At 37.8% G+C, this 288,358-nt stretch overlaps 6 protein-coding genes across 20 annotated transcripts; 2 read left to right on the top strand and 4 right to left on the bottom strand.

Annotated features, from left to right (window-relative positions):
• Positions 1–97,809: 97,809 nt before the first annotated feature.
• LOC131692040 (histone-lysine N-methyltransferase 2C-like) lies at positions 97,810–172,137 on the bottom strand. 8 transcript variants are annotated; one of them, XM_058978868.1, is made up of 18 exons: positions 171,289–172,137; positions 155,830–156,220; positions 155,270–155,767; positions 154,965–155,211; positions 151,927–154,890; positions 151,268–151,836; positions 150,568–150,890; positions 150,308–150,510; positions 136,199–136,480; positions 132,967–133,105; positions 127,429–129,503; positions 127,250–127,368; positions 126,841–127,186; positions 126,151–126,471; positions 124,871–124,987; positions 105,282–113,438; positions 99,087–99,806; positions 97,810–99,024 (listed from the first exon to the last, which is right to left on the bottom strand). In XM_058978868.1, the coding sequence occupies exons 1-18, from the start codon at positions 171,407–171,409 to the stop codon at positions 98,749–98,751; spliced, it is 17,868 nt and encodes a 5,955-aa protein (XP_058834851.1). In that variant the 5' UTR covers positions 171,410–172,137; the 3' UTR covers positions 97,810–98,748. The 8 variants fall into 8 exon arrangements, with proteins under 8 accessions (XP_058834851.1, XP_058834853.1, XP_058834852.1 ...); XM_058978870.1 differs by having other exon boundaries at positions 151,298–151,836; XM_058978869.1 differs by having other exon boundaries at positions 155,270–155,737.
• Positions 172,138–179,000: 6,863 nt separating this feature from the next.
• LOC131691578 (eukaryotic translation initiation factor 2 subunit 1-like) lies at positions 179,001–180,701 on the top strand. Its single transcript, XM_058978092.1, has 4 exons — positions 179,001–179,122; positions 179,393–179,875; positions 179,936–180,168; positions 180,229–180,701. Exons 2-4 carry the CDS (start codon positions 179,412–179,414, stop codon positions 180,552–180,554), a joined length of 1,023 nt encoding a protein of 340 aa, XP_058834075.1. The 5' UTR covers positions 179,001–179,122; positions 179,393–179,411; the 3' UTR covers positions 180,555–180,701.
• A 7,105-nt stretch (positions 180,702–187,806) lies between these two features.
• On the bottom strand, positions 187,807–219,371 carry LOC131691345 (uncharacterized). 8 transcript variants are annotated; one of them, XM_058977664.1, is made up of 4 exons: positions 198,380–198,757; positions 190,524–190,875; positions 188,695–190,466; positions 187,807–188,628 (listed from the first exon to the last, which is right to left on the bottom strand). In XM_058977664.1, exons 1-4 carry the CDS (start codon positions 198,417–198,419, stop codon positions 188,063–188,065), a joined length of 2,730 nt encoding a protein of 909 aa, XP_058833647.1. In that variant the 5' UTR covers positions 198,420–198,757; the 3' UTR covers positions 187,807–188,062. The 8 variants fall into 8 exon arrangements, with proteins under 8 accessions (XP_058833647.1, XP_058833646.1, XP_058833643.1 ...); XM_058977663.1 differs by adding an exon at positions 192,131–192,198 and having other exon boundaries at positions 187,807–190,466; positions 198,380–198,394; XM_058977665.1 differs by having other exon boundaries at positions 188,199–188,408; positions 188,467–190,466.
• Positions 219,372–278,679: 59,308 nt separating this feature from the next.
• LOC131689688 (large ribosomal subunit protein bL21m) lies at positions 278,680–279,486 on the bottom strand. Its single transcript, XM_058974943.1, has 2 exons — positions 279,315–279,486; positions 278,680–279,263 (listed from the first exon to the last, which is right to left on the bottom strand). The coding sequence occupies exons 1-2, from the start codon at positions 279,364–279,366 to the stop codon at positions 278,722–278,724; spliced, it is 594 nt and encodes a 197-aa protein (XP_058830926.1). The 5' UTR covers positions 279,367–279,486; the 3' UTR covers positions 278,680–278,721.
• A 2,550-nt stretch (positions 279,487–282,036) lies between these two features.
• Positions 282,037–283,544, top strand: LOC131691788 (POC1 centriolar protein homolog). The gene is made up of 2 exons (XM_058978432.1): positions 282,037–283,107; positions 283,178–283,544. The coding sequence occupies exons 1-2, from the start codon at positions 282,238–282,240 to the stop codon at positions 283,451–283,453; spliced, it is 1,146 nt and encodes a 381-aa protein (XP_058834415.1). The 5' UTR covers positions 282,037–282,237; the 3' UTR covers positions 283,454–283,544.
• Positions 283,545–283,840: 296 nt separating this feature from the next.
• LOC131691789 (copper transport protein ATOX1) lies at positions 283,841–284,708 on the bottom strand. Its single transcript, XM_058978433.1, has 3 exons — positions 284,548–284,708; positions 284,287–284,365; positions 283,841–284,114 (listed from the first exon to the last, which is right to left on the bottom strand). Exons 1-3 carry the CDS (start codon positions 284,554–284,556, stop codon positions 283,981–283,983), a joined length of 222 nt encoding a protein of 73 aa, XP_058834416.1. The 5' UTR covers positions 284,557–284,708; the 3' UTR covers positions 283,841–283,980.
• Positions 284,709–288,358: the final 3,650 nt, after the last annotated feature.

The following is a 288,358-nucleotide window of genomic DNA, read 5'->3' as shown; positions in this document are numbered from 1 at the left end:
AACCAAACCACAACAAATCCCACCTCTTAAATGCAATGATAGTCTTCTTGTAGCGCCATTAGAAAAAGTGAATAGCAACACAATTGAGTCAAACCCATCAGATAGGTAGAAATATCGTTAGTGCAATGGAGCAAGTAGTTGCAGATACACTAACCATCGTTACTAATACTCCATGATATGTCCATAAACACAGAAAAAAAATACGAATGAATCCAGATCCATGTTCTGAATAACAATATTATCCCCCCAGAACAGTTCTCGCGTGTTTTTTGTAAACGGCCAATAAGCATACTGTCAAAATTCACTTTGAGAGAAAATTCCGGACAAACCGTAACTCGCCGAGAATTGATGTTTACAATTTATGAAAGGAAAAAGTTTTCTCTTTCGTCTACTGCTATGACTTATAATCTGCGATTAATGGTTTGTCCGGAATTTCCCTTCAAAGTGAATTTTGACAGTATGCTTATTGGCCCTTTTCAAAAAACACGCGTGAGTTCGGTTTCCGTAAAGTACACTCGACTTCTCATCAGCTATTTAGAGTAGCGAAAATCATCAAGAAAAACAAATCGGTTGCTAAGTTCACTGTCATGGCCCTTCTCGATGTAGAGATAGCCTTCAACAATGTCTAACATGATGGATTAATATTCAAACTCTACTGATATAACTTGCCCAACTATCTGATAAAAATAATTCAAAACTAACTGAAAGATAGGCAATTTCAATTGTCCTAATCAGCTTCCAGACAAATATACAAACTTCTCATTCTGCCAGATTTTTTAATTATAGAAGTTGTTACACAGAATCTGTGATGGCACTAAAACGACAGAACATACTTGTGGAAGTTTGGATTATATTTTCCTAAAGTCAACAAAAATCACGAGTAATGTATAATCTGTGAAGATTAAAATCTATATTCTATGGCTTTGAGATTGCTGCCAAGTGAGAGATTTTTCCAAACATTTTTAGGTAAACTATCAGATTTTCTTTGAAAAATAGTGGCAACCCTGGACGCGTGTCTGTTTCAATCAGTTTTTGCCAAACATGCAACATGATGACTATAACGTCCGGACAGTATAATAACTGCATGAGGGAGAAGTTGAAACTGAACACTGGTTTAAGCAAATGCATACAGAAATGAACGCTGAACACTTTCGCATCACTGATTCATGCACTGGGAAATTGATACCACCCAACAAACATTAGGAACTGACAATGCAGCGAAAATTGAGGACATTCTATTTTCGCGTTCGGGTTTGCGACGACTTCGGATTAGAGCACTCTAGTATCCAAACAAGCAGAAATCTGTCGTAGTTGTATTGTGGATACGTCAAATTTCTGCTCTTTTGGATACATTTTCTTCTTGAGCACACCCTAACCAGTGAGCCCTACTTCTGACGTCTGACGAGTGCAGAATTCGGTTTGGTCACGCACTCATCCAATCGCCCGCCGAAGACCATAGAGAAAATCTAATTTTTTGGTCCTATGTAAATATAAAAATGCATTAATAAATGCAACATACTTATCCGGTCTTTCCACCAGCTAGAACATCTAAACTGGGCTTGAAAATCAGACAGCTGTCTACAAATAAATAAGTTTTCCTGCCATCGCATGTGCAATACCAGTATACATTGGTATTGTATACTGGTATTGCACATAAATGTATATAAATAAATATATATATAAATAAAATCTAGACTGCCCCCTGGACGAGGATTGGTAAGATACACGTTTTTGCCATTTTTAAGCCAAGCACGGTCAACCATATGAACGTCCCTACGTAGAAGTTTATCATATAACTATCAAAACCATTATCAATATACGAACCGGCACAGAAAGTTTAAATGATAACCATGCTGAAATAAGGCATGCACTAGATAAAGACAATCTAAACAAACTGAAAATGAACACAAATATAACACCGCAACCGCAATAGTTAAATTCACAGACAGATCCAAAAGTTTTAACCAAGTACATACGACTGTCAGTTTTTTTTGGCGCTCGTACAAATATGTTACAGAATAAAGATAAATTACAGATAATAACAGCCTTAATACAGAAATTTTAAATGAAAATTTCAATTTTCAATTTTCGAGAAATTGTTTTAATTTAATCAGCTTGGTTTGGAAAAAAAACACCACGACTTTGACAATTTTTATTATCAGAAATTATACATGATTGTCTATAAAGAAAAAAAAATCGCAAAGGGAGCTTCATCCGACTTTTATGTGTATATTTCCTCTCGAATCACTCCCAAACTGAAAAACTGTCCATGTGTAATTTTAGGACAAAAATTTGATTTTCGGTAGCACCATTACACGGCACAATCATCCTCATAGAATTCCAGCGCTTTCAGTAATGCACAACACAACGTCCTGACATTTCACATAATTTTCTTGTTTCCTACACAACACCGCTTCCCGTATACGTTGTCGGCACAGTTGCAATCCAACATCACGTCACATAGCACTTACAGCAAATGGACTAAGCTGCCCAAGAGCTCTCTGCGTCCAGAGGCGCTATAAATATATGTTGGTTTTAGTGAAGGAAAGAGTAGAAAAGGCTCAAAAACAGATGTTAAACTAATTGTAATTGATGTAATAATATACTGTACATACGTGCAGTGTAATCATGGCGACAACATCGCATGTAGAAGCGAGTGAATAGCGTAAAATAATTAGTGATGGTTGGGAAAGTGTACGACAACTTTCTAGCCTAAGTGGGATGTATCATTTTGACATTTCTCCCATTGAAAGGCTATGCAATCACTCTGAAAATCGTGTGTTAACCGATGCCCGAAGAGCTGAGTCTCTTATACCATTCAAATCAGTTCGTCGAGTTCGGCAAACGTTTGTGTGGGCGTATTTGTGAACCGATTTTATCAAACTTAGTGAAAGGTTCCCATAGGTTGCTATTGAATTTCGTGTAAATCTGACTTCCGGTTCCAAAGGTTGAAGACTGTGGTCACGCATGAAATTCCCACATAAATCGATTTCAACATGTTATCTATAATATGCAAAACTTCATAAAATATATTCTAAATTGCTTGGATTTATAGTTTCAGCCTACTGATGCCAAATCAAACTCGCATTGACCGTATTGGACACCTTTGGCGTTACCGGAAGTTAAGGAAAAGTGGCTATGTTCCTGAAATGAATTCACATCTGCTTCTTAGAAATTCATTACTCATTTTTTTTTTTCAAATTTAGTCTCAAATGAGCATCACTATTGACTGCTAATAAATTCCATTGGAATTGGAATTCTGGTTCCTGTGTTGCGGGTTGATGCGATCACATACGAAATTCCCATACCAACCTGTATAATAATTATATCTAAATGATGCAAAACTAATTGAAATGAGTTTTCAATTGTTTGAAATTCTTGACCCAGATCACAAATGAAAATAACCCAGCATGTGTGTACCCTTACTGTATGCTGCATGGAGAAATCTGTATCTAGCAAAATGAGAAAGTCATTGCAAATAGATCCGTCAAATTAACAGGTGTGCCATATGGCACACAACTGATTTCACGTAAATATGTATACCTTTCGAAATTAATTGTAACGAAAAATACTAGACCCCTACGGTATTATTGGATGCTAGTTTTTATCCATGTGGGAAGAAAAAAGTGCCTGGAGACGGTGGTAGCAAACAACAACACCTCCTCGAACCACCATTTTCTTTTTGTTTGCGTGCCAACTAAAGCACTGAACATCAACGACAAACTTTTCCGCCAAACTACCACCCACAGCTAAAGCTATATTTGTACAAATGAAACACAATAACGCATGGATATTGAAACTTCATTGAAACATGTGTTTAGAGGAAATCATTCAATATGCGCTCTTTGGATGAGCTTCTATCGGGTATCAGAATATATTGGCTCAGATGGCACGTTCCCCGTAAGTAGTCGGGGATTTGTGCCTAAAATCATTTACATTTTAAGAACACCACATTAGCTATTTTTTTATTTTTTACTTTCCAACGAAAGGAAAGACAAAATTTAATTTCAAGAAATATTTACTAATGCTTTGAGAAGAAAGCATATTTCATACCAATTCACCCTGCAGACGACAGCACCAAATGAAGACATACCACCGCATTATCACACTACGCGCCGGTTTTTGATGCTGCTACTGCTAGTGGTCCCATGTACCTACAAAGCTATAACTGCATACCAGATTTTTTGCAGACACCTATGTACGGATGGGGAAAAAAGTTGGCAATGCAAGACAGATAAATCACCGTGGAGACACAAACTACCCAACCAGCTGGTAGCCAGGCTATTGAAAGCTTGACCATGTTGCTTTGATGGTCCTTTCCGTTATAGTAATGTTTTCATTAGGAGTTCGGAATCACTGAAAATGTTCAATAATTACTTTTGACAAATTTTTCGCAATTTCAAGTTTTCTGTCTGATTGCTTGAAGTGGTTCTGTTTCGCTTTATCGCAAATGTAAACCGGATGGGTTTTCGTGGAAATGTTTTTGTATTTTCGTATTCGCTCGAATTTCCGCTTCCACGTTTCCAAAACATTAATTGATTCGCCGATTACCGACGGACCACACCGTTCAGACTGAAAATGTGGTGTAAGGTTGTTATTGCGATTAATTCGTTGTTATCGTTTCAACTCAATTCTTTCGAACCGATATTTTCACATCCCTTATAAATATATACGACTTTTCAAGGCCAGGAAGGCTGAGTTGTGTCGATGGTTTTATATTCCAATCTACTCAGCGCAACGAATTAAGGAAATGTCTGTACGTCTGAGTATCTGTTGGTATGTGCACTAATGTTATGTAGTTATCTCAGTTATGGTTGAACCAATCTTACAGCAACTAGTTTCAAACGAGGTGACTAACGTAACAATTGAACGGTTTTACTTTATTGTAGGTTATGTTTTATAGTTTCTGAAATATGGGCAAAATTTTAAAACTTCTGAAAATACTTTCCTAACAAGCCATAAATTGTCAATATCAGTTCAGTATTTGCAGAAATATTAAACATTCCATATTTTTATTTCTCAACTACCATTTTTCAGTAGCTAAAAATGAGCCTATTACATAAAGAGTATTGCTTTGATGGTGTTTTTGAGGCAAAGCTAAACCGATTTTGAATATCACCATATGAAAACAAATCATTAAATTCGATTGCACAAGCATTAGACATATTCATTAGGCTGTCCCAAAAAATCAATGTTTGAAAAGTGATATTGGTCCTAGAATATTTATTTATTTATTTATTCATTTATTTATTTATTTATTTATTTATTTATTTATTTATTTATTTATTTATTTATTTATTTATTTATTTATTTATTTATTTATTTATTTATTTATTTATTTATTTATTTATTTATTTATTTATTTATTTATTTATTTATTTATTTATTTATTTATTTATTTATTTATTTATTTAAATATTTATTAGTTTTATACACCAACAGGCATACCAAAGCCCCTATGGTGTTGGTAGAAGTAAACTTATTTCTAACATTCAAGTTATACACAAAAATGACAGTCATAACTCACAAAAAACGACAAAAATGGACAAATGTAATTACCCGATCGATTAAAAAGTCTAGAAAATCGCTGACGCAGAGTTTGTCTAGACACGTTGAAATCGAAAGCTGAAGCAACCTGGTTGAAAATCCTTTGTAGACCAGTGATGGCTCCATGCATACTATAATTAGTGCGTCTGAACCAACCCAGGGACAACTGGACAGATAGTGCTTGTTTCATATATGTACCACCGATTCGATGGTGGCGCTAGTATGCCTTCTCTGTATGACTACCACGAACAACGAAACGAAAAAGTTTCAAGAGAAAAGCGTGTTTCGTTACGTGTGTTGTGAAAGTCGTTAATGCGGCTAGAACAACATTAAGAAAAAGCGTATTCCAAAATGCGGATAAAGAAAACTATTATTAGAGAATAAAGTTATCCCTAACTGGAAACCGTCAGCAAAGTTACATAAATTTTATTATAAATTTAGCAGGAAGTCGTTTTTAGCAACCGGATCGCTTCCTTCCTAAAAATGTTTTGGTTTTCTTGTAGTGTGAAGTTTGTAATCGGTAAATCATTGGTGCTTTTTTCTCGAGAAATATAAATGAAAAACATTTTGGCCAATGGAAGTAAATCACCAAGCTTAACAGTTCGTAACCTACGACATCTTGTATCAAGTTCGTTAAGAACGTCAAGAATTCTAGGTTTTGGATCGGGAAAACAAACAATATATGTAGGATTTTCTACCTATTTAGCAAAATTCTCTTTGAATAGAATTTGTGTGCTTATATCAGAATTCTGGCAGCAACCCGGTAGCGTTCGGTTTCAGCAAGAATGCTGCCAGGAATGTACAATTTTGTTCGACTCCTGTCAGATTTTTGTTCGACTTTTGCAATTATTCTTTCCGGCAGATATTGCGATGGTTTTGGTACGGATCCCTTCAGAATTATTCCAGCATTTTACTCCTGTCTGGTAGAAATCTAGCAGAATGGCATCTACCGGAGGATTTCATGCCTGGGAAAATGTTGATTCGATCCGGAAGATTTTCGGAAATGCCAATATAAGTGGAAGTGGCTTGATTTTAAAAGTCATCTTCTTGTATTTTCGAAAATCGAATTTTTTTTATTTTGGATTTTTTAAATTCAAAATGGAATCTATGTTTCTGTTTAGGTATGGAGAAGTGAAAACAGCTTCTAATTTGAACAGCGAAATAAATTTGATCATAGAAATACTTAAATCGTTTATTTTTTACAGATATGGAAAATAATAAATGGGATGCGCCTTTTTCAAATTTTGCTCTATTCGAGCCGCCATGACATCACCAAATCATAACAAAATTTGCTTATGAGTTCAATGTATGGGAGCTGTCAAGTTGTCACCGGGCTGGTCTGAACGGTAATCGAAACATTGCGTAATGTTCTTGGGGCGACGTTTATGTTGTGTTCCAAAATAGCTGGGGCAACTATACCACCTTGCAAAGTGTCGGCGATGAACATAGCTCTTGCTGCATTACTTTGAATATACAGCGACTTCAGTTGAATCAACTGACATCGGTTTTCATAGCTAGGAAGTCGGACAGGATCTCTCCACGGCAATCTACGGAGCGCGAAACGTAAAAAGCGACGCTGTACACCTTCAATTCTGTCAACACCGTTATTGTAGTTTGGGCTCCAAACTTCAGGGTAAGATTCTAGGATTGATCGGGATAAAAAGCAGTACAGTGATTTGAGGCAATAAACATCCATAAAGTTTTTGGCTATCCTGAAGTGGCATCCCAGTGCTCGAGGCGCTTTACCAACTGCATAGGAGACGTGTTGTTTAAACGTAAGTTGAGAATCCAGAATCACTCCCAAGTCCTTCACGTAACTGACGCATTGGATTTCTGTTTCTAGTAGACGGTAGTTAAAATAGATCGAATCCATTTTCCGTGAAAATGATATTACCGAGCACTTCTTCGGGTTTACATCCATTTGGTTCGTATTACATCAGTCAGCAAAGACATGAAGCTGCTGTTGGAGAAATCTGCAATCAATGAAATGTCAAAATTTGATGTCAATTCGAAAAATACAAGTTTTTTGATTTTTATTTGAAGTTTGAAAATTAAAAGTACCAGAGAGGCAACTTTTATCAATATATTTTTTATGAGAAGATGCAAGATCCGCTGTTTCATGCAGTTCTAAATCATTTGGCATAGAAAATAAATTAAAAGTAGCCTTTACAAACCCCAGTATCTACTCTAATCCAGAATTTTCGAAGCTTCATAAAGGTTATCCTAAAACAAAATTCAGGATGACAGTAGACGCTCTCGACGCTTCATTATATCCTAAGCCATTTAGCATATAAAATAGGATTCAATTTTCGAATATTTTAAGGGTCCTTTTGTGTTTTTTCACTGATGAAAAATTTTGGACTTTCGATTGAGCTAATTTTTTTTGTTGATGTGCGTCCGATTACTAAATTCGATGATCACCTGTTTTCCATACATGCCATTAGCACTCTAATATACAGCCGTCTGAATAGATGCTCCCTCCGTCGCCTTCAAACACCTAGAGTCAACTGATTTCCTAAATGGACAGTAAAAGATTTGTGTCTGGAATTTACATGAATTGAACGATAGTCAAGCATGAATTATTTAGGGAGAAGGTGGGTCATGTACACAAATTATCATTTGAAGATCGAACTGAAAAAGAAAGCCAAAGTAAACACCAAAGGGGCGTAAAACTGAGACTCCGCCAAGGGCGCCAGAAGACCACGCTACGGCTCTGATTCTAGGAGACGGAAGCGGTGATATATCGAAATCATGCAGCTGTCAATCGTGGCGATCTATGAAGGAGTACCACTGGTTTTACTAGAGGAGAGGGAGCCAAGCTCGATAATCGTCCAAATCTAATATAGACAAACCCAAGAAATGTTCTCAACAATTTTTGCCTTCAAGCTGGTATTAACTGCTTCTACTACGCCACCTCCGGTGGATTTTCGGCTATTCCTAGGGCTCCTTTAGTTCGCTTGGAAGCTCACCTCTGAATGAAACGAAATTGAGTTTCGAGAGATCGGTATCTTTCTTGACCAACAAGATTTCTTTGGGTGTGTCGCTTATTCCGAGGCATTCTTGGGTCATAGCAACAATTTCCTCAACGGTATGACTCGGGTCGAGGCGGCTCAGATAAACCCAGAACTGATCCCGTTTATCAGCAACTGTTCCGATTTCTCGCTGAATAGCTCTAGCACCACAAACAGTGCCGGCAGTGGTGCGAATTTTTGCATTATTCTCGCGACTTCGTTTTGGAGTGTGCAGGTCCCCCAGAAGTCGCTTGACAAACAGCCCCCTTTGAGCTACAGAACCGGAATTAGCCAGAAAGTGAGTCTCAATGCGACTCGAGATATTTGACACGACCGCGTTCAGATTATCTACTTCCTCACACAGCTTTTTGTGTCTTCGATAAGAGCAGCGGAATCGGATTGCTGTACCCATTCATTGAAACAGCAAACACAACCGACACACAACCAGTACAGGTTCTTTTTGAAATTAGACAACAAGTGTAGTACGGATCTCTGCATACCAGGAATACAAGTACGGTGGAAAACCGATCCGCAACGGCCTCGGCCTGTAATGCTCTTAATCTCATTAACGGGAGAGTCGCATGACTTGCAGTTCAAACTCATAGTTGCTTTCAACCCGCCCAATGTCCGGTTTTTTTTCGATCTCGTCACGCTGTGCGCCAAATTAGAAAGTGGGAAACACTTTCCCCTATTCGCGTGCAGATATTCATTCGTTTATTTATTTATTTATTTATTTATTTATTTATTTATTTATTTATATATTTATTTATTTATTTATTTATTTATTTATTTATTTATTTATTTATTTATTTATGTAGACTACAAATAATGGCATTACAAGATTTACTTATAAACCATGCATTATTTCTCCGATTAAGTTGAAATTCAATTGGTTTTCTAAACATATAAAAAAATCAAATATTTCACAATTTCAATTATAATGACGCATCATTCTATTGACAGTACTATTTTTGGCTTAAGAGATTATTCTTGGAGTAAATTACGAGTTCTTAGATAACCTAGAATTACGAGTTCTTATTTGCGAGAGTAATTATACGGATTGTACAAGTTCAGAAATACTGTCGTTGATAAAGCAAACCATGGTAAATTCACGCGTTCTTTGAGTGTTTGTATGCCAAAGAGCATGCAACATGATTTATACGATGGAAGAGGGAATGTCGTCATGTTTAGTTTACGAAGTGCGCACAAAAGAAATTGTATCTGAACTGATTGAGTTCGTTCCCCAAGCAGAGTCTGATATCAAATTGAGAACTAAATCGAAAAATATCGTCTTATGACATCAAACAGAAAACTACTTATGCTATTAGTAAGATCAAATAGAAAACTTATTAAGATGTTAAATTTCGCTAATAACAAAATAAGGTTTTTTACACGGGGGATACGTACCGTGTAAAAAACTGAACTCCTAACTGAAAAATATTATTTGTTTATTTGGTAGAAAATTCCCAGTTGGACGAACAATGGACGCATGCGAAAAAAAATTCTTCCAAATTCGTTTGGTTTGATGATGATAATTAAATTCTTTGAATTGTTTCTAAGTCGTAGTATCATTAGTTCATCTCTAAGTTCTCCAAATTAATCAAAATTCACAGTTGAGAAAATGTCATCGAAAACTATTCATAATTCCACAATTACCAAGAGGAATCAGGAGAAATTATGCATTTGGTAATTGGATTTGACAGTAAAATTCAATTGTTTTTCAATGATTTCAATGCGTTTTATGTATTTGAAAAGGTTCGTTTCTAAATTTTTTCTTTGAAGTATAAAATTAATAGTTTTCAAAATATGTCGTAAAAATAATGATGCCAAATTATATTGAACACAGCTTATAGATTTTATTTCTTAGTAACAGTATGTTTTATCATATTTGAATGGCCAAAATGTAAAAAATCAAGTAGCTATAAGTCGAAAACAGATTATATTCGGATTTCTTTTCAAATCATTATCAAGTCTGGAAATTAGAGCAATTAAATATTTATCATGTTTCTCTATTGTAATAAATAAAACTCGAACGTTCTGATAGAGAGATGTTTCTAATAATGACATTGTTAAGCATTCGTTCAGAAAATAAATCTAGTTGCGCCCTTCTCAAATGGTAAAAGTCATAGTTTTAATTCACTTTTTAAAGCAGACTGCAGACTTTATCAATTATTTTTTGAAGTGCGGTTGCGGTAATACCGCGCGGTAAAAGTTCATTTCCCGAACCGCATCCGCGGGAAAAAGTGTCTCACCGCACCGCAGTTTTTGTGGTGCGGGTGCGGTAAATACCGCGCGGTTGCGGTAATTACCGCAACCGCGACGAACCCTAGACATGGACATGGAAAACTTGATCAAAAATCCTCTTTTGCCTTCAAGAGGACTTTTTGGAGGAGTGCGCCGCGCCGCCGATTTTAGGGAAATCAACGGCGTGGCGCTCACCTCTATTTAGAATGTTTTAGCAAAAAATCGTGTTAATTGCGAAATCTGCACAAAAAATAAACTTGAAAAATCGTCTATTTTTGCCTTTGGAAGGACTTAGAATTTTTATTTGCGAAAACTCGTGCTAATTCCGAAAACCGTGTAAAATAGCCGTGTAAAACCGTGTAAAAAACCTTGGTGTCAATTTGATGTTTTACCACAGAAATAAAAACATGCATTTTTAGCATTAAAAATGCTTTGCTCAATTATATGGGGCTAGGGCTTGGTGTAAAACTAAAATTTGCACTTCGATGGGCGTCACGAAAATGTGGCATAATTTTAAAAGTCTGTAGCGCAGTTAATTGTTGAAAATCAACCAAAGTATTAGCGGCATCATTAGTATACTATTGATTGATTTTGATAAAGATTCTACCAATAGAGTGAAAAAACAGCTTTTTTTGTTTTCAAATATGGCCGCTTATTCCTATTCTCAATTGAACGTTAAGTTATAGCAATGAACCGACTCGAATTAAAAAAACCTGTTTTAATCCACCTAGCGGTGCAATTGTGCCTTTCTCATTTCTCTAAACTATGGCACGGAGGCTTTTTATGTTCAACATAATTGTGAAAATGTCCATTACATTCTTAGTACACTTTGCACTTATACACAATGGCATGCCAGCCACGAACTTGATGAGCTACGTGTCGACGGTGAAACACTTGAAACAAAAAAATATCATACTCCATTAGCCTAATCATCATTAGATCAATGTTATCTGCTTGCTAACTCATTTTGTCATGCGGGGCTGGGTATGTGAAGAGGGCGAAAGTCCCATGAACGAACGACTCCCCAGCTTAAATTGGTATGCTTTGTGATACAGTGGTGGTTTAAAGATGATGGGGTTGAAAGGGAGGGATATGAGGGCTGGATGGGGTGGTGGTCTGAGGGGTGATTTAAGGAGATTTTTAAAGGAGGGGCGCGAACAGTAGAGGGGGGGGGTGTAATCCCTCTCCGTAAACCATCAACTACGCCCCTGTTAAAATCCAGAAACCCTAAACGAGTCGAAAAAAAATTTAGGTTGACATTTTTCAGAGTGATTGCATAACCTTTCTATATGAGAAAGGCAAAAATGTGCCAAAATCCAAAAAAGTGAATCGTAGTCAAATTTTTTTTTCGAGTTTGCATCAAATCTCGACGTTTCATGCACCTTGAACACATTTGGCATCAAAAATAAAAATTCTATTTTTAATTTTTCCTATAGTTTATATGAGAAATTTCTGTGTGGCCGCACTCTGAAACCCGTAATTCCGGAACCAGTATTCCGATCGATCCAAAATTCAATAGCAGCCGATGGGAAGGTTGCACCTTTCATTTGAGACTAAGTTTGGGCAAATCGGTCCAGCCATCTCTGAGAAAAATGAGTGACATTATTTGACACATACGCACATACATACACACACACACATACACACACACATACACACACATACATACATACACACACACATACAGACTTTTTCCGATCTCGACGAACTGAGTCGAATGGGATATGACACTCGGCCCTCCGGGCCGGGATTAGGTTGACGTTTTTCAGAGTGATTGCATAACCTTTCTATATGAGAAAGGCAAAACGATGGTTTCTATTTTCACAAGCCCTGTACCCAAAGTGCTACTATAACAAGGTCCTTAAAAATTTCACTACGTAAGCTAGTAACAAATCGCTTCAGCACTGCTCGTACGCCATGACTGAGTACTGAGAGGAGCGAAACTGAGATTAGAGATTAATCGCCTATAAGGGTGAACAACCTCATAGACGTACCATATGACCCAAACAAATTAATCAACGTAATTTCGTACAAATTAATTCCGCGTGTATGTAACAAGAAACGAGCTGTCAAGTAATCTGCCTAGCCTGATTAATGGTAAGTTGAGAATGATTACACAGTGACTGTAATTGATATATATATTACATATATTCAATGACGGATTAAGAATCAATTTCAATATGCAAATCAGCTAAATAAATTTTGTTGCTGAGGCTATGTTTAGACCAGATCAATTCGACACAATTTCACGAGTGGAAGCCGAAACATAAACGATTTTTGGGAATATTTAAAAGCTCGATTGAAGAATAATAAAATTTAATGAAACATGTTATCAAAAAGTCTTACAATAATTCATTCACATGCAATTAATTCATATCATCTCCTAGTTTTTTTCAATCTTCACCGCTCTTGCCGTTCCATTTAGGCAACATACGTCACCAAGTCACAACTGCGTTAATGTAATTGTGTTTTCAGTCTCGTACCAGATAACTTTCGCCAGGTCTGCTTTGCAAAATTACGTCCACTTCGGCAAGTTTCGTGTACCTGTTCGACTTTTTGTAAATTCCCCAAATGCAATAGTAGCAATAAGGCCCGGTGTGTCAAATGCGGATGGAATTATGGGGATGATTATTACAGTGGCAATACAGAAAACTACTGCATGAGTCCCCGTGATATCCCGACATGTGCCGCGTACAAGCAGCAATAGAAGAAACTAGAACGTTCTCTGAAAGGATACTCTAACCCTTTCATACAGAAAAGTTTAAGAGAGCTACGCTGTCGATCATGACAAGTTCGTTTGCTCTCTTGGCTCAGAATAGTTACTCTATGTCAAAAAATTCTGTTAAAAATTGTTTCTTAATTTAGAGCCTCTAATGTTGTATTACAGGCCTGGTACAGTATAATAAAAAATCGTCGCTGTTGTGCTATTTTATGACAAGCGCCATTTAGCACATTTCGAGAAAAACGAATTTTAAAGTTTGAAATGGAATATCTTGAAACTTGTAAATGGTATAAACAATTCAAAAAAGCCAATTGATGCTCTTATCTATTCTGTATCAATCTCTCAAGTATTGGGAAGGTCGGTTGAAATTTGTATGGCGTGTCATAATCGTGCATGGAAAACATTTCTCTCAATAACCAAGCAGAATGTCAAAATTCTGAAAACGCTACTTTATAGAGATTTTTTAAACAAGTGATGTGGCAAATCTAACTCAGTTTACCCCAAAATGGCGTTGGTCATAAGATAGCACAACAGCGACGAAACAACATAACAGTAATCGAAAAAAACGAATAAATTCTTCAACAGTAATTGGGTGCACTTTTCGAATCAAAAGCCTAACAGAATTTTATGTGCACTTTTGGTTTATCAAAAAAAACTAACTTAGAGTATATAACATTTTCATGGCATTAACAAAATTTTCTCTTATTCTTAAATCTCATAGCATTGGATATATTTGAAGTTCCAGCAATCATGTGATCCAACCCACGTGTAAGCGACACTGAACCATTATGTATTCCAGGCAGCTAATCTTTGACATTTCAAGAGCACTCAACTGCTACTCATTGGACGGGTCCTGGGGGAACTGAACGAAATACTACTAATTCACAATGTGATGTGTAGCGCTGCACGTTGCTACAATGCCTACAATAATAATCACTGAATCGTACAAGGATCGTCGTAATTTACTCCTCAAGACATCTCCTTAAATTACCTGTCACGTGCAAACCACCGATGTCAACGCAGTAGGGTTATATAAATCTTTCATTCCACCAGTGGAGCTTATATCGAGGTTGTCACAGCAATTCTGATGTTTGCTACAAACCAGTGACTTCACCTGAGACCTGGTCATGGAATATCAGATAGCAAATGGCACCACCCCCACCACTGTTTGTTGTATTTGTCCCATAACGAAGCAGATATTCCGATTGCTCTTGTCTTATCGCAACATCCACTGGTCTTCGATAATTATTGTATCGGTCCATCTGAAAGGATTGCATCTCAATACGAAAGAGGATTTCTTATGGATGAAAGTCCCTGAAGGGTAGAATTACGGTTTACGTAGAAATGTTTGTGTTTACCAATAACACATCATCTCTTCAACATTGAAACTGGTTACCAGATAAGCTAAACTGAACAACAATTGGGGGTATTGAATATGGGTTTCTTATATAAATCAAATTAAGGTAAACTAATTGCAACTTCATTAGACAAATTCAATGTGGCGCTCTAGTTAATTATTCGTTTTATGATTTTTTATTTTTATTATTATAGGGTGATGAGCCTATTTGCGCCATGTTTCTATTATCACCATACCCATTTGAAGCCGTTGGTTAGAGCAGTGTCTGCCATCTTTGTTCAACGCATTGAGTCAAATGGTAGCGCAACAATAGGGGCACTCGATTCGAGTTTTCATTGTGCTCAAACACGAGAATTTTACTGTTTCTAACGCATTTGTGTTATTATATTGGTTCTTAACAACGAAGCAAAGCGGTTGATGTCAATTTTTACGCATTTCATTGATTGTAAGGCATCAAATTACCGAATTAGTGAGGCACCTTGCTTAGTATGGTGAAAATAGGCTCATCACCCTATTATTTTGCTTTAAAACTTGTGTGGTCAAAACCACAAAAACACTTTTGTTGTTAAAAATCGATTCGTCCCTAGCAGTGTCTGGTCAATAGTCAATACTATTCTCCTACCCTAATTACGATAGCCAAATTGTATGGAATCGATACTAAGACTGTCTTAATTTACATATTTTATCAGTGTTCAACAACACTAGTTTACAGCATTTCTGAACTCAATATGCCGCTGATCATTCTCAATGTAAAATCGTGCGAAAACCATATCAAAAAAATTGATCATAAAACAATTTTCAAGTTATGGTAGTAAATTTTCTCTTTAAAATAAGAAATACGTTTAGTTAAATCCAAATATCTTCGATTATAGTGCATCGATATAAATCGTCGTAATTTTTAAAATCATGTTTTAAGTGAGTTTAAAGCCTGCTAATAACTAATGAAAATGAGTACTTATTATTTTAAATCGGATGAAAAATGTGAAAGTTATTCATTTTTTGTAAAACGTAAATTTTTGCGTTTCCCAATAACTTTTAGTAACCGCCTCAATCCCATTTCAAAGTGTTGTATTAAATTTTTTAATATGTAGGACATTCATTATCAACGGAAAAATAGTGTTTTGAAAAATCTTTCGAAAACGACACGGAAAAGTGAACATTTTCAGCCCATCCCGCACAGAGCCGTCAATATGGTACACCAACCGAACAATAAAATGATGTAAAGTTTTAAATATAGGTCCACTACATGTTTGTTCCTATGATTATTCGTATTGTGTTGCTTGACGAGAGTAGTTGGTGGGGGAAAGCCGGCATATTCGTTTTGGTTAAGCCATTAGAAACCGGACGGAAAGGAAAGGCTCATGCACGGCACGAGAACGAGCGAGAAAGCGATAGTAGTGCATATTAGCGAAAACGTTACGTACATTTTGAACCTTAATAACAGGTTTTTGCAAATCCTTCCAAGAAAATCAGTGAATGTGGCAACTCTACCACTAAGCGACAGCTACACCAAAACGAACGATGAAAATATTTTCATTCGTCGCACAAAAGGAGGGCCTTTCATCTGCATCGAAAAGTTAATAAATGCCTTGATGCAAAGCGTGCTCATTCGGTGTGAGCTGCGAAAGGGGAATGATCATATGTGTGTACGCAGTAAAAACAATCGTCGGCAAGGTTTGAATTGTTTCAAAAGATTCTTGTCTTGTATCAACATAGTTATCTACAAACCGTCCTTATTAGGACGAATGCAAAATGGAAAAAAAATAATTAGAAAGTTTCTTTTATTAACCAATATTAAGCTTGCGCTTGTTAATTCTGTACTTTTACCAGTGAATCATAAAAAAATATTTTTCAAATTAATCTACAAACCCGAAGGTTTTTGCAAATCCTTCCAAGAAAATCAGTGAATGTTGCAACTCTGCCAATAAACGAAAGCTACACCAAAACGAATGATGAAAATATTTTCATTTATCGCACAAAAGGATGGCCTTGCATCTGCACCGAAAAGTTAATAAATAGGAACGCCTTGATGCAAAGCGTACTCATTCGGTATGAGAAGCGAAAGGGGAATCGTCAGCAAGGTTTGAATCGTTTCAAAAGATTCTCGTCTTGTATCACCTTAGTTATCTACAAACCGTCCTTATTAGGACGAATGCATAATGGTAAAAGATGGGTAGGTAATGTATATGACATAACAGGGGTTTCGTGACTACACTTCGAAGTTATTTCAAATCTTGCAAAGCATAAATTGACATAATTTCAATGATTGTTCCTATATTAATGAAATGACAAATTTTCAGGTCAACGCGGCAATAACTTTGCAATTTATAGAACAATTTTATATTTTTAGTTATCATATATTAACTGTCATCTCTTCCAAACAACTTAACCCTCTGCTGCCAACCCCGTGGTTTTGCAGGGTTAAGGAGAATCATTTTAAAATATCCAATACACGATTTTATGTTGTTACCTCCACTAAAACACTTCAGAACACTCCCACCTGTCATACATGTACATTGTCTGCTTGTTGAAATCATTATATGAAATTATTGACCTGTATTCAATGCGGAGAACTCTGTAATAAAATTGTTTTGCTGAATATACTTACGAACGGGATCCCCAGGAAAATTTCGTTGAGCCCGATGAATCGAACCTAATGCGTAAAATTTGGCTATTTGAAAGAGATACAAGCAGAATTTTAAGAATATGATCATCGTGGTTATGTCCCGGACATTACCCGCCCCTAGTTTTTCTCTAAGCGTGTTCATTTCTGTACGCTAGGAAAAAGATTCCGATGGTCGTTTCGAGAGATTTTTACATTGATATTTCAAAGCAAGAAAATATGAAATTTGTTCATTTCATGAATGAATGTCTCAACGAGCTTAGAATCCAGCGCATCCCCTATCAACGCAGACGCCAACAAGAAAGGTTCTTTTCAGAACCACCATAATTATTATAAAGAATAACTTGAAACATTTCCACATATTTCATTGAGTATCATTCGATTTGAATTACAAGTCAAACGAGTAGTCACGACACTCCGGCAGGGCAGGAAATATTCGAACCGAACCTATGTTCGAATACTTTCAAAGCGCGAAGCTTTGCGTTACTGGTTCGTATTCACAAGCTTCGCATCACAATCGCTTACCATCGTAATTGCGGACATTTGGGCGATACTTTTGCATGCTCTTCGGCGAGGACAAAGGAAGCTTCTTGTTTATTTCATTGATGTTCGGAAAGATATGTAAAAGCTTTTGCGTAGTTTTCGACGAACACGAGCTAAGCTCTTGGTTCGTGTGATCGATATTTTTGAAACAGTTACACGGAGCTTCGAAGCGATGTTCGCGAACACAAAAGAAAGATTACCTCGAAGTATTTCCGAATCGCGAACACCGAAGGATTATATCAATTTAGCATCGCGAGGGCCATCGCTAACATGTTCGCCGGACGATATTAGTTTTCTTTATTCAAATACCTACCTACTAGTTATGCAAAAAAAAGTATATTCTAGACAGAGGCCTTGTATTAAGGGTGGAATAGGTGAAAAATAATTGTGACAATGTGTAGCTTATGGATGCTGGGGTTAACTGAAAAGTGACGTAACAAGTTTATTTAAGATACCCTACTGATATATTACCAGTAGGGATAAAATCAAGATTTCGTGACAGGGCGGGGATAAATTTTCAAATGAAATAAATTAGGGCTAGAAAATGAAGTTAAACACAATGTACACAACGTATTGAGTGGCTCGCTTATCTTAGTCATGTTCCTATGTCAGTTTCTTGAGGATCCAGTTATGTCAGTTTCTTGAGGATAAAGATATCGATATCCATTCAAAGGAAAAAAATCGATTATCAGTTAAATAAATAACGTCATGATGTGTATGATGAATCCTAGAAATAAATAGGGAATGTCAATAAACTCGACCATTCCCGATTCATATTTGGCAGTTCTGGTCGTTTTGTAAATCTTGTTTTCGACTAATAGTAAAACCATTTTGATTCAGAAATATGTTTTAGAAGGGCGCATGTTTTTTAGTGCACTTATTTAAAAAAACGCTTTGAATTCATCTACCAGTGTGATGAGACATTTTTATAACTGTTTTCGAATATTATATCGGTTGAGAACTTTTAGAACATGATGCTTCGAGAAATTTTGAAAGTGAAATTAAATCAGTTGTAAAGTTATAGAAAATAGCCTTTTAAAATGAACGGACAATCGAATTATTACTAATACTTTATGAATACATTATCTAAGTTCTTCATTCAATGCAATATGTATGCAAAAAGTTAAAAACTGGATTTCCCTTGAGAACTGGGCCAAAAAATCGAAAAAAATGTGTTGGAGATCCGAGAACTAGAACAGAAATTGTAACCCTTGGACCTCTGAAGTGCATGCGTACAAAATGCTATAGTCTAATGTTTATTTTCATTCATTTCATTTAATAATTTTCAGTTGAGCAATTCTGTCGCAAACTGCATTGTGGAGCGAGGGTCATAACTTCATAAATTTAAGTGTTCCTATTAATTTAGTACACTCTCTTTAACATAAACTACTCTAACGAATGAACGAATGGGAGTAGGTTCGATAAATTTTGAAAGAAGCCGTTAAATCAACCACTTAAGGGATTACACCACCGCAAAATTAAAAAAAAAATCGAAATTGATCTTGATTGATTTTATTATTCCATATCAACATTTGAATAGAGCTAATAAGATTTGTGAACAAACTTTTGTTTTGCTGATTTCTCTTAATTTGTTATCATTTCAACACAGAAAACATTTGAAATCGATTCTACCAAGGGCAAAGATGTTGATTCATGTGTATTTTTCATAAAATTCAACTCTGTAGCGGAAAAATGAGCGAAATAAGTTTGTTTACAAAAGTCTCATTAGCCCTTTTGAAGAATTACTATTGTATTGATCTTAAATATGGGTCTTCAAAATAATATATCAAAATATGGAATGCGACAAAAAGCAAATAATAATGGAAAGACAGTATTCGAAAAAGTTCGAGTTTAGAACGACTTTCATTCTACTTGGAGTTATTTATTTCGCTTCTCATTTTCCGAGATTTCCCTTACATAAAGCATTTCGGCTATAACTGATTCAAAAAAAAAAATACGGGGGGCCCTAAAGATTTCTTTCTTTTATTTTTACATTTCTTATAAAAGAAATGTATAGAATTCGCTCAAACTTTCAAGATTTTTTCCGAGGCCCGGAGGGCCGAGTCTTATATACCAATCGACTCAGCTCGACGATTTGGGACAATGTCTGTGTGTGTGTGTGTGTCTGTGTGTGTGTGTGTGTATGTAACGGACAAATTCTCATTCGTGTTTCTCAGCAATGGCTGAACCGATCTTAACCAAACCAATTTTAAATGAAAGAACTAAAAAACAGTATGAACGCTATTAATTTGTTTTTGATTCTGATGTTTAGTTTCCAAGATATGAATGTTTGAATGCGTAAAAATGGCGTTTTTTGCAGTTTTTTTGAATTATCTCCCGAAATTGACAATATAGATTAACAATTTATATGTTTTTAGACAGATTTAACGAATACCTTTCGAACAAGCTATAGATTGTTGAAATCGGACTATTATCAAAAGAGATATTTAACATTAAATGCGGACGAAAGATTTTTATCATTTCCCATTGCCAGAAATATGACCAAAAACATGTAATCTATTATTAACGCCAAAACGGCTTATTTTAGGTCAATAGTATCTTCGGAGAATTTAATGAAGGCAATATGACCTTTCTTTTGGTATTGTGCTTTTGCTGATTAATCCCCCTATGAGTGAGATATTTTCACAAATTTTCTTGGAAGTGATTATATCGAAATGATGCCTTCAGCAAATTTGTAGCTCTTACTTTTGCGAATAACTTTACTGAAGACTTCAAATATCTATTTTGAATACTTTAAAAGTTATGGCTTGTTGTTTGTGGATTACTCTTTGTCGCCTATTTATTGAACAATATAGTAATAATCCATTGAAATAAGCCAAACATTATTTCGATAAATCGAATTTTGTATTTCATTTTTCTATCTACAACCGCTAGAAATAATCACCGAACACTTCCATGTTGTCTGGAAGGAACTTGATAACTTATCAGTACAAAAATGTTCATTTGTGCGAACCTTCTGACTGCATTTTTTTCTAACTTATAACCATCGGATCGATCTGAAACATATCGGAAAATGAAAAGCGAAATAAATAACTCCAAGCAACGGCGTAGCCAAGAGAAGGTTTTGGGGTTTAACACCATACAACCACCACCACCCCACCAGACCCAAAAAAAGGATTGGATTGAAGTTGAAAATTTATTGATGCAGACTGATTTAATTCAATATTACAATAACAATTATTTGATCCGTACATTGATAACCTGTTGTTGTAAACATCATGAGGACTTTTGATAAATTGTCGGAATGGGGTCCTGATATGTAACTGATCTATTGGTCTTGATTTCACAGTTGTCTAATTGCATCAATATCAAATTCCTGCCTGGAAACATTCCAATAGAAAATTCCAGAGTTCTGTAATCAATCATAATCCTCAGATTTATTTTCAAATTGAGCTCGTTTTTGTAGAAATGTACTGTAATAAGGGTCTTTAGTTAATAGGAAGCGAAGTTAAAATTGATTTAATGTCTATGAAACATAGAACTGCACACCAAAAAAATGCATAACTTTCAACATTTGCTAAAAATGTTTTTGCTTTTTTCATTCACTCTAAAATTCGTCAGTCTAATCCCGACCCGGAGGGCCGAGTGTCATATGCCAATCGACTGAGTTCGTCGAGATCGGAAAATGTCTGTGTGTGTATGTATGTGTGTGTATGTGTATATGTGGAAAAAAATGTAACCTTTGTTAATCAGAGATGGCTGGATCGATTTGCACAAATGAAATGAAAAATTTCAAAATCAAATTTGTATTTTTGATGCCAAATGACTTTAAAATGCATGAAACATTGAGATGTTTGACAAAAATTGACTTTTTTGGACTTTGGTACATTTTTGCCTTTCTAATATAGAAAGGTTATGCAATCACTCTAAAAATCGTCAATCATACCGGCCCGGAGGGAGTATGCAATGAGGGGTAGCTACTTTAAAATTAAAACTAGTTTAAAATTTCTTAACAAGTTGAAAATGTTCGGCAGGGCCTGGACCTCCCGGATCTTTCTCCATGATCCGCCGCTGGTTTCAAGCGATGTTTCAGTATCACATAGTATCACATAGTATCTCAAGATCGATCCGTTGTATGTATGTGCAAATCGTACTGAACATGTAATATTCATTTCAACAATTGTATTGAACACAACCAGCCATGGAATCGTAGTCTGGACAAATGAGACAAGCACAATTGCACCACTAGGTGGATTAAAACAGGTTTTTATTTTGGGAATGCGTCGAGACGAAAACGTAATATGATTAATAACGAGGATAACACTTTCCGAATGTAGAGAGAAATTTATGAAAAATGACGATTTCCATTCGACTCTAGCAGGTTCTGATCGATTTTGATGAGCATTTGATTTTTGTTGTATGGCCAATTATATGTATAGGTCAAATGTTTAAATACAGTAATTTACAGTCAAGATAGCATCATTTTGAAACCGCCAATTTCGGAGGTTTAGTATCTTCGATGAGTTTTACAAACGTTAAACAGCGCATCATTTGATAAAATCATTTTGACGGTATATCGTCCAAGAAGTATTTATGGTAAATTTTCTCAGGTTAGTATTGATGACTACAATAAAGTCTCAACAAATTCGCTAAAGACAACACGAACTCTGTTACTATTATCTGAAAAATTATTTCTGCATAATTTTAAAACTTCAAAAATTACGGTTTCGGAATTATGCCGTTTGGACAGTATGATCGATTTTCACCAAACCGAATTTCTGGCAAGCAAGTAGAAACAAAGTCGTTCTACACTCGTTCACAAGAAACTTCTTCGAATGCTGAATATCTATTATAATACATTGAAACCCCGATTTTATCAGCCAAATATGAACATATGTTTGATGGGCTCTAGCAGACGAACAAGACTGAATTCGAGTAAATCCTTTCTTGCGCATGTTTTCCTTATCATGAAGATGGAAATATGTAAAAATAAAAAGTTCATCATAATCAGAAATAGTTATCAGACTACATCAAGGGACGGGAAGAATATTTTAACAGCTTCAGTTTATTAAAAAGAAAAAAAAATTGCCCGATTTAGTCAATGTCCCCATTTTGTCCGCCTAAAATACACCATGAGATAGATAAAAATGGGTCTTTATTGCATGTATTATTCTTTATTGTATGTATTATTTCACATTAATAGGTAGATTTCATTTTTGGGGATTTTTTTATTGCATCGAACTACAACAATTTTTAGGTAGCTTTCAAGGGGTTATTTTATAGACTTCTTCCAAAATTTGGCGAACTTATTCCAATTCGTATACCATTTAATTGGTATACTTAAGGGTTTATATGTTGCAGATAGAGAAAATACTGAAACTTTCAGTTTTTTTCCTACACAATATTACGTAAGTTTATTAAACAATTTTTCCTAAGAAGTTTGTGAAAATTAAAAACTATTTGAAATTTTTTAATAGTTTAATTTTTTATTTAACCGTGATTTTTTAATAAATAATGACCATCGCTTCACAACGTAGTCTATTTTTCATGGCTTGCGGTGAGCACGATCTCTCGAATTGCTGAACTGAAAATTATGGAAGAGAAATTAATTTTTAGTATTCTTTACAGATTTAACTCGCCGCACAGATGGCTCTGATTTAGACCCGCTGGTGCCCTAAGACGATTTCGCTAGGTTTTCAGAGCACTGTGCACCCAGTGCATTAACGCAAGTGACGGAAGGTTATCGAAAAGTTTCGTGAAAATGAAAATTCCAGTAATGATGTGAATTTTCCCAAACGGTTCGTTTTCGAGAGGTTTTTATTTGTTCTTTGGCATTAGGATTAGCGATAATAATTCAAATCAAGGATACTACTGGGAAGTCACCTTTAGAAAAAGTCGACGTCGAAGTAAAATTTGGAACTATGCACGCATGCACTTCAGAGATAGCGTAATATCAGGATCTGCGATTCCATTTCAACGCTTTTTTGTGAAAAGGGCGATACTTACAAATATAAACATAAGGCTTTTTTCAATAAATGCGAATGAGGGCTTTGAAACGCAACAAATTAACCTAAAAATTTGGATTCTGCGATTTTGCTTTCTTAAACTACAGCAAAAAATACAACGGGCGAAACTGTATTTTTGTTTGTTTATTTAAAGTTTCGCCCTCCACGCTCCATGCAAACAATCAGGGCGATACTTTTTTTGCTAGCAGTTTAGAGGCGAAACTGTTTTTTCGTATTTTTTAGGATTATCAAGCTGATACCAGCTGTAAATAGTAACAATGATTGCCATTGAAAAAACCCGGACGAAATCGGTGGTGTAAAACTGTAGTTATTGTAAAAAACGTAAGGGCGATACTTCAATGCTGATAGGTGGGACCGAAAAAGTAAACAATCGCCAAAGGGGCGATACTATCATTTTGTCAATTTCAATAGCAAAAACAAATTTTAATTTAATAATTTCAAATACTTTATGAAGTTTTGGGTTTCGATCACTGAATCATGCAATCTAGGATGTAAAAAACACAATAGTTCTTAAATAGGAAATAAAACCTAGTCTGGAAATATTCACTGTTGATTTTCTTTGAATGGTGTCACTGCTAGTATCGCCCTTTTCAAGAAAAAGCGTTGATTTCTTAGTTCTCAGTCGCGTTGGAAATTTGAGTAAAGTAAAAACTTCAAATCGATTCAACAAAAAAAATTCGATTTATTTGGCTCAGTACAATATATAACCCCTTTAGGAAAATTCAGTTTTCCCACCACAATTTAGATATTTTATTAACAGAGCATTAACAATAATTCGTTGGTATGTCTATTTAATGGGCCATTTTTCGCTTTTCCATTTATTTGGTTTGAGATTTCTAGCACTGATATTGTCCTATGCTGATTTGAGCGATTCTCTGAGTCCTGCCACTATCCCATGTAGTATGTGTTATCAAAAACATCGCGAAGCATCAAGTTCTAAATGTTCTCAAACGATATAATATCCGAAGAGAGTGATAAGAGTTATAAGAAATGTCTCATCACACTGTTAGGTGGATTAAAAGCGTTTTTATTAGTAAAAGTCAAATAAGGGAAGATTACATCATGGAGAAGATAAACCAAATTTTGTCCTTTTCAGAATTGTTTTTGGATTTCCAACAAAAAAAATCACTAGAACATTGTTTGTAAGTTCTTTGCGTTTCTCCATCAGTAATTAGTTAACAAATACAATACAAACAAGTTGGAATATCCTTCTCATTATTTATCACAAAACACATGTACAGGAGTCAGGAAATAAATTTCATAAAAGTGGAACATGTAATAAGTTTGACACTTCATTTATTAAGTGAACAGATTCTGTCGAAAATGTTTGAAAATAAATATTTTGTCTCTTGTGATTAGGTAATCAACCAATAAACTTATAAAACAATATTATAAAAATGCCAAGAAATTATAATTCAATTAATGACAATAATAATGGATTCAAGTATGTAGGTATTTGTTAATAAATTCATTTGGTAAAATTAAAAATAACGTTTAACACCCAAATCATCGCATATTATTGAGTGAATATGACTAGCCGATTTAGGAATGTTGCGCAAGAACGTTAGAAACCGCAACAAGTTGAAAACAAAGGCCAACGGACTACGCCTAACTACCCCTCAGTGGATACAAATAACTGAAGTTCGCCGTCTAACTGAACTCGGACGTCAGCAGTGAGATTCCATCCGAAAATTGTTCTTTTTAGGAAGAATTTGTTTTAGATAGGGAGATTATTAAGAGAGGGGTAATGGTTTTAGCGTTAAAAAACCGATTTAATCCACCTAGCAGTGAGATGAGACATTTCTTACACATTTCACTATTGGATTAGTTTGCAGAACTCACGAGAAGTAGGCACCCAACTAGAGGTGGGATGAAAACAGTTTCTAGTCTTGCACGAATAAAATCTCGAATAAACTGAATAAATTATAGAAATCAACAAAACGACCGAAATAAAAGAGTAAAGCAAAAAATGAAATAATAGGTTTTTAAATTAGTAAAATTAGTAGAAAAATTAATGTAAATCAAAATTATAAAATACACGAATCAAATAAGATTAGGTTATTAAATAAAAATGAAGATTATATTTAGAAATAGTTATAAGAATAATAGAATAATACTAATAATACTCATACTAACAAATTGAATGAAATAAAACGAATGACTGAACATGAAATGAATAAAATTAATGATATGAATAAAATAAATCAAATGAATCAAATGAATCAAATGAATCAAATGAATCAAATGAATCAAATGAACCAAATTAACCAAATGAATCAAATGAATCAAATGAATCACATGAATCAAATTAATCAAATGATTTAAATTAATCAAATTTATTTAATTCATACAGTGAATACAATGAATCAAATTAATGAAATGGATCAAATGAATAAAAAGAGTGGATGAACAAAATGAATTGAGTAAAAAATAAATGAAATGCATAAATCAAATAAACGAATCAAATAAACAAAATGAGCTGATGTGATAAAATGAATAAAAGGAAGAAAATGAGCAGAATAAAATGCATTGAATAAAATGAAAAATTAAACAATGGTAAAAGGTTATAAATTAATATAAAGAAATAAATTGAATCAAATAAATTATTTGGATGAAATAGTTAAAACTGAAAAAGTAGTCAGATTATTAAAATTAAGAAACTGAACAAAATGAATAAACTGGAAAAATGAATAAAATGCATACAATGAAAATAATGAATAAAATAAGTTAAATGAATGATATGAGTAAAATGCACAAAAAGAATAAACTGATCAGAGTGATTCCAAAGAATGAAACGAATAAAATAAGTAAAATGAACGCAAATGAACAACACGAATAAAAAGATGCTGAATTAAATAATATATTAAAATGAAATGGTCATATATTTGAAGCTAAAATCATTTTTGAATAAAGAAGTGAAAATCCCATCTTATAAGGAAAGGCTAATAAATATGCAATGGACTTTCCAGGGCTTCCATCTTATTTTTTGGTTTTATTATTTTTGTTTTCATGCTTCTTTACTTGACGGCGTCGTTTTAAGATTATCTGGTGTTTCTACTTTATTGTTGGACCTTATTTAGTTATCAGAAACCTGGAACGTTCAATTTGCTTTGGAATTCGAAGTTTACTTTTTGGTCACATGTTCCCGAAAAAAAGGTTTATGTACAGAATAGAATTTACCGGTCCAGTATTTTAACGCGCAATTGAATATAGTAAAGTGAGACAAGTCCACATGTGCTTTCAAGCCCCTTGAACAGAGAACGACAGGGAGACTGCGATTCGTGAATGAGACAGGTAGATATTTCAAAATTTTTATTTGCATTGAAGTAAATAGTGTGAAATGTCTAGGCTATGTCGAAAGCATAAAAGCCGTGCATTCAGTTGATTGCAATGCAGTCACTTTCCATTCATCCTTATAGCTTTCATATTGTTTCGTTCGGAATTCTCGTGCAGGAAATATGGATAAATAAGTCCTATACAGACCAATACTGTGAAAAAGAAATGGTTCAAACTACTCAGTATATCCAGATATGGACGACGATAAGTTAGAAGACACATTGTAGTTGCATCCCCCATCGAGAGTGGGTACTTTGGTAGACTTCTTTTCCTGGATCTAATTTGTGGATATTTTTGTTCTTTGATCCATTATTTTTCATGAAAGTTCGTATCAATACAACGAATGTGCAGCTGATACAACTCATGGTTCATTCGCATGCGCAACGTTCCGTCTTCCATCTGCACGCCACCATAGATGGTACGCAACACCTTTCGTTCGAAAACTCCAAGGGCGCGTTGGTCCTCCACGAGCATAGTCCAGGTCTCGTGGCCGTAGAGGACCACCGATCTAGTCAGCGTCTTGTAGATAATCAACTTCGTGTGGCAGCGAATTTTGTTCGACCGGAGCGTCCTCCGGAGTCCAAAGTAGGCACGATTTCCCGCCAACATCCGTCTCTGAATTTCTCTGCTGTTATCATTGTCGTCGGTTACCAGTGAGCCCAAATACACGAATTCGTCGACCATCTCGATTTTGTCACCGTCAATCCGAACTCGGGTGGGAGGTTCACATTGTCGTCTCTAGAACCTCTTCCTCTCATGTATTTTGTCTTCGAAACGTTGAGGGCAAGTCCAATCCTGCTGGCTTCAGCTTTCAGTCTTTGAGCATAGGTTTCATTCAAAATTCAATAGAGATACGAAGAGTTTAAATATCGCACGTGGAATGTCTCTTTTGAAAATTTTCATCGTCAAATTTTTATATTACCCAGTTAAGCCAAATATTTTTCTGATATAGCCATGAATTTCCTTAATTATAGTGTAGATACAGGCTTTGAATACAATTGAATTAAAGTTGAGTTGATGTAGCACCAGACAAAACATAGTTTTGTTTTCTCAAACCTTCGCAATTACAATTAATAAATATTTCAGATTGGCAGAAGATCTTATCACACAACTTAGAAATGGATACAGAAATAGCTAGATAGATGCGATAGAAGAGAGACAGAGAGAGAAATAGAGAGAGAGAGAGAGAGAGAGAGAGAGAGAGATAGGGGGGGGGGGGGGCGTGTGAGAATTGGCAAATGATGGTTAATGCAGTGACCTTATTTTTATAGGTATATTATTATGATATATTGATTTCTTACATTTTTATCATAAATAATGTAAGTAGTAACTTTTGCGCCATAACCAGTATAACCTAAATATGGCAAAAGAGCTAAATTTTCGCTAGATTTTTGGGCTTCAAACATACAGTTGCTTTCGGTGACGCCACGAGTATAATTATATGAGAAATCTTTTATCTCACTACTAGGTGAATTACTTGTTGATCTGTGTATTGATATACCATCCAACATTTACCTCATGATTGAACGCAATGCCTAATCCAAGGGCTAAATACTAGAACTCACTGTTTCTTTATCAACACATTATTTTGTCTTTGAAGTGAACTTGATTTTTGAGAAATAGTTAATTTACCATAAAGGTAATTCACAAAATGTTCTCAACATCGAATTCCTTGAATCACGTAGATGTGTTTTCATACCCCGATATTTCAAATCGGTTCAGTTTTGCCCCTAAAACACCAGTAAAGCAATACTCTGTATGAAACAATCTCTTTTTTAATTAGTGAAAATTGGTAAGCGAGGAATAAAATACAAAATGTTTAATATCTCCGCCGCTCGTGCACGGATTTTGACAATCTATAGCTCGTTAGAAAGGTATTTTTACAAGTTTTCTATTTATGTGCAGTTAATGGCACAATATTGTATTGTTCGAAAGTTATTTGCAAAAAACCTGCTGTGTTTTGACAAAATCGCCCATATCTCTGAAAGTAAACAACATATCGAAAATCAGAAATAATAGTGTCAAATGGCAACGTTAGGCCTTTCATTTGAAACTAGTTTCATTAAGATCGGTTCAGCCATTGCTGAGATAATTACATGACATTTTGTACATACATACATACACACATACACACACACACACACATACAGACATTGTCTCAATTTGTCGAGCTGAGTCGATTGGTATATGAGACTCGGCCCTCCGGGCCTCGGAAAAAGTTTTCAAAATTTGAGCGAATCCTATACATTTCTTTTGTAAGAAATGTAAAACACTATTTGCGATTTTTTTAGAAATTTGGGCGAAGCGAATTGATCAAAACTTTTGTACATTATAATGTATCATTTCATCCAAAAGAGTCATTTCACCAAAAAACATTTTTTCACGCTGAAACCCTTACCCCCTTAAACATACTTTATACATCTTCACCTAAACTCCTTGGCAGGGAAAATATACTCCGATTGAAGAAGAAAAGACGAGTTTGCAATCAAAGTAGCTAGTAAACATAATTGTATTCCGAAAAAAAGAATTTGAATTTCACTACCACTACGCTCATTCAAACTCGTGGCTCATAAATTGGTAAGGTATGCGACGCACCTAATCCCTAAATCCTAAATTATAATCTTAAAATAATCCATTTTATTTATACTCAAAATAAGATTTAAAGTTTATGATTTTAAGACAGATAGTCACGTAGCGTACATGTTCGCGGTGGCCTCATGATGCTGATGCTTGAAGCGATATAAAACTTCGATGTTCGCGATTCTCAAATAAACGAGGCATTCGCTTTATATGTGTTCACCGAATATCGCTTCGAAACTCTGTGGAAATGTTCCAAAAACGCAAAAACCACGAGCCAAGAGCTTACCTCGTGTTCGACGATGTGTGCTTCTAAGGTTAATGTGAACTTTTTCGAACATTGTAAAGAGCGAACTAGATGCGAAGCTCGCTTCGTCCGAGCAGAGATAAGTTTTACCCCTAAATGTTCGCAGCGATTGTGTCAAACTCATCGATTGCATGTGGTATGCTTGAGAAGGTGCTTCGTGAAGCTTCGAACAGCAATCAATTCATTTTTCGAAATTTTCCTGCCCTGCACTCCGGTTATGTTCTAGACATTACCCACCCATCTTTTTAATTAGCAAATTTATGTCGGTTTTGATGACATATTCAGCCTTTTTTCGCTTAAAACTTAACTTTTCACTGCACAGCCGCCATCTTGTGATGAAATTGCTCGAAACAATTATTTTGTGTGATTCAATACTTATGATGATGATGTGGTGAACCCACCATCAGTGCAAGGGCTACGCCAATAGCTGCAGTTGCTTTTAACAGCAAAGCCAAATATAGCTAGCAAACGACTTTCAGTTTATCGCTGTATGAAAAGCCAAAAAGGTTGGATCCATAAGCAGAAGTTCTTATGCGCACTCCACAGAGACAAAGAATGTCCTTCCAACAGTAACAAATTTGCAATACTCGTTAAGGCACTGCCTGATGGTTTGTGTGAGAAGAGCGCATCGAACTTTCCGTGCCGTGGCAGAAATATTAACAATAACTACATAATTAGAATTAGGAAGTCAGTGTAAACATTATTATCTTTTGACTAGAGACAGGCGATAAACGTACCCTAATGCATGACACAGTTTGTATGATGCCCTGTTGCACCCTCCCCACCCAAATAATGAAATAAATATGGCAATAAAATGTATATAATGAATGCAATTAATACAGTTCAAATAGTAAATAAACGTAATGAAATACTTCGAAGGAATAAAATGTTTTATATGAATATAATTAAATTATGTATATAACAAATATAATGTTCTATAAAGGATTAAACCGCAATTCGACTTTAGCGCCTGAAATTCAGATCAGTCCTACATACTAAAATATAATCAAAGTGGGTTCTTCGAAGCAACTCCATCTAATCAATTTAATTATAAAGTGGTAAATATAAAACAAATGAAAAATTATTATGATTCAATTAGAAAAAAGTAACCTATCCATAGCAGACATACTGATGAAAAATATAACGTAACGTAATGATTATAAGGGATAATACTATATATTTAATATAAACAATATGATGAATATGGTATCTGTTGTATACACACAGTCCATGTAATATGAAAAATAAATGAGGAACATCGAATACAATGAATATAATGCAGTGAAAAAAGTACTGCATCTAACGTCAGGAAACGCGAGGAAACTGTATAGCGGGTATAAGTGAACCCGTCGAATGTTTAGATGGTCAAGGCTCCGAAAATGGCAACCACAGGCGAATATTTTTTTATCAAATTTTGCGTAAAACTGTTGTTTTTCTGTATGTAGGTGAAGTGCCTATTTTCACCATACTAAGCAAGGTGCCTCACAAATTCGTTAATTTCTCACCCAACAATCAATGGAATGCGTAAAAATTGACATCAACAGCTTTGCTTCGTTGTTAAGAACCAATATAATAACACTAATGCGCTGAAAACAGCAAAATTTTCGTGCTTGAGCCCAACGAAAACTCGAATCGAGCGCCCCTATTGTTGCGCTACCATTTGACTCAATGCATTGAACAAAGATGGCAGACACTACTCTAACCAACGGCTTCAAATGGGTAGGGTGATAATAGAAACATGGTGCAAATGGGCTCATCACCCTATATAACCTCTAATTTTAAACAAAATGAATGGTAAGCCCAGAAAAAAAATTCATGTCTGTCAGTTATAAAAGTTTGTTGATGCTTCTTGCATGACTAAAAGACCGTAAGGATATAAAAAGGTAAACAAAATCCATGTTTTCAACTTATTGCTTGGAACCACATTTTTCCATCGCAATCTAATTTAAATTTGATGATATTGCTTGAAAATTTGAGGTGAACATGGATTAATGCTAATTTTTAATTGTGGTACAATGGTACAATGAAAAACAAATAACTTGTAACGTGACAGATCAAAAATTCGCAAAAGTTTTGTGGGCCACACCAACAGCTTGCATACAATGTCTAACCTACATTTTTTCTTACAACTTTGAGTCTACTTTTTGAAACTGTATTGTGAAAACCTTAAAGTTTTATTCATTTTTGAGAAAACACAGTTGATCTTATGTAACGTGACAGATGTTTTCTGCTATAAATCAATTCCATCAAGTTTGATTCAATTACGTCAAAAATGGTGACCATGTTCGATTCTGATGAAACTTTTTACATTTTATCTTTATGGGAGACTAAGTATTTTGCATTGCACAACAATCAATTTTTATTCAAGAGTAATTTTTAAAAGGGCATGTGAGACCTTGAATGCATTACTTTTAAAATATATTGTTCGTAAGTCGCCATTTGTACAGCAAATCTATATGATATTTCCCAAGAAATTGGTGATATGTTTAAAAAAAGACAAAAGAAGTTGAAAAATACAATTACAATAAAACAATGATTTTTTTTGTTAACGCATGCCTTAAATAAGAAAAAAAAACTGTAATTGCATCATTAAGAAGTTATTAGTAAGAAAGAATTTCACAACGACTTTAAGTATGCATCAAAATTTCTAGTATCTTTCAGTTATAAATATAATTTTCTTATGTATTAATAGTACCCAATATCATTTCGAAGCAAAATGCTTTTAAGAAAAAAAAATCCGAAGCATTTAGTTTTTTTTAGCAAAAATATCTAGTAGTGATAGTACGCCCTTTTAATAAGTTACTCACAAATACCAAACGCTAAAAGACATAACACGTTTAAAATTTATTTAAATATAAAAGGTTTAAAATATAATTGCATTGTGGAGAAAATAGCAATAAACGATTTTATAACAAAAACTTGAAACATATTTCAAAAATCTTTTAATTTTTAATTTCAATTTAATTTTTTTCTGTAAATAATTTAAGTATAGAATGAATTTTAAAACGTTTTTCCATTTCAAAATGCTTATGAAAAATTGTCCTTCAAAGCGCAGATGTTTTTAAGTTATTTTAGGTTTTCTGTCGCCATAATGTGTTACTTCGTGAAATTACGATCTTTTCATAAGTTCTTCCCGTTTGTTCATCAAAACCAATATGTTTTTCAAAATAAACATGGAATTTCTCGTTAATACTCAGTTCCCGAATCAAGGATGATTTGTGTACGACTGTCTCGATATCCTTGCTTCAAAAAAAATAGAACTTTAACGTGACAGATCACTGAGATTACTCCATAAAACCGAAAAAAAATTCTTCAGGAAAACTATATTTCAAACTTTTCTTTGTTTTTCAAGCCTCAACTTAAAACTGTGTTTACGCAAATTTGGGGGCCAACGGAACAGACTTTTTCAATTTAGTCGGACAACCTCCAAACTCAATGCGAAAATTGTGTAACGTGACAGGCGTATCAAAATGACAATAAAGCCAAAACCGTTCATAAGCTTGAGCTTGTGCGACCACCCCTGGCTGCTACTCCATTATCGATCTGGACTAGCTGAAGTTGCACAGGGAATCAGAATAATTATACCTGGGAGTAGCGAAACATCTTTCAATGTGCGATTCCAAGTAATCCTAAAGTGGCGCCGGCCAGGCCCGAACGTAGATCGCGGAAGGAAAGGGAAGGAATGTTAGTCCGATACTTGCCTTTGGTAGAGGCCGTATATACTACTGCGCACTCCACAAGTATCACGGGAGGAGGAATTTGTTAGTAAGTATAGAAGTTGGATTCTACTTCTTCTTTACCGACGCTAGAGAGGTGACTCTACTATCTGGACTAGATATCGATCCATCAACTCATGGACCGGGGACCAACGGCTTTACTTCCCTCCCGAAGGAAAACGTGACCACAGATTTTTTCATCTAAGAAAAATCTCAACGAACTCGGCTGGAATTGAACCCAGGCGCCAACTGGAATAAGTGGCGGTTACGCTTACCATTCAACCACCGGCGCCGTCAATAAAGCGAAAACCGTTCATGATAGAAAAAAACTTTCTGTAGAAAAAATGTGCGGCTTGGTGACCTTAATAATGTACAATTGTGATAGAATCAGATTTTATCGTTTTTGCAGACTTATGATATATGCGTAAACTTGTAACGTGACAGAAAGAAGCCTTCACCAGATACGCTACACTTTTACTTGTTTTCATTTTTCTTGATGTAGAATGCAGTGAAAAAACATATTCCTGATATCGGCCCATCACATCATGAGTTATAGGATTAGTTATTGGTTAGGATACTGAAACATCATATGCCAACATGCAGGACGTATAAGTGCTTTAAAATAATGACCTACATATATACAATTAAAAATAAAATTCTAAAATTGTAAGTCTCAATTGGAAGCAGATAGTGGGCATTGATGTACTTAAATTCGTACATAGTTCATTCACACTCTCTCGCACCAAAAGTTTTTTTTTTGTAAAACCATAAAAATAAATGTTCACATAATGAGACATGAGTATTTAAGAAATCATGTAGAGAAAAAGGAAACAACACTAACAAAAAACCAATCACGGTGTCTTTGCCGAACAACACTATTCAAAACAATTCGGCATCTGTAAAATTTCGGGATATGAAAGAATTTACTTTTTCCTTTCATTTGAAACCAAGGGCAAAATAATCCGTCGGGGGGTCTAGAACAACATTTTATTTTAAAGTTTTTTGAATAAAAACTAAAATTTTTAAATGAAGCTAATTCGCATTTCTGCTACTAATTGGTACTAAACACATTCAAAAAATACTAAAAGTGAGAATCTGATGAACAATCTCATTGTATACAACTTCGTATCAGGCTATAAATCGATGTAAAATCACCCGAGAAAGTTATTAAACTTTTATCATTGTTTATATGTGCCTATTGACCATTGTATGAAATGCCCTTACCTCACAAATTTGACAAGTGCTGGTCCTGTTGTTTACAGTTTGGACTTAACAAATTTGGATGCCATTAAAATAAGCTTAGTGCTAATAATTAAGGGTGCTTACAGAGTGGCCGCGAGAAGCTGAGCTGGGACTGGTACTGACATTGGAGTGCGAGATGCGAGAAACCTGCTTGCAGCAAATCAAATGGAGCATGTCAGAGTAAACGCAGGCAGTCGGCGCAGATCCGCTCGGCTTTCACTCTGACATCATCCTTTTGGTTTGCAGCAAGCAGGTTTCTCGCATCTCGCATTCTAATGTCAGTTCCAGCCCCAGCTCAGCTTCTCGCGGCCACTCTGTAAGCACCCCAATTCCCAACAAATTTTACCGCAAAACTACTTACCGATTCAGAGAACAGTAGAAGTAATTGATAAACAAATAATTAGCTCACTTATTAGATCTTTCATATTCATTTTCCCACAGTAGAGAAAGGCACAATTTAATTGTAAGGCGTTCTAGAGAACATTTATACTTCTAAAAACGCTTTTAATCAACCTAACAGTGTGATGAAACATTTCTTATAACTCTTATCACTCTTCGGATATTATATCGTTTGAGAACATTTAGAACTTGATGCTTCGCGATGTTTTTGATAACACATACTACCTGGGATAGTGGCAGGACTCAGAGAATCGCTAAAATCAGCATAGGACAACATCAGTGCTAGAAATCTCAAACCAAATCAATGGGAAAGCGAAAAAATGGCCCATAAAATAGACATACCAACGAATTATTGTTAATGCTCTGTTAATAAAATATCTAAATTGTGGTGGGAAAACTGAATTTTCCTAAAGGGGTTATATATTGTACTGAGCCAAAAAAATCGAATTTTTTTTTGAATCGATTTGAAGTTTATACTTTACTCAAATTTCCAACGCGACTGAGAACTAAGAAATCAACGCTTTTTCTTGAAAAGGGCGATACTAGCAGTGATACCATTCAAAGAAAATCAACAGTGAATATTTCTAGACTTGGTTTTATTTCCTATTTAAGAACTATTGTGTTTTTTACATCCTAGATTGCATGATTCAGTGATCGAAACCCAAAACTTCATAAAGTATTTGAAATTATTAAATTAAAATTTGTTTTTGCTATTGAAATTGACAAAATGATAGTATCGCCCCTTTGGCGATTGTTTACTTTTTCGGTCCCACCTATCAGCATTGAAGTATCGCCCTTACGTTTTTTTACAATAACTACCGTTCTACACAACCGATTTCGTCCGTGTTTTCAATAGCGATCATTGCTACTATTTACAGCTGGTATCAGCTTGATAATCCTAAAAAAAATACGAAAATAAAAAGTATCGCCCTGTTTATTTGCATGGAGCGTGGAGGGCGAAACTTTAAATAAACAAACAAAAATACAGTTTCGCCCGTTGTATTTTTTGCTTTAGTTTAAGAAAGCAATATCGTAGAATCAAAATTTTTAGGTTAATTTGTTGCGTTTCAAAGCCCTCATTCGCATGTATGAAAAAAGCCTTATGTTTACATTTGTAAGTATCGCCCTTTTCACAAAAAAGCGTTGAAATGAAATCGCAGCTCCTGATATCACGCTATCTCTGAAGTGCATGCGTGCATAGTTCCAAAATTTACTTCGACATCGACTTTTTCTAAAGGTGACTTCCCAGTAGTATCCTTGATTTGAATTATTATCGCTAATCCTAATGCCAAAGAACAAATAAAAACCTCTCGAAAACGAACCGTTTGGGAAAATCATCATCATTACTGGAATTTTCATTTTCACGAAACTTTTCGATAACCTTCCGTCACTTGCGTTAATGCACTGGGTGCTCTGAAAATCTAGCGAAATCGTCTTAGGGCACCAACGGGTCTGTAAAGAATACTAAAAATTAATTTCTATTCCATAATTTTCAGTTCAGCAATTCGAGAGATCGTGTTCACCGCAAGCCATGAAAAATAGACTACGTTGTGAAGCGATGGTCACTATTTATTAAAAAATCACGGTTAAATAAAAAATTAAGCTATTAAAAAATTTCAAATAGTTTATAATTTTCACAAACTTATTAGGAAAAATTGTTTAATAAGCTTTCGTAATATTGTGTAGGAAAAAAGCTGAAAATTTCAATATTTTATCCATATGCAACATATAAACCCTTAAGTATACTAATTAATTGGTATACGAATTGGAATAGGTTCGCCAAATTTTGGAAGAAATCTATAAAATAACCCCTTGAAAACTACCTAAAAATTGTTGTAGTTCGATGCAATAAAAAAATCTCCGAAAATGAAATGTACCTATTAATGTGAAACACAGTGAATAATACATACAATAAAGACCCATTTTTGTCAGTCTCATGGCGTATTTTAGGCTGACAAAATGGGGACATTGACTAAATCGGGCAATTTTTTTCTTTATAATAAACTGAAGCTGTTAAAATATTCTTCCCGTCCCTTGATGTAGTCTGATAACTATTTCTGATTATGATGAACTTTTCATTTTTGCATATTTCCATCTTCATGATAAGGAAAACATGATCAAGAAAGGATTTACTCGAATTCAGTCTTGTTCGTCTGCTAGAGCCCATCAAACATATGTTCATATTTGGCTGATAAATCGGAGTTTCAATGTATTATAATAGATATTCAGCATTCGAAGAAGTTTCTTGTGAACGAGTGTAGAACGACTTTGTTTCTACTTACTTGAAGTCAGCGGCGTAGCCAGAAATTCGGTTTGGTGGGGGTTTGGTGAAGAACGATCTTACTGTCCAAACGGCATAAATCCGAAACCGTAATTTTCGAAAGTGTAAAATTATGCAGAATTATTTTTTCAGAAAATACTAACAGATTTGGTGTCTTTAGCGAATTTGTTGAGACTTTATTGTAGTCATGAATATTAATCTGAGAAAATTCACCATAAATACTTCTTGGACGATATACCGTCAAAATTATTTTATCAAATGATGCGCTGTTTAACGTTTGTAAAACTCATTGAAGATACTAAACCTCCGAAATTGGCGGTTTCAAAATGATGCTATCTTGACCTTAAATTACTGTTTTTAAACATTTGACCTATACATATAATTGGTCATACAACAAAAATCAAATGCTCATCAAAATCGATCAGAACCTGCTAGAATCGAATGGAAATCGTCATTTTTCATAAATTTCTCTCTACATTCGGAAAGTGTTATCCTCGTTATTAATCATAATACGTTTTCGTCTCAACTCGACGCATTCCCAAAAAAACCTGTCTTAATCCACCTAGTGGTGCAATTGTGCTTGTCTCATTTGTCCAGACTACGATTCCATGGCTGGTTATGTTCAATACAATGGTGGAAATGAATATTACATGTTCAGTACGATTTGCACATGCATACAATGGATCGACAGCCACGATCTTGAGATACTATGTGATACTGAAACATCGCTTGAAACCAGCGGCGGATCATGGAGAAAGATCCGGGAGGTCCAGGTCCTGCCGAAAATTTTCAACTTGTTAAGAAATTTTAAATTAGTTTTAATTTTAAAGTAGCAACCCCTCACTGCATACTCCCTCCGGGCCGGTATGATTGACGATTTTTAGAGTGATTGCATAACCTTTCTATATGAGAAAGGCAAAAATGTACCAAAGTCCAAAGAAGTCAATTTTTGTCAAACATCTCAATGTTTCATGCACTCTAAAGTCATTTGGCATCAAAAATACAAATATGATTTTGAAAATTTTTCATTTCAGTTTATATGGGAATTTGCTGTGTGATTGCACTCTTCAACTCGTAACTCCGGAACCGGAAGTCCAGTCAATAAAAAATTCAATAGCAGCTGATGGGAAGGTTGTACCTTTCATTTGAGACTAACTTTGTGCAAATCGGTCTAGCCATTTCTGCGAAACAGAGGTCACATCAATAAATTTTCAATTTTGCATCAATAAATTTTCATCTTCAATCCAATATTTTTTTTGGGTGTTATGGGGGGGGGGGGGGTTGTATGGTGTAAAATCCCAAAACTTTCTCTTGGCTACGCCGTTGCTTGGAGTTATTTATTTCGCTTTTCATTTTCCGATATGTTTCAGATCGATCCGATGGTTATAAGTTAGAAAAATTGCAGTCAGAAGGTTCGCACAAATGAACATTTTTGTACTGATAAGTTATCAAGTTCCTTCCAGACAACTTGGAAGTGTTCGGTGATTATTTCTAGCGGTTGTAGATAGTAAAATGAAATACAAAATTCGTTTTATCGAAATAATGTTTAGCTTATTTCAATGGATTATTACTATATTGAACAATAAATAGGCGACAAAGAGTAATCAACAAACAACAAGCCATAACTTTTAAAGTATTCAAAATAGATAGTTAAAGTCTTCAGTAAAGTTATTTGCAAAAATAAGAGCTACAAAGTTGCTGAAGACATCATTTCGATATAATCACTTCCAAGAAAATTTGTGAAAATATCTCACTCATAGGGGGATTAATCAAAGCAAAAGCACAATACCAAAAGAAAGGGCATATTACCTCCGTTAAATCCCCCGAAGATACTATTGACCTAAAATAAGCCGTTTTGGCGTTAATAATAGATTACATGTTTTTGGTCATATTTCCGGCAATGGGAAATGATAAAAATCTTTCGTCCGCATTTAATGTTAAATATCTCTTTTGATAATAGTCCGATTTCAACATTCTATAGCTTGTTCGAAAGGTATTCGTTGAAGCTGTCTAAAACATATAAATTGTTAATCTATATTGTCAATTTCGGCAGATAATTTAAAAAAAACTGCAAAAAACGCCATTCATATCTTGGAAACTAAACATCAGAATCAAAAACAAATTAATAGCGTTCATACTGTTTTTTAGTTCTTTCATTTAAAATTGGTTTGGATAAGATCGGTTCAGCCATTGCTGAGAAACACGAATGAGAATTTGTCCGTTACATACACACACACAGACACACACACACACAGACATTGTCCCAAATCGTCGAGCTGAGTCGATTGGTATATAAGACTCGGCCCTCCGGGCCTCGGAAAAAATCTTGAAAGTTTGAGCGAATTCTATACATTTCTTTTATAAGAAATGTAAAAGATTATTCCCAATATATTATATATGCTTCCCAATATATCATTTTGAAAATACGAATAATCTCTAAGTTCAAAATGTAATCAACAGGACCACCACCTGTCACATATAATGCATGACGTCACTGTGCAGTGATCAATGCCAATGAATTGAGAAGTCGATTAACAAGAACTTTCAAAAAAATGTTGGGTTCAGATGAACAGTATATACAGATAAATTTTTAAATTTACAAAGTCCTATTCTCAGCAGAAAAAATCCATTTTTGTATTCCTCCGGTTTTTGGGCGAAAATGATATTTTATGAACAAGGAGGTGTGGAAAGGTGTTGACCAAATTTATTCGATATTCTTACTTTTCTATATGTTGATTAATGTAGTAACGGATTTTATCACGCATTCGTACGTTTTTCATTCGCTCTAAGAGGTAGCTAATGTAATCTTCGGATTTTATTGCAACTTTGGATTGAGAATCCTGTTTGTCCTTATCAATATTAAAAGAATGATGATTAAAAGAGAAAAAAGCTCTTTGAGTTTTGAATCCACTTTTGTTATCTTTTGGGGTACATTCATTTCATCAGAATTTATAGATGCAGAGTTTTGCTTGCCCTCAAATTACGTTTTATTTCCAAATCGAACACACTTCACATAATCTTAGAAAAATGGAACAAAACCAAGTTTCATAATTTTCTGCAACAAATTCCGGAATCGTTATTCGCTAAGTATAAAGCACAACAGAAAACGAACAAGAAAATATAAGGCTGGACTACACATTCAGTAAATTCTCAAAGTAATACAAGTCTGTTTATTGAAGATTTCTCTCATGATACACATGGGATAAGAGCAACGACCACATATCAACAAGACAGAGTTGTCAGTACAGTTCAGAATCTAGAAACAGTAACAGTAATGCGTCTTTCGGATAAAGGTGATACTTTATATATCTAGTTTTATATTGAGATCGCTATCCTAATACAATTGACAAAAACTTTATTTCTTGTTTACTATTGCGATTTTGTTCAGTGTATAGCGATTCCCATACGTTAACAAACTTGAACACAAATCTCATCGAATTATTTTTCTATCTTTCATGAAACTGTTAATCAAGATTCTCAATCGAAATCAAATGAAATGATTGAATTTCTAATCGAGTTTGATCAAATGTAAAGTTTAAATTTAGGCCAAATATATCCCACAAGATGCTAACGAAAAAGGAGATTGATTCAAGATTACATCAAGCTTACTCCAGAATGAGTGAAGAAATAAAAAAGAAGTAACAAATATATGTGACAGAAAAAACTGTTTCTTTTTGCTGAATTACCTAGCGTCTTTCAAAAGAGTACTAATTTAATTCATATTTTATCTACTCTTCTCTATATCTCGTTCCTAAAATATCGCATGCGCATAAAACATTGGAATCTGGAATAATGTTCTTTCCGCTCAAAAGTGGGACTTTGCTAGTACTCAGGTTCTTCTGAGCATGCTGTTAAAATAAGGCAAACCATTTTTTTACAAGTGAAAATGTTTTTGGAATGAAGCTTCTTAACCAATAGGCCCCGTGCGAATCAAGAAACTTTGATAAAAATTTATTAGCTTTTCCTGGCGATTTTAGATCGAGATGTAGTTTTTGACAAACTTGTATACAATGAAATTGTCCATCAGATTCTCTTTGGTAATATTTGAATGTCAAAGGAATACCTAGGGGTAAAAATATGACCCAGTTTCATTGAAAACCTAAGTTTTCAAACAAAAAAAAATCAAAAAAATGAAAAGTTGTTCTGGAGCCCCTTACAGAATATTTCAATTTTACTTTCAAATGAAAGGGAAAAGCCCATTCAACACATGCTGAAGTTTTAGCGATGCCGATTTGTTCGAATAAAGTTGTTCTACCAAACACAACGTGCAATATGATGCGTCATACACGTACCATGCGCGTCATTGGCAATGTAAAATCTTAAAGAAGAATTTTAAAACAAAAATTTAAAAAATATTTTTGGAAATTATTAAATGATTAAATAAATAAATGAATAAATAAATAAGTAAATAAATAAATAAATAAATGAATAAATAAATAAATAAATAAATAAATAAACAAATAAATAAATAAATAAATAAAGAATTAAATAAATAAATAAATAAATAAACAAATAAATAAATAAATAAATAAATAAATAAATAAATAAATAAATAAATAAATAAATAAATAAATAAATAAATAAATAAACAAATAAACGAATTAATTAATAAATAAATGAATAAATCGATAGGTACTGATCTGAAATAAATGTTTTAATGAAAAATATTTTTCGGGGTGTTCAAAAGAAAAAATCGCAACCAGATTGGAGCTTTGCAACCTTATTTGAAGCCATTTATAAATCGCCACTTCTTTCGATGGCAAAGCCCAAAGTTAGAGTCATGAATCAATCTTTTTTTACAGCTACTTCATGAAAGGAGAGGTTTTGATTATGAAATAAATTTGGATAGTAATGGATTACCATTGAACGTATTGGAAGCATTCCTTTCAGTTTCTAGTACAATGAAATTATTCAACTAACATTCTGTTGGTGATCCAAACCAAATCTATCCAAGGCCAAGTTAAATGATACCCAAGGCTGGTATTGCTATTGCTAATGTTTGGGCATTTTCAGACAATAGTAAAGGAACGATCTCACCCATCAGCCGATCTCTTATCCCTATTACGCCTTTCATCCGTCATTTCATGACATGTAATTCTTCAATTAACTGCATTAAAACAATTATTCCTAGGACATACACCACTTCTTGTTAAGACTACAGTTTATCATTTCAATTAAAACTTCCGGAAATCCCGAAAGTATTTGCGATTTCATTTATTTTCTTCTCACTATTTTGTTTTATGATTGAAAAATACATTCAATCTTGACTCAAACTTCGGGTTCGATTCGTGCTCACCTGATTTTTGTGCCATTTACAATATTTCACTCAATTGAATCAACACTATTTACCCAGATTCCACAAGATACGAGATAACGAGAAGCACATACGATTCCCACGACGACTTTAACGTTGAATGTTGAAATCGATTCAAAAGGTCGAAATAATGAATTTGCAAAATTTATTTATTTTTTTAGACGGAATGAAATTATTTCGTGTCCTGTTTGTTTGGCTACGTTGATCCAACTGATTTTGTGTGATTCAATACTTATGTTATAAATCCCATTTAATCAGATATCGATTCACCTGTTTATTGCGTCAAGAAAAATTCTCGAAATATGCCTATTTCGTGCTCTACAGTGGTGTAACCCCTTAATGGTTTTTTTTCTCGAAAGCGCGTTATTCAAATTGGAGAACTCGATAACACAAAAACTAATCAATGAATTGACTTGGTTATTTTTAATGAGAATGCACAATATGTGTAGCCTGTCAATGAACCACAGAAAACCGAATAAAATTTTTTCTTCCTATTCAGCTTTCATGAAGCCATTTTCCGAAACTCGATTTTTTTCTTTCTTGGTTCATCGAGTAACTACATGTCTAAGCTTTACAAATCCTATTGAATTTTATATGTGAGACATTTTTATCCAAAATTATCGTGTTCGCCGCGACGCTCCTCGATGTGGAAATGGTTGGACGTCTACTGTTGGAACACTCGTATGTGTGGCTCTGCGTGACTGAATTTTTTTTTGTGCACTATGAGTATATAAATAACATTACACTAGGCGCTCCCCTTAATAATAAAGAACAAATTCAAAAGCAATAATTCGTCGATGTACTATAGTCTTTCTTGTATCAGATAATATATTGTCTACTGCCTTAGTTTTCGAGCTGTTTTTACTAAGAACTTTTCAAAATTACATTTAGTTTCCAGTGACTATCTGAAGTGACCAGAATTAACACAAGTTTTTTAAGCCCCTCCTGAACCAAAATCCTGGCTACGGGCCTGTATCAACATTTTGGAAACCTTACCAAACTGCCCCACATCGCAGATACTGAAAATTTGAAAACACTTCCTGTGGAACCTTTGTTTTGGAGCAAATGGTAACCAAAATGCCTGTCGTTTAGATTTTGGGACTAGAAATTTTACAATGCATTTCAAGAATTTGATGCTTTTGATACTCTAAAGTAGACTGTGGACTGTTGATGTAGTAGTGATAGAGGACGTGGGAAAATGTTGCTCTCGTAGCAATACAACTGCATGTTTTCTTTTAATTATGTACAATATCAAACCAGTATCCATTCCAGCTGTGCACGAATGATTATATGTCAACCTCCATCAACGGAAACGTAAATCTCCCATGTTGTGAAGCTCCTTTTCAGCCCAAACAAGCGTCTTCCTGAATACACACACACAGATTTAGATTATCCTTTGCTTTCCCTACAGTCTCCAAACGTGTTTCAACACAGATTACTTATAGTATTAAATTATAGTACATCTATTATTCATACAAGTTAGACTGGCGGTACTTCTAGGGGTTCATTATGAAAGCGCGTAATCTAGTAATAGCACACATGTTGCAGGGTTACGGGTTCGGATTTTATCAAGTATGGAGAGGTTTTTTCCCGGTTATTGGTAATTTAGTAATTTCCTAATCAATGGCTTTTGGACTTCAAGTGAAATTTCGATAATTGTGTTGATTCCACTGTCTGATGATCCTTAACACTATGTTGAGTTGATGGTTCAGTTCCACCTAATACGTAAACCCAAGAAGTAAGACAAGTTAAGCGACCATAAATAATTCAAATCAGTATTCCGACGATTTTAGTGCACCAGCTTTCGTGTGAAAATGAAACCTTAACGCAATCACCGAATATCATCACGAGACCACTGGTATCTACCACCTCTGGAGTGGGTAATTCTAAATCCTTTAATCTCTGCACGAATGTCAGCCCTCTGCGCTTCAATGACTATGACGACAGTGACTGGCAAGAAGGCGATGCTCAAACAGCCACCGCTTACGAGGAGCAATGATTGCTTAATTATTTCGCTCCGAATCTTGCTTTTTGCTTTCTCGCCTTTGCACGGGCGAAAGATTCGAATATTAATTTTGTGGAACAAGCTCTCCGCGAACTGATTAGAACAGCGTAAACGTGTTAGATTTCCTGCGGCGTTAAGCAAGGATTCGGGCGTGACAGATCCGGTTGATTGAATTAAATTGAAGCGGGGTGATATTTTCGACACCATTCTATCTCCAGCGGGGTAGTACGGCGACGGTAGAGATAAATGGTTTCATGGAAATTTTGTCAATTTGGTAAAATTTCTTTTAGAAATGGTTTTGACAGGAACTTGGAATGGAATACAGATTCAATCACGGGTTAAGTAGAAAAATGAAAGGGCACGGATATGTCGTACAGTCAATTGAATCAGTTACACGAGTGGAATATCAGTTCAATACCTGTAGTTTTAGTTGTGAGTTGTGATTTATTATACAGCAAGAAATTCTTTAAAAATTGAACAGGAGCAAATCACCACATATATGAAAAATCTTAAACCTGCTGCGCCCTATTACTGAAGGCATGCTTCAAATCTCAGTGATTATATTAGTTTTAACTCGATGCACATTTTACGTTTGCACCATAAATCCCCCTGATGACAGAAAGTTTGGCTATTCATTAACATTTCTATGACTTCACTACGAAGATCGAACATTCAAATTATATTAAATGGCAATAAATCAGTAGTTATGCTATCAGGTAAATTCATTGAACTGGGCATAAATTGATGACATTTGCGAAACCAACAAAATAAGTCACGAAACGCTCTTCACTATTGAATCCCTGCGAAAAAGTGATAGTAAGTTCAACGGCGAACGACAAAAATCAAAACCCCATATGTATGTATATGGCAATCTTTCTCACAAACAGTGAAAAACTAACAACGTTCACAAACTGAATACATAATTCTGCAGCGCGCAAAGAAAACAGCAAAAGATGGTCGTAAAACTTTAACGGTTTCATAAATATGAACCGCTTTACGAGTGTTTTTAATCCTTCAAGACGTAATCGCTGCTGCAGCGATTTCTTGATTGCAGCTTTATTTTTCCGTTCCTTCCTTCAATCGGTGCAATTTGCGCTCCATTGTTTCCGTCTGAAGCTGAAACGAACCGTGCTTGAACCGTGATCTAAATTCAATGTCACGTGGAAGCAGCAAATTTTACAGCACACGATTTGCGCATAAAATTATGTTCGACATCATGGAATCGTGGGTGCTTGATGGTCTTATTTTTCAAAGCGAAACCACAGCACCGTGAAACGGAGTGTCATTGATCTATTGCGAACGTTTTCCTCCCTGAGCTCCCTTTTAAATTCGTCGAGCTCGACTCAATATGTGAGTTTAACGGATACCAAATAGAAGAAAAATAATAGTGGCAAACGAACATTTGCTAATATACGCTCGAGCGGCGTAGCGTTAAATATCTGGTTGAAATGTTGATCCACTTGGAGATTTGTGATGTTCCTGAAAGCTCTAGAAATACCTCGTTTGACTTCGGATTTCTAAGATCAGATCTAAGATTGCTTAGGTTTTATATCAGCGCTTCCTCGATTTTGGTGGCCTTTTCAAAAGATCACATCTGCCAATAGTTTTAGGTGCAGTAACTTATATCCTCACAAAGGGATGTCAGAGTCGCACTCTTCCTTAGCCAAGAGAGCAAAATATTTTGCTGTGATGAATGGTGTAGTTCTCTGCAGTTCCTATGCAAAAGGGTGCTTGGAGCGTCTTTTAGGAGACTCTCCCCACGCTTTTCAGCATACCTCATGCAAGAGTCATTCTAACGATTCTATGCGGACTTGCCACACTGGGTTTTGCCACTCACTGGAACAGCAAGCCCCGCGCTTCATAAAATCTACGCCAAACAAACTCGAATCGATAACCACGTCGTCGGTCTCTACTTTATGGCTGGGCATGTAGACGCGAAAGGATATCACAATGCTGAAATCCTTGATATCTTTAAAATACTTCGGGCCAATTTCTTCACCCTCGCTTTACGCTTAAGCCTGGTTTAAATGAACTGATGAGCCTGGTTTAAAAGTTAACCTAGGGTGAAGAAATCGGCTCTTAGCGGATTATCTTTGATCCGAAAGAAGATCAGATATGGTTCAATTGAGTTCAATGCGTATGATTTTCAACAGGAAGTCTGAGTCTTCAATGATGAATCTTTTTCTACATCCATTTTATCATCAGCTGAGTCATTTGTGAATGGGCCTAAAGCTCGGTGCAAAGTGAACACTTTAATAGTGCGAAGGATGAGACAAGAGTTCCAGGAAATATGAGAAATTGAAGGACGAGTCGGGAGATAGTACAGCAAAAGTGTGGTCGCCTATCTTTTCTCGATGTATGGCTGAATGCTAACGATATCTAATGACAAAAATAGTGTCATTGTTAACAGAAGCAGATCATGAATGCATCCTTATTTAACTCGTTCCAGTTGTGTTCGGTTGATGAATCTACATAATTTTCTATGGCAATTAGAACATTTTGACACCAGGGCATTTCTTTTTTCAACAGGGCGTAGTTTTTTCATACATTACTGCCAAACATTTTTGTCCGATCACCGTGTTTTGTACAGCAAATCCATTCGAGAATAAGTTAGAGGGAATAAATTGTTCTGCACGAACAAATATATACTGAAAACATGTTGTAGCATTTCCTACAAAAACAAAAAAAAATATGTTAAAAGATTAAATATCAAAACACCAATTTTGTAAATTATTATTTGTCATTGCATCATTAGTAAAAAAGTTTTCTAGCAATAACTATATACATATTTTTAAATTTCGTGTTTATTGACCGACAAAACTGTAATTTTACTGCCGAATATGATTGCGAATGTCATTACAAATCAAAATGCATTTATCGACAATCTTTCTAAATAAAATAGTTTTCGAAATACTTTGAATTATTTGATTGTTGATAGATCATGGTGGAGAAACGCAAATAACTTATAGAAAAGGCATAGTTTCCTTAAATAATTTGTTTTTAAAACAAAAATTCAATGCTATTTCAAAAACGCTTTTAATCCACCTAACAGTGTGATGAGACATTTCTTATAACTCTCATTACTCTTTTCGGATTTTGTATTTTTGTATGAGAACATTTAGAATATGATTTCTCGCGATGTTTTTGATAACACATACTTCATGAGTATGTGTTATCAAAAACAAGAGTGACAAGACAGAGAAATACTTAAATCAGCATGCGAGAAATCTCAAAGGCTAAACCAAATCAAAGATAAAGCGAAAACATGGCCTATAAAATAGGCTGACAAATGAATTATTACTAATGCTGTGTTAATAAAATATCTAAGTTCTTCATTATGTAGGGAACACTGATTTTTCCTAAAAGGGCTGAGCCAAGAAAAATGTTTCATATATTTGAAGTACATACTCTCAATAGCGTTTAATAAAATTTTCAACCCGACTGAGAGCTAACATTGCTGCTCTAAATATCACGCTACCTCAGAAGTGCATGCGTGCATACTACAAATTTTATTTCGATATCAGCTTTTTCGAAAAGTGACCTCACATTGAGCAAAATTTTTGGAGGGGCACGTGCCCCCTATTTAACCAGAAAGTGTTCTAGTAGAAAAGCGTTTGCATATTTTTCGACATTTCGAGGATTGTACTTTTTGCCAAATTCTTCATGGCTCTCCACGCTAGTCAAGAAAATCGTTCTCAACAATCGAAATTTCACTTTCCAAATCGTGAATAATCAGATATATTTTGCCAAGATGGCGTGCCCCTTTAATTATTGGACTGCAGCCGCCTATAGAGTACTTGACAATCTGTAACTGTATAAGTGTGCTCAACGATTTGTTTTCCTCCATCTGTCATTGGTGGAGGAAAACAAATCGAAATTAGCCTGGCGGTCGTATTATTTTCAACATGGAAACTGACCAACCGATATTGTACGTCTCCGGAATAAGTTTTAGAGCGACATAGAGTATTTGAACACCATTATAAATACTATAGACGAGCTATTTCTAACGTTTCAATTGGCTGACAGTTTTATATATGACAGCTGAAGGAAAATAAACCTCCAATTAGTGTGTGTGAAATGATTTGCATAGAACTCTATATCGCAAGCCATGAAAAATAAACTGCATTGTGGAGCGAAGGTAACTGCACCGTTCATCAAAAAGAATTCAAATTTTCAAATACTTTATAATATTTACAACCTAATTAGTGAAAGTTTTTTCAATAAGCTTTTGTAACATTGAATACACACCAAAAAATAAAGAAATTTAAACGACTTATAAATCAATACGAATGTAAACATACAGAGCTTGAATCAAAAATTTGATTGAAAATTAAGTTAAATTCGATGCGCCCAATGGGAACATCAAAAAGCATATGATTTAACACTTTCGTTCGGGCAATATTACATGTCATTTATTTTACAGCAATGAAGGATCAAAAATACATTAAAGTGCATTTGTATTCCGTTCAATGAAACTGTAATCTTCAATCAACGTGTAAAATTATAATAAAATTCGTTGAAGAAAGCACGACAAGTTACCCGTCTTTATCATCCTCATAGTGTACCTTAGGCTGAGGAAATGGAGACATTGACTAAATCTGGACATTTTTTTTCTTTCTTTACAATAAACCGAAGCTGTTAAAATATTCTCTTTTAGTACCGTGATGTAGGATCCTAACCATTTCTGATTATTTGATATAAATTTCCCTTAAAGGGTTCTTCCAGCGTAAATTAAAAAACGCTTTTAATCCACCTATCAGTGTGATGACACATTTCTTATAACTCTTGTCACTCTCTTTGGATAATATATCGTTTGAGAACATTTAGATTTTGATGCTTCGCGATGTTTTTGATAACACATACTACATGGGATAGTGGCAGGACTCAGAGAATCGCTCAAATCAGCATAGGACAACATCAGTGCTAGAAAAATTCAAACCAAATCAATGGGAAATCGAAAAAATGGCCCATAAAATAGACATACAAACGAATTATTGCTAATGCTCTGTTAATAAAATAATACAGAATTTTCCTAAAGGGATTAAATATTGTACTGAGCCAAAAAAATCGAAATTTTTTTTTTGAATCGATTTGAAGTTTATACTTTACTCAAATTTCCACGCGACTGAGAACTAAGAAATTGTTTAATAAGCTTTCGTAATATTGTGTAGGAAAAAAGCTGAAAATTTCAGTATTTTCTCTATCTGCAACATATAAACCCTTAAGTATACCAATTAATTGGTATACGAATTGGAATAGGTTCGCCAAATTTTGGAAGAAGTCTATAAAATAACCCCTTGAAAACTACCTAAAAATTGTTGTAGTTCGATGCAATAAAAAATCCCCAAAAATGAAATGTACCTATTAATGTGAAACACAGTGAATAATACATACAAAAAAAACCATTTTTATCAGTCTCATGGTGTATTTTAGGCTGACAATATGGGGACATTGACTAAATCGGGCAATTTTTTTTCTTTATAATAAACTGAAGCTGTTAAAATATTCTTCCCGTTCCTTGATGTAGTCTGATAACTATTTCTGATTGTGATGAGCTTTTTATTTTTGCATATTTCCATCTTCATGATAAGGAAAACATGCTCAAGAAAGGATTTACTCGAATTCAGTCTTGTTCGTCTGCTAGAGCCCATCAAACATATGTTCATATTTGGCTGATAAAATCGGGGTTTCAATGTATTATAATAGATATTCAGCATTCGAAGAAGTTTCTTGTGAACGAGTGTAGAATGATTTTGTTTCTACTTACTTTAAATCAGCGGCGTAGCCAGAAATTCGTTTTGGTGAAAATCGATCATACTGTCCAAACGGCATAATTCCGCAACCGCAATTTTTGAAGTTATAAAATTATGCAGAATTAATTTTTCAGAAAATAGTAACAGAGTTCGTGTGTTTAGCGAATTTGTTGAGACTTTATTGAAGTCATGAATATTAACCTGAGAAAATTCACCATAAATACTTCTTGGACGATATACCGTCAAAATTATTTTATCAAATGATGCGCTGTTTAACGTTTGTAAAACTCATCGAAGATACTAAACCTCCGAGATTGGCGGTTTCAAAATGATGCTATCTTGACCTTAAATTACTGTTTTTAAACATTTGACCTATACATATAATTAGTCATACAACAAAAATCAAATGCTCATCAAAATCGATCAGAACCTGCTAGAATCGAATGGAAACCGTCATTTTTCATAAATTTCTCTCTACATTCGGAAAATGTTATCCTCGTTATTAATCATAATACGTTTCCGTCTCAACTCGACGCATTCCCAAAATAAAAACCTGTTTTAATCCACCTAGTGGTGCAATTGTGCTTTTCTCAGTTGTCCAGACTACGATTCCATGGCTGGTTATGTTCAATACAATGGTGGAAATGAATATTACATGTTCAGTACGATTTGCACATACGTACAACGGATCAACAGCCACGATCTTGAGATACCATGTGATACTGAAACATCGCTTGAAACCAGCGGCGGATCAAGGAGAAAGATCCGGGAGATCCGGGTCCTGCCGAAAATTTTCAACTTGATAAAAAATTTTAAACTAGTTTTAATTTTAAAGTAGCAACTCCTCACTGCATACTCCCTCCGGGCCGGTATGATTGACGATTTTTAGAGTGATTGCATAACCTTTCTATATGAGAAAGGCAAAAATGTACCAAAGTCCAAAAAAGTCAATTTTTGTCAAACATCTCAATGTTTCATGCATTTTAAAGTCATTTGGCATCAAAAATACAAATTTGATTTTGAAAATTTTTCATTTCAGTTTATATGGGAATTTGCTGTGTGATTGCACTCTTCAACTCGTAACTCCGGAACCGGAAGTCCAATCAATAAAAAAAATTCAATGGCAGCCGATGGGAAGGTTGTACCTTTCATTTGAGACTAACTTTGTGCAAATCGGTCCAGCCATCTCTGAGAAACAGAGGTCACATTTTTTCCACATACACATATACACACACGTGCATACACACACAGACATTTTCCGATCTCGATGAACTCAGTCGATTGGCATATGACACTCGGCCCTCCAGGTCGGGATTAGATTGACGAATTTTAAAGTGAATGAGAAAGGCAAAAACATTTTTAGCAAATATTGAAAGTTATGCATTTTTTTGGTGAGCAGTTCTATGTTTCATAGAAATTAAATCAATTTTAACTTCGCTTCCTATTAAATAAAGACCCTTATTACAGTACATCTCTACAAAAACGAGCTCAATTTGAAAATAAATCTGAGGATTATTATTGATTACAGAACTCTGGAATTTTCTATTGGAATGTTTTCAGGCAGGAATTTGATATTGATGCTATTAGACAACTGTGAAATCAAGACCAATAGATCAGTTACAGATCAGGACCCCATTCCAACAATTTATCAAAAGTCCTCATGATGTTTACAACAACAGGTTATCAATCTACGGATCAGATAATTGTTATTGTAATATTCAATTAAATCTGTCTGCATCAATAAATTTTCAACTTCAATCCAATATTTTTTTTTGGGTGGGGGGGAGGTGTGGGGTTGTATGGTGTAAAACCCCAAAACCTTCTCTTGGCTACGCCGTTGCTTGGAGTTATTTATTTCGTTTTTCATTTTCCGATATGTTTCAGATCGATCCGATGGTTATAAGTTAGAAAAATTGCAGTCAGAAGGTTCGCACAAATGAAAATTTTTGCACTGATAAGTTATAAAGTTCCTTCCAGACAACTTGGAAGTGTTCGGTGATTATTTCTAGCGGTTGTAGATAGAAAAATGAAATACAAAATTCGTGTTTAGAAATAATGTTTGGCTTATTTCAATGGATTATTACTATATTGAAAAATAAATAGGCGACAAAGAGTAATCCACAAACAACAAGCCATAACTTTTAAAGCATTCAAAATAAATATTTAAAGTCTTCAGTAAAGTTACTCGCAAAAGTAAGTGCTACAAATTTGCTGAAGACATCATTTCGATATAATCACTTCCACGAAAAAGTGTGAAAATATCTCACTTATAGGGGGATTAATCAGCAAAAGCACAATACCAAAAGAAAGAGCATATTGGCTCCATTAAATTCTCCGAAGATACTATTGACCTAAAATAAGCCGTTTTGGCGTTAATAATAGATTACATGTTTTGGTCATATTTCTGGAAATGGGAAATGATAAAAAATCTTTGGTCCGCGTTTAATGTTTAATATCTCTTTTGATAATAGTCCGATTTCAACAATCTATAGCTTGATCGAAAGGTATTCGTTAAAGCTGTCTAAAAACATATAAACTGTTAATCTATATTGTCAATTTCGGCAGATAATTCAAAAAAACTGCAAAAAACGCCATTTTTACGCATTCAAACATTCATATCTCGGAAACTAAACATCAGAATCAAAAACAAATTAATAGCGTTCATACTGTTTTTTAGTTCTTTAATTTAAAATTGGTTTGGATAAGATCGGTTCAGCCATTGCTGAGAAACACGAATGAGAATTTGTCCGTTACATACACACACACACACACAGACACACACACACACAGACATTGTCCCAAATCGTCGAGCTGAGTCGATTGGTATATAAGACTCGGCCCTCCGGGCCTCGGAAAAAATCTTGAAAGTTTGAGCGAATTCTATACATTTCTTTTATAAGAAATGTAAAAAGATTGAATTTTCCATTTTTGCATCTTCATAAGGAAAATATTTTCAAGAATGCATTTACTTGAATTCAGAAGCCCATCAAACATATTTTCATATGAGGTCGACAAAATGGGGGGCTGCTAAAAACGGGCCTTCTCTGTATTAGAATAGAGATGCACTATTCAAAGAAATTTGTTGTGGACGAATGTAGAACGACTTTGATTCTACTTACTTGAAGTCAGCGGCTTTGCCAGAAGTTCGGTTTGGTGGAAGTTTGGTGAAAATTTAACTTACTGTCAAAATGACATAATTCCGAAATTGTCATCTTTGAAGTATTAAATCTTCGAAGAAGTTTCCCAACATGGAACAGCTCATCTTCTGATATAATAATTTGAGCGTTTAATTTTCTAGAAGTAATTTATAGAGAAATAATTCATCAAAAGCAAATAGTAATAGACTTCGTATCATTAGCAAATTAGTTGAGACTGTCATTTAGAATAATTTTGTTGAAGGTTTTAATACCACGTGTAAGGAATATATCGAACTAAAAAATGATATTTACTAAATTCGCAAATCTAGTTTTTTTCAAAATAACTTTTTATTATGAGCCTTACAAAATCAAAATCTGGATAAAATGTAAATTTTATTGTTACTGAAAAGTAGAATAGATTGATCATAAACAGTAATATTATATTAACTTATTTTAAAGGTTTTCTGTCACAAATAGCCTAAAATATTCCGATACCCTAAATACATAGAGTATTCATTAGGGTGGGACAAAAATTAGATTCCTGATCAGTCATCTATTTATTTTTACGAGGTAACGGACGATTTTTGGAAAAATTATTTTGCAAAAGACGATTTCCCCATACGAAATCATGTAAACTTTAAACCGTGGGCGCAAAAATATAGTTTCACCGATCGAGCTCAAAATTTGCAGAGTTGTTCTGGGAGCGAAATGGGACCCAAAAAGTTACTCAGAGCAAAATTTTATTTTTTTCATATAACCGTGTTCCACTCTAGTATTCATGTCTTCAACAAAATGGTTTGTAAAAGCACTCTCGAAAACTTTGCTGAAGACATTGTCTCGAACTAAATTTGTTTGAAGAGTAAATTCTCCATACATACTTGGAAGATATAAGCCAAAATTATTTTATCAGATGACGTGCAATTTTGCGTTGTGAAATTCTTCGAAAATACCAAACCCTCGAAATTGGGGGTTTCGAAATGATGTGATCTTGACCTTAAATTACTGTTTTCGAATATTTATTATACCTTTTCATATAATTGGTAACAAAAATCAAATGACACATTCTTTCGTGACGTTACGATGATTTGACGAATCTTCATTCGACAAATATGTTAAAACTTTATCAAATAAACGCCTACATCAAAACTTATTACAGATTCAGAAAGAAGACAAAATTTCACAAAAGATTCAATCAACATTGACTGAATATACTGGATGAGGATTGTTTTATGATCGATAATGTAACGTGACGTTACAACGCGTCACAAATTAGAGTTTTCAACGTATTTCAATAAAATTCAAATCATCAAATTAGTATTGGTATTGGTATTAATTGGTATTAGACCCCAAAGCCTCCTCTTGGCTACGCCGTTGCTTGGAGTTATTTATATCAGTTATTTTCATTTTCCGAGATATGTTTTAGATCGATCCGATGGTTATAAGTTAGAAAGTTTGCAGTTAGAAGGTTCGTGCAAATGAAAATTTTTGCACCGAGAAATGATCAAGTTCCATCTAGACAACTTGCAATTGTTCGGTGGTTATTTCTAGCGGTTGTAGATATAAAAATGAAATATGAAATTCGTTTTATCGAAATAATATTTGGATTATTTAAATGGATTATTACTATATTGAACAATGAATAAGCGACAAAGAGTAATCCACAAACAACCAGCCATAACTTTTAAAATATTCAAAATATGTATTTGATGTCTTCAATAAAGTTATTTGCAAAGGTAAGAGCTACAAATTTTCTGAATGTATCATTTCAATACAATCACTTCCAAGAAAATTTATGAAAATATCTCACTCGTAGGGGATTAATTAGCAAAAACACAATATCAAAAGAAAGGGCATATTGTATCCATTAAATTTTCCGAAGACAGTATTGACTAAAAACTAATCGTTTTGGCGTTAATAATAGATTGCCTGTTTTTGGTATTATTTCTTGCTATGGGAAATGATAAAATTTTTTTCGTCCGAATTCAGTGTTGAATATCTCTTTTGATAGCAATCCGATTTCAACAATCTATAGCTTGTTTGAAAAAAAAATATATAATGTGTTAATCTATGTTGTTAGTTTCGGCAGATAAATTTAAAAAAAACTGCGGAAACGCCATTTTTGCGGATTCAAACATTCATATCTTGGAAACTAAACATCAGAATTAAAAACAAATTAATAACGTTCTGTCTGCCTGATAGGTCTTTTGTTTAAAATTGGTTTGAATAAGATCGGTTCAGCCATTGCTGAGAAACACGAATGAGAGTTTGTCCGTTACATACACACAGACATAGATACAGACATTGTCCCAAATCGTCGAGCTAAGTCGATTGGTATATAAGACTCGGCCATCCGGGCTTCGAAAAAAATCTTGAAAGTTAGCGAATTCTATACATTTCTTTTATAAGAGATGTAAAACATCAAACAGCTCTTCTGTCCATAAAAGTATAAGAGTCCCATATTAAAAAACAGCAAGCCGAGAAAAACGATTTTCATTTTCATTGAGCCTTATGGATGAGACAACCACGTTTTGGTATTTTTTTCGATATTTTCTAAACAAACCTGGTAATCTTATTTATGCCTTGTGATTCAATGGTGATACAGAATACAGTTCAACAAATAACTCATTTTGAACAAAAATCCATATGGGACTTTTATGCTTTTATAAGCAGTCTACTTCATAATTCTCTCCACCCCACTGCACGGTACCAAGTATTTTTTTACCAGTTCGTTCCGCGGCGAATTAAATTTCATCCACCATCTACGTAAGCACCAGTGCAATGACGTGAAAATGACAGCTTATTGAAACTGCCCTAATTTATTTATGTATTATACCCTTAACAGGGCTTTCCACATGCATATATTTAAATTAAAAATCAACTCTGCACTTTCTGGGCACCCAACATAATCATAAACCTTTCCATGCCCCTCAATCAACGTAATGAATTGTAATTTGCTGTCGTCTCATTATAATTGGGAAACATTTTTAATAACTGGTTTTCTTTATTTTGGTATACTAATACTGTATCGATAATATCACTTTTTCTGTTATCTCTTATCAAAAGGACGTTAAGGCTCAAGTTTTTTTTTTTTTTTCAATTTGTTTATTTGATAAGGCACGTATGCGTTAGCTTAAAGGTGCCATTTTTTCATTGTTTTACATTTTGAATTTCTTAAAACTAGGGGGTTACACATTTCAATATTATTTTGTTTTTATATAATGAAACTAAAAAAAACTTTACAGCTAACTTATACATATAAAAGAGGGTATAATATAATATTCGTAAGGTTTGAGGAACGGGTCATTTTGTGTGTTCTTTGTATAGTAATTCACTTTATGATTTTTAGAAGGGAGATTGTAGGAGAAATTAATTATTAACTAAGCGGAACATTTTACAAGCTTATTAACTAGAAATAACTACAAAGAGTGGTTCAAGATTAAGGGGAATTAATTAGGGCTATTTTAAAGTAGTGGTACTGTTGGGCATTTTTTAACGAGATTAAATATTGATCAACTAAAACTAAGCACTTAAGTTTTGGGAATATATTCAAGGGTAGAAGGGGGTGAAGTCATACATCTGTGTATCAGAGACATGGGAGGGAGAGCGGACAAGGTTGAAGGGGGGGGGGGTGAGATATAAACTTTCAGTTTCCGGCATCAGGAATTAACGGCCAGGATTACAGATTCGAACGGATTGATCAACTAACACTAGAAGATAGGGGGGCACATAAGTTTTGGGAAGATATTCAAGGGGAGAAGGGGTGAAGTCATACATCTGTGTATCAGAGACATGGGAGAGAGGGTGGACAAGGCTGAACGGGGGGGGGGGGGGATATAAACTTTCAGTTTACGGCATCAGGAATCAACGGCCAGGATTACAGATTCGAACGGATGTATCAAGTATTGGGACGCCGGGCGGTTTTCCTAGAGCCGGCAGGGGTTCCTCCAGACGATTTCGTAGTACGGCTCAGATACGGATCGGGAACACACCGTGCTGCGTGTGTGATGTTGTACTGTAGATCTCGTGTTGTTGGTTCATTCGACAGATGTTTTGTCTCGTCTTGGAGTCGTATCAAACCATTGTTGGGGTACGGTAGGCGGAAGAGGGCACTTCTGGGAATGATAAGAGAAAAGATAGGGGCATTTAAATTTGGATATTGATGGTTTTGAGGAACGTGTATATAAGGGACATGTAGAGAATATCGCGGCTTGCTAGTACATCTCGAACCGGGACATTGGGTGATCTTCCTCGGGCCCGAAGGGAATCGAATAGTTGAGATCTGGCAGAACAGTACTCGGCGCATGCCCAGACAACATGTTCGATTTCGTGATAACCGTTGCCACAAGCGCAGATACCGCTATCCACGAGCCCAATACGCCGGAGATGTGCGTCCAGCGTGTAGTGATTGGACATGAGCCGAGACATCACACGAATGAAATCCCGACCCACATCCATCCCCCTGAACCAAGGTTTCGTCGATACCTTAGGGATTATCGAATGTAGCCACCTTCCCAGTTCACCATTGCTCCATGAAGTTTGCCAACTATCGAGGGTTCTCTGATGAGTGATACTGAAAAATTCGCTGAAGCTAATTGGTCTTTCATATATGTCACCTTGTAAAGCGCCCGCCTTAGCTAAAGAGTCCGCTTCTTCATTACCTGGAATGGAGCAATGCGAGGGAACCCAAACTAAGGTAACCTTGTACGATCTTACAGACAAAGCACGCAGGCGCTCCCAGATTTTCCCCAGAAAATATGGAATGTGCTTTCTAGGTTTCATTGAACGGAGAGCCTCGATTGAGCTGAGGCTATCCGAGACAATAAAGTAATGATCGGTGGGCAAAGTATCAATGATCCCAAGGGTATACTGAATAGCAGCAAGTTCTGCGACGTAAACTGAAGCAGGATCATTGAGTTTGAATGAGGCGGTGAGGTTTTGATTGAATATACCGAAGCCAGTGGAGCCGTCGAGGCTCGACCCGTCGGTGTAAAACATCTTGTTGCAGTCGACTTCTCGAAATTTACTATGAAAGATGCTTGGGATCACTTGCGGACGTATGTGATCCGGGATTCCACGAATCTCGTCTTTCATGGATGTATCGAAGAATACAGTTGAATCAGAAGCATGAAAGAGATTGACACGGTTGGGATAGTATGAAGAAGGATTGATATTTTGTGCCATGTAATCGAAGTACAAGGACATAAATCGGGTTTGAGAATTGAGCTCGACAAGCCTTTCGAAATTTGCAATTACTAACGTGTTCAAGATATCGCATCGGATGAGCAATCGATATGAGAGTTCCCAAAATCGATTTTTCAGCGGAAGGACGCCCGCCAGCACTTCTAAACTCATCGTATGTGTCGACTGCATGCAACCCAAAGCAATACGCAAACAACAATATTGGATTCGCTCTAGTTTGATGAAATGTATGTTCGCAGCGGAGCGGAAACAGAAACTCCCGTACTCCATCACCGACAATATTGTTGTTTGGTACAGCCTGATCAGGTCTCCTGGGTGGGCACCCCACCATGTTCCGGTTATTGTACGGAGAAAGTTGATCCTTTGCTGGCACTTCTGTTTCAGATACCTAATGTGACATCCCCAGGTTCCTTTAGAGTCGAACCAGACCCCGAGATATTTGAAAGTTGAAACCTGAGCAATAGTTTGACCCATTAATTGAAGCTGTAGTTGCGCTGGTTCACGCTTCCTTGAAAATACGACTAGCTCAGTTTTCTCCGTGGAGAACTCGATACCTAGCTGGAGGGCCCAAGCAGACAAATTGTTCAAGGTATCTTGCAATGGTCCTTGCAGATCGACGGCTTTGGGACCTGTAATAGAGACCACACCGTCATCTGCAAGCTGCCTTAGCGTGCAGGAATTGACAAGACATTCGTCAATGTCATTCACGTAAAGGTTATAGAGAAGGGGGCTTAGACATGAGCCCTGGGGAAGACCCATGTAGCTAATTCGTGATGTCGATAAATCACCATGCGAAAAATGCATATGTTTTTCAGACAGCAAGTTTAGCAAAAAGTTGTTTAGAGTCGGTGAAAGACCATGCTGGTGCAGCTTCTCAGAAAGAATTTTGATAGAAACTGAATCAAAAGCCCCCTTTATATCTAGGAAAACTGATGCCATCTGCTCTTTGCTAGCATAAGCCATTTGAATTTCTGTTGAGAGCAACGCAAGACAATCGTTCGTCCCTTTGCCTTTGCGGAAACCAAATTGTGTATCTGACAGTAAGCCATTTGCTTCAACCCAATTATCGAGGCGAAACAAGATCATTTTCTCGAACAACTTTCGGATACAGGACAGCATTGCAATCGGTCGATACGAGTTGTGGTAGGAGGCTGGTTTTCCTGGTTTTTGAATGGCGATGACCTTCACTTGCCTCCAGTCATGAGGGACAATATTACCCTCAAGAAACTTATTAAATAAATTCAACAAGCGTCTCTTGGCAGAGTCTGGCAGATTCTTTAACAAGTTGAATTTGATTCTGTCTGGACCTGGGGCTTTATTGTTACATGATAAGAGAGCAAGTGAGAACTCCACCATCGAAAACGGTGTTTCGTTCGCGTTATTGTGAGGGGACGCGGCGCGGTAGATCTTCTGTGCCGGGGCGGAATCCGGACAAACTTTCTTGGCAAAATCGAATATCCAACGGTTTGAATATTCCACGCTCTCATTGGTACTGTTTCGGTTTCGTAAGCGCCGGGCCGTACTCCAAAGAGTGCTCATTGATGTTTCTCTCGTTAGTCCGTCGACGAACCGGCGCCAGTAGCTACGTTTTTTGGCTTTTATCAAACTCTTCATGCGCGTTTCCGCCATCGCGTACTGTCGGTAGCTAGCTGGCAGCCCGTCGTCCCGGAAGGTCTTATACGCAGCGGCCTTCTCCGCGTACACGTCTGAGCACTCTTTGTCCCACCATGGATTGGGAGGACGCCCGCGTGAATTCGCGTCTGGTACGCGTTTAGTCTGAGCTTGAATCGCGGTATCGAGAATCAAGCCAGCCAGGAACCCGTACTCTTCCTCCGGAGGAAGCTCTTGTGTCGATTCTACTTTTTCGGATATCGCGGACGCGTAGCTCTTCCAATCAATATTTCGTGTGAGGTCATACGAAACATTGATTGTATTCAGTGGCCCTGAACCGTTAGCAATATTAATTACGATTGGCAGATGGTCGCTGCCGTGGGGATCAGAGACTACCTTCCACATGCAATCTAACCGCAGCGATGTCGAGCAGAGGGACAGGTCTAAGGCGCTCGGACGCGCTGGAGGGGCAGGAATCCGTGTCATTTCACCCGTATTCAAAATGGTCATATTGAAGTTGTCGCAAAGCTCATGGAGTAGGGTAGATCGATTATCGTCATGAAGGCAACCCCATGCCATGCCGTGGGAGTTGAAGTCACCTAAAACTAGCCTCGGTGCGGGGAGGCGTTCCGCAATATCGCAAAGCCGTCGGTGGCTAACTGAGGCTCTAGGGGGGATGTAGGTGGAAGCAATGCAAAGGTCTTTCCCTTTAATTCTGGTTTGGCAAGCGACAACTTCAATGCCTGGTGTCGAGGGGAGGTCGATCCGATTGAAAGAATAGCACTTTTTGATCCCCAAAAGTACTCCTCCGTAAGAGTCTTCTCGATCCAAGCGAATAATATTAAAATCGTGAAAGTGTAGGGTTATTTCTGAAGTGAGCCATGTCTCGCATAGGGCAAATGCATCGCATTTCAAATTATTTAGTAAGATTTTAAACGAATCGATTTTCGGGATAATACTTCTGCAATTCCACTGTAGAACAGTGATTAAATCCTTGACCTCGTTCGATGAATTAGCCATCGAAGGATACAATCGCTGAAAGGAGGGGCCATTTCGCAGTGAACTGCATCAAGAATGTTTTTACTGCGGGGAGAAAGCTTATCAAGATACTTTTAAGGGGGTCAGAAATGTTCAACGCTGTAAGAATACGGTCCACAATGTCAGAGAAATTTATTAAGCCAGCACTGTTTTCTTTCTCTGGCTGAGATATGGGAACACTTGGGGTTTTTGATGTTCCTGGAAGTGCTGGGAACTCCTTTTCTGAGCTCAGGTTACTGAGACCGGGAGCGACTTGCTTCGGTTTTACAACAGTACTTCCTTGAGTAGTTATTTTAGGGGGACCATGAAGAGACACCTTCTGGCCTTTACGACGAAGCTTGGAAGAGGAAATGTTCTTCCTTTTTCTACTACTTCTAGGCACAGCAGAAGATGTTCCCTCCTGGGGTTCATCACAGTCGCCTTCGTCAGTAGACAAGTTGGTAAAGATGTTCGTAGAGACAGGTGGCGTAGCTATCTTAAGCATTTCTGCAAAAGATCGCTTAGAGCGTCCCTGAAGGGAACGCTTAAGATTTTCCTCGCGCTGTTTGTACGCGGGACATGAAGGGAGATCATGCGGGTCTCCCCCACAGTAGAGACACTTTTCGACATCTCTACCACAGGAATCATCCGCATGATTCCCACCGCATTTCCCACAGCGGGCTTTATTGCTACAATGGGAGGCTGTGTGTCCCAATTGTTTGCAATTAGTACAGTTCATGACCCGCGGCACAAAGAGGCGAACAGGTAGACGAACCTTGTCAAAGAGGAGGTAATTGGGCAGGGCAGAGCCGGCGAAGGTCACCCGATAAGAGTCTGAGTTGACGTATGTTTTCTTGCCGTCAGCTGCGACTGATGCTGAATGCAAACGTTTGCATTCCAGTATCTTCACTGGCTTAAGCATGGGGTCTTTGAAACAGCCAGTCCCATATTTTAGCAGGTCCTCGCAATTCAGACTCGAATCGGAAACGACCCCACTGACTTCAACCCTGCTAGCTGGAATATACACCCTGTACTCCCTCGTAAAGGGCTCGTAGCCAGCAATATCATTTGCCTGAGTTGAACTGTTAACAACCACCCGAAGCTTATCAGGGCGAATTTTCGATATTTCTGTCACTGCCGAATACCGGTCTGTCAGAACGCGAGAAATCTGCAACAGATTCAAACACTTTTTTTCTTTGGTCCGAAAGAAGATCACAAATGGCCCGGTGGCCGAGCTCGGATATACTTTGAGCCGGGGAGCCGATTTTGTTTCGACGTCCATCTCACCTTGAGACGAACCGCCGTCAGGGGAAGTCATTTTTGCACGGGCCTATTGCCCAGTGCACGTTATTAAGATTACCAAGAAGGGGAAACGAAAACTAATACTTAGCTTGTGTATGTAACGGTATCCAGACGGCTTACTAGAAGAACACTGCTTCACTTCACTGACCGGCTAACGGTACTCGTAAACAGAAACACAAAAGAAGGGAAAAAATACTGAAACCTCAACTAGGCGTAGAGTGTGAAAATAACCTTGAACGCGGATTAACACTATTTGTCGCTATAGAGTGTACGGACCGATGACAAAAGACTTCTATCTCGACTGAGTGCTCGATAACGAATGGAGGCTCAAGTTACTTTCTTGGAGCATGTGTAAGAATTGAACGCATGAGTATGCATCGGAAGAATTGTGTTTAGCTTTGCCACTGGTTTATCCATGTAAAGCATTATTTAAACTCTACGAGAAGAATATCTGTCGATTTATTAGATTATCACGACTCAAATTATGCAAAATAGTTGTTGGAGAAGCAATTAATGGGGCGGAATGGTGTTTTTGAAAAAGTGGCTGTGGTTTTTTTTCATTGCGCATTTATGTTGCGTACCCTAGCACAAGGTTGGAGGTCGTCAAACGGTGGGATAACAAAATTCTCACAAGTTTCCTAGTGATCCGGCCGATTACGTAGATAAGATTAGCTTTTCTGGGCAATACTCCCAAGGTCGGCCGTGTGGAGTTCAAATTGCTTTTGTTTAGGGAACATAGGATACTCTCGGTGGCCGGCTGCCCAGAGTTTAAAAAGAACCAAAAACTCAACAAGGTCTTTTTCGAGTGATCGTGTACTCGAAGACTAACTAAACAACTACCTAATAAAATATGCTTTACAGGACGCATCGCTTGCTTTGAACGAATCCTAGACCTTATACCCTTCCAAATCACCAACTCCGCGACACCTATGGAAGAGTCTGATGAATCGTCGTTCTTCCGTTAAGTAGGTGGAGAATAAACACTTCCCGTTTACCTTATCCTTTATCCTTCCCCGTGAACGATAATCAGCAGTCAAACATGATGAAGTCAGTGTGCAATCCGCCAAAATCATCGTCACACCGCAACGCAACGCAACGTACCCTAGCACAGTGTGGTAGTCACTTTTTCAAAGGCATCATTTAGTTAGGTTCACAATTTTTTCAGTAACTATTTTACATAATTTAAATCGTAACAATCTAACAAATCGACTGGTATTATTCTTTTAGAGATTTGAAAAGGTTTTATATGAATAAACCGGTGACAAAGCTGAACGCTCACCCAAAGTTCTTTGAACCTAAAGAGTCTCCAAATCTGGGTATAATTGAAGGAAATAAACAGACCACCACAATTGGTCATTAAACTGACGCCCGCGTGTCGCATTCTTGAAGTAGAAGAAAAAGAGATGGTATACTCGAATAAACACAAGTATGTACACATAGGTACTAACCTTATACATACAAATCCGTTTCAGTCATAAAATTTCAGCAAATTTTTCCCCCGCTTCTACAATTTCGTCTGTTTGCCAACTCGACCCAACTGCTTAATGTAAGCGGAAACCCTCATCAGCATCATCAATCTCAGCAATTTTTTGAGTGGGCGGTTGCGGTTTATTTCACTTGCCGGAAGCAGTCGGAAAGCCATTCCGGTATTTCATTATACCTACCTACCTCTCGCATTTGTCTCAGTCAGTCGAAAGCAAACTTCTTGGTGCTTTTGTGTACCGGTTTGGATCGCGCAGAGTACATTTACATGAGGGGGTGCAAAATAAGGCAGTCCTTGCGAGGGAGAATTTTAGGTTCAAGCACTCGCTTTCATTTTACTATGAATGGATTGCAGAAAGAATGATAAAACTTCCTTCCAGTAATAGGCATCGAACCTCTTGCTTCGGTACACAACCTGTCGTTTGATTTTTTAGACAGTTTGACGTTATCAGTAAATTGAAAACTGATTATGCTTCGCCGAAAATGGTTTGTACACTAAGAAACCGAAGGGGGGCCTGTTGAAACCTAAGGACATCGACGTCTTTTGAACAAGAAAAAGAGGTAATCTCGACTCCACAAGTAGAGTCGTCAGTAGAAATTTTAGTTTACAGCCAATTTTGGCTACGGAAACTAGTTGGGATCAATGTGTTAGAAAAGAGAATGTTTTCGGAAACAGCTACAATGTGTTCAGAGCTGACCGTGACATTCATATGTCTGAAAAGAGTCGGGTGGTGGAGTTTTAATAGCAATTACATCAAAATTTTACGTAGAAATCATTACTACTAGGAAATTCAAAGAATTTAAGCATGTAAGAATTTAGCATGTAGTGAACTTTAACTTGGTTGGTGAAACAAATTTCTTTGCCTCTGTGTAGTTTCCTCCAAACAATGCCCGAAAAGATACATATGAAAAGATTTTTGTTATTAGTGAAGACGTTATAACTAGGCTCCACCCAGAGGTAAAAGTTCAATCAACGAAGCATTGACTCCTTTCAGACATCGAAAATTAGAGCATCTCACTTCCAGTCGTTGGGGGAAAACGAAACACCATATTTGACAAAAATGCAAGTTTGGACCTCAATAAAATCAATCATGTTAGCAATCAACAATACTGTTATTTACATTTATTATTTACAAATATTTATGAAGACCTCGGCATGACCGAATCTTTAATTCTACTATGAAAAAATGAAGCGTTTCATACATCAATTGGGTTTTCTGGATTTGTACATGATTACAAAAGACCCGACGACTCTCACTTTGCAAATTATGACAACATAAAACATAGACTACTATAGATTGGCAAACTTCATTTAGAAATGAAGTAAATGTCGACAATTCTGTCCACGTCTTTAACACAAAATTATTTGATATGACACGCAGAGAAATAAGGCATATTCGAATCAAATATTTTGCTACTTCGAATCAAATTCAAAAATTTTTTTGAGACGAAAATAATTTTTTCTCAAATACCAGGCAGTGTTGGTTCTAAAATATTGATATTAGTAACAGAAATACTGCCTTTTTATTCTAAAACCTGTCAGAGAAAAAGGGAATATTCGTACCAAATATATTGAAACTTCGATTCAAATTCAAGTATTTAGTTGAACCAAAAGAACAAAAATTTTATTCTAAAACAATACCATTTGAATAAAAAAAATACTGGTTTTAAGGCCTATTTACACCCTCGGTGAAAATGAACGTGAACTCGATGCGAACCAAATTGTTTTTTTCCAATATCTCACTTATTAGTGCATAGAAATTGATGAAAATGGAACTAAACGATAGTTCATTAATGTACTTATCGAATCCATGCACAATTATTCGATATAATTGAACCAATGTAATAATATTCGAATTCCCCGATCATTTTAAATATTCCACGGTGAAATATGTTCGCAGTGGATATTTCATTTGTTCACCAGGAGTGTAATCGGGCCGATGGACGGAATTGATGCGGAGTGGTGAATATAAGTGTCATCGCTGTTCACGGTGAACGTTCACCTTCGAATACCAAATTGCATTCTGACAAACTGTAAACTGCCAGTTGAGCGTGAAATCGTTGTTCGCTGATGAAACTGTTCACGACGTCCTCCACCGTGAACAATGGAAGGTATTCAACACATGTTCACGTTCATTTTCACCGAGAGTCTAAATAGTGCTTTAGATTTGAAAATGTTGCTTAAAAATGGTTTGATTTTTTTTGAGACGAAAATAATTTTTTCTCAAATACCAGGCAGTGTTGGTTCTAAAATATTGATATTAGTAACAGAAATACTGCCTTTTTATTCTAAAACCTGTCAGAGAAAAAGGGAATATTCGTACCAAATATATTGAAACTTCGATTCAAATTCAAGTATTTAGTTGAACCAAAAGAACAAAAATTTTATTCTAAAATAATACCATTTGAATAAAAAAAATACTGGTTTTAAGGCCTATTTACACCCTCGGTGAAAATGAACGTGAACTCGATGCGAACCAAATTGTTTTTTTTTCCAATATCTCACTTATTAGTGCATAGAAATTGATGAAAATGGAACTAAACGATAGTTCATTAATATACTTAGCGAATCCATGCACAATTATTCGATATAATTGAACCAATGTAATAATATTCGAATTCCCCGATCATTTTAAATATTCCACGGTGAAATATGTTCGCAGTGGATATTTCATTTGTTCACCAGGAGTGTAAACGGGCCGATGGACGGAATTGATGCGGAGTGGTGAATATAAGTGTCATCGCTGTTCACGGTGAACGTTCACCTTCGAATACCAAATTGCATTCTGACAAACTGTAAACTGCCAGTTGAGCGTGAAATCGTTGTTCGCTGATGAAACTGTTCACGACGTCCTCCACCGTGAACAATGGAAGGTATTCAACACATGTTCACGTTCTTTAGATGTGCTTTAGATTTGAAAATGTTGCTTAAAAATGGTGACCGTGTATGGTTCGATCTCCGCCATTTTGTACCTTACCCCAACGATAAATGGACGCATTGGAGGATGTCAAGAGAGCAGATTTTGAGTTCGAGACGCTACTATTAGATGATTTAGACATTTCTAAAATATTAAAATCGTTTGATTTGTGCGATGTGGTAGTGAGTGCTTTCAAAGGTGAGTAAACTAATAGCTAATAGTGTAATATAAGGATTATATTTGTTGATATTCTAGAAAACGGATACACTGTTGATACTCTAAAATGCATAGAACGTAAGAAAGTGGAGGAGCTGATACAGTAGCCTTTTCTAGCGGAAAGGACGAAATGCATCCATGGTACAAATGAATGGAGAAAAAGCTTAGTGAGTAAACTGAAATTAACAAAATGTTGCAAATGAGCAATTTTTCTTGTTCATGTAGAATCTTCCGCCGTTAGCTGAATCAGTTCGTTTTTATGTTATAAATATGGTTCGACCAAATGAATGCTGTATTTCGTTAAAAATACGTTCACAATGAATGCCGTACATTATTAACAACTCAAACAAGCTTTTCGCGAAAGAATATTAAACAAAATATTTTTGGCCACCTGTTTGTATGGAACCTTCCAAAAGTGGGGTGGTCGCAAGGACCTTTTTTGAAATATTCGTGAAAATTTTATGAATTCCTTTTTTCATGGCAAAAACCATTTCAGTGTGTTTTAGATACTTGTCGTAACTGATGAAAATGATATAATCAAATATTGTATGGTTTACTTTGATGAAGGAATGATTTTTAGAAATGTGCTTCATCTCTCCCCATATTACCCTATCTCTTCTGAGAGTTTGTATTAAAATATGGCGAAGGAAAATGTTCAGACAATAAGTAATCCTAAAAGGACATTTGATGTCACAATTTATTTGGCGAAAGAAGGAAATGCTGCCTTCGTTTGACACTCCAAATGGAATAATGCTATCCAGTTTTTTACGCGGCCAACATCGTCTTACTCATATATGCCAATCGCACTTATTTTGAAAATAGCCCCAGTTAGAGATATTCATCCTACGTTACACGTTTGTTGGCCATTTTTTAAACGAACGCCAAACATTGCAAATTGACATATTTGCTTCAGAATAACAAAAAATACATGTATTACGTAAAACACTATGTTCTATTCCTATTATAGATTCATTCACGAGAAACTCGAAAAAATACCTATTCGCAGCAGTATTACTAATATATTCTCTTCTGCATGCGTGCTATTATGTACGCATCAATAGACGATCTACAGCAGCCATTAGTTTTTGGATAGTTCTAGTCATTAGCATGTACACTTGTACAGGACAGGATACTGAAATCATATTGCATCGCAACGCACCGCAAATCAATGTTCTGTGCTCGAAAATGGTCTATAGCAGCATGAATTATCGTATAATTACCATTGGCAATAACTTATTCATTCATAATACGCATGCTTGAATATCTAAAGTGTTCGGAAATCCCCCTAAATTGCTTCCCGCTTGCAAGCACTACTTTCAATAGGTTTGGTTGAAATGGTCAAAATGAACTAGTAGTTGGAAATCATTCCATGAAAAATATTGTTCTAAAAAACGTTCAACTAATTTACCGAACAGAAACTCAAGTCATAACATCACGGAATCGCGTGTACAACTTTTGACTCAAATTTGTTTCCTGTTCCCAACCTAAGTGAATAAAACGGCACATCCCGAACACAGTTGTGGTCCAACCGCGGAAACATTAATTAAAAAGAGCTTTGTATTGTGTTTTATTTCACGGATTGTGGTTTTATAGCTACTATAATTCCACACTCGCTTACCTGGCAACTGTACATATAAGCGGTACAATTGTGCACTGAAAGCAACTCGATTAAGGGACCGTGCCTATCTACAAGCTTGCTAGGGTTGAAGTTTTGAATTTGTTTTGTTTTCAAGATACTAGTATGTATGTGTAATTCAAAACGATCCAATGTTTTTTCAAAGAACTATCCAATGTTACATCAAATTAGAAACTGTTTGTAAGTTACCATATGCATTAATTTGGTTCAAATAACCACTCTATGTGACATTGTATGAAAACAATTTCGATTCGGTCGTGTTACCGCAATGAAATGAACATTTTCATAAATTGTTTTTAAGTTATTTGAGCAAAAAGGATACATTTTCTAATGAACGCAATCTTTGTTTAAAATCGATATTATAATGATTATTTCAGTTGGTTTTATTCCATTACATATTCACATGGTAATTGTTTGATAATTTTACATTCCTAAACATGACTATTGCTCGTTCAATATATAAAATACAATTTTCAAGATATCAATCAGTTATGGCCCCTTAAATGATTGCAAACAGGAATGAGACAATCCGGGATAATGTACGAAATGAGCAACGGCACTGCACCGCAACCACGTGGAAGTGAAAACACGTCTAAAATTCATCACAGCATGCAGATTGCCTACGAACACAAATTCCCGTCTGTGGAAGCAAAATTTATATGCAATGCATGCCTTCTGTCTTATAGGATTGAGCGAGTATCTGCGGTGAAAGTGATACTATAAATATTGCCGTATTTGTAGATGCCTTCGTCACGGCTGCTTTGTGAGTATACAAACGTGACGTAATCAATAGTAAATACACCCGGATACAGCTACTGATTTGACTCGTGCATTTCTCTGTTTAACAGAACTTGAAGCTAGTATGGAACTATTCATCATAAATTACTTAAAGCAAAATTCGTCCAAAATCGGCTCTACCCTCCCCCGTGTAACAAAGTATCACAAATTTCTCTATCCCCCCTCCCCTATTACGTGACAAATTCTTTTGGAAATTTTGATTTCTTTAGTGGAAACTTGATACGTAACGGTCTAGCTATTCCACTTCCGCCATATGTCACAGATGTCAGAAATACGGTAAACTTTTCATGTCTCGGTGGAGATCTGTCAATTGGCCGCCTAGATCGTGCAATATCACACCTCTAGATTTTTTACCATGGGGCTATGTGAAGTCAAAAGTCTATCCGGATAAGCCTGCAATGATTAAAGCATTGCATTGGAAGACAGCATTACTCGAGTAAATAGGTAGATACCACTTTAAACACTCGATTCCGTTATACGAATTTGGACCACTCGAATGGACCACATCAAGCGCTGCAATGGCCAAATCGTTCAGCATTGGCACTAAACATGCCACTATTCCTGCTTGTCTCGATAGAGATTCAACGTCCCAGTTGAACACCTGGAAAATGAGCCGGAGTTCCGATTGGCTTTTACCAGAATTTTGTCTCACGTGGCACAACTGATTCAAGCTCAAGTTCCGGATGTATTGGACTGCGATGTTCTTAATTTGCTCTCAGTTCATTTGGTAACCCTAAACATGGCACAATTTAACAAACCGTAATTCATGAAATGGCGAAATATTACCGTGAGCCGCTTAATTTTACATGAAAATGTTTTTTGTATGCGCAGTAACATTACACTTATTACCATTCAGAACAAGCGCCATATGTGGAATAACATTACTGCCCATAACAGCATAAGAGTCCCATGTTGAAAAACAGCAAGCCGAGAAAAACGCTGTTCAAGATTGTCCCATCCATTGAGCCAAATGGTTGGGACAACCATGTTTTGGTATTTTTTTTTTATTTTTTGAACAAATCCGGTAATCTTATTTGTGCAATGTGATTCAGTGGTGATACAGAATACAATCCAACGGATAACTCATTTTCGACAAAAATCCACATGGGACTCTTATGCGTTTATGGGCAGATTACATAATTTACGAAATTCAACGTCATGTAAAATTAAAATCAAACATAAAACTATGTCATTTTTGAAGCTTGTATATATCAGGGTCAGGAGACATTTACACGATTTATTCTTAGGTGTGAAGGTAAAAATTGAGTAGCACTGCCAAAGATGTACCTATCTTGGTTAAAACAGATTTTTCGTGTTTCTTGACCACAACAGTTTATGGAAAAAACTATGCTCTAGAAAAAAGCTGAGTATGAAAGAGAAAATAGTATGCGTTAATTATTTTCGAAATATCTACACCCAGAAAATATCGTGTAAATTTACGTCTCCTGACCGCGACATATACGAGCATCAAAAATGACATAGTTTTACGTTTGATTTTAAATTTACATGATGTTGAGTTTTGTAAATCGCGTAATTTTACTTCATATATGGCGTGTGTTTTAAATGATGCTAAGTGTAATTTCATGACATTGCGCATCTATCTTATCCTTTTGTAGTAAACACAAAAAGGTCCAAATTCACAGAAATTCACAGAAAAAAATATTTTGTGATTTTTAATTTATTGACATGCACATATTTGGAGCAAGAATATAAATGTGAAATTAAGTTCCACCGCAAATACACACAACTTGTCGTGCTTCCTTCAAACAAATTTTATTATAATTTTACACGTTGGTTGAAAACTACAGTTTTATTAAACTACAAACCAATGCACTTTAATGTATTTTTAATCCAATATTGCTGTAAAATCTGTGACATGTAGTCTCACATGAATGAAAGTGTAATATCATATGCCTTTTTATGCTCCCATTGAGCGCATCGAATTCAACTCAATTTTCAACCAAATTTTTGATTCAAGCAGTGTATGTTTACATTCCTATTGATTTACATGTCGTTTAAATTTCATTATTTTTTGGTGTGTTGTTTTTTTTAAACGGTGCTCGTCAAATACTATTATACTAAATTTTAAAAATGCTATAATTTTTGAGCGATGCTGCACAGTGAATCCACTCCATACAAAAGCTGGACAAAACCTCAAAAGTAGTTTAAAATGACTGAAAATATCATCTAATGATAATTTTGGTGCGCTGAGCTCGATTTTGATGAAATTAGGACGCTAAAATGAAAGTTGAACAGTCTAGGGTGGCTCTAATTTTTTTTTAGTTTCGCAAAAGTGAATTTTACTAACTTTTCAAAACAGATACTTCGTAAGTGAACAGACACATTTTGATTTCCTAGGATAGTTCTTAGTAACGATGTAGCTAGGGTGGTTCCAATTTTTCGAAATCTAGTGAATAAAATAATTTTACACATTTGCTTGTAGATCTTCAGTCCAATCCGAATACCATCGTAAAAAAATCATCCCTTCATAGCTCTTTAAGAGATAATCCTCATGTTCTAATTCATAAATGTATGCGTTTAGACACGTTATAAAAGATAGCATATCCTAAAGTGTTCGATACAATGTCTTAAATTCTTGTTTTATAGGTTTATTTATTTATAGCTACCACCAAAGCTATTAAAAGATGTCAGGTTTATCTGATTTTGATGAAGATCTCAAATCATGCCCTACTATGCTCTAGTCACAGTTGCTCATACGATGGATACTGCAACTAAACCGCTCAATACTTTTCCATTGATTTTCAATTCCAATGATGATATGAATATCTTTCTTTATTGATCTGACTTTTTCATGCTAAAATGTCCTAAGCATACTTTGCACTGTTTATGTATGCTTTGAAATAGAGGCGTGGGCGTTTTTGCACGAAACTCTTGACAATTTGGAAGTGAATTATTGAGGGAGGTTTTGAATTTGATTGTTGATTGTGATAGATTCAATAGGGAGTTTGCACTTGAACATAAATGTTGCATCACTGGCCATTAACTAAAAATCGGGTAGAAAAGAATACTTCACACACTCACGCGTTTACCTTACACGGGTCATCAGTACAGCTAATGACCAGTACCTACCAAAGAGATAAGATTCATGGAAAGATATAATAATAGTATCAGTTAGTTTGCATCTTTGGCTTCTATTTATTTGAATTTTTCTATACCGCAGATAACTGTGAAAATGTAGAAACATGAGCCATAGTTGCAAGACGGATAAGGCATACTTATATTTGTATCGAGGAAATCGCCCCAAATCCCAAATTTACAAGCCGCGTTCAGAAAAAGAAATCCACCCGTGAATTATAATGCAAAACTTCACGAAATCCAAAAATACCATGCGTCTCCATGATAAAACTAATTTTACAAATGACCAAATATCAACCCTCGGCGGAAAACAGCGCACGATGACACCATGATTTTTGAAAACTCGATAAAATTCTGCGTTAGTTGTACTAGATGAGATCCTTTTACACGCTTTTACCGATAAAGAGATGACACTCTGAATGTAAATAAGTCCGCGTTAAACAACATAGTTATATTGATTTCATTAGTAACTTTTCAAATACTCATTATTTCCCAAATCGAAATACACCATTGAATTCCTGAGATGATTTTCTATTAGGAACTCCTATATATGTTGTTAAATTATCATTGTACTACCTATTAAAGCGAGATGAATTAGAATGAACAAAAACTTTTTGTCACTCAAATTCTTGCAGATTTCCAAGACCTTGTACCTTTCAAATAAATGTAGCACTTATATTTTTCAATCGATTGACTCAAAAAATTGTCGAATACAGCTTTAGGTATGGTGCATTTAGGAAAAAATATAAAAGGCATGAAAATCGAAAATGAAATTTGGGGGTTTTGTCCGGCCCGGCCCCACTGTGCTGGCGTGCTCGTGGTATTACCATTTTCTCGGAATTGTGTATACACTTCCGATATCGTTATATGTACATTCATCGAGCATCAAACTTAGCCCTAAAACTAAGCCTGAAGTCTACGAAGTGCCGAAGCAAATACGATGACTATCGGTTGATGACAATCGAAAATCGTTTATTTGTGCACTGGATCAGAGTAAATTTCACTCATTGAATTATGCATGATCCCAATAAACAAGCTGCCTAAATCAGTTCATTGAACAAATTGAACCAGTATTGATTTTCCATCGCCTCACTCGCTAGTCAGCGACACCGATTGCCCTTCGAAAACAAGCAAACAACTTGATTTACACGTGTCACTTGGTTTGGGGAAAACATTAGCGAAATTAACCTACCACCGCATTGATATCCTCTATGTATAAGCCGATATGCTCTGGTGCACACATCCAATCTGCTTCTAGAGGGTAATGTGCCTATTTTATCAGTATTAGGAAGGGTATCGCACTATTCCTTTAATTACTTAAAAGCGTAAAATTTTATATCAATTTCTGCTCCTATGTAACAGAATAATAAGAATAAAAAAGTCAGAATTGTCAAATGCTCCTATTTAAGTGCAATGAAAATTCCAATCGAGTGTTCGAGCCAATGCGCGGTATAACGATGGCACACGCTGCTCTAGCCAACAGCTTCAAATGGGAAGGGTGATAATTGGAATAAGGCTAAAATAGGCCTAACCCCCTATAATAAACCGATATTTTAGGTTGCCAAGCGTGTACGGCGTTGCTACCTCGGAAATTCAATATTTTATGATCAATCAAGTGACTATATGAAGTTCAATCAATCAATCAACACATCAATTGGTTTCTTTTCGCACAATGTTTGATTTGAAGTATATCAGGTGCATCAGGGCTTTGTTAGAAGAAACACAAGTGTTTCACTTGTAATTTGTCCTTTCAACTGAGAGTAAGCAATGTTTGGCAAATTGTAAAAATTGTGAATATTAGAACAAAAGAACTAAGTGATTTTTTGCCATTCCCAATAGAAAGGCATTGCTATTATTATGAAAACCGAGTGTTTAACCGAGACGCGGAGGACCGAGTAACATATACCATTCGATTCAGTTTGTCAAGTACGGCGAATGTCCGTTTTTTATAGTAAGGTTCAAAAAGCTTCAAAAGCCTGGCCTGTAGTGTATTGGCACTGTGTGGGACTCAGGACTCACGTTCGTGCCCAACCATCCTTACTCTTTACACCCTTCTTCCCCACAAAACTATTGCAAGGTATTACTTTCGTCACACCTCTTTCTTCTGCTCTATCTCGGAGCCTCACTTTGTCCATGGAATGGCTCGACCTATCAGCTTTAATTTAACTCTCGATTCTTATCTTACCTCTTGTCTCCATATATTACGTCGCCATTTAGCTCTCGTCGTGAGCCGTTTAGGTTCTGATTCCTAGAGCAATTCAGCTCATGTTTCCGTGAGTCATTCAGCTTGCGGCCTTATCACGATCTACTTGGATAGTCCCCGACGGTGAACTCACCCTACTCCGACCGATAGTTACCCGACGGAGGAATTTCCCCCGATACCGATACCCGCCTCCTTGAGCCATTTAGCTCCCAGCTTTACGAAAATAACTCAGACATTATCCTACTCCGACTGAGAGTTCCCCGGCAACGGAATTTCTCTCGGTACCGGTGTTCGTTTCGTGAGCCAATTAACTCCACTTTTCGTCACGATTCTGACGGGTAGTCCACGGCAGCGAATCTAAACTACCATAAATTCCCCGGCGGTAGATTGCTCTCGATACCGATGTTCGTTTCCGCTTCGTCTACTCACTCTAGTCCCCGGCGGTGGACTTACCAACCGGGCCAACCAGTAGGTGCTGAGGTTCATCCAGCGATTTCGAGTGTAGCATAGCTTCTGGTTCACTGGCGCCCCAACGACCCACCACTAGCTATTCGACGCTATTTGAGCTACCCGGTAGGGTGTCGAGGTCCGTCCGGCGATTCCGGTGAAGCCTGACGTCAGGTTCACTGGCGTCCGACATCCCGAACCCGGTGCTACGTCGCGTACTACTCAACTGGTCCCCGACGGTGAGCCCCACTCTACACCGTCGGAGAGTTCCCCGGCGGAGGAATCTCTATCGAAATCCGATTTGTGGCTCCACGGCGGCGTTCTAGCCAATGGCGCTACTTTGTTGGTCCCTTCGCCACTTCCTCTGCAGCTCGAAGAGTATACTAGTAACCACTCTGTTGACAGCGTCCCAGGTATGCTCGTGGCACATTTGGGATAAGTCGGGGGGTCCACCTTCCTTTCTCAGCGTTGTCCCACTCTTGCTGCCACTTAGCCAATGAGTCCGCTTTGACCAGTCTCCTTGCATTACGTGTATTTCTCCACGTCCTCTCCAGAATGATGCAGATATGAAACATCCCGGTAATTACGCATACCACCTGCGACGATATCGTTCTGTACACACTCGAAACACGAACAGCCATTACGCGAAACATACTTGTCAGCTTCATCCGGTGATCCAGCATGATCCTTGCCAATGTGTTAGTTATCCTTGCAGCCTTTTCACATACATAGTCGACATGGCTGTTGTAATTTAACCGATCGTCGACCATCACACCCAGGTACTTCAGTGCACACATCGATTGGATAGATTATCCCCCGACGCTGATCTCGACGCGCTGGTTTTTTTACACTACCTCGGTCTTGTGGTGAGCCAGCTACAACTTGACGTCAGCCATCCAGGTTTCCAAGATGCCTATTGTCTCTACCGTCAACATCTCCAGTTCCTCAAGGGTCTCGCCGGTTACCATCAGGACAACACCAACTACAAAGCCGACGATCTCAACTCTTCTGGCCAGTTCCAGTGTTAACACTCCGTTGTACATTATATTCCAGAGGATTGGGCCGAGTATGGAGCCCTGAGGTGCTCCCGCCGTGACTCTAATCGATCGCTTCCACATGTTCGTTTCGTAGACTAGTTCTCGGTTCTGGAAATAAAACAAGCACAGATAGTCCGAAACCCGCATTCTGTGCAGCGCTACGGCGATCGCCACCCAGCTGGCACTGTTGAACGCTTTGTCCACGTCGATCGTAACCACGGCACAGTAGCGATCAACATAAACTGAATGTACTAGAATTTGATGTTCTAATTTATCACGCGTTGTAACGTCACGTTACATTATCAATCATAAAACAATCCTCTTCCAGTATATTCAATTAATGTTGATTGAATTTTTCGTGAATTTTTGTCTGCTTTCCGAATCTGTAATAAGTTTTGATGTAGGCGTTCATTTGATAATGTTATAACATATTTGTCGAGTGAAGATTCATCAAATCGTTGTAAACGTCACGAAAGAATGTGTCACTTGAACCTGGCCATCACAACACGGTAAGCATTGCCCCAGAGGTTAGCGTCTACCACTATTCACAGCTCCTTGTAGCAGGTGGACGTTTAGCTTTACCACGCGCTTAAAAGCGGCTCTGGACGGCCCGAAATATTACCTTAGACTCTTTCAGACTGCCTCAGATCTTGCTCTCTAAACGCTTCTTCTAGCGGAGGAGCTGATCCTTTCCACCAGTAAGCCGGACGCCAGTAGTTCCTTCCTCGGCTCCAGTTTCCTCGGCATTTCACATGTCCTCGCTACTGTTTCTGACAGGTCATCGGCACTCGGAATTGAAATGACGCTGTCAGTACGAAGTGCTTCCACAAAAAGGTCATTGTCGAAGTCCTTTTTTTTATTTTATATTGTTTTGTTTGCATTACATTTCTAATTTAGTATATTGGGTGTTCAGCCACAAGTGGTGACTTTTCATCCCTATTGTTTACATGATTCAGTTAATTATTATTAAGTTATAATATGCTTTCGCAGTTAAGTATTTTTTCAGTAGGATGTTTTAAACCTACTTGTCTTCTGAATAAGGAGCTAAACAAATCTTATAAACTAACTTATAAACTATAAAGAGAGCTAATCGTTGCAATTGAAGACACAACGTCTATATGCACATTATGTATCCTCAAGAAGTTGAAAAATTTGTCTTCGCACGTTTTTAATGAACGAGAATTCCAATTTAATAAATTTAAATGATTATCTAAAGTCATTGTTAAACTTTAATTTCATTACAATTTTGTTAGCAAATTCCCAACCCGCTTGAAAAGCTTCAAACATGGAGGTAGAATTTAACATGGCAATCATCATAGGTAACATAGCCTCCTGTAGGTATTTGAATTTTTCTTCCGTTACCCTACCTAGATCCATTGGACTAAAGGAAGCGTTGTGTGCAAACGAGATTGAGGGCGTGATAGTTGAGATTGAGGGCGTGATAGTCGTTATTTTGGCATTGCCACCTGCCACTGAAGCATAAGATGACACACCATTGTAGGATGGTGTGACGGAGGTAGAATAAGTTGTTAATCTATTTTGAATCGGATTAACACGTTTGGGCGTGTTTTATTGAAGTGTACCTGAAGAAGTAGGTAATTTTTTTATTTGTTGTCAAGAACGAGAATTTATAATTTTTTCTCGAACAGGACAACCCCAGAAATTCGATTTATGATTTTCGCTACAATTAGCGCATTTGAAACTTTTTGTGGGTTTTTCTCACCGGACAAGTATCTTTCGTGTGCGATTTATCATCACAGATCATACATTTGAAATCCAAATGACAATTTTTTGTGCCGTGCCCAAAGCCTTGGCATCTACGATACTGGGTCAGATTTTGAATTCTTCCCCCATGTCGTCTATAATGTTCCCACTTTACTCGCACGTGGAACATAAAACGTGCTTTTTCAAATACTTTCAAATTATTAACCTCATTACGGTTAAAATGAATTAAATATAGCTCCTGGATAATTCCAGAGCGTACTGGCGTGTCATCGCCGGTAGCCTTTCTCTTCATAAGAATAACTTGTAAAGGAGAAAAGCCAAGTAAATTTTTCAATTCGTTGGATATTTCATCCAAACTTTGACCTTGAGGTAGCCCTTTCAAGACAGCCTTGAATGGTCTATCTGTCTTTAAATCATATGAATAAAATTTATATAACTTCTCCGTAAGATATTGGAGTAGTCGTTTGTGGCCAATCAATTTCTCCGCTGTAACTCGACATTCTCCTCTTCGGCCAATCTGAAAAGAGACTTTTACGTCCGGAAGGAACGTCGAAAGCTCAGTTCGAAAGGCTTTGAAGTCGGAGATCATCACTGTTATAGGTGGAGGTGATTGCGTTTTCTTCTCATTGGCATTATGCTCAATGCGAGGAAATTTAGAAATTTCATCAGCTTCACATTCGGATAAAAAATCGAATGAGTTGCTACAGTCAATTGAATTTTCGGGTGGAGAAGATACCCCTTTTCCGTTTAGCTTTAATTTTTGGCACACGGCCTTTCTGGGAGGACCCAGGCATGTTGGAAGAATTAAATATTTCTTTAGGCTGAATTGTTCTTGAAAAATGTTTTAGTCTTGAAAAAGACTGATTGAGTAGAAATAGTAGGTAGTCTTGAAAAAGACTAATTGAGAAAGACTGTTGCTTTTGAAAAACTCTAGGTAAACCAGGAGCTATCAAGATTTGTGACCGGTTCGAACGAAGGTTCAAGCCGGTATGATGTCGAAGTCCTTTATTTTCCACTTCCACTCGCCAGTCCTTACTCTCGGCGTTACCGTACAATTTCGCCTACCAATGGTGTAGTGGATCGCTTGATCGTCACTATGTGTGTACTGCTCACTAACTCGCCAATTCATGTTATCCATCAGCGAAGGACTGCAGAATATTATGTCGATGATGGATTCCCGACCGTCTTTACAGAATGTGCTTGCGGAACCTTCGTTGCATAGTCTTACATCCAGCTTCGCCAGGGCTGAGATTAAAGTGGGTTATCACCATTATTGTTGGCCTGCCGTCGCTTTTTTGTACGCAGGGTATTTGAAGCCGCCCGTCGTGTGGTCATTTCCGTTTGCAGATAATGCACCTTGGTTGCTTCGTACAGTCTCTTGCAACGTGCCCCTTTTCTGGGCTTTTTCTACACAGTTCAGACCTGTCCGGGCCCTTGCAGTTCCCAGTCTGATGTCCGAGGTCCAAGCACTTGAAGCGAAGTGACTCTCAGCGAGCACACCGACTTTTATCTTGCCGGTCTCCGCCAGCTGGTTGGCAACGACCACTGGTAGTCGAATCACCGTCGTTTGGGTGCCTCCATACGATTTCCAAATCCGGATAGTCGCCGGTACGTCCAGTTTGCACTGCTCGATCAGTGCACCCTTCAGTTCTCTTACGGTCGATATCTCGTCTAGTCCCTTGCATTAAACTACGGCTTCCTGCGACAGAGCTCTCACGTTCGTTTCATTGCTCAAGTATTTAGCAAGGAGCTCGCGGTAGATCGACCTCTTGACGGAACGATCCTTCTACGACTCGAAGATCATCTCGCCTTTCTGAGTGCGTCTCGTTTTAACGACGTTCTCTCTCAGCTCCTTCAACTCTGGGTCCTCTACTACTTTCCTAAGAAGAGCGGCGTAACATTTCGTATCGTTCGCTTCGATGATCAGTGCATCGCCCTTGTATCTCTACCTCCGCTGCGCCTGCTGGTTTCGCACAATACACCAACCACGGTCTTTCCCAACGTTCCGCTGGTCACTGGAGCCCTCCAGCTCCCTTTTCTGCTTTTTAGCCCTCTTGTTCCTCCGACGTGTACCTCATTCTTTTTATCGAGTGAGTATTGTGGTGACTCTTCCCTGTCACCTCAGTTTCAGCTAAGCTAATGTCACACCTATTTTTAAGCAAACTCATGGCCGATTTTTACAAAAAAATATTTCAAATGAATGATATAATACACCCATTGACCATTAAATCACAGATACTTCTGAGACTCATGTAATATTGTCCACTACCGATAACTCCGGAAGTCCAGGGTTCCGCGCATATTCCAGAACTAAAGTCACTTCGGTGGTGACTCAAACAACTTTCACTAACCTAGTTTAAAATGGAAGGAATAACATGCAGTTGGGTATTTCAACCACCGCTCCCTTCCTTCCTCTCACCTCTCCCCAGCTCTCTCATTCCCTCCCTCTCAGTCCAAGCTCACACCCACATTCCCTTCTTCCACCCCGTATAGCAAAATAAGTTGGGTGGCTCCCGCCGCATCCTCCCCCTCCCACTAATTATACTACTCCCCTCCTCTCCTCCCCAGCACACATTTTAAAATATGTTAACGTGAAGAGAGCATTGAACTTGCGCAGACTAAGCTAATTAAATATTATATATTTGTTTGTTTCAAGTGTGTCAGCGTCGACATGCTGCTCATCAGGTTCGTGGCAGTGGCAGAAATAATGTTTGCCATAATTCTTGTTTATTGATTCAGATTTCAAATCTGGTAAAAGTCGAATGTAGCTGAAGCAATTCTTTATCCAGTGCTATCATTAACTCATTTTTTGATGTTTTGCGACTTAGTCCGGTCTGACTTAACACCGACCAAATGAGAAAGGCACAGATGGATTAAAACAGATGTTTTTCATTTGATCAGGATCATTTATAGAAATATGATGTGTTAAATGCGTTAAATAAATATATAAAAAGAAACCTTCCTGGTCAGGGTTCGAAAATGCGAACTTGCGAAACGGAAGACTTGTGAATCAAATGACTTACTTCCCTTATTGGTATGTTAATGGGGTTCATATGTAAACAACCACTAATAAGAAAACACGAAGTTACTTCAATTAATATACCGTGCCTTATCGTCGATATGTCTATGGCTCGTTCTACTTAAAAGTTATGCAATTAACTTGTTGGAGATAACCACATAACTCTAAAATGTCCGCCCACGGATACCTCCTCATGGCGACGTAATTAGTTTGGCGTATTTTCGGAATATAGTATGAAGCGCCAAGAGCAGTGAGCAGAACCAATTTATTGGAGCCAATCGGAAAGGCACGATCCGCAGAAAAAAAAAGTTTTTCGCTACAAAGCAGACCACCGCCGCAAGCATTGCAGTGGTCGATGCGGGGAGAACTGGAAATAGAGCGGTGAAAACTTCAAGAGATGGCTGATTTTTTTTTTCATGTTGATGAAGGCATCCTGATTTTTTTCCCCGAATGGGTTGACATAGAACTACGAAGAGCGGGGTATGAAAGAGATAATTGAACACTTTATTTGCTGCGTTTTGGCAGCAGAAAGCACTTTCGCCAATTCGGTTCGATGCCCGGACAGTCCTGAAGTGGTGCCATTCTTTTGTTTGAGTTTCAGTGGATGCTCGTGAATATTTGGATCAGAATAATAAAAAAGGGGAAGCCGTGAATAGTGACAATGATAGCGCAGTCATTTATAATGCGAAAATAAAATGTGATGCGATTTAAAGGACGTTCTACAGAAAAGTTTTGAAAGATTAATTAACTTTAATCCGGTTTATTGCTTTGTAACTAAATCGGGTTTAATAAGGTGAACCAAGATGACAACTAGCTTTCCGGGGTGTAGATGAGCTTGGACATGGTTCTATGGATCAACATAGTCATTCAAGGGCTCATTAGATAGAAGCATAAATTCAAACGTTTCCCGTTGTCAAAGTTGGACGCCACGTATATGTTCAGTAAAGAATATGACTTTGGCAAAACTACGGAACAGCACTAAAATTCAATTTATCTTCGATAAATTATAGAACATTCTTATTATCCGACATATTTCTTTAACTTTCCTGAAGTGAAGTTTTGAAGTTTTTATTGAAATACATAAAAAGAAATAAGACGAGACAACTGGATTCTTATTTTTCTCTTTATCTTGGTAACGTGTCCTACTGAAATATGTTGATTTAATTTGATGAGCTAGATTACAACAGATTAAGTTCATATTATTTATCCCGTAATTTTCCCTGCATTTTTTTGTTTTATTTCATTGTGTTGTTACAAAATACTTGTTTTGTCTTATATATGGTCAAGGCTTCTGTCTGTCACGTTACATTTTTACGCATATTTCATAAGATAAGTCAGCAAAAACAATAAAACCATATTCTATCACACCTGCATATTATTAAGGTCACTAAACCGCACATTTTTTCTACAGAAAGTTTTTGTCTATCATGAACCGTTTTCACTTTATTGTCATTTTGATACGTCTGTCACGTTACACAATTTTCGCAGTTAGTTTGGAGGTTGCCCGACTAAATAGAAAAAGTCTGTTCCGTTGGCCACCAAATTTGCATGAAAACAGTTTTAAGTTGAAGCTTAGAAAGCAAGGAAGAGTTTGAAATATAGTTTTCCTGAAGAAAAACTTTGTTTTCGATTTTATGGAGTATTCTCAATGATCTGTCACGTTACAACCAGAATCTGTCACGTTACAGTTCTGCCTTTTCATTGAAGCAAGTATATCAAGACAATCGTACACAAATCATCTTGAATCTAGGAACTGAGTATTACCGGGAAATTTCATGTTTATTTTGAAAAGCAAATTGGTTTTGATGAACAAACGTGAATAACTTTTGAAAAGGTCGTAATATCACGAAGTAACATATTATGTCGAAAGAAAATCCTTACTTCAAAACATCTGAATTTTGAAGGATAATTTTTCGTGAGCATTTTGAATTGAAAACCCATTTTGAAATACATTCTATAACTAAATAATTTAAAGAAAAAAAATTAAATGAAAATTCAAAATTAAAAGAATTATTGAAATATGTTAAAACTTTTTATTGCTTTTTTCTGTGCGATGCAATTATATTTTAAAGTTTTTTTTAATTGCTATTAAATTTTAAACGTGTTATGTTTTTTTGCGTTTGGGGGTAATTTATTAAAAGGGCTTATTTTCACTACTAGATATTTTTGTTGAAAAAAAAATCAAAATATTTCGGAAAATTTTTCTTAAGAGCATTTTGCTTCGAAATTATTTTTAGTATTAATATTGTATAAGAAAATTATATTTATGACTGGCAAATACTAGGAAATTTTGAAGAATACTTGAAGTTAAAAATGCTTTCTTACTAATAATTTCCTAATAGTGCAATCATAGTTTCATCAGTTTATAGGCTTTCGTTGCCAAAAAAACATTGTTTTTCTGTAATTATATTTTATTTTTTTTTGTTTTTCAACAATGTATTTATATTTTAAACATTTTTTTTGTTTTAATTTTTGAAAAATTTCACCAAAAAATATTCACACAGAACAATTAATTCCCTAGAACTCGCTATCATACAGTTTTGCTGCCAAATGGCGATTTTCGAACAATATATATTGAAAGTAGCGCATTCAAGATCGCATACGACCTTTTTAAATATTACTCTTGTATAAAAATTGTTTGTTTAATATTGAAAAATACTTATTCTCCCATATACATGAAACGTAAAAGGTTTCATCAGAATCAAAGATGGTCACCAATATTGACGCAATTGAATCAAACTTGATGGAATTGCTTTACAGCAGAAAAAATCTGTCACGTTACATAAAATAAACTGTGTTTTCTTAAAAATTAATAAAACTTTAAAATTTTCACAATACAGTCTCAAAAAGTAGACTCAAAGTAGTAAGAAAAAATGCAGGTTAGACATTTATGCATGCTGTTGGTGTGGTCCACAAAACTTTTATGAATTTTTGATCTGTCACGTTACAAGTTATTTGGTTTCCATTACTTCACAACTGAAAATAAACAATAATTCATATTCATCAAAATTTTTCAAGCAATATCATCAAATTTAAATTAAACTACGATAGAAAAATGTTGTTGCAAGCAAAAAGTTGAAAATTTGGATTTTGTTTACCTTTTTATCTCCTTACGGTCTTTTAGTCATTTTCAGGTCATGCAAGAAGCATCAACAAACTTTCATAAATGACAGACATGAAATTTTTTTCTGGGATCACCATTCATGTTTTTTTTTATATTAGAGTTTATATACATACAAAATAATTTCGCCTGTGGTTGCCATCTTCGGAGCCTTGACCATATGAAGAACCATCTGCGGAAGTGATTGCCGATAAATTCTGGTAATTAAATCACAACAAAGGGAGTGTTGGCGTTTTAGCTGATTTTTACACTTCGTCTATTCTGTTCTCTCTGATTCATGGCTGGTTCGACTCTCTAGGTACCAACAATTTTATAACAGCAATCCTATTCTAAGCCGAAGAAGAGATCTACCACAGCATTGATAACTATTATTCAACAGTAAACGAACCCGTTTGTGTCCCAGGATACCGTAATGTCACCTGCCGATAAACGTTTATTGCGGGAGATGGACCACTTATCTACGCGGGGTATCCTGTGTATCACTGACTTCTCTACCCGGAACGATTTTATATTTCGATTCAACAGTTAGGATGTTACCATAACGTCGCCACCGCTATAACACCGTACAATATCGAACAGGGAAGAAAACAACGAATCGTACCCCAGGGAATAGCAATTGAATCGAATGGTTCATTCTTTGCTCTCCTAGACACATCCCAAATAGGCTAATGATATTATTACACCCTATTTGGCCCTAATGACGGCTGCTCATTGAGGCAAAACTTTTGCCGTTATGCGAACAGTCATAGCACTGAAATTAAATACTTCTTGGGCTTTCTCTGTGTTGACTGTTTTTGTGTAGAATGGTCGTTTCCAGCAACCCTCTCGGTGCCATTGAATAGTAAAAGGACGATCGTGTTATTATTCTCCGACTACAAAAGAGCACTTGCAACGGAAATGCATTTGCCCACACCTTGCGGCTGCGTTATGGCGGAATTAAAAACCATTTAATTTGTAAATTTGACACGGCTCAATGCGACAGCTTCACTGAGTCGGTGTACCCAGCACGCTTAGTTTTGTTCTACCGAATCTAACTGAATTGAATGTGGATTATGTGAAACAAAACAATAATTTTTTCGAGAAGTGAAGGAACATTATGATATATTTCGTTTACAGTTTGTCTCAAGCGGGTAGATAGATTTTTAATGTAGAATACATTTAAGTTTTCAATATATGAGTCCCGTTTCAAAATATCGGCTGTGGCAGTCGCGTCAGTTTTTGAACGTTAATCGCTTCCATTTTACTTAACAGAAGGATTTGATGGGTCAGGCCATTTTGAAGAAAATTTGTTCAGTAATGTAGTATTAAAATTTGGAGTATGTATAACATGCATTAATAACGAAAAAACTAGGTTTTGAAAATATATCGTAAACTACTCGAAAATTCTGAAAAGATTCAGCTCATTATCATGCGGATGTTGATTCCCTGGGGCGAACGGAGGGCTGTTCAATCTGGAGAAGGGAATATTTGTGAGCTGTACACGGCTGGTGAATGAATCAGTTTGTGATGTTAGGTGCTACTAGCAGAAGCCATCATTTTCATTTCGGAGTGGTGGAAAGTAGCATACACACACGGGTGCAGCAGGAATAGGAAGGACAGGAGTTCAGGGACTTAACGAACCACCTCCCCCTTGTGGGTCTACTGCGAATAGGGGAGTCTTGCTAAGATGTGGTGAGGTTTGGTTTGGGCTCTGCTAAACCTCTAAAGCGAGTCTGTGCCGCATCTGCTAAGATTCAAGTAATCAAAGATCTTAATATAAGCACTCTAGCCCAACCGGAGTGCCAACCGGCACATCAGGATCAACGCCAGTAGCATCCTCATCAATACATTCCTTGTTTTGATGTGAGTCTTTGTTTTTTCCTTTCTTAAGGATTTTTATGAACGTGTCCACTGGAAAACAGACAGAGAAAGAATGACTGGAACGGTGAGAATAAAGAAACGGTGAAAAAAATCATCGCTTATTATTGAAAACACCACGAAAAGATATGTTCTCAAGCAGGAATCGAACCTGCGATCTCCCAGTCTCTAGTTGGGTGGGTTAATCACTCCGTCATCGAGGAACTGTGATGATGTCATCACATATTCCCAATAGTACGTGATCACTGCTGCAGCCTCCAATTCCTCCCAATTGACCTATCGACCCCCAATGTCTCCTATAAGCAGATCGTCACCTCTCCCTCTCATCGATCAGGCCAAATCTCACTCGTTATCTATTTTTAGGTCCAGTGGACTGCGCTCAAAGCTTGAGATATTTATTATCACTGCTTGCCCCCTTCCTAACTCAGTAGCCGCCAATCTTTGACAATGCGTAGAAGCTATGGAGAGGGCATGTTGATGTCTGCCTCGAAGCTTATCGGAAAATGCTAACGACAATTACAGTCGTTGATGGAATTTATACATTCCTTGTTTTGATGTGAGTCTTTATTTTTTTCCTTTCTTCCGGGTCCGGTCATTCTTTCTCTGTCTGTTTTCCAGTGGACACGTTCATAAACATCCTCATTAATGTATACTGGTCATTGTGAACGTTGACGAACAGGAAATGGATTACGAATTGGACGGAGACTTTGGGCTGACAGGTGTGCTGTTCTATTCCCTGAGTAAGGAAGGAAGACACCGACTTGAAATGACGAGTAGGCTAACAGCACCGCTTCCTTCGTCCCGATAAAACCCTGACAGGTCTCCGGGTATGTTTAAAACTCGTCACCATTTAGTTGATAGTACTTGGTTCGGACCATTCCTGTTTTCACGCCAATCTGGCTCTGAAGACTACTCCCCATGAAGGATTGTGTCAACCCTAGCATGTCCTCTCTACTTGTATACCACCCCTGGCTGTTACTATGTTATCGATCTGGACTAGCTGAAGATGCACAGGGAAGCAGTAGATAGTTATGCTTGGGAGTAGCGAAACATCTTTCAATGTGCAACTCCTGATAATCTTAAACGAACGCACTCCACAAGTATCACGGGAGAGGGATATATAATCATGGGATCACGAGAGGCGATTATGTAAAACGAGTGAAGATAGCGACCCGGAGTCGCGACCCAACAAAATAGAGCAAGAAACCCACACATATGAAGTAAGCGAGGCGAATCCCTGCACCAAAAATGGTTTAACGAGGTCACCACCTCGGCAAAATCAACCAGTGCAACATCAGCACGACAAGGAGAAACAGCAGCCGCAGCTTCAACAACAGGAACAGCCTCAACAGCACCCGCAGCCACAGCTTCAACAACACGAGCAAGCTTAACAGCACCAGCTGCCGCAGCTTCAATAGAAACAGCAAAAGCAGGAGACCAGCGCCTGGTTGAAAATACCAAACTTGCCGATTTAGCAGTTTTAGCTAAAAAACTGGTGAACGAACGCACAATTTTGTCGGCAGAAGGAGTAATGTTCACAAGGATATCAAGACACTGGTCCTGAAGATACAAGGAAACCTCGGATTAGCCTCAAAGGAATGGAGAATCTTGTAGCAGAAAGCGGAGGTTAACGGGGAAGGAATTATTGATGGCCAAGAAGTCCTTGGAAAAAAGACAAACAGTGGTGCCACCGAAAGTGAGGGAAACTTATGAGGCGAAAAACAAACCCCAGGGAATGGAAACCGTATCGCTCTCTACATCGAAGAGGCCAAGTGCTTTACCAGGTAACGCGAGGAGTCTCCCGGCATAGTGGTACTGTTACAGTAAAATGTGTAATTTAAATGTCAAAAGGGAGGAATAAGAGATTAGTGTGTACTGCAAGAGGTGGGCATTTGACAGCCCGCTTGAAAACAAAAGATCGCTGCACAATTTGCTTGAAAACAAATCCCCGGAAGAACGGGTGACAAAATAAAAATGGGTAGTCTGATAAAAGAGGTTGACCGAGCACGGTCGAGAGCGGTGGTGTTTCTCCCCGCTGTTTAGTCTGAGAAAAGGGTTGACCGAGTACGGTCGGGAGCAGCTTTTTGGCTCCCGCAAGAAAAAAGGAAAATGGTTCATTGTTCGTGGTGCGCGCGCGTGAAAAGGAGAAGGAAAAAAACGGGAAAAAGACGACCGAAGGCTGTGTCGGTTGCTTCAATTGTGCGAATTTCGAAAAAAAGGAAAGTCCTCTATCTGGGCCCAATCTTCAGAAACAGTTCCCCAGTGTTCCGTAATCACGACCATAGTCGATTGTGAGGGTGAGTTGGACCCTGTTCACGCCTTTTGGAAGAAGGTGAGGTTAAGCACCGAAAAAGCAAACGAAGCAACGTGATTTCCACTGGCAAGCGCTACACGTGAGACGTTTCACCACAGAAGCACATCATCGGGAAAGGCTTGCTTTCCTACACGTCGAAATCTTCATCCAGGACCGCTGCCGCAGCACCAGTAGATAGCCTTGATCTGTTCCAGCGGTTGGTTTAGATTCATCCCCAAGATATCACGGCACGGAGTTACGTGCTAATGCGAGAAAACTGTGATTACTGACGGGAATATCGGATGGAAGGAATCTCGACTCAAATCCAAAGGAATGACGTCAGCATCATCAGGTAAGCGTGCACACTATTGACATTCTCACCTCCCCTTATTAGCCCTTGCTATTAAATATATGTTTTGGGATATTAGACATTCTCTGTCTGTTTTGGGTTGAAAGCCAATTTTGTTACAACGAGACACAATTTTGTTACAGTACGCATAGCGAACGAAGCAGCCACTAACATGGGTAGAAATGCGAAAGGGGAAGTCGTCGGCAGCACGAAATGGAAGGTAACAAGGATAGGTCCGATAAGCGAAAGCTCTTCAAAGAACGAAGCAAAGGTAAAGCACTCATAGACAAAGCTAACGATGACTCGTACGAGAAGGAACTGCACGCAATGCGGATAAACCTGGTATTCAAGAAGCTGAACTCAGATATTAAGAAAACCAGGCACACCCGCATCGGAGAGATGATACTGAAACTGAAAAAGGATCCGAAATCAACCAGCTCTACTTATAAAGCTACCAAGAAAACTATAGGCGAAGCAGTGGAAGTGCGGACGAAGAAGGTAACAACTGCAACGAAATCATAATGACTTGCTGCGGCAATCTGTATCGATGTCTAAATGCGATGTAGCTATCATTTCGGGGCCATACCGTATCCCGACCAGCGATGGAACCTGGATAACGCATAATCAGTGGCGATTTTGACGATGGGAAGATATCCATTTCAAGTAGTGGTCTATCGTGCAGATGAAGGCTTTGTATCTGCCAAAATAAATGGAGTCATCTTCTGAAGCTGCAACGCACCTCCGCGGTGGACGATCGATTGATTCACAGAGATGCTCGATAAGCTGACAGAAGAGCTTGTCGATTGGAGACCAGTCCTTACAGCCGGCGATTTCAACGCTTGGGCAGTAGAATGGGGCAGCTGCTTCACCAACTCAAGGAGGAGTTGTCTACTAGAGGCCTTTGCAAAGCTGAACGTAGTTGTTGCAAACGATGGTACAATCAGCACCTACCGCCGTCGAGAATCAGTTATTAGAGGTACCTTCTGCAGCCCCGGGTTGGTAGGAAGGTTGAATTGGAGAGTGTACAGGGGTACCCACAGTGACCACCAAGCGATCCGGTACACTATCGGAAGCGCGTGTGACCCAATCAAACGAACCGACAATTGCCGACCTACGTGCATGTTGCCACCAAGCCCGGAGAAAAATGTAGAGAGCTCCCAACGTCGCTGAAAGAGCTACCACCAGCGTATAAAGCGGCAAGAGCCACACTTAACGAGGAAATCTAGCTCAGTAAGAGAGCATGCCTACAGGAACTTTACCGCAACGCTAATTCAAATTTGTGAGGCGACGCCTATAGAGTTGCCATGGGGAAGATAAGAGGACCGGCAGTACCACCGGATAGGTGCCCGGAGAGAATGAGAGTCTTCGTAGAAGCATAATTTCCACAACATGAACCGACGGTCTGGCCACCAACGCCATACAGGACTCAGTACCAAGAAGAAGAAGGTCGGTTAACCAATAAGGAGCTGATAGTGGTGGCAGAAGCCTTGAGAAATAAGAAGACCCCAGGACCAGGCGGTATCCGCAACGTGTCTCTGAAAACAACAATCCTAACACGGATATGTTTAGAACCGCATTGCAAAAGTGTATCGACGATGGTAACTTCCCCGACATCTAGAAGCGACAAAAGCGATGTCCTTCAGCATACAGCATGCCTGTTATATAGAGTCGGCTTGAAAGAGTAATCCTTAACAGGCAACATACATGTAAGGAGAGAATAGCCGATCCAATATGCAATTCGGTTTCTGGAGAGGTAGATTTCCTTGTTGACGTCATACGAACGGTCGTGGAAACTACGGAGGCTGAGAATAAGCAAAAGAGAAGAGGCAACCTTTACTACGGAGTAGTTACACTTGACGTAAAAAACGTCTTTAACAGCGCTACTTGGGTTGCAATCGCCGATTCGCTACACACACTGAAAGTTCCCGAGTACCTCTGTAGGATTCTGAGGAGCTACTTTCAGAACCGGAAATGGATCTACGAAACTAACACCGGAAAAAGAGGTGTAACCGTAACAGTGTGCGTTCCACATGGTTCCATACTCGGTCCAACTCTTTTGAATGCTATGTACGACGGAGTGCTGAAACGGAGCCTCCCCAGGGGCATGGAGATTGTCGGTTTTGCGGACGACGTGGTGCTCTTAGTGATCGGCGAATCAGAAGTGGAAGTAGAAGTACTCGCAGCGGAGGTGATAGATGTTAGCTCACCACAAAATCGAGATGATTTTGATAAGCAACCGAAAGGCAGTGACGAGAATTTCGATCGGAGTGTGTATCATCAACTCAAAGTGGGAAGTTGGACAACTGGGAATGATGACAGATGATCGGCTAAGCTTTAATAACCACAGCGAAAGGCACTATCTCGGATCATGCCCAACAATTCGGCAATCGGCAGCAGTATGGGACCGTTCATAAACCACGTAGAACGAAATTTGAGAATTTTTAAGCCCCCCTCCCCCTAGTAGACCTTAGTAGTTTTACCAACCCCCTCCCCCCCACCAAAAGTCTACGTAGACTTATAATTTTTTTTTTATTCGCAGGAAATGTGAATTTAGCAAGAAGCACATTATAATGTTCAAATAAAAATAAGCGTTCAGATTTATTTCAAGCTTCTTAAATATTAAAGAAAGATTTTTCACATTGGTTTTTGTCTATGATTAATCAAATCAATTAATACCGATTCAAGGTGCTTTCCAACGTTTGTGTAGCGGAATACTTCTTTTCAAGGTTAGTCACTCAGATATATGTATAAAGATACATTGCTATAACTAGCTTAAATTTTGGCCGAAGTGCGACCTACACCAACAATGCAGAATTGCTAAAAACTTTTTGAGCCTTACTGGTGCATTCGAAACTGTTAAATTATAAGAAACAATTACAAACTAATACTGTCGATGTGTACTATCATCTAGACTAAAATAATAAACCAAACATGCACACAAATTTAACTTTTCGTGAACAAATTTCAATATTGCTAAGATAATAAGATAATCTAAATTGCCTTATTTGATTAAGGGAACGAAGCTATTTAAATCTTCCCAAAAATATTTATATTTCTTATGTAATTAATAGCCGTATCACCTTAGAGTATTATCGCAAAGTATCAAAGTTTAACTCCGAATATTTTCGAAGATAAATATAGTAGAGCCGGTTTGCACGGAGTTGCATGGGGTCAAGACGTAAAATTTAACGGGTGTTTAAAGATTTTTAAATCAGTGTAAATGATTGCAGGAGAAACTGATTAACTCGAGTAAACACTTTGTTGTAGAAGTTTAACTACACTACTGCTTTAACCACCGAAATTATTAAATAAAAATTAAAAATTAATCTACTTATTGTTAAAAATCGGGTGTTTTGTTGTTACAATGCTTAACTTTGAACATTTTTAACTTTTTATGGTTCATGCATTTAATGGTCCATGCATGTCTGCTAACTAGTGGTGCTTCAGATGATTTCACAGTCAAAATCTTCCGACGAGAGGAATTTTTGGCGATCGTATTTGGAACTGTCATTTTGTATTATTCCCAGATCAAAACTATATCAAAATATACGCAAGAAACAAAAACGTGTGAGGTTGTCCAAAAAAAATCGTGGGTTCTGGGTTGAGTGGTCGCTGAACGAGTAGTTACCTCAATAGTGTACTAGCTCTGAAGTTTCTGCATAAATACTGAATAGACCGATATTTTGAATACTCTTCAAATCCCATTCATAATTAGTAATACGAGAATAACAAAAAATAAAAGTCTACGTAGACTTCTTCAAAGAACCCCCCTCCCCCTTCGTAGACAAACGTAGACTTTTGCCAGACCCCCCCCCCCCCCCCCGTCCCCCCTATGAGTCTACGTGGTTTATGAACGGCCCCTATAAAGCGACGACTGACGAAGGTCTCCACATCGGTGCTCATACACGCATGGGTGACGCCACTGCAGACGAAGAACACATCTTGGCTGAACAGCACGTTCAGGCTGATTGTCATGCGGATATCGTGTATCGAACTATCTTATAAAAGGTAGCCTACGTGGTAGCTGGAACGATTCCCATAAACCTTCTATTCGAAGAAGATAGCGAGTGTTATAGGGATCGAGGCACGAGAGGAGTTCGTGAACGAGCCCGAGCTGATACCTTAAGCAAGTGGCAACATCAGTGGGATAACGCTGTAAACGGTAGATGGACCCATCGACTAATTTCATGCCTGTCAGTGTGGGTAAACAGAGCGCACGGTGAAGTAAACTTCCACACAATTCTTGTCTAGGCATGACTGTTTCAAGAAGTATTTAAATAGGCTCGGCCACGCGAGATCACCGCGTTCGATGATGCAGAGAAAACGCCTGGCCATGTGTTCTCCGAATGCCTGTGAACCAGTGTCGGTGAGGACGTTAACATGAACAATATTGGCCAAAGAATACGCGAATAAAGAAAAATGGGACGCGGTGAACAGAACAGTCGTCTAGATTATGTCAGCGTTGCCACGAAGATGGCGAGAAGAACAACGACCAGCAACGTAGCGGTACTTGGCTTCGGGTCGTCAAGAGACCGATGAACCGAAAGTTACAGTCCAACTGGGATCGCCGGACCGACCATGGCACTAGACTAGTCAGTCTACTGAAGAGAGCTAAGCGGGCGCGACCGGAGTGGGCTAGATCCACCGTCGGGACTAGACTGAACGCAGGCATCTATGACAATAGATCGTCGCACCTGAGAACCGGATTTCATCCTCCCCCGGAATCGCAGGATTGACCTCGGCACCTGACCGACGGAAAATTTCTTCGTCGGAGTAGGCTAGACCCACCACCGGGGACTAGTTCGAGTAGATCGTGAAGTAGCACCGGTAAATGGTCGTCAGGGCACCTGTGAACTGGAAGACACCCTCCACCCAGAATTGCAGGACCGACCTCGGCATCTGCCCGCTTGGCATCGGTTTCGGAAGTAGTCCGTAGCGAATCGCCTCCATCCGGAATCGTAGGACACACCTTGGTATTCTCTCCGCTGAGATAGGCTAGCTTCACCATCGGGGACTACGCCGAGTAGCACTGAACGGGACAAACCACCAGTATAGGGTCGTCGGGGCACGAGTGAACCGGAAGCCACCCTCCAAGTGGCAACATCAGTGGGATAACGCTGTAAACGGTAGATGGACCCATCGACTAATTTCATGCCTGTCAGTGTGGGTAAACAGAGCGCACGGTGAAGTAAACTTCCACACAATTCTTGTCTAGGCATGACTGTTTCAAGAAGTATTTAAATAGGCTCGGCCACGCGAGATCACCGCGTTCGATGATGCAGAGAAAACGCCTGGCCATGTGTTCTCCGAATGCCTGTGAACCAGTGTCGGTGAGGACGTTAACATGAACAATATTGGCCAAAGAATACGCGAATAAAGAAAAATGGGACGCGGTGAACAGAACAGTCGTCTAGATTATGTCAGCGTTGCCACGAAGATGGCGAGAAGAACAACGACCAGCAACGTAGCGGTACTTGGCTTCGGGTCGTCAAGAGACCGATGAACCGAAAGTTACAGTCCAACTGGGATCGCCGGACCGACCATGGCACTAGACTAGTCAGTCTACTGAAGAGAGCTAAGCGGGCGCGACCGGAGTGGGCTAGATCCACCGTCGGGACTAGACTGAACGCAGGCGTCTATGACAATAGATCGTCGCACCTGAGAACCGGATTTCATCCTCCCCCGGAATCGCAGGATTGACCTCGGCACCTGACCGACGGAAAATTTCTTCGTCGGAGTAGGCTAGACCCACCACCGGGGACTAGTTCGAGTAGATCGTGAAGTAGCACCGGTAAATGGTCGTCAGGGCACCTGTGAACTGGAAGACACCCTCCACCCAGAATTGCAGGACCGACCTCGGCATCTGCCCGCTTGGCATCGGTTTCGGAAGTAGTCCGTAGCGAATCGCCTCCATCCGGAATCGTAGGACACACCTTGGTATTCTCTCCGCTGAGATAGGCTAGCTTCACCATCGGGGACTACGCCGAGTAGCACTGAACGGGACAAACCACCAGTATAGGGTCGTCGGGGCACGAGTGAACCGGAAGCCACCCTCCAACCAAAATCGCTGGATCGACCATGGCGTCTAACTGGTTAACGCAAAGAGGAGAATATCATGCTGTGCAGGACTAATATGGGAGTTATGAGACCAGCGAACTAGCACAGCTAGACCTGGAATCAAGTGAAGTCCATGAGCAGCAATCATATTAGAATCGCATCCAGAACAACAGTTAAACCCGCAAAACTTAAAAAGTCAGAAGCATCCAACGAAAATCGAAGCTAACGCATCTCCCCCACCAACGCCGAAGATTTTTCGCGGCATTTCTATTTATAAACTACCCGTGTTTGATTCAGTCACTTAGGTGCAAGTGTGTGCAACGTTGCCGAAAATTCATAGCGCTTATTGTACTGTCCGGACATTACAGCACCGAAGCCAGTTTTAGGTAATTGTAACTCTCAGGGTACGGCATGTTGTCTTCATGATGATAATCGATCTTCCTCATTCCAAGAACAACTTCAATATGACCATTTTGAACACGGTTGAAATGACACGGTGTCCCTCTGCTCGACATCACTGCAGTTAGATGGCATGTGGAAGGTAGTATCTGATCCCCACGGCAGCTACCATCTGCCAATCGTAATTACTATTGCTAACGGTTCTGGGCCACCGAATACAATCAATGTTTTGTATGTACCTCACGCAAAATATTGATTGGAAGAATTACGCGTCAGTGACATCCGGCAAAATCATGTACACACAAGAGGTTTTTCTGGAGGAAGAGTTCGGGTTCCTGGCTGGCTTGATTCTCGACACCCCAATCAAGTTCAGTCTAAACCAGACGCAAACTCTCGCGGCCGTTTCCCAGCTCATGGTGGTACAAAGAGTACTCAGACGTGTATGTGGAGCAGGCCACTGCGTACAAGACCTTCCGGGATGAAGAGTCGCTTGCTAGCTATCGGCAATACGCGATTTTAGAAACACAAATGCAGAGTTTGAAGAAAGCTAAGAAAGGTAGTTACTTGTACCGGTTCGTTGACGGAATAACGAGAGAAACATCGATGAGTATTCTTCGTGGCACTTCTCGGTGTGCACGAAACCGAAACAGCCCTTACGATATCGTGGAATATTCAAACCGTTTAAATATTGGATTTACCCGGATTCACTTCACCCTTCCACCAAAACAGAATATCTACCACGCCGAGTCCCCTCACGATAGCGATAGAACGAAACACCCTTTTTGATGATGGAATTCTCGCTTGCGCTCTTATCATGTAACAATAAAGCCATACCAGACAATCAGATTCAGCTTATCAAAGAATCGATCAGACTCTGCCAGACGCTTGTTAAAAGCTTCTTGAGGGCAACATTGTCCCTCATGACTGGACGCAAGTGCAGGCCATCGCGTTGCAAAAACCAGGAAAATCAACCTCCTACCACAACTCGCATCGACCGATTACAATGCTGTCATGTATCCGAAAGATATTCGAGAAAATAATCCTATCCTTTTGGGAATTAAGATTGCATAATCCTATTCCGCCTCGACCATTTGGTCGAAGCAAATGGCCTACTGTCAGATACACGATTTAGCATCTGCAAAGGCAAAAGGATGCACGATTGTCGTGCTCTGGTCTCAACAGAACGAGGGGTAAGCACTAGCAGGTTTGAGTGCGTCGTGTTGAAAATACCAACGTATTTTGAATATGATTAAATTAAAAATGAAAGTATTTAAAAATACTTCTGCTGTACTTAATAAGGTACTGAAGGTAATTAATGTCGATGTGTAAGTATTTAAAGTACATATTGGCGTTAATTAAAATATTTGGCGGATTTAAAGTACGAAGGCAAACTAATTAATTAGCATGATCTTTCACCGATTTTAAAATTGCTAAATTTGTCTGAAAAAATGTGTTTTTCGCATAGTCATTTATCGACATTAGCTACATGGGTCTTCCCCAAAGCTCTTGTCTAAGACCACTAATCTACAAGTTTTACGTGAATGACATTGACGAATGCTTTGTTAATTCCTGCACGTTAAGGCATCTTTCAGATGACAGTGTGGTCTCATTTACAGGTGCCAAAACTGTCGATTTGCAAGGACCATTGCAAGATACCTTTAACAATTTGTCGCGAACCGGCGCAAGCACAGTTTCAATTAATGAATCAAACTATTGTTTAGGTTTCAACATTCAAATATCTCGGGTTCGACTACAAATGTACCTGCGTATGACACATTAGGTATCTGAAACAGAAGTGCCAACAAAGGACCAACTTAACCGGAACATGGTGGGGTGCACACCAAGGGTTTTCTTTGGATGGATTGTGGAAGCTTGAATCGGCAATAAGTGGAATAAGCTGTGATAATAAATAAAAACACTTTATAGTTAAATTTTGTATCGCGTGCAGTGAAGCCTATATTACAAAAAACTGGTTATCCCTAATATTTTCGTGATTATGCTCTACTCTACACACAACTACTCACCTATGCATACACTCACGGACGCTTTTCGTGAGTTTTGGACAATAAATTGCACCCCGCAAATATTCTGACTATCTGAGATATGATTCCCAAATAACCTGCTTCATAGTATACAAAATATATTTATATATTGAAAAATAATTGTCTGAAAATATATATTCATATTTCCACTGTAGTTGAATTTTTTTCGTCTACTGTTTTGCTTATTGTTCCAAGTACCATTGTAGCTCCTAAGTATACCATCTAATAGTTTTCTTTCTTCTATAGCTTAATCCCAGATTTTATCCGTGTATGCACTTGTTCCAAATTGAAAACATTCTACGCCTATCTACCAATGTTTTACTATACTTTACTACGTTTAACCTACTATTTTTGCTTTACTCCGATCCACCAACTGGACAGAACTTCCTACCAAGATCCCTTTCCGAAGTGCTTTCAGCTAAAGCATATTATTTAGATACGCATTTTTGCTATAATCTCTGAAGAGAAAAACAAATTTCAGCTACAAAGTAACCGACACACTAAACATAAATCTACTCATATTTTGATACTTTTTGCACTAACACATATGACGAAATATTCTTCTCTATCGTTATTTCACTTAAGATTAGTTTATCTTGCAATAAATCAATGCTTGTCATATCATAGCTGTGAATGAGAAAATGACTTTCTGTCTTAAATATAGTTAACCTAAACAAGTAAGAATATTTAACAATTATACAACTAAATAAATCTGCTACTATCAAGTAAAATGTGTGAATTTAAAATATAGTACACAATATGCATGAACGCTCCATTTCCAAATTACTACGCAACTATTTCAATCGCAAAGATTGTCTGTAGTTTAGTTCATCCACTTCTTGCAGTTTGGTGCACCACACATGCAGGAAATCTTGTGTGCGTCGTCCTCAATGTCGAATTTATAATCGTATGACAGTTCTTCGCCACGGTTAATTCGCCGCTTCGCGAAAATAATGATACGAACGTCTCTCTCAACTTCCACGATTTCCGTTACACAGTTCGGGTTGCACGAGTGATTTATATAGCGAGCAAGACCCCCCGACAGGGTTGCATCCACCACGCGGTCTTCGTCCAGGCGGAACATGTAGATACCACGATTCTGCAAGGTGATATGATAATGTAAGAACAGGTAATTTACCAAAGTCTAGAGCGATAACTTACCCTAGCTTCGTATTGCTTTTCACGCAGTTCGGAAACCTCCGTTCGAATAACTTCACCGATGTACTCAATCACCATGGTGTGTTTTTCTAGGTCACGTGCTGCATACAAACCCAAACCTTGGATCTTAGAACGTGCTAAAAATACATTATTGCGCCACTCGAGCTTCATCTTCTTGTATTGTGAGCTCTTGGAATGTACGAATTGTTTACTATACGGACAAGCAACCTCCCCAGCTGGCGAACTGGTTGGAACAAAGGCTGGCCGTTGACTTACTGATCCCGTCCGTTGGGTGTGTGGTTTCTTCCATGTAAGTGTATGCTTCAGCTTAGGTTCCGTTCGGGCTGCCCCAGACGGATTGATTGCAAGCGGCAGTTCCAGCAATGGGTTCCTGCCGTACTTGAACCGATAGTCGGTTAGTGTCTCGATGCCGGGTAGACTTTCAAGAATGCGCACCACGGCCGGCTCCGTGAGACCGAAAAGATCTTCCCCGGAGACGTATTTCGGGAAAAGCTGAACGATTTGGTTTTCCCTCCGAAGGATAGCCATCGGTTCAAGGATTCGTTGCCAAACTGCCTTCGGTGTGTTATCTCTCAGTTCGATATCTTCTTCCGCTGGTTCCTGCACCAGCACTCGGAACTCCGGACGGCCACAAACGTCCGCAATAGAACACACATAACGACAGCGCTTGTTGGGCCGCCTCATGGACCAGTAGAACCGCATCTGGAAGGAGAAACAGGTGATATAAAAATGTGCTTTCTATTTCATTTTTACATGTAAGTATATCTTAAACCTAAATAAATGCAAATGTCATAACAAGTTTCTGATGTTTAGACCTCTTTTACTTGAACCATATTCTCAACCAACAGAGTTTTGCTGATTTCTAATTTCTATTATAAAGCTCAGCATAATTAAAGTCATTTTGCATAACGTCAGTTGATATAATGTTGTTTGACATAAACAATTCTCGGCAAACATGTCAAATGGCCCTAAGTGCAAATGAGAGCCTCTCTTTGTTTACTTTCTCTTTCGATTAAAACTGTTCAATATTGTTTCAGGATATATCGAAAAACTCTGATTTCGACTAGCTTATTCTGCTAAGAGTTTAGTAGCAAGCAGCTTACTTGATGTTTAATAACCAAAAAATCGCGCAGAGTGCTTTAACGGAAGTAGAATCATTTCAATTCATAGTTCACGTGGATTAAAGTTATCTGAAAATTATTCCGAGATATTCTATCTAATATTCATCCCGGCGTTGGAATCTGGGATTTCAAAATTCCGCTCGGTCCATATGTTGTTCTTCATCTAGGGGTAAAAGGCAAATCTCCATGACAGCATGTTTGAATTCTCCTCTGTTGGTCTTGGGTGAGCATCACTGCTTTTTTCAGCTATGGCAGCAATTCATCCGAAATGATTGAGATAGTTTCAGGATTCGTCGAGATGGGCATTGTGCTGGGCCGTTTCAGCAAAGTAGTATGCGCATCAACATCAGGCTGTTCACCCCTAGAGATGATGTCCGCTGAGTTCGAATGCGTATAGATGTAGCGCCACTGATAATCGATTGTCAATTTATGCATATCTTTCACACGATTAGACACGAAAAGCTCCAATCTGCGAGTCGCTCCACAACATAACTGCAGCAAACTTTATTTCAATTGAGATGATAAGCTCTGAGCGTGGTATTGGATGGCTTCGAAAGGATCCATGACTTGCTGCTTGTAAGGTTCATTACGCATGTGCCGCCAGATTGTAGGATTCGAATATCCAAGCAGACTCCGCCTGTCTGCATTGAAGAAGCAAAATCGTGAAGTACTACGTTGCTAGCACTTCCGATAATATCCATCGTGGAATTTTTCAAATCGTTTGGCACCCACGTCGTACTAGATCCGTCAATTCACGCTGCAGCCGGCAAGCTATATTCAACGCCTGCGCTCCTGCTAAAGCCGCATTTATGTATTAGAAACACTTTTCAACTGCAGTTGCTGCGAGTTGATGTTCTTCATCAATGGCCAACTGTTTGAGTGACATAGTGCAGGGATGCGAACGGTACCGGTAAAATACATTTTTCCGGTACATTTACATTTGCACAAGCCGCTACTGCCCGCTACAGCGACGCATCACTACTGCTCTTGCCAGAACGGCAGCCAAACCGAGTACACTTTTCCGTACAGCAGTAAAATACATTTTTGTTTTGCTGCTGTACTCCGACTACTCGGTGAGAGTGTGGCGCAGTAAAGTTTGCCCTCTCGCTTTGTACACTTTTCTCTGCGTAGGGAGAGGGAGAGTCCCGCACACGAGAGCGTTGATGCCGGTTGTGGCGTAAACGAACGGTATTTATTGTCGCCGTTTGCGATTAAAAATATTAAATAGACTAAAAATATTAAAAAGTGTAAAATAAGGAAAGGGAAGCTGTACCGCTCGCGTTTGGTGGCTGTACTGGGTGCAGTATTTTTTGTCATGTTACAGCTTTGCACACTGGCTGCCGTACAGCGTTGGGCGTCCTGCACTAGCGAACGACAGCAGCGTCGTATGAGAAAGGAGAATGTAGACAGAAATATTATAGCCGAGGCATTTTGCATCCTTGACATAGTGGCTAGAAAAGGTGTTAACGCCAACCCCAATTCAAACACTTTCAGGCGGTTGACTAGAATCATCCCTCCAAATGATTCGTTGGTACATTCTGTCTGCCTGCTGTATACAAATTTTCCGAAACATTATCGCCACATCCGCCGTGACAACGTAACGATAGCAGCGGAAGTTCATCAATATCGCCACCAAATCATTCTGCAAAATAGGTCCTGGAATTAATGCGTCGTTTATGCTTATCCCGCTGGATGACCTAGCCCAGCGGTTCTCCTCAATTCGAAATCACCCTATTGTTGCGGACCCCCACATTAGGGCATTGCAAAAAAATATTTTTTTTTTTAATTCTCCAAGGCCCCTTCTCTCATATTGTGATAAATGTCAAAGTAAGCTCAGATACCAAATTTCACATCATTTGAACAATTCTAGACTCTCGCCCACTTCGCTTGAAATTTTTGAAATTGGTACTATGAGAAAGTATGGAGGAAAAATATATTAAATGCTATACCTTTTGAAGTAGCAATCAGAAAATTACAATTTATACCTATTTTTGAAGAAAATAACCTTAGTATTTGAATGGAGGCATTCCTGTTTCTAGAAAAAATATGAGAAAGTGGGGTTCTGGGTCATTTTGACCCCAAAATCCCCTATTTTTATTTTTTTCTGATCCGTGATGCAAACCACGTTCTTCTAATGTGAAAAAATCTCAGAAATCGAATGGAACCTTTTTGACCTTTGTCCGAATACGAGAAGTTGGGGTTATAGGGTCTTTTGTCATGTATTTTAAATTGTATCATTCTATCGTGCATATATCTCTATTATTCTTCAAACATTTTTTATAAAATGTAACTTATTGAACGTGGAAAATTCTTAGCAATACAACAATAATAGATTCGTAAGCGGTAAAATTCAGAAACATCAAATTTTTTGACATTAACTCTACAAATCACATTTTTTTCATTAAATGTTCTAATACCTCAACTTCCCCTATTTTTCCAAGAATGAAACTTTTCGTATGTGATTCCTAAGCGTATTTTTCACTAAGAGTAGTAAATTAAATAAGAATTTTGTTGTTAAATGGAGTTAATATGTGCGATTTTATGATAAAAATTTGTTCCTAAGGATTTTCCACGTCAACAAGGTACAATTTGTTAAAATTAAGTGAAAAATAATATAGATATATGCACGATAGATCGATAAAATTTAATATGAATGACAAAAGGCCCTTTACCCCAACTTCTCGTAGTCGGACAAAGGTCAAAAAGGTTCCGTTCGATTTCTGAGATTTTTTCACATTAGAAAAACTGCAAAATAAGTTCGATTTGCAGCACGGAGCAGGAATTTTTTTAAAGATGGGAGATTTTGGGGCCAAAATGACCCAGCACCCCACTTTCCTGTATTTTTCTATAAACAGAGATATCTTCATTCAAATACTAAGGTTATTTCCTTTAAAAAGAGGTATAAATTTTAATTTTCTGATTGCTACTTCAAAAGTTATAGCATTTCATATATTTTTCTCCATATTTTCCTATAGCATCAATTTCAAAAATTTGGGAGCACGTCGTTTGGCATAAGTACGTTTGGCATAAGTTCATTTGGCATAATGTTGATTTGGCATAACAGTAGGTGACACACGCTTTCGTTTGGCATAATGTTCATTTGGCATAATGGTCATTTAGCATAATGGTCGTTTGGCATAATGGTCATTTGGCATAATGGTCGTTTGGCATAATTTGAAATATCCATTGAAATCTCTTATATTTAATGTTGACGCCTAATGTGGCTACGCCACATCGCTTTAAGTATGGTAGTTAAACTATTTGATAGCCCCTATGTTTGAGTAACTCGAGCAAACGAGTGAGTTGCTAGTGAGAGGTAGCCACTTCTGACGGCGGGTCGATGACCACCTCGGCCCCTTGGTCTCGGTTATGCGATATTTCCAAGGGCTATTTGGTATATTGATTCAAAGAACTGCTCATGTTTGAAAGAAGGAATCAACCCCTAAGTTTGAGCAAACGAGTGGATCACCAGTTTACTTGCGAGCGCTATTTGGCATACAAATTCAAAGAACTGCTCATGTCTTAAAGAAGGAATCAATCCTTGTTTCTGGCAAATATATACGTGTATGTTTGCCAGAAGGTTGATTCCTTCTTTCAGTCATGAGCTGTTCTTTAAATTTGCATACCAAATGGCCCTCGCAAGCAAACTGGTGATATACTCGTTTGCCCGTTTTACCCAAAATTAGGAGTTGACTCCTTCTTTCAAAAATGAGCAGCTCTTTTAATCTGCATGTTTAATAAGTTCGCTAGCAAAGTGTTGATTTACTCGTTTGCCCGGATTACTTAAACATAAGGGTTGATTCTTCTTTCAAATATGAGCAGTTATTAGAACCTATATACCAATTAACCCTTGGCATTGTCTTCCGGTTAATGCATTAGCGGCACAACTTGGGAGTCAACCCTCTTGCGTTATTGTTCACGTTCATATATTAATCGGCACAGCTTTCACGATATTCAAAGTTCTTATTTGTTTCTTGCTCTTACGGGTCGCTGTTGTAAATACGTGTTTATCACCATTTATTGTGCTGGTTGTTGGTTTGGAGAAACTAGACTAGTCGATATTATTTCGTTGTAGGTACAGGAAAGTACAAACAATATACAAAGCGCACCAGTTATTTATCGCAAACTGATTGTTTTATCAACATCTTTTCAAAAATGTTTTTTTTTGGTATTGGTTGTAGTAGATTGATTTTTTTTTATTTCGAAGCATTGTTTTGCGTAATGTGCTATCTGGTTACAAAACTGGCACGTAGGACTGACTGACGCTAACATTTTTTACTCAAGTAACGGATTCCACTTCTCCGTATTTTGACACAAATCTTTTAATGTGTCACCGATGATCTTCGGTGTAACGAGACAATCGACTACGGTGCTGTAGTTAGTGATGCGCGATGAAATCTTCAGTTGAATTTTGAATCTGGTTCTTGTGTGTCCTTTATATTCAAACTAGTGACAAGGTAATCAGTAGGTTACATTCGAAGACACAAGAAACCTGCAAACGTTTCAGTGACAAAACGTGTCTGAGAACCAGAACCAAAAACTTTCTGTTGCTCAATAAACGAGTAGACTGTATTTTTCGCCCGATATTCCATAATTTACTCGAGCTCAGAAAAAACACAACAAAACAGAAGGAGAAACATTTCAATTCATAGTGCATGTGGATTAAAGTTGTCTGTAGGCAACGGAGTTATTTTTTTCACAACTTCTATTTGTTGTGGATCGAATTAAAACCCCATTATAGAATATTATTAAATAAACCAAACGAACTAATGCCAGCTAATATTATTATTATGTACAACTTTACTGAAGATATTTTTGAAAAGGCTTTGCTGAACTGGTCGGTGATAAATCAGACCGGACTAAGTGACAGAATATTGATTACGAGAAAAACGGGTCTTTGTCTTGTGATCTATGGGATTCCTTAAATACAGGGGGCACCATAGAGCGATAGCATAGTGAAATTAACAAAATATATATAATTGTCATTTTATATAGATTGTGACATTATGGCAAATGAAAAACAGTTGCACTTAACCTAATTGAAAAATATACTCACAATTTTGTATCCGATCGGGTAGATATAGTTCGGTGTGTGGAAGTTTTGTAGCTGATGCGGCAGCAGCTGACCAACGCTTAAAAAGATTAAGCTACCAACGCGAAGCAGGTTGTTGGATTCGGAATGATGCATTACGGATGCCACCTGCCGACTCTCATCTCTATCCACGTACACACGTCGCTGAACGCTGAGCGTCGTCAGCTCGGAATCCTTTTCAGTTCTTGGCGCATGCGACTGGCACATGGTCGATTTGTTCTTGTAGAATACACAATTGTCCTTCATGGCACAGCTGAGATGATATACATTGGCACAACGTGTTTTAAAACACTTGATCGTGGCACCAAGGTTATTACAGAACGTACACATTGAGCTGAGACTTTGCTGTAGTGCACCTTCCAGATTCATCAATGCCCCGTTAACCGTTTCATACACTCCATCTGACCAAAGAGCACAGTTCAAATGAACCCATTTGTCAACATCGTAATTAAGCAAACGAGACGGACCATCGGCAACTCCATCGCCGATGGTGTGACAAAATATGCATCGCCGAATGTCATCTGGCATCTTTGGAGTCGGTGTAACAGTGATGTTCATTCGGAACAAAGTTTCGGTGATTTCCTTCTCCGTAGGTTTCTTGTAACGATGTAGAAGGAAGCCAGTCGATGCAAAGAATTTGTATCTTACACCCTTCAACAGCTTCGATGGTGGTCCAAGGTCCTTACCCGCTTCTTCGAATTTCTTTTTACGGTCGTTGGTAAAAGAATCTCTACTTTCGAATGATTTGATACTGGCCATACTAATATCGGTGTCATCTATCAGTTCCTGTTTGATGTCGGCATTATTCATGCTGAGATTTTCATCCAAATCCAAATCGAATCTTGACGCTAAGTTTTCCCGTAGTTTGCCGGCGTCGCAACCAACCAACTTATCTTCAAGAATGTTAGTAGGGCGCCATTGGAACTGACGATAACATACTTTACTGCAAAAGTACAACTCTTCCGATTCCAGTTCATAGTGGTTGTTATTGCTAAGAAGTGGAAATTCGGACGGCTTTGCAGTAATCAAGGTGTTCAATATAACCACATCACAGTGCCGACAGAATTTGGCAGCCCCATTCAGAATAGTTTGGATGTCAATTGGAGCACCTTCTTTTCCGTCGCGTCCTTTAGTTCGATAAAGACCGAGTTTCTGGCTGGGTGGAGTAGTGGTTCGCTCGACAATTTGATATGCCATCGGAGGTGGAATTTCTAGAATGTTCGCCAAATCTCGTAGCACTCCAATAATGTCTTCGGCTGCGGAGGATGTCAGTGTTAATGTCACAGTAACATTGCTAGAGTCCTTTAGTGGAGTGGGTGGCCCAAATCGTGACTTGATTCCTAGACTTTCCTTCACTCCTTCGTTTTCCTTGTTGCTACCAGGAAGAAGACAACTAATACTCTTATCAGCAGACAACGAGATACCTTTTTTCAGCCTGATCGGAATCGGGGCCACGATTGGAATGATCGGTGACATTCTTTTGTAGACCATCGTTTGTTCATCTTCACTACCTTCCTCTTTGATTACTCGTAAACCAGGGAAGTGGATTGGAGAATCCCATCGAACAGTATCGGGACTAGATGCACTTATTATCGTATCCGGTGAATCCAAGTCACGATCTTTGACGAAATCATAACGATAGCGGTCTTCCGTCTCAAATTTGATCGGTGGAAACTCCTGATCGTAGAAACCACGCTGAGTGGATACAGGAACGGGTTCAGGTGGAGGTTCTTTTACACCGAACGGTTTAGTGTTATAGAAATCGGCAACCCCTGTGATTTGTGCGTTTCCGAAAGTTCCCGAAAAGTCATTGTTAACAGTCGAATGATCTTTCACATTGGCAAACTTGGTGAGATCACCTGTACCGAAAAGCTGACAAACTCCATAGTTTCTAGGCAGGAGTGGCTCCAAAATTTGCATTGGTGGAAGCTGACGGAGCTGCAGCATTAACTGGTCGATGTACGTGTCATAATCTTCTTCCAGTTTGGTCGATTTACGAGGCTTTTTCTTTGCCTGATGCTGTTCTTTATTGGATTGGATTTGCATCTGTCGACGATTTTTCTGGTACTCTCGGCGTTTTTTCTTTTTCAATTCGTGAGCGATTTCTGCCGCAGTCTTGGCTGCTGCTTCAGGTGTTGCTTCAATTAGTTCTTGTTTATGTGGGGCGACCTGTGGTTCTTGTTTGATGGGATCCATCGGTGTTGTGGGATAGGCAGAATACAATGTAGGCATACCAGAAACTTGTTCATCTGGTAGTTCCTTTTTGACCTCAACTGGAGTTACAGATCTAGGCATTTGAGGATGCTGTTGTTGCTCTGGTATTCTCATTGATACGCTTTGAATTGGTGTTGGTTCTCGTTTAATTAAGGTGACACTGTTCAGTTCTGTAGCAGGAACAGGAGGTTGTTGCTGTTGCTGTGACTGCCCTGCTTGCAGTGGCTGCGTGATCTGAGTAACCGTCATTTGCCCGGACTCCGTTTTCACCGTACTTTGAACCGTAATAGGTTGATTCATTGAGCCAGCAGCCGCTGCAGCAGATGCTGCTGCTGCTTGCATCATTTCTTCCTTTTTCATGCTGGCAGCGAGCATGTTGGCAGCGAGATTCGGTGTTGGGTGACTAGACGATATCGATACGGACGACGGTTTCGATACAAATGAAGTCTCGCGGGACACCAACTTGGTTGTGACCGTCTTTTGTTGTGGCTCAGTGGTAGCTGTTGAACTGGATGTGGTGATTGTTACTGCCTGAGTACTAATGATTTGTATTGCCGGTGGGTTGGCGGATGGTGGAATTACTGGTCGAGCCAACTGAGCTTCAAGAGAGCTAACTACCCCCAGACTAGGTGCTCGTTGACTAGTTATTAAACTTGGAACAGGACGAGTCATTTGCGGGGGTGTTGGTGATGGTGTCGAAGTTGATCCTGTATTCTGAAGAAGTTGCTTCAGCAGTACATTTTGACTGTCCGATTCCAATTTTGCTCCAGATGGCGTAGCCATTGTGGAGAACTTGCAACCACTTCCTTGACCGGTAGATGAATTTAAAGAGGAGGTAGATGAAACATTGTTATCATCTGTGCTGTCTACTGGTTCGCTTTTTACCACACTTGTTGCTTCTAAGCTAAGGCGTTTACAAACTGCCTGAGTTGTGATCTCACGCGGAAAACCCGCGGGAACTTCATCGGTAGATTTGGAACGTCGGAACGATGGTCCTTGCAGTTGATTCTGTAGAAGCGTAGAGATTGTCGGGGTGTTAGGTTTCATCGGTTGTGAAAGAGTTGCACTCAGAATACTGGTTGTTGTAGTCGACATCGCTGAAGAGTAACTGCTGACCACCTGAGGACCTGTGCCAGTAACCGAAATAACACCTGGACGAGATGTCATGATCAGTCCTGGTGGTTGACTTGTAAGTGTTGATACGTCACTAAAGTTAACAATCCTTGTTTGAGGCTGCTGTAGAGTACTGCTTAAAATGCTAGCTATGCTACTGGTGCTGCTACTGTCCACGTTACTCTTCGCTATTTCTGCAGATTGAGGCCGGACTTGACTTTGCATTATTACTCCACCTTGATGCAAGGACTGTTGTTGTTGTTGTTGTTGTTGATGTTGCTGCTGTTGAAACTGTTGTTGATGTTGCTGCTGTTGTTGTTGTTGGTGGTGGTGATGATGGTGCTGAAGTTGATACTGTTGTTGGATTTTGATGTGTTGCTGTTGTTGTTGTTGCTGCTGCTGTGCCAAAACCACCAGCTGTTGTTTTTGTGCCTGACTCTGGGTAACATGTTTCGTCATGGGAGCCCGGACTTGTTTTACGACAAGAATATTACTACCACTAGAGGATACCGCTGGAGGAATGCGTCCAATCTGTAGCTGCGGGTTGAGCAACTTTGTCCCAGGTATCGAGGAAATCGATGACGACATTGCAGCCTGTTCCGATTTGCTTGCATTTGAAGCATTAGCAACGGCGGCAGCAGGAAGAATAGTCTTTCCAGAAACGGTTTTCAAAATACTAGCTATAGTTTCTGGTTTACTCATGTTATCTCCTTTAGGTGGGATTACAGTGTCGAACGTAATAGTGGAAATTGTATTTGCTGCAGTTGACGGAGCAGTAGATATGATGGTACCACCAATATCTGTTTTCGGTTGTCCTACAGATGACGCAGTGCTTGAGTTAATCGATGACATTATTGACCGCACTTGTTGGGAAACATTCATGGCGTTCATGGTTAGTTCGTTCGGTTGTGACAAAGGTGACAATTGAGGTATAGACGATACAATCCGCTGCCCAACTGGTCCCAGTATTGGGCTCTTGGAGTTTTCTCGTGATTTTGATATAACATGAACCGGTATCACTCCCTGCTTCTTCAGTTCGCCGGAGTGAGAATCGTTTGAGCCATCATGTAAAGTCAAGGGAATATCTTCGAGGCCTACACCAGCCTCAACTCGTGTTGCATCATCGACTATCACTGAATCGACCTTATCCAGTCCGCTAAGCTGTTCTACATCATCATGACCAATCGAACTATCAGGCGAAACTGAATCGTCTTCGAATATTTTGGTTGGCAGGGAAGTATCCTGTGTTACTGTTAAGGAGGACAACTTTGCGTAGCTTAAGCCAGGCGACGGAGCCCTCGCTTTAGATTTCACTATCAGGTTTTCCATTTGGTTTGATGATTGTGGTAGATTTCCGCTGCAACTTTGAGATGGAACTTGCTGTACTTTTATTTGAGATGACTGTGGTCCCGGATTGGTCTGTTGCTGTTGGTGCGGCGGTAAATTGTGAGATGTGCGCGAAAAGGTTTTCGTGATAAAGGCAGGGGATTGGGTCAACTGTAAAGAAGATAGCGTCACAATGCTGGTTGTGTTCATTTTTTGCCCGGCGACTGATATAACCGTTCCGGGTGGATTTTTCGGAATGTTACTCATGGAAATAGAGGTTGAATTGATAATCTTTTTCGATTGTTTCTGTGAACTAGGTGTGGTTTCTGATTGTTTTGGAGGTGTGGCTGTTAACGGAAAGCTCTTCAATATCGGAACAGAAATAGTTGTATTCCCAATAGACAGCTTAGCAGTAGTTTCAGTAGCATCCTTGACCAATTTTTTATGAGCAGCCGATACAGAGGTAACAATTGGAGGTCGGTTTTGCAACAAAGTCTGCTGAATCGAAATACGTCCTGGATATGTGACTGGTTTTGGACTTTGTTGTAGACCTATGGTGATATCACTCGCATTTTTAGTTGGAGTCTTCATACCGCCTTTTAGCATATCCTCCCCTGCTGTATCTTTACCTTCCTCGTCGGATTTTGTTTCCAAATCTTTTGGTCGACTATCAATCATAGCTTCAAAATCTTCTGTGGTAGCAAAATTATGTTGTGGAGCTTTTTCGCCACTATCAATCGTCACGATTCTAGCAGTGGAATGTTCTCCATCCTTTGTCATGACTGTTTTTATCATTTCAGCTTTTTGATTTGTTTTACCATTATCAACACAGTCTACCACAACATCCTGGGCGAACAAGTCATACTCATTAGTCACATTAGGTGCTCCCAAAGGACTTGCTCCAATATCGTATCCAGAATGACTGAACGACTCCATTATGTCATCTCCCTCGGCAACAGGTTGCGCCACCGAACTCAATGACACCTCCGTTGTTACCAATCGCTTATCGCTTTCATCGTCAAAATCTAACACTCTTTGCCTCTCGTCTGGGCTACTGTCAATCTGAACTACGTCTTCCGCATTACTATCTCTACCTCCAGAATGGCCTGCTTTCTGAACGATGGATATTCTATTCCGAGCCATTGCAGTGATTTTCTTTGCAGCCTCTGTTTGTTGAGCTGAACCTACTCCTGAAACACCAGCATTTGAACCTCCAGCCAGTTGAATTTGCGGTTTAGGACCACCTTGCTGATGATTTTGTTGTAGATGTGCCATAGGATTGGGTACTTTTGTACCTCTGGCGTTACCCCACATGGGAGATCCTCCACGAAGACCAAGCTTAATATAACCATACTTCCCAAAGCCAGGTATCATCGGTATTGGGTTACCAGGAATATTACCTCCTCCTCCACCTCCACCGCTGCTATTACTATTATTACTCGCACTACCCGAAGAACCATCAATTGAATCTTGTTGCATGTACTGATTCGAAGCACTTGGAGGACGGCGCATCATGTGTTGCTGTTGCTGCTGCGGTGGTGGTTGCTGCTGTTGCTGCTGATAGTACAACATAGGGCTCGGTGGCATCGGAGACGATGAAGGTGTACTGCTTCCACCTTGACTCAGAAGCGGCGAGGGCGGCTGCTGGTGAACTGGGCTCTGCTTGGCAAAGTTAATCTGTTGTTGATTCTGTTGTTGCATCTGACTAAGCTGCTGTTGGATGTGTTGTTGTTGAATCTGTTGTTGCATTTGCAGTTGCGGATGCTGCTGGGGTAATTGCTGTTGTTGTTGTTGCTGTTGTAACATTTGTGGCAGTTGCTGTTGTTGTTGCTGCTGCTGTTGCTGCTGCTGTTGCTGTTGCATGATTTGTTGCTGTTGAAACTGTTGCTGCATCATTTGCTGTCGCTGCTGTTGCATTTGTTGCATTCGCTGTTGCTGCATCAGTTGGATATTTTGCTGTTGTTGTTGCATTTGCTGCTGTTGTTGTTGCTGTTGCTGCTGTTGCTGAGGTGTTCCCGGTGACATTATCGGTTGGGGACTTCCAAGTGGTGAGTTATAACCAGGTTGCATTTGTCTTATATTCGAATTTTGTTGCATCATTTGCTGCTGTTGTTGCTGTTGCTGTTGTAAAGAACTGGCACCTCGCATGCGAACATTTTGATCATTTGGAATTATTTGTGGTCGGACGAAACGCGTTTGCTGTTGACCCATCATCTGATTCTGAACAATAATATTCTGTTGAGCGTATTGTCCACCTGGACTGGTTACCATTCGACCTGGAGGCATTTGCTGGCCGGAGACTCGGTGCTGAGGAGATGTCATCCTCGGTGCTGGTGATGTCAACCTTCCTGGAATCGACGGAGAAGGTGACGGCCCTGGGCTGAAGGGATTATCATCGGCTGCCTGCGAATGTGGCGTTCCTATTCGAGGGGATTGCTGCATTGTATTGTACGGTGACATAGCGCTGTTCGAGTTGGTATGCTGGCCGGGACTTTGCATTACTGAATTCACACTAGCAGGGCCAGGGCTCTGAGACATCAACGGACCAGGAGAATGCAGTGGACTCTGATTGGGTTGCAAGATTGGGTTGTTTAGTGGGGACTGTGCTGGTGGTTGATGAATTAAATTTTGTTGTGAGCTCGGTGACGGTGACATTAACGGTGATGGCGGTGCTATTTGTGCGGGGGAACTTCCTGGTGCAGTCGCCATATTGGCTTGCATCTTTGCTTGTTGCTTGGTTTTGTATTCTTGTATAAGAAGCGTGTGCTGTCGCAGTTGCTTTCTAGCATTGTCCAGTTGTTTCTGCACAACTGCATGGTCCGCAGTAACTTGCGTCAGTTCTTTCATATCCGCTTCTGGAAGATCATTTCCAGCTTTTTTCAACTGGCGTTGTTTAGTATTTAACTGTTTTTTCACTTTTCGAAGTTTACCAATCTCAGTCTCGTAAAACTTCAGCTGGTTTGTAAGCGCATTATTTTGTTGATTCATCCAATTCTCATAAGTGATTAAAATTTGACGTTCTTGTTCGTTGGTGATATTTTCTGGCGGTACCGGTGGTGCGGGTTGTAGATTCGCTTGATATAGTTGTATTGGTTTGTGAACCGGTTCAGCAGAATGAACAATGGGCTGAGAGCCGCTAGTACCGGGACTCATCACGCCAGCTGCTTTATTGAGTGGATTGATCAAATTAGCCACTGCGCCACCGGCAATAGGTGTCTGAGGACGCCACTGTGAAGTAATCCGTTGCTGTTGCATTATGTACTGACCGCCGACAGGTGATTGAATTTGTCCAGACTGCTGCTGCTGTTGTTGTGATAGCAGTTGTGATTGTTGTTGTACATGCTGTGGCAGCTGTCCGGGCACTTGGCCTGGAAGCAGATTTTGCTGGACTACTCGCATGCCTTGCTGTTGTTGTTGCTGCTGCTGTTGTTGTTGTTGTTGTTGATTGTTCAGAAGAGTTTCATAGTCCTGTAGAATAAATAAGAGAAACATTGTTAATTGCCTAGATCTGGAATAGTTTTTAACAACCTTAGTTGGTGGAATAGATGCAACAAATGCAGGTCTCATATGGACATTAAAAAATAATTAATAATATGTAGCATTACATGTTTATAAGATCTACTTCAACACTTACAAGCGCGTAAACGTCATACGAAAATGTATATCTTGTACATGAATGAACCAATAATATAGTGTCTAATATAGCCTGATAGCGTGTTCGTTTTTCTACGGTACTATACACGATTGCACCCCATTTGGCTTATGGTCATTTGGCACAATGGCCGCTTAGCATAAGTCATTCGGCGTAATGGTTGTTTAGCGTACCCACTGTACTGAAACGAATATTTTGGACGGAATAATAAATACAAAAAAAAACGTCGCCGTATAGTGTTTCCAAAAAGACAAAAACGTGCTTGAAATATTTTTACGACGAAAAAAGGAAATATAACACATATTTTTTTCTCGAAATAATCTCCTAAGGACAATGAAAGTTTAACACACAGGTGCAAATTCTGATTTCATTTTTGGACCGGAGTTCCTCTAGGTTCGCTCTGAACTGTCATTTTTATATGGCTTTCATAAATATTAGAGCGAACCTCGGGCGACTCTAATCTATAACCGAAGCATTAATTTGAAAGAGAGCGACCAAAGGCGCTTTAATCTAGGGCTAATGAGCCAGGGCAAGGTGTCCATACCTCAGTCCCATCCCAAAGGACCAAAGGAGTGACATTAGCCTTCTTAGCAAAAGCACTCCAAACATTTTATTCTAACCCCCTATAAATTGAAACGGTCGGTACGGTTGTCCTTGTTTCTTCCTCATTCAAGTTTCAAAACGATTCGTTGGTTGAATTGTTCTTTAAATGAATAAATCAATTGCCGCATAATATTGAAACATCTTCAAACGCAATTCTGCAAAGTAGGCCTGGCCGTTTTAATATTTGCGACATATTATAATATGCTTCAACTATTCATGTTAACAAGAAAGACACTAAAGAATAACTGCAGTCTTTTCCAAGATGCTTTTAAGTACTGACTGTCTAAGGATTAGAATAGAATAGAATAGGAAAATATAATTATTTCAGACCCATGTTTTTTTTTTTTTTTTTTTTTATTTCAATTATAGAGGTTTTAACCTTAAGGTCATTCGCCTCTTCGGGTTAGAAAAATCTCTTAGGAAAAATTTCTAACCCTATGTGCGGGGTCGGGACTCGAACCCAGGTGCGCTGCGTACAAGGCAATCGATTTACCAATACGCTACGCCCACTCCCTAGCAGACCCATGTTGTTTATAAACAACAACGTTTTCAAACAGCTATAACTTTTGTTTAGAGAAGATTTACTCACAAAAACAAGTAAGGCTAATAACTGTGCCCAGTGGTGCAAATTTTCATTTTCAAATGCCAACTTTCAATTCAATCAAACCCAACCATGATTCAAATTCAAAGCCTCCCTCAATCATTCACTTTCAAGTTGGCGGGATTTTCATAACTGAATCGTACGTCTTCATTTCAAATTGATGCTTTTTCATTCACCAACCAAAGCTGTCATCTGCTCTGTAGAGGCCAGTTTAGGTTAAATGTCGTCATGTGTTGCATTTTCAAGCTTACATGGACAGTAAGAACTATGTTCAGAGTAGTTTTGCTTGAAAAACCTAGTCAATACCCCAGTAAAGAGATATTCACAGGGTCAATGAAATTGAAAATGAATGGAAAATGATTGAGCAGGTCGGCTGTTTGAATGAATAATGGAAACGAACAACTGCGAATTGAACATAGTAGGGCATGATTTGAGAATTTTTCCTCCTTCAAGTTCAAAACAAACAGTTGAAAATCTGAAGCTCTGACTGTGCCTATTTGTTGTATCAACACCAACAGACCCTTTTGAGCCCTCCCAATGGTGATTCTTATAGACTAGTTACATTTTAGGATAGACAAAAACTTATTTTTAACCGCATTTCTAGTTCAGTGAAAGTCGAAGTCTGTGGCAACTTTATTAAAAACATCCGGTAACAGCGCTATGGCGACCATAGTTGGTTATCCTAAAACGTAGTCGCAGAAGAGTTATTACGTACTGCTTTATTACGGCTTGAAGATCCAGGCGTTCAGATATATAACTGGCAACGGATTTTGTAGGTCGGCAGATGAAATCTGTTTCGCAATAAGAAATGTCGAAGGTTAAAGCGTATGAACCGGCCTTGGCAGCCTCGATTCTGTCAATCCCACTCTAGTAGCACAGATTCCAAACAGCAGAACAATGTTCTTACGTTGAGTGGACCAACGCGCAATAAAGTGACAGTATACGTCCCTTAAGTTTTTTGCTATTTAGAAGATAAACGCTGTTTTGATGCCTTGTTCACAATGTATGAAGTAAGTGGTTTGAACGAGTCCAAGATGACTCCAAGATCCTTGACGTGAGTATCCTCGAATGCTCGAGTCGAACAAACGATAATTGAAGCATTTGCTCGGGTTTAGAAGAATTCAGTTTAACCCATTATAACCCAGCTATGTTAAAACTTTTGGTAATTTATAAAATACTTCGTGAGCTCTCATATTATGCCGAATTAAGTATGGGAAAAATAAAATAACCACTTTGGACCGTTTCGTTGCGAAAAAAACTAACGTATGAAATTTCATACGCTGGGCTGATAGGGTATCAAAAAATCATTACAGAGAAAATTCGGCTAAAATCTTTATACTCAGCATAAAATCGAATAATATCTTCAACCTTGCGAGATCATTCATTTAGCAGCTTTTTTCAATGATTTTAACACTACTCTCCTCTCTCGTGCCGTTTCGTCTCATGATTGGTTCGTTGCATCAAACCATCTTTCCCTCAAACTTAGTAATTATTTTAAGAAAAAGAACATTTTCTTACGAGAATTTACATAAAAAATATTCCGGGTAGAACCAGGTATGATTTGCTACGTATTAAGCATTTGTTAGCCTTAAATGTACTGATTCAACTTTAAAATCAGCGAGAAAATTGTAAATCTCCTTCTAATCCTAAAGAGGAAATAATTTTGCCTTGGGAAAAAAGATATCGGTTCAGCCTAGCGTATGAAATTTCATACGTTGAACTACCAGCAGAATGTTTGCAATTGTTTCACCAATTTCTTCCATTTTTTCGCACTGAGCCACATCTTTCACATCTCTTATGGCCATTCGTTCACAATCCGAAACAAGAACTAGTGATTTAGAAGAGAAAATTAATAATATGTATTGTTCACATTTTGGTTTGAATTTTATCCAACTTTGACATTCGAAAACACAATGGAATTTAATAAAAAATGATTATTGAGCATACACATTATAAACTATAGGGTATTAGTTAACATTCACAGAAGACCAGAAGTTTGAAAACGGCTTTATTGTATAACAAGTATGATCCAGAAATGTGTTGTTTTTGCGTATGAAATTTCATACGCTAGGACATAATGGGTTAAATCACACCACTTACTGAAGCTGTCCAGTTCACTTTGAACATCTCGATCTGCCCAAAAAATTTCATATCGTCAGCGAAGGAAAGGCGTGATGTTTGTAGTTTGACGATTGATTAAAATAGAGAAGAAATATTACTGGATTTCCTTGCGGGATACCGGACGTAGCGGGAAATGGAGCAGATAGATAGTCATTAATGCTGATTTGGAGTTGCCTTCCATCGAGATAGGAACGAAACCAATGAAGAAGTCGACCGTGAATACCGAGTTTATCTAGCTTGGCTATATCACGGATATCACGGTTAATTTTGTCGAAGGTCGTAGATAGATCCATGTAAAATGAATGAATCCGTCGAATACAGACGTTGTGAATGAGAGCAGTTTGGTCGTTGTAGACCGTTTAGGCATAACACCATGTTGGTCGTGCTTACAGTGAAAGATACATCGATGTTCGATTTATTACCCGTTTTATGAACCGGAAACATGTAGATCGCTTTCCAACAAATAGGAAGTATTCCAGTAGCGAGAGATAGCTCGAAAACTTAAGAAGCCCGCTGATGCACTTGTTGACAAAATTTTAGACCCGGAGAACTCGATACCTTCAGCTTGGAGTTCGCTACAAGACGTTTGACAACTTTTAATCGTCCTAGGATAGTTGTTTGCTAGAGAAGGTGTTGATTGGCGCTAATTTTTTGGTTTGATACACGCCGGTCGATAAGGTAATTAAGAATATTAGAAAACATCGTCGCTGCACTGTTCACGTCGTCGTTAAGATTCTGTGGTCCCAGTTTATATTCAACAGCATGCCAATGATGCTGTCGTAGTCTGCGTTTTCATTTGAGCACCAACAGATACAAGAATTGTCCGTAGAACTGAAGTTATTAAAATTATAGTGATTGAATTCCGCTAAAGCAATGCTGGGACATTCTCAGCTATCGGTAAAAAGTAAAACCTTCGATATACCTTCATTGTCTTGAAATATTTTTAGAAACTGATAACACATTTTCTGCCCAATTGAGTTACTGTAAATTTTGTAGGAGATGTGGATTGAACATCAGAAGGGAAAATAGTTTTGGAATCCTATAGGCGATAGACAAGAATTGAACATGATGTTTAAAATGATCGGACGATTGTCAACGGTCGTTAGAGCCGTGCTGCATTGCCCGACTAGACCACATAGTTTCAGGGCAGACGATTCCAATGTCGGCGTATGAAGCACACTGTTTTTTGGCACGGAAAAGTAAATTTATCACGTCTTCAGAAGTTTATCTCTGGTAAAAACGAGATACAGTCAGATCGAAAAAGAGACCCGTTTACGGGCGACATTTTATTTTACAAACTGGCCCGTTTTATTCATCCTGCTTCTGTCTACGTGGTATATCCGCTATTCAGTATACGGTATACTCCTTGAGATCATTGACACTTTGCCCAAAAATCACTACTTTATCATTTTGAACAGTCTCAGCTCTATTGAGGTTCTCCGTTCTATGAAGCCTGGAAAGCACTTCCCGCATTTGCTGGGGCAAAACGGGAGTTTTTGCGGGCTTCTTCAAAAACATCTTACCACGTCACCGTAGTTTGGGTCCCCTTTCATTACTCTATCCCTGGTAATACATAGGCTGACTCTTTAGTTAAGATGGATGTATTACAAGGGTCGAATGATCAATTCGTTTCAACAAATATTTCAGTATTTTTCGTCAGAGGACGTTCCACAGTTGGCAAACTACATGGCGCAATGACGTACTTGGACGATTACTACATTCTACTATCCCGAAGGTATCGACGAAGCCTTAGTTCAGGGAGATAGATGCAAGTCGGGATTTCATTTGGGTAATGTCTCGGTTCATGTTCAACCACTACACGTTCGATGCGCATCTGCGGCGTATTAGGCTTATGGTCTTTGTGTTTGTGGTAAGAGGTGTCACGACATCGAGCACGTTGTCTGGGTATGCGCCGGGATTGTGGTACCAGTTAATGAATTACCTTCGGGCTCAAGGTACACCACCCAAACTTCCAATTCAGAATATCCTGGCTAACCGTAATATTTGTAGATGTAGATGTAATAGTAGAGAAGATTTTGTGAGATTTCTTGTTCTTTTAACACCTAACGGTTTACAAAAACGCCCCATAAGAACTTTTCCATAACAAAGTATCGGCATCAATTGAATGGCTGGTGTCCAAAACGGGCTAACCCACATTTTGAATATTTTACAGGAAATGGAAAAAAAATCCGCATTTCCAAATTAACATTGTTATTATTGAAAAAATACATTATTTTATTGGTAGTTCATTTACCTATGTTGTCCAGAAAAAATTAGATCATTACATAGATTACTTTTCAATTCACGAGCATTTTCGTAATTCGGGGAGCTAACCCCGGTGGTACCTAGCGTCCCAAAGGGGCTAACCCACAATTCACACATCTTTTCCTTATCTTTCGTTTTAGAGTTATGGTGTCATTGGCAAAGTTGCTGTGTGACATCTAGTGCTTTCATATTAGTTCGGAATTCAGTCGCTAGGGCGGCGCTGTTATCAACTTTTTAATGGAACGAGATAGAAAGATGGTGTCTACGGAAAAGTTGTATGCCAGGTAATTATAAATATATTTTCTGTAAACACCAACTTTGTTAGCCCTACAGGTCTTGGAATATGGTGCGATTTTTGAAAACATAATCTGTAAGTAAATGTTTTAACTAAAACCTTCTCTATCTCGAAACATACAGGACCTACAAAATTTGCATCTTCAAAAGATATGTTTGAAATGATAGGAGCTACAATTTTTTCGAAGACACCACATTTCTATCTAGCTTCATTAAAAAGTTGATAACAGCACCGCCCTAGCGACTGAATTCCGAACTAGTGTGATTCAGTCAAATAAAGCGCTTAGTGCCAACAGCAACTCTTTCGAAAACACCATAACTCTATAACGAAAGATAATAATTAATTCCGCGTTTTTTAACTTTCCGACCACAATGTACCGTTTTTCTCTTAATTCCCTATTGCTCGTTGAGCTTTCAATGTAGAGACATGAAACCTTCACTGGAATTTTCGAAAAAATATGCTCAATAATATACATTTGTGCAAGAAATTTATATTGGATAGAAAATAGCCATACATAGGAAGTGTATGAGCGGCCCTTACCTTCAGGAACGACTGTTTGGGCCGAAACGTCGACGTACAATGCAATCCAACTAAAACAGTATTATATCGAGTTCACCGATATGTGAGCCACAACACAAAATTTGCTGATTTCGAAACAATCAACTACTTTTTCTTAAAACTTCGGAAAACGAACGAGAAAACTTGAATTTCCATAAGACTCAATGTGGGGTTAACCCCTTTTGGACGCCAGCTAGTACTGGGGTCGGTCACCTCCATAGTCAACTTTGACTGCTAATAGCAAAAAATCTAAAAAGGGTGTACACGTGGATTACTTAGAACTATCAAAAAAATGCAAAAATGTCGATTTCGGAAAAAAATTAAATGGTTGTGTACAAGACTCGACCGTGGTTACATTGAAAATGCAGCATTATTAATCCTTAAAGGCGCAAATAATTTTTTTCCATAATATATTCGTCCTAATAAGGACAGTTTGCTAATAACTACACACTTAAAAATATTTACATCTCACAAGATGCACATAAAAGGAGCGTCACAATCAACTTGAATTTACATCTAAGAACATGTAAAAATGCACTTTGTTCACAATTCTCCATCTCTATTCAACCGAGTTTTACATCAAAAGAAACACAATATTTTATTTCACATGTCAAAACATGTAAAATTCTATTATCAGACAGCAAAATACGTCGCAATGTGGTTACAACAAATGTAATTTTCATTTTTTCTATGTATGATGTTTTAGGATACGGGACGAGAATCCTTTGAAACAATTCGAACCTTGTCGCGCCGGCGATTCGTTTCTGCAGCATACACACAGACGAACATTCCTCTTTCGCAGCTCATGTCAAATTAGCACTATGTAACACAAGGCGATCTCTTTTACTAACTTTTTGGTGCAGACGGAATACCATCCTTTTGTGCGACAAATAAAAATATTTTTATCATTCTTTTTAGTGTGGCTTTCGCTTAGTGGCAGGGTTTCCACATTCACTGATTTACTTGAAGGGTTAGAAAAACTATCGGGTTGGTAGATTATTTTGAAGAATATTTGCATATATTATGATTCACTGGTAAAGGTACAGAATTGCCAAGCACAAACCTAATACAAGTTAATAAAAGGAATTATCTAATTTCATTCATTTTTTATGTATTCGTCCTAAAAAGGTTTGCTAATGACTATATTTTGGGATAGGCGACGAGAATCATATGGAACGATTTGAACCTTGCCTCCACAGCTGATACGCACGGCATAAACCAGCAATTCGCCATCTCGCTTCTGTTCCGCCATTGTTGTTTGAAGCTGCGAACAAAATCATTCCAGCGCACAGACAAACTTCCCGAAAGATCTAACAGTTATCCTACAAGCAACAATAGCGATAATCCAACTGGTTCTGCCAGCAGAGCAGGCATTGCAATCAGGGTTGTTAATGCGATACAATATTCACGATAATTTATCGGCGTTACTCGTTAACGATAATGTATCGTCATCGGAAACTCCGTTAACGATAATGTATCGTCGCCTTCATCGTCATCGTCGATAATTGTATCGTCGCTTTCATCGTCATCGTCGGTTCATCGGTTATCGCGATACATTTTGCGTTACTTTCCCGTTTATTGCAGTTGAAGTTGATGCGGCCAACTTTCAATTGTTTAGAAATAAATACCTTATGAAGGACATGTTGTTGGCAGTTGAAAATCAATAGTTTTGGACATTTTCTATGCACATCGGGGTCTGACGATGCGTCAAAATGAAATTATTTCAACTTTTCGGGAAAATGTATTATGTTGAAGGGAAAGTTGTTGGCAATTGAAAATTAATAATTTTGGACATTTCAATACGCAGAAGGGTCCGACGATGTGTCAAAATTGAAAATCAAAATTTCGAGTAAGTTGGTGCACAGAAGAGTCCCAGGTGCACAGTGTTTCCAAGCGGCAAAAAGGTGACCAAAATTGTTTTGACCATGAAGAAAACAAATTTTGAGCTATTGTACAATTAGTAATTTTTAGCACGCAAAAACATATATTGAAAAAACCTACTAAACCACTATTATTAGTCCATTCACAAATTACACTACACATTTAAGTCGTGTGGTGATTAACAGGTTTTATTGTAATTTTAATTTAATCCAGAAGATTTCGGATTTTAAAAAGGAGAATATACATACATATTTCCAACGTTTGATTGCCTTTTCTAGTTAGGGAGCTTTTAGCCCCCTCCTCCGTTTCTTCTCTCCACTATGTAACAAGATGCTTCATGCTTCCTTCTTTTACCCTTAAATATGTAGTGTGATTTATGTACGGCGTCATAATAGAGTTTTATTCGTTTTTTGAATACAGTGAAGACCCGTTTTTATCAGGCCCTTGGATTATAGGCTGATAAAACGATGACATTGACAAAATCGGCACATATTTTTTCTGGTTCTGAAGAGACGAAGTCGAAACGCAAACACCTGGACTAACATTTTTTTTTTCTTTCTTTTTAATAAACCGGAGCGGTTAAAATATTTTTCATTAGTTCCTCGACAAAGCCTCATAACCCGTTCTGATCATTTAGCAAAAAATTCCCTTAAGGAGGTCTTACAGTACAGTATTATTATTTTTGTATATTTTGCATTTCTAATATAAGAAAAATATGCTAAAGAAGGAATTTACTCGAATTTGACTTGAACGTAAGCTAGAGCCCACCAAACGATTTTGATAGTGTTTGTTTTACAGATTCGTATTGGTATTCGTCTGCGGAAATTTGCGGCTTCCGTACCAAAATATTGCTTTTTGGGCACTAAAACATTCGATAACTTCTAAGTTGTAAGAAATACAAATAAACTTACATTACAAAAATTCTGTATTTTCTTATGCTGAACAACATCTTGGCACATTTTGAAATTCTACAAAATTACCAGGAAAAGTATTCTGAAAAAAGCAATTTTCAGGGGTATATCAAAGAAATCTCCACAAATGTAAATTAAAATCGATAGATAAACACATAGTCTCTTCAGCGACGTTAATACTTAAGATATTCTCAACAACTTTGCCAAAGAAAGTTTTTTTTAATTTTCATAAACATAAGCAAAAAATTTCTTCTCAGCTTTAGAGGGATTAATCACCCAACTAATACTTTTTAAATGCAAAAAAATATGAATAAACTTTGCTGAAGACACTATAACTAAAAATGTTTTTCGTGGTTCAAAGAATTTCTTTCACCTTTTTGCCAATTTGGACCCTCGTGTGAATTGAAAATGTCCAAAACTATCGATTTTCAACTGCCAACAACCTGCCCTTCAATATAAAAAGTTCGCAAAAAGTTGAAAAAAATTCTATTTTGATGCACCGACGGTACATTGAAAATGCCCAAAACTATTGATTTTCACTTACCAATAACTTCTTCAATATAACAAACTTTCCTCAAAAGTTGAAAAAATCCATTTTGACACATCGTCGAACCCCCTGTGTATTGAAAATGTCCAAAACTGTTGATTGTCAACTGCCAATAACTTTCCCTTCAATATAAAACTCTCCCGAAAAGTTGACAAAAAATTCCATTTTGACACATCGTCGGACCCCCCCCCCCCCCCTGTGCATAGAAAATGTCCAAAACTATTGATTTTCAACTGCCAACAACATGTCCTTCAATAGTTATTTATTTCTAAACAATTGAAAGTTAACCGCATCAACTTCAACCCCAATAAACGGGAAAGTAACGTAAAATGTATCGCGATAACCGATGAACCGACGATGACGATGAAAACGACGATACAATTATCGACGATGACGATGAAGGCGACGATAAATTATCGTTAACGGAGTTTCCGATGACGTTGACGGGTGGTTAACGTTATCGACGATGACGATTAATTATCGATTAACAACCCTGATTGCAATGAAGGAATTCGGTCAAAAACATTCCTTTTATATCAAGCGATGAATTGTGCAGGACGCTTATGAATGTAGAGATGAGGTCCGTGTTAGGGAAAGTCTTGCGCAAATTTGTAAAAATTGTGTATGTTTTCCCTATTTATTGCATATTTACGGATTTTTCAATAGTGTGCTAATAAAATTCACAGATAAATTTGATAACAATTTTTTACTGGAAATTTTCTATCGATTGGTGTTCGAATCATGAAAATCTATCAATAATTAACAAAACGTAAGCGAAAACTTTGTTTTCTTACATTTTCCCAATGTTTTACAATAATACGGATTTTTCAATAGTGTACAGTTGAAATACCAATTTATATTTGCAACCAATTTTTAAGTTGGACTTCTTTGAATCTATTAGTATTTAAATGACGCAGATCCATCAACTATTAACAGTGCTACAGTTGCTTAAAATTATGCCACGTTTTCGTGACGCAGTTCGAAATCAGATTTTAGTTTTACACCTAGCCTCAGCCCCATATAGTAGAGTAAGGCATTTTCAATGCTTAAAAAGTGGGTTAGCCCCTTTTGGACGCCAGCCTTTCAATTATAAGGGTGTTATTCCATTCTGATCGGCACCACAACATACACACATACTATCTGCTTGTACCATAGTAACTAGCATTAATGCCAACGATAAATGAACCTTCAGATGATATCGTGTTACCAACATGGTGTAAATAAGCAAGTAATATCCGCCATTGCAAATTGTTTTTGTACATACTGAGATAGTTCAATTTTTTATCAATTACACAAAAGTTAAAAACATTTAAACCAAAAGTCCTACAAGCAGAAAAAAACAATAATTGTTTGTAGCCAATTAACGTGAATTTCAAATAAACAAGCGATTCCAAAAATGTTGCTAAGTCTACTGGAATACAAAGTAACACACTCCAATTCCGCCGATTTGACCGGCAAACCCTTACCTGTTCACTCAACATGCTCGATTGGAGGCCTGGATTGGTAACGTCGTTGATAACGAGCTGACCAGCTTGCTCTCGTTTTTCCTGCTCCAGCAAATCTTCCAGCAGCAGCCTTTGCTCCTGCAACAATCGGAATTTCTTTGGCTCAATGATAAAACGACTGACGCTTTTTTTTCTTATCAAAGCCGATGTGAAGTTGAGCACGCAAAATATGAAAGAAACAATCGCAACTACAGGGGGTGTGTCACAGAACTCACTCGTGCAACGCTGTGCCTGGTAGGATACCGTGCTGATCAGCTGTGACTACATGCTAACTGAAGCGAATGGAATCTCGCAATGGGTGTGCCCTCTCTTGGTGAGAGGAATCAGTTGGTGGTGTTCAGTCTCGTTTGATTATTTCAACACTACTAGCATTAGTGAAGCATATTTTAAAAGGATTGGGAAATACTTGGCTCATATTTAATGCGATGAGGACAAGATGTCTAATAAACCGCACTGCTGTTCTTGTTGATGACATATACTACGGCTGGCCACTACTGATTAGGAGCGACAAGTTAGTGATGAAAACGATCTGCATCTAATGAGAGTGTGATGTTGTTTTTCAATAGTTTTTGAGATACGTAGAATGTTACAAATGAAGCAGCGTGTCACCGACTTATACTAATCTATTATTTCTAAAATGTTTGAGGTGAATTATAGTTTGTTACTTTTCATGGGTTTTTTAAATTTTCTTGCTGTCTTGCATGACACTTGATGGTTTGTGTTTGTTATAAACATTTTTACCGCTTCAGTTTATGTGAAGATTAATTCAGTTTTGAGCTAAGCTAAGATAGATGACCATTGGTCTTACAGAGGTTCTGGGAGATCGTAGAATGCTCAGATCTAAACAAATGGGTAATGACATCTTGATGAAACCATTTACAGATTCTGTATTTGGTATCTCTGAGACAGAAGTGTAAATTTGTTATTCTGAGAAAGTTGTAAAAAGCTCGGTAGATTGAAAAGATTCAACGTTTCAATGAAGAAGTTATTCAAACATATGAGGAAGTGTAGCGTAAACTATTTCGAATTCACCAGACTCCCATCGTGCAAAATAGAAACAGGGATGAAACTATAACGACTAGATAGTGTATGGCACTAAAGTTTGTATCGAAGAAAATTAGCGAAAAGAAACTCTAGACATAACTATTGTCTGTTCTGCCGATTGCGGTGCGATAATTTACGTCTCTCTAAATGCTGTATTCGGTGAGAGTGATAAGGAAGGAAGGATGGACTAGGCTCACCTTTAGCAGCAACGAACGTCGGGCGTTAGCGGCAGAAATTGGCGCCGTAATAGCGCCATGGTAATAATGTCTACGCTGTGAGTAATTGTCATACTCCGCTAGATGGCTACGATCCGTTTGAGCCAAGGGTTCTCCAAGGTAGGGCTGATGATATGACGCCACAGGTCCGAATTGAAATGAACCCGACGAAAGGAAAGGTGGAAGTGGTTGTGTTGATGGTTGTGGTAGTGATGGTAAGGACTGGGTTTGCGTTTGCTGTTGTGGATCGAGTGGTAGTGGCGGCGGCGGCGGCGGTGGATGCGTAGGCGTTACTTGGTAATGCTTCGTTACGCGGATTAGTTGTGATTAATCGAAGAGCAAAGAGCAAATCGAATCGGCATTTGATTCGAAAAAACGTTAGGGATAACGGTTTCCAATTGACAATTACATTGTTGTTGTTGTTGTTGTATATACAAACATGCACAAAAGAACGAGTTAGAATTAAAAATGAGAAGAATACATGTATTATAGCAGCGAATTTGAAGTGACAAGTTGTCTTCCATTTGCATTGCTTTTCTGGAGACATTTTGGTATTGGGCGTGTTTGTGACTTGGATATTTATAAAACAATCAAACGATCACACCAATCATTCAAGAACATGGAAACGAACTTGCAAATAATAATAAAAGCAATCATTAGCAATCTACTAACCTGATTGACCGGAGGAGGTCCTTGCAAAGCACCTTGCTGGCTTCCGGGGTATGGTGGTGGTGGTTCTGGATAGGGTGGAGGTGGCAGTTGTGATTGACCAGGCACGGCAACTGGAACAGCGCCAGTTTGAACCGGTTGCTGTTGCAGTTGTTGGTGAAGCACTGATTGTCCAGCACCAAGCGGTGGTTGGCCTGGTTGATTCGGGTTCGTAACAGTTTGAATTATCCGATTACCCTGAATTTGATGTACAATTCGTGTCTGCTGTTGACCAGGAACCAGATTCTGTTGAACTAACCCACCCGGGTGACCAAGTTTGAGTTGCTGAATTCGAGATTGGTTCAGTAATCTGCATGAAGACATGATAAAATCTAAATTAATATTAAACCAATATATTATTACAAATGCTTACCCTGTGCGAACGGTCACCGAGACAGTATTGTTAGCATTCACAACTCCAACCGCTCCTTCTTTGGACAAAAGCTGTGTTCCCACAGCCATTGGTTTGCCAATCGCAGCAGCTTGTTGAACCTATATTGATACTAAAGCGTTAGAATAATACGAACATGAAATCTCATTCTTAGGGTTTACCTGTTGTTGCATCTGCTGCTGAATCTGTTGGAGATGTGCCGGTGTCAGCATATTAGGCCGAATATTTTTCATTTGACCGGCAATCAGCTGCTGTTGAAGTTGCTGCACTGGAGCTTGCTGCTGCGTAGACATTTGCTGATTACCAATCAATTGTTGGAGTTGAGTTGATTGCGGTTGGTTCATCATTTGCTGTTGATGCATGGGTTGCATGGAGGCCTGCTGGGACAACGTTGTTTGACCATGTACTAATGCACTTTGATGTTGCTGTTGAGTTACTATTGTCGTGGGATTTCCAATCCCAATAGCCTGAGCTAGTGTTGTTGATGTTCCCGGTAATTTCGACTGCTCAGAATGTTCATTCCCGTCTGTACCTTCTGGCTTGTTCGAAGTATTGATAGAAACTTTGGCTTTGTCCTCGGATTTATCGCCATCCGGTTCCTCCAGTTCTAAACTATCTAATATATTGGACTTTTCACCATCCGTAGAATCAAGCTCCGGGTCCGCATACTCCAAAATATTGAACGCAGCACCCATTTCAGCCGTCAGAGAGTCCAAAAGCTCATCGTCGTCGTCTCCCAGTCCACCAAGAATATCACCATCGACCTCGCCAATCCCGGCATTATCCTCTTGCTCTAATTTTTCAATTTCAGCCGAAACACTGTCCGGAATTTCTGAAGCACCATCAACCACTCCAGATTGCGGTTGGTTTGATCCTGTGGTCTGCCCAGAACTGCCCCCAGACTGAACCATGGAGTTAGAGTTAGATGTTGATGTCGACGCTGGTACATGAGCTTCTCCTTCTCCAGCCAACCGTTGGGCAATCAGCGCAATATTTTGCTGATCTGTTTGAGATGTCAACGCCCCTTGTTTACCAATCTGCTGCTGAGATATAATTTGACTTCCTTGTGCCATCTGTCCCGCGAACGAACCATCAGGACGTACTTGGCCAACAGGTAGCTGCATGCGCTGTCTCATAAGTTGCTGATGCTGGAGGACATTTTGTTGCATGATCAACATTTGATTCACACCGCCAGCTTTAACTATTTGTTGTTTAACCATGACAGGGCCATTAGGGCCCGCGCCTGGTACCGATATTACATTAGCACCTGGAGCTCGGATAATGTTACCGGGCATTTGAAGTCTCGGTCGGGTCATCATATTAGGTGGCAGTGGCTGACGGAAGGTACCAATATCTGCTGGAGCTTGTTGCAACTGTTGATTTGGCAGTTGTTGCTGTTGTTGTTGTTGCTGTGGCATACCTTGAATTTGACCCGGGGACTGTTGATCATCCATATATGGAGATTGTGGTTGCATTGGTTGTGGAGATTGAAGTGTTGGCTGTTGGCCCTGGACCATTTGCGGACTCTGTCCTGTGGCTGGTAGTTGCTGCCTTTGAAGAAGATCACGCAACTGGCGGTTACCTTCCTGAACGGGCTGGTGAAAGTTATCCGAATGAGGGGAAGAAAATGGGGAGGTTTGATTTGGTCCAAAAAGTTCGCCGGGGCGAGCATAAACCGTTGGCCGGACTTGGTTCCCAGGAAACTGAGGCCTCGGAGTACCAGGTGCTTGACCATACTGTGTATCGAGATTAATTCGCATCGCTGTCTGTGGGTTCGATATCGGTTGACCGGAGTAGGCTGGGCTGCGATTCGGCGTTGGAATCGGACTTTGGTGACCAACTGATCGCGGGGTCTGTGGTGAGTGGTGTATATAACTATCTGAGACACCTTCTGACGGCGGTCTTGCGAATGGATCCAAACCAGTCTGACTGGCCGGAGATCCCGGTAACATATCATGTGGTGACTGTGGGTGCTGCGATTGTGGAGAAAACGGACTCTGATTAGGTCGCGGCTGACCGGGAAGCTGACGTTGCTGCCCTACTGGTACCTGCATGGGGCGACCAGCCATTCCCTGATGCGGAAAGCTCGAAACCGGACTAGAGGGAGGATTCTGACCGAGTGGAACCATTCTGCCCTTGTTAACCGGTGACACGAACTGAGTACGAGTGGGCGACGGGCTTGCCATTGGCCCCATCGGGGAAACGTCGGTAGATACTTGAAGTTGCATTGTTGGATCTAAACAGAGATTTGTTGGATAAAAGAACGATTTTGTGTATTTAGAATAGAAGTTGAGCACGTCATCGTGGTTTTTGGCACGCAGATTATTGAATTGTTTTATTTTTCTATCAAGCTTTGAGCCAGATAACGGCAGTGGATCTAATAATCATTAGTTAAGACGATTCTACCCAAATTCCAAACCTAATTGAAACGATAGATAAACTGATTCACTTTTGAGAGCGAATCGTATCTTTCACCTACAAAAATAAATCGATTCGTTGTTTGATCGATTTACTGACTCATTTAGGAATACTGAAGAAATTACTGTTATTTGTAGTACATTTTCCGTTGTTATGTTCTTTCGATTGCAGTAAGTCTAGCAGAGTGCAAAAGTTGAACAAAGTAAAATTATGGCATTTGCATTTTTGACCGTGCATTACACCGGTGATACAATCGTTTAAACTTGGGTGTAATCGGTTTGGCTGGTTTTATTAATCCTCATCTGTCTTAAGAGCCTTAAATGTGACATTCCAATAAAGACCAACTTCGTAACCCTCGTTTAACTTTTAATCCAGGTTTACCGGTGTATCAACCCAACACAGTGATTCCATATGATTTTTGTTTTTCTTGTCAAACATCAAATCCCTCACTGAAACAGCATTGATCAATTCCTCTTTTCACTTTTCTCTATCACTACAGCATTTTAGTAGCTAGGTCACTTGAATCCTTTTATAACTAAACAGATACAAAACCGGACAAAATAGATCAAAACGATTTTTTCCAAGCGCACCTATTGAGATATCTGATGTTTCATTCACCTTTCTGCACTATACTGCCCAGCAGCTATTTCCTGCCAATTTTCTGTGTAAACGATTTGTTTACCTCCAAATTAAAATGTCGAGCAGCTCAATACCAATGCAGCTTGTTAAGACTATAGAAATATGTAGATACCTATATACAACTGTGCTACGTCTTGGTAAGTAACATTTCGATCAAAACAACCGGAACTCCCTGTTTTCCACCAGAATGCCACCTTATATGATATAAATGTCTACATATTTTTCGAAAAGTTTGGATTCTAAATTAAGCTCTGTTTTACCAAGGAGATCTTCACAAAGTACTTGGAATGCTATGATATGTGTAAACAAATCATTTTACTAATATTTTGGTGTCAGATATTTAGGGTAAATCGATAAAAATACAAAAGACGTAAATTCGTCCGGAGGCATGAATGTACAGGCATAAAATAATCGTTTGTTTTGTTTTTCAAAAATTGGCCAGTTTGGCTGATTTTCACTAGTACTGTTCAGATGAACATAGACAATTCATGTCCCTCGAAGCAAATCGCAGAGGCCAAATTATCTAAGTGCATATAAACAGTACTACAGAATCGTCAAAAATTAACATTTATGTTCATTTGTGACGTCGCCGTAAATGGATGTACTCCATATGGCATAATGGACGTTTGGCATAACGGGTTTGGCATAAAGACGTTTGGCATAATGGACATTTGGCATAATGCTTATTGAGAGGTAGCGACATTTGGCATAATGGACGTTTGGCATAATGGACATTTGGCATAATACCTATTGGGGGTTAAGGGACATTTGGCATAACGGACGTTTGGCATAATGGACATTTGGCATAATACCTATTGGGGGTAAAGGGACATTTGGCATAATATTGGGGAGTGAATCCAAAATTATCATAATCAACTTTCGTCATATATATGATGTTTTATTTTGTTACTTGTTACAGAAAATAAATATTTTTCATATTATATGAATCACGCAATCTGTAAGTAGTTAGATGGATCGCAAAGAAAAAATGATTAGAGATAGGCACATTTGAACATATTTTTAATAGGTTAAAAGGGTCCTTTGGATTACGTGATGTAAATTTAGCAAGTGAAATTTCCGTAATTCGATAGCTTGAATAATGAGTAACATGTAAACTGTACATTGTACAGTACTTCAGTAGAATACAGAAGTATAATTGCGCTCTTTGTAAAGAAGGGCGAATCACTATACTTTTCATATACTATTTACTTATTAATATGCACAGAATAGTATACATATTGCGCGCACGAAAGGTTCCTCCATGCGCTTCGCACGCGCTGACGTGTAGAAACTCTTGCAGCCAAACCCGCGTGTTAGCGAAGAGTGTGGTGGTATGCTTCGTGCGCGCAGGATTCGACTGAAAAATTCATAACGCCGAAAATACTCAAATGTTCTTTCCAAAATGTTAAAGGCGTTAAGAAAAATATTTTAAGAGAAAAAAAGGCATCCAACTTTTCAATATTTTACATTAAATAAGCAGCATGATTATTTTTAATAAACTTCATTCGAAAACTGAGAAAAGCACACATTACATGTTTTCAACAATTTTTAATATCTTCTTCAGTTATTGCAGTATTGAAGATTAAATAAAAGTATTTTAAAAAAATTAAAGCAAATTACGACTATTTGAAAGAAAAAAATACGTGTCAAATATTTTAGACAGCCAAATCGAAACAAATGGTAAACAAAATTTGGGGTGGTAAATTTTATGTGGAATGCTCCATATATAATGTAAAGTAGGGTGCATCACAATTCTGCGCATAATAGTAATTAAGTATTATATGGAAAGCATAGCGATGCAGCCTTCTTTACAAATAACACAATTATACATCTGTATTCTGCCGTACATGTTACTCTTTATTCAAGTTATCAAAAAACGGAAGTCTTACTTGCTGAATTTACACCACGTAATCCAAAGGACCCTTTTAACCCATTAAGAATAATGTGTGTAAATGTGCCTATATTTAATCGTTTTTTGCGATGATCCATCTAAATACTTATAGATTGCGTAATTCATACAAAATGAAAAATATTTTTTTGAGTTGATTCCAAATTACGAAATAAAACATCGTATATATGACAAAAATTGATTATGATAATTTTGGATTCACTCCCCAATAAATACTATGCCATTTTATGCCAAATGTCCATTATGCCAAATGTCCCTTTACCTCCCAATAGGTATTATGCCAAATGTCCATTATGCCAAACGTCCATTATGCCAAATGTCCCTTCACCCCCCAATAGGTATTATGCCAAATGTCCATTATGCCAAACGTCCGTTATGCCAAATGTCCCTTAACCCCCAATAGGTATTATGCCAAATGTCCATTATGCCAAACGTCCATTATGCCAAATGTCCCTACCTCTCAATAAGCATTATGCCAAATGTCCATTATGCCAAACATCTTTATGCCAAACCCGTTATGCCAAACGTCCATTATGCCATATGGGGTACACCCGCCGTAAATTATTCAATATGAACTACCACCATTTTCAATTAATCGCAGCTCTTTAAAAAGGAATCATGGTTCTCCTTTTTTAAAAGTCGGCTCTTTTGATCGATTCGTGAGTGAATAGCCTATCTCTAAATTGAAACATTTCCAAGTAATGCCTTATTTTGCTGTGGTTTTGCTACTCACCTTGGATCCTCTGATCAGTCATTATCATGTGTTGTTGGGTTTGTTGCTCCCGAGCTCGCTGTTGCTGCAGTTGTTTCCACTGACGTTCTTGTTCGGCTTCTCGCATACTCTTCTGCTGAGCACTTATCTTGTCCTGATCCTATTGACGTAAATTTACATCGTGCATTCGAAGTGAACGGCGGCAAACAAAGAGAATAAGAGAAAAGTTGTTATAAAAAAGCTTTTCACTTCCACTACAGTATCGCATCTCGCCAATATCTCACATAAATATGAAAATACAAAGTAATATTCCTCAACAGATATCTTAATTAGAAAGTAAATACATTATCTACCGTTAATTGAAGCATAATTTTGTTTAATACATATTGCCATTGAATAATTTATTGTTATTTAAAGAAATTTTCATTAGTGCGGTGTTGTATCTGTGTATGCATTAGTTTTATTCATTCATTCGAACATTGATTAGTCCGCATTGACAATCGCGTCGACACCTACGTTTCGAGACTGATGCAAAATCGAGCGCTGAAAAGATGTGTCCTTAGATTGACATGAAACCAAATGATGTGCCCTAACTTTGAAAGCTACATTTTTGTGCCTTGAATTACTTCTCAGAATCGCTATTTGAAGGTAATATTGCAAATACGTACAAATCGTCAACTGTTAATTTTTCTAACAAACAAGTGACAAGTATCCAAAATATACAATTTCTTTGAAATTGAGATGTGTTGGGAAAAGGGTTCGAATCAAAGGTTAAGGTCGGTTGGCTATTCTAACGATCTGGCGGGTTGGATAACTAAAATGAAAATTTCTTTAAAAGGTTTTTTAATCGCAATGCACTGCGACTGACGGTAACCAATGACGCAAAAGCAAAACTGCTTCAACTAGAGGAACAATAATCTTTCTTGAAAGAAAAGGGCAGAACTGAGCAATGAAACGAATGATAAAATGAAATCATGCTAATAATGAACAACCAAAGAATAAATGAAACGATGACGATACTCGGATCGTGCTTTCTATTCTACCTAATGATGCATGCAAACTAAAAACGTAGGATATTTTATTCTACGGGATTATAAGCTGAGCAAGGTTGGTGACAGGATATGCCTACGCTAGTCTCAGTCAGGAGGCTTCGACAACTTCAATAAACACATGCGATTGATGGAGGGCTGGCTTCATTGGAACATCTACAAAGAAAACCAATTACAACGATGTTCTAAACATCATAATAGAATTTTTGAAAGAGACCAACTTAAACTTCAACCAGATCTTCTTCAATGAAAAATAAAAAAACAAGAAAATGCCTAAATAAAAACAAACAGCATCAACACCTGCAAAGGTATCAAAGGGTCAAATATAGATTAAACTAAAATATTGCGTAACATTCTAACGTAATGGATGCAAGAAAACGATTAAAATGCCAAACACAATCAGCAAAATAGACTTCTGCATACTTCAAATTCCGCAATAATGCGCATAAAAACAATAAGAATTCAAATTGTTTACGTTTGCTAGCTTTCATGGTTCTCACCGTTTCTGGTGCGGTAGTAGAAGTGGTAGTAACAACATTAGTAGTAGTGGTAGTAACAGTAGTAGTGGTAGTAGTACTAGTAGTAGTAGCGATATTAGAGGAACTACTGGTGAAGGTTGCAGTTGTACTAGTTCCTAGCAAACATGTGTCGAAGGTCGCGGTGGTAATGGTGGTTGTATAGGAGGAACAACTGGGCTCATTATAACCAGTAGCAGCTGCGTTGGTTTTACATATGTTGGTAGTGGGAGATGTCAGTGTGTTAGTTTTGAGTGTGACACTAACGTCAATGCTATTATTATGATCGTTTCTTTTTGAGCCGTTATCGCCGTTGCTAGAATCAAACAGTCGTCGACTGCTACTTAGGGTGCCATCACAAGCGGAACCGGTTGAATTGAAGCTTGTGTCACTCCCAGTGCTGTTTGCATGAGTAGCACTTGCCAAGTTTGTGTGACATTGACTCTGCGTGTTTGTAGTGATGGTATGTGCTTGTGAAGTAAATTTGCCGAAGGAATCATTCGAGAAATGGCCTTCATATGAAGTAGTATCCAACGAGGGTAAAGTTCGCATGATTTCCGAAGGAGTTAATACTCGAATCTGTTGGTCGTTGTTCGTTGCATTAGGTTGTATATGTGGCGTAACTGACCTCGAGGAACTAGGCGTATGAGAACGTTGAGGACTATAACCAGGACTGGAAGTTTCAGGGGGTTGCTGACGATCCATGGGCATGATAATCTGCTGCTGCGCTTGCAGATGCACCGGCGTTGTTGCGAGTAGAATTTTTGGTGTACCATCTGGACAAACGTTTATAATTTTGTTTACATTGCCCCTTGCATGAGTGTGCTGCATTCCAGGATGTTGGGTTTGTTGCTGCTGGGCAGCAATTTTGTTGATTGTTTGCAATGAAGCAGCCAAAATCGGCGATTGTATTGCGGAACCATTTCCAATTATGTTGAAATTGATGTTAGCACTTTGTGGCACAAACGGCCGTAGATGAGTGAAACCAGGCCGAATCACGGCACTTGAATTTGTATTGAAATTTCCATTCGGGTTCACAGTTACGTTTGGAGCGGGACCGCTACGTAATCCATACTGGTGATGATGTACAGTGAAATGTGGCGAAATGTTTGTTGCTATCACATTAGGGACAAAGATACTCGCCCGGTTAGTACCAATAGTGAAAGTCTTCATAACATGAGCGGTCACGGGCTGACTAACTACAACGTTGACGTTAGTCTGAGATATAGGATTAATTTGCGTCGACTGCGGTTGGTGTATGTTTTGACCTATCCCGGTTTCACTTTGCGTACCAGCTGATGGCACTGTACTCGAGTTTAGATTTGATAGGTTTATGAAAGTATTTGCAATGTTAGCCGCCACCAAAAGATTCGCTTTGTTACTCGCTAGATTCGATTCCTGAGACTCTGGTTCCACTGACGATAGGACATTCGAAGTAGCATTGTCACTCATCGTGTTAGACAGTAATGGGTTAGTAGTGATAGCTGTAGTGCTAGTGATAGTGCTAGTATTAGAGATTATCTTGCTACCGTCACCAATAACAGAGTCTATAGATGCATTGGTATTAGTATCGTTAGAAGAGGAAGGTGTGGTGTTACTATCAATAAGGGCACTAATAGCGTTAGGATTAGATGCTCCTGTTAGTTCATCTATACTATCGGTTCCATCGTCCAAAGAGTTTCCTTGCACCTCGATTAGCTGCTGCGGTTTGAGGACTTGCTGTTGTTGCTGTTGGCGCTGCTGCTGTTGCTGTTGTAGTTGTATCTGCGCTTGGAGCTGTTGTTGTTGGTTCGTCATCAACTGCGGGTGCTCGGTGACACCGATCAAGACTGAAGTATCAGCAGCAACGCCGCTCTGCGAAACGACGACGGATGATGGTGGTTGTGATGATGATGATGAGGAAGGTGATGGGACAACATTCACTTGACCTGAACTATTACTATTGCCGTCTTTAGGTGACATTTGTGGTACCTGAATCGTTTGGAGGGCGGGAAGTGTGGCAATATATGAACCATAACCGCATTGAATAATCATTGTTTGGTGATAGAAATATAATATATATCAGAAGGGGGTAAAGCTACGTTCTAGGATGCTCTCTCATTCCGTATATTGATGGATGTTGCCGTTTTTTCCCGATACACACATTTTAGTTTAAAATTTATTGAATTGAATGCAATGTCTATTTAATTTTATCTTTTACCATGAATTACCTGGAAACATAAATATTTAAAGTTTTATTTGTGTATGCTACTAAAGGAAACATGCTATAAGTTGTTGACAGCGGTAGATGAAACAGTCATAACAAGTAAGCTACCGAATGAAAGTGTTTACGATAATTTATTCTGAAGCGAAATCACACAAATCCTCGACTTCCTTTCACAGTATTATCGAAAGCAGATGCCTTTCGCTACTCTCTACAGGTTAAGGGATCTGTCGGGTAAACAGAAAAATTACATCAAATTGAAGTTCCTGTAGATTTTTGAATCTACCACCCATCCAGATAGTGGCCAGCCCAGAAAGCTGGTAGTAATTGAATTTCGCTGGGACAGCTGGAATAACATTGAGAAACCGTGAAGCATAAGAAAAAGTACGAAATATTTGAAATGATCCATCCGGTGGAAGAGCGGAGGGCATCAAAGCTCGAACCCAGTGCGGACAATTTGGCAGAAATTCATCTGGCATTATATACATTTGTCATTAATGACCTTTTGCATATTTTAAGAAATTTATGAGTAATTTGATCTGAATGACATTTGATAGGATAATTTTTATCTTCAGAAAATCGTCATTTGGTATAACAGATTATTGGCATATTAAATTTTATTTACAGAAAAATGATCTGGCATCGTGCTGACCAGCCTGATTAGCGGGACTACGCACGGAGTATAAGAAACTATTTTCGGGACGCTCGAAGAACTCAATATATTAAATGAAGATGTACTTTGCAATGAAAACTGCTATGTTTTTACCTTTTTCGTATAATGAAATATACCATTCGATTTAGCTCGTCAAGATCGCAAAATTTCTATGTGTCAAATATTACTCAATTTCTCAGAGCTGGACCGATTTGCACAAACTTAGTTTCAAATAAACGGTGTTGCACAAACTTAGTTATAAATAAGTATAAGCTGTGATTGATTTTTTAGCTGATCAGACTTCCGGTTCCGGAGTTACGGGTTGCAGAGTGCGGTCACACAGTAAACTCCCATATAAACTATTAATTAACACTATGATGTCCGATAGAAAGATGAACGACCACATTGTTTTCAGTAATGATGTACGAAGGATGGAATACATATTCTAATGGGTTCAACATTACTTGGATTTGCTGGTCTAGGTCACTAATGACCAAGCAAAGTAGCTTTGAACACATTGATCACCTGCGACGATTCTTGATGCCCTCCGGGAACTCACCAAGTACCTAAACTAATGTCACACCTAGGGTTGTGGTACCGGTAATACCGGTACCGAAAATCCCGGGAATACCGACCCATTTTTGGTACCGTAATACCGGTACTGAACAAAAGCCAGTACCGGTATTTTCGGTACCATACATTTTTTTATGAAAAATATGTGGACTCTCTAGAGGGACCGGTTTCAAAATATCGGTCTACAAGATGACTTTTAATTATATCAATTGTCTTCTAGATAAGTCGTTGAGCTAACACCTTTGTAGGGGAATGAGGTGGGGCCATCATCACAATAATTCTAGAAGTAAAACATTACTAGCTCCCGTTGTACTGAACGGTATGTTTAAATTCTTACTTTATTTTGTCGAAATTAAAATTTAACGATCTTGTACTAAATTTCAAAATATTCACATCTAGCGTAAGAGACGTAAAAATTTGCTATTATTTTGTTTATCAGCGACATTCTGATTGGTTTTCATTATTCACTGGGTGGCGCGTAATAAGACTATGGTCTAAGTCGTGTCTGTATTTGGTTTGATCTTAAACCATTATCTATAAAAGAACGAACAGCGATTTAGTTGCTAATAATTTTAGAGTTGGTGAACTGCTTCAAATGGGGCGATTTGTAATTATTGGTGATCGGAAAATGCTGGAAAACTCAATACATTACGGAAAAGCAAGGAGCCTTGGTATGCATTAGAGAATAGTGGGCAAATGACATAATGATCGAAACCAATTTAGAGAAAAGCAAGAGAGGAAATGCGAGCAACCTGCTCGGATTTACTGCCATTCTCGCTTTGATTTACTGTTATTAATAGGGTTTCTTACATTTACCATCTGTTGAAGTCGACGAAAGTCGCACCGCTTAGCATTTAGTGATATCAAAGTGGCCTTGATTTAAGAAAGAAAGATAAAAGAAAGTGCCGCATACGAAAAATATCTTCTGTGAAATGAGTCATATCATTCCGAAGCAATTAAAAATAATAAACATGTTTTTTTTGATCAGCACAAATCAATCATCTGAGAATAAGGTCATCAGTTTGTGCATTCGATTTCACTTTGAAGCTATATTCGATTTTTTTTTTAAATGTTCGAGTACCAGTACTTTACCGGTACTACCGGTACTGAGGGCTTCAGTACCGTAGTACCGGTTCTCACCAAAAAGGGTCGGTACTGCGAACCCTACACACCTATTTTCCAACGAACTCTGAACCGATTCAGTACTGAGTTTTGATTCCAGAGTTACAGGTTGGTTATTGTTATTCACATACAAATTTCTAACATAACCGTAGAACCTCATAGGTTCAAAATCTATTGTAATGAACATCAAATTACTTAAATTCTCAGGCCTAGATCACTCATGGCGAATGAAAGATTCTTGGAATATATTGTCCACTGTTAATAATTCCGGAAGTCCCGTGTTCCGCGCAAATTCTAAAACAAAAGCCACTTCGGTGACTAACCATTTTTCACTAACCTAGTCTCAAATGGAAGATATACCATATCGTTTCCCGGAATGTACCATTTCCCGAAAAACCATTTCCCAGAATGTATTATTTCCCGGAAAACTGTTTTCCGGAATGTATCATTTCCCGGAAAAACCATTTCGCGGAATACCATTTTCCGAAAAATTAAAAAAAAACTCGTACCTCACCGGCCAAACTTATTTTTAGAAGTCTTGCTATGCAGCTAATTGTATTCTAGGAGATTTTACCTACTTAAGAACATGAAGTTGTTTGAAAATATTTTTTTTATCTTGATTGGTTATTGTGGTAAAAAAACAAGATGGCGACCAGATTGCAAAACTGTCATTTTAAAGATTTAATCTTTTCGATTCTGCGATGTTAGGAAAATTTATTTAAATTGATCATTATATGAACAGCTTACGAACGACTTTTGGTTTTGAACCAAAAAGAAACTTGGGAGGATTTAAAAAATCGTGTGGAGAATAAAAAGCACCCCAATGGATGGGATATCAATAAATTAAATGGGTACCAAAATAGTAACAAATACTTTCCAAATTTTTCCACCGCAGGTAGTGAAGGGGTGAATAAATTCATGACCGTCTAATTCCTCACTAACAGGCGCCTGATATTTGTTCAAAATTTTGCGGATTCAGTTAAAATAGTATATTTTCAATTCGTTTACTATTTTGAATCGATTCCGTCACATGATAATCTTCGGTGAAAAGCATAATACACCACTGTAGAATTTTTAAGATTTGTAAATTTTGTTATTGAAATAAAATGATATAACAGAAAATGGAAGGCGAACAGAATACCTAATTGTAGGGGAGACTGAGGAGACTTGATCCCCGGGGAGACTTGATCCCATCATTGTAACTCAAAGGCGGATCAGAATACATTAATCGAATATACGAGAAAGTTGCGTAGATTTATCTAAACAAAAGTTTCTTTAACTCAAAAAATAAATTGGACATGTGTTACCAAATTTTTACCGATTTAAAGAAAAAAAAATCTCAGAAGAACTGAAGAAGATTTATTTTCAAAATTTTCAAACTTTTATACAATTGATAGTCTCCCACTGCATACTATACTTTTGCATACAGAAATACAGGAGAATGTCAATTATATGAATACGCTATGATTGAGCTGATTTTTTTGTTCAACTATATTTGTACTAAAGTTTGCTAAAATAGATGCTATGGGTTCACTTGATCCCTTCAAATTCGTGGAGATTTGATCCCCTTCACCATGCTTCATACACACTACTGAAAATAACCAAATTCACACCAGAACAATTGAAGTCATTGTTGCCATAAAATAACAAAAAAACTGTCAAAAATGAACGCTTCATCATACAAAAACTTAACTGTAAATGTTTACTACAGCATACGTAGCAACCTGGGAGGGAGAAACAGACACTACGCACGAAGTGTAAATAATAGCACTTGTCAAGAAGCAAGAAAACTTTCGACAGCCAAAATCAATCAAGGTGGGCGACGCATAAATGAGCAAATTTCTTTTTGCGTGTCATTGATGCAAGCGTGTTACCGGCACATGACTTCAATCGTGTGATGGAAAGGATCTTGGGACAGTATAAAATCAGTGAAAGTTTTTTTCCCGGGTGCTTTACATTGATTTGAAGATAAAGTCAGCCGACAGTTTGCTTCCAGTACTCGAGTGAAATGGGACAAATTTCGGAACGATGTGTCTAATCTTATACTTTTAAAATAGGATTTTTGTGCCGTTCTTCTCCTTCATTCTACCACGGTTTCCTAAAAAATTGCTTAAACTGAATATTAAAAACCGATACAACATTAAATTCAATCTGAAAAAAAAAGAATTTAATTTTATAAAAATTTAACTAACAGAATCCTTGAATAAGGAAACTCGCCGGTAGAGGCATGTTTATCTGATTTGTGAAATGTTGACCAATGCATAGGTATTTGATAGGTAGATATATATAGGTACGGCTGCAGCCTTGGAACGTAAATATCCATATAATGAAATAAACGACAAAACGTTTGATATAACATGTTTTCGTTTTTATATTTCCCCTTTATTTACTACTGAAAAATATTGCCATCCTAAATAAAGTACAGAAAACTGTTTCCACCTTTCTTTTTACATCATCAAACAATTTTAACCGTCGAACTGTCAAATTTAGCCAAGGTTATTTTGCAAATAACTTTCGAAGTGTAAGATTTTAACTAATAGATAGAAATGGAATTTTTTCATGATTCTGATCATCATATTAAGCTGCATGAGCACCCGAACATTAAAAATATTATGTCGATGTCAAACTTCACGTCGAAGTAACTTGCCAATTTTTTTCGAAACTTTGTTTATATTTATTAGCATGCATCTAAGCCGTTGATGATTTTCATTTTCGCAGTATACTCTCAAAAGAAACTTTAAACTGGAGAACCATCAAATCTGACTAGCAAGGTGTCACTCATTCTAAAATTGTTAAATCAGTCACAAATTTTTAAAACTTTCTTCGCACGATTTACACAATTATTACTTGTCTTTACTATAGATATGAAAATAGCTTTTATGACATGTTTTAAATAGAAAGATGATATAAATTATTTAAAACCAAAAAGTATTTTTGAATTACCAAAAAACGTGCACGTCACAGCATATTTTTTGATTCCATATTCCCATTTCTTGGAGTAGAGAACATTTACATTTACGTCACATTTCCATAACTGGTTTTATAACAAGCATAAAATATATTTTAGGCGTAGTTCATTGAGCTTAAAATGTAAATATTATTTGACATTTTCATATAAAATTAGCGTTTATTTTACATTATAGCAAGATCGCAATATTGTCTTAAAACGATGCTCGAAACTTTTGAACGCATCTAAATTCTTATTCATCATTGAATACATAGAAATACAATTTATTTGATTGTGGCAGCACGGATTACCGAAAAATCTATCTGGCTAATTTCAAAATGGCATTAAAATCACAAAAAAACTTTAATAATATTTACTGCTACACCCAATCTAGACAAAAAATCAAGGAAATTCATCGTTCGGAAACATTTTCAAGCAAGCATATGATAACAATACTCTCATTTCCTCGATGAACACTTTTTTGTGGCTCGGAGTGACAGTTTCGTTCTGGCTGGCTATGACATTCACATTTATTGAGTCTGTTTCTCCCTCCCAGGTAGCAACCATGCATCTCACATTTGACGTTCCTCAACCATAATAACGACAGCTTTCCAATCATTGCACAGAGATTTGGGGAATTCGTAATAAAAACCAGGCGAGAGATGGATAATATGTAGTAACAAAAATTTTAAATCACAACAATTTAATCAATACCACAATACATTTATAACATTGAATGGTGTTAGGTACCTATTTTTGCCCTATTAGGGAGGGTACCACATTATTTCATTATTAATTTTATTATTTCACCTTCTTTGCTTTGTTATTAGGAGCCATTTTTTATTTCGATTATGATGTTTTAGCCTTAAGGTCATTCGCCTCTTATTAAGAGCCAATATAATAACGAAATTGTCTTGAGAATGGTGAAAATCTTCTGTTTCAGCACAGCAAAAACTCTAATCGAGTACCCCAATTATCGCAACACCATTTGAGCCAATGCGTTGAGCAAAGATGGCAGACGCTGCTCTAACCAAAGGCTTCAGATGGGTAGGATGATAATAGAAAAAGGGTAAAAATAGGCTTATTACCCTACATGCTCTTTTAAACACGTTTTCAAAAAATAATCAAGTGTCCCCAAATTAGGGATCGAGTCTCCACTAATCAAAGAATTTTCCAGTTTTTTGTTGTTTTCCAAAAATGCTCATAGCTCATGTCCAGTATAATATTTCCATGTATTTTTTTACGACTATCAGTCAACCCTAGAAACAATATAAAACTACAAAAATACATAGTTTTTTATCATTCCACGGAGTAGGATTGAAAAATAAAAAAGGGGATCAAGTCTCCTCAGTCTCCCCTAATATTATCAATTCTGTCCTATCGTTTTTATGTAAACTCCAATCGTACTAAAAACTTCAAACGCGCTTTTAAACCCCCTTTTCAAACCACGTGCTTTGAAATATTCACAGCATATTCTAAATTATTTTCTCCAGCGACGTACGAAGGATTTTAGTTAATAAATGATGTCTATATCGATTTTCTTGGCTATTTTCAGCAAATTTAAGACTAAGAGCAACGAAAGCAATGAAATTGAAAGACGGATAGATATTCTATAAATGATGGGGTGTTGACTTTAATGGTAATTTCAGCGTTTCGCGTAAAATTAAAATAGCGAAAAAATCTTACGTAAGTCATTTGCTATCGTTCTAAGGAATCGAAAAAAAACTTTAGTTGTGTTGTGTAAATTCGTAACGATCAATTTAGAACGCCTCGAAAGGCGGCCATCTTTGAAATTGGAAAGGCAGTGTTTTCCACAACGTTGGCAACATTTTTATGATAACCAATCACTAGTACTCTAAAAATGCTCAGAATACGTTGATTGCTTTTCATGAAGATTAGGTAAAAGGTAACGAAAAAAACCTGTTTTAATCCACATAGTGGGCCTTTCTCATTTATAAAAGCTATGGTTTCTGGACGGGATGGTGCAACACCCAAATGCATATTTTAACTTCCATTTGAGACCAGGTTGGTGAAAATTGGTTCAGTCATCACCGAAGTGGATTTAGTTCTGGAATATGTTCGGAACCAGGGACTTCCGACATTATCGATATTGGACAATTTATTCCAAGAATCTGATTTACCATCAGTGATCTAGGCCAGCGAAGTAATTTGATGTTCTTATCAATAGACTTTTAACCTATGAGGTATTACAATTGCACCGGTTTATATGAGAAATTCCCATGTGACCGTAATAACCTACCTGTAACTCCGCTTGAGCTTGAGCTTGTGCGACCACCCCCGCCTGGCTGCTACTCCGTTGTCGATCTGGACTAGCTAAAGTTGCACAGGGAATAAGTAGATAATTAGTAGCAAAACATCTTTCAATGTGCAACTCCTGGTAAATGTTTATTGATCAATACCGGCACAGGCCATGCCCGAACGTAGATCGCGGAAGGAAAGGAAAGGAATGGTAAGTTCGATAGTTGCTTTTGCTAGAGGCTATATATACTACTGCGCACTCCACAAGTATCAAGGGAGGAGGATATTTTTGCTAGTAAGAGTGTAGAAAAGTTGGATCTACTTCTTCTTTATCGACGCCAGAGAGGTTACTCCACTATCTGGGCTAGATATCGATCCACCAAACTCATGGGGACCGGGAACCAACGGCTTTACTTCCCTTCCGAAGAGAGACGTGACCACAGATTTTTTCGCTTCCGAAGAGAGACGTGACCACAGAAAAATCTCACCGAAGTCGGCTGGAATTGAACCCAGACCAATTGAAATGAGTGGCGGTCCGTAATTACCTACCTGTAACGCCGGAACCAAAAGTCAGTACTGAATGAAATTCAATAGCAGTCAATGGAAGTATTATATCTTTCATTTGAAATTAACTTTATAAAAATCCGTTAAGAGTTCGCTGGAAAATAGGTGTCACATAAGCTTAGGAACTAGGCGAGTTCCTCGGGGGCCTCAAGAACCGTCATTGGCGGCCAATGTGGTCAAAGCTACTTTGATTAGTCATTAGTGATCTAGACCCGCAAATTCAAGTAATGTTGAACCTATTAGAATATGTATCGCTGGGACACCATGGTGTTACCAGTTTATAAGGGAATTTGCTGTGTGACCGCACTCTTCAACCCGCAACTCCGGAACTGGAGGTCGGATCAACTAAATTCAATAGCAGCTTATGGGAGCGTTATACCGTTCATTTGAAATTAAGTTTGTGCAAATCGGTGCAGCCATCTCTGAGAAAATTGAGTGACGTTATTTGACACAAATCTACACACAGACACTTTGCGATCCCGACGAACTGAATCGAATGGCGTAAGATACTCGACACTGCGGGCCTCGGGAAATTCTCGCCCGATTGCTTAAGCTTTCTCTATGAGAACAGCAAAAATGTGCGAAATTAGCGGTCCCAAAAAGTCTATTTTTCTCAATTTTTTTGGGATAACGAAATCTCGACGTTTCATGAATTTAAGGACATTTGGCATTAAAAATTTCTTATGTGACCGGACAATTAATTCTGTATTTCCGGAACCATACAACCGATCCGTACGAAAGTTCATAGCAGTCTATAGGAATAATATACCTTACGTTTGAAACTAAGTTTGTGAAAATCGGCCCAACCATCTCCGAGAAACTGTTTTTTAATTTTGAATTTTCCATTTTTCCGGGAACTTCCAGAACCGTCTACAATGGTCAATGTGGCCAACAAGATTTCGATGGGCCGCCAATAACATAGAACTGCAAATGCAAGATGCTCCTATTTTAGCAAAAAAAAATGGCTTTCTTCGTGGTATCGGTTTGAATAGGAGTTTTCTCTGTGACCACACTCCACAACCCGTAACTCCGCAACCGGAAGATGGATCGAAGTAAAATTTAATAACAGTTTTTAGGCAGCAACACCGTTCATTTGAGGCTAAGTTTGGTCAGACATCACCGATGTATCGATGTAACTGTTATTCTGAATGTGAAAACTTTCGCTGGGGTTTCCGGAACCGTCGATGGTGGCCAATAACGCCAAAGAGACTTTGGATAAGTGTTAGTGACCTAGAACTGTAAATCCAAGCAGTTGTTGACATTTTGGAAAAAATCACCTTTTTAGATTCTTCACCGTATATGTTGAAATCGGGATTTGCTGCGTGTTCGTACTCATCACTCTGTAATTCCGGAATCAAAACTCGGATCAGTTAGAAATTCTATAGCAGACAATGGGAATGCTGTACCTTTCATTTGAGACCAAGTTTGTGGAAATTGGTTAAGAATTTGCTAAGAAATATTTATGACATTAACTTAGGGATTTGGTAAGTTCCCCGGGGCCTCAAAAGCCATCATAGCTGGCCAATGTGGTCAAAGCGACTTCGATGGGTCATTAATGATCTAGATACGCAAATCCAAGTGATGTGGCACATATTTTAATATGTATAGACATCATGGTGGTACCAGTTTATAAGGGAATTTGCTGTGTGATCGTACTCTTCAACCCGTAATTCCGGAACCGGAAGTCGGATGAATAAAAAATTTAATAGCGACCGATGGGAAGGCTGTACCTTTCATTTGAGACTAGGTTTGTGCAAATCGGTCCAGCCATCTCTGAGAAAAATCGGCGAGATTATTTGACACATACACACATACATACACATAGACTTTTTCCGATCTCGACGAACTGAGTCGAATGGTATAAGAGATTCGGCCCTGCGGGTCTCCGTTAAAAAGTCGAAATTCCGACCGATTGCATAACCTTTCTACATGAGAAAGGCAATATAAACTTTCCCTAAAATTTAGTTATAAATATTCCTGGAACCCTTGAAATTTTATAGATTGTGAATGTATCTTTCTGAGATACTCCTTTCTTATAAATATGCATTCTTCTTTGGAATTTTTTGTAGTATGTTATTTTAATCTATATGAAGTTTCCCTGAAAATACTCTTGGACTTTTATTGATTTTTATTCTCACTAATATTTGTTTACAGTAACAGTACATTGAAAACGCCTTCAGTTATTTTAAATTCCACTTCGTATTAAAAACTTCCATATGAATTAGCCTTCTTTGGAACAAGAGCAAATCACTGGAAATAATTTCAGAATTTCACAGATTCAAATACAATAAATACAATAAAATGGATTTGCCTTCTTTAAAATTTTCGTAGTACCTTTTTGAAATGTTATTAACTTTAAATTTAATTACGACCTTATTTGATATCGCCTTCTTTTTAGCATAAGCTGTTTTCTGGACCTTCGATTGATTGATAATGATTTCAAATAAAATTACATATGCATGAGAATTAGTTTTTTTTTAAATTCATTAACATGACCAGCGAGCAAAGACAAGCTGTGAAGGGAACCAAACAAATACTTGAGTAGCAGCATAGTTCTAAATGCAAATTTTCTCAAAGTACTTCAGATTTCAATAGTATAACAAGTTGCTGAGAAAAAATACGTTTTGGGAAATGTTATTCCGGGAAATAGTACACTCCAGGAAATGATTTTCCGGGAAATGGTACATTACGGGAAACGATAATCCGGGAAATGGGACATTCCGGGAAATGATATTCCGGGAAATAGTACACTCCGGGAAATGGTTTTCCGGGAAATGGTATTCCGGGAAACGACATACAATCAAATATTGTATTTTATGTGTGTCTGCGTCAACATGTTGCTCATCAGGTTCGTGGCTATTGAGCAAGTATATCAACTTATTAACTGTAACAAGAATGCTAGACGTTTCCACAATGTTATATCGAACGTATCCAGCAATTAAATCATAGTTTGGATAAATGAGAATGGCACATTTACATCACAAGGTGAATTAAAACGCGTTTTTTCTCTTTCGCTTTCGTGGTACGGTTGGCAGTCTTGCAGAACAATGGCGGCGTACATAAAGGTCGTTGGTTACGCTTCACTTTATACTGCGCTTTAATTATTCCGGAGTCAGAACTAAATACCTGTCACAGGTGTCTGTTGTGTGGAGTGGCAGTCAACAAAGAATCCCACACTGCGGTTCTCCGACAAGATAGGGGTTTGGTGCAGGGCCAACAAGCAAGATGTTTAACTTTTCAGCAAAACTTTACCAATTATGTCTTTGGTAGTTTGCGTAGTTTGCAAGTCCCTCTTTTCGTTTAAACAACAAATTTCACCAAGTTCAAAAAAACTAACATTTTAAACATTCTAGATAGAGCTAATATATCTTTAGTATATCCGTAGAACGACTAATTTTAGAAAGAATATCGCAGTTGTTTATAATATTTAAATTCAAGGTTTGAGATGTTCAAATAATTATTTATAATATTCAAATTCATGGTTTGAGTTGTTTCTTAGAAAACCAATTTTATTCGTATAACTTTTTTTATATGAAGTAATCTTTGGACAACTTTATGATTTTTTAATGTGGATAATGTGTTTGAAAAGTTATGAGCACTTTTTTTGTCAAAAATGGTTCTTTTTTTTTTAAATTCCATTACCGCTTTTTTGGAATTCCAATATCACTAATTAGGGCAAACGAAAGATAATTTTGTTTCAACTACATATGAAGCGTTTTTTTTTTAATTTCACAAAACAGACATCAAAAAACTTTTTTTTAAATATCTTGTGAAATAGTAAGTTTGAAATATACAGCTTGCATGTTTTCAGCAAATTTGTCTAAAATATCTTGTTCTACAACTTCATTGACGGTAGTCACACTCCATTTCGAACTGTCTAAGATAGTTTTAGTAAATAGTTCAAATTCCCACCAAATTCACATTCTGGACCACTGTGCGCTCAGCAGTGTTTATGAACAGGGTTCTCAGGAATGACATTCAGTTTGAATGGAATATGTTGTGGCAGAAACGCAAATTTGTAACGATGACACATTGACATACGGAGAATGTAATCAGATTATTTATTAGCGCTCCTTGAAAGTGTGTAGCTACCAAGGGATTGCCCTTCCAATGCTCATTCTCAAGGATCAGGGATGCCAGGTAATAATGTTCGAAATCTGTGCGCAGCCTATGTAGAAATATTCGACTCTTCGCATTCTTATTTTGATACGCTCTTCTTCCCTTTGAGTCAGACCCTCGGCAGCCACACGCTCCCCAGTCACGAAATAAAAACTGTGTTTACGACACAGTCCAATTCTTCAAAGGCGACATATTACAACTCCAATAGTTCTGACATGAAAATTTTTAAGAAGAGATTGAATCGAAAACTATGACGTTGAATATCGAAGCCTACATGCTGTAGAAGATAGTAAAAATCAATTTGTGTTTATGCCAGATCAGCAAAGAGACAAGTTTCTAGGCATACTGTTGAACAGACAGTATATCTAAGTCGATAAGTTGACAGCGGTCCTGGTTGTTCGGGTTGTTTGGTGGACATTTTCAAGGAAATCAACGAAGAGCGAAGCAATAAAATTTGCGTTAATAGCTCTGTCTTGGATATGGATTTAGTAATTTGGAGTGTAGAATTTGAAGCACAGTTAAGTAATATAGAAAACAATTCAGTTCCATTTGAAGCACTATTAATACAATTCTTTTGTCGATATACCAAATAATTTTATGTTATATAATATTAGAGTAGCTCAGATCAAGATTGGCTGCAAATTACTGCGGTTGTGGATAACAATAAAAACGGAATCAATCTCATTTTTCGGATATTTATCCCTCAGTTTCCTAATACAAATGGGTTATTAAATTTATGTCAAATTGAAATATTCTAGCAGCATTTATCTGACCCAAAGACTAACTTCTATATACGTAAATTTTTAAATATAGTGAACATCAGTAGACAATAGATATTGCATTCAATTCGTCTATCGGCAAATCCATCTCAATACTTCAAACTAAACCGGTGGGCGAAAGGCATTTAATTAAACGATGTATTGTTGATAATTAGTACTCAAACACAAAAAGTACGGTGAGAACAAATCTTATAAAAGGGGGAAATGTACTCAGTGTTTGTACAAAAAAATATTGGACCAGAGATACGAAAGGATTTTGTGTGTATGTGTTAGTTACAAAAATGTATGATCATAGGATATGATAAAATTAGTTTTGATAAAAGAGCGTTGAAATTATTTCGAAAGGTAAAATGTAACCAAAAAATAAAAATGATACGAAAAATCGATATGTTGCATGAACTGCAGAGCGGGATGAACGAAATGGAACTGAGCGCGATAAAAATATCATTTTCCTATCATGTTGACCTCCATGAGGTCCATCATCTTTATTTTAATTAGCGATAGCTTTTCCCTGGCAGTTTATAAGTTTAGATCGAGAGACAAACAGAAGAGTTTTGTAATGTATAAAGGCAAAAAATACCTGCTGTGATTTCTTCATTCGAATAGCAGAACGGTTATCTCGAGCCTGCTGCAAATAAGGTTGCTTCTGTTCCGTAGATAGCAAGCGCCAGCGCTTGAATATCTGCTTGCATCGATCAGTCCAGTTCGGGTATTCAATTTTGAGCTCCGGATGTTGTGTGTTACAGTATAACACGGACGAAATAGTGGCCAACTCTCCAAGTGCTGTCGGAACAACAAAATTAGCAACTTTATAAAATACAATTACAAATAATAACTTACGTTCGTCCAATCTCATACGTTCGGACATTTTCTGTGCAGCTGAAGCGCCGGTAAGTGTTCCCATTCCATCGTCAATGGGACCTATGTTTCCCGATACTTCACCGCTACCACTTGTTCCCGCCATCAGTGTCGATGGGGCTGCTGTACCCATGGACATTCCAGCAGCATTCTGTAAAGGTTGTCCCGTTGGCGTCCATTGAGTCTGACCTGGCTGAGTCTGAATGGAAGGTTGCTGTTGTTGAGGAAGGATTCCTGGAATGACCTGCTGCGTGATGATCTGTTGCGATGGTTGTTGCATCGGATCCGATATATTGAACTGCGGTCTGTTATATGTGAATAAAGACAGTTAGTGTTGCACAAATCCCTTGCTGTTGTAGAAAGGCACAAAATTATAAGAATATACCAATCGAACAAGTGCTTAAACCAAGTGGGTAGGGTAGGAATGGAGGTTAATACAATGCATTTTTTTAAAATTTTGATATGCTCGAACCAATTATCTTATTATTTTTTCGCAAGCAAATAACATTTTTCATTGTGAGGTAGAATCGATGAGTGTTAAGAACGAAAGTTGATGACGTGTAGTGCAATTAGTAAAATAAAGTGTATGATCGAGTGGGATTAAAGCAGTGCTATTAAATAAAAGGCTACAATAAAACACGATCAGTGTAAGTATTCTATCTTGAGCACACTCCATTCCTACCTTTGCGGGAGGAAATTATTTGAATAATACCCTCGATTCAGTTGCTGCTGTGCTTGTTGTTGTTGTTGTTGAGCACTGATACCCATAGGTAGCTGTGAAGGCTGGATTGGAACTTGCGTTTGTTGCTGCTGTAAATGTTGCGAACTAATTATCGGTAAATGCGGTTGAGGTGTTGATGCCTGTATGTTTTGAATGGGTGTCCCAGGGGTAGCTGGCTGCTGATGAAGAGGTGATTGCTGTTGGATCATCATGTTCGGTCCCATTGATTGATGCTGAGGAGACTGTTGGATGTGAGGTGATGGCATGCCCATTTGATTCATCAACGGCGTCTGTGGTGATTGCATTCCCAAATTAACTTGTAATGATGTATCGTTCAGTAGAGGCTGCCCAGTGGGTGTGAGAGGTTGTTGCGACGACTGACTCTGAGGCAACTGCTGCATCCCCATTGCGGCAGCATTCAGATATCGCTGAGGCACTACCTTTTTAGTAACATCGAGACTGTGCGAAGGAGTAGACGTATTAGACGTGTACGGAGTCATCGAGTTGGCAAACATGGACTCCTGAGATTCCTGAAGAAGAATAAAAGAAAATATTATCATAGCCATTCGAGAGTATTTAGCATCGCTCTAAAAAACAAGCAACACGACGTGTACACCTACTTGCGACTCATCCGTGAGAACATTCTTGAATATCTCTTCCACCTCCTTACTGTCCATGTTTCCCAAATTGTCCAAATTAAAATCAGGACTTAAAATATCAGCCAGCTCGTTTTTTGATGTTTTTGTCAAACCATCCCCGAGCTCACCGTCCGCTGTGAGCTCATCGAATGCGGCGGACGTCTTTGTCAACTCTTCGTCATCGTTCATTATCCGATTAACAAATTCTTCTTCGATCAAATCATTCGGAAGTCCTAGAACATCTTTTAGTGCTTCCGTATCACTGTTATCATCATCCTCGGTTTTAATTGCACCCGTTCCATCATCTCCGGATGTACCAGAAACACTTGTCATAGAAACTCCAGCAGCTGATTGTGCTACTGTTGCCACCTGTGCCTGAACCTGTTCCATACTTTGCTGTAATGCTTTCTGCTCCTGCAGTAATTTCTCCTCCTGTTTTATTTTCATTTCGTGGACGTATCTAAGCTCATCTGCACTCAATTTTATAGTCTTATCATCGGAAACATCACTTTTAACCTCATCGTCACTCTCGTGAACTTCAAACTTTACAGAACTGTTAGAGTTCAGTAACGTGCGGCCAAAAAAAGCATCCTGTAGTATGGTCGGATAAATTTCTATCAGTTTATTCTTTTGTTTTCGCCGAATCGGCTTCTTTTTCGGCTTGACTTCCACAGGAGCTTCTTCGCTTAGTTGGGGCACCATCCCATCTGCTGGCCCGTCCTCTTCATCTTTACCGTCTTTTGTGCGCACAGAACGATTTCGCACAAAAAACCCTCCAATGCCTAACTTCTGAAGGTTTCTTTGGCGCTTCTTTCTTAACACCACAACTCCTTGCTCATTGGTAAATAAGGCGAACCCTTCCGGTGGCGTTGGATCATTCCAAACCATGCCATCTTTGTACATTTCGGCTTCTTCTTTCGGATCTAATGGCTCCAATTTTACATCATCAAACGAATTATCCAGACTGCTTCCAGCAACGACAGACTCGATCGCTGCCATTATTCCTGCATCTTTGTCCGTTGACGGTGGTTCTACTAGAGTTTTCGGTTTCCGTTTACCTCGCTTGCCAAATTCTGCTTGCAATGCTTTAATTTGATGCAACCCATGCTCACTAAGGCAAACACCGTCGACGTAATGATTGCCGTCGAGAGCAAGTGGAATTATTTTCTCTTCAGGTTTCGGCGTGGATTTTGGTGTTGAAATAGGCACAGATATAGCTTTCTTTTTAGGAACTAAATGTGGTGGAGGCATATCAAAAGGCCGGCACAGCAAACAGTTGTACCCTTCCTCAGCGCAACGTTCTGCATCATTTTCGCTTTTGATTTGATCGCACGCACAGTGCAACCACCGTTCACACTGATGACATTGAATTATGAGTTCTCCTTCAGTGTACCCTTCACCACAACATGGGCAATTAACTTGACTAGCACAAGGGCCACACTCAGAATAACTGTTCAGCCAACTACAGTTATAGCCTGGATCATTCGAACCACATTTCAAACAGATGGCACACCATTTACATTTCCAGTTTCCCTGTGGGACATGTTCCAGTGGTGGATTCATGCAATAAATATGATACGAGATGTCACAATCATCACACAGAATGAGCCGAGCCTCATCATTTCGCTGGCCGCATCCTTCGCAAATTGTGCAATCCAAACAGCGCCAACCTTTCTGCAGTATCACTTTGGTTACCTTCACATTCGTGCAGTATGGATGATAGCATTGTCCACATTGGGTGCACGCTATCAAACATCCCTCCTGATCAGTTCCAATAGCTCCGCACATTACGCATATGTCTTGGGTAAGAACAAACTTGTCTTTTGCAGAACATAAAACAAGCCGATTATCGCCACCAGGTTCATCTTCAGACGCTTTCAAAGAAGAAGAGTCTGCTGTAGGTCTTTGCAATCCTAAACCAGGAACGCCAAAGATTCCACGCATCTTTGCCTTGGGGCCTCTCTTCCTACTGAAATCTGCCAGACGTGATCTTTTCTGGAAACCTTTTCCGGTACCTTTTGGCCGGCAAGTGCCAGAAAACGAAAACCCCATTCTCTTTTTAGCGATCTTACTGGCTACGTACGGTTTTCCTTTGCCAAGCCCAATATCGCCTGAGAAAATTCTCTCTCTGGGCTCTTGATCCACGTCCATTGATTCATCGTTCAAACTTTCCTGCGAGGCAGTCATACTGTCATCATCAATACTGCTGTTTCTCCGCATAGCCGCTATACGACCGGTATGAATAACTGATTTGCAGGGATTGCACAGATACTCGTAATCGGGATTACTTTCCTTTTTCACATGATAAATCGCCAGGTCTGCTTCGGGGTCACATGTACTATGTACAAATTTGTTACATCCACTACACTTGACCATCTCTCTATGGGCAGCAGCGCGATACGCTCGATGGCAAATCGGACAAGAGAAACCCTTGTTCCTCTGCTGATAGCAAGAGTCACATACTGTATAATGCGCGTGCCACCGCGAAGACGCCCCAGCACCAGGTGTCCTCGAGCCACAATCAGAACATACTCTGCAGCAACGACACTTCCATCCGTATTTCGGTATAGACGTCATCACCGGTCGTAGGCAGCTCGCGTGATAGATCTTATCACATTGCTCGCAAGCAACCGTTCGACCTTCGCTTAAATCAGGCACACGACAAATCTGACACTTTTTGCAAGATGAGCATTGCCAGCCCGCTCGCACTCCGGGTAGCTGCGCAAGTCCCACGCACGTTCCGTGGTAATGATCTCCGCAAATCGAACACATCATTAAATTACCGACATCACCAAGAGCTGAACACTGCCGACAGTTGATATCATCCGTACATACTAAAGGCACTTGTCCGAGGTGCTCCTTGCAGAAGCAATTGTACGATTGAATCACCTGAAAACCACCGGCTGCCGCAATACACGGATAGTGAAACGATTTCGGGCAAGACATCTGAAAAGGCGAAAGCGAAATTATTAACAAACTCATCGCTTTACCACATTCCGGACAAAAAAACAGGCACTTACCTTGCACACCAAGCTAGCCCCGTAGCGAGAGCAAAAGTAGCATTTCTTGCTCAAACTCTGGGCCACCACTACCTCCAGATTGCTCAGAATCCCACTCAGAGTGTCCCGACCGATTCCAAAAGACCAAATAGCACAAGATCGATGGATGTAGAAAAAACCTCCATCGTTGATTGATGCAAACTCGATCGGATCTGTATGACCTATCTTTTCCAGTTCATCCACATACTCCGCTGTTACTACCGGATTTCTGAGTAAATGAAAACGATAAGAAAATTTCTTCCAGAAGCACTGATATGTTCTCTTACTTGCACTTATTGAGTCCTTTCTGTCTTTTGTTACTGCTCAACAGCGGAGGAACTCCAAGCGCAATAGTTCCACTTTTGGGACTTTCGCCGAAATTCTCCGCACCGCCCTTGTCTTCTTGTGATTGCAATACAGCCGCTACCGCCATTTCCACGTCATCCTTGACCTCGATCCGTAACATTTCGCCTTGACCGAGCTGACTGCGTTCGCCCAAATTGCACAAGGCGCATTGTTTGCACGAATACTTTTCCGGGAAATAGGGTGAATCCTCCGGTGCGGGCATTAGTAAAGCTGCATCGGTTTCCATTTCTGCGGTGGGAGTCGAAGCAACCGAGCTGTTTGCGGTGCTTCCGGCTGGAGTCTCGTCACTGGGTGATGGTAGGGCCAACGTTGGTAGACTTCCAACTAAGCTGTCGCCGCCAGTCAGGCTGGTGATGCCCGACAAGGTGTCCGATTTCCTTTTTGGAATACTACCACGAACAACATTAGTATTTTTAAATCTAGAATGCGGGGTGCTGAAATAATTAGGAACACAACGCTGATTACGGGGGAATGCAATTACCTTTTCATAAATTTTGTCTCCAAGCTTCCCCCCGATATGACGCTCCCTGTTAGGACACCTCCACTGAACTTCAGCGTAGGTGCTGGAGTTTGAGGGGATGAAGCTCCCCCGTTGCCACTGCCAGTAGGTGTAGTTGACATTTTTAATAATGGTAGAAAATCTTTTTTCGGTCGTCCTGGTCCACGGCGTAACGCCGCTGCTGATGGTTTACCTCCACCAAGACCGTACCGGCCAGTAACGGTAAGCGGTGGCTGCCGTTGTTGATGTTGACTGACGCCACTGTTACCACTGGTCGATGCTGCTGCCGAAATTTGGAGCGGCAGCACAATCGGTTCCTCAATAAGTGAAGACTGGCAAGTTATTGGAGTGGTGGAAGGGTCTAGAATTGCATCTAACCAAACAGGGAAGAGGTACGGGGAAAAGAGAAAGGGTTGATTTCTGCTAGTCGGTTGCGTGGATGCTCTACTAGTTTAGTTTCTATTACTACTTAACGTTTACAGTAGTTGAATTCGAAAGAATAAAGAAGGGTTGCGGACGGAACAGATTGTGCTTGAGATTCTGCAAAATTATAACAAAGAAGCAAGTGCAGCAAATTAATATCAGCAACTTAAAAATAATGTATATATAAAGTAAATTGAGTGGGACATGTTAGAATGAAGGATAAGTTTCCAAGAATATGATCTACAAGTAATTAAAACAGAACCATCCGACATTGAATCAATAACACGGTGCTACAGTGATTTTGTACATTTCAAGTGACCTAGTATAGGTTGTAGATCTAATCGAATGCAACACAACATAATGTAGGGAAAATGTTGTATACTTTCAAAATCTTGATTTATAACTAAAAAAGGATTTTTCGAAAATCTCAGCACCAAAAAAATTCAGCGCGATCATTTTTCAACCGACTTGATTTTGTTAACGTTTTGGAAAGAAGAAGAAATGACCTTTGCAACGGTATGCTATGTTATGTTCTTATCTGAAAAACACTATGCGGTTTTGGGGCAACAATATGAAAACTACCATTAATTTGCGATTTTGCCTTGAAAATTATGCATTCTTCTAGAGAAGCGCTAATGTTTCTAGATAGAGCATTCAATATCGCATCCAACGACCTACTTATGACAAAGATCGATTGAAAAATGGCAGTTAATATTTTTTTACAAATTAGAGAGTTGGTTGCATGAAGTCTTAAGCGGGTCCTCTGACATAATTGTGGCAAAAAGTACCTAATGTATAATATTTTTTTTTTGAAGCAGTGAAATGACTTAGACATGTGCACTATTCTGCAAAATGTTTATTAAGGTCTCATCTATAAAATAAAAAGTTTTAAATGTAAGGTATCAAAAATGGCGTCCAAAATAGCGGCTTTCTCGGAACAAGATTTTTCGAATCTGCGAGCATTCTCGTTTTTGAACCATTCAACCAATCAACTTCACCCAAAAGAAGACAACATTCTCGGGCGCTGTAACCTACAAAATCGCAATATTTTTTAGAGCCGGCCAAAGTGGAAAAATCATGCGAAAAAACGATACTTTGTTTTCAAGTGGCCGCCCATTTGTTTCTATATCGAATTTTTTCATGTTTTTTAGGTTGGGCGCCTCTACGGAATGTAATCTTTAATATCGGTTTTGTTGTTTGTATACTATTCCCCCGAAAATCATTCCCCAGAAAGCCATTTCCCAGAATTCCACCCCCAGAATGTACCATTTCCCAGAATTCCATCCAGCAGAATGCACCATCATGGTTGCCAAAATTAAATCTGTATTTTTGTCCTAAAAAATCTTTTCATCTGTATTTACTCTTCGAAAAATCTGTGTCGATATCTGTATCGAATCTGTTGAGTCGTTTAACCTTTTGCTGGATAATCTATCGAAGATATTCATTCTTGTGGTTTAAATCAGTCAAGCAAAACACTACAAGTCGTTCTGATATTTTACATCCAGGAACTTGAACTTTAGCAATGTGCGCAATGGAAAAATAATTTTCTTCTTCATTTAATGACTTTTGTTGATATATAATGTTATATATTAAGTCGACCAATGCAGCTGTCGAATTCTCGGAAAAATTGAGAATTAACAAAGACACAGAGCATTACAATTACGGCCAATTTCATCACTGGATGAAAACCAGTTTTCAGGTTGCTGGTGACCAATTTTCCGAAAACCGTTTCATTCAAGTGAAGAAATTGGTCGTTAACGTTTCTGGAAGTAGACTTCAGCCAGGCGTTTGCTGGGTCCTAACCTGAGTGTATTACAAACTTTTGTCTTCAGTGTGAGCGACCAATCCTAAAAGTGAAGATATATTTTAATATAGAGGGCTAAGCTGAGAGAGACAGAGAGGAAGTATTACTGAAACTGAAAAAAATATGTCTAAAAACAGTATTTGTAACATCATTTCTCAAAAATCTGTGTATCTGTACATACACGGAAAAATCTGTATATCAGTACATACAGATTCTTGGTCTGAAAATGGCTGATAAATCTGTATAAATAGATTATTCTGTATTTTTGGCAACCCTGTGCACCATTTCCCAGAAAGTCATTCCCCAGAAAAGCTTTATTTTTTATTCATTTGATATTTTTAGCTTACTCCAGTCGTGATTCGCTGGTTGGTCACTTTTGAACTGGACCGCTTTTTAGTTGGACATCTGCTAGACCATTGTCCAACTAAAAAGCATCTTAATGTCAAAATCCTATGTCAAAATCACCTTGACAATCAATCTGGAAGACTGTGTCTGTCAGTCGATCCAACTAACGAATCAAATGGAACCAAAACTTTGTGCATAATCGAAATAATTGAAGTGATGTGGTGTTAAGTTGCTGAAGATGAGCTGCCGAAAGCGATGGCTGCTCGCAAGTGAACCAGTTATCCATACGCTTACCCGATTTACTCAAACATAGGAATTGATTCCTTCTTTCAAGCATGAGCAGTTCATTGAATCTTCATGAAAATGACTTTACGTCCGCCCAGTTTACACTTGAAGAACAGCCCCAACTTTCGAGCAAGAATATTCTGTTCGGCATAGTCTTTTGGCATATCGTCTGACATGAGACATTATATGGTAGCTGGCCATTTGACCGAACAGTCGTGTAGCATAAGCACAGACAAACAGATATACCACAGATTAATTCCTTAAAAATATCGATCCGCCAAACACTATACACGCTTCTATCCACTCATTTACAAATTTGTTAACCCTCAGACCCAGGAACTAGTTTTTACTAGTGCCCTATCCCGTATACTTGCGCATATATCAGTGGCGCCATATATGGACTATAATCGTAAATGCTATCACTGTCCCAACTAAAAATATATTCATAATGACCGCTAACATTGACGAAGAATTGTTGTCGAGTATTATATCTGTTAGTCTGTAGTATAAGTACCATTTGGCAAAAGGTATGAAAATACTTTCGAATGTATTTCGGGTAGATCGTACATTTGCGTACGAAACATTTCCAATGCAAAGAAAGATACATCTCGACAAACATATGATTACGGCGTTGAAGCCAATTGTCAAAATTCACTTTTAGCAGAAATTCTGGACAAACCGTTACTCTCCAATCACAGCTGTTGGTAGTAAACAAAAAAGTTTTCTTTTTCATTAAATGCTGTGAACTATGCTGCCATATGTTTGTCGAGAAATGCCGTAAAAACACACCAAACCGTTTGTCAAAATGAGCATTCATTTCGATTTTAAAATAGATTCAAGGAAAGTTCAGAAGAAGGAATTAACACCTATGTTTGAATAAACCGGTCAGACAAATTTGCGTACAAAAGTTATTTGGTATACAAAATCAAAAAAAACTGCTCATGATTAAAAGAAGGAACCAATCCCTATGATCGAGTAAACCGATTATACGAGTGGATAACAGGTTTGCTTCCGAGAGGCAGCCACATTCAGCGGCATGACCTCAGCAACTTCACACCGCATCAGTTTCTTGAATTAGTTAATGAGCAAACCTTAGGATCCACCACAAAAAATGATTACGAACATTAACTTTTCTGGGGAATGGCGCATTCTGGGATATGATTTTCTGGGCAATGGAGCATTCTGGATATTGGTTTTCTGGGGAATGGTACATTCCGGGCAATGTCTTTCTGGGGAACGGTACATTCTGGGCGATGGAATTCTGGGGATTGGCTTTCTGGGAAATAGTTTTCTGGGGAATGGTATACAACCTTTTTGTTTAGCTGCTAGTAGACGACGAACTGCGACCTTTATCGTGCCCGCAGGTGAGGTCGGTTTTCAAAACACCTTTTGCTGGAGCCACCATTTTGGACGCCATTTTTGACACCTTACACTCGAAAATTTTTATTTTATGGATGAAACCTTAATAAACATTTTGCAGAATAGCGCACATGTCTAAGCCATTTTACCTATTCAAAAAAAATATCAAACATTAGGTATTTTTTACACAATTATTTAAGATAAGATTTAAGGGGATAGTGAGGTATTGTCTCGCACTACAGGATTCAATAATTATATCTTCCGTATTTTTTTCAATTTCAAAGTTTATACACATACTTTTGAATGTATGCGTAATCGAGCAAAAAATCTATTTTTTTTTAATTTTATGCGAGAATAACCTCTTAAAAGCATGATTCTAATTTGGAAACCGATTTTGATCATTAATAGGTCGTTGGATGCAGAATAAAATGCTTTCTCTAAATGTTGAGAAATGTTCATATTTTTAGAGGAAAAATTGCAAAATAATGATTACTTTCATATTGTTGTCCCAAAACCGCACAGTACTTTTAACAAAAGAACATAGCAAACCGTTGGAATAGTTATGTCACTTAGAGAATTGAAAATCGAGCCGAATATCCTGAATAATAGTGTTTTTTGCTATAAATCAAGACTGAGGGCTTATTAAATTCATCAATCGTAGTTTTGTGTTATATTTGACAAGACCTTTAACAGATCTCTTTAAAACTACATTCATTTTTTTGTATTTTGTAGCACTGTGTAATCTACTCATAATCGCAAGTCAGTCCATGGTATTTTCTATTTACATGGGACTGACTTGTGATTATAAATGCAAGAAATCTACTTGCTGCAAAGCAAAGGGATGATATATACGCGAACGGAGATCTTAGTGGAATGTACGTAATGTTTCAAATGTTTTCTATAAACATAGTGGAATTAAATGGAAGAAAACCTTTAAAACATTAAAGGGATGATGTCAGAGTGAAAGCCGAGGAGATCTGCGCCGACTGCCTGCTTTTACTCTAACAGGCTCCATTTGATATGGTGCAAGCAAGTTTCTCGCATCCTACTGTCAGTACCAGACCCAGCTCAGCTTCTCGCCGCCACTCTGTAAGCGACTGTAAATTTGAACTCGTTTGAAAATGCTTAAAATAATTTTATAATCCACAACCAAAGCACAGAAAACAGACGTCCATCTCGAGCGTTAAAGTTGTATAAAAATTAACGACCTATTCAAAAATAAACGTGCTATTATGTTTGATAGAATTGACAGTTGATCACACAGAAATTATGAAATGACTGACAGAGTTAGTATACGCTGATATAGCGGTGCAAGTGTTTTTCCGAGTATTGGTTCAAATATTTAGAAAAAATCGTCACAGTTGTGCTATCTTATGACAAGTGCCATTTAGCACATTTTGAGAAAAACGATTTTTAAAGTTTAAGATAAAATATCTTGAAAGTTATAAATGCTTGAATCAATTCAGAGAATACAATTGACAAAAATAACATCTTATACATCAAGAAAACTTAAGCTAATCCCCAAACACAGTCATTTGAAGCAAAAAATTAAATATTTCGCAACAGGTTTCTCGCTATATCTCAGTAACCAAGCAGAATACCAAAATTCTTAAAACGCCACTTTGTAGATTTTTTAGACAAATAATGTGGCATATCTAGAATCAGGCATATCTAACTCAGTTTACCCCAAAATGGCGTTTGTCATAAAATAGCACAACAGCGACGAAATATTAAAAACTTGTTTGCTCAAGCATGGATTTTTATTCTCTGTACCCGAAGGTCCCACGGATAATGAGAAGGGATCTAGCGGATATTTTCTAATTCATAACAGAGATTCGAAAACGTATTTGATTATTTCTTTATTCAGTTCATTTATTTGATACGACACCTTTGTGATAGCTTAACCCATTCATGCCCATGTTGTTTGTGGACAACAACGTTTTCGAACAGCTATAACTTTTGATTGAGGCGAGATTTGCTGACAAAACCAAGCAAGGCTCATTAATGTGATTATTGCCTGTAATTTGAGTATTAACAGTTACAAGGATCAGCTCTAGAATTGAAGTTATTCCAATTAGTCTGATTGCATTTCGATGGAGCAGTGCTGCCAGGGGCAGTTTACGTGGACGACGGAAAATGATTTTTTCATATATCTTCGTTATGGTGCAATATTATTGAAAACTGATAAAACTTATCAATTTAGACTGTCGTTGGCTACGTTTTCCACGTAATTGGACTATTGCAATTATTCTAGGAGAATTGTATTGAGCATTAGAAGGTGAAAAGCTTCTAGCACTGCCATGGAAGCACATATCTTTATTAAAATAGGCTTTTCGTGTTTCTTGACCCCACCGTTTTAAAGGAAAAATAGTTTCGAAACCCTACATATACTAGAAAAAAGTTGGGCATGAAAGGGTTACCGGTGCTCCCTTCATTGTTTTACATTTTAATTTTTTTTAAACTGGCGATAAGCCTTTCTTACATGGAAATGGTATGCAATTGCTCCGTGTCTCACGCACTACTCGATGCAATTCGTCAAGATTGGAAAATGTCTATATGTTAACAAATAGACTTATCCAGCTACGTTGGCATTGTGCCATTTTAACGTTTGAATTGGGAGTCGTTTCCATGGCGAATTGAGAGGAAAATAAACCGCTTCGGTATTTAAGGGGCGGACGGTAGTATAAAAATGCGAGCTCTCAGTGTGCGTATTTTAAACGTCAGATATCTCAATACCCACACCGGTCTCGTAGATTGCTGAATCGAATTTTACTAACCCAAATCGAAGGGGCAATCAAAAATCGACTCTTGAGGTGTTCAAAATTTTTAACAAAAATGCATTGCAAAAAAAACTGCAAATTTTGGATGCAAAAGGAATCATACACGAGATTGTAAATACGAACAGTAAAAAAAATATGAAAATAGGTTGAAATTAACAACGGTATTTAAAAAAAACTCCATTCCGTATTCAAACCAGCGTGATACGAACGTTTGTAATTTGAAATTATTTATTTTCGATATCTTCGAAAGTAAATATATTATTAGCGATATTTTTTTGAGCCCCAATTTTGTATTTAACTCCTAAAATTAATTTTGATCCGATTTCTGGTTCCGGAGTCACGGTATGAAGAGTACGACCACGTCTGAAACCTAGATATAATTTGGCTACATTGTTTTCTCGGAATAAACTGAACTGTTTTTTTCAAACTCAGTCTTAAATTAAGTTGTTATTGAATTTTAATTTGATCAGAATTTTTGTTCCAGAGCTACGGTTTCATAAGTGCAATTATCAGTTTAGCAGTACCCGGGGGAAAATTTACCGTATACCGACTGCTTCATCGCCGATGAGATAGAATATCTCATTCAGAATGTTATTCGATGACATCTAAACTACAGACAATTTTATGAAAAGAAGCGCTGTCAGGTAATCAACTGTCACATCTCATTGATAGTTATACATAGTAAGTATACCTATTACGTGATGTGATGGTCAGAAGCTTGGATAAACGACTTACCCTATACAAAGTAAGGGGCCGTTCATAAAACACATAGACGAATGGGAGAGTCTAGCAAGTCTACGATTGTTTGCAAGGGGGGGGGGGGCTAGAATATTTTTAAAAGCCTACGCAGATTTTGATTTTTTGTTATTCTCGTATTACTAATCATAAATGGAATTTAAAGAGTTGTGCCCAACATACTAGTCGATTCAGCTACATGTATTTATGCAAATACTTCGAAGCTAGTAGGGGAAAGTGGTCGGTAGTCGGTACCCCTACGTATCTTTTGACAGAAATGTCTGCTTGACATTCTGATAAATATTGTTTGTGTTTTATATTGGCACGCTCTTTTTGTGCCGATTGCTGCAGCAAACAGACTGGAATGTTCTGTTCTGCAACAATTTTTTTCTCAACAAGTGAAACTGCACTTAAAAGTTTTTTTATGAATTGGTTAGTGTTATAGAAAGAAGTAAATTGATCGAAGAAGTATGCGCGTTGAATATTTACGAAGTGAATTTATTCTATTTTGTGATTCAACATTGAATGGCACCGAGATGCTCACCGCAATTTTTTTGTTGCTCAGTTCAAAAGTTACTAAAATCGGTTGTCGGCACCCAAACATGGTCGGTTGTCGGCACCCCATTTTTTGTGACAAATGCTGAGCTCTCTATAACCTAACCAATTTGGGTATTTTTGGAACGGCCTCTACGAACAGATAGCAGAGATCGATCTTTGGCAGCACTCTGAATACCAGCGTGGTGACTTCCGGTTTAGCGTTTTACATTCGCATGAAGAAATGCCACCTGGTCGTATTTTCACCGTTGGGTAGCACCAGATATACCAGATAGTCTCGACCTGGGAGACAACCTTGTCAAATACTGCAAAGCGGTCCGACTTAAACAGAAAAGATATTGATTTTTTTAACGAATTGGTGTCTGACTATGTTTGGCACGGTACCTAGCCTACCATTTAACCTGCGTCGAGCACCTGATTGGATAGGATCGTTTTATACGTTGTTCGTTAACCATGGCAATCACTAGCGAAAGCCTTGCCTTGTGGAAGTTTTAATGCTCAGTCTTCTAACAAACTTATTCACATCAATTTTTCGAATTTTTTAGACTTTTCACGGTACACAAAACTATCGCTGAGATACACGCTTGTTTAGAATTATTCGAATTTTTTGATTTGAGATCATCTATAATTTTTTCAGAAGATTTGTCTGAAGCTTTGATCAAAAAATGTATTGCCTGAAACTCACTCAATTGCAGTGAACGCGATCCATCAGTGCATTAGCAGTACGTAATATTGGCACCAGTTTTTCACATATGCATATTGTGGTTCTGATGGAGAATGATGTTTAATGATGTTGCCTTTTGTGGTTGTTGAAATGAATAAATTTCGTTTTCCCTTGGAATCTTGATGATTTTCATTCATTTTTTTCCATTTTTAGTAAATTTTCTTAGGGTGCCGATAACCAACCACATAAATGGTAAAAAATTTACTAAACTCTTAATATTTTTTTCATGTTGACAAAATATATTAAGTTCTTTCATCAGGTAATAACTAAGGCCTCTAGCTTTCCATTGGTATGCTTATTCCCATATTTTGTGGAATTGGAGTAATGTTGCGAGCCACAAACAAAAGTGTGCCGACAACCGAACACGTTCCCCTACACTATTGAAGAAACTACCCTTTAGGCGACCACTTAACCCAGAAGTTACGTGTTTTTTGACAAAACAACACGCCGACACGTTGTTATTTTTTGCATAACGATCTCCCAAAATTCCCCTCCTCGAAAGATTTTGACTGTGATAATCTTGCAGGCGTGAATTATCATCTGTGACACCACTAGTTATCAGACATGCATGAACCACTAAAAGTTTCAAAAATGGGCAAAGTTATACATTAAAGCCACCATGATAACAAGAGAACAACCGATTTTTAACAATAAGTGGATCGATTTTTTTATTATTAATTTCTGTGGTTCAAGCAGTGTAGTTAAACTTCTACAACAAATCGTTTACTCGAGTTAATCAGTTTGAAATTTCTCTTGCAATCATTTTCACTGATTTCAAAATCTTTAAGCGCCTCGTTAAATTTGTCGTCTTAACCCAGCGCAACTCCGTGTCAACCTGTTCTACTACATAGGGGGACCCGGGGCTATTTAAACCCTAAGACTTTCTGACTGTCGTTCATATTCGTACAACCGCTATTCGAAAACATTAATCTTGACGGCTGAACCTAATTCTTTTTTTTTTAGACAGGAGATGCAACGTGTTTCATTTTTTTGGTTTTATGTAAAAATGCCTAACCCCTACGGAGAGTTTTCGAGATAATTTTTCAATTAAGGTGGTTTTTACTCACAAAATGGGATTTTTCGTAAAAATTGCAATTTTTATTTCAAATGAGTAAAAAATTATCTCGAAAACTCTACGTAGGGGTAAGACAATTAGAATGTGTATGCAAAGTATGAAATAAATCGGGTAAGTAGTTTTTGAATGGCAGTTAACACCGCAAATCATTTTTTTTTTTCAAGAGACGTTCTACAAAAAGTTCCGTTACGTTTTTACATAGAAAAATTATAGAATGTCATTGAAATGATACAACATAATTTTCAAAATTTTTGATCAATTCGCTTCAACCAACCCTACGTCAACGACTCAATGAACGCAATTTTAAGTAAACACGTATGTTCCATACCTTTTACTGAAAATTTGAGTCGGTTGTTTGATAATGCTGTCCAAATTAAAATCGAATTGTCCAAATTAAAGTCGAATTTTTCTGTTTCGAAGGCTTCAATCTACATCCTAAATTTAAGATCATTTACTAAACTTGAGGATGCGCTTAAACGGTTTTTACGATACCTCTATAGCAACTGACTGAGTATTCAACAAATGTTCATCAAAATATTTGACACAAGGTACTGCCACCTTTGAGAAAAATTCATTTGAAATCGAATCAAAATGTAGATTCCCAATCCATTTTACTCTCAAAAGGGTATAAGGAGAGTTCAGGTGGGTGTTATGGTGGATTAAAATCTTATACTAGGGTACTCGGCATTATCCCATCACTTGCTTGAAAATTATATGAATCAAGTTACGATTTGTGAGAAAAAAAACTAATAAATTTTTACTTGGGGAGACGACCGGAATAAGATTTAGAGGATTCGGCTTTTGCGGTCTGATTGATCAGAACGGGTGATTTATACTGCCCGACGTTTCGGCCACTGGTTATGGCCTTTTTCAAGGGAAACTGTAATTTATTCACGGTTACAAATAACATATTTAAAAACGGAAATACAATTTGTTACTCACTACGTTATCGTTCTTCGTTTGAGCTTCGTTTGCCGACGATCGGAGGTTTTTTTAAAAAGCTTCAAATATGCCGTTACTAAGCAATTGCATGAAAGTTAGTGGGTTGAAATTGAAATAAATTAATATTATTTTGCTAAACTTACTGGTGGGTAGAATTGTTCAGTTTTCCCATCAGTCTTTTTTAACCACTGTGCACGACTCAAAGACACTTTAGAAGATGGTTGGGGCAATGTGAGATGGTAATGAGTGTGAGATCAATTTTGGCTGAGTACGTTTAGGAGTGGGCAGTGAGATGACGGCTTGTCTGTGTGTTGTCTCTGCAATCTGACGGATTGTGAGGCTTTGGCTGTGTGGAGTATTCCAGCGTAGATAGTACTCAAGCCATCTACATCTCTGCGGTAGTTTACGGTGTTGGATGTGTTGGTAATATGACACATCTCCAATATTGGTAGAGCCGTAGTTCGATAGCTACGATCAATAATTTTTGTTTTGGTCAGATCGAAGTTATGTTGTTGCTGTATGATGTGATCAATGAGGGCTGTTTTTTCGCCTGAGTGTGTTGTTGGAATATTTGTCGTGTCGAATCCTATGTTGGATATTTTGTTGATGTTGGATTTGTGTCCATTGAGCCGTATTTTTAACGGGTTCTTTGTCATCCCAATGTAAACCATTGGACATCCCTCACACGGAATGCTGTAGATGACCCGTGACTGTTGGAGCGGTGGTACAAGGTCTTTGGTTGATCGAAGCAGACTGTTGGTGGATAGGAGAGATTTTTGTGTCAGTTTGATAGATGGATAGTCTTCTTTCAAAATCCTGATTATTGCGGGAGTGAGCTGTGGAATGTGAGGAAAAGACCTGTACATGATGTTGTTGCATGCTGGACTGGAACTAGTGGTTTGTAATGAATGTTGGACTATGTTTAACAATGTATCTGGATCATCGCTGTGCGGGTTTTCGCTGGGTGTCATACTAGTGAGCGGCTTTGATGCATTGGAGTGTATTCGGTTTATCAGGCGGCTAATTAGAGCTGATGGATAATTATTTTGACGAAGATGCTGGAATAAGATGTGTTTTTGTTGTTCTATTGGTTTGTTGGTGGTAATTTGCGTAACTCGGTTGATGAAGTTGGCTGCCACGTTTATTTTCATTGGCAACGGGTGGAAGGAATGATAATTTAGAAGTCGTCCGGAAGATATAGGTTTTGAGTACCATTGTGTGGTGATTGTTTGGTTTGGGTTTCGTATGATAAGTGTGTCCAGGAAGGGTAACCGGTTATCTTTTTCTTGCTCCATTGTAAACTGTGGGTTATAGCTGTTGAACGTTTTTAGTGTATTCGCTATTTGGTTTTTTGGCAGTGCGAGGATAAAATCGTCTACATATTTTTTTAGTATCGGAACTGCAAAACTAAGATTTTTCGTTACTGTGTTGGTTAAATTTTCCAGATCCAAATCCGCTAGAATCGGTGATAATGGGCTGCCCATTGCGGTGCCAAAAGTCTGTTGGTAGAATTTGTTGCGGAAACGAAAATAGCTGCTATCGATGCAAAACTCTGTTATTTCCAAAAACAAATCGAGGTTAATGTCAGTATGATGTTTTATGTTGTCCCAATGCATGATGATTCCTTCAGTATGTTGGTAAAAAGAGACACAACATCAAAGGAAACCAGTACATATTCTGGAGGTAAGGTGATCTGGTTGATGTACTGAACGAATGTAAAACTGTCTTCTATGCCATATTTGCTATATATTTGAAACGTCGGGCAGTATAAATCACCCGTTCTGATCAATCAGACCGCAAAAGCCGAAAATCCTATAAAAACTAATAAATATTTTAAAAAACCTGATAAAACTGGCTCAAATTAAAAAAAAAAAAACTGGAAGATTTTTCCGATTGTCTGTTTCACTGTATGTTGTAAAAAGGCTGGAAGAATCCAGTTTAAAGTGGAAGGTTAGCAACGCTGCGTGCATGTTTCTGGTTGAACCTGTCATGGGAAAGCAGGAAATTTCTGAATTCTCGATGGAGACTCTAGGTTGGTTTATCGTTCAGATCAAATTGTCAAACTACAAGATTTGGAGATTATTACTTTCTATTTAAACTAGTTATCGTGCTACTGCTGTTAATGGTAACTCAAAATGGGATTCGGGTCGTCAGATTTTGCCCACCTGTTCGATGAACAGGTTGAACGTACCGATGCGTCGTCTTTGTTTGGACCATCCTATTTTGGATTATTCCCAGATTGCTAACTAAACGGTAAAAGATCCGGATTGTCTAGGCGCACGCACAAAATTGGTGTACGCCGCTGATGTTCTTCCCACTCCATTTTCACAACGGTTGCACAATTGCTAGCGAAGCTCACACAACGTAAGTAGTACACAATTTACTACATACCGGCAAGGCGGCAAAATATGGAGTAGGTTTTGTTGTATTTGGTAAGCGTAAGTGATCATATCTGCATGTTGAGGATAAAGGGCAAGTGCTTCAACTATAGCTTTATCAACGTCTACGCGCCTCCAATCGACAATGAAGTGAAAGATGAGTTCTATTAGCGTCTAGAAAAAATAGCTGAAGACATCCGACTCGGTAATGATGTTCGATGGATTGAAGTCGGGTGATGCACTATCTAATATATTGTTCAACATAGCGCTCTAAGGTGCGATATGAAGATTTTATGTGCAAACTTGACAACGCAGACGACATTACCATGGCGATGATTGCAGAACAGTGGAATGAGTTTGTTCCTGTGACTGTGAGAACTGGACTGATTCTGAACGGTGTTTGTTCGATGGTGAAAATCGATGGGGTACGGTACGAGATTGTACACATATTCATATATCTTGAAACACTAGGGCCATGTGGTAACGATGTTGGCCGTGGGGTATAATGCGTGTGCCACTACGAATAGCGCTATGTTTTAAGTAGTTAGCTAAAATTCCGTTGCCTACGCGCACAAATATTTGCTCTATGCAAATCGCTAATACTCCCCGTTGCTTCTTACGGCCATAATGTCGAGGCCCTGAAGGAAACAGAAAATTGAGAGGTCAGTGTTTTCTGCGAAGAATTCTGCCTTCAATAGTCGGTAGTACAATAGAAAATAGAGAAAATGCAGACGCATCAACCACGTACTGTCAAGTATACAAACATGCTGACAACTGCTAAATTCCCGAAAAACGGACCAGCTAAAATATACTCAGCAACGAACCTGAAAGAGGTGCTTTTTCGAGAGTACCACTTAGCTAAGCCAATGGTTTTTCCAACAGATATTTTGCATGATTTGAATCGTGATGATCTAATAAATCGACTGATATTCTTCTTTTAGAGTATTGGAAAGGTTTAATTGGATAATCCGGTGGCAAACCCGAACACAATTTTTCCGACTCGTACTACCAAGCGTTTAATTCTAACATATGCTTATAAAAGGTAACTTGAGCCTTAATCGCCCAGCACAGTCGTTGATGACAAACAACATAGGAAAGTTTTTTCTTTCATTGACTGTTATGTAACGTGCTTTGGTAATAGCGGTATCTCCAGAATTTCTCCTCAAAGAGAATTTTGCCATTTGGTTTTTAAGCCCTAACCATATGTTTGTCGATAATTGTTTTTGCCGCTATACACTATATTCTAGCATTCCAAACGGCATTTCGCATCGTTCGAAATGATCAGATACCATACGATTAAGAAAGTCCACATTTCGTGATCAAATTCAGCATTTAATGATTCGACTAAAATATTCATGGCTATACAGACGCCTTCCATGACAGAGAGCTGGTACCTATTTCTCACTGCGACTGACTTAAAGATTTCTGATAACGTAGACTATGAAATATTTCAAACTTATTAATAATGCAAAGACGCAGAACACCGGAAAGACTAAAATCCTACACATTCGTGTTATCGTAAATCTCTGAAACCGTAATATAAATGTTATGCAAGAATATAGAAAACTAATGCACTACAGCAATACATATCCTGATTTTATCAGCCCCGTAAAGTCGTTTATACCTAACTTTTGTAATGGCATTTTATTTTTGACTATAATAGTGCAGTGTCCATTCGGTCAAACTAGAGTGTACTTAGTCTATCTTTGTTCAACATTAAAACGAAAATGCCATGTTATTTATTGTGTGGTATTTTGCAACCTAATGCTAATACTTTTGAAAAAAAATTGAAACTGTTCTAGACTTACAAATTGATTACTTTTGTCAAGTGCACCCTGAGGTGCTACATTGACTCAAACTTTATAAAATAACCGGAATAGCATGCTATGAAACAAACAGGAGGGCTGACAAAATTGGGACATCGATGAATATAAAAGAAAACAAGTATGCTTGCATACCACTAAAAGCGGGTCAACTATTACATGAAATTTTTATACAGGATTTTGAAAAAGAAATCCACTGTTTGCAAAACTCACTTAGCGGCGTTGTTACTGACAAGGCATCCTGGTCTTGTTGCATGAAATCATATTCTCCGTAGCCTCCATCAGTGGAACCATCATCAAAATCATCATCTACAATAATCTGCTCCGGATCCATACTCTTGATTTCTGCTTTCACAAATTGTTTTTATCTGGTGTTGCCTGACGCTTTTCTTCGCGGTACATATTTTTGCATAACAAGGGAGAAGTAACGCAAAGCAAAACCACCGTTGAGTGCAAAATATAAACACAATTCGGGAGAAAAATCAGCTATCAAAGATAAATCCGAATGATCCATGACGCCGGCTTCTAATTCATAAAAATAAATTACAATATTCCATGAAGCACTCGCGTGCAAACTGTTTGTGCCATTTACACTTGATACTGACTAGCACAGAACTGCAAACGATCCACTCCTACCGAATTCGAGACTATGCCCTCCGTGAACTAGCCCAGTTAATGAGCCACACACCATCGGCCTCTGTTGTACTTTATTAGTATCTTGATACCAAAATTTTCACTATAGTTAATTCCACCGATGGATTCGCTCAACCAATAAAACTAAAATCGAGTTTTACTTTAGGTTTGACCGTCCACAGGAGCGACAGCAACGAAAAGATGGTCGCCGCCATTGTTGATTTGGATTTTTTCACTATTCTCACCCCGGAATTTACAACCGCTAATTTTGCTCCGAAATCGATAAGCACCGATCCACAAATATCACCAAACCCAAGCGGGGAACCGACGCTACAGATTAGGCATACTTTCACTACCTATTTTACACGATTTTATACAATTATAGTTCATTTACGGAGCAACAGCAATCGTTTTCGGGCAGAATAATCACTAATTTTAATGACAACACACCGTGAGCGGGGCTTGGCAAAAAATTTTATCTCGCTTGCTTGCTGTTGTAAGGTTTTAGTACTTCAAGCAGCGTTGGCAGCTGGTTTTATGTGATATCGATACAACGCACGCATAAATAAAGTTTTGCACGCATCGATAGCATACTTTTCTATCTGCCTCTCGTTTTTTCTGCTGTAAATTTTATGCATTGGGCATATTCGGTCTATCCACACTGATAAAATAAAGTATCCATTAATGCGTAGAAAACTACGCATTTTCAATAAAAGTGGAATAACCCATTAAATGGGTAAAGAGTTTGTACCCATAAATGAGTACAGACCTTGTACGTCAACCTGGGTATAGTTTACCCAACGTTGGTTTACCCATTATTTTTCGCAGAATTGTTACAACAAAATGCGTAAAAAAACCCATTTATGAAAATCGCGCCAGAATTAAAAATACTGTCAATAGAATTGTTGCTGAATTAAAAAAAAACAAAATAACACTCATTTCACATTATTGTCTCCTTACAAAAGTATAGGAATCTTGATAGAGATCCTATTCCAAAACTCCTTAACAAATAAAACCGCCACCTGTATATATTTTTGATGGCTGGATCTTTTGGCTGTTCTAAAAATGCCGAACTAGTGCATATTTGTAACATCCTCAGTAGTCTAAACAGCCATTGTTTTCGGAGCATTGCCGAAATGTTCCGTTTCCACCACGGACTCCGTTGCAGGCCGATAATTTGCAGGTTGCGCTACGATCCTTAGTTAGCAGGTTAACTTGCTTGAAATAATTCTTAAGGAGTTTTCATCCATTGTTAATATCAATATACCCACTGACATTACCTCATCGAGTAGTTGTGAAATAGATAAAAAGTACTCATTGTTAGAAACAAAAAAATACCCATTTTTTGACAGCTTGAATAACTTCCGAAAATGGGCAATTGGAATACATAAAATGGGTAATTTTTTTTTACCGTGCACTTATTGAATGGATACACTGAAAAAACTAGACAGGTTAACATCATGTGGAAAACACTTATGGTGATTTCGCTTGAACCTGTAACTGAGTCAGGTTCAAACCCCAACCGCTGTCAGTTCATACATTTTGACAGCAGTTGGGGTTAGGAACTGACTCAGTTTCGCCTCAAACGAAAACCACATTAAATTCTCGACAAACATATGATTACGGCCTAAAAGCCAACTGTCAAAATCCACTTTGAATTGGAATTGCGGACAAACCGTTACTAGCCGAACACAGTTCACAGCAGTTTATGAAAGAGAAAACTTTTCTCTTTCGTTTACTACCAACATCTGTGATTGGCGTGTAACGGTTTGTCCGGAAATTCCATTCAAAGTGGATTTTGACAGCTGGCTTTAAGGCCGTAATCATATGTTTGTCGACAATTGATTCAATTGTAACACATGAAAAGGATACGTTTGCCAATTGAATATCTAATAGAGTGTGGACAATATGATTTTCAAGTGAAATTCTTGGGAACATTATGTGAAAATCACATAAACATCATAAGAAATACCATTGACTAAGATTTCCAAATGAATCACACGTGAATATTAACTAGTTTTAACTATAGATTTAAAGGGTAGAAGAATCGGCAAAATCAATTGTTTTACATATGGACACAGAGAAGAGACGTCCATCTTCAGCATTCAACTTGTGTAAAATTTCTAACGGTTTCGAAGGTAGTTGGGATATCCAAACCAGATGCGCTACTGTCATCATGTTTTTTGTGGCTGAGTTCGACAGAATTGACAGCGGTTATTCCTCAACCGATACTCAAATGCATCAACCGATAAAGTCGGAATCGATTGTTTTCTTTGAGCAAGATTTCATACTGAATCCATTCAGGATTTCGAACCGGTTCCGGAATGGATTTGATGGATAGTTGGGATAGGTTGGCGTGGCGGCGCTAGTGTTTATCGTATATTAATTCAAATGTTTCACACGTTTTTTTTTAAATATTTTCGTTCGATCGTGGATGTCTGTTCTCTGTAAATATACCGTTGATCCAATGTTAGATCCGCTGTAGCCAAACTAGTTCTGTCCCCTGTTCACGCTCCGGAGGTCTCGCAAATGGCTCACTGCACGGGCACCTGCTGGTGCCATAAGGGCCGACTTCTTCATCCTCGCTTAACTTTTAAACCAGGTTCACCAGTACGTTTAAACCTGGCTTAAGCGTTAAGCGAGGGTGAAGAAATCGGCCCTAAGACGATTTCGCTAGATTTTCAGAGTGGCGTGCATTCAGTGCGCTAGCGCGAGTGACGGAAGGTTAAGCAAGAATATATCGAAAACAAGTTCTTAGTTCTATACAATTGATCATAGATGATTGAACATACCTGTCTATCACCTCAAAATTCTCTCCACAATGTCCACTTCTGACACTGTCGGCTTGTTCACAATCAAAAGCTGTAGCGCTCAAAACAAGTGATTTCTGAAGTCAGGCAAACCATAGTGGCTACAAAATCTTCCACACAAGAAGTGTGGAAGATTTTGTATCCACTACAGTAGCTGATCCGTTCCACCAGTAATCACACAAACCATTGCCCATTGTCTGGCCTGCCGCCGAGAATTGCTCCGCTATCTATCTCCAATTCATGCATTTTCGTACACATAAAAACTACTGGATTACACCAAATACAAATTTGTATTTGATTACACATTCCAGATAAAAACAAAACATAAAAAGGAAACATTTTTCTTTTTTTTTGTAGACTGCTTCGATACGGTAGCGTTGCCAGTTTCAATATTTTCGGAATACTGTAAGGCGAAACAGACGAGTAAGGTAGATTAATTCGTTTATTCGGTGAGCCATAATTTGATGATGCTTTTGTATGGGACCTTGGCGTATTTAATTTGTATTTGGTTTACACCTTGTTCGCAAAATCACATAAAACACTTGGCATCCCTTACCATAGCTGGCAGGAGAATAACTGGCAGCTCCACTTCAGAAATTTTGACAGCTGCCAGAATCTTGCCGGACATCTACTAGCTGCCAGATTCATTTCCAAGCGGGAATGAATTAATCAACGCTTTTTTTGAACAGCAGCAATCATCATTAAGATTGATGCTAATCGTCGACAGGTTTTCAGTGGTGATCTTGCGTGGCTTAATTTTTGTCGGTTGTCACGGTAAAGATAGACACGTTTACCTTTATCAGGACACATGTTAGTGAACTCGGGTGATTCGTAGTTACACTGCCTAAGCTCGACCCTCATTAACAGAAGACAAAGATTAAGCCCGTACGATATTAAGCCTGTTCTAATGACCCTACCACTTCTAGTTTTTCCGATCTGTTGACTTCACATCCTTGCTCTCACTTGAGTACTATGGCTCTAATTTTCATAACTTTCCCTACCCAATAATCTCTAGCTAATTGAATGTCGTTAAAATGTAAAAAACTTACAAATACCTTCTGTAAATAGTAACAATGATCGCTATGGAGAAAGTAAACAATCCCGAAAGGGCGATACTATCGTTTAGTCGGTTTATATAATAAAATCAAAATCTAATTGAATAATGTTGAGCTTCGATCACTGAATCATGCAATCTTTGATGCAAAAAACCTAAAAGTTTTAAATAGATATTAAAACAAAAAACTGGAACTTTCTCTGTTGATTTTGTTTGAATTATGTCACTGCTAGTTTGGCCCTGAAAAAAGCTTTGAATTCTCAGTTGCAATGTGTATGGATAATGCATAAGGAATAAGACACATACACAGTGTTTATCAACCTGATTTAACCTCATTAAATGATTTGTCAAAAATTCAACCCGATTTAACCTCAATCTCGCTCGAACACAACTGCACATGGATTATACACTGAAAAAACTAAACACGTAACATCATGTGGAAATTTATTGAACTGTTTCAATCTACAAACACATAAAATGCACACGGTTGCAATTTGAATATCCATTCAAGCGTGGGAAATATGGTTCTAGAAGTGAGATTCATGCGAAGATTGTGTGAACAACACATCAACATCATAAGAAACACCAGTTACTAAAATTTCCAAATGAATATCACTTCATTTTACTTATAGCTTTAATTCGTAAAAGAATCGGTGAAATCAATTGTTTTACATGTAGAAATGCACTATGTGTTTTTCATGCAAAAATGATGTGGAAAATTCAAACTTTATGACTCAATGGCATGGCAATGAATATTCAATAGATAAATATGTCGTATTCACGTGAAACTCGTTTGAATATAATTTGAAACGCCACATGAAATGCGTTTTAATGGATTTTCATGTGAAATTCAAAGGAAAATCATTTCTTTTACTTTTGAAAATGAGAACGCACATGAAAGTAATGTTTACCCGAACAGAAAGTAATATCGAAATTTATCGTAGAAACGTTGAATTTACAAGTTTTATTTGTTAACAACAACTTTTGTTGTTACATCAATATACTTATGATGCAGTCCTTGATGCCTCCAAAATCTACAACGGAATAACAATGTAAATCGATGTTTTTGATTTCAGAATGTATGGGAAAAAATCAATTTTTTCATTGTTACATCCCTTAACGACCCCCCCCCCCCCTTTTCCATGTAATAATCGGGTTTACAATGAAATTGGATGTAGAAACCACAAATGTGATTATATTTTCATTGTAAATTTTTCAGAATAACATTGTTTTTCGTTGTAATGTAACAATAAAAAATTCTGTAATACTGTTGTGCATTTCTATTCGGGTAATTAGAAAAACTCTGCGGAAAGAAAAACAGCATTTTTGGCAACGTATGCCACGGTATTGTATGGCAACACGTCCAATGTTATTGAGTTTTACAAGATGACAACACGAATGAACTCATGAATGAATGAATGAAGTTCATGTTTGACAATTCTCGTTGGTTTGTTTACTTTGTCAGTTGCGTGAGTAAACAAACCACCGAGAATTGTCTAACGAAGTTCATCCCGCTCATTTTTCAGGGTTATGTCCGTCGGTGTAAAACCTAATAAGGATAGGCAATGTTCGATTGGATTAGTTTTTTAACAGCTAAACGCGAATCCAATCGATCCAAAATGCAGTCTCCGCAGTTCTTTTTCTAGAGTTTTTCTATGTTTAATTGCATATGGTTTTATCGTGTCGACTATTTTCAGTGTAGTCCATTACAGCGGCTTTCTCTCAGTGCAGGGGATTTTAGTACACGAAACTGCACCCTCGACAGCAACAGGGATGCCAGATATGAAGACAAATGCTTTACGGTTAAATAAAACAACCTGCAGAATAAGTTCTTTTAACTTACTTTTGAGTTGTGCGTCGCTTTCGCACTTATTAGTGTTGTCAAAAACAAAACGAGAGATTCGACTCAGTCGAGGTCTTCCGTGGAGGAACGTACTTTTGAGTTGTTTGGGGTATACACGCTCATTAAAAATAACTCAAAAGTGAGTAGCCAGCCACTCAATTTCATAAAAAGTGCACGTAGTCAAAAGATGAGTTCTTCTATTTTACTAAGTTTTGAGTTCGTGATAAAGATGTCAAATTTGAGTACGTTTTACTCAAAGGCCAAATACGGAAAATAACCATTCAGTATATCTAATAACATTAACAAACAAACTTATCACTGTTTAAAACTTCACTAACCTGAATCTTATGGTGTTATGGCGATGCCCAAAAATCTATTTCGAGATCTTTTCTCGCTGTGAACCGGAACCGCTTCTACGAGCAGGAGCAACCAAAAAATTGAAGGAATGTTATTTTAAAACATCAACAAACTTGTCGAAACTTACCTTTCAGATTCTGATTGTGTCCTCCCCGATTCTTGCACTGCTAGATCGGTTTTTTTAGCATTGCGTAGTTGGCGTCCCACCATATGAACTTTAACAAAGTTTTTTTTCACCCAACAGATTGAAAATTTAGTTGTTACTCAAGAGTGGAGTTAGTTCAACTCAAATCGAAACTCATATTTTGACAGATCGCCCCTGTTTTTGAAATTGAGTATTAGCAACTCAAATTTTGAGTAGTTTTAAATGAGCGTGTACTCAAAATTAGGCAAATTCAACTTAAATTTGAGTATAAAAAACCTATCAATGAGTTGTAATTTTTTCTGTGGTTAAATGGAAACTACCTTCAACACGGTTTACCTTCGGTTCAACACGGTTTAAGTTCCCCCACGATACCACGAGATTGAGTGAAAGGAACTCAATTTTAGGTAGTTTTTCGTTTCCGTGTTCATTTTGAAAACATTTGAAATGATGTAGAAATTTTTTATACATTTTGAAGACTTCTGTATCGATTTTGTTGGCTATTCTCAGCAAATTTGAGACCGAGAGAAACGAAAGCAATGAAATTGAAAGACGGATAGGTATTCTATAGCGAATCAGTTATAAACTTAGAACGGAAAACTCGGACTAGGCAGGCTCATATGGACATGATCGAAAGGAAATGTGAAGAGTCCTTTGCCTTCTGCTAAGTAGGAGTTGGGCGTTGCACCCATGTCACCCATGAGGTCATGGTCTTTGATGGAACATAACTCATCATGTTTTACGGCCGACGCCTACACAAAAAACTTGCATTAGCTAGCAATAGGTAATTTCAAATCTATGCATCCTACTTCCTCCAACGAAAAACGAAAGAGAGAGATTCCAAATTTACCCAAAAATAATGAAATATTCCCCAAAGCCGACTAAACTTCATCCCATTAATTTTGAGTAAAAAAATCATTCCCTCGCCCTTGTTTTCCGGCAGTGAAATGACAGCAAATTAAAATTACCTACTGGTAGGTAATGGATTTTAAGTGTGTATAGTCTACCTATACGGAATTCAATCTGGCCACCCTGGCCGATTTTGACTGCATATGCTCGCTGCTTTACCGATCCTTTCCATTCATTGTATTATTCTCGGGTTGATTAGTAGTTCTCTTCTGTCAATGTCGATTCGGCATTTTGCCACATGTATATTACATCAGTTCATAAAATTCATTCAAATTCGTTTGTAATCATTATCTGAACAGGTAAAATCACTCAAAATAACTAGTTTTTATAATATACTACCGAGTGCCGTTGATTATCATATGAAAATAATCTTAAAACACCAAAAAAGTGCTAAACATTTCCCAGCTACTTTGCTTACCGTAGTTTTGATTTGGACAACTCAACCCCTCAAATTGAATGAATAGGAATAAACCGTTTGTTATGAAGCTTCGGCATTACATATTTTTGGCACTTCGCGACCACTGCTATGTTTATATAATTATTCTAAACTAAGTTTATTTTTGTTTCAGGTATTCAGAATTAGAAAATATGGTCTTGTCGTGCAGGTTTTACAAGCAGAAATACCCGGAGGTGGAAGATGTTGTAATGGTCAACGTTCGCTCCATCGCCGAGATGGGCGCTTATGTCTATCTGTTGGAGTATAACAACATCGAAGGAATGATTCTATTGTCAGAGCTGTCTCGTCGACGTATCCGTTCGATTAATAAGTTGATACGAGTTGGGAAAACTGAACCCGTGGTTGTTATTCGTGTGGATAAATTTAAAGGTTATATAGATTTGTCCAAACGACGTGTCTCGCCGGAAGATGTTGAAAAATGTACCGAACGATTTGCCAAAGCCAAGGCTGTTAATTCGATCCTTCGACATGTAGCGGATATGATGAAGTTTACAAACGAACAGTTAGAGGAGCTGTACGAAAAAACCGCATGGCATTTTGAGGAAAAATTGAAAAGTAAAGCTGCTGCGTATGATGTGTTTAAACAATGTGTAATGTGAGTATTTAGGGGTTTGTGTGTTATTAATCAATTTACTAAAATATAAAATTTCTTTAGTGATCCATCAGTACTCGATGAGTGTGGTCTAGAACCGGAGGTACAGGAACTGTTGTTGAGCAACATTAAACGAAAATTGACCTCGCAAGCTGTAAAAATTCGTGCTGACATCGAGTGCGCATGCTATGGCTATGAAGGAATCGACGCCGTTAAGACTGCCCTGCGTGCTGGATTAGATCTATCAACCGAGGAATTACCCATCAAGATAAACTTGATTGCTCCTCCATTATATGGTAAGTTTGCAGTCTTTTTTTTATGAATAAATCGTTTGTGCTAAGTTCAGGTAATTCTAGTCATGACAACCTCAACTCCGGAGAAAGCCGATGGTCTGAAAGCACTGGAAACGGCCATTGAAGTAATCAAGGAAACGATTGAGAATCTCGGTGGTGTATTCAAGGTGCAAATGGCCCCTAAAGTGGTCACAGCAACGGACGAGGCCGATTTGGCACGCAAGATGGAGCGGGCTGAGGCGGAGAATGCTGAGGTTGATGGTGACGACGAGGAGGACGATGACGAAGAAGGCATTAAATACAATCCGGACGGCGAAGAAGACGGTGACGACGATGAGGATGAAAAGGCGAACAGTGCTGACGAGGAAAAGGACAAGAAAAAAGAGTAAACTACAATAAGTAATCAATTCCATCAACAGCAACGGTTAAAGGGAGTATTAAAGATAACGTTTGTCGTTGTAGGAATTTGCGAACGTGTAAACCGATTAACAAATAAATTGTTTCATTTTACGGAAACATCTATCCACAGCCCAGAACTATTTGTTCTTCCTAAAATTGTCAATATTGTAGTACTGTCGCCAATTTTCATTTTCAAGTGTCTGAACAAATAGATCAGGCGGAAAGGTGTGCGAGCAAGCACAAACATTTTATTTTATTTCCGTTGTGAGACATCTCGCATGCGAATCAACTATTTTTTCGTACATCTATCGTTTTGAAAGTACGCGTTCGATGTGAAAATGTTCAGTTCCCGCAAAAATTACGCGATCCAGTGTCGATTTTGAACAATTCCCAATATAGTTCCGGGTATGAAACGATCGCGCACGGAGGTGAAAGCGGTGATTGGAAAACGAATAGTGCTTGACGTAGGTGCCCAATCAGCCGGGCGTATTCTGATGATTATCGCAAGTGATTAACTGATGTTTGCCCGAAAAAGGCGGATGTGAGTTCGCTTCGACCTCGTTCTTATCAAGAGGAACTCATGATTTACGATTGCTGAGAAGGTGAACCGAATTTCAAGAGAATAAACGCCAAATGGATTTTTACGCTGCTCATAGTTTAGATCAGTAGTTCTCAACCTTTTTCGTCTCGCGGATCCCTTTCGGGGCGCTAACCTCAGATTGAAATCGCTGGTTTAGATGAATGTCCATCGCAGCTAATCAGCCTTATTCATTCATTTATTTATTTATTTAAACTTCTTTCTTAATCTGACCTATAATGGTCTTAATGAAGGTGGAGGAGGAAAAGTCCATTTGAAGATGGATTTTCAACTTGGTAACTTGGTCCTAATAGATGAATCGAGTTGATTTGATCGTTCAACCATGTTTCAGTTAAAACAATCACGTCATAATCAACATCCGTGGCAGCAACGAACAGCTCATCGATTTTCGTACGAAGTCCTCTCACGTTCTGGTAATATATTCGAAGTTGATCATATTATCATCTGACGACAGCATACGTGTACGTTGAGGACGATTTATAACAATGGTAGTATCCACCTGAGGAGGAGATGGATTTTCAACGGGCGCAGCATCAACATGTCCAACTTCGGAAGAACATACTCTTTATTTTTACCTGAGTAAAACGAAATTGAACTATTATGATCTTCTGGTTCACTGTTTACATAACCGTTGGTGGAATCAAGCATATTGTGTCCACCAGTTGTCTGCAAATGGAGCTCATTTTGAGGAGGTGCAGTACCTAGCGTAACTTCGGCGGGACATATACCCTCCCTGGCTTTAACTGACAAAGCCGAAAACTGTGCCAACTCCTTTAATCTGCTGTAGTTATCTAATCGTGTTGTATTGCGTTATTTGATCAGTCTAAAATTTAATTCGACTACAGTGCGGTGCAGAATCAATCCTAGCTTCAGAAGGACATATACTGTGTGTAATTTTACCTGACAGAGCAGGATTTTCTACTAGCTCTTTTATTCCTGTGAAGTCATCCAAGTCTGATGTGTTATATTGTGGTTCATCGTTGATCTGCAATTCAATCTGACTACAGTGTGGTGCAGTATCAATCCTAGCTTCAGGCAGGCATATACTGTTAATATATTTACCTGACAGAGCAGGAGTGTCGACTAGCTCTTCCAGTCCAAAATTGGTAGCAATCACATGATGGGCTGATTGCTATGCAGTATAGTCTATTCGCTGCTTAGATTTCTTCATTCTTTTCAGGTAGATCGGGCAGTCTGAACTCCACGAAGAATGATCAATTGCGAGCTGATTGTCCTTAGGCTGATTGTTCCTGTCGATATTCGCGTTACAGCAGTTCACACATTTTGTGCATTCCGAGGTGCATTCCTTTTCATTATGTTTTTCCGCGCATTTAGGATAACGTAACGGTTTCGTGCATGTTGCTGCAATATGGCCGTATTCGCAACAACGATAACAGCGAAGGATGTTTATATACTCGTACACTCTGCATCTTTCCCAGCAAAGATTAACAAGCTGTACCGTCAATAGCATCTCAAATGTTCAGGCGTCGGTTTCAATGATCACCGATCTTAAAGCTTCATCCCGCTTCTGATGTTCTACCAGTCGAATGATTTTTATTTCAGCAGTTTCAAGTATGTTATTTTGCTTTCTGAGTTTTTCAAATAGGTTTTCCTCGCTTATATCGTCAGAAAACCCTAATATCTTCAGCCTAAGTTTGAGCGCAGTCTGGATTTCGATCTCGTAGTTGTCTTGAAGAGAAGACTTTGCGAGCATGAGAAGCTTTTGAGCCGCCGCTTGAGTGTCACGTCGTATAACCGCATATCCGTTTTCCTAGAAGAATACTTCCTTTAGTGCAAACTACACCGGGTCGATTTTCATCCGTATGACGCTTTTAGTTGTTTCGGCACTTTGGTTTGATCAGAACCGTTTGCTCAAATTTGTTGGAAGTGTTAGGCTTAGCAGGAGCGTTGCCGTCGGAGTTGCAGAAGTTTTTTGGCTGTGTAGTTATCTTTCCGGTTCTGTTAATGCGACGTCGACCTGATCGTAATAGACCACCACTATCACTGTCATTCGCAAGGGCTCCAAGTAGAGGTCTTTTGTTGGCTGGTAAATCAGTTCCTTTTCGCTTGAGATTACTTGATTTCCCCGATAATACGCTGGCAAAACTGCATCTGTCGCCCAATCCACTAGCAGTCTGATCGTGATTCAAATTGAGGTTTTTAATTCGGGAAATAACGCTCTCAGAAATGCGATTTTCCATAGCCTGTATCTGCTCTTCCAATGCAGGAATCAGGAAAAAGAATATATTGGCTTAAATGGCACGTTCCTCGTATGTAGTCGGGGATTTGTGCCTCAATGCAGCGATTGCCTTAAGGGTCAGATCATTCATTCGATTTTCCTGCTGCTTATTCATATCGGTCATAGACCCAGCTTTTGGTAGTTTTTCGTATCCGTGTGGGGCGAGTTTGGCACCCCTGTTTTCCAAGAATCTATAAACACTTTTCGATTTTTTTGCACGGAAACTCCGTCAATCATCATTAGATGATGTAATACTTCAATTGCGAAATAAAACAAATCTTAAACCACGAAAAATACAAAAATCTGACGGGATCTCGAAAAACTGAAAATATTATAAGGATCAAGCTATCTTAAATATTGCGCACTTCCCACCAACCTGGACTCCGCACTTTCAAAGGGGGCAAATCACTCTTGGAATGTATAACAAATTTGCATCAACTTAGAAAAAAATGCATTTAATTTCCATTTTTGCATCAACTTTGCACTCCCTCGCAGAACAGATTACTTAACATCGTCCTACGCTGATCCACTTTGTTTGATGTTTTGTTGAATGTAGGGCTGTTTTTGTAGGGTTTTGACGTCTTACACGCAAACCCAAAATACATTGCACGCAACGCAAAATATTTTCTATTTTGATGGAAAGAAATGCATTTAACCCTCAAAAAGGCAACCGGGTCTCAGAGGCCCGGCACGTTACAATTTTTTAGTTACAAAAAAATGTGTATGCAGTATAAGCTTGGGCATGGAAATTTTGATAAGTAGCTTTAAAATCTATAACAAAAATAAAGAATTGTGAAATTTTCATCTATGGAGTGATGCGCAGCTATGTTTGAATTTTTTACATGCACAAAAAGGCAAGCCGGGCCTGGCAGGCCCGGTGTGCATGCAATATTTACTAGGAATACCACGGGTTTTATACATTAGTATTGATCTGAAAAAAACATTTTGATGAGTTCAGCATCATATTAGCAGGAATTTTTCATGTTTTGATTGATTTTATCTTTTTACCTTTTCTTATAAGAATTTTTTTTGAAAGTTTGAGCGAACTCTATACATTTCTTTTATAGGAAATGTAAAAATAGCATACGATAATGACGTGTGTCGTATTTTTTTGGGTAAATACTTTTATTTCACCCACTGTGGTCTACTTGACAATTATTTGGATACAACATAACCTAAACCTGTCGTTATTATCTATTTTTGTTGTCTATTCTTTGTGTTATAGTTGTCGTAATTATTCAAATTGTAGGATCTAAAAGTAACAAAAAATTGAAATGACTATAAGACGATATGCCCATGTTTTCAATCGTCTCAAAGAATCTGAAATAGTGGAAGAAATTCGAGTAAATTTAACAGCAGACGATTCCGAAACTGATTTGCATTGCTTCCGACGATGAATCTGATGCAGACTCGGAAGAAAAATCTGAATATGTACTCCGGTTATGCATCAGAAGAAATTAATAGCAACCCAGAAACATTTATTGGTCGTGTTCAAACGAAATGAAGCTCAGAACCAATCGACATTCGACGTGATCTTCCGAGTACTGACCTTTTGGAAACAAAATTTGACCTTTTTACATCCATCGCCTTATACGTTGAAATCGGGATTTGCTGCGTGTTCATACTCATCATCCTGTAATTCCGGAACCGGAAGTCGAATCAATTAGAAATTCAACAGCAGCTAATGGAAATGCTGTACCCTTCATTTGAAACCAAGTTTGTAAAAATCGGTAAAGAATTCGCCGAGAAATAGGTATGACATTATCTTAGGAACTTGGTAAGTCCCCCGAGGTATCAAGAACCGCCATAGCTGGCCAATGTGGTCGAATTGCTTTCGGTGGGTCATTAATGATCTAGACATGCAAAGCCAAGTAATGTTGCACATATTTTAATATATATTGCATCATTTGGACATCATGGTGGTATCAGTCCCTATGAAAATTTGGTGTGTGATTGTACTTTTCAACACATAACTCCAGAACCGAAAGTCGGATCAATAAAAAAATAAATAGCGACCGATGGGAAGGCTGTACCTTTCATTTGAGACTAAATTTGTACAAATCGGTCCAGCCACCTCTGAGAAAAATCGGTGAGATTGTTTGCCACATACATACATCCATACACACATACACACATACAGACATTTTACGATCTCGACGAACTGAGTCGAATGGTAAAAGAGATTTGGCCCTGCGGGTCTCGGTTAAAAAGTCGAAATTTCGACCGATTGCATAACCTTTCTATATGAGAACGGCAAAAAGGAGCTTGAATTTAGACGGGCCTGAGAGGCCCGGCTTGCCCTTTAATGTTAGGATTTTAGCTTGCCTTCACAGGGGTTAATTACGCTGATTTTTAAAAATGCATCACAAGTGATCTGCACCAAGGTTACCGCACACATACGTCATGTGAATGGTTATTGCTTGTGGCACTAAAAACTGGATTCTAACCGCACCACGCACTTACTATTCTACTATTAAATTCTTCTCATAGACTGGTTAGTTCAACTGGTCTGTCTATGAAAGTACCGTCTCTATCACTTGAAATACATGTGTTTTGACAGCTCGCAGTTTTCAGTAGCAGTTTGATCACTCCTTTTTGTAAATATTATTAAAAAAATTATCAGGATATGCAAAAATGGAGTTTATTATTATATTGGTTTAGAAAAGATTCTGAGAGACAGGGATAACTTCCCGTATAAATAAAAACCATTCTAGAAATCTTCGGAACCATTTCCTAACTATTCATATAATACTCACCATATTGGGAATACTACTGAAATACTCCACCATTATAATTCAACTATTATACTACCATACTTATTTAGTTACCATTTCCAATATCTTCCACGTATCTTATATTGGAGATTTGTATACTACTTTGTACTTTTATGCTAGAGGTTAATATTGCTCTGGTGGTCTTTGTTATACGTATACCTGTACACCCTGCTCCAAAAACCTGTAGCTTAACATGATCAAAACCCTTGGCTTACAATATTGGGGCGATAGCACATTTGGATAAAGCGTCAGTCTCGGCGTCAGCCCACTGAGTATCAACGAAGCCAGCTCTCTTCAGAAGATGGCGTGTCACAAAATAAAACATCTCATCAATCGATAGAATTGAAATGTGAAAGGGAAGAAGGTTATGTTCGATAATATACTTAATCTATTGTTGAACGAATCATATTAAAAATGGTTTTTAACGTTTGATTCAATGGTTGGCATATGGTACACATTTATGTGGGCAGTTAATCACACAAATAAAATACCGTAAAAGCAAAACAGTACAGTACATCTGTTTACAAGAAAAAATTGATGAACATATTGCACTGTTCCAGGGTAGCCAGTCCTACCGATTTTGGTCTTCCCTACCGATTCACAGACGACCAAGGGAAAATTATCGATATTTTCTTATCCCTACCGAAAACTACCGATTTTTATTGATTTTGGATACATCCTACTCATCATTCATTTTTGAGTTGGATTTGATCTGGGATCTGTGTTTTCAGTATTTTACAATTCTATTTCAACACTACGTTTTTAGGGGCAATAACCCGGCCTACCGATAAAAGAGATTATAACTACTAGAGGTCGCATGTCGCTGCTAACACTGAAAATTTATCATCTCACTCTCACATATGCTAGGACCATTAGTTTGACACCTCTCTAGTAGTTATAATCTCTTTTCTACCGATAACTACCGATAAACTTTTGATGACCTTACCGATATTAAGGAATTCTATCTGGCCACCCTGCAGTTCACACCAAATCGAACGACACAGTTTGAAAGTGTAATGAATCAAAAGTGTGATCAAAAGTGCAACTCCTTTGACCTGACAGATTTTTGACATTGGAAGGTGTCAGAAACAGACTTCTTCTTACTTTTACTATCTGGAAGGTTAGCATGGCTGCCAGTTTCGCTGTTTTATAATATATTTGATGGAAAAAGTTATTTTTTGTCGATTTCCTATCATTTCATTTGGCAACCGTGAAAAAAGTGTGATAGCGAAGTGCATCAAAAATCCAACCTTCAACGCAATAAACAATAGTATCTCAGTATACTTAGATCAAGCAAGAAGCATACCACAATAGATCTAAATACTGATCGCAGGCATTCGACTCCTACAAAAAGGTTCGATCGAAATCTACTTCCGTTTGGTTTGGATGACGTTTTTGAGAAAAATCATATCCGTTCGAAAACGTGGTTTGTTCAATTGCATAATAAAACTGAGTAATACCTGAAAATCAAGGACTCCATACTCCTTTGGTGGGATGGGGAGGGAAGTTTTCGGTACAAAAATGGCCGCTCTTACAGTCGTAGTAATAATCAGAAGTTTCACTTCTGCTTTATTAGTTTAGTAACGTATAAAACAGTAAACATTTTTTACAAAAAGTAAAACAAAATCTGGCTTATGGCAACGTTGAATATCAGTTATTATTTTACAGAACACAGAAACGAATAAGAATATTACATTGAAAACAGGATCGTTACAAAATACGACTAGATTTTCCTCGAATAAATGATCGATGTTGTTTTTTCCGACTGCTCATTTTCGCTTATCGCTTATCGCCCAAACTTTGACCAAATCAAACTAACAAAATATATTAGCTATTGTAAACTTATGACTATTCTTTGGCACGCATGTGTTCTAAGTTGAAGGTGTGTCAGCTTCGTCTTTCCTGTTTGGTGAATTGATCGGAATGCAACAACAGCGATGGCACAACCAATGTGTTTGGATGCGATGGAGATGAATCATCCGGAGATCTGTGTGACCGCGCTTGCATTGGCATCGGCGTCGTCGATACCGGTGACAGGGAAGGCAACCGATTAGTTCTCTCCCGATGCATTTCGTCAAATAACATAGTAGAACTAGCTGGTCTTGGGTCATCGAGTAGCGGACTTTCCTCATCCAGCAGCAGATCTCCGGGTAATGCATTCACGGACAGCTCATCATGAGGATGTTCGGTGCCGGATCCCTGTTGTAGTTCTCCGGGAAGATAGTCTTTCCAGCTTCGGAAGAGATAGCGGGTAAATTTACGTAATTGTCTAAACTTACAATAGGTCGCACCTTCGGCCGACTGAAGCTGTTGAGTCTGGATGAGAAACCCTTTTTCCTTGAACGTTTTCTCCAGTGTTTCACGCTGAGTGGTGCGGCGCGATCGACGACGCGCTCGCCGTGCTTCACTTGATTCTGAGCGAAAGAGGCGTCGATGCTGACTGGAGCTGCCACCTGGTGAAACCAAACTACCTAGATTAGTGGCACTTGGGAAATCTGGGATCTGGAGAATTTCATTACTCAGTCCCAGTGAGGGCGGTGGTAAATCGCACGCTATTTTCTCAACTGGTGGTGTGTTAAGAAAAGCCCCGGTGGTGGTTGTTGCGTGGAGGCTGCTCTGTTGCAGACTTTCACGAGGGAAAAACTCATATCCACGCATCGATTTATCGCCGGTTCCGGAATAGTAACGAAAGTTTCCACCAGAATCGACACTAAGCATTTTTTTCTCTTGAAGGCATGGTTTGGCACCACCAGTGAACTTGAATTTGCAAATGCTTACTTCTGTGGCAGGGTTTGTACTGTTCTCCGCTGGTACAGGTGGAATGAAAATGGCCGATCGTTTACGCTTTTGAGTTGTCGGTGAAGTCTTGCTTGTGGGTGATTGTGTACCCGAAGTGATTTTCGCAGCCTTTTCTGGCTTGATAAGTTGCGAAATAGGTTTCGGGACTAGTGTCTGATGGTGTTCCCGTTTAGGTGTTGCTGGTGATGAAGGTGGTGGAGTTGAATTTATGGACGAAGCAGTTGAAGTTTTGGGAAGTATCGATTCGGTGGGAGTGGTTGGGACTGAGTTAGAGGTTGATGAGCTTGATTGACCAGGCACGACGGTATTATTGGAATCAACCAGCTTCTGATAGTATAAGGCCATAGGGTGGATAAAGCTGCCCATGTTTGGCCAGTACATATACCCAGGCGGGGTGTCGGCAGTCGACGGAGTCTCGCCGCTCGATGACGTCCCCATTGCTGTACTGTGAAGGTTCGTCAATGACATTCTCATATTTGCCGCAAGCGCTTGATCTGTGTTTATGTCCGTCGGAGTGATAACAGGTGTAGGACAGGAAGAATCAAGTACGTCATCACTGTCGCCTTCTGAACTTGACAGAGCGAGTGAATCAGCCCCACTATCTCTGACACAAAGGTTGAGTGGTTCCTCACGTTTTAATTGACCATTTTCGGTGATAGCTTTTTCTGCTGACATCAGGCGTCGTTCCAGCAAACTACTGCTTCTGGTCTGCGCTCTTTGCCCGTTGTTGGGTTTATCGTGAACAAATTCTGTTTTTGGAGTGCCAGGAAGAATAGTTCCGTAATTTTTGTAAATTAAGTGACAAATATCTGCTTTTTTAGGTTTCCTCCCTCGCCTTGGTTTCGAATTGTCCAATGTCATCTCCCCCATGTACGGAAGGTCAGTGTAACTAACTACTTTATTTCGTTGAATTTGTTGGTTATTTGAGCTACTTTTTGGGGAGGCTTCCCCATTAGGGTCGATATCATCTTTAACTGGTGCAAGAGAAACGCCTTCTTTTTGCAGTTCCAAAATTTTTTGTAACCAATTTCTTACTGTTTCATTGGTTTGATCTTCACGTTCCTGAACCACGTGTCTCTCCATTCTGTTAGAGCGTGCACTGCAATTGTTTTGTTGCTGCTGCTGTTGGTTGCGTTTTGAGGTAGCGTTCTGAGTTGCCTCATAATGGTCCAGATATTCTGGTGGTAGAGCTTGGTGGTGGAAGCGTAATTTGAGTGGCCCTTTACGCCGTTGGCGTCCAGCACCACTTGCTGTAGTGCCACGGCGATTCGATGGACCGCTGTTGGATTTTCTTGCTGTATGGTGTGGAGATATGGAACTATCCGGCAGCTCTGGCGAAAGAATCGACGTTGGAACGATGTTTCGATGCTTCTGAGTGGGCGGAGGTGTAGGCGATGAACACATTGATTGGGAAGCAGTGACAACGTTAAGCTCATTATCGTTCTGGTTATCGTTGGTTCCACCACAGATGAGCGGGTCGTCCGAGCTACGCCTGGGAAAAAATGCACTTCAAGCAACAGCGTTATTGTGTATATTGAAAAATACTTACAAAAATTGACTTCCTATATTAGTTGTATTCCAGGGATACAAATCTCTATCGACCTCCTCCAGTTTACCACTATCGTTCGGTTCGATCAGCTCACTTGTCTGGTTCAGTTTGATGTCATCCACTAGAACCGCCGACGCACTGCCGAGTGGCACCGAATCGTTCCCAGTGATGACGCTGTGGTGATGATGAAGTACTTGTAGGTGACCGGAGTGTATATGAGAGTTAAAATTTTGGCTCTGAATGCCCGAGATGATCAATGATGGGACCGAGCTTAGATCCTTATCACTTCCTACCGCACTTGCTCCAAGAAGACTAAACTCTTCTTTGGAGAAGTCTTGCATGCTACCACCAACTGAAAAGAGATGCAATAAGTGGAATGCAACCATGAGTACACGAACTTCAAACTTAATATTAATGCTAAAATTGACCTAATTCCTCACATTTCTATATAATCTACATCATACTCTGGTCACTCCCTGAAACATTGACCACCCACTAAACTAGACATCTAAATCTGAACTTCCTTCTCGGCCTAACAGAACAACACTTGGCAAGTTGCAACAGTTCCATATTTTTGCCTTCCGGGAAAAATCACTCTCGCAATCATGCAGCACTCTCGAAAGGCAGAGAAAATTCGTAAAATGGATGAAAATAGAACAAAACAGTGGTTAGAGTGGCATATTTTCGGGCCGCTCCACCCGCAACAACGCATCGGGGCACACTCATAACACGCGATAGAACTCGCGCGGGAAATTCAAACACGATGTCTATATGCGCGGCATGGCATAACCAAGTTACACACAGCGCTGGTCACTTGCCCGTCTCGAAACCCCACCAGGGTCCCAGCCTAGTCGGTGGTGGAAGCGTGATTCATTCGTAACGTTTTAAAAATAGCAACTATCAAGCGCGCCGTGCGATTTCTACCCAATTCGTGATAAATTGTGCTTCCATGCAGTGCAATGTGCGTGCAGTTAATTCTCCATCTAGCACACTGAATCTAATCAACCGTTGGATTTTTAGAGAAAGTCACGTATTGTAGGAACCCGATAGCTGTAGGTTTCGTGTGAATCACGCATTTTCCTCATGTTTGAAAATCTATTGGAAAATCAGTGCAATGTTTATTGTATTTTCGACATCTTCATTCCCTATTAGTCCAGCCTTGCTAGAGTGGTTGCTATCATAGATTGTTACAAAAATTATTGATGCAGCTTAGCAGAATGAGTATGGAATGCGAATGCACTCTATACACCTGGTTTCGACGATTTGGTTGAAATTCGTTGTTGGAAACGAGAATTTTATGATTTCCTAGTTTTTTTTTCAGAAAATTTGCTAACGAGAATGGAAGCATAATTGCAATACGCTTTGCCTGTTATTATATTTGCTTTTATATTTAAAAATAATCCCATTGAAAAGTTTCACCAAATTAAAGAAATAATTTATATAGTGGTCTTCATAAACTTCAGCGAACTTCTTGAAAATTATGATAGAAATAACTTCGTTGAAGACAGGAATGCTTTATGTATTCAGGGTATCGAGATATTAGGTTATTTCCGAAAAAAACACTTAAAACAAGTTGTTCTAATATTAGGGTTTAAGATAACGCTTACATTTGTTTGATCTCCTGCAAAGTTGTTGAGAACAATAAAACACACATTTTTATCCGTGGTATGAGTCTCTAAAACATATAACAAAAATACATATTGAAGAAAATTGGATTATTACTTAACTTTCGAAAATATTGTTCTATACCTCGATATGTTGCGCACATAGAGCTCGTATGTCTTCAACATTTTTTTCTAAAATACTTGTTAACAACTTCGCTGGACACATCAAGTCTCTAAACAATGCTTTTGCTTAATTCATTCTACAATATTACTTCTAGGTGGATTAATTACCAAAATTATTTTTTCAAATGATGCGTTGAATCACGTTATAAAACTTTTTCTACGTTTCACAGGCACTTATTAATAATACAAAATTGAAACATCCTATCCAAAAGTGGGTTTTGACAAAGTTACAGAAGATTGAATCAAGTGATTGACTAAGAAATTTTTTATCGTGGTTTTTATTTCTCCAATTTTGGAGTGATAGTTACCATCAATATTTTAGATTTACATAAATTCATGCACTTTTCTGTAATAAATGCTTTGAGTATTTCAAAGCCTTGACAAAATGTGAAGGTTATCAAGCACTTACACCAATGGTGATAGAAATTTGTTTCAATTATTTATAAAGGAAAAAAAATTAAATGAAAAGTCCTCGTGGACATTTCCCATACCCCCCATACCTCGTGAACAAGTATAAACTTTCTCGTGATCCCCACCCTCCCCTAAATTGCCCATGTGGTACATTCTTAGAACAGCTATATACAATGACTCGGTTTGGGCGATCATTGTGCGATATCTGGGGAAGTAACCCTCCGCCATAAACCCCTGTTAAAATCCAGAATATCAATTCAAGTCACACAATTGCCCTGGATTAGGTTGACGATTTTCAGAGTGAAGGCAAAACCTTTCTATATGAGATGCCAAAAAATAAGTATTATGATGGTACATCTATACATAGCCGTAGTGTGGTCCTTTGGCGTGATCCCAATCTCACTGTTGCGCTCTTTTGGTGTTTACTTCAGCTTTCTTTTTCAATCCAACCTTTGAACAATAATTTAGTGTGTACATTAGAGTGACAAGAAAAAATGACCCCATCGGCACACCCCAAAGTCGATTCCTAGTCCCACCAGGAGTACCTGCTCTTAATTTGAAGCAAATCGGACAAATTTGGCTACCGCAACAACGTGCTTGAAATTTTTATGGAAAAAAACCTACTAGTTTACATTTTCAGCACTAGGTGGCACTATATACATCAGATTATCACTGTAAATGAAAATAAGGAAGATAATTTAATTGTCTACGAATTTGTCGAAGACTGCAAGTCAATCTGGATTTGTTACAAAAAGTTATTAAATTTGTAACGAAGTGATGTCTGAGTCAGTTTTGCATGAGGCCTAGCAGCGCATGGTTGCGAATCAGTACTCCATGTCCGCTCACAAAGTGGAGATCGACGATGTGGTCACTGATTCGAGAGTATCATGTATGGATCTACTGATTCACGTTGTTGGCAATTTCAAGGGCCCCTTACTTCAACGAGCGAAGATTTTGAACAATCAATCGCATTGAACGCAACTCAATTGTGTGTCCCTTCAATCTCTTGTCAGATGATCTCTCTGGTGAGACTACTTTGCTCTTCTTCGATAAGGATCGTCTGCCTGTTCGGCTATTTTACCATCGCGTCATGCATAGCAGTATTGTACTATATACAAGTAAATGGGCCATTGTAGCTCTACGCAGACTGCACATGATCTATTTCTAGGCCCCGTGTACAAACAGTGAAGAATCAGAAGCGTTCACTTAAAGGACGCTCTCTTTTCTGTACAAATACTGAAAACTCACCATCATATATCATGTTATGCTCATTTGGATCAGGAGGAGTGTGACTCCCTACGTGGCGTTATTTTTTACTGCTCTTAAAATTATAGGTAGAAAAGATTACATGTAAAGGCTTTAATTTTGCTCTTGAGAGGCCGCTCGAGGAAGCTCCGACACAAAACCAAAACAATTAGCTCTGGATCTTAGAAATTTGAGATTAAGCAAGGAGTTCCAGCGCTTCCAGAAGCTCATGATACATTTCAATCAGAGATTCAACTTAGTAGAGGACTGGTATGGGCAACGGCAACTTTGTTCTCCACGATCTTTGCTACATCTTCAAGGACGTGGCTTTACTGCCCAAGACCACATATCTGTATCACTTGTATTTCTATTAAACTTAGGAAACGAGCGATAAAATTTTGATTAATTTTCGGCAATTTTCAATATGGCGTCATTGCGGTTGAAGTTTTGCCACCTTTGGTGTTTACATTGGTTTTCTTCCCAGTTCGACTTTCGAGCAATAGTCATTCTTAACATAATTTATTTTCTGACTTGTTCTTGCTTATTTTATAAATCAAGGTTCCAACTCTCCCTCCCCTAAGGTGGCGGTTGCCAACCTGGCCACCCACACGCTACGGAATGCTAAAAATCCGCGAACATGTTTCCAGTCCGTAAACAGGAATTAAGCGAGTAGTCAATATCTATCGAATTACTTCATTGAGAGCTGTCTCGATTTTTTTCGAGCTAGTCCTTATGAAACCAAGTAAGGCTAACTGACAGCAATACCTTTGTGATGATCAACATGTCTTCACATCTGGACGTTTGACAGCGATTTACCTTCTGCTACAAACATCTTACATAATAAAGAGTATGGAATGTCGAGAACATCCAACAACCAGTCTGCCGCTTTTGATAAATCGAACCACGATATAACAATTGCTAAAATGCAGATATTTTTAATCAACAATAATTTTTGTAACTGTTACCCACATTTACTTCAACATCAATCAATACCTCATGGAAGGAAACCGATATTGTTAATGTCCCTGCTGTACTTCAATGATGTACTTTTGGTGCTGAAGACCTCACGACTGTCCTTCGCGGATGATCTCTAGGTATTTCGTCTGATTCGCTCAATTGAGAATTTCTCCAACATCTGCATCCAGTTTTCGTTAATTGGTATAGAATGATCCGAATGAGTGTAAATCTTAAGTAGTGTTCGGTGAGCACTCGAAATAGAGACCCGGTTGGTTTCAACTATCTGCAGAAATTGAATTGGAAGTTTATTCACTACCGAAAACCAGGAAAAAATCTACCAAATATTTTTGAGCAGGAAGCATCGTCAATGTTTCTTTGCATAAACGGGACAGTGGGTCCCCTTACGATTGTCCTGTTTTTTACTCGTCTGATATGGTCACCCTAGTGACCTCACTAACCAACCTGTAATTCATGAACCGAAAGTTAGATCGGGATGAAATTCAATAGCAGCCAATTGAAGCATTGTATCAATCATATCAAATTTGGAAGATGGTGAAAATTTCTGAGGAATAGGTGTGAAATTAACTCTGAATATTGGCAAATTCTCTGAGGCATCGAGACCGTCATAGGTAGCCAATGTGATCAAAGGGACCAGAGGTTTGCAAATTTAAGTTATATAACACCCATTGTTATAAGTTTTGTCTCATCTAGATATCATAGTGTTTATATGAGGATTTACTGTATGACACTTCTCAACCAGTAACTCCAGTACCGAATGTCGGATCAGAAATAAACTCAATTGCAACCTATGCCTTCCATTTGAGACTAAGTTGTAGCGAATCGGTTCGCTCATCTCTAAGTAACCGATGTGCGATTGTTGGTCACATACATACACCCTCTACATACACCCTCTGTTAAAAAGTCGATTTTCAGAGTGATTGCATAACCTTTCTATTGAAGAAGGGCAAAAAAGTTTATATGGGAAATTCACGTGTAATCGGATTCTTTAACTCATAACTCCGGAACCAATACATCGTTCAAATGAAATTCGGTGACAGTCAATGCGAATCCTTCATAAGATTGTGAGAATCGAGTCAGTCAGTTTTAAGTATGAGAAACAGGTGTAAATCTAATTTCGGAACATGGCCATCGTCCAGAGTCCTCAACGGTTCTCAATGTGGCCAAAGAGACTTTGATTTGATATTAGTGATCAAGACCAAAAATGTCAAGCAATTTAGAACACATTTCAATTAGTTTTGCATCATTTAGATATAATTATTATACCGGTTCATATGAAAATTTCACATGTGCCCGCTTACTCCAAATCGTAACACAGAAACCAGAACTTCGATTCTAATGGAATTTAATATCAGTCAATAGGGATACTGTAGCTTTCATTGGAGGCTACATTTGAGAGAATCAAGTAATACATTTCTGAGAAGAAAGCGTGAATTCAATTTAGAAACTTAGCCAAACACATACGCACACAGACATTTTCCGAACTCGACAAACTGAGTCTAAATGTATAAGAGACTCAGCCCTCCAGGCCTCGGTTACAAAGTCGATTTTCAGAGTGATTGCATAGTCTTTCTATAGGAGAAAGGCAAAAAAACTGTGTTCATTAACCTTCTTTCGATGTTGGGATCAATATGACCCAAAATGAACTTTCAAAATGTAATAACTTTTTAAGTTTTGCATCTAGAAGTTTGGAATTTCTTGACTTTTCCTCTTTCATGGAGAGCAAGACAGAGACAGAGTAGACGAATCCACGTGGAATGCCTTGTGCATGCATTCTCGTAAATAGAACCATTGGACGCGTGTCTCATATTGAAGCTCACAACTTGCAATATTTGTGCTATAACAGTTACTCTGACATAGACGGGAAGTATGCTTGGAAGTATATCTATTGTTCAACATATTTACCGCATAACGATTCATCACTTTCTGATGAATTAAAAAACGTCTGATCTAGCCCTATCTGATCATAAATTAACCTAAATGTGGTAACATGTCGTAATCCTGAATCTACAAACAGGAACCTCTTTATTGTGAACTTGATGATTAGATTTTATACAGGGGAAGACACGTGGATTAATAGTAGCATCATGCGGGTTGAATTTATTCAACTTTTTCAACTGAACAATTTTTTTAATTGTTTATATTTTACAAGTATAATTCACCCTAAGACGACCAAATTCATCCCGGGAGGTGAATTTACCTCCGGTTTAAAACACCTGGTATAGGAAAGTTGAAGTCTGCAAGCCCAAACGGGATTCCTGGAATTATTAACAAAAGATGCGAGCGACCTAGATGTTCAGTTACATTCATAAATTTCTTTCAGAAACCACTTTTCTTCGTTACAGCAAAGGTAAACGGAAGCAATGTAATTACTATAAGAATCGCCAATGATCGGTAGGCATCATCTCGAATGAGTTGTGTTATCGTGTCAACTAGTTCAGTATCCTGCCAGATCGATCTTTACTTTTGTAACGACAAATTAACGGCGATATTATCCGCCTTAAGATTTGGCCCATTCTGAACTTCTGCGCTTTCAAGTATGTTAAACGAATATCAACCGAAATGCAAAAAAAAAAACAAACTGTCTGAAGCATATGGACAAGAATCAAAAGAAAACATCGTTTTAATAACATATAAGTGCTATAGCACTAAATCTAGCAGTGATTGATATCAAGAACTACTAGATTTACCACATTATTCGCCATATCAGGAAAAGTGTTTCGAAAATTCGAAAATTCATTTTCCAATTCGTGAAATATATAGTTTGTCGGGAAGGCGTAAGCCCCCATTCCGTACCTTTAGGCTGAAGCCGCCTATGGTTTCCATGTATACAGTAGAAATGAGAAGAAACCCAATAAATTGAATAAGAATGGCCAACGATAAATTATACTCAAATAAAATTAAATTTATGAATAAGTAGTAAATGCGAAACAAACCGATAAACATTAGGAGTTATTTGTTTAAACAATAGCAAGATTTAAAACAAAAATAAAGTGTTTGCGCATCGATGGACTCTTATTTATGGGGAGTTAACAAATTTGATTGAAACAATGCTTATTGGCATTATTGTTTTTTCCGCAAGCAGCTACCATTTAAAAATAAATAATGGAACAATTAAACTATACATCTTTTATTGCAGAGTTTATTTCCTGTCTGAATTCAACATATTTAATGCCGTTCTGGGATCCATGAGGCGATATTACGAAAGTCGGATAAATAGACGAAGCGCATTTGTGGGAGCTCGTGAACTAAACATTCTATATTCAGTTTTATATCATAGGGTTAGGAAATTCAACACTAAGCAACACCATGCGACAGTGAAAGCTTGAATGTTGATATCACCTTTATTGCCTACAGAGCGAGCATAAATGATATTCCTCAGAACGATTTTTAATCTAATCACATGTGAAAAATAATAGTAAGGTGATAATTAGTTACCCGAAAAAAGCAACTCTGGCAACATTTCCGATACAATCATCGGGTTGGAATTTTTGGCAAAGTTTAACTTTTCACTTAAATCACGCAATGCATTTGCCGGGCACTTGCACTTTGTAGTCTTAACTAGGCTGAACTTAATCTTCTTCTTTTGATGCGCAGACTAGTCTGCTGTACATAATCAATAGCACGATTCACTAATAATAATGATTAATGGACAGAACAGAAGAACAGAAACTTCAATTCGCCGAACATCCATATAAGGCAATCACTTTTTCCACCTCATCCGGTGCGGCAGAAGATTGAATTCGCATAGAAAATGTTCATGGCACTGCCAGACCGGAGATCTTGTATTTTCGACACGTCAACGTCGCGACGTGATGCGAGTCGAGCTAAGACTAGATCTAGCTGAAAATCGTCCGAAATAACGTATTGAAAAGGGAATCAAAACACACACCGTCGCGTCGTCCCGGCTCTACTTCGCTGGCGGACACCTGCCACCGTTAGCGCGGGGCACTTCTGCTGTCGCCGCCGAGTATTTTTGCGTTTTCCTCTTTCTCCTTTCCTTCGCTTGAACGAGAAATCCCCTAGTAAGAATCATTCATTCACGGCTCCCAAAGCAACCGGCTCGGCGCACTCATGTGGAGGCGCGATGTACTTCTGCGCGGTGGGACGCAGAATGAATCGGCACGGCGCACCATGCGTTCCCATCGGGATTCGTTCGTAGTCTACAGTCTGGTGTAAATGAATGAAGACACGATAGCTTACTTTATATTCAGCATCTCGCAAACGCATAGTTAGATTGGGTTCGATGTATTTTTGGTTAAAAATAAAGGTGCAAGCAGCTTAGTGTTCCCACCCAGGAACGGCTTCACATGCAAATAAGAGAATACACAACCATAACCCGATTGAGTAAAAAGAAAAGGTTCAACTGTCATCGACAACAATAATTTTTTTGGAAAACCAACGATAACTTCCGTTTAGGCTCGAACAAAAATCATCTAAAATCTGTGTAAGCTTTCAAATCGAATTATGTTGAAACCAGTTACTACTGTCTCAACTGTCGCTATACGAAGTATGACAGTTACACTACACAATCATTGATCGCAATCAACGAGCTTTTGCTCAATGTGTCTTCTTTATAATAGCAATAACTATTGATGTATGAACATGAACCGACAACTAAAACGACATCCATAACTAAAACGATATGGATTAGGGAAAGTTATGAAAATTAGAGCCATAGTACTCAAGTGAGAGCAAGGATGTGAAGTAAACAGATCGGAAAACTAGAAGTGGCAGGGTCATTAGAACTGGCTTAATATCGTACTGGCTTAATCTTTGTCTTCTGCTAATGAGGGTCGAGCTTAGACAACATAACTACGAATCACCCGAGTTCACTAGCATGTGTCCTGACGTGTAGACGTGTCTATCTTTACCGTGACAACCGACACGTCTACCTTTATATAGCTTTATTATAGCTTTTGATATCTCGATCTTAAATACTCTATAATATCGAATTTATTTTTAGAATTTATCTGCTTTGCAATACTCGAGCAAATTTTCACAAACACGTACACATGTTCGCTTGCACAACCGAATCCCATGTACGTACACGGTGTGCGTACACCTGGCGTACACACAGGTTCGTGGCACCAGTTTTTACTTTCTTACTTTCATCATCACTAGCGTTGACTCTTTTTGCCTTGTGTGAAGAGTTCTCGTGTACGCACCCGGTGTACGTGCACGGATGTTTGAACTAGAGTTTGTACATCGTTCGCTTGGGTTGGATGTTCGAGGCGAACCTGTACATCTAGACAAAGCTTGTTTAAGGTTGAACGCGTGCACGAAATTTTGTACACAGGTACAAACTTGTCGATGTGCATGGGAAATCTGATTGTAGTAAATAGTACCTGTCATGTTTTGGTTAGAAAATTTTCGTTCCACCTGTGACCGCATATAGGGCGCCAACACTAACTTTTCATAGAAAAGAGATAGAGTATCACGATGTTCGGAAGAAATACTGAAAATGCCTGTTCTATAACTTTGTAGAAGACACCAAATTTCTATCTCTCTCCGTTGAAAAGTTAGTTATTGGCGCCCTCTATGAGGTAGCATATGGAACTAAAATTTTCTAATCAAAACATGACTAATTTTATTTACTATAATTCTTCTGAACATACCATTGAGCTAAACCTAAAGACTATTTCACAGAAATGTATAGTTCGTGCGAATCGAGTACTGTTACACAACCATGCACTGTTAAGCCCCATGCAAACCTGGCTCAGACATCACTTCATTAAAAGTTTAATAACTTCTTTTAACAAAGCCGGATTGACTAGCAGTCTACGGCAAATTTGTAGACAAATAAATTATCTTTCTTATTTTCACTTATAGTGATAATACGATGCATACAGTGCCATCTAGTGGCGAAAATGCGAGCTAGTAGGTTTTCTCCACATAAATTGTTGAAAAATCCCATACAAACTTCAGGCACGTTGGTCCGGTAGCTAGACTTGTCCGATTTGCTTTAAATTTGGTGCAAGTACTCCTGGTGAGACTAGGAATCGACTCAGGGGTGGGCCGATAGGGGTTATTTTTTCCTGTCACTCTAATGGGGGCATTATGGGTTTTCGTTTGCTCGGTTGGTTATTCCTTATACTATGTGGAAACTGGCTCTCTACAATCGCAGACGAGAAAGGAAAAATCAATATATTGTGATATTGAGTGTACGGTCAAGATGTGGGGGCATGCAAACTTCTTGATCGCGTGGGAACGTGCTTTCATATCTTCGCGTTTAAGACCGCATTTATAAATTTATAAGCACTAAAACGTTCACTTAATCACCGGGGTGTATTCGTGTTTGCAAGATCACGGGTATAGGTGTGTGTAGATTATCGCGACGGAATCGAGCGTTTGAATGTAAAAGTGTTTGATCATGTGGCGTTTGTAAGTATTGAGTGCTAGCGTGTATGTAACTTCGTGTGTATAACTTCGATTGTATAATCGTGTATCCCTTTGCATATTAGCACAAGCTCTATAATGTCCGCGTGGGCCGTGATCCTGATGATTAATTTTAGTGTACTATTTAGATACTAGTAGAGAATGAGTTCCCACATAGAGTTCCCGGAAATGTTGGAAAATAATTATGTGAAAAATTCCCTACACCTACAGGTCTCCAGCTCAATCCACTAACCGTAATTCTATCCCTGAGTTATGACCTCCAAGGAAGAGCTTATGATACTTTGCTGTATTTCTCCTTATTGGAGAACAATTTTGTTAAAACCCATTTTTCTCCATCAAGGAGAAAATTGTTTAAAACCATCTTTGAGCGTAAAGAGCACAGAACCTATAACTAAATTAGTTATAGTATTTGTGTTTTGACTTCGTCTCATCAAAATCCGACACTAACTTAGTGACAGGACTAAGTTAGCGCCGGATTAACGCTAGCTCCAAAAAACGGAGATACGATTTGTGCTCCTCACCCTTAGTCAAGCATGATGTCCCGCATGAAAAAGAGCTCATTTTTTAAGCTGACGAGAACTAATGATATCGAAACATTTGGTTTGGCTTAGCAAGCCAATGCAAGATGAACTATGCTATATTTCTCATTAATGGAGAATAATTTTGCTAAAAACTATTTTTTCTCCATTAAGGAGAAAATTGTTTAAAACCATCTTTGCGCGTGAAGAGCATAGAACCTATAACTAAATTAAATATGGAATTTACGTTTCGACTTCGTGTCATCAGAATTCTACACTAACTTAGTGACAGGACAAGCGCAGGATTGCTAAACCAAACCAAATGTTTCGATGTCATCAGTTCTCGTCAGCTTAAAAATGAGCTCCTTTTCTTGCGGGACATCACGTTTGACTAGGGGTTTGATCAGGAACACAAATCCTGTCTCCGTTTTTTGGAGCTAGCGTTAATCCGGCGCTAACTTAATCATGTCACTAAGTTAGTGTTGGATTCTGATGAGACGAAGCCGAAACGCAAATTCCATAACTAATTTAGTTACAGGTTCTGTGCTCTTCACGCGCAAAAATGTGTTTAAACAATTTTTAATGGCGAAAAATAGTTTCCGCATGGCTAATAAATTAGGCAAGAAGAATTCACATTGTATATGCTTTCACTATTTTGTTCAAGATATAAAATACACATTGCTCCGTAGAGCTCATGCAACGAGCCGTGTCAAATGAATGAATAAAAAAATATTGACCGGTTTTTTTTCCAATCCCATTTATTATTTTCACGTTTGTTCAAGCTTCTCTGAACTGCAGTGCTCATCGAAAAAAAAAATCGTGCTACGCTCTTGTTTTCCCTCGTTAGTAGTTTTGGTCGATGTTTATGTTCGACAGATAGAAGATCCTATGTTCGCTCATTTCGTATTCTCCACCAGGATGCTGAGTCGTGTACGGTTTTCGGTTTCACTTGATTTTTAGCCAAGTTCGAATGGACTTATAAAGCAATGTTCGTACGATTTCCGACTGCCTCTGAATAATTTTCGCAACATGTTTCACCATCTCGCGGCGCAGCAACATTGTAATATTTATGTCCGTACGAGGTTAACAGAGTTGGCGAGTTTGTTTCAACGGTCAGCCGACGCGTGGGATAAGTTGTACTAACGGAGCAATCTTAATGGAAAAGATTAGTGCAGAAAAGCTCTACAGATAATCACATTCGAGAGCAACAGTTTCACTTATCGGCAATATAATACAAACTAAAAGGCTGTAAAACTATGATCATAAAATGCTCGTCGCAAGCACAATAATCGTAAATTTTTCAACAGATTCGAATTTCTTACTTGTAGTCCATTTCTATAATAGCAGCAGCTACACCTTTTCGAAAGAAGTTAGATTCAATTTAAGTTTTCGAAAAATCAAACTGAGCATTGTGGAACAAATTTGTCATTCGTTACATATATCTACAAGAAAATTAATTTACACACAGATTTCGCAATTGACTGCGCTTGTCTTCCCACGCATCAAGAGCGCCCGCAGTCGAGAGAGTGTATGAATTTATTCTCTAAAAGCATCAACTGCCGAAAAAGATTTTATTTCGATGAAAACATCGCTCGGGCCACATGTGGTAGAGTTTCCCTTCTAGCGGCGACAAGAAACCAACAACAACCGGCGATGGCAGCAATTCACACGAAAATAAACCAGAAATGAAAATTGGTGTTTTTTATCCCCTGGTCTCCGATCGCTTAAAAATAGATCAACTTGGTTCGTCTACACACATAGCATGGCCTGAGGTTTGTAATATGTACATATACTAGCCGAGACGAGCGCATCGCACATGTTTTACTTTGCGTTTCGTTTACCAAATATGGTATTCATTTTCCTAGGAACAAGATCAGGTTGAATTTGTTGAATTGGGTGTAGGTTGGGAAATATTCTGAATACACAGTTCTGTCCGTCATACATAGTGCCAAATCGGGCCTAAACTATAATTTTTTACCTATATATCGCATTATAACTTTTAGTTATTGTTTGTTCAACCAAAAAAAACGTTTTTTTTTCAGTTTTATTGTTTTTTAAGATTTTATTATGTACTATTCAGATAACCATTCAATGAAAAAACAACCAAACACTTTCTTCTATTGCTAATAAATAAATTGGTTTCAACAAAAATAAAACTTGCCGCTAATTTTTCTATTATTTTGTGTAGATTCTCAAACAATAATTATTGGAACTATTTATAATTTCGATTTAAGACGACCAAAAGACCGCAAAATAACCAAGACCAAGACTGAAAGGCATCACAGCAAAGAAAGTAATTACATTTCAAAAGTCTTCGTATAATGATTAAGTCTGAGATAGTTGTCTTTCAACCTGGATGCCTGCGTTGGTACAACATAAAATCAATAACGTCTTTTGTCATATGAAATATAATAATTATTTTTCAACTCTTGAAATAGCAAACTAGAAGGGATATGAATATGAAGTTTTTTTGTGCAGCTGACCAAAAAGAACAGAACTAAAAATTATACCTTTTATCCAAAATTGAATTTACCAATTATTTACCCAACTAAAATCTTTTGGGATTGCGACCAAGTGAAATTATGCATCATGAGAAATATAACTCAATACTCAGTCTATATGTGCATTTTGGAGGCCGGAGAATTTCAGTAATTTCTTTGCATAAGTTTAACCTTCGCTGGTCCAAAATTGAAAAAGGCGGTCGGTCAGTCATGTTTACCAGCAGTCTCATTTGTTCGAGTTGGCGCGTCTTTACCATACCTTCGTATTACCTTAACGAGAGACTGAAAAATAAAAAATATATTTATCCCTTACAAGGACAACGTTTTTTTTCTATTTTTCCGTAGATGAGCAGGATTCTTTCTTCATTTAAGTGAACAGTTTTAATTCAAGCACATTTCAAACCTATTAGACGTATCACCAATACAATTGCATCCAAATATTGAAAAATAAAGCAAAATAATGAACAAACATGAAGTTTTAAAACTATGGAAACTTGCAGTATTATGGGCAGTATGCGCATTAGTCTATGGATGTTACGTTTGTGACGACACCTCTTTTTATTTCGGTGACTCGTCACATTACGCCAAAAGCACTCCCTCATATCAGACAGTTTCCGCAGGGAACCCCAATTCCATAGTGTCATGTGACCCGTGCTATCGTTAAAATTCAATGGCGAACGAATCCTGGGAAGAGCCTGGCGAACTCCTCAGTATGCTGCTCTACGCTCTACATACCGAAATTTTTTCGCCGATGATCGGCATTTTTTACCGGATCTTTGTTGGCTGGGGGTTTGCTGAGACTTTCAGTTGATGGTAGTTTGGTAAAGTTTTGCTGGGGATTATCAAATTGCGATGTGTACATACGAACCTGCCGAGAGGCCGTGTTGTATCCGGCCAAGAGTTCAACCACTGGGTTTCTGATCCAATTTCGTATGAGGCGACTGAAAACAGGAGTCCCGAAGTCAAAACGTGGTTCCGCACCGACGACTTGATGGCGGGAGGGTCTTAAATAATCTCTGACACAGTGGAAATCGTGAGAATCAAATGATCGTGTCCCATATGAACCTGATATGGATTGCCACATGCGCTAACATCCCAACTTGCTTGCAATATATGTTGAAAATAATATGTACAGTTTTGTTTTCAACAATGGTTAGAATAGCACAAATCAAGCTTCAGCGTAAACGTACAGGAACTATGAATCTACCTCGACATTTGCAGGAAGGTAAAGCTTCTATAGCATTGGTTCAAGAACCGTACTTCCATAAAGGAAACTTCTATATTGGAAAGTTACTTAACACTGCCTTCATTGCTTACAACAAGACAGGCATGACTAACCCACGTGAAATGCATCGTGCTTGCATTCTTGCAAATAAGGCTATTGACGCGTGTCTCATATCGGAGCTCACAATTCACGATATTTGTGCAATCACAGTTACACTGACTGTCGGTAACATAGACAAAAAGTTCAGCATATCTACCGCATAACGACTCATCTCCTTCTGATGATTTCAAAAGCGTTGTATCATATTGTAGCAGAAATGGGCTTTCGCTCATTATCAGCAGCGATACAAATGCTCATCACATCATTTGAGGCAGCACAGGCAATCTAAGAGGCTCTGAGCTGATGGAGTACACAAGTAGTACAAATCTCCACATTCTAAATGTGGGAAACCAACCAACTTTTGCGAGGTCTGGGAGAGAGGAAGTGTTAGACATAACGCTATGCTCTGAAAAAAATTCGCATGAGCTGGTAAATCGGCCAAATGAAACTGAAAATATTTTTCGATCTTCTTTAAGTTTCCCCTTTATGTGGTAACATATCGTAATCCAAAATCTACAAACTGAGACCTCTTTTGTGGAAAACTTGGTGACTAAATTCCATGGATATTAGTCAACTAGACTACCTGAATGACGTCGCGGATACGACAAACTCATTCGTAGTAGCATCCTACAAAGAAGCTTGTCCACTTCGTACTGTTAAATCGACTAGGGGAACCCCTTGGTGAAGGGCTAAGCTTGGAAGAATGATGAAGGATATGAGAAGAGCTTGGAATCGACGTCAGCGTGATGACTCCAAGGCTTTCAGGTCACCTCGTAGTGCATATAAGAAATGTCGTAGATCTGGAGAGCGGGCTGGCTGGCAACACCTATGCACTAATGTCTCTTGTCTGAACGAGGTTAAATAAAATTCTCCCAAAATCGAAAGATTTTCAGACGAATTCCTTAAAAACCAGAGATGGTGTTTATGTGACGGACGAAAAAGATGTTCTTAATTGTCTCTTCGACGCACACTTTCCAGGTTGTATTGATCCGGAGCTGACCAATGTTCACATGTCTCATTCCGGTGATTGGTTACCGCTGAATCGGTCAAGTGGGCAGTTGGCAGCTTTGTTTCATACAAATCGCCTGGAAAAGATACTCTTTCCAGCGCTGCTGAAAAAGGGATTTGATATTTTCAAACATGTCTTGAAAAAAATTATGCTTTCCTGTCTTGCTACCGGGTATATGCCGAAAGCGTGGCGAGAAATAACTATTAGATTTATTCTCAAAGGGAGGCGCTCAAGCTATGAAGAAGCCATGAGTTTTAGGCCTATCAGCTTAAGTTCTTTTCTTCTAAAAGCTTTAGAACGGATAATCGTTCACCACATCAAGAGCATTAATTTAGTTGAATATTCACTACGCAATAATCAACAAGCATATCACTGTGGGAAATCCATGATCCCTTTGCTTCACGATGTTGTCTACAACATTGAGAACCTCCTCGCTTAAGCAATCTAGCTTGGGTGTGGTCCTAGATATTGATGGTGCTTTTGACAATGTGTTCTTCCAGTTTATTCTGGAAGCGACGCGCGGTCATTTGGTATCTACATATAACTCGGGTTGGATAAACGCAATGCTTAGTAACCGCATTTTTTACTCGTCACTAAGACAGGCAGCGATACGGGAGTTGAGTATATGGGGTTGTCCTCATGGTGGCGTTTGGAACCTGGTTGCCGATGGCTTGTTGAAGAAACTCAATGAGCTTGGATTTCCAACCTACGGGTTTGCTGATGATTACCAAATACTAATTACTGCATCCGAACACTCTTTGACTTACGGGGAGCGTTTGGTGTAAAGTGCTCAAAACAAAATTTATGTTGTTTTACGATTTTGAAGGCAAGGCAACAATAGATCTTTTGTGTAATGTTAGGATTGCTTTATACATTCATTGTGCATGAAAAAAAATATTTTCAGTCACACAGAGCCACACATACGAGCGTTCCAAGAGTAGACGCCCAACTATTTCCAAGTCGAGGAGCGCCGCGGCGAACACGATAACTCTCGATAAAATGGTCTGATAAGGGAAATTCAATAAGTTTTGTAATGCTTGACTCGTAGTTAGTCGATGAACCACAAAGAATAGAAAAAAGTTCGGAAAATGGCCTCATGAAAACGGAAAAATCTCATTTTTTACTGTAAAATTCGTTCATTTTTATTGAAAATAATAGGGAGAAATTTTTTTTATTCAGTTTTCTGTGGTTCATCGACAGGCTGCATATATTGGGCATCCACATAAAAAATCAAGTCAATTCGTTGATTAGTTTTTAGGTTATCGTGTTCGCCAATTTGAAAAAAAAATTGAGAAAGCTGATTCGAGAAAAATGCTATTAAAGGGTGTCCCACATCAAATTGCATTACGGAAAAAACGCTTTAGAAAATGACCCATTGAGTATTTTCTCTTGAAAATTTGGGTAGAAGTACTTTAGAGTGTATTCTTTACTCTGTATTTTTATCGCTGTCAGTTTTTCGAATGTTCTTGCCGATAGATTGAAATCTGCGTGAGTTATAGCAAATACGCGCGTGGAATGCATGGCTGATTAAAAGGTAGGTAGGAAGTTCAGCGTGGCCATCGAAATTACGGGAGACCTTTCTAGAGGTTCAATACCAACAATTAAGCGGATAAAAAAGTCGATTATTTTTACCCACCACACCAAACGCCCCCCTTAATGCAACAAGCATTAAGAGCTGTCGAGCAGTGGCGTCGACAAGTTAAATTATCAGGTAACCCAAACAAAATTTCAATGGTTCTTTTCGCGAATAAGCGAATAATAACCGGGGTTCGTTCCTTGCAGTTCTTTAATTGTGAGCTACTGTGCGCAGATCAAGTCAAATACGTTCGAGTTATATTGGATTTCGAACTGAATTGGTCTGCTCACATTGCATTGAGTTCAAGGTCAAGAAAGCGTGCATGGCCTTCAGGCAGTGTAGACGAACTTTTGGAAAGACCTGGGGTCTCAAACCTAAATACATCTATTGGATTTATAGGACAATTGCACGTCCAATACTGTCATATGGATGCCTTGTGTCGTGGCAGAAGGGAGAGGTGATGACGGTTCAGTCAAAGCTAAACCATCTGCAAAGAATGGCGCTCATGGCGTTGACTGGTGCTTTCACCACAACTCCGTCTGCTGCCCTTGAAGCCCTTCTAAATATCAAACCATTACAAATACACCTCAAACAAGAACCACTATCATGTGCATACAGACTGGAGGTTACTGGGCTTTGGAACAGCAACCATGTTGATCTTGCTACCAGTCATACACGACTGTGGTCACGAATGATTACATGGGGTGAAGATATTCTTGCTCCCAGCGATATTAGACTTACATGTTGTTTTCCTTACAGGACATTCCATGTAAAGATTCTCTCTCTCGAGAGGAGTGGTTGTCTGGCTATATGGAGACAAGTGATTTGTTACACTGACGGTTCTTTGATGGAGGGACGTGCTGGTGCTGGTATCTACTGTCGTGAATTGAGATTGGAATTATCTCACTCGCTAGGTACATAATGTACAGTATTCCAAATAGAAATCTTCGCGATTATGTGCGGGGTACAATGGCCTTCCAACACAGCTTGTCCGGCAAAGTTATAAACTTCTGTTCCCAGGCTGGAATCACGGTCTTTAGCTCAGACAAACCACGGTCCAAACTAGTAATCGGGTGCCGAACCCAAATCGAAGAACTAAGCATTATCAACACTATCTACCTTGTATGGGTGCCCGGACAATGAATGAGCTGACGAATTGGCCACGACAGGTACAGCGATTGATTTCGTTGGTTCTTAGCCCGCCCTACTAACTTCGACAAGTTGGATAAGAGAAAAAATACGGTCCTGGGCTTCGTCCGAGCACCGGAAAAATCAACAAACGTGTCGCCAAACTAAGGCGTTTCTAGAACAATCGTGCCCAGTGATTCGAAAAATCATCTACATTTTTCGAAACTCCACTACGGAATGTTGACCAGGGTTTTAACCAGCTACTGCAAACTCAATTACCACATGGCAACTATTCAGCGCGCTGAGTCTTTTTCTTGTGATCTTTGTGAATCCGACTACAGAACCTCATATCATCTGATATGTAACTGCCCAGCAATAGCGCAATTGCGATTTCGAGTTTTCGGCCGTCCTTACATAGACGACACCGCGTTTGGACGTCTGAAACTCAGAGACATACTAAAATTTCTTATCCAATGCGGTAAAGAGCTTTAGACTTACTCGTAGGCGATTTAAACTACTTGTGAGTTTAATTTAGCTCTTACCTCAGGAAATGATGAGAAGACACGGCAAGGTACGAATCCCCGATTACATACGTGGAACTTACCAGTTCAGCCAATATTTTCGTATTCCGTTCCGTTTTCGTTTGTTACGATACCTTTTTTATTTCGATAACTCGTCGCAGTACACGAAAAACTCGTAGCAGACAGTTTCCGCAGTTTAAACTTCGATGGCTCCAAGAATTAAATCATTGAACTGAATAATATAGGAGATAATTAATATAGAAGCAGCAATATTCTGAAATTCCCTGAATGAATAATTAAATGCATCATTATTTCTTTCATGAGCTGTTCTTCAAGGCATGTAATTTCTTCTTGAACAATTGTACCATGCATGTATGTAAGAACTAATCTAAGTTAATGCGCGTTATTGATACCTTAAGACAAAGGAGATTGATTTTTTAAACAAGACTGTTGAGTCTATTTTAGTCATGCGCAACCATCTTTTATGCCTAATGCCGTATATTATGCCAAACATCTTATATTCCTATTGCAACCCGTCTATTATGCCCAACGTCCAATATGCCTATTGTATCTATGTCTAACGTCCATTGTGCCTAACGTATTTATGCCTAACGGGGTGCACCCGGATTTGCAGATCTAAATTCAATTACACTACCACACTGTTTTCACGTATTTCACACGTAGTTATAACGGAGCATGCAGTATAGCAAAATGGCGAATATTGCTGTCGGATACCGTCGGCGAGAGGTAAACTCGATTTAAGCGCATGCAACTTTGACAACTAACAAATACATGCATTTAAAACGTGGGACAATTTAACAAATACTCAGTTTTTGAAAGAAAGAAAAGTGGCAGATTTAACGGAACATTTAGTTTCTAAACGCGAAATTACAACAATACGAATCACACACAATATAATACAGAAATTTGAAACATTACGATATCCAACGTCGAACGTCCACTACAATCATACAATACAAAAACTGATGTCAACTTTGTCTAATATGGTCAAAATCACCTCATATTTTTCATTGAAATTTATGATCATAAAAATCGTAAAATCGATTTTATTATAATAAAGAACACACCTTTCGAAGATCATCTATGCTAACAGATATTCGCCGAGCTAAGCCTGAGGCAGTCAAAAATGGTGTACCAAATTTGGAAAAGTGTCCATTAAAATCCAAATAAACTCTTCAAATATTCAGTTTTAGATAAGCCAAAAAAAATCGAAAACAAACCTACAAGAGCACATAGCAAAGGAGAAAATATCCATCCACGCCAACACACTCCCGACATATTCGCGGCTGGTGACAAAAATGGAATTAAATGAGCTGCTACTCTCACCCAGGTATTCGTCTCCGGCTCGCACAAATCAATGTGGAGACTCGGACTGACGGACGCAAAGATTGGCTAAGCATCATCTTCAAACGTGTGGGACGAATCGGCAATTGCAGCCGTCACCGAGCGCTTTTGCTTGTGTTTAAGTACAGAAACAAAAGCCGATATTATGACTAAGCAAATCCAAAGACGCTCTCAATCTCACGGCACTCAATCACTTGCTCTAAATGGAGTCCCACAGCCAGTAATAAATAACGAAAAACATAAATTTGCACCAACGAATGTCGACAGAAGAAAGTTGCAAAAAGTGGTGCTTCTGAAAAAAATTACGAGCTCAGGCAGTGTATTATAGAATATTTGTTATCGACTACACAAGCTGTACTCATTATTATGTTCAACAGAAAAGTGCTATTATTTTAGAATATCCAATCTTCCAATCCATGATTTGAAAACCAATTATATTACTGAATGTTTCACGCAAATTTAGAAATAATAATGCAATGGTGTTACGGTTACTTCAAGTTTGGAATCATAGAGTCAGTAAGTTGTAGTGTGAAGAGACTGTGTTGGCTCTATTAGGAAGGGCGCCGCACTATTTCATCAATAACTCCTACAACGAATGGAATCCGTATTAATTAGCACCACTATCTTTGCTTCATTCTTAAGGACTTATATAAAAACAAAAATGGCTTGAGAATGGTTAAATACTTCTGTTTGAGCGCAACCAAAACTCGGAACAGGTGGTCCAATTATCACTACTATTTGAGCCAATGCGTTGAACTATACTGCTCTAACCGACGGCTTAAAACAGTTCGAAAATAGGCTCATTACCCTATATGCTGTAAATGCGATAGTCAGCATACCTCTAACGTAATGTCCCACACCTATCATAAAATCTTATGATAAATGTGGGTGTTTAAAATAAAAAGACTTCGAAAACCTGCAATACCTTTTTTATAATTTTGGGTCAGATCATACATAATGGAAAAATGCCTCCAATCATCACATGCTGAGCGCTAATGTATCTTCGTTTCTTGTAGCTTTATCATATTTCTGTTCCATCTCGTGGGTGCTGAGATTTACAAGCTACGTTGCACGGATCAGCTGTGCGGAGGCTGTGTTATGGCGTACTGTAGCTAAACAGCACCAAAACGTGACAGTGTTGACGCTTCAGCTCGAGCAGTGATGAAGATGATGGCGTTAAAACCACTTGTTAATTCGTTCAATACAAATTGATGGGTGTGTGCATCAGGCGCAACCAATCCCTTGTTTAATGCTAATCTTAAGATGCTATAAAAGAGGGATCAGTCTATCGTACGGCATGTTAAAATAGAATTGACCGTTTCATATGATTTGAGCTTTCGTGTCTATAACGCACTTCACAGTGGGAAAAAGATACCCCCAGTCCCAGAGGCAATTCATTATTCGCCTGCATCACAAGCATAAAATATATATCAAAAGAAGACGCAAAACATGATAAGAAATCAAGAAACTGATGTCCAAACTGCACACATCTGTGGCGGAGAATCTCTAGTATTGCGGTAACGAAGGAACAGCAGAACAGTTCAATTTTTAATGTACTGAATTCAGTTACTGAGTATTATTTATTATTTTCGGGGAAATACCATGTTTGGCTGGCTCGCAAAATTTTTGCTGAATTTTCATCAGCTGAAAGTTTCAGCAATACAAGATACCGAAAAAGTGGCATTTTGAATTGAACCTGTTTAACAGATTCGCTTTGCTGAAAATTATGTGATCCAAATTGTCCAATTGACAGCGTAATTACCGGATTTACAGCAATCCAGCCAGGATTACTGAGAATGCGACAATTGCGCTGTCAATTTGACAATTTTATTTACTGAATGTTCAGCAAAGCGAATCTGTCAAACAGATTCAATTCAAATTGCCGATTTTTCGGCATCTTGTATTGCTGATGCTTTCAGCTGATGAAAATTTTGCTGACATTCGGCGAAAAAAAAATTGGTGTGTAAAGAGAACTACGCTACAGCACAGTAGCACGGTGTGCAACAAAACCCAAAAAAAACAAAGGATTAATATTCTTTTGCAAATAGGTATTTCTTTTATATTTCTCTAAGCTTGAAAGAGATAAACTGAAAATTTTACGGTAATCTGATGGAAACTCAATTTAACGTATTGTTGAAATATAAGATGTCGAAGATGTCCAATTCAATTTACACGAACTTTTAATATCTACCAATTTCAAATGGCAATATCCCAAAAACTACACCACCGATTAGAAAACAATAAGTTCATTGGAAAGAAAGGTATTTGTGTTAAATCATACATCTATTTTTACCAGTAGAAATATTTCCCTGCATCACGAAAAGGCAAATAATTTTTTTTATGTAATTTCAGTAATTCATATTTACATGCCTTGGAACATTTCAGATAGTCATGATTCTGACTCAGAATTTAACGTGATTCAAAGACATGTGTAATTTAAAGATATTGTGCGTTTGGCTTCAAAAACTTACGAGCCAGTCCAATGTATACCTAAGGTATTTAGGTCTAACGTTGCGCACCCATGAAACATATTCATTCTCCACAAATATCTGAATAACTTGAGCTCGCCATTGATCTTTGATGCTGGTTTGTGAGGGTTGATCTTGGAAAGTCGTCCTCTCCGAGGACGATAAATTACTACAAGGGTCACGAAGAGCAAAAGTCATATTTTGGTGCGATTCATTGGAAGCTACGATCAATCTTTCTCCAATATTCTTCAACAAAATAGCTGAAAAGATCTAGGGAATTGCAAAAGTTTAATCTAATCACATATGTCATGTTATTTTTTATTTTGCTTTGATTTGGTGACAATCCCATTAAGGGGTTACATACCTTTGTATTTTTCAAAGAATCGATTTTTTTTAATTTCCTTATTTGAAAGCACAACTCCTTGAGAATATTTTCCCAAATTTTCAATAGATCGAAATAGATTGAAAGTTACAGCGCTTCGAAGCGCGCTTCGTCTACCAAGCGCAGTGGTAATTTGAAATTTTAAACTCGATAATTTCGAAATGTCGTTTTTCCAAAAATGGTTTTTCCGTGATCACGATTGCCGTAAAACTACTCAACCGTTTTTCTTTAATTTTTTTTCAATTGATCGTTATTAATTTTCCTCGTTCCTTAACGATTCCTTTTTTATGCATAATTTTTTTATGGATTAGAATTTTTAAATACAATTTTTAAAGCTTAAAACAGTGATTTCTTAAGAAAAACGTTCCCGAATGCAGGAAAAAATTATTATTTATTCAACCAATCGTTAAAGTACGAGGAATACTCATATACTAATGGAATTTTTTGAGATTTGGGATTTTAGTTGATCTATTGGTCTTCAATCGTGATCACCGCAAACCTCTTAAATAAAAAAGAGTTTCGGGGGAAAAGCCATAACTACGCCAATTATCAATATATTTTATAAACTTATGTTAGTTTATTTCACTCAAAAATTTACTACCAAAATACTATAAGTTTGATGCAATGAAATCATTGCTTAATGCCTTTACCTGAATTCAAACTTTCATGACATTTTTTTCACAAAAAGGTATGTAACCACTTAAACGTCATTTCTGTTTCCATCCCACTTTTTCATGCAACTAATTGAGTAACGCTCACTGGTACATCAGCGTTAGTACCTGGCAGTAGATAACATTAGCTAAACCCTCTGCTGCCCAACCCTGTTTCTGGCGGGTTAACCCTTTGCAACGCAGTGGGACGTACACGTCCCACATACGTTTCCTAAGTTTTTATTGGATTTCTAGTTAGCGTTGACATATAAATACGAATTCTTTCTTTTATTCTACTCTGAGGGATGTGAGGAGTACAACTAGCACAAAAAATATGTGAATTTATTAATTACTTATTAGTTATAAACAATTAAAACTCAAAAATCTCGTTTTTTTACAATAAATTCGGCAATGACTGAGCTAAAAGTCCTAGAGATCTATTTTTTTGCAATTGTCTCAAACATTGAACTAAATAATCGATTTCTTGGAGAATTTTTCGTAGGTCTGTTTTGTTTAAATTATCACAAAACATAAATTTCGCATGAATTCATTAAATTTAATTTTTTGGTGCATAAGCACATATTAATGGATCATTTTGTTAAATATCCATGAACCATAATTTAACGTTCGATATAGGAATCATTTCTAATGTTCATTTTTACATCTTCTATGGACCAAGAAAAATTATTTAGCAAACATTTTCATCAAATTTATGGAACTTTTTCTAACATTTTATTGCTCCATTTTGTAATACCGTGGAACATTTTTGTCTATATTATGAAACATATCGACATGTTTTAGTGTACATTGTTGATATTCTATGGATCAATGTCAGTTAATTTATGGCGAAAAATGTATCATTTCATGGAACATTTCTAATATTTTTATGGGGCATTGGTTGATTTTAATCGCTCTTTTAGTACTATTTTAGTGCTCTTTTGCGACTATTTTATGGTTCAATTTCACATAATCTATGGAACAAATCACCCTTTTTATGGATCATTCACACTGTTTTAGGGATTTTCAGTTTTGTTTTATGGAACATGAACAACTTTTTTATGGATCGTTTTTCAATTGTTTATGGGTCATTTTTGTTGCTTTAGCGGCGCAAACTTAGGGCTGCCGATAACTAGCACAAAAATAGATTATGTGACTTTTGAGGTAGCTGATTACGATTTTGATAGCAGAATTTGAAAATTCAAGATGGCGGCTACACAATGGCAGCCTTTTTTACGAAATTTGCGAATATTGGATCCGTCATTTTGAATTTTACATTTTCGACGATAGAATCAGAATCAGCGAGCCCGAAAACCCCCCTGTAAGACGTTTTAGGCCAATATAAAAAACATGAAAGTTAGCAAAGCACAGTCGCCATATTGGATCCGCCATTTTGAATTTTGCATTTTCGACATCAGAATCAGAAACCTATATAAAGCTAAAAATAACAGTATTAACAATGAAAAAAAAATCGCGTCGCAAAGGATTAAGGGGAATCCATTGTAAAATTTTCAAAACCCGATGGTATGTTGTCACCCTGAATACCTCTGGATAAAGACTCGCCATCTCTATCGTTTGTTGATAGCCTGTCATCCCAATGGAGCACGAGACCTGTCAATGGCTTTCGTTCGACAAGGATTCGAAGCGATTTTCTTCGGATTGAGTGCTTTTAATAAGTCTCGTGCTCGATTGGAATGACACGGAGAGATGAATGGTAAACAAACGACATCGATGGCGAGGCTTTATCCAGACGGATTCAGAAAAATAACCATTTTGTGGCATTGGCATTCAGTTGAAAACCAACAACATTTTTATAATTTGTTGAAGAAATGATAATTTTTGTGGAAATAGTAGTTCATTGATGTTGCGGCGAAATTCTTTTCTGAACATAACTGGAAATTAAAATTGCAAAACAAAAACCATCTTTTTAAACTTTTTATATTTTGTTCACGAAAACCTAAAGAGAAAAGAAACATTTGGAATGTGATTACATGATGTAGAACTTATCAGAAAAAAGTTTTTCCATCATGCCACCATTTTATTACGGAATATAATTTTAAGTATCATTTTAAATCAAAAACATTTAACGAAAATGTTCCAAATTGCAATAGTCGTCGAGATATTTGAAATTTGGCTCCAACAAAAACAATTAATTCGTGTAATTATGCCCTTTTTATAAGTTATTCGAGTTACCCCATCTTAAAATGTCAACAATCTAATGTTTATCGTTTCAAATACGCGAAAGAAACTTTTTCAGTTAATTTGGATCATGGAGAAGCTTTCAATAAAAAAGTTTTCCTAACAACATACAACTTTTGACATATTTTCATAATTCATACTATTTGCAGTCAAAAATACAATTTTCTTTTTGAATATGATTCTGAACGCTAATTAAAATGCTAATAACAAAAATTTTCTGAAATGTGGTTGTTCTCGAAATATTTTGGATTTTGTTTTATTATTTTTTTTTCATAAGTTATTAGAGTTTCATAAGTTATTAGAGTTTTTCCAACAATAGGTTTTCTAAAAGTCCCAAAACATTTCCTGTAATTTTGCCTTTGAAATCAAGTCGATATTGTAAATCATTTGAAAGCTTCATGAAAACTACCAAAACAACTATATTCAACTATATAGTTTAACCATCAGACCCTACGGTTGAATAATATTTTGATTTTTTTCGTATAGCTTTAAAATAATTTACAATATCGCCTTGATGTCAAAGGGAAAGTTACAGAAATTTTTATGGGCCTTTTAAAAACCTTATCGTTGTTGATGGAGAAACGTGAACAACGTCGCAATAAAAAAAAAATAGTTGAGTTGTTAAAACAAAATATAAAATATCTCGAGAACTATTACATTTCAGAAAAATTTTGTTACAAGCATTTTGATTTGAAATGGTATTTAGAATCATATTCAAACAGAAAATGCTATTTTTGATTGTTTTTACGTCTTTCAAACGATAAAATTTAGATTGTTGAGATTTTATGATGGGGGGACGCGAATAGCTTTTAACAAAAGGCATAATCACACGAATTAACTGTTTTTGTTGGTGGACACGACATTTTGTTCAGTGTATATTTTTTTCGAACAAGTATGCATTCTATGTAATTCGTTCTCAGATAGTTTTGTTGTATAAAACACGGTAATCGAACTTTTTTCGAAAATGCTACATGTAGAAACTTTTACGCTATTTTAAAAATAGACTCTTTAATCCAAATAATCTCATTGGCTGTGGAAAATGTTTAGTTTTCCATGTCGGTGTAACGACTAAAATTTCATCGGAATCAAAAATGGTCAGTCACGATTTTAAAGATGTTCGGACAAATTCCTCATCACTGCTTTTGGTAGACGAGGCGCGCTTCGAAGCGCTGTAACTTTACATCTATTGCTCGGATCTGTATGAAAATTTGAGCAAATATTGTCAAGGAGCTGTACCCCTAAATCTATTCCGACAATAAGTTAGTGCTGGTTTCTGATGAGACGAAGTCGAAACGCACCCATGACTTTATTTAATATTATATGATAAGTAATATCTGGGTAAGAATCCTTAGAGTGATTAAGCTTAGTCTGAATTTAACTCCCATAATTTTTTTTAGAAAGTGAGATTTTTAAGATCATCCAAAACTAGATGAAATTAGTTGGAACAGTAGCAACCAACCGAAACATATTGACCAAGGCGGAATTCTTTTGATGTTTCTAAAGTAAGCTAATTTTTTAGTCTACCAGTTTCGAAGTTGAAATCTACCTATTGAAAGTTGAAATCAACAGGTGTCTCTTGATAGTTGAATAAATAATAAAAATAAATGCAACCTGTTTCAATACGTATAATTATTACTCACCTTTATCCAATCCATATTAATTTAGCATTGGTATGCACTAATTGTTCAACATTTTAACCAGACCTCCGCGATTCGAATAGCGTAATAATTACCATTTCTTAGGCTTATTCAATAGCACTGGGTAAAACTGTGCAATATTGTCAACAAGCATCATGCTCACTTTGTTTATATTTAATTCATACTTTTCCGAGGTACTAGGTTTGATTCCATTTTGCACAGATGAATCACCGTATATTAACATCCGCGCGCATCCAGTTGAACTCGCTTGATCGTCTCGGCTGCAATCATTATTCACAATTTCATTCAACTTGACAGAGCCTGCGGTTTATTTCGTGGTCCATTCATAAAAATTCGCAACATTGAGACACGAGAGTTTCATTCATGCATTCAATGAATTCATTCACAGACTTATGTATATTCTCTTTTATGCTCCTGGTGGTATGTTCGACACAACAACGGACTGTCGCCGCTTACCGTAATTGATGATAATTAATTCAAATTATTCCTGCCGGTTTCAGCGAGACATACACTCAACTGTAACAATAGTCAGTCGTTGAACATGTAACAAAACTAGACCGCGCCAGTGATTGTAATTGAAAGGTCGATCACAATTGAACACTACAAAAACTAAATGATTCCTAAATGTCCTTGAAAACTACCGACCGTTGTCGATTTAATCGACGTTCCGAATAAACCACCTGAAGGATCAGCCCTGAGAACGCGACTACGATACGGAAAACTGCGACTTGTCTTGAGAAGCGATTCAAAACAAATAAAGATATTATTGAAAGCTTCTCGAGGCGCGAGTCTCGCAAGGAATCTGCGTTCGTTGCGGACTGGTTGGCTGGTTGGTTGCTGTCTCTTGTGTATATTTGGTGGCTGTGCAACTATGAACAAACAGTTTGTTCAAATCGGCCCGTGGTAAGCTTGTCCGACACCGTCACTGGATTGGACTAGGGATTGTTTATTGTGGAACTTGTTTGTGATAGTTCACACATTACCTACCTTTGAATAACCCAGAAGAATCAACAGTCAGGGATAAATTTTCAGCATTCCACGGCATTATAAAATATTTCAATTTCTCAACACGTCACGGTAAAACCAGCATGAGCGAGATCTCTCTTGAACCAATATCAGCATTAGGAGTCACAACTGCCAACGATGGCGGAGAGCGCGGTGTATGGATCACAACTGGAACTGTAAAATGCGTTGGTGTCAAAATTGCCCTCGGCCGTTGTTGGTAGGCACTTCTTTCAACCAAGTGGCGTTCAGATCGCCCGCAAACTTTGGATATCTTATATTATGGGCGCTTTTCAACTTATTTCGTGGAGTCTGGTTGACTGTCGTTGAAGCAACGATACAAGTACAATCATCGGTGCTGGTTGCTGTCCTCCCAAAAAATCAGATATTAAAAGACCGTCTTACATTGGCTGTGAGCCAGTTGATCCAGCGTTGAGTTACAAACAAATCCTCCAATCGTTTGTATCAATATTTACGTCGTTATTGAGTGGTCGAACAGGTTATTGGAAATAGAAACGATTGTTGGTTCATTTTCCAACCAAATTAGAAGTTTCGCGTGTATGTTATAATTAACAGTAACTGAACTTTAATGATTCTAATTCTAATCGTATTTCATCTTACTTTACTCAGTAACCGTACTGTCGACAATTATACAAAAATAACTCAATGAACTCAATTGTTTTGAGCAAAAAAAAAATTAAATTTTACAATGGCACCTCTCTGAAATTAACAGATACCAGTGGAATATATACTTCAAATAAACAAAGTGTCTCCAATTTTTCTTTAGCATAAAATGCCTTCAACAATTTCTGTAGAGTTTCATAAAAGATTTCTCCACTAAATAAAAAATAAAAATAATTGGTATGTTTGTCAAACGTATTCAATATATCAGTATTGGATTCTTTACAGCTTAGCATTTTATTTATTCAACGACAATCACGAAATTGAAAAACTTAAACTATGTGTTTTTACGAGCAGTTACAAATAACCGATAAGTTATCAAGTTATCATTAGATATAGTGGTTCTTGTAAAACACGATACCACTGGACTGATTTCAATACTAGCGGGATTTCTCGTTTAGCTTATCAGAAAAACTCAGAGATTGATATTAAGTATAGCTCCAAATGCTTAAACAAGTTTTTGTTTGTTATTTCACGCATTTCAGATCAAAGGCACGATAGCAGTTTATATTATGAATTGAAAGTTTAGATTTTTCCTAACAACATAGAGGAACTATGCGTAAGATTAACCAGGGGTGCAAAAGGAATAGGTAGCTAACCTTGGGCAATATTTGATAAATTTGGAACAAATCTCATAATAGCTTATATGCTAAGTATTCAAAGAATATTTAACTTTTTGTGTTTTAACGACATTCAATTAGTAAGGGTAAAATAAAATACATTTAGTAATATGTCATTAATCGTCGGCAACTGATGATTTAATAGACGTTCTAGCTCTGTTCACAGATCAAATGCCTATTAGACCGGTGACTTTTTTATACTTTTTTGGGAGCACTGCTAAATCAAGTGGTAATTAACTGTAGAAACCATATGCCAAATATAAGCTTTTTCCTATAGCTCTAATTCACTCCCAAGAGTTTAGAAGTTTCTATGGTGAAATATATGGAAAACCGGGGTCTGATAGGGTCTGATGATTAAACTACATAGTTGAAAAAAGGAAAGTCTATGTAATCATTCTGAAAACCGATTTTAACCGAGGCCCGGAGGGTTGAGTCTACTATTCGACTCAGTTAATCGAGTTCGGCAAATGCCTGTGTGTGCGTATGTGTATGTGTGCATGCGTGTGTATATTAGAGTGACAGAAAAAAATGACTCCAATCGACCCACCCCTGGGTCGATTCCTAGTCCCACCAGGAGTGTTTGCTCCAAATTTGAGCCAAATTGAACAAGTCTAGCTACCGGACCACCATGCTTGAAGTTTTTCGACAATTTACAAAGAGAAAACCCACTTGTGCACATTTTCGCCGCGATGTATACACTAGATTATCACAAAAAGTGAAACTGTGCATATTTTCGCCGCTAGGTGGCATTGAATACACTAGATTATCACCAAAAGTGAAACTGAAGAAGATAATTTTAATATCTACAACTTTGTCGAAGACTGTAAAGCGATCCGGGAATCAGGAATCAGTAGCGACTGGCTGAAATGGCACGTTCCCCATATTGATCGGGGATTTGTGCCTTGCCATGATTTATCTTTTAGTCATTTTTCTGATGGGAAGGATTGGGGAAGTGGCAAGGTTGGGGATAAGGAAAATAACGACACAGAGAACATGGACAATACGGAAATATTCTTCACTACCACGGGAATAAAGATACTTCTCGATGAGCGGATATATCAACACCCCCGAGGGGATATTGAGATAACAGAACGACAACACCCCCAAAGAGATACTGTTATTCAAATTCGATTTAAACCGATATAAGTTTATAAACTTTCGCTTTTTTGGAAGCGAAAGTTAAGTTTGTAACCCAACGACAAAGAGAATATAAACGATACGGAAGTAAGTTTCATTCCCAAGGGAATAAAAGACACCTCGATTTACGGATATATCAACACCCTCGAGAGGAGATGTTATTGAGATAACAGAATGACAATGCCTCCAACGAGATATTGTCATTCAAATGCGGCTTAAACCGATATAGGTTTATAAACTATCGTCGTGACATTTAAAAGCCCTAGTTCAGTTTATAACCCTTTTTCGCTAGAAATTCTAGATAACGGTCGTCGATAGCGCAAAAATACTGCTGTATTTTCTCTGTAAGCGACTTGGTTCTCAGAACATCCTAGCAAACTGCCCACGAACCAGGATTATGAAATTATAGCCTCATCAAAACATCAGTACTCACTGAATTTCTGAAAGCAATCCGACTCGAATAAGAAAAGTTATTAAACTTTTAATGAAGAGATGTCTGGGTTAGCTTTACACTGGCCCTAACAGCGCACAGTGGGAAGAAATGGACCCCAATTTTACCCAAATATTGAGTTTTTAGTTTTGTTTTACTTCACAACTCGAAAGAAGGCTTAATGCCGCTGATCAAAAGTAGTGATACTTATGCAAAAAAGACCAAGGAAACGAGTGAAGATAGATGGAATGACCGCACGGAACGTGCGAACTCCAATTTTTCTCAAACTCAAGAAGGAAATTAAACATGGCAATATATTTAGGAAAGAGTCAGAGAATGCAGTTGATCAATAGTTGTATTGCTTATGTAAAAGATCTTGGGAATCGATTGCAGATAGTTCGAATCTCCGCATGAAATGTGTGAACCCATTTTACCACGCATTCATCCTATAATTCAAGATTGAACTTAAACCAGGTTTTACCAGGTCGAATACAACTCCTCCAAAGTAGTTACTTTTATGTAAAAAAGTCCGGTGAATCAATTGAAGATAGTTAGAAGGGCCACCCGAAACTTGTGTATCTGTACCCCAATTCTTCTCATAACTAAAGTGTGAAGTTAGCTCTGACCCTTTATTGCAGAAAGAGGCTGAATGCGACTGATCAAATCTATTAATTTATAAAAAAGTACGGAGAATCGGTTGAAGATAACGAGCGCACGAAACATGTGAACCCGTTTTACCCCGTTTTTCACATATCTCGTGTTTTCAGTTAAACCTGACTACATTTCAGAAACAGACTGAATGCGACTTTGTTGTACATAAGAATTACTACTTTTCATCAGCTGCATTCAGCCTCTTTACGGGAAGTGCAGTCACAAATGAACTATAGGAGCAATTTGGAGTGAAATGGGTACAAATGTTCGTGCGGTCATTCTAACTATCTTTAATCGATTCCCTGAACTATTTAACATAGAAAAATTACTTGTATGTTGTATTATATCAAGAATTTGGGCAAAACGGATACAAACGTTTCGTGTGGTCATTCCAACTATCTTCAATCGATTCCCCGGATTTTTCTACGTGGGATTTCCTACTTTTCGTCAACCAAATTTAGCCTATTTCCGAGAAGCACCGTCAGGTTTAACTTCCCACTTGAGATATGGGAAGAGTTGGGGTAAAACGGATACATATGTTTCGTGCGGTCATTCTAACTCTATTCAATCGATTCCTCAGAGCTTTTTGCATAAGAAACACTACTTTTGATCAACCGCATTCAGTCTCTTTCTGAAATGTAGAGCCGGGTTTTTCTTTATACTTGGGGTCTTTGAAGAATTGGGGTAAAACGGGTACACGCGTTTCGGGCGGTTAGTCTAACTATATTCAAACGATAACCTCGACTTCTATACATAACAATTACCACTTTTGATCAGCCGCATATAGCCTTTTACCGAAATGAAAAACAAAGATTAACTTCAAACTTTAGTTGTGTGCAGAATTTCGGTAAAATGGGTACATACTTTTCGTGAGATTATTCTAATAATCTCCAATCGATTCTTGGGCTTTTTTATATAAGAAACACTAATATTGATCAGCTGTATTTAACTTTCTTCTACGTTATATATTCAATTTTGAAAATGAACTGAAATGAAAAGGGAAACTGGGACAAAACGGGCATGATGGGGTAGCATGTGGTCGTTGTAAATACTAGTAATCAATTTTTCAGACCTTTTTACATAAAAAACACTTTTTCTGGTAAACGTCAACCAGTTTTTTCAAAAAAGTCGCGCGTTGGGTTCATTTTTTCCCACTGTTCAGCGCTTGATGAACATAATGGTGGTGGTTCAAAAGTTGGTATTAACGAACTTATTTGTTTTGCGAACAAATGGTTGGGTTCAGCTAAATGGTATTTTTGGAAGAATGGTATGAGATGGGCCATATTTTGGCTGTAAACCAGTTAGTTTCACATTTCACTGCATAGAGGGCGCCAACACTGACTTTTCAGTAGAGGGAGATATAATGTAGGTGTCTTTAAGAAAGTTGTAGAATATGTTTTTCGTAACAATTCTTCTGAATACGTCCACTTGTTATCTTGCATTGCAACCAGTTTATAGTGTGTTTTTTGTAAACAGCCCTAGGAACTCAGCTTCTAGGCGAAATTGAATGTAATAATTTGGACCATATCAATATTTGTAAATCGAATTGTTTGTACGTGATAATTGCAAATGCGAGATTTATAACTTTTTGCACTGCATCTCGGTACTAATCATTTCATTTTGATTTTTCACATTTTTTGTGGAGTATGGCGCTGTTCTACGCTAAACGTTAAAAGAACTTTAAGATTCAATTAAATGAGCACCGATTTTTCCGTTTGATATCTAAGGTTGTTATGGTATTAATATTTACGCGAATCATTCACAGAATAGAATATTTTGTTTCGTGCACGTATTTTGAGCATGAATGTAAATGTAAAATTAAGTTCCACCACAAATACACATATCTTGTGCTTTTTCAACGAATTTTATTATAATTTCACACGTTGATTGAAAATTACAGTTCTATTAAACGGCAAACCAAAGCACATTTTACACGAACGAAAGGGTAAAATCGTACGCTTTTTTATGCTCCCCTAGAGTGCATCGAATTCAACTTAATTTTCAACAAAAATTTTGTTCCAATTTTGTATGTTTACATTTGTATTGATTTACTTGTCATTTAAATTTCATTATTTTTTGGTGTGTACGTTCAAAATATAAATAACCAAACAATAATAGGGTTACTGCGCCCTAATTCATCTTAGTACCGCTATTCATGCTACCCATTTGAACACATTAGTTAGAGCAGTGTCTGCTATCTCTATTCAACGCATTAGCTTAAATGGTAGGATGAATAAGGGAGCGTTGTACTCAACTTTTCGCTTCGCTCAAATGCGAGCTTTTTGCATTTTCCAGGTAAGATTTTTAATTTTACTGGTTTTTAGGAACAAAGCAAAGATGATGATGCAATTTTAGCGCAATACAATCGCTGTAAGTCGAGTAATCAACAGTATAGGGTGACATAATGACTAATGAGATGAAGTACGAGATGTTGTACGTATTCACGCTTCACAATGGCACCTCTAGTACGAGTAACCCATGCTGATATAGTAAGATTGATTCCACCAATCAAGGAGCTGTCGGGTGCTACACTGCCCTTTCGAGGTCTAATACTGGGACGCATACAATACGAAACCAGAATGAGGGAGTGTATAGAAGCGGAGAAAATGTGAACAAGTGGTTTTTCTCCATGTAAATATTCGAAAAATCCGGTCCGGTAGCTAGACTTGTTCGATTTGGCTCAAATTTGGAGCAGACACTCCTGGTGGGTCTAGGAATCGACTCAAGGGTGGGCCGATTGCGTTATCTATTTTTTTTTTTGCTTTTTTGGGCTGTCTATTGTATATATGTATTTGACCAACAATTACGCATCGGTTACTCGGAGATGGCCGTACCGATTGTATCAAGCTTAGTCTTAAATGAAAACGCTCCTATAGGTTGCTATTGAATTTCATTTAATTTCGACTTCCGGTTCCGTAGTTATAGGCTGAAGAGTGTGGTCAATCATGAAATTTCCATATAAATCGGAATCAGCATGATCTAACTTTATTGGATTTATGGTTTAAACTCACTGATGCCCAATCAAACCTACGTTGACCACTGTTTGGGCCTAGGGGTGGCCCTTGGTGTGGGAAATTTGCAGATTGCTGTTAGTGGCTGGCTATGTTTACACTTGTCCGCAGACAAATAAAACTCTTGGATGGACCACTCAAAACAAACCGCAAACAACTTATGTGGACTGTATTTTGGAAAACCACTTGCAACTGGATGTGATTTATTGGAAGGAAAAACACTTTTGCACTTTACACTTTATTTGGAAACTCACTCTGTCACTTGTACTTTACACTTCACTTGTACTTCACACTTTACTTGTTGGAATAATACTGACTGCTGCGATGCGCAGAACGCGCGTACTTATATTACACGCCACACGTTCTAGAAACGCGTGGCTCATCCGCGATGCTTGTCGATACCATGTCAAACATCAATTGTTTTTCGTCTCCTTTCCGCATCGGGCGATTGTATCGTTGGATCACTCACGCTCGCTGACGATGATGCAATACCGCGCGTATCGCTGCTGCTGCTATTGTTGTTGCTACTGCTGTGTGTGAGATGATCGTGCGCGAAAGGAATATTTGGCGTTCATTCGAGAATGTTCTTGCTAGTTGGAGATGTTGCTCGATAATAATGAAATGGTGTGGACAATTTTATTTGGCAGTGATTAGCGCTGAACAGAGGCGCGAACAACCACTTTGGACATCTTCGGTGAAACCGGAAATGTTTCTTCGGGAAAACGGCAAAGTACCTGAATTGAATTCACATCTGCTTCTTAGATTGTTTACATCTGACTCGATTTTTTTCAAATTTAGTCTCAAATGAAAGCTACAGCATCTCTAATAACTGCTATTAAATCCATCGAAATCGGAGTTTTGGTTCCTGTGCAACGGGTTGAAGTATGCGGTCACATACGAAATTTCCATACAAACCGGTAAAATCAATACATCTAAATGATGCAAAACTAATTGAAATGAGTTTTAAATTGTTTGAAATTGTTGGTCCAGGTCCAGGTTCCGAAATTAGAGTCTCACCTGTTTCTCATATATTGCTGACCCGATTCTTATAATCTTAGTCTGAAACGAAGGGTACAGTATTCACATTGATTGCTACCGAATTTCATTTGAACAAAGTTGGTTGTGGGGTTTTCATCCCCCTCACACACACACCTCCGCATGCCGGCAAGACACCATTGAACTTATGCTGATTAAGCAAATTAAATATGATATGTTTATTGGTTTCAAGTGATGCAGCGGCGACACGTTGCTCGTCAAGTTCGTGGATGGTGAGCGGTTGTGTATAGGTGTTCTAAGAATGTAATAGACATATCCACAATTATATTGAACATAACGAGCCATAGAATCAAAGTTCAGAGAAAGGAGAAAGGCACAATTGCACCACTAGGTGGATTAAAACAGGTTTTTGGTCTTCAGAAAATGATAAATATCTATCGGCCCCATTCAATATTAAATATCACTTTTGATAATAGTCTGATTGGTCCGGTTGATGGCTCTTTGGAATGGTATTTGTATAAGCTTTCTGGTGATGTGCAAAACATTTATCTATGTTTTCAACAAACAACATAATCCAAAAAAACTGCAAAAAGTACCTTTTTACGCACACAATTATCCATATTTTTGAAAATAAACATCAGCATCAAACACTAACTAATAGCTTTCTGTCTGAGTGTTAGGCCTTTCATTTAAAAATGGATAGGGATAAGATCGGTTCACCCATTGCTGAGAAACACGAATGAAAGCTTACCTCATATATACATACATACATACATCCACACATACATTGTCCCAAATCGTCGAGCTAAGCCGATCGATAAAAAGTCTTGAAATGTTGAGCGAATTATATGCATTTCTTTTATAATAGATGTAAAAACACGAAAGATGAGATAGAACGATGCGGTATTGTGCACATAAATAACGTTTATTACTATGCTTGCAAAAATGATTCAGACCAATTGTACCAGTTTTGCGGTAGATAGCCAGTTGTTAGTTCAAAAAATGTAATATCTTTAGCTCCGATATGTCTTGTATGATTTGTTCTACATTAATAGGATATTTGAGAAGTTCCTTCTTTATGTCCATAAATTATGAATTGATCTCAACTGGGTTATATTAGGAGGGTCGCAGTCTTTTTCTATCACAGGTAACGTAAAACATTCCATTTCTCCCAAAGATGTCTTCGCTTAAACTACACAAGGTCAGGCCTTAACATTATGATGCCTTCCGCATGGTACTTCCGGGTAAATCGGGCTATTTCGGACTTATAATTTCTATGTTACTTTGTTTTTAATTGCCGCAAGGTTCTACTGTATCGATTTTGTTGGCTATTTTCGGCAAACTTGATACTAAGAGAAACGAAAGCAATGAAATTGAAAGACGGATAGGTATTCTAGAGCGAATCAGTTATAAACTTAGAACGGAAAAACTAGAACTATGCAGGCTCATATGGGCATGATCGAAAGGAAATGTGAAGAATTATTTGCCTTCTGCAGAGTAGGAGACTTATATTTTCGCATTCTCAGTTGTTACAGACGTTATACCTTAGGAATGGTAGAATTTCACCACATCTTCTTCTTTTTTGCTTTGTAATTCCTGCAGAACTGTCTAGTTCCTTAACCTAATGGGTCGACCGGAACCAACGTCTGCGTAATCATTTTCCACTAATCCTGCCAATGAATAACGTCTCATTAATGTTCCATCGACTGCAAATCATCGAGACAATGTTCTGTGCTATGACGTGTGTCTTCACATCAACATGCGAAACGTAAAACTAACAATTGCGCGAAGATGTTTAACATGTTAACTAAAATTCCAGCCAAACACTATTATATATCCCTCATAAACATAATATCTGTTGATAGCTCAATTCGTAAAATAATTAATTCTTTTTATCAGTGGCATTTTTCATTTCTCGCTACGAAACGACAGCAACAAGCAAACAAGGTTCATATGTGATTTATCTAGCAACAAAACACCGAAATAGCAATAATCTTAACCGGTCAGAAAACGGCTTTGATTCTATGTCTACCTGATCAGCCACCGTACGTTCACACAAAAACTAAATGAATGCCAAAATTTATAGTGCCAAGATAATAAATTTCCGATTTTCAGCACCGTGTGGAGAAGATGGGGTAAAATGTGCACTTCCTGTTTTTCTTAAAAATGGTTTAAATTTAATGGAAGAAATTATACCAGCCGGAAGTCATTCGTAATAAACTTACGCTTTAGATGTTTCACAACCGTATATAAAATTCAGTTTGAGACATAAACAAAAAACAATAATATGTCCTATAATGCAATTTTTGTTGTTCGAATAATTAGAATCTTCATTTCATATAATTATAAATATTTTTATGCTAAAATTTTTGTGCTATTTTTTCTTGTGGTTTATAATTGCGACATAATGTGAAATTTCCATGTTTTTTTTAGATTCTCATTTTGCTGTATTGGAACTTTATATGCGCCGCAACTTGATCAAATATCGAAGACATATGGTTATGAAAATTGGATAAATGCATGAGCATAGGAGATTTAAGGACGTACTATAGGCACAAATCCCCGACTACATGCGGGGAACATGCCATTTAAGCCAATATATTCTGATTCCTGACTATAGGAAAGTCCCGAATTAAATTGTTTGTTGTGATACCTTCGGCCCCGTTTTGTGGTGCATTTTGTCACCACACAGATACGTTTTGTTCCACCTATATTTCAAAAACTTTTTCCATAGTTTTGATCATTTTAATAATTCTTATGTTTGTGCATATTTAGCGTATTTATATTTAGCATCACAATTTCGATTAGAGGAAACAATGAAGATTTAAGAATATCGTTCATTAAACTCTCGCGTTTAACGCTCCGGAGCCAATATACGATAATTCTTTAAGGGGTTCATTTTACCCCGTTCTCCCGTACGTCACACGCTGTTCAACTGTTTAACTAATGAACTGTACGAGCTGTGTGGAATCATTTCAACTCGAAGTGTGGTTCTTCGTTACTAAAACGCATCCTCGATCATGCATATACGAGAACCGCAACGAATCGCTTTTGATGGGGATCGTTTCGAGTGGTACTATGTGATAGGCTTAACCCATCCAGGAAATACCAAATTTGGCGTTAATCGTCGGGCGTTGCGAAAAACAGTCTCTGCAGATCGATCTGATCCGCGGTCATTAAACGGTCAAAACGCCCCTAACCTTGGACGCAGATTTCGAGTTCACCGAGGGCAACAATTATGATGCGAATCTGGTATCCGCCGAAAGGTGCGGGAGGTTTTTAGTTGCGCTCAACGGGAGGAAAGAAACACTTATTGACCATAATCAACGCCATTTGTAGGTATTTGTCTGTAATGTAACGTACGCGGGTACAGCTCTGATCTCATTCGCGTTTTTGTTCAGGTAGGTATGTGTCGTTGCAAACTGTACGAAACAGTGAGCATTTAGAGAAATTTTGGTCATGTTTGGCATTATCCGGGAGGTTCTTTTTTTTCCATACATTTATTTGACACGGCATTTGCAAAAGCTTTTTACGCCAGTTTCTTTTTTTACATAGCACGTTACAAAAATCCTTAAGACTAATTTTAACTATACTAGTAATTTGTCTAAAACTAACACTGAAATCACTTTATTGTTTGCTTTTTCCTTACATTGTTGTATTACATAATGATCTAGTATTTTCGGGTATATTTATTTACTTTTCTTCTGTTATTGTCTAAATATCCGGGAGGCTCTCGATACTGATTGAATTCTTTTAAGAAATTCGGAACGAGCGAAATTTATCATTGCACCTCAGGGAACCTCCACCAAACTATTATTATGAATACCAACTTTAAAAGACTACTTGATCCCATAATTCAACGAGTAAGTTGTTTCCTTTTACCGTTGATCGGGAGTGGTTTGGCTATGGAGCAACTTATGGCGGCAGAGCGCGGCGGCGTGGTGGATTGTCGTTTTTGTTTTCATATATGGTAATAACGAGTATCATACATCGTCGCTTGTGGTACGTCGTGAAGCGAGCGTCTGTCGGCGGACAAACACCGGAGTCAAGGAGGCACGGTGTAAACCAGCTAAACACCCACGTGCGTTTATTATTGTTGCCGTTTCGCTTTCGCGCGGGTTGGTATCTTTTCTTTTCATTCAATTACTCTTTTTTTCCTTCTCTTCTCAGTCTCTGCAAAGGCTGTTATTGACTGGCCGCGTTGTTCAGGTTTCCTGCATTACAAATATAGCGGTGGAATCGCCACTGGCACCTTAACCACACTCAATTGGGCGCGCGTTCACTTATTCGAAATGATTGGCTTAACCAGAAGAGGGCTTATTCTGGATTGGGCTGAATGAATTTCTACGCGGATTAGTACCCTTGGATTTGGAGAGCACTTTATCATCGGTTGCTTGGAGCTCATTATTACAGCCATTTTTGGTGCAAAGACTAGATTACAGCTAAGAAAGTATCTCAGTAAAATAACAAGACGATGCGGGTGGTCTGTGTTATTGTTAGTATCTCCCTTATTATTTAACTGAAAGATTTAAACATTTTTCTATGTAAGAAACTGTGTGCTTCGTCGTAAGCCGTCTGCTAGATGCCTCTTTCTTAAATCTGTAAAATTCTGCTGTATATCAGCTACGTTACTGCATTTGTATTTGTCATATATACACCAACAGGAAATTCAAAGCCCCAACGATGTCTTAATGCCTTATTGCTTATTGCTAACAGTCAAATCAGTAAAAACGTTTGGTAAAAAAAATAACTATAAAGAGAGAAAACAGCAACGACACAACAGATAATGCAGGAATCAGCCGAAATTAACGGGTCCGTTGGAGGTTCTGGAAAATCGCAGACGCAGAGTTGGACGAGACAAATTAAAGTCGAAAACAGATACGACCCGGTTGAAGATCCTTTGCAGGCCAGTGACGGCTCCGTGCATGCTATAATTAGTGCGTCGAAATGGCGCCTTGTTCGAGGTGCGTCATTTATGTTAATTTGTTCCAAGATGGTTGGGCAATCCAGATGACCTCGCAAAGTATCAGCACCGAACAGAGCCATTGCTGTATTCCTTCGAACAAGCAGGGGCTCCAAACTAATCAGCTGGCTCCGGCTTTCGTAACTTGGCAGACGAACAGGATGTATCCACGGCGCCCTACGAAGCGCAAAACGTAAAAAATGTCGTTGCACGCACTCAATTCTCTCAACACCGTTGTTATAGTTCGGGTTCCAAACTTCGCAACAGTACTCCAGGATTGACCGCGACAAAGAGCAATACAGCGATTTGAAACAATAGATATCTGGAAATTTTTTTGGCTATCCTGAAGATGCATCCCAGCATTAAAGATGCTTTGCTAACTGTATAGGAGACTCCTATATCCCTCACCTGACTAATGCGTTCAATTTCAGTATCCAGTAAACGGTAGTTAAAACAAACCGGGCCTTTTTTTTCGTGAGAACGATATCACCAAGCACTTCTTTGGATTTAGACACATACACACTCAGATTAGATTTCGCGATAGCGCTTAGAGTTTGACTCACGACCGGAACTTGACTAACAGTGAGTTCAATTTGATAAACTCTTAAGGCCTCACATTCGCGAATTTCTCCAAAAAAATCTGCACATATCTTGGGATGTGATAGCTGTGCGGCCGTTAAAAGTCATAGATGACGGCAGTCCGGATTCCTTGCGCTGAATGTTTTGCTGATGTCGAAAGAAACAATCTTGGTTAGCTTGTTTATAAGCATGGTTGAGACTGACGTAATGGTTTCTAAGTGGGATTGTGTGATACTTAGTAAACCTCCGCAAAGTAGATCTCTTAATGGACTTCAGTTGTCGCATTGTGCTTGTTTGCCAAGTAGGGCCGGTTTGTTGATGATGACCTTTCTTCGGGACGTACCTGTCAATAAAATATCCCAAAACGTTGGAGAATATTTTAACTGCAGCTTCAACATCTTCCGGGTGCAGAATATTTAGCCAATCAAGAGTGGAGACGAAGTCTGCGATACTATGATGATCAGCTTTGTGGAAGTCGTAAGAGACGAGGACCGGAGGAACATTGTAATCGTGCGCCAGGGTGCGATCAATCGTGGCGATTAATGGTGGATGAAGTGCTACTGGTATCACAAGAGGAGAGGGAGCCATCATTACTGATGTAGCAGAAACCTGGTCGCTGACAAAACAAAGATCAAGGTGTCGGTTATTCTCGTTGGCGATAGGATTTATTTGTAGTAACATGACTGAGCTATAGCTATATATAGAAGCCGTGCCTCTGAGTGAAGAACGGAGTGATCGAAATCCGGGTAAAGAAAGCCATTGCGAAAAGATTTCCACGAAATGCTGGGGAGATTGAAATCTCCTTCTACGATGATCTCATCAACCGATTTTGCGTCTTCGAGGATGGGAAAAATTAAGCTGCAGTGTGCGTTAATATATTCGATGTCACGGACTCGGTCGGGTTGGACGTACAACGCACACAAGTACAACTTACGGTCACCAAGCCCGATTATTGTCCAGACCTGTTAGAGGAAATCCCAGCAAGTCTTCTCAACAACTCGTTCCTTCAAGCTGCGATTAACTGCTACTAATACATCACTTCCAGTAGATTTATGGTTATTTCTAAGGTTCCGGTCGCAATGAAAAATCTCATATCCAGTACCGAACACCTGATTGGAAAGCGTGTCATCGTTTAACCACCTTTCGACAAAGACGATGATATCAAAACAGTTATCGGAGACTGCAAGGCGATATTCCTCAACGGTTGAATTGATACCACCAACGTTTTGGTAGTATAGTAGCAGCTTGTCCCGTCGTTGATCAAGGCTGGAAATCGAAGAGTTTTGAGGCAAGGAAGAGCTCACAGATGCTGCCCTGCTGTAGGTTTGCGAAAGAACTCCCCATGTCCATACTCTGCCACAGGACCGGGACGGCTGCTGGTCGCTGGCTGGAAGAGCTCTACTGTGATTGGGGGACTAAGGGCTTCCACAGGACTCCTGGCAAGTGTGCGTCTCGGTGACCGGGAAAACGAGAAACCGGGGGTTGTACTCAATGCCATTGGGCTGCATATCAACTATTCACGGCCGAACCGTGCGCCAGTTTATTTAACGGTTTGGTCAAAGTGAATGACGGTTCTTAAAAATAACTACTCAGATTTTGAATATTTGAATTGGTATGGTTCTAATACATTGTACAAATTTAGGATACTGCATCGTTCTGAATAATTATTCAATCTGCCAGTCTTCAGGGTATCCCTTCGCCGCCTTGAATTGAAAAGTATGATATGATTAACAAAATGCCAACTTCTCGTATTGTTACTGAGATCACAAAGCTTACGTTTGATTTCTGTGATTATTTTTAATAGAGAAAAACTACAGAAATGTGTGATTTGCATCATAGGAACATAGAGCAGAAATGTAATTAAAAATGAGGAATTTTGGAAATCAAAGAACGTAGAACTACACTTTTTTCAAGAATAAAGCATATTTCTATTTAAATACTTACTCATTCAGTGAGTTTACAAGAAGATTCAAAATTTACATTTCATTCAAAGCGTCCACCCGCTACATTTGGCGAGATATCTACAGACATATGAGACGTCATCTTTTGTCGATCTCCACTTTCCAACAATCACAATTATTATTCACTTCAAACTAATTAAAAATTCATTGCCCGCTCCATATTGTGAGCCAAAAACCAGTCTTACAATAACCGACAGGATTACACCCCGATCCCGCCATCACGTTTGACCCTTCCGGGCGGCAAGTCATCGGTTTATTTGTCTTTCTCACAAGCAAAAGTCTCTGCACGCTAGTTGAGCCCCGAGAAACTCGCTGATATTCATTGGTGCCATTCATTCCATAAACAAGCAAGTTGTAAAGTGCCTCGTTTTGTGTGTAGGAAGACTTCCCAACATCTTGTAGATGACTACCAATTCCGAAAATGGCAGTTAATCTGTCCCCTCGCCCTGTTGCGATTATCGTTTGAGCGCGGGCTTGCTGGCCTAGTCGAAACCAAAGTATCGATAAGCTGTAACCCGACTGTAACCGTCACATACGGATTCCAAGGGTCGCGAATATATGGGAATTGAAATTGTATATTTATTGTGTTTAATTTTTATATGTATTTTTATGTCCAATTCATTTCGATACTACCTTTGTAGCCTTTTCGATCCGTGCGAGGGTGGTGATGACCGATATGAATCAGTCAGTGAATGTTTCGATTCATATTTTTTGTGAGAATATGAAGTCGGTGCGGTCTTACCGATAGTAGCGCTAGTATGTGAATACCAAGAGTGACGTGATAGAGGTTAAAACGATTTGAATTTTAATATCATTACATAAAACTTGATCTTCCACTAAGTCATTGTGTGGACAATTACAATGTTTTTTCTTTTCAAAATATGTCTCAAAACCTTGGCCAAAAAGCAATTATATATTGAATACAATTTAAATGCAAATGATCTGCATAAAATGCTGCAGCTAATGTCATTTAAAAAAAAATATAAACATATTTTTCGCACATCCAGTTAAGTTTAATGCAAACCTGATGGCAGGCGGCTTGCATAAAAAGTTCGTAGTATTAGCTGGCACCTGCTTCACCAGCTTCACATTATGTCATTCTCGGACAAACATTTAATCATTGATATAAAATCTAGTCTATTGGTCTGTAATACTCGCATGCAGTTCAGGTATCCCTTGATATGCAAATGAGAGTTCCAGTTTTGCTGCTCGCTAACATAACGAGTGTCCACAGGTGCTAGTTTCAATTTATTTCAATTAATATCAATACTAATTTGAATCAAGAGCCTAGTAGCACATATAATTACCGTTTCTGGGAGAAACTCACCCATTCCATTTAGTAGGGTTACCAGAAATTCAAGAAACACATTTCTGAATGCTTGATATCTTTTTTATTAACAACTATAAGTAAGTCAAACTTGTTTTTTTCCTTTTTTATGCTTTAACGACTTTCAAGTAGCAAGGGACTGGAAAACATGAAATATTTGATACACCTCCATTTACGAACCAAACCGGGGGTTCGCAAATTGAATTAGTTCGTAAAAAAAGTGTTCGTTATTTGGGATTTAGCTCGTAAAAAAGGTGTTCGTTGTATGGGATTTAGTTCGCAAAAAAAGTTTGCTCCACATTCTTATTAAAATTCGTTAGTTGGTTGGTTCGCTCACTTTATTTATTTACTCGCTCATCAATTTAGGTTAAAAAACCGCAAATCATCTTCTATTAGTCGTTCGTTCGTTTTTAGTGACAGAAAAAATAATCTCTTATTTTTTATTGCAGCTAAAAAGCGCGTGTTCACCGATGAGAGAAAAAGCCGCTAATTAGTCCTACATTTGTAACTTATGGTTTCCCTGCAAGCTTTAGCAGCACGTGACTCGGACCTAGTCGCAGGACCAGCGCGCTACTGAGCAAACTGGAGGGATGTCGCGGATCTTCTGGTATATAAAACACTCAACTTTCTTAAGCTATGTTACCAGTTCACTTTTTACTCTCGATCGGAACAGTTGATTTTCGAGTGCGGAAAAAAGTGCGTTAATAAAGGCGGTCGACTCTACCCAATATTGGACGTAGGCGAAAGAAGCGCGGCAGTCCAAATGCCAACGTAACGGCCAGCACTCCCGACCTGGCCATCAAAAAGAAACAGCGGTGCGATGACCGATCATCAACCATGGTGTCTGTCATGTCGCAACAGGCATCAAGCGCCGTCATTGAAAGTGACACAGCGGTAAACGTCAGCAACTTGAACGGATTTGGCGATGTGCCTGTTTCGTAACCCCCGATTGCAACTAAAATTCCTTCCTCTGATGGTAAAATCCATCGGCTTAGATAAATTAAAGCAAGCCATGAAGGCGATCGAAGTCAATGCGTCATACAAAATCTGCCGTGTGTGAATCAAAACCGTTCACACATCCAAGGAGGACTATCAGTAAGCCATGCTGTACCTCGACCGGATGAAAGCTGAATGTTTCACCTTCGACACTCCGTCGGAAAAATTCTTCAAGGCGTAATTCGGGGTCTGCCAGTCATAGCCGTAGCAGATATCAAATCGGATCTGGAATACCGCTGGTGGTTTTCCCCATGAAGAGACACAATAATAAGATTGAAAACCGTGACTGTCTGTACCTGGTGCATTTCAAGAAAGGCACTGTGTCACTGCACCTAGTGCACCACTCAAGGCCGCTAGAGTTATCCATGATGTCATCGTCTCATGGGAAGGATATCGAAGAACGAACAAGGATGTAACACAGTGCATGAGATGTCCGAATTTTGGACACGGCACACGAAACTGCCGACTTAATGCTAGCTGCAATGTCTGCTCACTGGGCCATCAAATAGCTGCGTGCCCCTACCTAGACGTAGCTGCGTATAAATGTGTCAACTGCAGCAAACCTCACCGATCGACGGACCGCTCCTGTCCCGAACGCGAAGAATACAAACACATCCGGAAACAGGCTTCATCCTTCAATCAACCCGGAAGAAGAAGAAATCAGCCAACACCACCCGACATTGAAGATTTTCCAGCCCTCAGTCGCGGCACCCAGATTCCAATGCAGGCTCGGTTGACAGCCTCGTCCAAAATTCGCAATAAACGTCGTCCACAAAAACAAAGGTCCACTTCACCTGCTCCCCCGCCGGGGTTTCAACAGACATCACCCTCTCGTGCGCACCTTTCGAACGAGAATTCTTCAGCCGGCGCCACCTGCTAATGTATTTGGCAGTCGACCTACAACATATTCTCAACGAAATGTGCGATAAGCTTCAAGGGTGTTCCACCCACCTGGAACAAGTTCGTTTGATTGGCAACCTAGTTCTAACCTATAGATACTAAAAATCTCAAATTGTTACTTTGCAATGCCCGCTTCATAATGCGGAAAAGTCTGCAGGTACAGAATCTGCTGACTCGTCAGAATATCCTCGTAGGCACCGAGACACTCCTCAAACCCGGTACCAACTTTCACTTACCCGGGTTCATCGTCGTCAGATCACATCGCACGCACTCAAGCGGGGGCGGAGTGATGATAGCGGTAGGAAAAAAGATGGGTGGGTAATGTCTGTGACATAACCGGAGCGTCGTGACTTCACTTCGAGACGTTAATTTAAATCTAATGATATTCAACGGAATCACGTTTGAATCATTTGAAATTTTAATCATTCGTTTTGGTGTAGCTTTCGCTTAGTGACAGAGTTGCCACATTCACTGATTTTCTTGGAAGGATTTGCAAAAACTTTCGGGTTTGTAGATTAATTTGGAAAAATATTTTTTTATGATTCACTGGTAAAAGTTCAGAATTAACAAGCGCAAACTTAATACTAGTTAATAAAAGAAACATTCTAATTAAATTATTTTTCCATTTTGCATTCGTCCTAATAAGGACGGTTTGTAGATAACTATGTTGATACAAGACGAGAATCTTTTGAAACAATTAAAACCTTGCCGACGATTCCCCTTTCGCAGCTCACACAGAATGAGCACGCTTTGCATCAAGGCGTTCCTATTTATTGACTTTTAAATGCAGATGGAAGGCCATGCTTTTGCGCGATAAATGAAAATATTTTCATCATTCGTTTTGGTGTAGCTTTCGCTTAGTGACAGAGTTACCAAGAGATAAATAATAATAATAATAAAAGGAACTTCCTAATAAAATTCTTTTTCCATTATATATTCATCCTAAGGACGGTTTGCATACAACTATGACACAGATCCATCTCCAATTAACAGCGTTAACGGAAAATAAGCATAATTCTTTACAAGTATTTTGTTAGTCATGAAAAGAACTGTTGGCAACATTAGAGACGCGTGAATTTACTTATCTTCTTCGGGCAGCTTTCTTGGCATGTTTGGCGGCCTTCTTTGGCTTGTTCGCTGCAGCCTTCGATGTTTTGGTGGCATTTTTAGCGGTAGTTACTACCGCCTTTTCAGTGACTGCGTTTCTTAGCCTTTGGCTTTTTGGCCTTCTCACCGCCACCATCTCCACCAACGTTTTTCTTCTCTCCAGTGGTAGCCGATTTGATTGGTCTGTCCGATGCAGCTTCTCACGACCACGCACGTCTGTTATGCACTGCGACTTACACACGTCTGGCTTTGAGAAAAGCTGCGACACCCCTATTTATAGGTTTTATCATTAATGTTGATTCTCATTTAAAGTAATTTTTGAACTATTTGAACAAATTTTATATAGTAAGCAACGTATTGGTAGCAAGCGTTGAACGTTTTCCTTCCGATTTATGAAACAAGATTGGCAATCCGTTTAGTAGAAGAAAAGTTATTAAGGTTCAAAATCTACGTAACGCTTTCGCTAATATACACTACTATCGCTTTCTCTCTCGCTCTCGTTCAGTGCATGAGCCTTTCCTTTCCGTCCAGCTTCTAATGGCATTACAAAAATTATTATGCCGGCTTTCCCCCACCAACTGCTCTCGTCAAGCAACCCAATACGAATAATCATAGGAACAAACATGTAGTGGACCTATATATAAACTTTTCATTATTTTATTGTTCGGTTGCTGCACCATATTGACGACTCTGTGCGGGATGGGCTGAAAATTTTCACTTTTCCGAGTCGTTTTCGAAAGATTTTTCAAAACACTATTTTTCCGTTGATAATGAATGTCCTACATATTCCAAAATTTAATACAACATTGGTACAAATATTTTCGACAAAATGCCGAAGAAATTGATTTAATCCATTCAGTACAACAAAAGATATAAGCGTTCAAAATCTTACATCATTTTTCTTCCGAAATTTTGAAAAGGGGCCCCTATATTGAAAGGTAAGTCGTTAGTCACGACAAAACAAAACAAAAGTACATACAACCAAAGATGTAAGCATGGCAGATCAATTAAAATGTATGAACGAAGCGAAATTGTTATATAAACCGAAAATAAAATAAAAGTTTATATGTAAAAAAAATATGTATTAAAGGGGACAAAAGCGATTTTCAGATGGTGATTCTTGTCTAGTTCCCGAGGATTCAACCTGGGTATGGCCACTGACGATCCACTTCCCAATCGGGCCTTTTGAACAGCTAATCCCACCGGTGTTGTTATGTGTATTTGAGCTGTATTTTGAGTTTGTTTTGTGTATATCATAAGCAATTTGAATGTTTTTTCTATTGAATGTAAATAGCTACAAAAATGTAGTTTGATTCCTGTAACATTCGGTTTCACATTTGCTGTTTGTTAAGGCAACAGAAAACTGGCCAATTATGAACTCATTTGTACGTTTAGAGCTAAAAACGCCTATTTATTATTGATTTGCTTATTTCTTAACAGCTCATTATTAAACAATTATTTTTCTCGCCAATCGAGAATATTTATCGCTATTTGAATGGGTGTACAGCTGCTCAAGCTAGAAGTATTCTACTTCAAAAAAGCAGAACAAGTTTTTTTTTCTAACTTCATTCTCTGGTAACCCTGTATACCAATTGGTTTATCGCTCAACAAGCCTTGGTATAAGCGGTGGCATTTCGGACAGGTTGCTTAATTGTTGTTTACGTTGCTCGTATGTAGCTAGGGGAGAGTGGGGAGTTGTCTGATACGGTCTGATACGGAGAGGTCGTAAGACTCGATCACTGCACTGAATTGAAACGTCTATCATATACAGATAATCGTATCGTAGTTTTATCAACCATTTATTCTTGGGTCACAGTTATTTTTGCGAGGTTGAAATTGTTTCGCCGATTCATAACTTTTATAAAACTTTTCAAAAACTTTTTACTGGACAAGTATTTTTACTCGACAAACATCACTTCGTTAAAATTTGAATAACTTCTCCTAATAAATCTGAACTTAATCGCAGTTGTAGGCAATGAAATTACCTTTCGTATTTTTACTCCTAGAGATAAACTAATACATACAGTGCCACCTATCGATGAAAATGTAAGCTAGTGAAATTTCTCCTTATAAATTGTTGAAAAATCTCATACATACTTCAGGAATGTTGGTCCGGTAGCTAGACTTGTCCGATTTGTCTACAATTTTGTTAAAAAATAAAAACTTTTTGAGCGACTTAGTGGAATATCACAATTAATTATCTTAAAACAAATATCTTCCGTTTAATTCCACTATTAAAGTATTGAAAAACCGTTGCTTTTCACCATCAAACAACAGATAGTAGTATTTCGACTACGACGCATAGTCTTTTTCAGTGCTCATATCAGTCAGACTTGGTTTGGTGGTTAAAAGCAACTATTTTTCATTATTATTATAGTAAAATTAAACGGACGACATTTTTCTTAGGATAATAAATTGTCCGATTTGACTCCAATTTGGAACAGATGCTCCTAGTGGGACTGAGAATCGAGACAAGCGTGGGCTGCAAAAATTCGTTTTTTTTCAGGACAGCATAGTATGCACCATTTTTATCAGATGATTTCGGCCAATGCAATTAACAAAGATGGCAATGAGTCGTGTAGATATGAGTGAAAATAGGTCCATTATCCTTACATTTTCCATAGATACAGATACAGTTTCAACTAAACGACGGCCATTATTAAAATATACTAGATCGCAATATACTGTTTTCTTTCATTTGTATACGTGTCTCTCAAATCTCAACTACATTTTAGGTAATTCTACTTTTTTTTAAAAATTGCACGTACCTTCTTTCTTACTAGCAGTAATTCTAACGAACATTTTACTACACCTCACTTGAAAAAAAAAAAAATGTGCGACCCAAACACATAACGTATCTCAAAACACCACACCTTCCCCTACACATAGCTTATCTTGCTCGCTGTTGGCATGGGATTGCACAGAAATCTTGTTGGTTGTTATTTGTAGATCCATTTCAAGCGTTCTTCAGTCGGTCCAACTGACACTCTCAGACAACGTGGGAGTAGCAGTTGATATGTTGTTAGGGTAGATAGAAATGAGCCCTCGTGAGACAATTTCTGCTATTCAAGAATTTATTTACATTGGACAAAACATGTAAATGTTATGAATAAAATCGTTTTATAGCAAAATGAGGGAATTTTTATTTTTGGTCTGATTTTTTTCATAGCTGCGGCTGACACCTTCGTAATTAATCCATAAACTGTTAAGAATTGTCGTTTATGGTGCTTGATTTTCCAGTTCAACCCAACAGTAAATTTTGAATTTTCGCCAATATCAAAGTTCCAGTGCTCGGTATGTAAGTGACTGATAGATTCGAAAAAGATTTCGGGAGTGTAAATGTATACAGAATCAATTTGTATCAATAGGGAACTCAGAATTCTTCTCTATTTCTGTTATCAGTGAGAATAAATTGAGATGTTGAAGTTTCTTGCTAATATTAATACAAAGTATTCAATTTGATATTTAGCCAAAGAAACATAAACAAAAAAACTACATGGAAACATATAGCACGCGGAGCGAATACGATCAAAATTTAATGTCATATTAAAAAAACAAACTGAGATCGAAATAAGATTTTAAATTGATGCTGACATCAAAAGATGATGTCTACTTGCTGTAATTTTGATGTTCGACTTTGCTCGGATAGTGGCATACGTTATTACCTTAAGTTGTAATATAGAATTATTACAATTTAATTATTTAGATATGAGAATGGCATAATTATATTATGCATTGTTTGGAAAAAGATAGATTTTTTGCGATGTACTTGTACCTCCTTACCCAATCATAAATCCAAATCTTTAATCGAAGACCACCCAGAAGACTCACACCATATGAGCTTGCTATTTCACTTGTTATTTTTGTAGTAGTCCGTATATATAAATCACTGTCAGGTTATTCAATTCAGCCGCAATCTACCACCCCGAATGAGAGAGTAAAATGATTATATTCCTGAGCTTCCTGTCTGTATAAGAAATTAAAGGGGTGATCCGTTATTAAAATTGTCATCGTTCCACTTGTAAGGCAGCTTTACATTATATTGCATTTGAGCCAAAGTCCCAAAGCCTACGCATTCGGGTTCGATACCAATATGGGAAAACTTGCATTGTGCCAGAATGAAATCGCGAAGCCCCGGGATTGGAGATCGGCGATTCATAATGCTGGCAACTCCTTTCCTTACTCCAAAAACGCGCACATATAATAAGAATTGATTCGCCAAATAAGCTCCCATTAAAGCATTATAGGCGAACCTGAACAAACGAGCCCATGTTCAATGCATGTGTTGTGTGTTGCTTACTTTTCGGATGGTGGGAGGAAGCGAATGGCGAGTCCCATTTTCGGATTCATTCATTCGAAAAAAAAGTACTGCCGAATGGCATCGAATTGGGACTGGAAGCCCGTTTTGGCATTTGTAACCACTCCATTATATGGTCACAGGTCTGAAGTAATATAATTTTTCTAGATTACTATTTTCGCTTTAGAGAGAGCTGCAAACTCTGTGATTACTTTGTCCAGAGAAAATTATATTGAAGCAGGTATTGTTGTAGATGCACATAAGAATGCCTCGAAGAAATAGGAACTTGTTTCATTTGTACCACATAGCAGTCAGGATGCAGTTCTACCGAACATGCAGTAAGAATGTCAGCAGTGTTGTAGTCAGAATCAGAGTTAAAAATATTCAAATTCATTGAATGAAAATTGATCATATTCAGGCGCATTCATTTTCAATATTCAGTGACGCAGCTGACAACGTCAAACGAACAAACCACCCATTCATCCATGCATATTTTCATTCGTCTCCGATTATTACACGAAGCGACCGTTCAGCAACGAATCAAACGCTTCAAAGTAGGCCCTGGCACAATGTAAGCGATGATTATTGTTGTTTCATATACTTTATCGGCATTTGAAAACATTTTCCTAGTTAATTAGTGTAATGAATATATTGAACGATATTCAACTGAATGAATAAGATGGATAGTTGAATGAATATTTTTTCTATTCACCGCGAGTCGCAACAGGTTCATTTTCAGCCGTCAAAAAAGAGCTTCGACTATTTTTAACTCTGGTCAGAATCAACATAAACATACGCCAGCGACAGTTTTGATCAAAAAAAATTTCGTGAGAAATGCGATAGGCGGTCCAATCAGACAACCATATATAGCTAGCTCCAAAGAAAACAGACTCCTTAAAATTTCGGACGGTTTACAATATCCTATTTCGTTTACATTACTGCCTTTGTCCGGAAACAAAAGAACTTATTTTATTTAAGGGGACTTAACCCATATGATTTTGAAACGTTGTAAAATAATTCTGTTTTGAAACAACGGAAAATTTTTCTACAGGTTTACATTACGTTGAAACATAAATATTTATTTTATTTTAGATGATTACATATTATATTTTGAGATGATGCAAAATAATGTTCAAAATATCGTTCTTAATGTCAAGCAATTTGGTGCTGGTTTGGACTTATCTAATAGGCTCCAAGTTGGTGTCAGTTGCTGACGAGGAGATTCTGTAAAAACTAAACTTTAGAGTTAGATAATGTGCCCTCAAGCGCAAGCTTTGGTCAAACCCGAAAAATGTTGGGTTAAAAAATTACATTGTAGTGTGTATGTATGTTTCATACATGTTGGTGAATCCCTTTGGACTGGCATGCACACGTGTTGCGGAGTTGGCTAGGCTGTTATTTTTTGTGAAATAATGAAAATAAGAATTTCCGGTTTTGATGGTTGAAATCGTTTTTTATGCCAGACTTTGTAAAAATCAATATCTGTGTGAAATGGTGGCTCCAAATTGGTGATTTATATTTTATTTCTTTGTTTTCGGTAGATACTTAATTCTATTATTAGAGTATTGAAAAATGCTAATTTATAACCAGATTTAGAAATAAGTAGGTCGTACAATAGACAAGTTTTGTTGAATTTTCTACAACAACTGACTACCGGATTATTCTGGTCATGTGCTGCACGGTGCTAGGAATTCAGAGAAGCGGACGATTCTTCATACCACGAGAACTAACGAACGAATTTATTTTTGAAATAATATCGAGACAGTCAATATTGTTCGACAACACATCGAAAATAGATATTCTTTACAGGAATGTGCGAAGTGACTCTAGCGTGGGTAAATCTAGCAACATGCGGGAGATGGTTAGGGTCGTTCCAAGGCAGTTTTCTTAGAGTGAATTGTACAAAGCTTCCTTGAATGCGTTCCAACTGATTGATTTCAACGGTGTTGCCAAGATGTTCCGGGCCAGCGCACAGTATGGATTTTACCGAAACGAAGTTTACTTTTGAATAACACCCCCAATTCACGTATAGAATCCCATCCTCTCGATGACACAGGATTCTCTGGTTATCCACGGGGGAAATCCTAACCCTACAGTTTCATAACAGCAAAGTTGTGGGGAACCTTATCGAATGCCTTCGCGAAATGGAAATATATTAAATCCCCTTGTTGATGCTTCTCGACAGCTGTGTGTGTACATGTGTACATCATCAAGTTTGAATTGGCCGAGTGTTTGACGTTTAATATCTTACGGTTACGTGTCATTCTAAAATCTTATACGTTTTTGCGCACTATTTTGAACGTTAATATCTTTGTTATGTATGGGTGGATTTCCGTATTTTCACCATCAATTCAGAATTATCTAAACGAACGTGCCGTACAAGTAAATTATTAGAATCGCTGAACTGATATACTACTCGTTAGAGCAGGCGTCCCTCAAGGGTCAAATGTCGCGCCACTCCTATGAAATATTTTAACCTAACCTTTTAAAATGTACCCGTGGGTTGTAAAAAGATACTATTGCCACGGGTAAAAGCTTTCGAGTCATTTGCATGAATATTTTAATTATTTTACAGATCAAATGAAATATTTTTAGTACTGAGGCAAAAATAAATTAATAATTGCGGCCAAAACAAAATTAATTTGTTTTTCCGAATAAGCCAACCAGACTAAACCAAACAATATTGTTAAATTTAATGGTTTGAATTTAACGTGGTCAGATCAAGTTAAATACTTGGCTTTAATATAGATAAAAAGATTAGTTTTAATGATCAGATTGAAGGAATCCAAGCAAAGTATAACAAATTTATACCCTCTTATAAAAAGGAATTCTAGACTCTGCTCAATGAAAAAAAATATTAATTCATATTTTTTTCCTTTTTTTATTTCGACTATGTTAGTCACATTTTCTTTTTTACATTTTAATGACATTCAATTAGCTAGAGATTACTGGGTAAGGAAAGTTATGAAAATTAAAGCCATAGTACTCAAGTGAGAGCAAGGATGTAAAGTAAACAGATCGGAAAACTAGAAGTGGCAGGGTCATTAGAACAGGCTTAATATTGTACGGGCTTAACTTTTGTATTCTACTAATGAGGGTTGAACTTAGGTAGCATAACTAGCCAGAAGCCAGAGGAAGGGCTAGGGGGCTAAAGCTATCCCCCCACCCACTCCCCGAAAAATTTCAAAAATTTAAGAAAAAACATATTTTTCGGTGACCCTTAACAAACTTGTATCTTGTTTGGTTTTAACAAATTAATGAGAAAATGTTGGGGATGATTGCTATTTAGAACCACCAGAGACACCGGTCACGATACTTACTATACTGAGTACGACAAAAAATAGTTCCTTTCATATTGTGTGACTCGTCGGAAGAACAAAAGAAACTGTTACGTTCATTCTTGCTGTGGTGATCTGTCGATATGAGTGAGTCACAGAAGCAAGATTGGTGCTCCAGCCAAATATGGAGGCTTTTGCCTTCACCCCCTTTCGCATAAGACTGAGTATTCGCGATGTGAAATATTTTCTGATGGTTAAAATGGAGGTTATTCTTACGAAAGTCGCCTTTAGCGAGTTCTACCATTCAATGCTAATAGTGTTTAACAAATTAGCCCAGGTGAAGCCAGTCATTTTGAAAAACAATTTGTAACACGTGGTTTCTGTGACTCCGCTATAATTAATTCGGCAACAGGATTTTATACCACTTACTTGCACCATTATGTCGCATTTGGAAGAAATGGAATTCATTATAAAGAACACATCGGCGAAATAATTACCTGTACGTCAAATTTTTTTTTGTGGTAAGAATCTAGGTGGACAAGCCCATTTCCTCCTACCTGACCACAAAATATAATGCGGTAATATCATTACACACATTTCATCTTTGCACATCCATAGTCTCCAATACCACTACCTGAAAAACAAACAATTGCCAAATTTGCGGCTGAAGTTCAGGTAATATTAACGTCAAAAGCTGCGTCGAGTATCTCAAAATCAACAGCCAGCACCATCATTAAGGAAATCCACACTAGTAACCTGTAAGGGCGAGAAACAAGGATGAAATTAGATGTTCGCGAACATGGACATGGCATGACCACAATGGTGACACGGAAGTGTACGAGTTTGAAATGAACGACCACCAAGACGCTGTCGGTTGGGACAGATATCAGTCAGTCCAGTCCAGTCCAGTAAACAGGTCTCAATATTATGTTAGATATTGGCCAGAATAAAGATAATTAAATTATACGCAAATCGAATTTCTGTAATAGGTTATTGCACCGTACGCTTGGCGTAAACATCAGGCATTTCACTCAAGTGTACTAGGCAAAAACACATTTCAATTTGCTAATAACAATATAGCCGAGAAGACTGTTTTTGTTTTCGCGTCTTCTTAACCCATTATATCCTAGCGTATAAAATTTCATACGCAGAACTATCCATCGTTTAACGCGTATTTACTGCAGAATTTCTGCATCTAACTGCTTTATTATTGCACTAATGGGATCATTGCACCTTATATTTCATTGTGAAACAAGACAACTGCCATTTTTATAATTTTGTTTACATTTTTGAACCGTGTATAGTTGGGGCAAATGACGGCTGAAAAGTAAGCAATACATTTAATTAAATTTTATTGTTGGAATTTGTGCTAATAATTCCATTATGTGAAAAAACGTTCCTACAGGTGTAAAAGAAGTGTTGTCTATCAGAAAATCCGAAGAACTATGTCAAACAACTTAAAATTTGTTGTTTTTATTTAAGCGTACGAAATTTTTTGCACGAGATATTTTCATTTTCGAAACCATTTTAAGCGGTGATTTTATTTTTCCCATAATCTTTGATACATTTTTTGGTGGAATTGAAGATATCACTGCATTTGGCTCACTTTTTGAAACCCCTGGGTTATAATGGGTTAAAGCAATAAGGTTTCCATTGACACTCAATTTCATTTTTATACTGGGAATGCGTTCCCTACTAAAAACACTGTTAACCCGAGCAAACGAAAAGCCCATAATACCCCCATACTCATGGGGTTGGACATGGGTGTTTGAAATGGGTTCAACCCATGAAAATACCATCATCATGGTCCGGAAAATCTCATATAAAAACCATATGTTGGTAAATTCATAGGTTATTGAGACAATTTTATGGTGTTTTAATGGTTGTGAAATTTGGCACGGACCATATGCAAGGTCTTTTCAAGGGGCTGTGTGGTGTTTGAACCCATGAGTATTTGCTCGGGAATCCAGTAAACCAATCGAACAATAAACAAGTAAAACGTGTAAATGGTGCAAAACTGAGATGTTCATGTATCCATGAACTATATACACTCATCGGATATCAATTGATTCTAAATCACATAATGAACATAATTAACTTTATGTTGCAACTATAAGTAGCATTTTAGTCGCTTTTTATGGTTTCCAATTAATGTCTATGTAAGTTTTTGAAAACGACGTGACGATACAGCAAACAGACATCAGCAAGCAATCACGGAGAGCGACTAAAATGTTGAAACTGGTTGAATTTCAAGACATTAGGTTGGAATTGTTGTTCAATAGGTTGGGATAGTTGTTTGAATTTTGTTCGCGACATAAAATTGGAATGGATCTGTGGACATTAAACTGTCCTAGAAAATAATGAATTTTTGAAAACTCAATCGGCCCACCCCTGAGTCGGTTTTTAGTCCCACCAGGAGTACTTGCTCCAAATTTGAAGCAAATCGATCAAGTCTAGCTACCGGACCAACGTGCTCGAAGTTTGTATGGGATTTTTCGACAATTTACATGGAGAAAACCCACTTGCGCGCATTTTCGCCGCTAGGTGGCACTGTATGTTTTGGTTAGAAAATTTTAGTTCCACCTGTGACCGCATAGAGGGCGCCAACACTAACTTTTCAACGGAGAGAGATAGGAATTAGATGTCTTCTACAAAGTTGTAGAACAGACATTTTTCAGTAATTCTTCCGAACATATTCTATATCTCTTCGTTGAAAAGTTAATAGTGGCGCCCTCTATGTGGTAACAGGTGAAACTAAAATGTTCTAACCAAAATATAACTCGTATTATGTACTACAATTCTTCTTAACATACTATTCAGCTAAATAGCCATTACCTCACAAAAATTAATAGTTGGTGGGAACCGAGTACCGATACACAACCATGCACTGCTAGGCCCCATGCAAAACTGACTCAGACATCACTTCGTTAAAAGTTTAATAACTTTTTTTAACAAAGCCGGATTGACTAGCAGTCTTCGACAAAGTTGGAGACAATTAAATTATCTTTCTTATTTTCACTTATAGTGATATTACGATGCATACAGTGCCACCTAGCGGCGAAAATGCGCGCAAGTGGGTTTTCTCCATGTAAACTGTCGAAAAATCCCATACAAACTTCGAGCACGTTGGTCCGGTAGCTAGACTTGTCCGATTTGCTTCAAATTTGGAGCAAGTGCTCCTGGTGGGACTAGGAATCGACTCAGGGGTGGGCCGATAGGGGTCATTTTTTTTCTTGTCACCCTAGTGGACATGTATGTAAATTTCGAATTGTATTGTGTTCGGAACACTAACACAGTTTAATTTGTCGGAACAAGTCTCGGGACGTTTTACACCTTATGACACAATTATGGTTCGAAATTTAAAGAGAGATCTAACTCTAACAGCAGTCAGCTTTCATAGGATTATTACACACATTATTTACTACAACTTGTCTAATAGTTTTAGTAGGCAAATTCGATAGTTTTCTTCTGAGGGGTTGTCAATTGATGTTGTCGTAAAAAACTGTACCAAATCTCGGTACCTCAACTCGAGTGCTATCGGAATTGCGCTCTGATCCTCTCATTTTCGAACGACTCTTACGCCTTCGTTATCCGTAGCACTCTAATGCGTTAGGTGCAACAGCTTTAATTGAAATTGTTTCCCAAATTGTGGTAAAATAAACCTGTAATCAAACAGACACTACAGCTTTGTTCAAATAGTCGATCATCTTGCAATCTTTGTGATAATTGTTGAAAAAATAAGAGCAAATTATTTTTATTAAAAAAAATAAACCAATTACCAGTGCTGGGAAAATCATAATCAAAAAAAAATCTAACCGCAATCATGGCTGATAATTATCGCTTATGATTTTTTCGAAAATTCTCACTGCCGATAAAATCATGCCGTGATCACTCTCTTAACTATCAAAAGATCATCTCACAAAAATCACTACCGATTTTTTCTTGCCCTCTATCAGTGGTGATTTTGATCTGTGGTTGAATTTGATAATTGAGAAGGTGATCACGGCATGATTCTATCTGCAGCGAGCAATTCGGAAAAAATCACAAGTGAGCATTATCAGCCATGATTGCGATTTGATTTAATTCTTGGATCAATGATCATTATTTATTTTCGAACATTATGGATATGTTAGGGGTGTCAATGAGCCAAGTTGAAATTTTTTTCAACTTTTTGGGAAAGTGTTTTATATTGAAAGGCAAGTTGAGGGCTGTTGAAAATCAATAGTTTTGGACATTTTCAATGCACAGGGGGTCCGCCGATGTGTCAAAATGGAATTATTTTCGATTTTTTGGGAACGTGTTTTATATTGAAAGGCAAGTTGAGGGCTGTTGAAAATCAATAGTTTTGGACATTTTCAATGCACAGGGGGTCCGCCGATGTGTCAAAATGGAATTTTTTTCAGCTTTTTGGGAAAGTGTTTTATATTGAAAGGCAAGTTGAGGGCTTTTGAAAATCAATAGTTTTGAACATTTTCAATGCACAGGGGGGTCCGCCGATGCATCAAAATAGATTTTTTTTTCAACTTTTTGGGAAAGTGTTTTATATTGAAAGGCAAGTTGAGGGCTGTTGAAAATCAATAGTTTTGAATATTTTCAATGCACAGGGGGTCCGCCGATGCATCAAAATGGAATTTTTTTCAAGTTTTTGGGAGCGTTTTATATTGAAAGGCAAGTTGAGGGCTGTTGAAAACAATAGTTTTGGACATTTTCAATGCACAGGGGGGTCCGCCGATGTGTCAAAATGGAATTATTTTCGATTTTTTGGGAAAGTGTTTTATATTGAAAGGCAGGTTGAGGGCTGTTGAAAATCAATAGTTTTGGACATTTTTAATGCACAGGGGAGTCCGCCGATGTGTCAAAATGAGATTTTTTTTAACTTTTTGGGAAAGTGTTTTATATTGAAAGGCCAGTTGAGGGCTTTTGAAAATCAATAGTTTTGAACATTTTCAATGCACAGGGGGGTCCGCCGATGCATCAAAATGGAATTTTTTCAACTTTTCGGGAAAGTGTTTTATATTGAAAGGCAGGTTGAGGGCTGTTGAAAATCAATAGTTTTGAACATTTCCAATGCACAGGGGAGTCCGCCGATGTGTCAAAATGGATTTTTTTTCAACTTTTTGAGAAAGTGTTTTATATTGAAAGGCAAGTTGAGGGCTGTTGAAAATCAATATTTTTGGACATTTTCAATGTAGAGAGGGGGGGGGGTCCGCCGATGTGTCAAAATGGATATTGTTTTCAACTTTTTGGGAAAGTGTTTTATATTGAAAGGCAAGTTGAGGGCTGTTGAAAATCAATAGTTTTGGACATTTTCAATGCACAGGGGGTCCGCCGATGCATCAAAATGGATTTTTTTTTTCAACTTTTTGGGAGTGTTTTATATTAAAGGGCAAGTTGAGGGCTGTTAAAAACAATAGTTTTGGACATTTTCAATTAACAGGAGGCTCTGTCGAAGTATCTAATTGGGAATGATTTCAACTTTTTGGGAGTGTTTTATAGTGAAGGGCAAGTTGTTGGCAGGTAAAAATCAATTGTTGACATTTTAAATGAGCTTGGGGTCTGTCAATGTATTACAAATATTAAACAGTAGGGGCTTTTGATAAATGTTTAAGCAAAGTAGACAGACCTCGAACAAATTTTCAAAGTAGATTTGTTTTTAAAAAGATGATTTTTCACTATGTGAAGGACGAGGTTCTATAATTGGCAAAATAGTAAATCCTTTCTGTAGCATATTTTTCTTGTCTTAGAGATGCAAAATTAGCAAAAACCAAAAAATCATTTATTTTAAATTTTGCGCTGGAAGACCCCCTTAAGGGAAATTTTTACGAAATGATCCGAAAGGATTACAAGGCTATGTCTAGGGACGATAGAAGAATATTTTAATAGTCTCGATTTATTAAAAAGAAAGAAAAAATATTAGAGGCGTGCGCCCCGCCGCCGCCGATTGTAGGTAAAAATTAGAGGCGGCGCACCTCTAAAAAATATTTCCCGAACTGGCCTGACCATTAAAACGTTTCTGTTGGAAAAGCCTTTGCACTCCGTAACACAATTAAAACTACTTTCAGGAAAATACTAAAACAAGGTGGTCAAATTCTTAAGGCTCAATATCATCAATATCAAGTATATCATGTAGAGCTTTTTTTCTCGGCTTGCTTTTTTTCATTGTAGGACTTATCGACTCTCCAAAACAAGGTTATTGGATGCGTGGTACGCAGTTTTTGAACACATCCTTTTATTTTTACGAGCACTACATTCATTTGCTTTCACACATAAATAACGAGCATAATCCATAACAATAAATCAAGGAGTTAACATGATTTCGTGAAAAAAAATTTTGGCGTGAAGTAGCTCCCTTGTGGGGGTGACTTTACGCCAATTTTAGCTCTGTAGATTTTACGTTCAATCTTGATTTTCCAAAAGTTCTTTTCAATGACTTTGGAGGTACTTGTGCCATATGTAAAACATCGAACAGTTTCAAATTTGAAGTTGCGTAATCGTAGTTCTTGAGTATAATGTACAAAACGTTCTATTTTTGGCGTAAAGTAATCACCGATGACGTTATTTCTAAACCCATTCGTCAAACTCGTTCCAAAAACAAAGATAATTACAAAAATATTGATATCCGTCATTATCACGACGAACTAGTTATGAAAAAAAGTTCAACAGACGTATTTTTGGAGTCAATACGTATTTACGTACAACGTATCCAACACTTAAATTTCTTTAGCGCAGCTCTGTCTACAAAACAATATAACAATGGCAAAACAAACTTTAATTTCATTTTACTCTTAATTTACTATAATAAACACTTAATTTACTATTATAAACCGAAGATGTTAATGTATTCTTCTATAGTCCCTAAACATAGGCTTATAACTTTTTCTGATTTTGTATAAATTTCACTTAAAGAGGTCTTCCAGCACAAAATTAAAAAAAAAACTCTGAGGCAAGGAAAATATGCTCAAGAAAGGATTTGCACGAATTGGACTTGGTTCGTCTGCTAGAGCTTATCAAACATATGTTAATATGAGGCTGACAAAAACGGGTTAAAAAGCTGATAAAATCAGGGGCGGACAAAATCGGGTTAAAAAGCTGATAAAATCTGGGTAGACAAAATCGGGAGCCGATAAAATCGGGTCTTAACTTTATTAACTTTTCTAAGTAACTTGAACAATTTTGAATTGCTCGAAAAATAAAAAAAAATGGATAACGCAATCTTTAGCCTTAAATTATTGTAGACAAAGAAAAGACCTTTATCAGCCCCCGATTTTGTTTATCCCCAATTTTGTCAGCTTTTGACGATTTTGTCATATTTATAAAAAAGAAAGAAATAAACAAAACAATTTTCCAAAAAAATTCAATTTTGACGCATCGGCGGACCCCCCTGTGCATTGAAACTGTCCAAAAGTATTGATTTTCAACTACCAACAACTTGTCCATCAATATAAAACACTTTCCCGAAAAGTTGAAAAAAATCAATTTCAACACATCGGCAGACCCCCCTGTGCATTGAAAATGTCCAAAACTATTGATTTTGAACTACCAACAACTTGTCCTTCAATATAAAACACTTTCCCGAAAAGTTAAAAAAATCAATTTTAACGCATCGGCGGACCCCCCTGTGCATTGAAAATGTTCAAAACTATTGATTTTCAAAAGCCCTCAACTTGCCTTTCAATATAAAACACTTTCCCGAAAAGTTTGAAAAAAATTCCATTTTGACACATCGGCGGACCCCCCTGTACATTGAAAATGTCCAAAACTATTGATTTTTAACTACCAACGACTTGTCCTTCAAGATGAAACACTTTCCCGAAAAGTTGAAAAAATTCAATTTTAACGCATCGGCGGACCCCCTGTGCATTGAAAATGTCCAAAACTATTGATTTTCAACTACCAACAACTTGTCCTTCAATATAAAACACATTCCCGAAAAGCTGAAATCGTTAGCATTTGGATTATTTTGCATCCCTACATGTGTGCTGGATCGCTCTCACTCCCAAAATCATTTGGCCAAATCATCATCATAAGGAGTTTCTTACAATAATCATGTACAATACCATCAACCCCGATTTTGCATCTTTTCTATCGTTCCTGATTTTCTCAACTTCATAATCCTGATCAAAAAAAAAATCATAATCAGGCCTTGATCACAGGCGGTGATTTTGTTGCAATGATTTTTTGCTAGCACATTATCGCTTCAGAGAAAATCACTAGCGATTTTTTATGGTTGTGATCATAGCACTGCATGATCAGCAGTGATAATTATCACTGATGATTTTTGATTTTCGGTGATTTTCCCAGCACTGCCAATTACTGAACAGATTAGTGTCAATATATTTGTTTAACGAAGTGACGAATTGACTAAGAAAGTGTAACCGAAATAATCATAGAAAGTTGGCATCACACTTTACTAACTCTTTCGCAAAGTGCAAATAAGTCTAATGTTTTCCCTTCCATGTGTCAGAAGGAAGAGATGCTGAAATTAATGAGCTTGGTAATATTTATAGTTTCTAGTTATTTTGGTGGAGTCATCAATGATATAGTTAACAAATTTTACGTACATTAGAAGATATTAGTAATCAGCGTTAAGTGATTTTCTTTCGATTTGTGGCCAAATTGCGGGCAATTTTCTTTAATAGATTAAAATCTAGTCAGTTTCCTTTAATTGATTAAATCATTGACTTATATTTCTTGATCCTATTGATCACCAAAGATCCTTCCAGGTTGGGGATTTGATCTGCCAAGCCAGTCTTGAAAATAGCTTCATTTGACCCTCCGGCACTCGCGCGAATGGCTCCCCGAATGAGCAACCGCTGGTGCTGAAAGAAGATTTCGCTAGAGTTTCGGAAGGTGTTGCACAAAATACAACGGTGCGAGTGCCGGAGGGTTGAATAGAATATATCAAAAAATTTGTTAACATGATACCATAGAACTGGTAATAGTTGTAGGAAGCCAGATCAAGAAAATTGAAGGTTAACCGTTTCTGCGCATCTACAAATTGCTTGCCACATGAGAAGATTTAGTGCAAATTTCTGCATTTTATGGATATTTTGTAAGTTTGAGGTTGAACGCGTGCATGAAATTTTGTACACAGGTGCAAACTTATCGATGTTCAAGGGAAGAAAGTTGTCAAGTATCGCCAAGGATTATCTTATTCGGTCAGCGCATAAACACTTTGAACTCTAGATTGTTGTAACAAGAGTAAATTGTAACTTGTAAATAAATAATAAAAATCAAGTTCAACATCAATAGTTTGTCGATGTACTATAGCCTATCTTATGACAAAGCACACGTTTTTGGTAATTTAGTTTCTATTGTCTTAGATTTGGAATTATCTAAGTAAGCTCGTCCCGAAACAAAACCCTGGCTACGGGTCTGTCTGAAATTGATTTTGAAGCGTTACTCCCTGGTTTGGCACAGACTATCAAACATAAAAACATTAGACATTAGACATTATGAAGAACAGTATTATAAACAAATTCCGCTAAAAATCGTTGCAGTCATTAATTGCAACCGTTAGCTATCTTTATAGTTTATAAGTTAATTTGTAAGATTTGTTTAGCTTCTTTATTCAAATGACAAGTAGGCTTAAATGATCCTACATAACTGCAAAAACATATTATATCCTAATAGTAAAAAACAGAATCATGTAAGCGATAGAGATGAAAAATCACTTTTGGCTGAACACCCAATATATTGAATTAGAAATGTAATGTAAATTAAACGATATAATCAAAAGCAAAATGAAATGAACAGAAAACGCGGTATTTTCACGTGAAAGTATGTAAATTACAAAAGATCCATATACCTTTCAAGCAAATGTATTTATACTGTATTCTACAGCCCTGACATAGTAATGAGTATTCCAAATCAATACTTGCTTACGCGTTCTAGCAAAACCAGCTATCCTATGGACCTCCCAATGAAGGAACTTCGCGATATCTTTTACTGCTCGATTCAGTGCAGCTGCCGGTTAAAGCCAAGAAGTGATATTCATCCGCGACGTTCGGCTTTACGCCAGATCACTGCGCAGAATCGCCCGCCACCTCTGTGACCCTGTCTATCGCACTGTGTGCACAAAACACATCGGAGACATAAAGAAACATGTTTTTACACAACAATTTTACCGTCGCACCTACGCATCGTTGCCCGTATTTGGCAGAAAATTTCAGCTTCAAGAATGTATAATTTACCTACGGGTGATATTCATAAGAAATATAGACAACGGGGGACAAGTTGGCTCAGTTATTTTAAGGTCACAAAGTTGCAGGGGGGAAGGATGCGATGTTATATAGCTTCAAGTTATAAAACTGAACTTATTTAAACTATGAATTATTTTGATTGCGCGAATACTTCAAAAACATTATACAGATTATACAATATCTAATATAAAAATACATTACAGCTGTGTTACAGCTTGATATTGTAAATTTTGATTTTTTTTTTATTTTACTCAATCTAATATCTTTTATTCATTTCATTGCCTCCGCGTAATTCAAATGGTAAAATTTTGTTTTGGTTCTGTTGACACTTCAACGGCTTCAAAAAACCGCCCAATTCCTTCTCTATACAGTAACAATGCATGACTTATTTGACTACCCCTTTGAGTCGAAGTGAGACATTCATCAATCATCCGAACCGCAGCACAAAAAGACACCTTTTGCTGACGGAACACTTGATAAGTGTTTCTTTAATGAAATTGGACCCTCTTTGTTCAGCTTTTGGAGTCTTAAGCGTGTCCAAAACTGACATCAACCCACGTGCTCAACAAGCGGTTGAATAAATAGATATACGGATATTTTGTCTGCACGATCGAATCCAAATCAGGCGCACTGGTAGGATTATGAATATTGGACAGATACCAACGGTATACTCATTCAGTCTAATGAGCTAAAGATTGCATTTCGTTATGAACTATTCTTAGGATTTCAGAATGATAGATGCATCTGGTTTGATATATTTCACGAATCGTTAGCGAATTTCAGTGGGCACCGATAGCGCACCAAATTCTCTTAACATATTATAATCATAATAAATCAAACTAACCCACAACAGAAAAGAGCGAAAACGGAAATCTACTCTTTTGGTATAGTTCAGGGATCAAAATTGGACAGGCAAAAAAAATAAATTCAAAATTTGTTCAGAGCTGAAAACTGGTCGATTTGATCAACCTTTGATATTATCACTATATGAGGTTAAATCTAATAAAAAAAACTAAATGCGTATTTGACACGCTAACAATAAAACATCTTGTTTGAAGATAGTTTGCAAAGAGTAGATTAGGTGCAAAATGATATTTCCTAAAACAGTATCTTTCAAAACTTACTCCAGCCAGCAGTCTCTTTCAAGAAGCATAGAAAAACTCTAGATCTTCCAGAAAGCCTAATCTAAAGGAACGAAAACAGGTGAAGACATTTTACTTGGCTGTAACATAATATGGCCTACTTTAGGAGTTAAATAAGTAACTTTTTGACGACTTTTTGAACGGGTACATACTTAGTTTGAATTACTGAGTTTCGGAAAAAACGTTACCGAGCTCTTCGCAAATGTCAATAAATACTGGTCAGTTGCGGTATAGCTGAGGATTGCTGACTTGTTCTTCGGTGATCGGACGAGAACCGGTGTTTTCAACATGGTATGGTCGTTGACGGTTGTTCAGTAATTTGATAATTGAATCTAACGAATTACCAGTGCAAGTAATTTTTTATCAGTTTTTACTGGTTGTACAGAAAATTATGAAACGAACGAAATGATTTCCTTTTTAAATGAATCTCATTTGTATATTGAAGAAATTTAAATAAAATTATCTGACAATTCAATCTTCAATACCCCCAATTATTTAGTGCTGAAAAGCGGATGAACACGATCGATTTTTGTGAACTTTTTGTAGATAACTTCCGAAATGTATTTACCAGCCTTCCAGTACCTTGAAGCATTGCCAACGTATACACGGTGTCTTTTCGACAACTTTATGCAAAAAAATCGGCCTCTCTGAAACTTCAATATATGAATGAATGGATTTCACAACTTTTTTGATATTGCAACTAGTTCATGTTTCTGCCCCTAGATGGTGCTTTAGGCATTCGAACAGCACTAAAAATGAAAATCTGATTAACATTTTTTTTATTTTGATTATAGAGGTTTTAACCTTAGGGTCATTCGCCTCTTTGCCGGGTTAGAGAAATCTCTTTAGAAAAATTTATAACCCTATGTGCGGGGTTGGGGATTGAACCCAGGTGAGCTGCGTACTGATTAATAATTATAATTGAACTGTCTACATCTTTGCCAACAACTGGAAATTGATCTGAAATCATCCGGAGATTGAAATTTTGACGAAGTTATGTCTAGGTAAGTTTCACAGGAGGCCTAAAGGTTTGTAAGTCAATTTCCATGCACTTATTTTATTTGCCAATAGTTGTGTTTAGATGAACAGTGCATTCAGAGGAATTTACATTTTACTTTAGTTCTAGCTGTCGAGAAGCATCAACAAGTGGACGCAATATATTTTGAATTCGTGAAAGCATTCGAGCATGTGTCCCTCAACATTGTTGTTTTGAAACTGCAGCGACTGGATTTTCCTGGATGGGTAGTCAGATGGAAGCATTCTTACCCAAGTACCCAAAAGTTCGTTTAAGGGAGCTTCTCGTTTTAGGTAATTTTGCGATACGTTTCATGTTCTAATAGCGGCTTAAGCAGCTTTCAAGTTCCATTAAAGCTTAAGCAGCTTGAAAGTTCGCTAATAACTTTATGTGAACTTTAAAATATACTTTTTAAGTATTATACAAGCTTCTGGTTGTTTGGGTTACCTTTCCGAACGATCAACTTTCGTTATAATTGGCACCACGCGCTTAACCGCATTTGAAACACTAACCGGTGTGCCTCAAGGAAGTCATCTAGGGCCACTTTTCTATCTCTCATTAATAAACGAAGGTGGAATCTACCCGTGATGACAGGAAACTTCGTTTAGCAGACCATATCACTGCAACAACGGCGAAGGCTTTTGCAGCAAAGGGCTTTCTGAAACACAGTTGATTTTGCGGATTTCTACACACTGAAATATATATATATAGTGCGCACTAATCCTGAGCACTTTGGAGTACGCTATGTAAGTATGGGCGCCATTAAGCGCCTTTCAAGGAACTGGTTAGAGTAGCTTCGTACGCTTTTCTCTCAGAAAACTGCCTTGGAAAGACCCAATTTACCTTCCACCGTATAATAATAAATGTATGTTGCTAGATTTGCCAACGGTGGAGTCTGTTTATTAGGGTGTCCCAAAATGACATCATGTTAAAAAAGTCATCGGGCTCACTTCTTAAATGAAAGGTTAGGGTATCAGGACCACTTTCTTCTTCGGAGTGAATTTGTTAAAACGCTCCCTACTACTGGCGAATTTTGATTTTTTGTAAAATGGGCCGATTTTGGGTAAAATTTCAAATTCATGCTTGTTGAAGTGCTCCTGAACTGTCTTAGATTTTTTTCAGTATTTTTTTATTTTTCTGGAGATCCAAATGGAGAAGTTTGGCTAGTTAATTTGTACAAATTGTGGATTATAAGAGCGGCAGTGCCTTTAAAACTTGGTAAAAAGTTTAATTTTTGATGTTTTTCATTAGTTTTTCTTCAAAACTGAGTATCTACAAAATTTTAAAAGTATAGGAAATACTTCAAATAGTTGAGCCAAATATAGGGGCGTAGTTTTGCTGAAGAAAGTGTATAGCTACGGCTAATGGGGTATGAGTTATTTAAGTTTTTGCTAGATATCCTTTTGATATTTTAAGCTATTCATGAAAAATTACCTTGTTCTACAGAGTAAACAAGTTTCAGTATGCTTAGTCCGCATTTTGTTTTTCGCAAAATAGGAGGAAAATGATGAAAAATGGCGTTTTCTGCTTGTCTCTACTACATCAGCATCGGTTTTTATGAGTATTTGACGATTTTTTTTTAAAATTATTTAGTATATTAATAACCACCTAAAGGGGTTGAAAATCATGAAAATTAAACAAATATGTCGAGTTAGTGGCAAGTTATGGCGTATATTTGTATGCCGAATTGATTAACGTATTCAGATTTGGTATATAAAGTTTCACTTCCATGTTAGCTACCTAAGAGTGAAAAACATGCAGAAGCGTGGGATGAATGTTAAAAAAACTGATCTTTACGTTTTAGATCACGCAATTCCGAAATAGTCAATTTTGAAGGTTTTGTATTTTGGAAAAAGTTTTACAACAGAATACAGCGCATCTTCTAGTACAATAATTTTGGTGAATAAGCCTCCAAGAAGTAATTATGGAGAATTATCTTTTCAGAAAATAATTGAAGACTTAGCATCATTAGTAAAGATATCATTATTTTTATAATAGATGGTACAACAATTCATAAAATTCTCATTAAACCCGATCCACTAAAGACAAGTAGAAAACGCCGTTTTAAATAATTTTCCTTTTTTCCTTCTATTTTCCAAAAAATAATATGTGGTCTAAGCATATTTGATTTATTTTATTTTTTGGAACATTATTATTTTTGATGAATTGCTAAAAATGTCGAAGGTTATATAACAAAAACTTATATAACTCATACCCCATTAGCCGTAGCTATACACTTTCTTCAGCAAAACTACGCCCCTATATTTGGCTCAACTATTTGAAGTGTTTTCTATACTTTTAAAATTTTGTAGATACCCAGTTTTGAAGAAAAACTTATGAAAAACACCAAAAATTACACTTTTTGCCAAGTTTTAAAGGCTCTGCCGCCCTTATAATCCACAATTTGTACAAATTAACTAACCAAGCGTCTCCATTTGGATCTCCAGAAAAATAAAAAAATACTGAAAAAAATCTAAGACAGTTCAGGAGCACTTCAACAAGCATGAATTTGAAATTTTACCCAAAATCGGCCCATTTTACAAAGAATCAAAATTCGCCAGTAGTAGGGAGCGTTTTAACAAATTCACTCCGAAAAAGAAAGTGGTCCTACTACCCTAACCTTTCATTTAAGAAGTGAGCCCGATGATTTTTTTAACATGATGTCATTTTGGGACACCCTACTGTTTATATGTCGTCGAACAATATTGACTGTCACTATATGCTCTCAAGGATTAATTTCTTTTAATCCTCCTCGTGGTACAAGGAATCGTTCGCTTATGTGGATTCCTAGGCACCGTACATCATATGGTTAGAATAATCCGAGAGAAATGTGCTGTAGCAAATTCAATGAAACTGCTTTAATTTATGACTTATGACATTCAACTAAATCTAGTTACAGTCGCGATTCGTTGGTTGGGCCACAGCCTATGTCCAACTAACGAATTTAATTCGCTAGTTGGACCGACTGACAAATGTCAAAAACTCTCCAAAGAAGATATTAGTAGTGTAAAAGATTGTTAGATAGATTATCAAAGTCAATTTGACATGAGATTTTGACGTTCAGATGCTTTTTAGTTGGATAATGGTCCTACTAAAAAGCGGTTCAGTTAAAAAGTGTCCAACCAGCGAATCTCGACTGTATAAGTTTTAGCACTTACACTAACAATAGCAATAAGACTAATCCGTATGGTACAAATAAACAAATAAATAAATAAATAAATAAATAAATAAATAAATAAATAAATGAATAAATAAATAAATAAATAAATAAATAAATAAATAAATAAATAAATAAATAAATAAATAAATAAATAAATAAATAAATAAATAAATCAATGAATACATGAATCAATAAATAAATTGATCATAAATAGGGCAACCCGGGGCTATTCGGACCTAAGCAAATCGCCCTTTTAGGTGGATAGATGTGAAAAAGTTTACCGGTCAAAGGTCTTAATCGTTTTTTACAATGGCATTATGCTTACCAATGAAATATTTAGCAGAGAAACACCTTATGAAGCCAAAAAATGAATAAATTGCGTTACAAAATCTTTATCTTGTTAGTCACAGCTGTCGATTAGCGCATCATGTATTTTCATTGCTGTAGCGTGTGCAATCGTATGTGTAGCTGCATGCTGCTAACCGGTGATTGATGGAATAGGAGGTCCGAATAGTCCCGTACGCTCATTTCGCACAATAGTGGTGAGCGTCTTGAAAACATCTGTGTTTTCAGCCAAACAAAAAATCATTCCATAATAGCCTGAAACTTTCCAAAATATTTACTTGTTATTTTTAACTTTTATTTGTTACTTTATTCACGGTTTTACCGTTATAATGATTTTTGTTTGGAGGATGGCCAAAAAATGAAACACGTTGGATCTCCTTTCTAAAAACCTGTTTTAATCCACCTAATGATGTAATTGTGCCTTTCTCATTTATCCAATAGCAAGTTATATTCAATATATTTGTGAAAACGTCTATTACACTCTTATTACACTTTGCACATATTTACAAGGGCACGAGTGCCACTAACCTGATGAGCAAAATGTTGACGATGACATCCTTGGAACAAAAAATATAATATTACAGTGGATAAATCAACATGAATTGAATGTTGTCTTCGTGTTAACACAATTTTGAGAAAGGCCTAGTTGGTGAAAATGGATTCAGTCATCACCGAATCCGATGTGACTTTAAATCTGGAATATGCCCGGTACCTTATTTCGGTTTAAACTCCTATGTAACCGTAGTAACTCCGGAATCAAAAGTCAGATCTCAATGAAATTAAATAGCAGTAAATGGGTGTATTGTATTTATCATTTGAAACCAAGCTTGGAAAAATCAGTTAAGAATTTGCGGTAAATGCGGAAATAGGTATGATATTATCATACGAACTTTGATAGTTCCCCGAGAGTATCAAGAACCGTCATAGGTGGCCAATATTTGTTTTGTTTTGATTATAGAGGTTACTTTGATTGGTCTTTAGGGATCTATGCCCGCTAATCCAAGTAATGTTAAATCCGTTTCAATATGTATTGCATCATTTGGACATCTTCATGTTGCAAGTTTATATAGGAATTTGCTATGTGGCTGCAGTCTTTAACTAGTGATTCCGGAACCGGAAGTAGGATCAACAAAAATACAATAGCAGCTTGTGGGAGCGTTAGAACCGTTCATTTGAAACTAAGTTTGTGCAAATCGGTTCAGCTATCGCTAAGAAAATTGAGCGGCTTTATTAGATACACACATGCACCCACAGACATTTTGTGGTCTCGACGAATTGAATCGAATAGTATGTGACACTTGGCCCTCTTGGACTCAAATGGCAGGTGGATTTTTGAGGCGATTCTAATATGTATATAAGAAAACCAAAAATCATTTATATTTCCAAGCCAAACTAATTTCATATCGGTATTAGAGTAGATTTGTTTCGTAATGGCGTATTTGATAGGACGATTGATTTGAGGTATCAACTAATGAAAGTAATACTGTTCGTGAAATCTTTGTTCTGGTTGTAGCTTCGCCAAACGGTTGACTGCTCATCATTTTAGTTTAGCTGTGTAAATATTATTTCAAGACCAAGGTAAGCATGTTTGGTTATATTCAAAATGATGCTGTTCGAATAATACTTCTAACATTGATAGTAGTAATTCAGCAAAAATTATAAGCTGACAATTAACTAACATATATATTTTCGAAATCTGAACGGATCTGATTTTTTCAAATTTGAACGAATCTGAAGCTGACAAGTCCATACAAGTAACAAATAATGTTATAACTAGTGTATTAGGAAAAGATTGAAGACTTAAAATAACTCATTTGCTCTTTTTATAAACTGGCTGTCCAGAAATGGACGAAAGCAAACAGAACAAAATCGAATATGATTTTTAATTATTCGAGTTGTTTGAAACACCCAAAGAACACCAATTTGAAAGAACAATGTGATCAATGGACTAATTCGCTATGGACGTGTGTGTGACAAAGATCTATTTTGCGGAGAGTACAGTCACAATGAGATGAGAAGGTATTTATGGAACATTGTTACATTGTATGATTGATAGATTATAGTGGAGACCCGATTTTATCAGCCCACGATTTTGTCAGCCTCATATGAAAATTTATAGTTGGTAGTTTGATGAGCTCTAGCTGACGAACCAAGTCGAATTCGAGTAAATTTTTTCTTGAGCATATTTTTCTTATCTTAGAGATCCTTAATATGAAAAAAATTCAAATTTTAATTTTATTTTAAATTTTGCGCTGTCTGACCCTATTAAGCGAAATTTAAACTAAATGATCGGAAAGGGTTATGAAGCTATATCTAGAGACTAAAGAAGAATATTTTAAGAAATAAAAATATATGTCCCGATTCTGGCAAAATCCCCGTTTTAACAGCCCAAAATTCACCAAAGGGCTGTTAAAAACGGATCTTCACTGTATTAGAATTGTCTAAAGTTGATGCAAGTTATTATGAAAATTCTGCTAGTTAACTTGAGTGCTTATGCTACAGAATTTGCGAAGTTAAAGGCTGATGAAGTACTATCTCTGATAGTCGACACTAAGCTAACAAGGCATCAATACTTATTAATTTGTGCATAAGTAGTACAAAGGCGTCTTTTAATATTTGGCTAGATTATAACAGAAGCGCTTTTTCTAAAGATACTTCTAGTTTTCCGATCTGTATACTTCACATCCTTGCAATCACTGGAGTACTGTGGCTCTAAATTTTCATAACTTTCCCTACCCAGTAATCTCTAGCTAATTAAATGTCGTTAAAATGTGAAAAAGTGTTATATCTAAATGGAAAATACAGCTAAGAAATCAACCGAATTGAGGCTAGCCTAAGCAAAGAATTAATAAAATCATCGATTAAAACCAACAAACGATACCGAGTTGACAGCTGAAAGTCATAGTAAGAATGTCGATAGATTCTCTCATCTAATATAAAATTTGTAGTAAAAAAAGTTACAGTTCAATAAAGTACGGTGAAATCTAAACCACAAGAACCGAATTGACGATAATGAAATCGGATAGTTTATTTATGTTCTCATTCGTATTTATTACCAACTATTGGCAAAACTTATATCATAAAATGTGTGACAAAATCAATTTATCACTATAAGATGAATTGATCTGATCTTTTCGATATCAAATTTGAGCTGAGCGACTCCAAATTCACTTGTAATATATGGCTATAGGACGAGATTCTTCAAAAATGTATATGGCGGTTGAAGAGAATATAGGTCAAAGGGGAGGGAGGGGGGCGGGGGTTGATGTAGAAAGAGATGGTGTGAGGGGAAGATGGAGTATTCAACACCCAACCGCACATTATACCCACCATTTGAGATTTGGTTTATGAAAATCGGTTCAGTCATCACCGAGTAATCGATGTGACTAATTCTGGAATACGTCCAGAACCCGAAAATTTCGGAACTGTCGATAGTGGACATTATATTCAAAGAATCTTTGATTGGTCATCAGTAATCTAGACTTGTAAATAGAAATGATGTGATCCAGACTTGCAAATAGAAATGGATTTTTAACCTTTGAAGTATTATGATTGTACTGGTTTATATTGGAAATTCCTATGTGGTCGCAAAAACAACCTGTAACTTCGGAACCACATGCCAGATACGAATGAAATTAAATAACAGTCCATGGGAGTATTGTATCTTTCATTTAAAACTAAGTTTATAAAAATCGGTCAAGAATTCCCTGAGAAAAAGGTGTGAGATTAACTTACGAACTTGGAAAGTACCTGGGGGCATCAAGAACCGTCATAGGTGGCCAATGTGGTCAAAGCTGCTTAGAATGATCATTAGTGATCTAGACCCGCAAATCCGAGTTATTTTGCACCCTTTTTGATATGTATTACACCATTTGGACATCATGGTGTTACCATTTTATATGGGAATAGTGCGGTCACTCTTAAACCCGTAACTCCGGAACCGGAAGTCCGATCGACAAAAATTCAATAGCAGCTTATGGGAGTGTTATACCTTTCATTTTAAAGTTTGAGCGATTCGGTTCAGCCATCTCTGAGAAAAGTGAGTGAGTTTTGAAAACACACACACATACAGACATTTGTCAATTTCGACGAACTGAGTCGAATGGTATATGAGACTCGGCCTCGGTTAAAAAGTCGGTTTTCAGAGTGATTGCATATCCTTTCTTTATGAGAAAGGCAAAAAACTACAGAGTGAGAGTCAACTGTCAAAATTAATGTTTTAAAATTGCGCTTCCACAAGTATGCACGACAGACAGAAAATTTTACGATTTTCTGAGAAATCGAGGGGGTCCGAATGACCACCACTGTCCTAATAGCCCCGGTCCCCTAAATTGATAAATAAATAAATAAATCAATCAATCAATCAATAACCTTGATATGACGGCTCAGAGGGTACAGAACTGGTTTTATAAACCAGTCGTCATATGTTCGAGTCCCAATCAGAAAAGATTATTAGTATCAGTAGGATCGTAGCCACGTATTGTCCTGTGCACTAAGAATCGACTGCAAAGTCCGTCGAAAAAGAAGGTCAAGTTCTGTAACGAAATGTAGTATGCCATAGCTTTACGGGTTCTTGTAAAACAAACTTTACTTTAACAAAAAGTTATTGCTGTTTTAAAACGTTTTTGCTTTTCTCCTATAGAAAGGTTATGGCATCACTCTGAACATCGCCAGCATAATCCCGTCGCGGAGGGTCGAGTGCCATATACCATTCGACATAGTTCGTTGAGATCGGAAAATGTCTGCATGTGTATGTAATGAGTATAGGGCAAAAATGTCACTTGTGTTTCTCAGAGATGATAGGACAGGTGTGCACAAACTTAGTCTCAAATCAACCTTTATTACCGGCTGTTATTGATTTTTTTGTCGATCGGAGTTCTATTTCCTGAGTTACATGTTGAAGAGTGTGGCCACACAGCGATTTCCCTTACAAACTGCTACTACCATAATATCAAAATTATGCAAAACTTAATAAAATTAAAAATAATTGCCCAATGACAAAAATCCTTATTAATAGTACACTCGACGTTAAAACCGTTTTTTGTAGAATGACCCCTTAAAAACTTATATAATAATAGTATATATTTTTTTTAAATATCGCAGATAAAGCTTTCGAATATTCTAAGAAGTTGTACATCTTGCCAAAACATCTTTCCATTAATCGGTTTACCGCTTATGACACTTAGTTTCAATAGTAATTATTTTTGGACATGCAGAAACAAGCAGCCAGATGTATTTTCAATTTTAAGCGCTATATTAGTACAATAAAATTCAGAGTTACAGACGATTTGGAAAAGCTATAGTTTTTCAAAAAATGTCCAATATCTTTGAAAATACTCTAGATAAGAAAAAATATGCGTTAATGAAAGTTGTTTATTTTAATGATTGGAATGATATTCGAAGATTTTTTTTAATTTAAAAAATTGTTTTGGGGGTTGTTGACACTGCTGGGTAGTAGTGACCGGCCCTTTTAGAAAAAAAACGATACATGACAGTGTGTCATAGCGATATGACAGCGAATACAATTGTGTAATCGAATGATAGTTTTTGGCGGCAATTTATAAGATCGAGGTGAAGTAATTGGTATAATTTATATGATCCTAAAATTTAAACCTAAAATTAACAATATCTACATCTAGTTAGCATAACTACTTCCTTAATTGAACTTGAAATTAACTAGGGCTGAGCGTAAACAATTAATTTAATTGAAAAATACTATTATAATCTACACTTAAACCTAGGGTATCTACTAGCAAACTATTTTCTGTGAGATTGGCTAGATTTCTCTAATGGTTTATTATACCTACTAAATTGCGCAAAATTTACAGTTTGAGCTGCGCAACAAGCACAGTGCTACAAATTAAATAGTCATTTGTCGTGATCCGAACAGGGGTCATCCAAATATCATTAGCGATAAATTCAAACGTATTTCAAAAAGAGAGTGCATTCAGCAAAGATATTCGCGAAAGCAATCTTTCGTCACCAAAAAAAATAATTAAAAATTCTCACTTTTAGAAGGATTACTCACTAAAAGCATAGCACTAAATGCAAGACCTTGCTGTTTTTGAAAGATATTCCAAAAACACTATTGGCGTAAACACAGTTGTTTCGACGAAAACAACCAAACATACTTAAAATTTTCTGATCCACTTCGAAAAGAATTGAGATAAGCCAATGTTGTGATACTGAAAGTAGTCCATTTTGATAATATAAATTTTTCACGGAACTTACCAAATTTGTCAGAAAACCACATAAAAAGTTATATTAAAGAATTGACATTAAGGGGTCATACACAAAACACAAACAATCATGCTAAAGGTACTAAAGATAAAGACCTAACGTCCTCAGCAAAGTTGCTGGTAAAAGCATGCACTATACCTTTACTACCGGAAATTCAATCTGTTTATTTGATAAGGCACGGTACCATTACAGCTTAAAGGTGCCAAATTTGTGAATTTAACATTTTAAATTTCTTAAAACTAGAAGATTACAGCATGATTCTTTTAAAAAGTAACTATTTTAAAGGTAAGAAAAATTTCTAGACTATCTTAACTGCGAATAAAGTTCAATGTACATGGGGAATTAATCATTAAGACTATTCAAGCAACTTGGTGCTATATAATATTGTCCAAACCTTCTCCGAGAAACCGATATTTTGTTAATAATTTTTAAACCAGTACATTTTTCCCGGGATTTCCGGAACCGGTCATGGTAGTCAATATGGTCAACGAGACTGCGGTTTGCCGTCAGTGACCTATTCAAGTAATTTGGATCGAGATGGAATTTAATACCATTCTCTGGAGATGCCACAATTTACATTTTACTGAGTTTAGTCAATGAGACAAAATTTGATAAAAATGGTTTAGTCATCTCCGAGAAACTGATGTGACTGGATGTGGATACTTTCGTCGGAGCTTCCGGAACCGTCGATGGTGTCGAATATGGCCGGAGAGACTTAGAATGGTTGTTAGTGACCTACAAATACATGAAATTAGGTCAAAATTTTAGATTTTTTTTATCTTTACTTTCATTGCAATATTCACCGAAATCGTGATTTTCTATAATTCCTTAACCAGACAATTGATTTTCTTAAGAATGCAGTAGTTGATGGGAATGTTGTACCTTCATTTGAGACTAAGCTTGTGAAAACTGATTCAGCCATCGCTAAGAAAATAAAGTAACGGTTTTGATCACATACACACACATAGATATATGTACACCGAATTCTTTTTTTGCACGGGAGATGCGTCCCATGCAAAAAAAAAATCCGTGCTATTTCGAGAAACCGTGCAAAAAATCCCTGTTATTTCGAGAAACCGTGCAAAAAAATCTGAAGAAGATTTTTTTGATCAACCGGTATTTGGTTATGGTGTTTGATATTACTGAGCTTTTTTAATGTACATACACAGACATTTTTTCATACTCGACGAACTGAATCGAGGTGTATATGTATGGTGTATTTCGATTTTCAGAGCAATTGCATACACTTTCTATTGAGAAAGACAAAAAATTAGGCTTGGAGGAGAAAAATCAGAAGAAACCAAGCTTTTTCCTCGATTTCTCGGCTAAAAACCAAGCAATTTTTTGCCTTTTACACCGAACCGACTGCAAACAAAACAACAAAAAATTGAGGGAGTGGCGATTTGCTCACTTCAACGAATTAAATATGACAAACTATCGCACGATCAGCTGGACACTAATAAAGATTTATTTCTATACAAGGTATCTCTTCGGTTGTTAGGAAGCCGTTGCAAACCGTTCGGCTGGGCGTGCATAGATGATTCATTGAATAAATGAGCTGGAGATGAAGCGAAAAGAGAACCGGGCAGTTTTAGCCCACCGAAAATGGTGTCTCCAAATTTATGGGGCACGTGTGTCGTCGGTCTTGTTCGGTAATGTTATATGATACTGCGGAAGACTGTGGTAATAATAAAGAATATTTACACTTCAACAACTTGTCAACTACTGAAAATACGTATCCTTCCCACGTGGCCTGCTAATCTCATGGAAACGCAGGGTTATTTGTGGCAGATATAATGCATGTATGTATAGAGATGCTCGTAGACCATATGATCAAGACTATGAATGTTGGAGAAACCTGTTTTAATCCATTTAGTGATGCAATTGCACCTTTCTCATTAACGAACACTGGGACTCGACAGGTGGGAAAGTTCGATTTACTGCTAGTTAGACGATAAATCCTAACTAACACCAAATTAGCGCCAGTTGGGTACATAATCCAAATATTAGTAAAAGCAAGTTGGTGTCAGTTACAAAGCAGTAGAACACGAAACCTTCAAATCAAACTTTTCTAAGTTAGGAGTTGTGCCCTCATGCGTAAATTGGGTCATCCATCTTCTTCCTTTAGGTAGTTAAACAATGTTGCAAAATTCCGCGGGTAGTTACGTTCAGTATAATTTAGGAAATATTAATATTAGAATTTGGAAAATGTGTCGAAAAAAACCTTTTTTAACAATTATACAGTGATTTCAAATTCCAATAGTTTTCAAATTACGTTATTTGCTTAGTTTGAAGGTGCATCTTCTATTGTTCTCATGAGTTAGTCGTCGTGTATTCATGTCCCGTACGGGACGGAGTCGAAGTGGTAATCAGATCGTAGCACTGAGTCAAATCCGCATGTCGAATTGTCAGAAAAGATAACTGCGGTTTGAGACTTGGTTTTCCGGTGTAAGAAGAGAGTTGTCTTTCGTACCACAGACAGGTACAAATCTTAACGCCCCTATTTACTATAATTGCCTAAATACGAAACTGACTTTAATTATTTCGGATATGGTGGTACAGGTCGGACTTGATTATCCGGGGAAAATGATTCGATTGTCCGAGTGTTTCGAAAAAAAATCAAATTTCAACTAGAATGTCTGATTATAGTACTAATATGATCATTGCAGTCAACAAAACTTTTTTTCGGGGGGTCTAGGGTTAACCTCCTCACAAATTTTGGCCTACCTCAAAAATAGCTTATATATGAGTCATTCCGCGCAAAGTAGCCAAAAAAACTGAAACTTGGGATCGACCTTCACGGATTGGAACTAATTTTGAAGAAATTGTTTATCTACAGTCAATATATAATATCCCAAATTATTGTGTCATTTTGAACCACCCATCGGCCCATGGCAACACTCCTAATTTGAACTAATCGTGTCAAAAAAAATTGTTTTTCGGATTATATCTCTGGTACTGTTTGCACTAGAATCAATCAGAGAGATGATTTTTGAAGGACTTGGTCAATGAATCTGTAAAAATGCTAGTTTTTACGGCAGTGTTGCCAAATATGTAACTTTTTAGTTTTAAGCTAAAAGTACATTTTTCGTGTAATAGATATATCGGTTACTGCAGGCCTTTATTACACATGAATACTTACTTATACTTACTCGGTCAGTTTCTGGCACTCTCTTGGGATAATGATGACATGCTTTCCAGAATTCTGTTTGAATACTTTCTAGGATTCTAATCGAAGTTTTCTCAGTATTCCGATGGAATCTATTTAAAATTTCGATTGAATCCTTATCCGTATTTGTATGGTTTTTGCTCTGAATTTTGATACAGGATTCTATAGAAAAGCTTGTCATAGGTCTGGTGGAATCCTGCTCAAAATAGCATTCTGCTGAAGATTATGATATTGTCATGATGCTGATAGAATCATGTTCCTATTTTCAATGAAATCCGGTGTAAAATTCTAATGAATATTCTGCTCTGAGTTCCTGTGGACTTTGACATAATATTGCTCTTCTTCCATTATGCCCTTCAACAATTGATTCCTGCTCAGAATTCCAATGGCATTTGGAAAATGGAAACTGATAGAACTTTCCAATTTAGACTACCTTCAATTACACGCAGAACTTTATCTATGCATCGATAGCATACTTTTCTATTTGCCTCTCGTTTCTTCTGCTGTAAATTTTATGCATTGGACATATTCGGTCTATCCACTCATTGAATGCTTACTAGAAGTATATGCATGAAAATGTCTTGATATCCTTGCTTCAATGAAAATTCAGAACTGTAACGTGACAGATTCTGGTTGTAACGTGACAGATCATTGAGAATACTCCATAAAATCGAAAACAAAGTTTTTCTTCAGGAAAACTATATTTCAACCTCTTCCTTGTTTTCGAAGCTTCAACTTAAAACTGTTTTCATGCAAATTTGGGGGCCAACGGAACAGACTTTATCTATTTAGTCGGACAACCTCCAAACTAACTGCGGAAATTGTGTAACGTGACAGACGTATGAAAATGACAATAAAGTGAAAACGGTTCATGATAGAAAAAAAATTTCTGTAGAAAAAATGTGCGGTTTAGTGACCTTAATAAGGGTGCAGTTGTGATAGAATATGGTTTTATTGTTTTTGCTGACTTATGAAATATGCGTAAAAATGTAACGTGACAGACAGAAGCCTTGACCATATCCTTTCTATGGCATGCAACCAAATTCCCAATTTTCGCTTATAATCACATAGATGCACTGATTATCCACTGTGTCTAGTGTAATTATGGCGTAATTTACGTCAAGAATCCATTGAACATTATTTTTTCAATCGTAAGGGTTTAAATATTGTCAATTATCAAACTTTCGAGAAATCCATTTTCTCAATTTCTCTGACGTCACCGAAAAATGTCAATTCGCGGAGTAGCATAAAGCCTCGTTTCTGTGAGCCGCGGTATGGGCCTATAAAATTCAACAGTAGTCTTTGGGGAATATTGTGCCTTCCGTTTAAGACGAAACTTGAAAAAAAAAACGGTTTAGCTATTGGCCGAAACTCGAAACATCTGAAATTGTCGATGTTGGACATCGAACCCATAGGTTTTGGGTGGCTAACAGTTAGGTATTTAATTTAAGAAAATTTTTAATGCATTACATATTTCGACTATTAGGTAGTCATATTTTTCTTTTTTCTTTTAATGGAATTCAATTGGAGCTAACTAAGTAGGAAAGTCATGACAGAGAGAGAGACAGACAGAGAGAAAGAGAGAGAGGAGAGAGAGAGAGAGAGAGAGAGAGAGAGAGAGCTCAGTACTCAAGTTGCAGAGTCATTTGAAAGTGGTGTCTATTAGTGAAACAACGTGACTTCTCTTATGTCGGTTCTAATAACAGCTTTTCGATGTTTATAGGCTCTGCACAAGCTTTGCAAATGTTTATTAGCTTTATACAAGCTTTGCAAATGTCTATAAGTTTTAAACAAACTTTGCGAATGCTTGTAAGCACTACGAATATCAAGCATTAAAACAGGCTCTACACTCAGGTTTTCACGCGGTTTTACGAGGTTTTTATTACGCGGAATTACGCGGTTTTTATGCGGATTTTCCTGTTAACGCTGTTTCTTTACGCAGATTTTCCAATTGAGTCCTTTTGAATGCAAAAAATTAGAAGATTTTCGGGAGATGGAAGAGATGGGTCTGGAAGACTCCTTATGGCCCGCATCTTAACAATATGAATATTTTTGGATTGGTATTGGAGAGTGGGTGCTAGAAATAGATTTTTGACGCCATTTTGAACTCCAGGATGGCGACTTTCGGTTTAGCGAAAATCTCTATAACCCAATCAATATGGGTATTTTCGGAATGGTCTTGAAAGGTGGGTGCCAAAAATTGATATTTAACGCTACTTTGAAATCCAAGATGGCGAACCGGTTTAGCAAAATTCGCTAGAACCCAATCAATATGGAAATTTTCGGAATGGTAGGTGCCAGAAATTGATTTTTGACGCCATTTTGAAATCCAAGATAGCGGCTTCCGGTTTGACGGAATTCGCTATAACCACTGAGAACTGACATACAAGTAAAGTTTTCAACTTGTGTAAGAAATTAAACTGTCGCTTTGAAATGACAACAGCAAGTAGCAACTTGCCACTGGTCGGCGCTTCGATCGGCCAGCAATTGCTATACGCAAACTTGGATACAATGGTGACTCACGCATGCAAACCTGTATGCAATGGTGATTTTCAACGTATTTTCATTTAAATGTTCACACAGGTTTTTCGGGAAAGTTTGTTCTAGCTTAAATGTCTGTTCTCTGTGCTATAACCCAATTAAGATGGGTATTTTCGGAATAATCTTGATGAGTGGGTGCCAGAAATTTATATTTGAATCCAAGATGGCAACTACTGGTTTAGCGAAATTCGCTATAAACCAATCAATATGGATATTTTCGGAATGGTTTTGATGAGTAGGTGCCAGAAATTTATTTTCATCGCCATTTTGAAATCCAAGATGGCGACTTACTTACGCGGATTTTCTAATAACCGTGACTTATTCGGATTTTCTAATGACCGCGGTTTTTACGCGGTAAGTATCACCCGCGCCAAAAAAATCTGTGTGAACACGGAATTTTCGGGAAACAACATAATTTGAAATGCGCGTCAATGGATTGATTGTTCAGGCTATAGGTTTATATAATCTATATCATAGTATAGTTTATGAACATGTTTTTCAAACCGTGAAAATAATTGTTTTCCAAAGGAATGTTAAAAGTTTTCCTTTGTGGCGAAGAGAGATGCACAATACGTCAGGTTCAGCATTTGATCACAGAGAACAGACGTCCATCTTCGGCATTCAACTTGTGTAAAATCTCTAACGGTTTCGAAGGTAGTTGGGATATCCAAACCAGGTGCGCTACTGTCGTCATGTTTTTTGTGGCTGAATTCGACAGAATTGACAGCGGTTATTCCTCTACCCACCCACTGAGACGTCCAAAAAATTGTTTCAAAATCGTTCAACACGAGTCCAACGATGGACGTTTGTTGAACGGTTATTTGGACGTTGTCTAAATTGGTCCAACGAACGTCCTTCATTGGACAATTTTGAAACCAACCGGTCTTAGAGGCTAGTCAAACTAGTCCGGAACCGGTTCGGACTTCCAGCATGAATTCCAGCTCAAATGCATCAACCGATGGAGTCGAAATCGGTTGTTTTCTTTGAGCAAGATTCCATACTGAATCCATTTAGGACTTCGAAGCGGTTCCGGTATGGATTTGACGGATAGTTGGGATAGATTGGTGTGGCGGCGCTAGTGTTTATCGTATATTAATTCAAATGTTTACACACGTTTTTTAAATATTTTTGTTCGATCATGGATGTCTGTTCTCTGTGATTTGATATAAAATTCGTGTGAATAATTTATCTGGCACATTAGATTCTGAAAATATGAAAAAATGAAAATGAAAAAAATGAAAGAAAAGTATGCGTTATCGCCATCTGCATCACCCTAGCGAATGATCATTTCGAATGGTACAATCGGAGAAACACCAGAAAGGGGCCATACACTAATTACGTAAGGGCATATGAGGGGAGGAGGAGTTTCAAAATAAATTCTTATCTGAGGGGGAGCGAGGGTTTGTCCTTTCTTACGTAATATCATAAAACAAGTTTAAAAAATTAAATCCAGAAGAAAAATATTCTTTTTAATAAGAAAATTTTCATTTGTGCCATATAATCCTTGTATATCAAACAATATGAGTAATTTTTTGGCTCTTGGTTGTACAGTGTTCTGTTCGGGAACTGGAGTCACAGTATGTCTTACAAGTTAAGAAGTGTTGATACCATTCGTGTTGTTAGACCGACTTTGTCCCTTTCAAACGTTCGATTCAAACCCGCAAGATATCTGGAAAATGTTCTAACATGCGATTGTCAAAGATCTTGAATGTCGAATATTTCCAGAGTGTGAACTGTATTTTATTTCAAGAAAATTCGAAGAATAAATTCATGCCAGAAGAGGTTATAAACTCTTTTAAATTCTACATCACAAGAAAATAGATTCAAAGGAAGTGGAGTATAGCACATAGATCTAAACACTGGTCGCAGTGGTTCGTCTCCAACAAAAAAAGTGGAATATAGCAAAGCAGATCATGTGGACCAAATTGGAGTTACTGAATATCTGACAACAGTTATTCTTTCTACTGGGCGAGATTGGCATGCAATTGAAATTCTGCAGATGATTACAGTTAAATTTTGTCATGAGTTTTCTTGTAATAATTCTATACATATCGTTTTCGCTATCTTATTATTTGATGAATTAACAATTCGATTTTTTAATTACGATAATCATGATAAGATCTTATGTAGGGGGAGGGGGAGTTCACCAAAATCTTACGAACTCTTATCTGGGGGGGAGGGGGAGGTTGAAAAGCTCTAAAAAAGCCTTGCGTAATTAGTGTACGGCCCCAAACGTGAGGAAAATTGAGAGCATCGATTTGATGGTGAGGTGGCTGCAAGAATGGAACTCAACGGGAAAAGAAAGGTGGACATACCGGTTCATACTAAATTTGTTTACCTGGTTCAATAAAAAGCATGACAGCCAGCTCCTGCCGGGCCAGGGCTGCATCAGAAAGCATATTCAACGGTTCGGCCAGGCAATGTCACCCTTGTGCCCGGAGTATGAGAACATTGAGTAGACACTGGAACACGTTGTCTTCGAATATCGAAGGTTCGAAGCGACACGCAGGGAGATGCTTGAAACGAGAGGACCGGACATCAACCCGGATAATGTAGTCCACAAAATGATAAGCGACGTGGAACACAGTCAACAGAGTGGTGACGCAGATCAAATGCCTTACAGCGGAAATGGCGTGATGGACAGCGAGCAACGGTTTCGGAAGAGCAATCGCCGCCGGGAAACTACGCCGGAGTAGGCTAGATCTACCGCTGGGGATTAGTCAAGTATATCACGACAGAGCACCCGGTCGGGTTGCCAGCGAACTGGACGTAACGCTCCACCCGCAATCGCCGGACTGACAACGGGAACCTACCGGTAGGCCAACGACAAATATAGTAAAAACAGACAATGAATCGGTGTCAGTAGAATTTGTATCGCAGGGGAAATCTCCGTCGGTGTAAGCAAGATTCATCGTTGGGGACTAGAATGAGTAGATTGCAACGAGACACCCCCAGTTACGGGTCGATGAGACACCAGCAAACCGCACTCATTGGTCCACCGAAATCACCGGACCGCCGAATCTGGCTGGTTTGCTCGGTTTCGGGAGAATCTATAGCCATGGAATTCTCCGTCGGAGTAAGCTAGGTCCAGTGGTATTAAATGGCACAAGAGAGCCAAAGGGCCTAAATTAAAGTGACCAGATGTTTTCGGTTTCCCAGATACTTGCGCAAGTACTGCAAGACAAAGATACTTTCCGAGATTCATGATCACTCATACTAGTGTTAGACATAGGTATCGTAAACATCCGATTTAATTGGATCAATTTGCACGTTCCCTACGTTGTTCGGAGATGAGTGTTTTGTACGATATGCATTTACAAGACAATGCGAGAAACTTTCCGGGACGCTTAGCCATGCGCGACATACTTGTACTTGAAATCTGGAATTGTCCCGCCTAATCCGGGACGTTTGATCACTTTAGCCTAAAGTAGTTGCAGTGTTGAATGGCACCTGATAGAGAGCCAAATGACTCCCGGTTAAAATGACCTTATCTGTTGTCAACGGTATCAGTATAAACTGCATAGCAAAGTACGTAGAACTTTAATTTAGTTGTCTAAATCAACATTTGCGAACGTTTGGTTTGAGTTTTACCGGGTAAGTGATCGAATAGGATCACTTCGATAATTCTGCTATCTCATAGCGAATATTTCCTTCACTAATTTGTGGCATGAGTCATCATATTCACGCTAGTTTTCTTTGGCGCATAGATGAAAGCCTGCTGGGTGTCTGGCTGTGTCTAGGGCTGTGTGCTTGTGGTAAACTACCTAATTGTTGCCTACCACTGCTCCAAGAGATTGAAAGAAGATTGACATCAAACACAAATTTATATAAAAACGAAAAAATACGCGATATTCTCAGCAAACCCCTGGGAGGAAGCTTCCGACGCATTTTATAACTTGAACATCATGGTGGTACTAGTTAATTAGCTTTATTCTCCATTACTATAGATTCATTTTTCGAGCGAATATGGTTCGATTGTTTTTCTGTTGTTATTGAGAATACAAATACAAGGAATACAATTGTTCTACAAAGCGATCCGTCGTAATGCAGAATAAGGCTGAAAATGGAAATTTGCGGTGACTGCACTTTTCAACCGTAAACTCTGGAACCGGAAGTCCGATCGGCAAAAATTGAACAGCAGCTTAGAGAGCGTTAAACCATTCATTTGAAAACAACTTTGTGCAAGTCAGTAATTCAGCCATCACTAAGGAAATTGAGTGACATTTGATTTAGGGCCTCGAATGAAAAGTCGATTTTTAGTTTAGCCTTTCTTTATATGGCAAAAACAAAAACTATCAGTTGATTGACTAAATTTATTTCAAAAACTCAATGGAACTAGAAAAAATTGTTCTTGAATGGATCCGGTGATTCATCCTGCTCTCGGATTCCTTGCTGATTCAATTCAATTGAATTAATGCGAATCATTGTTTGCTGAGTTCGGAAGAAGTTAATCCTCATGTATTGCTTCCTTCGCTTCTTTCTAAAGTGTGTCCTCGTGTGCGACAGGGATTTTTCAATGATAGTTCCCTGAACATCTACCAATCCGTGGGGTACAAGAGGTCTACCGATCAGGGAAAAATCCTTACCCCCTGCCAGTAATACCTTATCCAATCGAATCCTTTCCCCATTTGTCGGTGGCCAATAGCCCTCCACGATGATGATATCCCCGGATGTTATCTTAAACTGTTTGCCACATAGTTGAACTATCGCAAAAAGCCGGCCTTCGGTGCCGGATTCAATCTGTTTATTTGCTTCCTGTACGGTGGATTTTTCCAGTGCCAGTGAGGAATTAAGACGAGAAATATTTGTATTTGTTTGTCGAGTTCTTGAGACTATTCCTGCAGAAGACGACGTAACGAGATTCGTCTTTAAGGTATCTGGAAATGATTACATCAATAGTGTGTTGTAATGAAAACATGTGCACTTACTTGAAAATGCAGTAGATAGCCTTGACAAGAATGAGAACCGGTTAGCAAACATTATTAATGGACATAAAAATGGCGAAATTTAATACTTATAATACAAAATTTCTTGGCATGTTCGATTAATGCTCGATTTTTATTTAATATTTAGAATAATATTTTATACGGATGTTTAGGATGTTTAATAAAAATTATCACAGTTTATTAAAAGTTTCATGGGCTGGTCTGGTCAGGTTAATTAAACCGACATCATTGGATCAACATTTTGTAGACCGAATTTTAGGGTAACCAACCAATGATTTTTTTCTTTGCCGTTTGTACAATCTTCATGAAAATCAATCAATGTTTTCATGACGTTTCTGGTAACCGTGTGCAAAAAACGGCTTTGTTTGTTTTCAAAGATTTCCACTTTTGGATAATTCCCAACAAACAAATAAAGCTGAACAAGCCGAGAAAATAAGCTGAACAATAGCTGTTCTATCTATGTTATCCAGCAAAATTGTTTGTTGGGTTTCTAAGTTTAACCTTAAATATCCAGAAATGATTGTATTCTATTCCCCCGGAAATCATTCCCCAGGAAGCCTTTCTTTAGAATTCCACTCCCCAGAATATCATCCCCCAGAATATACTATTCCCCAGAATGTTCCATTCCTCAGAATACCATACCCCAGAATGCATCATCTCCCAGAAAGTCATTCCCTAGAAACGTACTACTCGTTCCTAGGGGCAGATCACTTGTGATGCATTTTTAAAAAGCAGCTAAATTAAATGCATTTCTTTCCATCAAAATAGAAATTCGTAATGTATTTTGCGTTGCGAGCAATGTATTTTGCTTTGCGTGTAAGACGCCAAAACCCTGCAAAAAATTAGTCCTACATTCAACAAAACATCGAACAAAGTGAATCAGCGTAGGACGTTTGTTGAACAAACTTTTCTACGAGGGAGTGCAAAGTTGATGCAAAAATGGAAATTAAATGCATTTTTTTCTAATTTGATGCAAATTTGTTATACATTTCTAGAGTGATCTACCCCTAGACTCGTTCTCACTTCCATCGAACGACATTCTTCGATTCGGTCACATCTGAAATGATTTGCATTGTGTTGAAACCGGAAGTTAGGATGACATTGATTATTCCGAATTAAAATAAAGAATGGCTGACTTTCCTTAAAAACCATTCAACAGAAACTAAAATACCGAAGTGTTTACCCCAGAAAGAACTATTCTCCAGAAAACCATATCCAGAATGATCATTGGTTCATACGTTCATTCCACAGTTATAACCATTTCCCAGACATTTTTTTTTGAAGCGGGAAATTTTTTTTGCTGAATATCAATATTTTTCAGTATGTTGGCCATATTTCTCCCCTCGAAGAGTGCACTGGTAGAAGCATTAGACAATAGCAATATTTTTACTTTTCTTTTAATAATATAAACATACATATAGGACAAATCGCAAAATTCAGTACATGTGTTTTTCACTGCCATTTGGCAACAACCATAGAAAGCGATGGCCCCCTTCCTAGGATCCAAAAGAATGAAACAGTGTTATGAAAGTAAGGTTATGTGGCGAAACCAAAACTTTGTGCATTACCTAAGCCAAGGAACTGATGCATGATACATGATGTTAAGCTGGTAAGGATAAGCTGTCGAAAGCGGTGGCTCCTCGCAAAAATATCGTTGCACCAATTCGGCCAAAATACTAGCTACACCTTTTATACACGGTTCCAACCACAAATTAGTTAACCCTCAGGCCTAGGAACAATTGGTATATCCACCGTATACTTGCGCATATGACATGTCAGTGTCAGTGGCGCCATAATCGCAAATGCGGTAACAGTCCCAACTAAAAATATATTCAATTCAAAATGACCGCTAACATTGACGAATAATTGTTGTCGAGTATTATGTCTGTAACTCTGTGGTATAATTACCATTTGGCGTAAGGCATGAAAATACTTTCGAATGTATTTAGTACAACCTGTTTGAGTAAACCGAGCAATCGGGTGGATCGTACATTTGCGTACGAAACATTCCCAATACAAAAGAAAGGTAAATGCTCTAAAAACCCATGAACCATTTGTCAAAGTAGTAACTTGCATTGCCGAAACATGTTTAAAATAAAAAGTATTTTATATACGCAGTTGAAATTATCAGTTTTCACAATGTATCATACGAAATGATAACGTTTGCGCACCGAGGTAATCTGCTCCTCAAGCGTCTGTAGAAAACATGAAATGAAACCCGCAAATATGCTCCTAAAGCTAAGTTTTATTTCTTACACAAGTTGAAATCTTTACTTGTATGTCAGTTATCAGTGGTTCCACGAAATGAGATTTAATTGAGGTTTTATTTCTATATGTAGAATATTTCCGCTCCTAGAAACATAATATACACAATCTCGTAAAATTGTTATTGAAGGACTTACTGCATTTAGAATTGAACACATTTTCACGACAGTTAATGAAACTATGTCTAAATTTTGACATCTAAACATGGCGAAGTTTAAACAAAGAAAAACAAAGGCGAATCACAAGTCATCTACTCATCGGGCATCCCTAACCAGGTCAGCGAGTCCTAGACTACCGATTTCGAGAAAAAATCTGGTCACCCTTTGTGGGAGTTTATATTATTTTCAGTCGGTGTATTGTGTCGGTTTAATTACCATGTTGGTCCAACGAGCGACCACCCTTATCACACGACACTACCACAGTTGATTGTGATTGTACGTTCAAAGAAGCCAAAACAAACCATCGTTTTCAAAATTTCTTTCAAATGCAAACGGTTTTCTCTGGTTAGAAATGTTATTTTGTTAGTTTTATCCCGGTTTCACCAAAATAATTCAAATCGATTATTGAGAAACAATCGCAGTAATCGTAGACCTGTGTTGAAAGTGCAAAAATCAACCTGCATCAAAGTGTTCGCTACAAGATGTCTTCTGATCCAGTACTCGTTCGCCATCTAAAAGGCCATCGCGGCAAAGTAACTGGTATTTCGTTCCACTCAGAAGGAAAACGATTCGTGTCCAGCTCCAATGACAGTACGGCCATTGTCTGGAATATGAATGAGCAGGTTCGTTGCATGCGTTTCGAAGCTCACTCGGATGTCATTAACGATATTAGCTGGTCCCCGGACGGCCGAATTGTGGCTTCCGCTTCCAAGGACCGAACGGTTAAAATTTGGGTCCCGTCGTTGATGGGTAACTGTGATGAATTCAGGGCTCATACATCTAACATCAGATCGGTAGATTTTGATTCCAAGGGGAAAAAGTTGATCACCGCGTCTGACGACAAATCAGTCAAACTGTGGCGGGTATCGCGAAAGCACTTCGTGTCATCGTTTACCGGACACACTAATTGGGTACGATGCGCTAGGTTTTCACCAGATGATAAGCTTATCGCCTCCTGTGGCGATGATAAAGCACTGAAGCTTTTTGATCCGGTTTCTGGACAGTGTGTGCACAGTTTTATTGACCAAAAGGGAGCTGGTAATAAAATATCCTGGCATCCGGATGGATCGCTGGTAGCAATCGGAATGGATAATGCACGAGTTAAAATTTTCGACATTAAGATTCGCAAACTGATTCAGTACTATCGACTTTTCGAAGGTTCCGTAAACTCTTTGGACTTCCATCCGTCCGGAAACTATTTGATAACTGGCAGTGATGATGGAGTTGTTAAAATAATTGACTTGCTGGAAGGGCGTCATATTTATACGCTAACAGGTCATACTGGACCGGTTACTGCCGTGCAGTTTTCTAGGGATGGACAGCTGTTTGCTACAGGGAGCGAGGATAGACATGTAAGTAGATTATTCCAAAACAAAAAAAATCATTAGGACGTTACTTATTAAGTTTCTTTCCGTTTTGCAGATTATGCTCTGGAAGGCTAATTTCAATGGTGAAACATCTGAAAATTCACTTTACAGCTCAGAAAGCAGTGATATTCAACGGGAGTCTCAATCTAACGTCAGTAAGTCTATTCCACTGTACAAAAAGCTGAGCTATGAAGAGTACCAAGGTATTGATGATGATACTGAATTTGAATTTTGTAACAACAAAGAGAACCTGCCAGATACCAGCATTCTAGTGGACGCTCGAAAGACTGAGAATTTTCATCTTACAGATGCTATTGAGGTTCGCGATTGATAATTTTTATTCATTCTTTACCAAATTTTGAACTAGCTCTAAGCAAACTATTATTTTGAACAAAACTAATGAGTTTTATGTACGTGTAAAGGAAATAGTAATAAGACTATGCAAAAGCAGCAACGGGCACTACTTATCAGAATCCGGTTTGAACCAGCTCAATGAGAGCAGGAACGGCAGAAGTAGTAATTTTAAAAACTATGTTGTTCAAAAATTGGAAATTATTGAAAGCGCCCTGGCAGGACTTGACAGAAGACTTACTATGGTTGAAGATGTAGTGCTGAATAGAAGCTAAGATATAACTGATTCTCTTTTTACGTTCCAAGTCTTAAACACTATTGTACATAACTTATATTTTATTTTACCGTTGTTTTTAATAAACTTGTCAAAAGCTGTCGCAGTTCACTCACGAAGCAAGATAAAACGAAACGATTTTAACTAATACTTGAAACAACGTTTTTAATTAACACAAATAGAAGGATAAAGTTGTTGAGAATATCCCTGAGTATCCGGGTGATAACCGATTATTAGGCCCTAACACCAACGTAACTAGTTTCTTTTCCAGTTTTCTTGATGGTTTCCAGTAGTTCATCCGACGAAAGTGTTGATGTAACGAAGACTTTTTTGTTATCGAGGTCGATGTCTACCTTTTCTACTTTTTCTGTGGAAAACACATATATTAACATCACGTTATTTAATAAATCTGGATATAAATCGGATTGACAAATAATAAAAAACAAACTTTGTTCCACAATGAGCGGATATGTACGGTAAATTATTTGGCTGATTGCTAGGGCCACTGGTCGCTAACCAACTGTTTGCTATTTGCTTACCTTTTAACTTGCCGAGTACTCGTTCTACCGCTCCCGAACAACCGGTACATGTCATTTCCACCTTGAATTCGTGTGTCAGCTGAAAGCAACGATTGTATTATGCGTATAAGACACCAGGTCAGTAACTTGTCTTATCATTCACGAAGCAATTGAATCAATTTTCTAGTTGGTACATTAAACTAATCTAATCAAAGCGATACGCGTGGAAGGTACTATTGTGTGTTCTAAGCCGCAAATCGCTTCGCAATCAACCAAACTTACCGCTGCCATTGTAGCCGTTGTTGAGAATTAAACAATTTATAACTAATTATCAAAAATACGATTTACACTACTGTTGTTGAGTATACAACTTTCGCGATTAGTCAAAAGATCACAGTATGTGCTTGCAAAAACATTCAGTCTCACTGAACCTCTTTGTAGGCAGAGATGCCAGGTACTTTTTTCAAATGTCTGCAATAATAATTTTATAAGTCTGGGAAGAACAAAAAATGTCAGGAAAGCTAGTGTAACCAAAAGCCTTTATATTCAAAAATCTGTAAATATCTGCAACCAAACTAAAAAATCTGCAACCAAACTAAAAAATCTGCAAATATCTGCGTCATCGAAAAAATCTGCAGCTTAAATTAAAAGTCTGCGAATTTGCAGACTTGTCTGCAAATCTGGCATCTCTGTAGGAATGGGCGATAGCGATGCGATTTTTTTCAAAATCGATTTTTTCGCCTCGAAAAATCGGTTTATAGCAGCTGATCTTTTCGGGTCGATGTTTCTCTCAGTTAAGTTCAGCCGGAAACGAACTGGAATTCTGGCTGGTTCCAATTCGAATTCCGGCTCCAGTGACACAACCGATTCTAGTTAGAATCGGTTGTCACTGGAGACGGTGTACGAACTGGAGCCAGCCAGAATTCCAGTTCATTTCCGGCTGAACTTTACTGGGCTTCACTGAATGACAAATGGTTTTCGTTAAAAAACAGTTTTTAGGTTGCTGGTGACCAATTACTCGAAAACCTGTTTTCTTTGTTTCCTTTTCTTTCGACTATTACGGCGTCATCTTAAAACTTTTCAATTAACTGCCGAGTTATTAGCGAAAAAGAAAGTAAACAAAGAGAAACTGTCATTTGCATTTAGGACCATTTGACATGTTTGGCTAGTTTTTACCTCGAAAAATCGATTTTTTTCATCCGATCTAAGGCTAGTTTACAGTTCGGAAAACGTGTCACGGGATTTGGGTCCCTGTGTATTTTAAATGGAGCTCGGGATTTCAAATCCCGTGACGGGAAATGAGTCTACACAAAAATGACAGTTTTCCTGAAGTGTAAACCCAACCGCGGGAAACATCACGGGATTTTAAAACTCTCCACACAGAAATCCGGCCGGGAACAATTCAACACAAATTGTTTCCGACGGGGAAAATAGTATTTTTATAAGGTTTGCAATTCGCTGTAAGTTTGATACTGTTTCTATTTTTAAGAAGCAGCAGTGTTTTGGTCTGACAGTTTGGAGAGATTTCGGCGGGAAATTTTCCCTGATCATATCCCGACGCAAATCCCGTGCGAAATCCCGTGATCCATTTCCCGAACTGTAAACTAGCCTTTACCTAGAGCACTCTAGTTACACGGAAACGAAAAACTACCTAAAATTGAGTTCCTTTGACTCAATCTCGTGGTATCGTGGGGGAACTTAAAATTAGGTAAACCGTGTTGAAGGTAGTTTCCATTTAACCTCGGCAAAAATTACAACTCATTGATAGGTTTTTTATACTCAAATTAATGTTGAATTTACCTAATTTTGAGTATACCCCAAACAACTCAAAAGTACCTTCCTCCACGGAAGACCTCGACTGAGTCGAATCTCTCGTTCTGTTTTTGACAACACTAATAAGTGCGAAAGCGACGCACAACTCAAAAGTAAGTTAAAAGAACTTATCCTGCAGGTTGTTTTATTTAACCGTGTAGAGTGTGCCCAAGAGGCCATGACGTATCCAAACGAACATGAAATTTGACGTATTCACAATAGAAATACGTCAGATTTCTGCTCGTTTGGATACGTCAAACGCGTCTTGGCCGCACTCTAACTAGAGTGCTCTAATCTTACCTACACGCTCGTAAAAAGTTACTCAGATTCTGAGTACTTTTAACTCAGTTTTGAATGATGTTCGTAAACGTCAAAAATTGAGTTGTCATGTATAATATCTCTGAGTAACTCTGACTCTATTTTTGGGTATTACACAAGAAACCGTTTTGGAGTTACCAAACGGAAAAGCCGTTTCTCGCCAAGTTAAAAATTCCAAGCGTCATCCGCCATTTTCCATTAGTAGGTACACGCTCGTTTAGTTATCGCTCATCACTTTTTCACAAATAAAAATTTGTTCAAATATTTATAATAGTTGAAGCTAGAGTTGTAGTGTGTAAAATACATTTTAATTGAAAGAGTGGATTTGAACAACCAGCATGCAGAAGATTTCGGAAGAGGTGGATGCTGAAACTGCAATGAAGTTGCGAGGTAATATTCACGTTATATTATATATATATATATATATATATATATATATATATATATATATATATATATATATATATATATATATATATATATATATATATATATATATATATATATATATATATATATATATATATATATATATATATATATATATATATATATATATATATATATATATATATATATATATATATATATATATATATATATATATATATATATACTGGAAAAAAAGTGTAAGGTTTCAGGTTTCTCATGCCATGTGCCAAATTGTGGGAAGATGATTCCTGGACACGTGGATGAATTGAAGGAACACTTCCGGTTGGTACACAATTTGAACACCAGCAAAGCAGCCGCTCAACCTTTCCTTTGTTCAGAATGTGGTTCACTGTACCAGAGGTTTAAGAGCTTGAAACGGCACATAGAGAGTGTTCATCCACTAATTACAGAAAATTCTACAAATATTTCATACGACCATGACGCTGTTGAACAAATTCAAAATAATCATCCGGAAAATATGCTCGTAGATGATGATTATCTGTTGAGAATAACGAATACTATATTCTTTAAAACGGCGCCGTCGTTGGATGAAATTACTAAGAAAATTAGTAAATTCGCCACAGATTTGCGAAAAGATGTATCTCTTCCCGAGACAAAAATCAAAAAGTTCTTACAGGTTACCTCGAATCTTATAGAAGATTACGAGTGTTACATGTTGAATCTATTCAGAGAATTTTTGAAATCGAAGTCGATCCCATTAAACGATACCGACGCTTTGAAATTTATAAACGACGCATCTTTGGATGGAATTTTTGCAGACGTAGCTTCTCCAAAAGACAACCTAGCATATTTGTCTGGAGTTGCGGGTTGTGCTGTGCCAAACCCTAGGGAAGAAGTCTTGGGAAGAACTAGAATCACTAAAACTGTCCCCGCGATTACCAAACTAGGCAAAAGAAAAAGTGTACAAATAGTGAAAGACGTTGCTCACTATATTCCACTAACCAGCATTTTAGCACTGGTTATGAAGAATCCCGGAGCTCGCAAGATGATAGCAGAAGCAGTGAATGACGATATCTTGTGCGGTTTCAAAGATGGTCAACGTTTCAAAACACACCCATTCCTGACACGGTTTCCCGATGCATTACGACTCTCGCTTCATCTGGACGATGTCGAATATCTGAACCCTTTGGGATCACGCAAATCAAAAAAAAAAACTTACCAATTTCAGTGTTAAAATTGAGAATCTCCACCCCGCAATTAATTCATCCTCCAACAGGATATATCTAACGCTTACAGTTCGCTCAAGAGATGTAAAAAAATATGGCTACAATAACGTTATGAAACCGCTGATTCAAGATTTGCGTGAGCTTGAATCAGATGATGGTGTTGTAGTACAATATGGGAGTGAAAAGTTTACGATGAGGGCAGTTCTAGTGCATGTTTTGGGGGACACGCTGGCAATTCATGAAATTTTCGAGTTAATGGGGCCCCAATCAAGTCTATTCTGTAGAATGTGCTATGCGACGCGTACTGCACTTCATTGTGGAAACATTGGTGATACCTTCCCTCA

This window comes from Topomyia yanbarensis, chromosome 3, assembly GCF_030247195.1.
Source record: "Topomyia yanbarensis strain Yona2022 chromosome 3, ASM3024719v1, whole genome shotgun sequence".
In the NCBI taxonomy this organism is placed as follows: Eukaryota; Metazoa; Arthropoda; class Insecta; order Diptera; family Culicidae; genus Topomyia; species Topomyia yanbarensis.
The sequence above is the reverse complement of the archived record's forward strand: the minus strand, read 5'-3'. Positions and strand labels throughout refer to the sequence as shown.

Coding starts and splice junctions, on each gene's coding strand:
- LOC131692040 (XM_058978868.1), bottom strand. CDS start 171,409: ATGGATCCGGAGCAGATTATTGTAGATGATGATTTTGATGATGGTTCC. Junction 155,768..155,829: donor GAGACAAAATTTATGAAAAG/GTAATTGCATTC, acceptor CCCGCATTCTAG/ATTTAAAAATACTAATGTTG. Junction 154,891..154,964: donor GGGCTAGCTTGGTGTGCAAG/GTAAGTGCCTGT, acceptor TCGCCTTTTCAG/ATGTCTTGCCCGAAATCGTT.
- LOC131691345 (XM_058977658.1), bottom strand. CDS start 198,419: ATGATTGTATCGGAAATGTTGCCAGAGTTGCTTTTTTCGG. Junction 190,876..198,379: donor GCCAGAGTTGCTTTTTTCGG/GTAACTAATTAT, acceptor ATCTCTTTTCAG/TTGGTGGTAGCATGCAAGAC. Junction 190,467..190,523: donor AATATAGGAAGTCAATTTTT/GTAAGTATTTTT, acceptor ATTTTTTCCCAG/GCGTAGCTCGGACGACCCGC.
- LOC131691578 (XM_058978092.1), top strand. CDS start 179,412: ATGGTCTTGTCGTGCAGGTTTTACAAGCAGAAATACCCGGAGGTGGAA. Junction 179,876..179,935: donor GTGTTTAAACAATGTGTAAT/GTGAGTATTTAG, acceptor AAATTTCTTTAG/TGATCCATCAGTACTCGATG. Junction 180,169..180,228: donor GATTGCTCCTCCATTATATG/GTAAGTTTGCAG, acceptor AGGTAATTCTAG/TCATGACAACCTCAACTCCG.
- LOC131691789 (XM_058978433.1), bottom strand. Junction 284,115..284,286: donor AGTACTCGGCAAGTTAAAAG/GTAAGCAAATAG, acceptor TGTTTTCCACAG/AAAAAGTAGAAAAGGTAGAC.
- LOC131691788 (XM_058978432.1), top strand. CDS start 282,238: ATGTCTTCTGATCCAGTACTCGTTCGCCATCTAAAAGGCCATCGCGGC. Junction 283,108..283,177: donor CAGGGAGCGAGGATAGACAT/GTAAGTAGATTA, acceptor TCCGTTTTGCAG/ATTATGCTCTGGAAGGCTAA.
- LOC131689688 (XM_058974943.1), bottom strand. CDS start 279,366: ATGTTTGCTAACCGGTTCTCATTCTTGTCAAGGCTATCTACTGCATTT. Junction 279,264..279,314: donor GCTATCTACTGCATTTTCAA/GTAAGTGCACAT, acceptor AATCATTTCCAG/ATACCTTAAAGACGAATCTC.